Raw genomic sequence first — 240,269 nt, forward strand, 5'->3', positions numbered from 1 at the left:
ATCTCACCCCCCCCCCCCCCCCCCCCCCCATCAATAACCTTACATCCTGCCATCCACAGCCCATATACCTAGCCAGCTACGCCACCTACTTGGCCGGCTTTCGTCTTTCTCTCCGAAGCAATATGCCGGAATTCACCAACAACCACACACTCCCTTACGTCCTCCACCTAACGGACGACTTCCTAATGTTACATCTCCATCGCACCACCGTGATCAGGATTCCACACTAATCAGGGTTTTCACCAAACTCAGCGTTACATTTTCAGAACCGAAAACCTCAGAACCTCATACCACCATCGAGTTTTAGGCATCACCCTTGACTCATTCAATATAATTTAATTTCAAGTATCTCCAACCTCAACAATGACCTCTACTGCCGAATGACCACCAGAGTTCAGACCCGTCAGTCCGCAGTCAAGTGCTTCTCCACCAGATTATGAAATATACCCCATTATCATGGCAGCCATCCTTTGGGGGCACGAACGGTCCAGAAATTCAATACCCATCTACTCGTACAATGCAGTGGTAGTTAAAATTATAAACAAGAGAATATGCAGAGATGTGATGTGCAGGCTCACTTAATATCCGCCCGACTGCAATTCCTCCTCCAATCAGCTCATATACCAGATACCTCATTCTCATAGACAACTCATCATCTCGTTTCTCTGTTCAGAAATGCAGAGCCTTAGCCCAGAATCAGCATTCATTCTACTCCAGCTCATTGCTGACCAAAAATCTTCAAATGCATCTCAAAAGCCATGCCTTATTATCTTGCCCTGAGCGTGCTTCAACGTACCTCACCGGCTGGAACCGATCTAAGCTCACCATTCCTTCTATCAGTTTTTTTTCCATCAACCAGCATGCTGCCCTTGCAACTTAATTTCTTACGTTCATTACCTCTTAAAATATCCGAATGTGCTCTTTCCAAGCCTACTCATCAGCTTCTTCTATAAACTAACCACTGGCAACAATTGCCCTGCTATCTTTCATCTCACACATCCGTGCTCGTTAAAGGCTTACTAAACAAGAACCTATTCCAAACGCCTTCCACTAAACACTAACCTACTTAGCCTCTGCATTATCTCATACGATCATGCTTTCCAAATTCCGAGACTGATCAAACTTCAGACTTCACGTTCTCGCTAGCATTCTTCTGCTTCCTACGATGCACAGAAATCACTCTGACTCCCCTGCATTCAATCCTTCTACCCACTCCTGTATTTGGAGATTACTATCCACTCCTCGTATACTCTCATCTTCACCCTTCGAAGAAGCAAACCAACCAACTAGGAACATTATTTCCTATCCACATCTTCTGTCCATACTCCTTCTGAGTTCTCTCGAATCTGTTTCCAAATATGTCCACTCTCGACATGCAGGCCAAGCATTTCCTAAAGAGGCACTCTTCCTTACAGAAACCGAAAACCAGCCACAAGATTCAGCAACATCAGCAATCAGATGTGGGATCTCCGATAAGACTATCAGAACCCTTGGCCACTGGTCATCTCGAGCATACCACGCCTTCATCCACAACAATATCAAGTTCTCTGTCAAGACAAAGCATACCTCAGCACTTCCCAACTTAGGGGGTCCTAATCGTCTGGCCTAAATATACAAATGAGATGATGATAATAATAATAATAATAATAATAATAATTCATTACATTTATATAGCGCTTTTCTGCTTTTTCTAAGCACTCAAAGCGCTCTACATTGTGAGGGGTGGTGTCTCCTCGTCCACCACCAGTGTGCAGCATCCACCTGGATGATGCGATGGCAACCATAGTGCGCCAGAACGCCCACCACACACCAGCTTACTGGTGGAGAGGAGACAGAGTGATGAAGCCAATCAGTGTAAGGGGATGATTAGGAGGCCATGATGGTCAGAGACCAATGGGGAAATTTGGCCAGAATGATACACCCATTCTGAGTCTCTCCGGGCCATCAATTCCAGACGCCCAGATCAACCTGACCAAAATACTATCACAATTACCTTTTCATCCTCTTCCAACTCATCCCTAACTTTCTGAACAATAAACTATTAATTTACATATTTGGTTCATACATATTTACATATTCAAGTATATATATTGTATATATATTATATAACATAATTTTTTATTTTTCCAATGATGCATTGTATTGAGGAGTGAGTTATGTCATTGTCTGGGAAACACATTCCAGGGTATACTCACTCAGTACCAGTGAACACAAACTCAAGCCAGATTGCAACTTTTTTTTTTTTTTTTTTGGTAAACTTTCTGTCAGTGGTCTTGTTTTGACTAATTAATGTTTTGTACAATTTTAAACAGATTGAAAAAAAGCGACAAATCACAAACCACAATTGAAGAAAATGTTCATTTCAAATCACATGCAGTGGCTGAATTCATAAAAGACAGAAAATCCCAAGACTGGCAGCGTTTTACAAAGTCTGATGGGGTGAAAGTGAGTTTTGATTCAAAGAAAGCCTGGATCAAACTGTCTGGAGAGTGTACATTTGTCCAACCAGCTGCGACTTTCTTAACAAGTTTGGCAGATGGTCTCTACACAGACACATTGATCATTAAAAAGGCAGGAGCAAAGAAGTACTTCAAGGAGCAGGGTAAAATGATGCTCTCAATGTTTGCGAGGGAAAATGGATTTGTGGCAGTGCTCCAGGAGGATGACATGCTGGAAGAGGAGAAGGATGATATTTTTCAAGGTACACATGCTGACTACACAAAAAAACTATTAAACACATTAAAACTATAAATCCAGATGTTTTGACAGTATTGTGCAAGAACAAAACAGACTTATCTTTGTTGCTTTATATTTAGAGTCAAAGAGTAGAGTCTCCAGTTCCTGTTTTAAGGTGTACACTATGCAAATAGTTCATCTTACTCTGAAAGTTTCATCAGGGGACATAACCAAAGAAAAAACTGATGCAATTGTCAACTCCTCAAATAAGACATTTTCTTTAAAATCAGGTTAAACCAACTTCATAAATTCATTTAAACTAATTTAAGTTCAATTAAGAATTTACTTTGAATTCAAATAAATTATAATCATGCTTTTACTGAGACACTAATGCAGCTGCCAATGTCTCTTCTAGGGGTATCCAAGGCGATTTTAGATGGTGCTGGATTACAAGTAGAACAGGAATTATTAAAAATGGGTGTGTTAACCATTTGTCTAATTTATACATTTTTAATGATTTGATATAAAGTTTAAGAGAGGTCTATTAAACCTTTGATCATTAGTATGTGTATTTTTCCACAGCTAGAGAAGCAAATGATCTGGAAACAGAGATTGTGACCTCATCTGGCAATCTCCCATGTAAAAATATCATACACATTGTTGGATGTAGTAGTCCAGCTGATATTCAGCAAAACGTTTTGTCTGTTCTGATGCTATGTGAGAATCTGAAATTTTCCTCTGTTACCTTCCCGGCTCTTGGCACAGGTGATGCTTGTTTATGATAAAACCAGCAGCGTGCATGTGCATAGTTACCTAGCTAAATTGTTGTGCTTGTTAACATCTTACTGTAATTAATATTTCATATAATTTAAATCTGTGTTTCAGTGTGAGAAATTTAAATCACTACATTTTTAATATGATTTAATTTTTAATTGATCCTTTAGGTCAAGGTGGAGCTAATCCAGCTGATGTTGCAGATGCAATGATCAGTGCAGTTGTTGAATTTGCAGGCAAAAAAACAGATCATGTCAAAAATGTGGAGTTCCTTATATTCCAGTCAAGTATGTTGGCTGACTTTCACCAAAGCATGCTAAAAAGTACCAAGCCAAAGAATAGCTTGACTAGCAGGATTAAAGGTCAGTAAATAAAGAGTTAAAAATTTTTATACTTGTATCTGACTATATTATACTTTTAACATTATTTATGTATTTACTTTATTTGAACAAAAGGTGAAAACATTTTGTTTAAAGAAATTGAGCCAGCTGTGTTTCAGCTATGTAGTGAGACAACAGAGTGTTTGAGTAAGGCCAGTGCCATCATCAACGGCTTGATTAACAAGGAGCGATTGAATAACACAATCTGTGATCCAGCCATTGCTCATTTCACCAAAAAGGAGTTAAAAATGCTAAAGAAAATAGAAAAGGAGCTCAAAGTAAATGTCATAATTGACAAAAAAGACCAAGACTCCATCACACTGAAGGGCCTGACAGGATTCGTTTACACTGCAGAGAGTCGTATTCGGGACATTATCTGCGAAGTGGAAAGAACTGAAAACCGAAAAAGGGTGGCAATATTAACCAGTAGTACAGTTGAGTGGCAATATCAAAGGGGTCGTAAATTTAAAGCATTGGATCCTTTCACCAATTGCGACTTGGAAGAAGCCTTCAAATACCAAAAGCCTTCCGTGCAAATCAAGATTAACAGTGACGTGTATAATGTAGACATAGTGTACAAAGTGGCCACAAGAGGAAGAAAGCAAATTGAACTAAAGAGAGTACAACTGAAAGGTGAGAAGCACAAATGCATATGAAACATCGGAGTCATGAATAGATTTGAAGGTCACAAAAAATGTATTTATTTATTTACTTATTTATTTTGCTTTTTCAGCTTCTTTGCCTTTAAACTGGGAGGACATGAAAGGACAGTCAATTGTTCTTATAGAACTCAAAGCAGGCTCACAGGAATTTACAGAAGTGGAAAAAGAGTTCAGAAAAACTGGACTGTCCAGCAACATCATTAAAGTAAGTCTATTACATTTATATTTGACCCAAACTTATAAAACTAATCTGTGTAAAGTAGTTTTGAAAGTTTCTAATTTTGTACCATGATGTAATGATTGCTTAGGCAGAATGTTTATTCTTGTCTTCTGCACAGATTGAACGAATCCAGAACTGCGCACTTTGGAGAAACTACATGATAAAAAAGGAGGAACTGGAAGACAAAAACAAGCACACAAACAATGAAAAGCGTCTTTTCCATGGAACTGGCCCTCATACGACCGATCAGATAAACAATCAGGGCTTCAATCGCAGCTTTGCTGGCATGAATGGTATATAGCTAACATGTACCATAATCTTTTCTGAATAAAAAGTGTTGTGCTTGTATTTAGGATCATCAGATTTTTTTTCTGTTTTTAGGAGCCATGTATGGGAATGGTACATATTTTGCTGTGGACCCGAGTTACTCAGCAAAAGGCTACTGTAAACCTGATGACAAAGGACATAAACGCATGTACCTCGCCAGGGTGCTTGTTGGTGACTTCACTCAAGGAAAAAAAGGCCTTCGTACTCCTCCAAAAAGGAATTCAAAAGGTGTTGATCTTTATGACAGTGTGACAGATAAAACTAACAACCCATCCATGTTTGTGATCTTCAATGATGTACAAGCTTACCCAGAATACTTAATCACATTCCAGAAAAAATGAAATTTTACATTTTAGTTCAATCAGGTTTGAGATTAATCCCTGTGCATTATTGTCGTGCAGTTGCAATCTATTTTTATTTCAACTTTCAGTGATGGGCAGCAGGGCAACACTATTTTTGAAAACATTCACAGCTTTTCACTAGTGATTAAGTACCCAGGCAACATTGTGAAACACTACAATGTTATACAGTACAATACTGGTTCTCGAAACTATTTTTAAATGTATGAAAATTAATGTAAAAACTTCTAATGTGCTAAAAATATTTATAATAAAATGTAAAACGTATATAAATCTCTCTCTTACTGTCTGACTGCATGTATTGTGTGTGTGTGTGTGTGTGTGTTGCTCTTAAGAGTTTTGTTAATAGATTTTAAGCTAAAACCCCTAACTAGGAAGACTCCTAGTAGTAAGAGAAAACACAAATTTGTGTTAAAGGTGTTTTGGTTTGACAGTAGGCAATGAGGTAATGTGACTTTAATGCATTGTCAGTTAAATTCTTAATATGGTTTAATATGGATTTTTTTTTTTTTTTTAATAGTGCTGCACTAAATTAAATATTTTTTTTTATCTGATTTTAAAAATTGCTATTTTAAACAGTCCAGACATGGCTTCTCCACTTTACCTTCATTCTTTTTTCATCAAATGTAACATGTAATAACCCTAAAGTGATTTACAAATTCTTAAAGTTTTCTTGTCAAATGAAAAATGTACATTACCAAAGACCCTTTAAATGAGCAGCAACCATGTTATCATACTCTATAGACAGCATTATGATGACAGGGACGTTCTCAAACTGAAAACTGATGGTTTTACATTCTTGCTTGCATACTTTAAGTATCACATAGAACAGCATAGCTGTAGATTCAATAGGTTAATGAAAAGTCATGTCCTGAACATTATCAGAACAGTATTACGCATTCTTGACCCATGATATTTTGGAATTTTAAGTTACATTTCTATATTGTTGACTCTGATATTGTTATTCATTGTCACTGTCTCCAGGCCATTCTTATCGCTGTTTTTTTAGCATAATTTATGTATTCACTGCAGTGTGAAATGAGTTCAGGTGAGTCCAGATGGGTTTTTATTACTGGTGCAAAAAGATTTTAATCTGTTCATTTAAAAGGGTTGAACAAATGGCAGTTCCCCCTGATTGCTACGTCTACAGCAGAGCAGCTGTCCGCATGCCTGACGGAAATCACGATTTAAGGCTGGGTAAAGAATAGGATTCAGAGCAGAGTTGAGGTATCCCAACCAAAGAAGAATAGAATGGGTCAGTTTGTTTGGATGGGTCTCTGCCCACATACCCATGCATGTGAAGTAGGTGATATAGGGGAACCAGCAAATGACAAAGGCACCAAGCACTGCAGCCAGGGTCACCGTGGCTTTGTGTTCCCGTGCTGTGGCAACTGCGTTTGCAGTCTGTGCAAATGAAGGAGTGGTTGCACGTATACGCCGCACCTAAAAGTGAGACATGAAGAGAGAGCGATAAAGGAAACATTGCATGTTTCTTTTTCTGAGGGAAAAAATGTAGTGGGTGTACAGATTAGATAACAAACCTCATTCTAAATTTAAGTAATTCATTTATTTATTGATTTACCTACCTCATCATTGTCATGTTATTGACATATTGGAGAAACATACCTGTTCACGTGCAACACAGAATATACGATGGTACATTCCACACATGACCAGCAGAGGGAGGTAGAAGATTAGAAAGGCTTTCAGCAGCACATAATTATTATTCCATTCATAGCGGCAGGTCCTGCCTTCCTCTCCTTCATCCCACATGTCCCAGTCCAGGTTCTGTACTCTGAAGTCAGGTGTGTTCCAGCCTAGGTTAATAGACACAAAGGACACAGCCAGAGAGCACGTCCAGATCGCAGTCAGTGTGATCCCTACCCTACGAGGTGTGACCCTTCTGGGATAGCAGAGAGGGTTGGAAATGGCAAGGTAACGATCAACACTAATGGCCAGTAGGGTGAGGATTGAAGCACTGCAGAGCATCACATCCAGAGAGATGTAGATATTGCAAAAAAAAACCCCCGAGGGGCCATCTCCCATTGCGTAATTCCAGCATGGCAGAGAGCGGAAGTACCAGCAAACCCAGCAGCAAGTCTGTCACAGCCAGTGAGAGTATAAAACAGCTACTAATCTGATGCAGACGCCGACTGGTGGCCACAGCCAGACAAACCAGCACGTTTCCACAAATGGTCAGTGCGATAAAGGCCACCAGTACCACCCAGCGCAGGGTAGTAAACAACATTGTTAGCTTCTGAAACAGGAAACTTTGGAACTTTTTGTTCTCGTAGTCAGAGTAATTTCCAGAGCAGTTCAGTCAGGACTACAACTGTCATCTGTTTTCTCAAATATTACATTGGGTGCTATAAAACTGCCATAATATTGGCATATATGGCCACCAGCTCAGGTTCATTCCTACAAGAAAAAAAAAAACAAAACAAAAAAACCTTGGTTACTGAACAAAACAAAACAATCTGATAAGTAGTCATTTGGGTAATTGATTTAGAGCCTTTAGTAAATGTGAAATGTATAATATTTAAAATGTTACAATACCTTCTACTGACTTAGTTTGAAATGCAAATACAATTGGATATAAATTGGAAAGTGTCACTCATTTTCTTGAGATTTGCCTCAGATTACTCACTCTTACTGCATAGCAACATTGGCTCAACCAATGACACAAGTTTGGTGCGGGGCTATTTTTTGACCAACCAATAGTAGATGGCAGCATTATTTGGAAACCATTTTTGAAAACAATCATTATTTTTTGAGTAAATAGATGGTATACATATTAATCAGAGATTATAGCAACCTAGGCTGATTGAAAAAAAGGTGCTGAAATAGCCACTAGAGACAATAAAACACCAACAACTTTCATTCCCTTTCACAAAAATTATGATTAGAGGACAAATGATCAATTAATAAAGATTTATTTTCATACAATTTATTGTACAAAACTGTTATGACCTCAACACACTTTTAGCATATTGCATGATTTGAAAGGTAATACATTTTGACATTGCATCACAAATCCATATCTACATCTTGGCTATTCTGGTGTAATAAACTTGCTTAGTAGCTCACCTGGTACAGCATTGCACTTGTGGTGTGTTTGGGTACAAGTCAGAATAAACAGCTCAAAACTTGTAGACACAAGCTAAAATGACATGGTTGCTTAAAAAATTCATTTTTTATTTTTTGTTTACTCTTTGCTATGGTTTAGTTTAGGGTAGTGTTTAGTGTAACTGTTACATTATTTTTAGTGATGATAGAGCATCACCTTTTAGTGCCACACACCAGACATTTAATTTCTGAACTGCCATGTTACATACAACAATAAAACATAATAAAACATTGCCAGTTTCATATGTTTAGATTAAAACTGAAAGCACTTTTAGCTCCACTCACTGGACATTTTACTTTCAATGTGTTGTAAGAAGCAATGTATTATCATTTTGAAGAAATGTTGCCACAGGCACGTGTTTCCAATGCATCTGGGTTGGGTTATTCTTTGCCATTCATATTTTGAAACTTATGTGTTGGCACAAAGAAATGTTAATGAATGCACTTGTCTGATATTCCGTGGTATTATGTCTTCTGGAAGGTCACCAAAAAAAATGTCATGCAAATCTGAATCTAAATTGAATGCAAATTTAATGCAAAACTTCGGCCCCTGTTTACTGCAAGGACAAAAAGGCCTGAGTTATACAAGATCTCAGAGAATAAGCCATGTCTTTCATTTGTAATTTTTTCCTTTTCTCTCTTGTTTGTTTTTAGTATTAATTTTGAATTTAAGTCACAGCGGTGCTTGGATGTTGATTAATTTTTTATTTTATTTTACATTCAAAGCTGCATTAGTTGCAACTGATGAACACTGTTGAGATGAAATCACAGTAAGAGATGACAGTGGGTCACACAGATACTTACAAAGAGAGAAAAGCACATTATCACTGTGTCATCGGTGTTCATGTAGATTTTAGAGCAACTGACATGTTTGCACAAGAAATAAATAAACAATAAACAGACCATACAATTTCAAATTCCTTTGATATTCATGTAAAAACTCTGGGATGTTTGTGCCTTAGTACTACCATCAAACCGAATTTATATCTTCATGAGTAATGGTGTGATTAGAAAAAATGTTTATATTTGTTCTGAATACTGATGTGTAGTTTCCTAGGAAGAGTGCACCAAAGCTCTTATACATTCAGGTAATTTTCTACATACCCATAAAATAAATTAAATTGTTTGCTACTATATATGATGTCCAGACTGTCTAACTGTCTGACTGTCATAGTGCATTTTGTCCCAAACACAGCTGAAACATTAAAATGATTATTATTATTTTTTTTACCCAAATATGTGCATATACGTCTAAAAATAAGTCATTCATAGGCTGACTTTCCTCCAAGTCTTTGTAGTTCTGATTGTTACTGCTAGTGCAAAAATTACACATTGCATCTTTAAACTACTGACAAATTGCTAATTTTTCTTGCAAGGTAGCATTAGTTATTTATCATAGCAAAATTGAAGTTGAGTTGCAATATGGAGCTTGACAATGCCGATATGTAAAAATATTGAAAAGAGAAACCTCTGTTTGAACCAGCTTTTGTATTATTTATTTCCGAGAGTGTAACAAAAAAAAAACATCAAACATAATGTCAGAAATATCACAACATTAATTTAAAAGGGAAGTATATGACAGCACAATGTGGTTGAACAGGATGTGAGAAATGTATCAAAAATGGATGCATGATCATGCAAACAAAAAATATGGTTGTAGGTGAAGGAGAAATTTGTAATGGAAGGATGTCTTTTAGTCAACGGTAGACAAATTGAATAAAAGTGTGACTAAAGATATCAATTTGCATTGTTTAATGTCTTCTGTGCATGTTTGATTTGGTATCTTCCTGTAGTTAAGACTGTAATCTCTTTCCCCTTTTTAACCACTCTTTTGTTACCACAGGAACATATTTACACAAGAACAACCATTTTCATTTCACACTTTTATGGTAGAGGTCTGAAAAACAGCAGATTGCAAGCAATGCTCGTAAACATAAATGCAGGTGAGAGACGGCTGATAGCAACGGCACAATTAAGGTACTTTGATTAAGGATTCTCTGCAGTGTAGAAACATGAGCTGAAATATGTTTCCATGACAAAATTCCAAGCAAGTTATACGTTGGTCTGCTGTCCTTAATAGACCTGTTGAAAGACCTTTTACTTTCTTAAAAATCATGAACATTAACTGGTCAGCTGGATCTATTACATTCTATGAGTCCTGTTTTCCACCTCTGCTGAGAGAGTATCACATGCACAGAAATGTGTGCTCATGCACTGCATATTCACTCGGTGAATCATGCTCAAATAAATGAATAGTCTAAAGGTGCAAGTATGAGGTTGATGACAATATTCTCCCCTCAATTAACAGTGAATCAAACACTTGGAGCTGCAATTAGCAGCAGAGATTCTGTACTCCCTAGGGCGTAGGCTGTCAATCTTGTCAGCGACCAAAAATACTAACAAACCATCTATTAAACAAAAAGCTTAACTAAAAATATAAACATACAGGGTATTCATTGCCTGAAGCAATGAAGCAAGAATTATAGCCATGATACCGCTGGACATTTTCTAGGTGTGCGGTCTCAGTTCGCTGATGTGAAGCCTGAACAGAAGATAATGATAACTCATCTATCTTTAAACAATGATGAGAACTAATAATTCTCTATGCACACTGTACCACCTGGCCACCTTTGTCAGTGTTTAGCTTCTTTGCTTGGAATCCCAAATAAATGACCAGGTGGCAGTCTGCAGATTTTCCAAAATGTAAGACAAACACTAACATCTATATTTTATCACTTGCTTATATTAAACAGAACTGCTCATGGGTTTGCTTATGTGGTTCATTGTGCTTTTCACAATGACAAATATTTGAACCTAATCAGGTCAGCTCATGCTTTATAATTCAAACAAGTAGTATACAGTAGCACTCGAGAGTTTGGATTGAGTAAGATTTTTTTTATAAAGATATTAATAATTTTACTCAGCTAGGATGCATTAAATTGATCAAAAGTACATTAAAGCTATATATATATATATATATATATATATATATATATATATATATATATACGAATTATGCCATGGCAGAAAAAAAAAGTGAGATGCAAACTTAGAATATGAAGAAAAAAAGAGCCAAAACTGCAAGTTATAAACTCAGATTTGCAAGATGTAAAGTTGGAATTGTGAGATTGCAAATTCTTGCAATTCTGAGTTACGAGTTGTTCTTGCAATTCTGAGATATTGCAGAGAAAAAATAAGAATTGTGAGACAGTCGTAACTGCCTTATCCATCCATCCATCCATCTGTCTATCTTCTGTTTGGCTTTTTTGTTTTGAATCCCAAATAAATGACCAGGAAGCAGTCTGCAGATTTTCCAAAATGTAGGACAAACACTAACATATATATTTTATCACTTGCTTGTCACTATTCACTATTATTTGTATAGCGCTTTTAATGCAAATTGTGTCAAAGTAGCTGTACATCAGCTTGATATAAAGCTGGCCTAAATACTGTACAGCTTTACAGTATTTAGACGGGGAAATAGTGTGTTGAAATATTCAGTTTTCTTGTCATTCTCCTCTGGCCAGACAAAATCAGCAGTTTAAATCTAGGCTAAAGCAGAGTCAGCTTGTGCAGATTGTGCTTGTATTAAACAAACTGCTTATGGGAAAAGCTATTTATAATGTTACAAACTATTTTTTTTCAGATAAAAAGCTGTTCATTTGAACTTTCTATTCATGAAAATAGAAACAAAGGTTATATTTCCTATTTCTATTCATTAAAAAAATAAATAAATAAATAATATATATATATATATATATATATATATATATATATATATATATATATATATATATATATAATTTTATTTATATATGCATTTATTACTCAAAAGTTAACATTCTTACAAAAAGAGCAGTGAAAGTATGTAACTCACATTCTGCAGGTGAATTATGGTTACAAAGTAGAAACTCCTGATTCCTGCATGAGCTGGTGTTCACAGCACTGTAACAGAGCGATAATGCTTGTCTGTTTGCGTTTGTGCATCTTTCAGTGCTTCTGCATGCCCTCTGTTTACTTTTGCCCCCCTTTTTTAGTTTCACACATCTACTTTCCCTCCCAGTGTCTCCCACTCCCTCTGTGACTCTTAGTATTTACAATCTGTTATGAAATCAACATTATCTTATCACTATACAAACTCACTTACAGTATAGTTCTCTTTTTCTCACGGGACAACATGTTCCTGCTTTAGACAGATACACAACTGAGGTAAACATGGATAAATACATAATCTCTTTTTTCTTGATCCTGTTATCATTGATCTGCTGATCTTCAAACTGATTTATAGCAAACATTTAGCAGGAGGGTTAATGGAGTGATCATTGCTGCAGTCGGTGCCCATATGATGTGCAGCAGAGAAGCTGAAGTGTGTGATACAGTATATCAAATTTGACCTTCTCATAGAATCAAGAAACAACAAAAGAGGCCAAAAGAAATTGATATAGATATGTATAAAATGTTTGATTTGTTACTCCAGAATTTGTTACTCCATGAAATGACAGTATGTTAACAGGTTACAGCATTTATACTGAAATGTTTCAGCAATGTTTTATATTTGAGAGTTTGCAAGTTTAAATCTCACAATTCTATGTAAACACTTTCTATTCAGTACGTCTGACTGAATCAATTTGATTTAAGCAGTTTACAGCTAAAGTTTGGGGTTCGAATTTTGTTCCTTGTACTGTTTTACTGTAAATGTGCCATTACTCATATATATTCAATTTTATGATGATCATATTTGTAATAATTGTCAATGGCTGCTTTCCACTGATTATTTTATTATGTGTGTCTGTTTATGAAGGGAATACTGAAGTTCTGTACAGAGTCACAGCTCTTGTATGTAGCAGAAACACCGGCACTGTGAAAGTACAATTCACCCCTGGTGTTGCATTACACTGTTTACACTTAACACGCTGCTTACGCACATTGTGTGTTTTTAATCAAAGTGATAAGGATTCCAAGAAAGATTCTTCTAATTTATAAATTATTAGTTGATAAGGTGTTTGACATGACCCCTAATGATTGACAGGCTTATGGTTATTAGTTGCCCTGTACTTTAATTTTATCTGTGTAATTAGGGAGCATGCCGTGGACTGATGAGAACATACAATATGTGATCCTTTATTAAAGACATTAACACACTGATATTTTTCCAGCCTTAAATTACTGTGAAACCTAAAGGAAAGCTGTAGCAGGTGTTGATGACTATCGACAGTAAGAGATTATCAACATGCCACTTTATTAAGTCAGATTAAATGATTTAGAAGAATGGGAGTAACGGATGGTCTTGAAGAATTTGAATAAATCTATGAAGTCGTCAATACACATAACAAAATATATTGGAACAGTAAGGCCAATTCCTTTATTTTTGCTGTAGACTGAAAACACTTGGGTTTGACATCAAAAGATGAATATGAGATGAGAGATTAACATTTCATATTTTATTAACAGGTATTTTCATCTGGATCTGATACACAACTTAGAAGATAGCACCTTTTGTTTGAACCCACCCATTAAACTAGAGCCGCACATACTTCCTCATCCGCCGGCCTTTCCGCCCGGCCAACAACAACGGCCGCAAAAAACAGTTCCACGGTCCCTCCAGCGCCCATAATTTCTCTTATACAGGCTTCTCCACTCCCTAGGCAAGACCCATCTATCCCAACTTTTTTCCCCGTTCTTCCTTCTGCTGCTCCACCTGATAACCCATGTGTAACTTCCTCACAGACGGTTACCGTTTTCTCACCCCCTACTCAGAGAGCGGATCCTAGCACGAGGCTGCCTTCACTAGCGACCCCCCCCCCCCCCCTCCTATCCTTTAACGTCAATTCTTCTCATCCCCTTCTTCTCTCTTCTGGGTCTCAAATTCCCCCTGGCTCAGTCCCTAGCATGAGGTTGCCTCCGCAAATGACCTTTTCCCCCCTTTAGCCTGCTAACCCTCCCACTCCTCTCGCTTAAGCTCCTCCTAGCCATCTCGGACACCAGTCACTTCTAGGGCCCCCGGCCCAGCATCCATCTTCTTCCTCAGATCTAATCCACTTGCCTGCCCATTCTCTTGCCACAGCAGTCCTTCTTCCAGCTCCTACAAATGCAGTCGCCATGGATCCACCTCCAGTCTCAATTCACCTGCGTTCCCTAATTTTATCAGGTTCAGATATTGATCTTACATATTCCTGGTCATCAAAATGAAATCGCTGATGCTTTCTCATTTTCTTTTTCAGAAATTCAGAACATTGGCCCCGGATGCAAACTCCAACCCAACTCTAGTTCCTTCTTATTCAGAACACTTATTTCTCTAGACCACCCCCTCAGTCACCTCCATACCCTTTCTATCAATACCATTTTACAAGCCATTTCTCCCAGAACACTCAAAACCTACTGGACAGCTTAGAGTTCCTTCAAAATCTTCCACAGAGCTCACAACATGGTTTTTCCTGAGTTTTTCTTTCTTTTGCTTTGGACGTCAGTGGCCCATTTGCCCATTGCCCCTTGTTATATTTGACTTCATAGGGCTCCGTGGCGCAGATGTGCGGCAGGGCATTCTCCAGCCCCGCACTCAAACCTCCAGTCCTGAGATACTCCCGCAGGAGTAATTCTAGAAAGTCACTGCCGCAGCAGTTCAGCGACGAGATGCACCCTAATCAAACTTCCAAGTGGAGCTCACCATCCTTTTTATAGCTTAAATTTCACGCCTTTTGGGGGAATCACCATTAGTCCTCAAATATTTGGGTATCCCAAATACTTAAATCCTCAAATATCTCATTCACCCCATGTCCAACTGGCTGTCCCAAATTTATTCTGCTCTTTTGTGGGGTATATCAGAGCTCGAGTTGAAGTTGCTTCATCGAGCCCCTCATCAGTGGACAGCAAGCCAAATAAGTTTACTCTATTTCTAAGGATTATGTGGGCAAACAAACTCATTAAATGTATTTTTGTTACTTGTGTCAGTCAGGCTTGTATTTCTAGATTTACAGAAAACATACCAGTTTTCATCAAGTTTCAGAAGACCTTCAATCAGTTTGCAGAGAGATACCTGACAATACTGTGAAAGAGTGAAAAGCAGCTTCATAAAGCATCTGAACACCTATGGCACTCTGCAAATGACTGTGTTTGCATCTAATGATTCGGATTTCGGCATCTACTTTGCAGGGGTTTGTGTTTGTTTGAAGGACGTTTCCTGTCAGCGGGATTATTTTCGCTCTGTGCCTCTTCTGGGCCAATTAACAGGGATTCAAAATATCTTCTGGTGCTTAGATCCTGTCTATGTATATCATTCTCATCTGAGCATGTGTGTGTGCGCGAACAGGCCAGAAGGAGCCTCTACTCTTTGCTTGTCATTAACCAGCCCAAACACGAGCAGTGACGTCTCTGCGCTAAGCTCGATGTCAAGGGTCTCCAGTCACGTCTGTTCTCTGATCTTCCTGTCCAGAGTCTCCTAGCAACTCCAGACCTTCACGACCTCTTGTACTGCTCATTGAGTGGATTGCAAAGATGAACAGCTGAATCGAGATGATATTAAGACAGAGAACAAACAGGGAAATAAGGTTTTCGACTCAATAGCTAGTCTCTAACTCTTTGTTGTTCCATCATGGTGGAATATTCTGAGTAAATAAATTAAAAGCGTTTAACGAAGGTGAGAGAGGAGAGAGTTTCCTCCTGGCTAATGTGTCTAGAGACCATTTTTGTGCTAGTTTAACACGATTAGAGCTGATATTGAGTCACATTCTTCTGTATCTGATGCCTTTTTATAGAGAACTAAAGTTTCTCTGTGCATGGAAAGCTTCTGACAAAGAAATTCTTCCTTGGAAGTGATGTGTGTAATTTTTTTGAAGTTAAAATACATTCTCCCATTCTGGCTTAATGTGCAGAGACAAATTGACGTAAGCCGTTTGTAAGTTGATTTCCCCCAAAAGTGTAAACACTGCGGTTCTGTGGCTCTTTCTGCATTGCTTATTTGTTTGTGCAGGCCTACACAGCAACATTGCTCAACCAATGCCATCCAAATGATTTCTGAAAGACAGGGAAAGTGTGTGCGAAACCTAATTTTTCAATTCAGTTTGGTGCCTCTAATGTTGCAAAAAATTACATAATGCATCTTTTATCTTTTGTATAGCACAGTCTCACAAAAAACAAACAAACAGAAAACTGCTGTTTTGTAAGGCACCTTGGACAAAGGGTAAGTATGTTTTTTTTTTTTTTTTTTTTTTTTAACTAGAGCTTCCAAAATAATTTATCTTCAGCCTTTAGAAAGCAGAATGAAATAGTAATATTATTGTATTTGTTAAATATGCATGTAAAAATATAGTAAAAATAGTTCATATATTTTTGAAATCCTTCAGAAACATTTAAATATTATGATTTGCTGCTTAAAAAGCATTTATTATTAAATTACTTTAATAATAAAAAAAAATCTAAAAAAAAAAAAACACGAATCTTACTGTTCTAAAACTTTTGGCTGGTACACACACACACGTCCATACATGCGATACATACATATATACTATATATACATATATATATACTGTATACACACACACACACACACACACACAGACACACACTTAACGTTAAATTTAAGTTTGATGAAGATTTTGATGTTTTTGAAAGTTTCTTAGGCTCCCCAAGGCTTTTATTCGATAAAAAAAATAAAGAAAAGCCATAATAATGTGAAATACTGTTACAGGTTGAAATTTGAATATCTTTTAAAATGTAATGTATTTCCGTGATGGCAAAGCTAAATTTTTAGCATCATTACTCCAGGCTTCATTGTCACATGGTCCTTAAAAAATCATTCTAATATGCAGATTTGGTGCTCAAGTAACTTCTTTTATTATTATTATCAATGTTGAAAACAGCTGCAGATTGATATTTTTTGCAGAATAATTTTTATTCAGAATTATTTGATGAATAGAAAGTTCAAAAGAACAGTATTTATTTGAAAGCTTTTGTAACAGACATTCAAAAGCCAGTCCAATGTGCCTTATAACTAGAATCATGGATAGCCGATTACTAATTTTATTCTCTCCAAATTAAACTCAAACTCAGACTAAGAATAGAAACAAGGAAAGTTAATTTTGTAACCATACCTTGTAACCAAAAAACACTTAAAAATTTAAACAGATGGTTTTATCCAAAGCGACCTAAGCCAGTGTGACACGTTCCCCCGAAGCAGCATGAGGTTAAATGTCTAGTCCAGGGGCAAAACGGTGATACAGCAGAACTGCGATTTCATTGGCTCTTCAATGGTTGGTTCATCCTTGCATCTTAGCCACATTGACACCAAAAGTACAACCTCTCCGGAAACAGCTTGGAGCCGTGAGCACAAAGCTATCATCATGCCCTCTGCCTGTCAGGACCTTTCCTTGAATATTTCAAGATATTTAGAGCAGCGAAATTAGTGAGCTGACTGATATCAGATCAGCCCCTTCTTTGAGATGGCTATTAGCGATTGTGTTTATCCATTTCTGGCCGTGTGTGTGTCCATTTTTTTAGTGTGTCAGTATCTGTGTGTGCAGATGTAAGTGCGTAAACTATGGCCCTTCGCTGCAATCTGTCATATCATATTTTCATCCTACGGAATACCGACCTTATATCTCCAGAGACACATGCTCCTCTGATCTGCACTCCCCTCTGGAGAACCCCACCGGGAGAAGAACGGAGAGAGTTTGTGCACCCTTGTGTCCCACCCCCACTAAAACACAAGCTCCCCTGGAATGGGACAGAGAGAACATGGCCCATTATGCATTGTCTCCATGCCTCCTCCATCTTAGTTACAGAAGCACGTCTTCTTCCTTTTTTAGGAGAGTGATAGGAAGGGGCTGTTCTACTTTTCAAATTAGCTGAGAGAGAGAGCGAGAGAGAGAGAGAGAGAGAAAGCAACGAGGGGAAAAAAATAGGGGAAGAGAAAGAATAGAAAATGATAATAGGACTGAACAGAGAGAAGGGGAGACTTCATATTTCCCCTCCACATACTGTACAATATTTCTTTAATTAACTACCCGGCCTATTGCCAATATATAAATACATACACATACCTTCCAAAGTTTGAGTTCAATAAGATTTTTTAAAGATATGAAAGATACTTTACACAAAAATATTAAGCAGAAATATTTCATAAGCAAATCAGCATATTAGGATGATTTCTGAAGCATAATGTGACATTGAAGACTGAAGTAGTGATGCTGAAAATTCCTCTTTGCATCAGGATAAATTCTTAAATATATGAAAATAGAAAACAGTTCATTTAAAATGTAATAACATTTCACAATATTACTATTTTTATGGTAAGTTCTGATTATATTTCTATGTAGTTCTGATCAAGTAAATGCAGGCTTTGTGAGAATAAGGGGCTTCATTCAAAAACAACCCCAAACTTTTGTAAGGCAGCATGTACAATATACTTGTTGTAAATGCTGACAGTCATGCCAATAATAATGCTATGTTGACTTCTGAGATACAGCAAAGAGAGTGAGAGAATGAGAGAGAAAGGATCCGTGTTTACCTGTGTGTCTACACTTCACTCCACATCTTCTGACTAACAGACCAACAAACAGGAACACATCATCTGACCCATTTGGAAAGTGTGGAGATCAGTCCACTATAGCCTTGGGTAATTTTGACCCACATTTTTAAGCAATTCTAAAGAAATGTGTGCAGGATAAAGTTGGATTTGTTTTGTAGTAGGATTTTTAATAATGCAACTTAATTTTAGATTCCAAAAACATGTATACACTGTCAGCAAAAAAAAAAAAGAAGTGCAATATTGGGGACTGTTTCCCCTATAGGAGAAAAACAGCTTGTCACTGGGTCTGTATCTACACTTTTTACCCCTAAATGCAGCATATAAATACATGAGAGTAGTAATATGTACTTTTATGGTACTATTATGAAACTTTTAGGGGTACAGAAGGTACAAAGATATCCCTTTGAGGGCACTGGCCCAGTGACAAACTGGGTTTATGATGTAGGTTTCCTTTAGGTTTTATGATGCTATTATAAATCTCCCTTATTGAAAATCAAACAGAAAAAACAAACAAACAACAACAACAACAAAATACTATAGCTTCTAGTTCACTAAGAAAAGATGGTGCAACAATTATAACAGCAGATGCACTTCCTATTTTGGATATGTCTTGTAGGGTATTGTAGGACATTCTTCTTAGTTCCACTTTTTTCAGTGACCTTGGTGTAGCCGGTCAGATCTGTTTTGATATCATCACATGTATATTGCAAGAACAAGGCTTGCTTCCTCCACTAGAAACGTGCAATTTTATGTTTCAACCAGAGATGGTGATAGTGAGCCCAGAATTCTGTAGTATTTTTTCCTTTAAAATTACCTGTAATCTGGAAGTCATATTTGTACTGCTTCTGATGCTGATTACAGTCACTTAAACTGTTTTTAGTCTCAAATATTTTAGGGTTTGTATAATGAACATTAGCAAACATTAGCACTCAGGTACATGGCCTTTAAACACAACATGGCCTGAAAGTAGACTGTAAACAATCAATTATTCATTTTTTAAATCTAAACCATACATTATACATGCAAGCTGAAGATTAAACTAGCATACAACATTATAAAAGTGACCTCATCTTGCTGACAAACGCATGCAGTCTTGCTTAGTAATTCTGCCCTTTCTGGTTTGTTTTGTTCCAGAGCCACTGGCCCGTAGGAATGTATTACAACAGCTAAAGGTACTGAACTCGCCTGCTCTCTTGGATGAGGGCTGGCTGTGAGGTCCACTTGCTCTTTGGCATGGAGAGAGAATCCAACCCCTCGAGTGCAGCTGTGGAGAGATGCTGACATTTTGGGCTCCTGTCATATTACACGCACTGCAGAGATTTAGTTTTTTGGGGGATACCAAGTTGAAGCAGAATCTAGTCCAAAATAGTGCATTGCCCCTGGCAACAGCTTATTAATCAAAGGAAGCTACCAGGGCATGAATAGCTCTGGAGTGGATTTGGGTTTAAGAGGGTGCTTCTACATGTAAAGCTATGAGTGTGTCGGACAGCCAAACTTTTAATTCATCATAGTTTCTTCATGCTTCACCATGCTCTTGCAACATGTCATTGTTTGACTCTCAAAGACTTTTAAGAAAGCCTGTTAGGCCACAGATTGTTTAGGGCTTTGGAGACCTGAAGCATGGGTCCACTTTCCTTTGGGAATGTCAGGAATGAAGCTCACTGCTTTCAGACCAACCAACTCTCTGTCCTTATTGTGTACCAGGATAGTCGACTGAATATACTATTTGGATTGCAACACTGTATGCTATGTGGACAATAAAAAAAAAGAAAAGAAAAATCACAATTAAAAATATATTTAAAAACAAAAAAAGAAATTAACAATATATAATAATAACAGCAACCATAATAATAATAATAATAATAATAATAATAATAATATACATATTATATAATATACAATAGTAACATTATCATTACATGAGATTAAGTTTTTAAAATGCAAGTTGTTGCATATTGTTTTGCGATATACGGTATGTATGTATATATATATATATATATATATAGTTTATGCATATTTATTTAGATATACAGTGTATATAATATTTGACATTAGACATGACAAAGCTTAAAACTAAGGTTACAGGATATCTTTGTCAAAAGTCAAACAGAGACATAAATTACTTTTGTCTATATAGACGTAGATTTAGTAATTGTGAATAAAGTGTAATATTTAAATATTTCTGAGAACGTTGAAATTGAAGCTCATATCACAGTGGTGCAAAGCAATATGGCAAATTGCATAAATTGCTACCTACAACACTATGGCTAAATCAAAAACAGTAAATGAACACTGCTGTGTTATTTCTTGTGAAAGTTGCCTATTTATGTCTGGGCATGTGTGCGGAGGAATATAGGCTGGATTTGAAAGAAAAGAGGCAAAACACCATCTTTGTTGCATAACCTTGAATCTGTGGTTTATTTAGCTAACATTCAGCCATTGAAGCTCCATATGTCAGTCCCATCACAGTCCTCTGCCTTTAATAGATGATAGCTGTCCATTTGGAAGATCAAAAAGGAAGTGATGAAATATATACTCATAATGTCATGTCCTAAAAAGCGTCTTAAGTGCAAAACCCTTCATAACTAGTCAAGGCAAGCATCATGTTCATTGTAACTGTATAGAAATGGTATTATTAATTTTTAAAGTAAATGTTGTACAATTTAGTTTTACAAGGAAAACTAGTTTCATAATTTAAATCCCCCTGGGTAGTTCAGTCCCATAATTCCATGTAATATTGCTCCATTCCACAAAATATGTCAGACTTCCGACTGCATTAGGAGAAAAAGGAGTTTTGACTCCACATACCAGAGGGTTGAGAGTCATGCATAAAAATCAGATACTTGGCATTATGTAGTCATTTCCTTTGGACTTTGTGTGGCAGCCAGCTAAACAGCTTCCTGCATATTTTCTTCCTTTTGATTTTAGCCTTAAACAGGCACTGATTCTGGGGGTGAGCCTGAGACATAATCTGGATCGGAGGCAGAATCTGAGGCATAATCTCAGTCTGGGATTGAATCTGAGATATAATCTGATTTTGAGATTGAATCTGTGGTTGAAACGGAATCTGTGACTGAGATTGATTCTGAGACTGAATCTGAGACGCAATCTGTGGCTGAGCCTGAGGCCGAGACTGAATCTGTGGCTGCGGCTGAGTTTGAGACTGAGCCCGAATCTGGCACTGAATCTGAGAAATAATCTGAGGCTGACTGTGGGGTTGACACTCATATTGGCTTTGGCTCATAATGTTCGCATTTAGCTGGTGTAATTTGTGATTCTGAATGAGTGAGGCGAGTAAAGAAAGAGATCCTTCATATCCTTCTCTCCTCTCTGGTGATGATGGGCACAGACTCTGGAGAAGTTCCTTGAATCTTCTCTCCTGTTGACGGAAGTCATACTCCACACTAGTCCAAAGAGTGAATAAGAAAAGTGGGAAAGAGATAAGAGTAAAGATAGGGGGAACAGAAAAGAGAGCATTCTATTTATGATTGTTCATGCTTCATAGCGCTTTTCCCCCCTTGGAATTACATGCATTTGCTCTGCCATTCATTACTCCAGTCTTCAGTCTCACCTTCAGAAATCATTCTAATATGCTGATTTGGTGCTCAAGTAATTTCCTATTATTATCATTGTTGAGATATTTTTTAGGATTTTGGTTAAAAAGTAAGTCCATATATATATATTTATTTGTTTATTTATTTTTTTATTAACCTATGGGCGGTGGGAGAAAGTAATAAATCACTAAAGAAAAAAAGATTGTGTCTATGGGAGTGCAAATATAATTGTATTGATTTGCATTTTAAGTACTAAAGTTCATGCCTAAAGGGATAGTACATCAAAAACTAAAAATTCTGTAATTTTTTAATCACCCACATGTCGTTCTAATCCTAACCAGACTTTCCTTCTTCTGACGAACACAAAAGAAGATAATTTGGGAAACACAGAGACATTTTTAAAACATCTTTTTTTTTTGCTCTCCACAGAAGAAAGAACCCTTGCAGGTTGGCAACAATATGAGGGTGAGTAAATAATGACAGAATTGTCAATTTTGCCAGAACTACCCCTTTAAAATGGTTAGTAGTCTCGCTGGGTGTTCTCACCTGTAGACAGCACATGCAGTCTTCTGACAGGTAGAACAGTCACTGAGGTCTTGGCCAGTCCGAAAACATCGCCGACTACATACATAGCAGGCAAGGAAAAAGATTTAAAAGGCATTGTTTTAGTATGCCTCACATTCACATCCATAAATGCAGTTAGAGCTCATTTATATCCCTTATTGACCTAAGCTTGGAGATGAAACCAAATGTACATTAAATTAAACTACAACTACCCTTTTTTCCTGCACCTTGGCTCTAAAAAAAATCTCCCAATTACCTTTAAAGGGGTCCTATTATGCTTTTTCACTTTTTGAATTTTAGTCAGTGTGTAGTGTGTATGTTTGGGTATAAAACGATCTACAAAGTTACAAATCTCAAAGTCCACTCCAAAGGGAGATATTTAGTTTTTAAAAAATCCCTTTTCAAGAATTACAGCGAACGGCTTGTATGGACTACAAAGTTGTTTTCCTGTATTTGTGACATCACAAATTGTAAATCCCGCCTACAGTAATTTGAATGGTTGGGGGTTGAGGAGCACTGCACGTTTCAAAATTGAAACCCAGTGCGGGTGTTTTTATATCACTGTATTTCTGTTGGAAACCAACTATTTTCAGAAAATTTTGGATGTCATTTTCATTGAATCTTGCATATAATGGCCTTCATCAAACCCGGAACTAATCGAGTGGTTTGTGTCAGGCTGGGAAGAAAGGTATTGTAATAATGTATATTATGTGAGAAATAATGCGATTTTCGCACCACCAAGCATGAGAGCATGTTCTAGTATACCCCCAAAACAAAATCAAGACTTTGTAAAAGAGCACAATAGCACCCCTTTAACACATCCAGCTCTCCAGTCACACTTGTCTATTATCTGCTAATCTTGGAATAACTCCGTCTCTCACCCTTTGCTAATTGCATGGCTCATCTCCAGGTCCTGGATGACGTTGAGCAGAGTTGAGACTCTTTCCTTGTTTGACTGCAGACTCGCTTCTACCATCTCTAATCTACGCTTAGGTTCCCGCGGACTGCCACACTGAGGTGATGCAGGCAGCAACCGGGCCACAGAATCTGGATGGTTGTGTGTTATGGAACAGTGTTCACTTGGGATGGACCCAACCGTTTCAGAATGAGATTCCATCTGTTTCTTTGAGTTCTGGAGACTCCCGTCTTTCTGTGCATGGTCTGTTTTCAAAGTGTCTGAGGTTTCCAAAAGTGGGTTTTGATTGGAGTCCACATTCAGGCCCCCATTTACGAATTTACAAACTGGTGCTTGTGGAGGTGCAGAAGAAGGTTTAGGAGGTCGACAAGAAGGAGGTGGTTTGTTTGGAGGCTGAAGCGAGTGTTGTGAACCACTGGTCATTTGACCTTCTGGATCTGCTGCCTTATTATACGTTTGTTTCTTTGACTCTGCGTCACTCCAAGATTTCAATTCAGTCCTGTTGTGTGTTGTAGCTTGAGGAAAAGCCCTAGTGGAAGCGATGGCTAGTAAAGAGGACTCAAGAGTGTCATTATTAAGCTGATTCAGGACAGAGCGTCTGAAAACCGTAGGCTCTGTCTGTCTACGTTGCGTTTTTGAATGAACACACAAAGTGCGCGAGGCTGCTTTGACCCTGGGGCTTGTTTGAGAACGTTCTTTGGTGTACGAATGTACCTCCACCTCCGTCTGAGTGGCGGTAAATGCATTTGAGAGATTCTGATGGTTGATTGTTTGCGTCGTAAGTGTTGCTTTGTGATGGGTTGACATATTTGGGGCATGTGAAAACAAACGAGTGTCATTTTGGCTTTTTGACTCATGATAAGGATGTGACAGTGCATCTTTATGCACAGATATACCCTGCGGTGATGTTCCACTGGTGTTTGTTCGCTGTGTGGATATGTGGGAAGCTTCCTTGTGCATGTTGGTGGGCGAAGGAGTGCCTGTGTGTATCGATGCGTGACGTGGTTCAACATGAGGCCCTGAGAGTCTATGTGTGTGTGTCACCAGTGCAGAGTGTGAATGTGAATCATAGGGTGAGGATTCTGACTCTGTGTCAGCACAGATTTGCGTCCCGCTTTGAGGTTTAATGCCGAAATTTGTGTGTGAGCACATTGACGGTGTAGTGTGCGTGTAAAACTTGGACTCTAATCCATTAGGGAATTGATCCTGTCTTTGAATGTTTGAAGCAGTGGAGGATATGACACCTTCATTCACACAACTCTGCACTATAGTTTGGCGTTTAACGTTTGAATGTAAATGAAAACAGGCTGGGGATTTTGAAAGTGTGCTTGTCTGATTTAACCGTGAGCATTTTGAAATTGCATTGGAGTTCTGCGGTGTGCTAGTTTGGGGGAATATTTGTTGTTTCAAAGTAGTTTGCAAAGGTCTGATGTGTATTTTATTTTGTAGCTGTAGAGACTCTGAGTGTGTAGGTGCAACTTGGTTTCCTTGAGTTGGTCGTTTCTCATCAGGGTTTGGCTGTTGAGATGATTTAAAGTGAGTGTTTGTGTGTGGTATTCTGGTATTTGTCACCTGTGTGGCTTCTAGCTTCTCTGTCAGGCTGTTTTTGTGTGTTTGGGGAGGGTTGACAGTCACAGGAGGTCTGCGGGGACAAGAGTTGTGAGGTTCGTGAGCGTTCAAGTGTGTGTTTATGACCTTTGTTGAGGCTCTATCCTCTTTCACGGTAACAGTGACCGTGTGTGTATTTAGAGAAGATGAGCGACTGGTATGATTAATGTGTGTGTCAGCACTAGATTCCCTCTTGACTGTGTGATGATTAGTTAGGTTTGATGCCTCACTCTGCTGAGCACGCAGCAGAGATAATGGCCATTCCTTGTTTATATTCATGTTGAGATAAGAATGAAGGTTAGGGCTCATGAGGTGCTGATATGACTGTGTAGCACTGCGGTCGGTGTGCCTTTCTATGTGCGTGTATTCCTGCGCGTCCTTCCCAGGGTAAAGAGGGGATGAATGTCTCGACTGGAGTCCCAGAGAACCTGCGGAAGTTGGCGGTATATTCATCCTTATTTGGCTGTAGAGTCCAGGAGGTGCTGGATTCTGCCTTCCTCCACAAGTGCTGCAGAAGGTCACAGGAGGTCTGTGAGGAGGTGAGCGAGGACATAACGTTTTTTTCTTTCTGGTGGAAGACTCCTCCCCTTCACTGATGTCACTGCTGATCCCACCAATTACCTCGGAGTCAACCACGCTCCCATTGGTGAAGTGATAATTCCTTCTCGGTTTTAACCTGCTGTTAGCCACACCTCTAAATGGAGGACTGGTTCTAATTGGACGATTATGGCACTGGACTTCTTCCCTTATGTTTTTACAAATATCCCTTTCCATTCCCTCAAAAGTCACACCCTTTTTCAGTTTAGTCTCCAAACTTTTTCGTTTAATAATGATACTTTTTGTTTTTTCTTTCCCATTCTTCTCCGTTTTACTAGCCTCGTTTGGGATGTGGCCAATAGGTGGCATGATCACTTTGTTTTTTGATTGACTGCTACAAGCGTCCACATGTTTGCCGTTCAGTTGTAGTTGGTTGTTTCTCATTGCAGGTGATGTCTGCACACCGACATTACAGTGATGAGACAGTGTGAGGGTCGCCATACTACTGGTCCCATTTGCCACAGTCCTCCAGACGCGTGTCCCAACAAGTGCAGGCTCTCCGAGAACTGGCACTGGAGTGGTGTGATCAGCTGCCCGTCTACCCATCTCAAGTATAACTGGTCCAGGCAGACTTGAGTGGAAATCAATGCATTTGACCACTATGGAGCACCTGAGGTGGAAAGAGAAGGAGAACTCTTGGAAGTAAATAGACTGAAAAAGGCAGACAAAAGGTGAATAGTAATGAATGTTTTCTGGGCAACAAATACCCTGACACATGAGTCATGCTCAGAAAATGTGCATGTGCATGTGCATGTGCATGTTTGAAAATGTTTTTGTTTTAAAAAAATGTTTTTTGTCTTCATATCTAAAAACTTTTTCAGTGCAGTTTCATTAAAAATGTTTTGAGGTTTTATGTTACAGGATAGATTATATTCTAACTATAAGAGAAACTTCTCTTTGTTTAAATTATGATGTCACTTGTGAAGGAGTAGTGAAGGAAGAAAGATAAATTCTAAAAAAATAAAAAGGGGGGGGGGGTTATTATATAGTACAAGCAAGATGTTTTAATTTTAATAAACTTTAGAAACATTTTTTATTTATATTTAATCTATAAGGATTTTTAAAACTACAATTTAATTTGCATTGCACACTTATTAGAGTCAAATCCATCATCTAATGTGACTAAGTTCAGTACTCTGTAAATTATATCATTAGTCAGTCATGGGGACACACATTCATGTAGCACAAATGGCACTGTTTTCTGACAATGACCCACATAATAAAAACTGTTACATTTACTTTTGAAATTAATACATTATATCATGGCATTGGATGAAAATGCAACATTTGGGGGTGCAATCTATTATGAGATGTGAAGAAGAAGAAGAAGAAGAAGAAGAAGAAGAAGAAGAAGAAGAAGAAGAAGAACAAGAAGAAGAACAAGAAAAAAACATACAAAAAAAAAACTCATGCAATCTTCAGAAACGACATTTCTGTTCCAGAGCACAAGACCTGATAATAGAATGTACAAAAGACCTTCCTGCCTAAACTAGATGAATCCAATTTGGAAAGAGTAAGCCAAAAGATGAGAGGGAACACAGTGGAATCAAAAGAACAGAGTGATATCAAACAGAAAGCGAGAGAGAGAGAGAGAGAGAGAGAGAAAGGGTACAAGTCTGATGTAACATATTCAGATTGCGTTACTTCTGATCTATCTATGCAAAAAATGAATATGTACAGTTTCCAGGAATATAGAGAAACTGTGGTCTGTTTGCTCTGAGTTAAACTGTGTCAACATGAGTGTGTGTGTGCGTGTGTGACTAATTAAATATTTCACACACTGACAAACGTTTTGTTCTGCTCTGACTTGACTTTCTCTTCTTTCCGCTGCTACACCTGGCCTCCCGCCAGCCAGGCTCGACTGCCCTCTCTCTCATTTAACCCACCTTGGGCACCTTGATAATTCGCCTGACAAAGAGGGTGTTAATCAGCAACTGACAGTAAATTTTCTAATGAGCCACTCTAATAAGTGAATGTTTCGAAAATGTGTGCTTGCATAACGTTTTGCATACATTTTAGGGACAAATGTCCTCAAAAGAGTAGCACAAACTTATATTATCTATATTATGGGAACCTGTTCATGCGTACATATGCTAAATAACATGTTAAATAATGTATTAATAGAAAGGTACAGAAAAACTGAGAAAACATATTGCACTCAGTTGGACATGGATTGCTTCATATATGTGTAAAAAACTTACTGTCTGTACACTCAATAAATATGTAGACCAAAGCGGTATGTGTGTGTGTGTGTGTGTGTGTGGATTCTCTAAACTATCCTCCAAGCTTTCTACAAAACAACTCGCATTATTATTTTTATTTATTTATTTATTTAGTCATTTAGCAGACGCTTTTATCCAAAGCGACTTACAAATGAGGACATAAGAAGCAATCAAAACCAACAAAAGAGCGACAACGTGCAAGTGCTATTACAAGTCTCAGTTAGCCTAACGCAGTACAGATAAATATTATTATTATTAATTTTTTTTTTTTTTTTTTTTTTTTTTTTTTTATAAAAAGACATAGATAAAATAAAATTAGAATAGAGAGTGCTAGAGTTAGAGGGTCAAGTAAAGATGGAACAGATGAGTTTTTAGCCGTTTCTTGAAGATGGGTAAGGATTCGGCTACACGGATTGAATTGGGCAGGTCATTCCACCAGATGGGAACAGTTAATGAAAAAGTCCGTGAAAGTGTTTTTGTGTGTCTTTGGGATGGTACAATAATGCGTCGTTCACTTGAAGAACGCAAGCTTCTAGAGGGCATATAAGTCTGAATTAATGATTTTAGGTAAAGGGGTGCAGAGCCAGTGGTGGTTCTGTAGGCAACTTACTATACTTACTGTTATTATTATTATTATTGTCATTATTATTGGATAACTGCTGGATATTACTTTGTTGTTATTTATATCATTTTATTTATTTATTTAAATTTTCAGTCACTCGTTTTTTACATTATACTACCTTTGTATGGACAGTAGTTTAAAGATGAATGAAAATCAAAAAGATTTATGGGATGAAAGGGGATGAAGTCCCACTCCGTGATAGAAAAACAAACATGTATGTGTGTTTTTGAAAATAATCATCATGGCATGAAAAAATAGAAAGAATCACGGTACTTTTAGATTCACAATAAACATTGCAACTATACTGTGAATGTGAATCACTTTCCAATCAGCACTTACTGTTTCGACATCACATTTCCAGCAAACACACACACATTCCCTCAGCCCCCAGCCTTGAATGTGCAAACATTTCAGATCATCTTGTTGTTCATTCCCCCTAGCATCTCTCTTTCTTGATGTTCTGTTGTGGATGGCAGGCTGACCCCTCTGGGTGGCACCAGGCTGTGGCACCACACATGACAACAGCCTGAAGTCAGTCTAGGAAAGATTGTAGTCTATGATGCACAAGACTCACAGTCTTTCCTTCAGATATCACAACAATCATGTGGCCTTTAATTGCAGATAAATACAAAAAGACGGCGAGGAAAGCAGAGGAATGGGATCCAGAAATGTTGCGAGCTGTATTCAAACTTGCATCGTTTACATGAGCTCCACAGCTCATGCGCTAACCGCTAGGCCACAGCTCTGGCACAGCGACTAATCGCTTGGAATCAGTTACATTGTGCAGAAATGCGATACAGACCACAACACAAAACAATAGACTTTTATTTTGTACCTAAACAAGCACCTACCTTCAGTTACATCCCGAGACTCAAACCCCCAAAGCTTCCAGCCATGTTGCAGGTATTTTTCTATAGGTTTCAGTATCCACAAAAGGTCTTGCTGTCCAGTAAGTGGGTGCAGTGAGAAGACTCTAAGATGACTCAAATCCGCACATGAGCTTGTGTTTAAACAGCACCTGCCTTGACAGTCACTCCTCTAGCTCTCCGCAGACAGTAATCATCCTCCCTCAGAGGCTGATTGGAGGCTGTTTGCTTCTCTCCAGAGGCGTCTGCTTTTCATTTGTTTTGATTTGCTCTCACCTTCACTTGCTGAGGCAGCAAACACAAAGATACATTGATCAGTGTCCTCAGCCTTGCGCACTCTTCTTTCTCTCTTTCTCTGAGTCACTCTTCCTCTCTGTCCCTCACCCTATCTCTCTGTGTCACCCTGTTTCACATATGCATATCCAGTGCTGGGTCAAAGGCATCCTAAATTCAGCTGAAATTAGGCAGGGTGGGGAGAGAAAGAGAGATAGAAAGGGAGAGATTGAGAGAGAGAGAGAGAGAGGTTCTGCATGCCAAGGGGTTGTGTGAAAATTACCAACATTATAGAAAAACAGATTGATGGATGTAGTAAAGGAATGTTTAGCTTTTTACATAAAGTTTGTCCACTGTGAAATAAAATGTTATTTGTTATATGTTATATGGGATTTTTCATTATTTTAAAACAGTTGAAGGTAGGGAAATTCAAAGAAAATAACAAAAATAAACGTTAAAATTTACGTTATTATGGGATCGTTCAGATTTGAAGCCTGTCTACTGTGTAATAACATGTGAATTACCGTATGTTATTTGCTATATAATTGCTGTAAGAAAGGGGAAAAAGGACAGAAATAACATTTCAAATACAGCACATATCTTATATGTATCTTATATATTTTGATTGAAAAGTTTATTTAGGTTAAACTAGCCACACAATCAATTAGCTCCCACTTCACTAGTCTCCCACTTCCAAAAGTAAACATTAATAATAATAATAATAATAATAATAATAATAAGAAGAAGAAGAAGAAGAAGAAGAAGAAGGAAGTTTGCATCCACATGGAAATAGATATTTTGTTATAAAATTTGTTATATATAAATTTTTTTATCTATAATTTACAGGTCGTTTTTAATTTATTTTATTTTAAACTATTATAAATAGCTGTAATTGTATCTGTTTAGCAATGTTTTTACTACATGTTCAGATTTCCAAAGCTCAACACTAGATGTCAGCCTTTCACAACAATATGATCAGAGATTCTGCAGATCATGCACTACAATGTAATTCACTCAAATCCCAGGAATATACTATATACATGAAAATATTATTTTTTTTCTCTAAAGATTCGATTACATTTCAGAATATTAACATCTAGAATTTAAATCAATACATCTAATAAACTATTAACACAATGTATGGTGATGATGATAATGATTATTATAATTTTAGGCAATAATGTTATGGAACAGTACAGAGATTTATATGCAGACGTATTTAATACAAATTAAAGCATGTAAAATCATTATTGCAGTTAGATTTTTTGGTAACACTTCATTTTATGGTGTCATAATACATAGCAATTACCTAATTACGTACTTAGTATAGCCGTTGCACTTACATTAAATAAAAGTTACTTACCATGTAACTAAGTTATGGAACAGCCTGTAATTAGAGTTTCTAATTATGTAGATGTAATAGGCAGCTACTGTTACACATAGGTAACAGGCAGAGTCTGTTACAAATTATGCTTCTTATCAATGTATTCATGCTTAATTATTTTATTTTATTATGATTCATATGTGCTTTAATCTTTTGTTACATTTTAATTTGAAAAAAGTTGCTGTATACACTTTTAAATACATGCATTCTCTTTCTTCACATTTTGTTAAATGTAAGTACAACGGCTACTACTAAGTACTTAACTAGGTAATTACTCTGTTTTATGGACACCTTAAAATAAAGTGTTACTGATTTTTCCATGGTACAGCATATGATTAATACAGCATACAGTAAGTGTGATTCATGTAGTTTTATCTGAGCAACCAGTTATAAGTTATGTAAATGAGAGGTTAAAACCAATGTAGAAAGAGCACAAATGAGTAAATTTGTCTTTCATTATGGAGTCAATATACTTAATACAATGTGCAATGGTTGATCACTTTAATGGGTAAATGAGGAATCCACTGAAAGTGCTGAGGTTATCTGGACTGTCATAGATGGTGTAACCTGGGAGGAGTTTCACACAAACTACATCACCCACTTCCAGCTGCAGGACAGCTCCATTTGATGCATATCTATGCTGATCGTTATTACGCCACTGACCTACTGATACAATCTTCTGCCCATTTTTATGTAAACCTGCACCCAGTGATTGTCTGATTTGAGTACCACATGCAGTGAATCTGAAGTAGTAGACTCCTTTAACTGGTGCAATGAAGAGACCTGCCATTGACAAAACAGTCAGATCAAATGTAGAATGGATCTGATGAAAATTAGACCTGGATGTTATCCTTTAGGCATGACATTGGCTATGTTTGCTCAAAGTATCTGTTGCTGGATTGTAGTTGCTACCAATGTTTGTGAAGATGTTGTTAAATGTCAGTGTGATCTCAGCACTCTGAGGCCCTAAATCACCACGCATGCCTAAGTCAGCTGAAAATGCCACTTTTGGTTGTTCTGTGGATAAAAAATATTTTTAAGCATTTTTTTTTCATACTACATAACACAAGCAGAAACAAAAAGAGTTATTTCAGAGTTATACAGTAATATTTATTGTGTAATAAAGGCTGGCTGTACATATCCCTTAAATATTTCTATTAAAAAGAAGAAGAAGAAGAATCATTTACCTTCATTTTCTCTCTTAATTCCATCAAGCTGGTTTTCGGTTATCTGATCAATAATCCCTAAAATTAGTAAAATTATTTATTGTAATTGATACACATAAGAAGCATAGGATGCATTTCATATGTAAAATAAAGTTTTTTATTCTTCCAACATAGTATCTTCCCCAGAACAAATTATGCTTCTTATCAATGTATTCCTAGGTTCTTTAATCTTTTGTTACATTTTAATTTGAAAAGAGTTGCCGCATACACTTTTAAACACCTGCATTCTCTTTCTTCAGCTCCTGCATTTGTTCCGCCATTTCTATAAAACAATAAAGATCTAATGAGTGTTTCTTTGAATGACTTATATCCATTATTTTCAAGATTTATCTGCTTAACTATTTAAAGGGGACAGAAGAAGCAACCGCTAGTACTAACTTGCATTTTCTTTCATCACCATGTCCAACTTGACTTTGAGCTCCACCACCATGTCTCTTATATCTCTCACCTCAGTCCAGATGTTGGGCTGGTTGTTTTTTTCATTGGCCACAAAATCTTGCACCTCAGTTTGTCCATCAGTGAGCAGAAGACAGCACAGCAGCTGCAGGAGAGCAACACTCACCTTCATCCTGATACAGACAAAAAACGTTTGTGAAAATAACATAAACAGGCTTTGACATAGTTAATCATTACTAGCTTTTATTGACACAGATATTATTCATGCAATTGCAAGGAAGAATGTGGCATGTCATAAAGTAAAGCCAAGCTCAAGAATAAACTCCTATTCTCTAAATTAACAAAAAGAAGAATCAGGAAAACAATAGTGCATATTTCTCTTTCCCTTGTTATATACTTTTATCTTATTTTTTTCTATACCATCTGCAAAGCTATAGGAACAACAGCAGTGTGAATTGTAAAAAAGGCTATATCAAAATTTAAATTAATTTAATACATTCAATTGTTGTAATTAGCCATCTATTTCTGAACTTCCATCATAATTTCTTTCCCATCCCAATTGTCATTCCTGATGCTGTGCAGTAATTTTGGCACCTCAGGTTGTCCCTCGCTAAGCGACAGCACAGCAGTAGAGCAAGACTCATCCTGATCTTCAGAAAAACAAACAAACAATTATTGGAATGTTTATGGAAACAACACATAAGGTATCAGCTTTTATACTTTGTGGTAGTTAATCATTGCTACTCATTATTGATGCAGATGTTTCTTATCTGTATCAATACATATACAAATATTCAAATATTAAAGTGTAGCTAAACTCCAGGGGTAAAGTTCTGTTTGTTTCTGGAAAGTCATGTAATCATGAGTTTTTTCTTAAAAAAAAAAAAGTAATAATAAAATAAAATAAAATAAATCTGGCTTAATAACACTAGATGTCGCCCCTTTACTACAAATGACAGTCAGGCTGTCACTCTTGAGTTCTGGGTTTAGGCAGATGATGTATATGATGATTTATACTTATACTGTATTTACTTATGGATTTATATATATATATATATATATATATATATATATATATATATATATATATATATATATATATATATATATATATTACTTACCCTACAGTAGTACCCTAGTAGTACCAGTAATTTATTTTAATGTAAGTTATGTATTATATTAGAAATATTTTAATTTAAGTATATATTAATGTGAGTATTACATTAATATTAATATTTTAATATGTGAAAGATAATGAATGAATGAATGAATGAATGAATCACTTCACAACCCTGCATTAATGTTTTAATATGTAATTTTAATATGTAATAAGTAATCATTTTAATATTAACAAATAAATAAACAAATTCATGCATGCATACATACATACATACACACACACAAATGTTTGTATCTCAGGGTTAATATAACTACGATTGAGCTCTAAAGTCATTCACACACATTAAACCTGCAACAATGTTTTAGCTGTAGGCCACTTCATAAAAGTAGGAATAGTTCTGCCACCCTTGCCTGTTTGGCTATTATCAGTTCTGTTAAATGTAAATAAAATGAGCCTGCCTAATGCTGTGTCAATGTCTTCTTAGTGCTGCAGTCAAGTGCACTCTCTTGCCTGTGTGTGTCCCTGCCTGATGCCCTTGAGACTCAAACACAGCTCTTTAAAATGCAGTGAGTGTTGCCAAGACTAGGCTGCAGCAAAAAACTCTGTATGTTTCATCATTATGTGTCCCCTTTTATCAGCCAATTACACATTAATGTGCAAAAGCCTGTTCTTCTGGGCCACGAGAACTCAGGTTTGTTTCTCTGGAATTGAAAGGAGTCTTTGAGTTTGATTACCTTTTTTAAATCACAATATTTTCTTCAGATTCTCTCTACTTAGACCCTAAATAAAAGTGGCTTGCATCATCCAGACAAACAATGGAGAGAGAAATAAGAGGTGATTTCAACCACAAACAGGTCCTGAGGGGAAGAATTATATTTGTAATTTTGAAACTAACCTTTGATTTTCTACTGAAATTATTTTGATGTGTTCCTCTAACCTAATCAAAACCAAACTTGCAGATATTATTGAAGCTTTAACTCTCTGTGAAATCAAAAGGTATATGCACTTTTGAGACAGATACTGACTTGCCAGTGATTTCACGGATGTGATTATATAGAGATTTGATTACATGTAAAGATGTACACTGTTTTGAAATTGACAGCATATTTAGACAGTCGATGGCATCTAATAGTACACATGTTTGTTTCCAGCACTATAGGACTTTAGTCTATAAACATCAGCCAACCACACTAATGATCAAATATGTTTTGTTTTATTATGCTTAATTAATATTGAATATTGCAAAATTTTGAAAAACATTCTGATTGACATTGGTAATGATAATGGTACAATTATTATTAGAAAGCATAATGTGTAAATTTGCAATGATGTTATTTAATTAAGAAATATATATATATATATATATATATATATATATATGGTGCTGGGTGAGTGAAAAAAGAAACATTTATAATAATAATAATAATAATAATAATATAAAGATTGCAATACTTTATCTTAAAGCAAATAAAAAGTTATAGCTATACTTTTTAAAGATTTTATATAGGAATGGAATATATGCATTAAAAATATTGTAGAAATAATTTTCACTCAGAAATTGCAAGCATATTTTACAAGTAATTACAAAGAAATGGCAAACAACACGTTGATTTAAACACAAAATTTTGAATTGCAATGACTGAAGAAGCATTTTCTTGTAAAACGTACTCTAATATTATTTGTTTTATTTACAGCTTCCAAAAATATTTTTATTTTTTAAAGTCTAGAAATATAGCCCATTGGAGTACATGCATGCGTACTCCAATGTGTCAGACTGAATTGCATTTTTTGCCAATATTTAAATATATTCATTTAATTTTGGCGCTGCTTCTTTTACCCAAAAACCACGAATTTATTTTAAATAAAAATATACGCTTGTAGTTACACAAATCAAACACCAGATGAGCGCAAGTGAGCTGCTCTGAAACCCCTCCTTCTGGGCGGATCTGCTGTGGTTAGACCCTCCCGCTTCCTCTCAGATTCCCTCCCATTTTCTCCCCCTTCTCCAGGCCTCACCCGACCATCTGCCACAAGGCCGACATTTCCTGCACTCCAGCTGCCAGCCCGGAGTTTATTCTCTTCCTGCTTTTCTGGGGCTAACAGGATGAAAGGATCCCATTCATCCATCGCCCACCCCCCCTTTCCTTTATTTCATCTCCCGGGAAACAAGCATTTTGAGGCAAAAGAGAATGCAGCAGAAACACGCTGTTCTCGCGCCAAGCGTCCACACGCGGGAAAGGTACTGTTTGAGTTTTAAAGTTTAAAGAGACACAAAGCAAAAACTTTTGACCCATGGAAAACAAGGTTTTTTTTTCAAAACCACACATTTACATACATCACAGAACAACATGACAAATGACATTATCTATCTATCTATCTATCTATCTATCTATCTATCTATCTATCTATCTATCTATCTATCTATCTATCTATCTATCTATCATCTTTTTTGTATTTAATAAATACTAGAGAAAGCTTGGTTAATACTGGATGGATCAGGTTTTCTTCACATTATGTTGAAATTCTAGGTCAGTCCCACCCCCCTCACTTTTGGCATGCAAAGTCCACCGCTCAAGACCTTTTAAGGAAAGAAAAGAGTCAGATAGCCGAGAGAAAGATGAGAACAGACAGAACTAATGTTACACTTTAACTCCGTGTGGGGGGAAGATTGGATAAATACAAAAGCAAGTGTGGCACTTGGACATTCCACTTGTATGATAATATCCATGTTATCTGCTGAATGTGACCTTGAGAAAGACAAAAGTGAAAAACTGTCCAGTGAGCACAGCTTTAGTATGCATATTACACTGCTTTACTCGGTTTTTATTTATGTATTTATTTTTGCACTTTGAGCATGCTTGTGATTACTATAGAGTCTGCTGATGTCTGAAATGATCATGTGGTTGTAGTGCGTGCCCTTGAGTCTCAGAAAATTACATTAGTTTTGAATTCTTCTTCTGTTTATCTTGCTTCTCACTTCTTTAGTGGTCAGTAGGGGGCGCTATTGAACTATGAATGAGGGCTGAATGTGTGTCTCCCCAGGAAAGTTTCAGCCATCTTGCAGATGTTTTGTAACTTTAACATTCATCATGCATGTTAACAAAATACAACAGTACTTTTATCAAGAGTTTTTATTCTAAATCAAAACCAAACTTTTACTTACTATCCCTTCTCTCCCCTTACATCTCTGCATCATGCTTAGTCACTGCCTTACAGGCACACTGACACAGATTTGGCTTGGAAGAATGAAAAAAGGACTTTTAAGGGGGGCTCTAAAACACACTGACTGCCAAGACACTTTGTACAGCAGTTGTGGTTTAGTAAATTCATCCATCTGTCTCTCTTTCTCTCTCTCTTCCAAGTGTTTTTGTGTAAGAAACAAAGAAGAGTCCACTGTGAAGAGTCTAGAAAATTCAGTCCTTTTTAATATAGACAGTAATAATAAAAAATAAATAAAAAGTGTGTGCATATATACACATGGGTACACGAGAGAAAAAGAAAAAAAGACTATGACCTCATTCTGTCCAAAAACCTTAAAGAGAGAGAGATTACAGAGCACAGATAATCTTAAACAACATTTCTTAAACCTTACATTTTATTTTTAAGTGTGTGTGTGTGTGTGTGTGTGAGAGATAGAGAGATAGAGAGAGAGAGAGAGAGAGAGAGAGGGTGAGGTTAATAGTAAGAATACCACTGGATGCAGCTGCTAGCTTGACCCCTATAGTGTTATGGTTATTCCTGGAACAGCTGACAGATTGTGTCTGGGAGAGTGTGGGTGAATGGAAATGACTGGAACAGAATTAGAAGTGCTGGTCTTTTGTGCTCTCATGCAAAGTAGCTTTTTGCTGTTGGTAAACAAGCCATGTGTAGGCCTTGTCACATGTCTTAAAGGGATAGTTTGTCTAAAAAAAAAAAAAAATTCTGTCAACATTTACTCCCATGCCACTCCTGTATGACTTTGTTTCTTCTGTGGAATACGAAGAATGTATTTTGGGAAATGACTCCGTGTTTTGGTTCCCAACATATTTTATAAAATCATATTTTGTGCATCTTAATTTTTGTGTAAACTGTTTAAACAATTTTAAACAATTTACGAAATATCTATGTGGCTAATACACACTGAAAAAAAATGGTGTGGGTTTTACTTTGAAACAATTTTCCTTCAGATATTGCTAGCGAATGTAATAAATAAGTGCAATGTAACATGGCATTTTTTAGTAAAAAGAGTGAAATACTTTTTTCTTGTCAAATGTAATTCTGTAATCCTTTATATGTAACTTCGAAAAACAATTGTCTACTGTATACTTACATCAGGTTTTGTGAGTTGGACTAAACAAAACCTGAATACTCTCTTATTACCTATTTGGCCCCATGTAAATGATCCTCTGAAAGTCATCCATCAGTCTTCATATAGGCCTAAGTGTTTGCATTCTGGGTCACATATTTTGCAAATTTGCAAATAAAAGATAGTATTTGCATTCACAATGTGTGTATGCCCAGCTGTGTTTGCTCTGTTAGATTTATCTATGTATGTATGTGTGCAAAACATTTTATATTACTAATAGCATTATAGCTTGGAATGAGTAGTTGGAAAAATGGGATTTGTATGTCCATCACAATCTCCTCTTTCATTCCTTTGCCATTTTATTGTGAGGACAGTTGGGGGCACTCCAATATCACAGTACGTTTATTTGTGGTTTTTACAGGTGTGTGTTTGTGTAGTTGTCTGTTTCGTTTGTCTCTGTTTGTCATTAAAAGACCTTGGCAAAAAGAGCCCTGCTGTTTTCTGGAGTCTGTAAACCCTCTTATCAGTGTAGGCCACTGCTGTGATCCATTTGTGGGATCTGGGAGCAAGATTATACAGGCATACTGGGATAGATGGAAGTATTTGGGAATGAGGTGAAGGCTTCTTGTTCAGTTTATCTGCTTAGGCCCAAAAGAGAGAACTTGCATCTCTCAAAGCTTCTTAAAGCAAGTTAGAGTTCAAACTGGTAAAGGCTGATTGTGTGTGAGAGGAGAGAGCAGGAAGGGGGGAAGCATGAAAGCATCTAATCCACTTATTCTGCTGGAGTTGTGGGACTACACTGGTAATCTGGGACTCTGTAAGAGCTTTGTCTGAATTTGTGAAGAACAGAGGGTCTCCTGTTTCTATGCGTAGAACAGCAGTGCAGAGACACTGCAGTGTCGTTTATGGACCGCATGCCCTTTTTCTCTCTCTCTGCATCCATCTTCGTTTCCCGCACATAAAATTTGTTTGTACACACAAACCACTCAATGTAAAAATTGCATTCAACAGAGTTACATACCTAGTGACGTAAACAATATAATGCTAGACTTATTATTATTATTATTATTATTATTTTAAACCAACTGGTATGTATGCATTTATTTATTTATTTTAAAAAGTTATCCTATAACTTATATTATGTTATATTTTACACAAATGTCAGTTCATCACATTAAAATAACGTTAATAATAATATTAATAACAATACTTTAAACTGAACATTTTTGGGAACTGTTTTTCTTGACAAGGAAGCGTATCTTTAATCATTCTTGAACAAGCAAACAAAGAAACAAAAAACAAATGTAACTTTCTGTCTAATGCAATAGCATTTATACTTTTTGTGTCGCTAAATATTTTTGGGTGGCTACTGTATTTTATATTAAGGCATTGCCTAATGAATACATAATGAATACATTTTACTGACCATTGTTATTTTAATATATTTGAGATACTTTCATGGGTTTTATTAATGATTTTAATTTGTTTTTATTTTTATATTTTCGTTTTAGTTTGACATTGCTTTAGTAATGTGGTTTTGCTATTTATTTATTTATTTATTGCTTTTATTTTCATTTCAGTTTTAGTTATTTTAGTACATCAAGTTAAACTAAAGGAGCCATTTGCCTTGACAACTAGATGGAAAAAGTTTTATTTATTTATTTGTCTGTCTGTCTGTTTTTTTGTTTGCTTGTTTGCTTATTTGTTTAATTTTAGTTTTATTTTAGTACATCATTAAACAAAACGAGCAATTTTGCATTGGCAACTAAGATGACCAAAAAGCTTTTTATTTTTTCATTTAATTTATCTATTTATGTATTTATTTTAGTTTTGGTTTTTAGTTAACATTTATTTTAGTTATTTCAAGTAATTAAAATTTTTATTTACTGTAATAACCCTGTTCCTGATTATGCTCTATTTATAATCTATTACAGTTTTGTATACAAACAACACTTGGCTAATCAGTAGATGACTTTATGTCTTACAGTACAATGTAGCCCTGCTGCCGCTGCAGTCCCCCCCCCCCCCCCCCCCCCCCCCCCCCCCCCAGCTTTTTCTAAAAGCCCCATGAGTGTTTTTTCTGTGTGCCTGAGCACATCTGTTTCTAATCAAGCTGTCATACCCCACATTCCTGAGTGAGACTTATGCCTTCTAGTCTCCCACACTTTCATGAACAAAAATGCAGGCAACCTTATTTTGTATGATGAATTCAAGTTGCACATAATTTAACCTGAATAATGTTGCGTTTAGGGTGTTTTGTAATACATGGTAACAGGAGGAAATCCTGGGGTGGACTTTTTCCCGGTTGATGAGTCAGAGTTTTACCTTCATTTTCTTGTTTGCTGGCCAGTGGCGAAAACAGAAATGAGAATGAAATGCCAGTGACTAACTTGTGCTGTGCTTGGTTTGTTTTTATACCTTTAAAGTTATAGACCATTAATGTGTAGTTTTCTATGCTGACCAGTAGAGGTTAGTGTTGTTTTGTGAATAGCAGAAATGAGAGATTATTTTAGTGTGGTTGTGTATGTGTGTTAGTAGGTCAGCTGCAGTATTGTAGTGTGTCCTGTGGTAGTCAGTGTTGCTCAGATAGTTGCACTAGGAGCTGTGTGACTGTAAAAGAAGATTTTCACGATTTTAGCCAGATGGTGCCATTGCTTTGAGGAAAATAAAACGGAATCAGTCAGTTTTAAAGTATCTAACCTCTCCAGATAGCAGATATTACTTTTCCTGGCCCATCAAAGTTATAAGTACACATATGGGAGAGCAGTTTTGCTTTAGGCTCTCCTTTGGTTTAGGCTATATTTCTTGACTTAAGTAAAGTAATTGTATTTCAAAATGGAAATAGTTAATGTAATTACTCAAATATATAGTATAGGGAGCCGGTTTTGTTTTATTTAATTGTTACATTTATGCATTTAGCAGACTTTTTATTATTGAACTGTGTGTCTTTTGGAATGTTTTGTTTTTAGCAGGTGAATTTCACAAAATATCTGTGACTAAAAATAAATAAGTAATATTCATTGAAGCATATCTGTACAGTTTTGTATTTGTGCTTTATAAGGAGCCTGATTCTCAAATCGTAAGAGTAGTATGCCCACTAGATGGGGTATAGGACCTATACTGCTGTAGGAAAGTGCTGATGTCATGTGGAAGAGACCATCAGAGAGATGCAGTAGGGGAGATTCGCATGAAACTGTCAGTAGGGGAATTATGTCAGTTTAGGACAGCCATAGAAACAAGCTGTGGGAGAGAAAGAGGGAGCACTTGTTTCATTTTGACTGTGGTTTGCAAAGCAGGGCAAAATGTTGTTTATTTGACCTCTTTCCAGGTTATGAGGCCATCTATTGCTGTTTAAGCTTTATGCTCATGTCAGGGGATATGAATGGAGCATAGGTCCGTAATAATTGTATGTATGTCTGCATAAAAGCTCTGGTGATTATACTAATGAGGCTGTCTTTTCTAATTCATTTAGAGGAAGAGAATGTTATTATGGCTGATATGCTGGACACACATTTGTATTTAAGATCAAAAACAAGATGAAAGCCTCATTGTGGGATTTACTGGGATCTCTTTTTCCGAAACGTTCATAATCCTGTGACTGTGCTTCTAGGGATTGACTTTTTTTTCATTTTTTTTTCTTTAAATTATTTATTTATTTTAGCTGATCAAATTGAGCCTCCATATATATATTGAGGCTCTATATATGTAGAATAGCATGTATTAAGGTGATCAAGTAAAATATTAGAATTTTTGGTAACACCTTAGATTAGAGAACACTATTCACTAATTACTAGTTGCTTATCAGCATTACTAAAATATTGGTTAATTATTAGTACTTATAAAGCACATATTAATGCCTTATTATACATGCCCCCTTAAGCATGCCCCATACCTAAACTACTGCAAATAGCTACCTTACTATCAATAAATAAGCAACAAGTTATTACTTTGTTGAGCGGAATCGCTTAGTTGATAGTGAATATGTGTTTCTTACTTTAAAGTGTTATTGCATTTTTATCAAATTGATATATTGTAAAAAACCAGTCATAAGGGTAAATTTTTCAAAATTGAGATTTATACATAATCAGAAAGCTGAATAAATAAGGTTTCCATTGATGTATGGTTTGTTAGGATAGGACAATATTTGGCCGAGATACAAATATTTGAAAATCTGGAATCTGAGGGTGCAAAAATATCGAAATATTGAGAAAATCGCCTTTAAAATCGTCAAAATTAAATTATTACCAATGCATATTACTGATCAAAAATTAAGTTTTGATATATTTACAGTAGGAAATTTAAAAAATATCTTCATGGAACAAGATCTTTACTTAATGTCTTAATGATTTTTGGCATAAAATATTTTTTTTTGACCCATACAATGTATTTTGGCTATTGCTACAAATATAACCCCAGCTATTTTTATTTTTATTTTTTTGTCTTAGTTTAATTTATCTTTTTTTGCTTGTTTGTAATAATAATAATAATAATATTGTTAACTGTTTGTATACAGTTCATTCAATTATTATTGTTATTAAGACTAATCCACATTTTGTTACTCTTGAGTTTGCCATGAAAATATAGCCTTTACTGATATGAAGTAAAATGATGAATAAATAAATAATTAAATAAAAGGTAATCTGGTAAAGGAGGTTAGGGATGTGCCATCTGTTTTCATTACAGTATTAGAGTAGTTTATTAGAGTCATCCTTATCTTGCCTCCTTTCGGTCACATGATCACTAATCACCATGTTTGTGTTTGTGGTCTCCATATCTGGATGGCAGACATGATGGGGTGAGCGGGCTTGATGAGCCAGATTGGAGTCTTTATCAGATTACAGACCCTATTAAACGATCTCCACTGCAGCAGTGCCGGATGAGTGTGCCATCTCACTGCAGCATTGGATGTAATTGTATCTCAACTTTACCAAAGGTCAGCGTATTTGAGATTTCTTCAGATTGAAACTGACAATTTTTATAGATAGTAGTAGTAATAATAATAATAATATGAATATTTTAAAGGATGACATTTGTATTATTTTAATTATTTAATTTAATTTATTGTTTTCAGTGCATAAACACTCTTAGTCTTTAACAGCACTGTAAACATTTACATGTACGTTTAGTCATTTAGCAGACACTTTTATCCAAAGCAACTTACAAATGAGGACAATGGAAGTAATCAAAATCAACAACTGAGCAATGAAAAGCAAGTGCTATAACAAGTCTCTGTTAGCCTAAAAGTTTATTTTAATTGTATAATAAATAAAATGAAAATAGATAGAATAGAAATAGAATAGAGTAAGCTAATGTTAGAGGCATTTTTTTATTGTTTTTGCTTTTTGTTAATTGTATAATAAATAAAAAGAATAATAATAAAAAAAGAGAAGCTAGTGTTCTTTTTTTTGTAAGAAATTCAAGCAGTTAGTAAATGAATAGAGTGCAAGTCTAAAAGGGACACGTTATTTATTTCTTTATTTTTAATAGTAGGATTAGAATAGAGAGTGCTAGAGTTAGAAGGTCAAATAAAGATGGAAGAGATGTTTTTTTAGCTGATTCTTGATGATGGCTAAGGACATTCCACCAGGAGGGAAGCCTAACAGTCAAAAAAATAAATAGGTTTGAGTTGGGCTGTATATTTTAGCTTACTAAGGTATTTCAGATTAAGAACAATTAACTTTAGTACAAAATAAAAATTTCAGTTCTGGCTAATTCTGACCCAAAAGCATAAATAATATTGATATTATATTAGTTTCTCCATAGATATTCATTCAAAATATTTGTTAGTACTCATGTGCTCTCTCTAAATCAGTATTTGTGGCCACTGGCTTGTTTTGCCTGAATCTTTACCACTTTTATATGTGTGTATGTGTTTGTTTTACTGCCATAATGGTCACATTTAAAGGTGCAGGCTTAAACTAATGTATTCCACACTACTTCCTCCTCCTGAACACACTTCCCTTCTCTCACAAAATCCGGATCCCTTTCTGTCTCCCCAACAGCTTTGTGTTGGAGAACAAAGGCTGAGAGTGTGCCACTTCAGACAGCCTGGCCTGCTGTGCTCTGTGTTGGAATGGAGCCGTGTGTGTGTGTATTTGTGTGTGTGTGTGTGTCTATAGGTCATATGTTTTATGTTTTATTTATTTATATAGCACTATAAAAATGCAACTAAGTTGCCCAAAGTGCTTTACAGAATAAACAATCATACCTCAATATAATGAAAATACAACCATTAAAACTAATTCATTCAAAAAAAAAAAAAAGCATCATCCATTTTAAAATGCCAAGGACAGTAGGTGATTTTTTAACTTGGATCTAAAAATAGTCAGAGTTGGTGCCATTCTAATCTCTAATGGCAATTTATTCCACAAATTTGGACCGATCACCGCAAACGCCCGATCACCTTTATACCTGGATCTAGTTCTGGGCACTTTCAAAAGTGCCAGATCACTAGATCTAAGTGATCTGGAAGGAACATGTCTTACAAGGAGATCTGCCAAATAAGCTGGAGCGTGATTATTAATAGACTTAAATACCATTACCAGAATTTTGAACTCAACTCTATATTTAACAGGTAACCAGTTTAAGGAGATCAGAATGGGAGTGATATGTTCATATTTTCGTGTCCGAGTCAAGAGTCTAGCAGCAGCATTCTGGACTAGTTGTAACCGATCCAGAATTGACTTATTAATACCGCAATAGAGCGAATTACAGTAATCTAGACGCGAGAGTAACAGCGCGTGGATGCAAAATGCCATCAGTCTCTCAGTGAAAGGGACATCTGCACAGCCACCACACAAAATAACAATTACCATCAAAATAGCAGTGTGTTCACACTCAGTGAGTGACAGTGAGTGACATACATACTGCCAAGTATGGTGACCCATACTCGGAATTTGTGCTCTGCATTTAACCCATCCAACGTGTACACACACAGCAGTGAACACACACACACCGTGAACACACACCCGGAGCAGTGGGCAGCCATTTATGCTGCGGCGCCCGGGGAGCAGTTGGGGGTTCGGTCTCAATATCTAGGGTGTATGGGTATCTAGGGGGCTCAATACCACCTCAGTCGTGGTATTGAGGGTGGAGAGAGCGCTGGACATTCACTCCCCCCACCTACAATCCCTGCCGGCCCGAGACTCGAACCCGCAACCTTTGGATTACGAGTTCGACTCTCTAACCATTAGGCCACGACTTCCTCATACACAAGTACTAAATGATTCAACACTTTCCTTAGAGCCAGTGTGAAGGAATTGACTTTACTCCAGTACTGATGAGCAACACTCTCTAATAAACCCAGATAAACCCTCAAATGTCTCAACAATGCTCCCATATTTGCTTCAAATTAAGATAGTTAGATAGATATTACGATAGTTTTCCCTAAACGGTGTGTATTTAATGTCAATGTATAATGTCAGTTCGTGATTATGAATTAAAAGTTTTTTTCCTGTCTTATATTTAAAACCTCTCTTTAACTAAGTGACCTACTTTTATATGTCTGTCTTCAGGGCAGAGTGATTTAAAGTTTTATTCCCCTGCGTATCAAGGCTTGACTCACATTACATCAGGCCATTTGTGCAGAATTCAATTAGTGTTTTGCTTTTCTTTTTTTTTCTGCTCACACCATAACACATTGTTCCTCGCAGGAACGGGGTGTAAATGGAACTTGAATGCTGTCAAATCCCAGAATAGAAACTCTAGAAGCGACTCTGAAGTTTACAGACATTATATTTTATATTCTCCTTCTGCAGTACAGTATAGGCAAAGAAGCCCGTTTTCTCAAGAACAGATAGAGGTAAAGAGAGAATTAATTTTCAGGATCGCAGGGTCTTTGTCCTGGTTCACTCTGTGTTTGTGAACAGATGCACCATTAGTGCACTCAAGCTTTACATCTGCATACTTCGAGCCTGGACTAAATATAGTCAGTGGATTGAAGGTGACGTCACAGATGCCTTTTATGACCAGGATGAAGAGTAAAAGAGTGCATGAGACCACATGCCCGTGCACAGTCACCATAAACACATGCACAAGCATTATGCAGATATATATTTTTTATGGCACATCGAAACTGCAAAGCTCCCAAGCGTTGCAATCGGCTGCAATTAGCAGCGCTAGCAATCGGCTCTTTATTCTACACCCTTCCTCGCTGTTTTTTTCCTCGCACCTCTCCTCATCTGACATGTTTATTTTGTTTGTTTTTTTCCATCTGTAGTCTTTTTCCATTTCTCATGCTTTGTCTCCTTAACTCACTTTATTCTCTCCTTTGTTATTTGTATTATTCTGTAATAAGTTTTATGATTTTACATATGATTTCACACAGTTTTTCACATATAGTTGACCTAAATCGGACATCTGCTCCATCAGATTTGGCCGCTTGACAGATTCTCGTGACACTGCCAGCAAACTGTTCACCTTGGCAGTCAGGCAAAGACATACGCACAAAACAATCACTGCAGTTTTCCTCTCGGATCTCCCCACCCAACATTATGTTAGCTGGGTATAATGCTGTCAGTCACTGCCTCTTTTACTCTCCATGATTCCCACACAACCATCCAGTTCACAAATGCACACACAGCATGGCATATCAAGGGTTAAAACACCAACCCCACCCTTTCAGAATATCACTGTGACCTAAATAATCCAAAATGGCTGCTGTGCAGTTTCATATTTGAAAATGTATCTCTCACCCCTCCCTTTCTGATTTTCCATCCATCTCTCTCACTCTCTCTGTTCTTATTCTGTGTCTGCATTCATTAATTACTGCATGGACGTGGCTTGAAATCACTTTGATGTACTTTACATTTTTAAGTGGTCAAAAGCTGATTTTCATTGCTGGTTTTGTGTTTTCATACAGAGAGGTATATGAGAATGTTGTCAGCAGATTTCAAGTGCTGTGGTCTCCGTCAGGAGCATGGTGTTAACAGCAGGCACATTCGCTGTGTGTGGGTGTGCGGGTCTGGTGTGTGATCAGTGTGTCTCACCGTGTGTTTCTCTGCAGGGAATCCATTAATCCTTTGTCTCTGAGCTTAACACAGATGAGATCAGCCGTTTGGGTTATTTGTTTTTTATAGCACGTGCAGTTGGACGTTCAACCTCACAATAGCAAAATGTGTGTCAGGGAGTTTTGAGCAACATATAACCAAAAAAAATAACTCCGTTTACTCCATTGTTTGAGTGAATGTTGTATTTATTAATTGATTTCCTGATAGCACACACACCATGGAGACGTCTATTTGACGTCTGCATTTATATCTGCAAGATATTTTTTAGAGTGTTTGCTCATCTGCAATATGTCTATTGTCTTGTGTTTGAAGGAAAGTTGTTGGACAAATAGCATCTTCTTCCTTATGAAACTTCAGCCAATCTCAGTCTAACATCTAGAAAGCAGGTTTCACCTATTTCATCTCGGCCTGGAATAAGATAATCTCAAATTCACCCTGAACCTATCGCACAGTTTATTTAACAGTTTAAAGTTGAGTGACATCTGGGAAATAGTTAGTTATGGCTGAAATATGCTTTGATAATTCTTAATACATGCATTTTATAACATAACCATGGATTTATTACTGTGGGCATCTAAAGTTTTTAAATTAGCTATATTTCATATCTTATTTCTTTGCTAGTGGCAGGAATATATGAATTTAAGATGCAAACTTTACATCAGCAGAATTTAACAGTGTATGTATCAGATGCCAGATTGATGTAATCATTGTTGAAGTTGTTGCAGCTAAAAAAAACAGGTCAGTCAGATAACTTTCTCTTCAGGCTCACAGAGACTGACATGTCAACTTAGGTAGTGTTAAACAGCTGTTCCTGTGATCCTAACAAATAGTACATCAATGATTATTAATGACCAATTTCAGACAGAAGAATTTGTTTGTGTGCTAGCTGTTTAATAGTAATATTTGATATTTAAATGGCTTCACAAACGTGTTTATTTTTTGTTTTTTGTTTTTTATTAAATGCCTGGGGTCACAGCCAGATCAGTCTGTCTCCTCTAAACTGCAGGCCTACTGCTTCAGTCATCACTTAAACACATTATTCAACTTGAGGTTGCAGATCAACCATAGCCAATCAGCTATGAGAACTGGATGTAGCTGCTAGCTGATTGGAGGAAGTGTGTGGGAGTCTCCAGGTAAAACAGCTCACCCCTGTGAGAAAAACAACATACTGTTGTCTCCCCCTTTGTTGAAGTCAGCAACATATAGATAGATAGATAGATAGATAGATAGATAGATAGATAGATAGATAGATAGATAGATAGATGTTCTTTAATCTTTTTTGATAAGCATAGAAAGTCTGATGTGACGTCTTCATCTCTGTTAAATTACAGTCCCCCTCATTAGCCTTTATGAGAGCAATTGCAAACATGCGCTTCAGATTACATGGCTGTGTGTAAAGCGTGTACAGTGTGGAATCACACTTCCATGGCTGTTTAGAGCAGAACCAAAGAGAGAGGCATCTTATCGCATCACTCTGCCCTTCATCTGTCAGTCTGTCACAGCTCAATTAGCTTCAGGCTAACCCAACAAAATGGCGTCCGTCACCTCATCATCACCTCATGTACATATTTGAATATAGAGAAGCCAGCGGATGTGATCACAGTGGTGGTTTATGCTTAGAGTTACTGCAAATATAAATAAATATATGTTATTGCATTACATATTAAACCTTGTTGCATGTATTTCAAAGAAAATTAGCACTTCTTTTGGACACTTCCTGCATGTCAAATGTTAGTGGAAGACATTTACAGTTGAATGTGGTAAGCTCCACTTGTTGGTTACTCTGCTTTGACATAATACAGCCTGTAAAATTTACTTTAAGACCAGTCGGGTAAACGTTATTGCAGAAATGGCTATTATTGTGAAGCTTTTAGATTAATATATAATGCATAAGTGTCCAAATACATTTGGGGCACTTGTATTAAGTCTGAAAATGAATCACTGGTTATGTGAGCAAAGCATTTCCAATAAAAGGTGATATTGTACAGTTTCTGTTTGATGTATGTTGTGAAAGAATTCACCACCTTACCGCCTACACATAATTCATGCATGAATCACTCCAGGAAAAAAACACCCACTTTCTGCTAATCGAATGAGAGGGGGTATTTGGTTTAGTATGTGAATGTAGGGCAGTTTTCATGGTCATAGTCAGGCCTGATGTGATTGATATGATGGAGTGGGTCACTGTGTGAGGTCACATCCTCTTGAAGCCTTCAGGCTGTGTGTATCTCTTTGATCAACTGTATGAGTATCTGTTACTGTAGTTCTGTCTGATCAAGTTGTGTATATTAGACTGACTGGCTGACTGACAGAACTAGATTACAGTATATTATCTCTCTCTTTTTCTTTGCCAGCTTGCATCGACTGTGACATCAGTCCAGTTAGTGGCTTGACCCACACTCAGGCGGCAGGGAGACATAATCAGGCTACATAAAGAAATAAGGGAGGGCAGGCCCTGCACAGACAACAACACATTACTCTAGTGACCGACTGAATGGTTAAGCCCTACCCACGCTCGCCCCCTCACCCACTCACAGCTGTTTTTTTCCATAATTACAAAAAAAAAAAAAAAAACACATCAGAGAATGACACACTATATACACATTTCTTTATATACACACTATACACAATAGACCAGCATGGTTTATATGTTTCTCATAGTTTCCTCTTTGCTGTGAGTAAAATGAACATCTCTGCCTGTATTTTGACAGATTTGGTCATAGACACAAATAAAGGGGAACAAAATTCAAGTGTACTAAAATCTTTCACTTTTTGAGTTTAATATTATTATTAATGTAATTAAAGATTGAATGAACAATCAAATTATCTCATGTTAGATATCATGATAACAATGAACAGCAATTTTTAGTCTGCATTGGGTTCAAATAATTCATCAATATATAATTATACTATTGTTTTTATTATTGTTATTATTATTAGTTTATATCTATATTTGTAAATATATAATTACATTATTAATGTAATGGAACATTATCAATTATTTAACATTATTCATAAATGATGTATTATTGTTCATTGTATAAGTTCATAAGAAATCAAGTCATTCTAATTTATACATCTTGGGGAAAAAATCTATGAAGAAATTAGTAAAAAAAAAACAGTAAATGTTCACAAAATAAATTTAATATCAATTTATATTATTATTATTAAATGTGTGTGTGTGTGTGTGTGTGTGTGTACATGTGTGTGTGTATATATATATATATATATATATATATATATATATATATATATATATATATATATATATATATATATATTTATTTATTTTACATGCAAACAAGTACATATACATAAACACCTTTTAATAATAATATTAATAACAACTATCATCATTAGTAGTTTTTTATAACTTCTACATATTTTTTATTCTTTATTATTATTATTATTATTGTTGCTATACAAAGGGTATTATTATTATTATTATACAAATATTATACATAAAACAAATTATATACATAATATCTATACCTATAATGTTGACTTATAGAATCTTATTGTAAAATGTTACAAATTAAATAAACTATTAGAGATTTAATTGGAAAGGATCAATTGACATCTGCATCCTCATTTTAATTGACACAGTATAAAAATAACATTATCCTCTTATTGCAAGCTATTTCCTTCCACTGTTCACCCTATGAAATGTCGTCATCCCTTCTTTGTCTGTTGCCATAGTTACCTTGCTCCTTGTTCATGATGAGGTTCCTCTCCCCTAGCCCGTGTGTGTGATTGTGTGTATGGTTATGTGTACTTGCTGCAGGCATCTCTCCATGTGTGCTATCATACATACTCTGATACCTGCTAGAAAAAAATTAACAAAAGAATAAAAAAAATTAAAGCCTGCAAGGAAACAGGGAGGAGATATTCAGAAGAAATAAGAACAGAAGGAGTAAAGGGGGATGGTGTAGACCGACAGTAATCTTCTTACACTGATGCCATAGTGTATGCAGCTTTAAACATGATAGTTTTGGCACAGAGCTAAAAGAAAGACTAGATAGACTTAGTGGGCTGTTTATGATTATTTTCAGTACATTTCTTACTCCACTGACCTGCAAAATGCTTACAGCTGCTGCACAGGTGGGTTAAGGTCGGGCTAGTAGCCTGCGGTAGTGAAATGCAGACTGGCACGTAGATTTAAGGATGCGAGGTTGCTATGGAAACGACCACGGTGGATGGAAGTGGGGGACAGACTGGTTTTATGAACCCACACTCTGCGGAGCCTCTGCGGTCTATGAATATTATATAGGACAAGGACCCACTCCACTGACAACAATCTATAAATATAGACAGCCTTTGAAAGAAACTATATAGCAGAAAAAAGAAGGTATTTGGGAGTAGGGAGAGAGAGAGAAAAAGATTGAGGAAAAGAGGAAGATGCTGGTGGGGGTTTAGTGGGAAAAGCTGACATCATGTTGTTTCCTTTTGGTAAGCATTAATGGGGCAATGAAGCATTGCTTTCCTTAGAAGACTTCATCAATCTTTCACACTCCTTGCAAACTGCTGAATGCCTAAAGGGAAGAAAGGACAGTTTTCTTAGTGTTTTCGTGTTTTGGCTACAATCTATGGTGGTGATTTTCTAGACGACAATATTTGATTGTTATTTCAGTCCTGAATTGACCCTTTGCAAAGGGCATGATTGAAGGCGATCTGACCAATTATAACGCAGAATCTACTGTTTTGTCTGACATACAGATCAGACAGTAAAGTAGATTAACATCGGTGTACTTGGAAAACTGGAAAAATGGTATATACTGACGTCTTTCCACGGTTGAAATAAAATACCTTCTGATGTTCATTTATGTTTATTTTGTAAATATGAAAAGATGAACGATTCACGTGGCACTACAGTGATCTGTCACAACACTTTAAAGAGCCACAAAACTTTATTTATTATTTGAATTTCTTACAAAATTTGATTTATATATGAGTCATTTCCTTTTAATTTTCATCTGTCTCTACCAATCCTCATGAAAAGATGAAGAGAAAGAGAGTCACTCTCTCCCCCTTCTCTTAGGGTCTCAAAATGTCTTTTTGCATGCTCAAAATCCCTGTGTTGGTGGGAGGGCTCATCTGACAGTCTTGTTTCCATGGCAACGGCAGCTGCAGAGGATTTTTTTTTTTTTGTGGCTGTCAACTCTATATTCCCTGTGTCTGAGCAAGGTGGGGGGAGGAAGGGAATGGAGGGGTGGGGTGCGGTGCTTGTTCGCCTGGCAGATGGAGTCCTTTTATTCCGGCTCTTGTTTTCCCACTGAATGACTTCAGTGCTGTCTAACAAAACAAAGAGATGCAACAAATCTGCATCAAAAAAAAGAAAAAAAAAAAAAGAAAAAGAAACACCACCAAACCATCCGTCATGCGGTTTTGTGAGCAAATTAGTGCAGCTCTTTTGAGAAGTACATTAGAACCACCTGACAGTGAGCAAGTTATTTTTAAAGTTTAAATGATTTGAAAGAAACTATCTGCCGGGTGTGAAGGACATTATAGGTCAGCTGATCTTTTACGATTAATTTTCTGCAGTGTTTTAGGAGGAACTGACCTTTCCCTGATGGAATGACCGGTGGCTCTGTGTAATGGCAGCTGAAAAGACCATCTGCCCTGCTCGTGTGTTACGATGCTTCTGTTTGTGTGGGGCATTTACTGGCAAGGCCACGCGATTTGCAGGCTCTGATCAATGACCTTGTTTATGCTGTTTAACAGGCAGCTCTGATTGAACCGCCTAAACGCCATTGAATGTTGCCAGATAGTGAAGTCAGAGATGAGGGTAGTTAGAGCTATTTATTTATGTATGTATGTACTGTATGTGCATATGTATGTATTTAAAAAAGGTATTGTGTATAGCAAAATATTTTTAAAAATGTTCAAAAATCTTTTTTTTTTGTTATCAAGTTTTTATTGTGTTTTATTATTATGCTAGTTATATATTTATATTTATTTATGTTATTTATTTATTTATGTTATCTTTTAACCTAATCAAAATAACCCAACTGCAGTTTAATTGAGATTAATTGGAATGAACAATGAAAAAACATGATTTTTGGAAATTGTTAAAAGCGGAGTTATCTGTTTTTGCAAATGAACTCTTCGTGTAAATTTGCTGTCTCCTCAAAATAACTCAACACAGCCATTAATGTCTAAACCGCTGGCCACAAAAATCAGTACTGCCCTAAGTGAAAATGTCCAAATTGGGCCCAATTAGCCATTTTCTCTCCCCGGTGTCATGTGACTCGTTAGTATTACAAAAGGTGTGTTCGACTTGAAGTGGCGCTGCGCAGAATGATCAGTGTATGACATCAAAGCACCACGAGAGCGATAAGAGAGCAAGATGGATCCTTAAGCTTTCGAATCGCTCTCGCGGTACTTTGATGTCATACACTGATCATTCTGTGCAGCGCCACTTCAACTTGAACACACCTAAGGTCTCAGGTGTGAATGGGGAGCAGGTGTGTTAAATTTGATATTATCGCTCTCACTCTCTCATACTGGTCACTGGAAGTTCAACATGGCACCTCATTGCAAAGAACTCTCAGAGGATCTGAAAAAAAGAATCGTTGCTCTACATAAAGATGGTGTAGGCTATAAGTAGATTGACAAGACCCTGAAACTGAGCTGCATCACGGTGGCCAAGACCATACAGAGGTTTAACAGGACAAGTTCCACTCAGAACAGGCCTCGCCATGGTCGACCAAAGGAGTTGAGTGCACGTGCACAGCGTCATATCCAGAGGTTGTGTTTGGGAAATAGAAGTATGAGTGCTGCCAGCATTGCTGCAGAGGTTGAAGGGGTGAGGGGTCAGCCTGTCAGTGCTCAGGCCATACGCCGCACACTGCATCAAATTGGTCTGCATGGCTGTCGTCCCAGAAGGAAGCCTCTTCTAAAGATGATGCACAAGAAAGCCCACAAACAGTTTGCTGAAGACAAGCAGACTAAGGACATGGGTTACTGGACCCATGTGCTGTGGTCTGATGAGACCAAGATACACTTATTTGGTTCAGATGGTGTCAAGTGTGTGTGGCGGCAACCAGGTGAGGAGTACAAAGACAAGTGTATCTTGCCTACAGTCAAGCATGGTGGTGGGAGTGTCATGATCTGGGGCTGCATGAGTGCTGCCGGCACTGGGGAGCTACAGTTCATTGAGGGAACCATGAATGCCAACATATACTGTGACATACTGAAGTACAACATGTACTGTGACATGATAACTACCCCAAACACACCTCCAAGACTGAGGGTAAAGGTGATGGACTGGCCAAGTATGTCTCCAGACCTAAACCCTATTGAGCATCTGTGGGGCATCCTCAAACGGAAGGTGAAGGAGCGCAAGGTCTCTAACATCCACCATCTCTGTGATGTCGTCATGGAGGAGTGGAAGAGGACTCCAGTGGCAACCTGTGAAGCTCTGGTGAACTCCATGCCCAAGAGGGTTAAGGCAGTGCTGGAAAATAATGGAGGCCACACAAAATATTGACACTTTGGGCCTAGTTTGGACAAGAGTACTCACTCTTGTGGCCAGTGGTTTAGACATTAATGGCTGTGTGTTGAGTTATTTTGAGGGGACAGCAAATTTACACCGTTATACAAGCTGTACACTCACTACTTTACATTGTAGCACAGTGTAATTTCTTCAGTGTTGTCACATGAAAAGATATAATAAAATATTTACAAAAATGTGAGGGGTGTACTCACTTCTGTGAGATGTACACACACACACACACACACACACTACCAGTCAAAATAGTTTGAACAGTAAGGTTTTTAATGTTTTTTAAAGAATTCTCTTCTGCTTACCAAGCCTGCATTTATTTGATCCAAAATACAGCAAAAGTAGCATTATTATTATCATCATCATTATTATTATTATTATCATATTATTATCATTATTAAAACCATTCTTAAGTCGATGGGGTATATTTGTAGTAATAGCCAAAAATACATTGAATGGGTCAAAATTATTGATTTTTATTTTATGTTAAAAATCATTAGGACATTAAGTAAAGATCATGTTCCATGAAGATATTTAGTAAATTTCCTACTGTAAATATATCAAAACTTAATTTTTTATTAGTAATATGCACTGCTAAGAAATTCATTTGGACAACTTTAAAGGCGATTGTTTTTGTACTCTCAGATTCCAGATTTTTAAATAGTTGTATCTTGGCCAAATATTGTCTTAACATAACAACCCATACATCAATGGAAAGCTTATTTATTCAGCTTTTATGCTTTTATTCAAAATTTTGATTTTTCGATTTTTGAAAATTTCAAAATTTATGACTGGTTTTGTGGTCCAGGGTCACATATATGTTCTCTGCAATCAGAGAACAAAATAATAGTCTGCACACTTACAAATAATGAAATAATTAATTAATGCATACATAATTAATAAATAATTAATTATTTTATTATTTCTAAGTTTGTAGAATGTTATTTTGTTCTCTGATTGGTCTTTCATGCAGCCCTGAGTGTGATTTTGTTGAGATGCTGATTGGCTGCATAATCTCTGTGGCAGAGAGGAAATGGAGAGTTTAGCGCTGAAGCAGCTGCTGTCTTGGAGTGTTGCCCGTCTGAAGCAGTGTGTTAATGCTATCATGTCCTGATACAACATCTCACACAGATTATAGGGACAGCTTCCTATAGCTGTAACACCTTCAATTGAATAGTGCATAAAATGATGCTAGACTGTCCTTCTGTTTTTTATTGTTATCAAGTTATTATTGTGTTTTATTATTATGCTAGTTAGCCATATCTTTTAACCTAATCAAAATAACCCAACTGCAGTTTCAACTGCAATCCTGTTCTAGTTAATACAATATCTGATATATAGGATATATATGACCTCTAATCCAGCTGTCATCTCCCTGCGGCGTTTCTCAAGCTACTTTTAAGTTTATTTAAGGCCAAAATTGTACCCTTTAATGCATCCTATCTAAAAACTCAGCTAATGGAATTTTAAGAAACCCACATTATTATTTTGTATACTGAATATTTCTGTTTACCCGAATGAGGTCAGTGATTTGTGTTGTTTGCTGTGTGTGTGGAGGCTGTATTATGTGCATTTCAGCTGACTGATTCTGATCGCATGCTGCTGTTTCTCAGAATATTGGAGTCATTCTCTCATCACCAAGGCAACGGCTGCAGTTGTGTGAGATGCCGGCCATCTTGTGGGGGAGAGGAAATGGCTTGGCTGAGAGCAGGTCTGCTTTAATAAAATGGAGGGTTAAGCCTTTAAAGTAACTCATCTAATTTGACCATGTTCTCGGCTGTACTCGATACAATCCATAATGTGATTATTTAAGTGAATCCAAGATCGCATGACCTTCCCTTTAACCCGCTCTCAGGACTGCAGGTAGCATTTCAAGTTATATTAGTAGTCACTTTAACGTAGAAACCAACATTATTGTGTGTGGCTGACACTTTGTTCATGACATTTCAGTATATACTGTTATGTAATAGCTGGTGAGTCATGTGTGTGTTTTCTGAAGCTGAAAATGAGAGCACTAATTTTTCCCACAATTCATTTAGACAAAGCAGCAATTACTCTAAATGTCCCTGAACGTACGAATAGCGGATTGGGTTAATGGTTTTGAAAGTAATTACATATTTCAAATGCTTTAATATGAGGAGGTGTTTAGGATCTTGCATGAGCTTTAGAATATATCAGGCATATTTATTCATCTTTTGATTGTACAATTTTCTGGATATTATCCAGTTATCTCTTCATAGCACTGCAACGAGTCGTGTTTCTCTGCCATTTGGAGCGCCTCCGTACACGTATGCCTCTGCTATATATGGATACACCAGAACAAGAGCTGATGCCCTACTTCAGAAATCTCTGCAGAGCTCCCTCCTTCTGACGCCAGCATTCTTATTATTCTTTCTGAACTGAATCAATAATGATTCTTAAAATGGGTCATAGGCACATCCTGGAAAAATCGATGCACATTATATTTCTTTGCACTGCATTCATAAAAAAATTTATATAAAATATATAATAATGAAAACAATAATATAAGAGTTAATATATGCTGCATAATAATATATGCTGTTTTCTAACAGTAAATGTTCAGCAACTTTTTTTTTTTTTTTTGCCTTTTCATGTCACTTTTGGTCAATTTGTTTAATATTTGCAGAATAAAAGTACCAATTTCTTTCAAATATCTTACAGACCTCAACCTTTTGAATGTAGTTGGAAATGAGACAAATGTCCACAATTGTGTTCACAGACAAAGCGATTTAAATAAATAAAAATACAGCTTAGCCATGACTGTGAGTTCTGACAAAATTTTATTTAAAATGTAAGTGTTCCAATAATAAAGTAAAACATAAATCAACAGCAATATAAATATTAGCTTATAAAATAAAAAGGGTAACATGAGGTGCTAAGCATTTCTTTATAAAGGAATCACAGCCAAATACAGAAAGGTAGCCAAGCAGCAGACAGACATTAATATATAGATATATATTCATAGTCAAACAGACAAGAGTGGCATTCCAGTATCATTACCGACTGATTGGAATTACAAGCACAAAAAAGTACAGTAAGATGTGGGGAGGGGTGGTACTCTAAAGACAGTAAGTATTGTCTGTTATCTTTCATAGTTTTAGGTGATTGGAGAAAAGGAAAGTTCAAAAGTGTAATCAAGGGGGAAAAACACTAAAATATGCACATAGTACTCCACAGCCTTAAGCTACGATTGCGTGTCTTCAGAAGTTGTAGTATGTACAGTTTGGTTAGTTAATGATCTTGAAGTTTTTCTTCCTACAACACTACACTGGATCTTTTTTCTATCATACTTTTTGTTGCTTTTTTTTAAAAAATACTGAAACATTCCTGTTACAGCCAGCCCTTGTGGCTCTAATGTTTGTACAGACAGGTTACACATTTTATATACACTGTGGTGGTGCAGAAAAATGGACAGAACCCTTCAATCTAAGACCCATTCAACAATGTTGCACTTAAGTTAGTCATTAGTCTTTCCACATGTTCATTATTTGTTGCTTTCTTTTCGGTTCACTTCAAGTTTTCCATTAACTCTTAGCACATTCACTTTGACCTAAATCTTTCTCTGATTTTGACTTTACAAAGGCTGAGATGATCTTTACTGAGCTCCAACAACACTGTTTACATTACTTGCATTTCTAGGATTTTAATACCAAGCTAACAGGAAATAAATGCAAAGAATAGTCAAATGTTGTTAACCTAACATTCGGCTCTGCTTAACTGGCTATTAAGAAGCTAATGAAGACTGAATCTATTTTTACATACCATGCCAACAGTGTCTCACCGAGTGTAAGTGTACCCTCTTACGCCAAAAACTAGTTAAACATACTTTCTTGTGCCCTTTTTTTTCTTAGTATCCCCCATAGTTCAGCGCAATACTCTTTAATTCAGTCAGGTGAGAGTTGTGGCACATTGTTAAAAAGCCTACCAGCGTTTCATTTTGTAACCACAAGAAGCATACTTTGCTTTGAAAAAATAAAATAAAAATAAAAAACACAAAAAGAAGGCTGAAACATGACATTTGGAAAAGAAGAAATGTATATTTTCTTCTTGTTTTAGTAATGCTATTTACAGGACAGAGTTATCTGTCCGAGAAAGAGCTTCAGGAATCTGAACACATCTCCTCTTGTTCAGTCATTCTTTCTGTTCAGCGACAAAACAGGAAATGCCCGATTTTTGGGGTTATTGAGTAAGATATTGTAATACAATTCAAAATACAATAAATAAAAATGGGGAAATCTAAAACAAACAAATAAAAACCTCACTGAAAAGAACATTAAATCTAAAGATTGTTGTTTCTTTAACCAAACCTGTGGACTTTTTTTTTTTTTTTGAGGGGAGATGCCCAGATCTTTGCAACATATTTCTGCAGCTCTGATAGTGCTTCCACGCTTCTGTCTTACTTCTTGTCTTTCTTAGTAGGCTTCTTCTTGCTGGCGGGCGTCTGAGCTGCCTTGGGGGCTTCGACGGGAGGAAGGGCTTGGGGAGGGGGAAGGGCCTGCTGAGGTACCTGTTGCTGAGGGTTGGCCGTGAGGGTGGCGGTGCTGCCCGGGATGTAGACGTTCTGGCGGTAGTCTGGGCCATACTGTGGATTGTAGCGAGGGCCGAGAGTTGCAGTGGCTTCACTTGCTTCTGACAGCAACGGTAGGGTGAGAAAGAAAGGCAATAGAAGGAGGTATAGGAACAGGAGAGAGAGAGAGAGATGGGAAAGGTTATATATGGGTTGGTTCGACACAGAGCTCATAATTCAGTCACTCAGGAACCGCATTGCAGCTCCCTCAGTGACCTGCTTCTGCCTGCCCATCCCCCATGCATTATGTATGCCGTAACATCGACACACATCACATACTCAGCAACGTGCTTACAGACCTGAAGACATGTATATACAAGAATAGCACACTAAAAAACAACAATATTTTCACAGTTCTTGTGAAATGCATCGCAAATGGTAGTGACATTGTCATCTAACAGCAGTGTGGCAGTTCTGCCTTTGTTCCCACATCATAAAACATTTATTTTTCACAAATTCATATTGAAATTGTAGTCATGAAATTGTTAACCTAAACCAAACTCACACTTGTTAAAGAGAAGTGCACTTAACTGTACTGAACTTGTAGTGTACTTCAAATGGTACAAGCATATTTAAAAAAATAAATCATTTGCAGATTTATATGATATTAATGAAATAAAAGGCCACTTAAAGAGATAGTTCACACAAAAATAAGAATTATGTCATCATTTACTCACCCTCAAGTTGTTGAGTTTCTTTCTTCTGCTGAACACATTTTGAAGAATGTCGGTAACAAAACTGATGGTAGCCATTGACTTCTAATTATTATTATTTTTTTCCCATACTATGAAAGTCAATGGCTACTGGCAACTGTTTGGTTACCAACGTTCTTCAAAATATCTTCTTATGTGTTCAACAGCTGAAGGAACTCTTACAGCTTTGGATGAGTAAATTATGACCTATGCACTATCTATCATTTTAAGTTTCCTTAAAAAAGAATACATTTCATGACTGTTTCTTAAAACACATGTCAGATTTTATTTTAAGTACATTTAAAATAATTGCTTTAAATCATTTGTCATGCTTTAAAGGACACTTATTTTATTGTGTTGACTAACATACTAAAGCACATGTAAAGTACTTGATTAAAATTTAAACTGAAGTGTGTTAAATATAATATACAGTGGTGTGAAAAAGTGTTGGCCCCCTTCCTGATTTTTTATTTTTTTTGCATGTTTGTCACACTAATGTTTCAGATCATCAAACAAATTTAAATATTAATCAAGTAAACACAACATGCAGTTTTTAATGAAGGTTTTTTTTTTATGAAGTGAAAACTAAATCCAAACCCACATGGCCCCGTGTGAAAAAGTGTTTGCACCCCCCCACCCCCGTTAAAACATAACTGTGGTTTATCACACCTGAGTTCAGTTTCTCTAGCACGCCCAGGCCTGACTACTGCCACACCTGTTCACAATCAAGAAATCACTTAAATAGGACCTGCCTGACAAAGTGAAGTAGACCAAAAGATCCTCAAAAGCTACACATCATGTTGAGATCCAAAGAAATTCAGGAACAAATGAGAAAGAAAGTAATTGAGATCTATCAGTCTGGAAAAGCTTATAAAGCCATTTCTAAAGCTTTGGGACTCCAGCGAACCACAGTGAGAGCCATTATCCACAAATGGCGAAAACATGGAACAGTGGTGAACCTTCCCAGCAGTGGCCGGCTGACCAAAATTACCCCAAGAGCGCAGAGACGACTCATCCAAGAGGTCACAAAAGACCCCACAACAACATCTAAAGAACTGCAGGCCTCACTTGCCTCAGTTAAGGTCATTGTGCATGACTCCACCATAAGAAAGAGACTGGGCAAAAATGTGGACTGACGAGACAAAAGTTGAACTTTTTGGAAGGTGTGTGTCCCATTACACCTGGCGTAAAAGTAACACAGCATTTCAGAAAAAGAACATCATATCAACAGTAAAATCTGGTGGTGGTAGTGTGATGGTCTGGGGCTGTTTTGCTGCTTCAGGACCTGGAAGACTTGCTGTGATAAATGGAACCATGAATTCAGCTGTCTACCAAAAATTCATGAAGGACAATGTCCGGCCATCTGTTCGTGACCTCAAGCTGAAGCGAACTTGGGTTCTGCAGCAGGACAATGATCCAAAATACACCAGCAAATCCACCTCTGAATGGCTGAAGAAACAAAAAAAAAGACTTTGGAGTATCCTAGTCAAAGTCCTGACCTGAATCCTATTGAGATGCTGTGGCATGACCTTCAAAAGGCGGTTCATGCTCGAAAACCCTCCAATGTGGCTGAATTACAACAATTCTGCCAAGATGAGTGGGCCAAAATTCCTCCACAGCGCTGTAACAGACTTATTGCAAGTTATCGCAAACGCTTGATTGCAGTTATTGCTGCTAAGGGTGGCCCAACCAGTTATTAGGTTTAGGGGGCAAGCACTTTTTCACACAGGGCCATGTGGGTTTGGATTGTGTTTTCCCTTCATAATAAAAAAACTTCATTCAAAAACTGCATGTTGTGTTTACGTGTGTTATCTTTGATATTTAAATTTGTTTGATCTGAAACATTAAAGTGTGACAAACATGCAAAAAAAAAAAATAATCAGGAAGGGGGCCAACACTTTTTCACACCACTGTATGTAAAGATAACAAATTGCAGCTACTTCATTACAAATGTGTAAAACACAGATATATTTAAATGCATTACATTTCAACAGAAATATATTTAAATATTTTTTTTTTGTAAGTGACTGAATAAATTGCATTTAGTTTGTACTTAAGTATATTCTTTTATTATTTCTGTAAGTACTCTTTTTAAAGTATGCTAAAGTGTATTTTTTACAAGGCCATGGCAAATAGATAATTCATGAAAATCTAATTATGTGTATTGCGTTATTAAATATACATTTCATGCATACTGAAATCACACCAGCCCAGTGAAATTTGAATTAACAAATGCATATAACGTGATTATTGCTCATGCAGCACATATGTATGTTAAAATACAGTAGATAACACTCTTGAGATTCTGTTTCTTAGAAATATGACATTTATCTTGGCTAGCGAACAACATCAGCACAGTGCTGTCATTCTGACTGCAGCTGCGGAGAGGCAAAAGGCTCCTTTGTCTCTTTACACTCAATTAATTTGACTCTCTAACAGTCAATAAATGGTGAGATCCATTTTACTCTGGAAGCCACACTCTCTCTTTCTTCTCTCACTCCATCTGCCTCTTTCCTTACAAAATCCAGTTATTACCGGTCTTCAGAATCTGAGTACTGATATAGCCAATACAAAATATGTGGACAGACTTCCCTGCTGTAAAGACCAGCACACGCTGTGTTTTGGATGCTGGTGGGCTGATTTGCCCCAGCGGGTTCCTTAATTATCTTAACCAGCAAGATTATCATGAAAATTTAGCTTGTAAAGCTGATCAGCCTGAAGGATATCTCTGGCAGAGAAAATTTTTGCTTTATAAGCAAAATGTTTGTCTTGTTGGCTATACTTTAATTTCTAAAAAACTAGGATTTCTGGTTCATGTCTGTGCTAATGCTTTCTCTTCATTCTGTTATTTGCTCTCCTTTTAAAAAAGAGGGAATAATAAGTGAGATTGAGATTCACCGTTCGCTGCCACCATCAGAGCCTGGAGCTGTTCAGCTTCGGTAGGGGGGTTGGGCCACGGTCCTGTTCCTGCGATCACACCAGCGCTGGCACCTGCCTCATCAGGACGAGCTCCAGCCCTACATGACAGAGAACAGGGTTAGTGATTCACTGAGTACACTCAGACACATTCATGGTGCTTTTTGCCCGCATTTTTCCTTTGACACATATTTAAGAACAGCAGCCACCACATTTGCTAGCATAAATGTATCCGGTTCATTAGCTGAGACAGCCATTTTGTGTGACAGGGCAGGACAGTGCAGCGCAGTCAGAAAATGGAGGCTAAAGTTGAAGAAGCAGTGTTAGACATGAAGTAAACAGACAGATGCATTGATCAGAATACAGTTGTGTCTGTTTATACCATGTGGCTTGACAACACATACACTTTGCCCTTTAATCAAATCACAATAAGCAGTATTGTGGATATTTCATATATTATCATATATCAAGGGATATTTCACTCATTTTTGGTTTCATTTACTTAATTTACTTAATTTATATAGTGCCTTACACACCTAATTCATATGCAGTAGCATCAGCAGTCTAGTATAAACTTTTAAAAAATAAATAAATATAAATATAAATAAATACCTACACTTTACTCAAACTTGCATCCTTGCAAAATGTTATTAGCTTAGCAACGTTTCGGTCAATTGATGTTCCTCAGGCTTATAAAAAATGTGGACATATCAGCAAATGTAAAAACTCATTTAATGTGACTATTTACAGTGTATAGATTATAGATTATTTAATTTAACTCAACAATTTTAATAAAGGTTTGTAGCTTGTCCCTCAAGCTATTCTCTACTCTGTTATTTTGGGTACTGTCCATTCAAATGAAAGCTGTCAAAAAATAAACAAAAAGTAATAATAAAAAAGGATCCTCTGATAAGCATGTAAATGGACAAAGGACACATGAGTTCATTAGAATAATGTACACGATGCCCTTACATTAAAGTCTTTTAATGTTTTTTTCATTTGGGTAGATTTTTGTCATTTCACAGATTTTGTTTCACAAATGCTTACATTTATTTGCCAAAGATGCAAGTTTGAGTAGTGTGTTAGATTTTATTTTTATTTTTTTCAAATATCAAATATTTTGTGTTTCTCATAAGAAAAAGGTCATACAGGTTTGAAACGACACAAGGATAAGTTAACGATGACAGAATTGTTGTTTTTGGGTAAACTATCACTTTAGTTGGGTTATAGTTGGGTTATTACTGGCTGCTCAGTTTCAAAATGGCATGACTAAAAAGCTGATTTTTATATCTCTTTCTCTGCCCACACAAACAGATTGATAGCAGAGTCCGTACATAAGGACATAAATATTTATCTACTCTTTAGGGACAGACTTAACAGACTTGGCTCTACAAAGCCAAAATAAATCAAATCGGAACAAACAATTTTACTAAGCACAGGTAAACACACTGCAATGACAACCCGCAGAGCAAAGTGCAACAAACAGCTATCAGCGATACACATACATCCAAAAGCCTTATCCTCAAATGAACCAACTGCATGTAATTTATGTTCACATTTATATGTGTAGGCACAGACTGGACAGCATGTCGCTGGAAGCTGCAGGACACATATTCTGAAAGACCTAAACACAACATTCCACTAGAAGCCTACACCAGGTGAAGTCAAATGCTACCACACACTAGCCTTCTCTTCGCCTTCACTCTACCTGGACTTCTCGTATGGAGTCCATCTCTGCTGCAGGGTGTGGAACCTGTGTTGGCTGAAACATAAGCACAGGAGCATGCAGCTGTCACTCAATCACCCTGCATCTGACCAGAGACTGACCAGAGCACATGGATTGGTGAAAACGTCTTTGGGTCTCCTTTACCTTTAAACCATACATACTCTTAAGATGTTGTGTCTCACAGGAAGTTGGTTCGCTTTTGTATCTGATGATTGCTGTCACAATGTATTTGGTGTATTTGCAGGGTTGTTTTCCCCCACATGATTTATTTTGCAGGATTTTCTTTGTGGGATATTCTTCACAGGATTTGTTTTGTAGGATTTTATTTTTGCAGGACTTTATTTTTTTGCAGATCTTTCGTTGCAGAATTTCTTTACAGGATTTGTTTTTGCATGATTATAGTAAATTGTCATTGACATTTTTAACATTCATAAATTGGGGATAATAGGCTAAATATACAGATTAAAACACTAAAGGAAGGACAATTTGTGAATTATTTCTATCTAGTAATTATTTCTAATTCTATTTCTAATCTAGATAGTTTGGTATTTGTCTATTTTATATGTAAATATTGTTTCCTTAACTCTCCTTGCTGACTAAATGCAGAAGACAGTGACCATCAAAAATTTTGGCATTCGAATGTTTACAGGTAATCTCAGATTTTGAAAACACTAAAGAAGGGAAATTACTAAATTACTTCAGATTCTAATCTAGATGGTTTAGTATTTGTTCATTTTAGTAAATCGGTATTACTAAACTCTTCTTGCTGACTAAATTCATAATATAGTGGCCACCAAAAATCTAGGCACTCAAATGTTAACAGGTAATCCCAGATTTTGTTATTTTATTGACTCATTCCAATCAGAGAGATTATTATTACAAAACAGTGTACGTAATACCATGTGGATAATCTCAAATATATTTATAGGTATTGCTAGACACATAAACTGAATCCAGCACTCACCCGCTGGGTCCAGGCCTCTGGTTTGGGGGAAATCGCCAGTCAGCATTAGGCGGCTTTTGCTGAAAATGAGAAGAAAATAATTTGTCAATACGTTAGCTTGGCATAGAGAATCATATCCACTATTGGTCCATGCTGGATCGCAGGTCCTTCGATCCTGTCATAGAAGGTTGTAGTTCTGAAACACAAATTCATATTATTGACAGCAGAGTACAATTTGACGCTCTTCCACTGCTTTTCCTTAGGACTGTTTTCTTGAAACTCCACCTTTACTGATACAAAAAGAATAAGTCGAGGGGAGTAGTGAGAAACAGAGCAACAAAGAAGAACATAAAGTAGAAAATAGGTTGAGGGAGAGTGTGTGTGTGTGTGTGAATAATTGAAACTTCAATCATGTTTCTTTCACACATGAGTGCATGTACATGAGGAGTATAAACATACATCAGTATCAAACTAAATATGAGCTCACTTGTAGGCGGATTATGGCTAAAATTTCAACCCCTTTTGGATTTTTTCATAATTTTGTCATATTTTCCTCAGTATCCCACACAATTCTATTGCATCTCCCCACATTGAGTCGAGTCATTATGTTGCAAGATAGCATTCAAAGCATGTGCAATATCACACTATGATCCTACAAACTCTATTATAGATTCCACAAAGACTGTGTGCTATTTGGAACTGCATACATACATCTGCATCAAACTGCTTCTACTTTGTAAAACATAATGACTAACAATCTGCCTCACCTGACTTGAGCACAACATTTTCAGTCATAATTCTTCTCAGAATCATACAGTTAAATTCTCTGCTGAGTCGTTGGGTCTAGAAATAGCTCATATTGTGCCCTGATTCTTAATACACTTGGCATTATAGAGTGCTTAGTCCAAAAAGTGAGTCATAGTGACTAGAGCCTTAGTCTGAATCAATGACATACACAGCATTATTTCCATCTAACTAAAAATGATTTCGAGAAATAGTGACAACAAAATTCATACCACAGATATTTGAACCGTGTATCATTTGATTCATTAACCAATGCAATTTTTTTTTACTTAAGGACAGTAACTGCTTACACTACCCATCAAAAGCTTGGCGTCAGTAAGAATTTTTGAAAGAAAAGAATACTTCTATTCAGTACGGATGCATTAAATTGGTCAAAAGTGACAATAAAGACATTTATAATTGTACAAAAGATTTCTATTTCACATATATGTGAAAAGTGTATAACGGTTTCCACAAAAATATTGACTGTTGGAACTGTTTTCAACATTGGTAAAAAGAAATGCATCTTTAGCACCAAATCAGCAAGTTAGAATTATTTCTAAAGGGATCATGTGACACTGAAGACTGGAGTAATAGCTGCCATCACATGAATAAATTACATTGTAAAATATATAAAATACAAAACTGTTACTTTAAATTATAATAATATTTCACAGTATTGCCATTTTAATGTATTTTAGATAAAAAAAAAAGTCTTGGTGAGCATAGAAGACTTCTTACTCATCAAACATTAAAGAAATCTTACTGACCCCAGACTTTTAAAAGGTAGTCTATAATATTTCCTGAAAATCTCACCTTCATGAGGGAGTGAGTGAAAAGTCTTTTTGACAGTCGCATACTTTGAGTGCTCTGTGGGGCCTTAACAAACACAAAGTCACTCCTGCTGGAGATAGAGGAGAAACCATGCGTGTATGTGTGTTTGTTGAAGTCCCGGGAGACCCCCACGACCTCCATGTATCCAATACGACCGTCAGTATTTAGCTGCAGGTGGAGGTCATTATGTTGGTGCTCACGAGATTGAGTGTGCTTGAAACCGAGTTTTTGCATGAGGCACATAACGTAACCATGCTGGCTGAGCCAGCGCACCACTACAAAAATTATAACCAGGAATGAGACCATAAGAACGAAGGATAATGTGATTATAAGGTACAAAGTGAATTCAGACCCTTTTGGACTTTGTGAGGTAGAGCTTCTACGTTCAGAAGAGACATGTGAATCTTTCTCAGCCAGGGTGATGCTAACTACCACGCTAGCGGAGAGAGAAGGCCTACCGTTATCTTTCACAATCACAATGAAGCTATAAACAGACTTGCTATCTTCTTCTGTAAGTTTACGGGCTATACGCAGCTCTCCAGTATGTGCGCCTAAGTGAAACATTTGAGCATCAACCCCTGAGAAGCTGTAGAATAACCAAGCATTGTGGCCACTATCGCCATCCACGAATGTGATGCGATTGACTAGGTGTCCGATGCCAGATGTGCTAGGTACCAAAAACTGCAGCGTCTCATCGGGAGGGGGTGCAGGGTATATAAGAACAGGAGGATGATCATTCTGATCTATTATAAACGCATGCACTGTGGTGTTGGAGCTTTGAGCTGGAGTTCCTTTATCAAGAACCTGCACTATGAATTGAAACGCATTCAATTGCTCATAATCAAACTTTCTCATGGCATATATCTGCCCACTATCTGGGTTTATATATACATATGAAGACACAGACCTACCAAGAGCTTCGCACTCTAAAATTGAGAAATAAACAGTGGAATTATCACCCACATCTGGGTCTGATGCAGACACGGACAGAAGGGGAGCATTTGGTGCATTGTTTTCGGCTATGTCCACAGAGTAGGAAGGCTGTGACAAGACTGGGGGGTTATCATTAACATCTGAAAGACATAACACAAAAGATTCCTGCGAGGAACGGGGTGGGGAACCAGAGTCTGTTGCAGTCACAGTTATAGTGTATTCAGCCACAGACTCTCTGTCCAGCCGGCCATCGGTCATTAAAGTGAAAAGCCCTTTATATGGCGAACTCATCTTGAAAGGCAACCCATAAGGGATATGCATGCTCACTTCACCATTTTTCCCTGTGTCTTCATCTTTAACTTTGATTAGGGCAATGACAGTTCCTGAACTCACATTTTCAGAGATTACAGGAGAAACCACATTAATGCTGATAGTAGGAGTGTTGTCATTCACGTCAATAATCTCGATGTTGCACGAGCCCTCCATGGGAGGTATTCCTTTGTCTCTAGCGAGAACAGTGACGTCATATATATTAGCGAGCTCGTGATCGACTAGTCCTGCAACTCTAATTTCACCAGTCACAGAATCCACACTAAAGAGTTTTAACACATTGTCAGGGGTGTATTTATCAAACGTATACGATATTTCACCGTTTTGACCATGATCGGCATCAGAGGCATTAAGAGCTGTAACTAACGTTCTGAGGTGAGTTTTCTAAAAGCGTGATTATTTTTGTTGGATTGTGAAAGTGTGGCGCGTTATCATTGACATCTAGAACATTTATAAAAATGGCACTGTTGCCGGACTTTTCTGGACTGCCACCATCAACTGCAGTTAAACGCAATCTAAATTCGCTCGTCTTTTCTCTGTCTAGAGGCTTGTTCAAGACTAAAATTGGGATTTTGCTTCCGTCACTTTTAGTTTCTACTTTTAGTATAAAACAATCGTTTTGACTAAGAAAATAAGCGCGCAGTGAGTTCACACCAACGTCAGGGTCGTGCGCACTTTCTAAGCGGAATATCGTGTCTGGCGCAGCCGCTTCTGAAATTTCTAAAGAAGTGTTTCGGCTTTGGAAGTGTGGCGCATTGTCGTTAACATCCACAATTTCTACCGTAACGCTGTGCGTTTCCAAAGGATTCTGAAGAGAAATCTGAATCCGAGTATGACAATGTAAACTTCCTACACACATACTCTCTCTATCCATTGTTTGTTTGACCACCAAAGCTCCAGATGTCAGGTCTACGTCAAAATACTTAGCATTAGATTCCGAGATGATTCGCATCTCTCTTAGAAGTATCACATGAACGTCCATTCCTAAATCGTTAGTCAAGTGGCCAACAATAGTTCCTGGTTTAGATTCCTCAGCAGCAGAATATAAAAGTTCCGAGGCGTGCGTAGCAAAACGCAAAGAATTAAGAACAATCCAAACAGCAGCCCAGTCCAAAGATCTCTGAAAAAGCTCTTTACTCTCCATTTTCACTAGTAGCTAAAGACTACTTCAGGGTTTTAATTAATGCATATCCTAGACCTGACAAAACGTTGTTAAGAATAAAAGAAACACGTTTTGTTTTGTATCCATGATCTCCACCATTTGTTCTAAGTTTCTAAACTAACAACACAGCTCTCAAGAGCAACAAGCCTGTGCGGGTCTGGGAGAAGAGTTAAAGGGGGTGGGGATAAAAACAAGCGTTTCTATTGGATGAAAGTTACTTTGCTTAGACAAAAGCGCACACGGAGCTGTCCAAGGTGCTGATAGTAGCGTCACTCTCTAATGTAGAATGCATAAATATAACTTGTTTAAATCTGAGTTTGTCTCACCTGTTGGCTCTCAAACGTCCACGCGCTGTCTGGTAATGACGCATCAAGCACGTTTAGCGTGTCTGTAAAGTTTGTGGTGCTGCTGGGTTTAATGAGGGTGAGATCACTGAATTCTGACATTGGAGAGAGATAGGAGCCAAAGGACTGACTCTGAGACATCATGTCTCCTCCCAGAACCTCCACATACTTAATGGGCCCGTCAGTGTTGAGCTGGATCTGCAGGTTTCTGTTGGGGTTTTTGTATTCAGAGTTTGTTCTCCTGATACAGCAGCTTCTACTCCCTCGCGCACATTTCACCAGTAAGATGAAAAATGTCAAAAGACACAACAAGGACACGGAAGCCAAAGAGATGATAAGATATAAAGTAATTTTGCCAGTTTTCTTGTTGGGCTCGATGGTTTTCTCTCTATAGTCTGAGATGGGCTCATGAAAGCCGTCCTCTATCAGTATATCCACTGTGATTGTGGTGGACTGGATCGGTTCTCCATTATCCTTTATTTCTATCAGCAGTCTCTGAGAGGAGTCATCGTGCTCTGAAACAGCGCGTTTAGTCCTCACTTCTCCTGTATGTAAATTGACACTGAACAGAGACGCGTCCGTGGCCTCCGCGAGCCTGTAGAACAGCCAGGCGTTATGACCCGAGTCCGAGTCCACTGCTGTTACCTTAGTAACGAGATGTCCTGCTTTAGCAGAACGGGGCATCCTCTGATGAGAGACAGACCTCATGGATGTGGACGGGTAAATGACAGCAGGTGCGTTATCGTTATGGTCCAGAATAAACACATGAACTGTCGCATTACTACTTAAAGATGGAGAACCATGATCTTTAGCCTGAACGATGACCTCAAACACTTTTATTTTTTCGAAGTCAAACGAATGCATGCTAAATATGCTTCCATTGTCAGAGTTTATGTAGATATACGAGGATATTGGAGTATCCCAAATTTTAGGGTTCTCAATAGAGTATGCTATTTTACCATTTACGCCGACATCAACGTCTTGAGCAGATACCGAACAGATAATAGAGCCTGGAGTGTTATTTTCTTTTACGTACACATAATACACGTTTTCAGAGAACTTTGGGGCATTGTCGTTAACATCAAGAATTTTAACTGGAATTATTGTTTTGCTACTTAAAGGGGGCGAGCCTGAGTCAAATGCAGTGATTGCCACGTTATACTCCGGGAAAGTTTCGCGGTCTAAAACACCGTTTGTAACCAACGAATATTCGTTTGAGAAAGATGGTTTTAAAATAAACGGAAGGTCAGACTGTGTCTGCAGACTGACTTTTCCATTGTCGCCAGAGTCGATGTCCCGTGCACTTATTAACGCTACAACTGTCCCGCTAGGCGCATCCTCACGCACAGGGCTCGGTTTAGACGTAAGCAGTATCTGCGGTGAATTGTCGTTAATATCCGAGACTTCTATTTTAACTGTGCAATGGCCCTCCATTTCGGGGACACCTCTGTCTCTAGCTCTTATCTCAATGTTGTACATAGGAGTGGTTTCATAGTCCAACTCTCCGTTTAGTATAATATCCCCGGTATTCTCATCTATGTGAAATAACGAGCGCAAAGTATCAGAAGTGTGCTCTCCTAAGGAATATTTTATTTCTCCATTAGGACCTTCGTCTAAGTCTTTTGCATCAACTTTAAGAATCGTCGTGCCCCTTTTTGTGTTTTCAGAAAAAGCCGCTTTATAAACATTTTTCTCAAATACGGGATTGTTGTCATTGTTATCCAGCACAGTGACATTAATTTGGGACGTTCCTGATCTAACCGGGTTCCCTCCGTCTAAGGCAGTTAACATCAGCTGATGAATCGGTTTCCTCTCGCGATCCAGAGGTTTCTCCAGTACTAATTCAGGTACCTTTCTGCCATCACCAAGATCTTTTATTTTTAAACTGAAACATTCGTCTTTACTCAAAGTGTACGATTTCAAAGAGTTACTGCCTACATCTGGGTCTACTGCGCTCTCTAAAGGAAAGCGCATGCCAGGTACAGTGGATTCTGCTATTTTTAAAACACGGTCCATCGACTGAAAATGCGGATAATTGTCATTAATATCCTGTATGTCGACTTCCACTCTGTAAAGTTGTAAAGGATCCTCAATAACGATTTGCAGAGGCAACAGACAATTTGCGTTTTCTCCACAAAGGATTTCTCTGTCGATTCTCTCATTAACCACAATATCTCCTCTTCGTAAATCCAAGCTGAAATACTGCTTACCTGATTCAGAAGCTATTCGCAACTTACGATCATACAGCTCAGATATTTTCAAACCTAAATCTTTTACAATATTTCCAACAACAGAGCCCACATTTAATTCCTCGGGAATTGAGTAGCGAGTCTGTCCTTCTGTTGTACTCCACAAAAGAAGAGAGAGAAAAAAGAAGAGCAAATAATGCCTCCACCATCTGAATGCCACCCTCTTTGTCATTTTGACTTTAAATCCAGACTATTCACCGTTCTAATAAAAACTAGGGGTCCCACCACGAAGTCAATTTCGCTTGTCCATTTTGTCTCAAAAATATGTTAGAATCCATTTTATCGGAAAGATTACAGCATCCCTCCTCTCCGCTTGCACTGAACGTTGTAATGTCAGTGGGGGAGGGAGTAGATCTCTTTGTACAATTCTGCATGTGATTGGTGAGGAGAATAATCGCAATAACCAGTAGCAAGAGAACAGCCTCTTAAAGGCGCAGCATCAGCGCCTGCTGTCAAAGTATGATATATCATGAGTCATAATTTATTTGTGCTTTCTGCATAATTTTGTACAATTTTATTTATTTCAATATTAATGAAATAATTCTGAATTATTTGGTAATATATAACATGTGATGCTATTATTATTATTATTATGTGTAAAAGTATAAAGTGCAATGACTATATATATATATATACACACACACAACATAGCTCACTTTTCTATTTGAGGAACGTTACTTTGCTCAGAAGAAAGCACACGTGGTGCTGTCCAAGGTACTGGAAGTACTGTCACTCTATCATTTACATTTATTCATTTAGCTGACGCTTTTATCCAAAGCGACTTACAATTGCTATATATGTCAGAGGTCGCACGCCTCTGGAGCAACTAGGGGGTTAAGTGTCTTGCTCAGGGACACATTGGTGTCTCACAGTGGATTCGAACCCGGGTCTCTCACACCAAAGGCATGTGTCTTATCCACTGCGCCATCACCACCCATATTACCTTTATACGTATAAATAGTATATAGTGCATGTTTAAATATTAACGTTTTAAATCTGAGTTTGTCTCACCTGTTGGCTCTCAAACGTCCACGCGCTGTCTGGTAATGAGGCATCAAGCACGTTTAGCGTGTCTGTAAAGTTTGTGGTGCTGCTGGGTTTAATGAGGGTAAGATCACTGAATTCTGACATTGGAGAGAGATAGGAGCCAAAGGACTGACTCTGAGACATCATGTCTCCTCCCAGAACCTCTACATACTTAATGGGCCCGTCAGTGTTGAGCTGGATCTGCAGGTTTCTGTTAGGGTTCTTGTATTCAGAGTTTGTTCTCCTGATACAGCAGCTTCTACTGCCTCTCGCACATTTCACCAATAAGATGAAAAACGTCAGTAGACACAACAAGGACACGGAAGCCAAAGAGATGATCAGATATAAAGTAATTTTGCCAGTTTTCTTGTTGGACTCGAAAGTTTTCTCTCTATAATCCGAGATGGGCTCATGAAAGCCGTCCTCTATCAGTATATCCACTGTGATAGTGGTGGACTGGATCGGTTCTCCATTATCCTTTATTTCTATCAGCAGTCTCTGAGAGGAGTCATCGTGCTCTGAAACAACTCGTTTAGTCCTCACTTCTCCTGTATGTAAATTGACACTGAACAGAGACGCGTCCGTGGCCTCCGCGAGCCTGTAGAACAGCCAGGCGTTATGACCCGAGTCCGCGTCCACTGCTGTTACCTTAGTAGCGAGATGTCCTGCTTTAGCAGAACGGGGCATCCTCTGATGAGAGACAGACCCCATGGATGTGGACGGGTAAATGACAGCAGGTGCGTTATCGTTCCGGTCCGAAATAAACACATGAACTGTGGCGTTGCTACTCAGAGATGGAGAGCCCTGATCTTTGGCAAGCACCACAACACTGAACAGTTTTACGTTTTCATAATCAAAAGAGCTCATGCAGTAAATAGTTCCATTATCAGAATTAATATAAAAATAAGATGATGCTGGCACGTGATTAGAACTTGAATCCAGAATTGAATAAGTAAGTAGAGCGTTTTTATCCTGGTCAGTATCAGAAGCTTTTACTGAAAACAGTGATGCGCCTGCCAGATTATTTTCGTTTATGTACACATTGTATGAAGACTGTGAGAATAGTGGAGGGTTGTCATTCACGTCAAGCACTTTAACATTTACCGTCTTCATAGTTTTTAAGGGTGGAACACCAGAGTCCATGGCCAGTATTTCTACATTATATTCAGAATGAACCTCGCGGTCTAATAATGAGTCTGTTATCAGTGAATAATGATTATGGAAAGGTTTCAATTTAAAGGGGACATCTGGAGAGACAGTTAGCTCGACTTTGCCGTTATTACCGGAGTCCAAATCTTTGACGGTAATTAAAGCCACCACAGTTCCCACCGTTGCATTTTCAGGTACAGGGCTCGGTAAAGATGTCAGAATAATCTCTGGAGGATTGTCATTCTCATCTATGATATCTATCTGAACCGATGACTGTCCCTCGAGCTCTGGATTCCCTTTATCTTTAGCACAAACATCAAACGTGTATGACTTTTTAGTCTCGTAATCTAGTTTTCCAAATACTGTTATTTCGCCGGTTTCAGCGTTCACACTAAAAATATTTCTTACAAGTTCAGGCGTATGCGTACTAAATAAATACTGTATTTCACCATTAGGACCTTCATCTAAATCGGTCGCTTTTATTTTGAGCACGCTTGAACCAGAAACGGCGCTTTCTAGAACAGATGCCTTGTATGTAGCAACTTCAAATTTTGGTTCGTTGTCGTTGATGTCTTGGACAATTACTTGCAATACAGACGTCCCAGATTTGACTGGATTACCGCCATCCAGGGCTGTTAAAATAAGATTATGTATAGACTGTTTCTCCCTGTCTAAATTTTTTTCAATCACAAGTTCTGGTACTACTCTTCCGTCTTTTAGAGTTTTTACATTAAGACGGAAAAAAATGTTACTGCTAAGTGAGTAAGTCTTTAAGCTGTTGCTGCCAACATCGAGATCCTCAGCACTCTCAAGGGTAAATCGCGTCCCTGGAGCAATCAATTCAGATATTTTTAATGTGGCATCTTTATTATGGAAATTTGGTGCATTATCATTAATGTCTTGTATTTCTATCTCTACGCTATGCAACTGCAATGGATTCTCAATAACGATCTGCAGTGGCATTAGACAACTGGCGCTTTGTCCACAGAGCGTCTCTCTGTCTATTCTTCCATTAACTACCAAGACACCCTTCCCTGAATCCACACTAAAATACTGTCTGTTCGACTCAGATGCTATTCGTAACTTACGCTCGGCGATATCTGAGATGCCAAAACCAAGATCCTTCGCGATATTCCCAACGATAGATCCTTCCTTTAACTCTTCGGGTATTGTGTAGCGAATCTGAGCTCCAGTTGTATTCCACAATAGAGAGAAAGCGAACAGCCAAAGCGCTGCCCATTTCCACCCTCCGATCCTCTTGTGCCTCATTTCTCTAATGCACTTGATATTCCCATCAACAAAACGTCAATTTATATCCACAGAAAACAGAATGATGTTCTTCATTTTAGAAAGTACAACTAAGCCCATCCTCGTTATGGTGATCAGCTTCATAAAGCGTTTATGTTTCCTCTCGCTCTACAGCTCTCATCATTGTACTCCTCCTTTGGCTGGGGGAGGGAGTAGATCCCTTTACGGTCTGAAGCAGGATTGGTACTAAGCTCAAGGCTCTCTCATCCAATGAATGCTTTGCTGTTTTTAAAGGCATAACCAGCCCTCTTTTGTTAATGTTATGGCATTTAGTGGAGAATTGTGTTCCAAAATATTACAAACACATGCTTATAGATTATTACACGAACAAATATATATATATATATATATATAAGCAAAACGTCTTTAAAGTAACAAAATATGAGCATTTGCTGTGAACATAAAGAGTGGGCAAGTGTAACTTATTTGGTTGATCTTAAAACCTAACTGGAAAAAAAAAAATCTTCTAACTAATTGACCATAGTTACATTTTCGTGTTTATAAACCAATAATTCAATAGCAGGGTAAAGTTATATAGCGATACACGGGAGACCATCGTTTGTGTTCTCATATGCTCCAACCGCAAAAAAAAAAAAAAAAGGAATTGCATTTCAACGAATTTAGGATCACTTATTATTATTGTTAAATTAGTGCATGGTTAATATAACAAAAGCATATTATAATTATTTTTTATTTAATTTTTATGAAAATGCATATTTAAAAACGTGGCAACATTTAAAACGTTAATTATTGTGGAAATGCTTTATGATCTGTGAAAGGGGCCAGTTGGTATCGAATATTTTTACTTTTAGCATGTAGTCTAGCATTTATAAATAAATAAAATACATACATAAAATCGACACAAAACTTTCAAATTTCGCTTAATTTTTGTAAAAAAAAAAAAAAAAACTGCAGACCACAAATGCTATCCGCTGTCCAAATTGGTGGTGCTGAAATTTGGTTGCTCTGTCTCTCTCTGTCTCATATACACACACAGACACACTTAAAACGCATGCACTATTACACAATATGAAGTGTGGCTTCAGGCCATAATACTAAGTTTCAACAATATATCAACTTATATTATCATTAATACTGATGTTAAAAGTGATGTTAAATTGTGATTGTGTCTCACCTGTTGGCTCTCAAACGTCCACGTGCTGTCTGATAATGACGCATCAAGCATGTTTAGCGTGTCTGTAAAGTTTGTGGTGCTGCTGGGTTTAATGAGGGTGAGATCACTGAATTCTGACATTGGAGAGAGATAGGAGCCAAAGGACTGACTCTGAGACATCATGTCTCCTCCCAGAACCTCCACATACTTAATGGGCCCGTCAGTGTTGAGCTGGATCTGCAGGTTTCTGTTGGGGTTTTTGTATTCAGAGTTTGTCCTCCTGATACAGCAGCTTCTACTGCCTCGCGCACATTTCACCAATAAGATGAAAAACGTCAGTAGACACAACAAGGACACGGAAGCCAAAGAGATAATCAGATATAATGTAATTTTGCCAGTTTTCTTGTTGGGCTCGATGGTTTTCTCTCTATAGTCTGAGATGGGCTCATGAAAGCCGTCCTCTATCAGTATATCCACTGTGATTGTGGTGGACTGGATCGGTTCTCCATTATCCTTTATTTCTATCAACAGTCTCTGAGAGGAGTCATCGTGCTCTGAAACAGCGCGTTTAGTCCTCACTTCTCCTGTATGTAAATTGACACTGAACAGAGACGCGTCCGTGGCCTCCGCGAGCCTGTAGAACAGCCAGGCGTTATGACCCGAGTCCGAGTCCACTGCTGTTACCTTAGTAACGAGATGTCCTGCTTTAGCAGAACGGGGCATCCTCTGATGAGAGACAGACCCCATGGATGTGGACGGGTAAATGACAGCAGGTGCGTTATCGTTCCGGTCCGAAATAAACACGTGAACTGTGGCGTTGCTGCTCAGAGATGGAGAGCCATGATCTTTAGCCTGCACTATAATGCTGATTAGTTTAATTTTCTCATAATCAAAAGAGCTCATGCTGTAAATAGTTCCGTTCTCAGAGTTGATATAAAAATAAGATGATGCTGGAACTTGATTTGAACTTAAATCCAGAACTGAATAAGTGAGAACAGCGTTCTTGTCTCGGTCAATATCAGTCGCAGATACAGAAAACACTGAAATACCTGCCAGATTATTTTCGTTTATGTACACATTGTATGAAGACTGTGAGAATAGTGGAGGGTTGTCATTCACGTCAAGCACTTTAACATTTACCGTCTTCATAGTTTTTAAGGGTGGAACACCAGAGTCCATGGCCAGTATTTCTACATTATATTCAGAATGAACCTCGCGGTCTAATAATGAGTCAGTTATTAGTGAATAATGGCTATCAAAAGTTGGCTTCAGTTTAAAAGGAACACCCGGAGAGACAATTAGCTCGACTTTGCCGTTATTACCGGAGTCTAAATCTTTAACGTTAATCAGAGCCACCACAGTCCCCACCGTTGCATTTTCAGGTACAGGGCTCGGTGAAGATGTCAGAATAATCTCTGGAGGATTGTCATTCTCATCTATGATATCTATCTGAACCGATGACTGTCCCTCGAGCTCTGGATTCCCTTTGTCTTTAGCACAAACATCAAAAGTATATGATTTAGTACTCTCGTAATCTATTTGTCCAAAGACAGTAATTTCGCCGGTTTCAGCGTTCACACTAAAAACATTTCTTACAAGTTCGGGAGTATGCGCAGAGAATAAATACTGTATTTCACCATTCGGACCTTCATCCAGGTCTGTGGCTTTAAGTTTGATCACACTTGAGCCAAAAATAGCTCTCTCTAAAACAGACGCTTTGTAAGCAGCAACTTCAAATTTTGGTTCATTGTCATTAATATCTTGAACAAGTATTTGCAATAAAGACGTACCAGATTTTACTGGATTACCACCATCTAGGGCTGTTAATACAAGTTTATGTATAGATTGTTTCTCTCTGTCTAGAGGTTTTTCAACCACCAGTTCTGGTACCTTTCTTCCGTTTTTAAGCATTTTTACATTAAGGCGGAAGAAATCGTTACTGTTCAACGTGTACGACTTTAAGCTATTGCTGCCAACATCGAGGTCCTCGGCACTTTCAAGAGAAAATCGCGTCCCTGGAGCAATCAATTCAGATATTTTTAATGTGGCGTCTTTCGTGTGGAAGCTTGGCGCATTGTCGTTTATATCTTGTATATCTATCTCAACTTTATGCAACTGCAATGGATTCTCAATAACGATCTGCAGTGGAATTAGACAACTGGCGCTTTGTCCACAGAGCGTCTCTCTGTCTATTCTGTCATTAACTACCAAATCACCCTTCCCTGAATCCACACTAAAATACTGTCTGTTCGACTCAGATGCTATTCGTAACTTACGCTCGGCGATATCTGAGATGTCAAAACCAAGATCCTTCGCGATATTCCCAACGATAGATCCTTCCTTTAACTCTTCGGGTATTGTGTAGCGAATCTGAGCTCCAGTTGTATTCCACAATAGAGAGAAAGCGAACAGCCAAAGCGCTGCCCATTTCCACCCTCCGATCCTCCTCATTTCTCTGCCGCGTTTGTTATTCCCATCTACAAATCGTCATTTTACATCCTTATAAAAGCCGAATGTTATTTTCCATTTTCAAATGAACGTGTACTCAGCCTATTCTTGCTGTGGGCATCAGCCTCATGAAGCGTTCACGTTTCCTCTCGCTCTACAGCTCTCTTCATTGCACACCTCCTCTGGCTGGGGGAGGGAGTAGATCCCTTTGTACGGTCTGAAGCAGGATTGGTACAGAGCTCAACGCTCACTCATCCAATAGATGCTTTGCTATTTCTTAAAGGCATAACCAGCAGTCTGTTGTTTGTGTTACGGCATCTTGTGGGCAACTGTGCTCTAAAATATGCAATGCAATTCGTCTCAGACTGATTTTTTTTTTTGTCTGCTTAGACGGGAAAATGCTTGTACATGCAAAACAACTTTAAACCAACAGGTTATTAGCATTTGAGCATTACAGATATGAGCAAATTTAGTGAAAGTACCCTTACAGAAAAAAAAACAAACAAACATACATTTCACATTCAGTTATGTTAAAATCACATGTGAATCACATGCATTCCACTGTATGGAACACACAATGACATCGTGAAAATGTTCCAGAAATAACATTTCCCATGTGCAAAGCATATGTTTCACATGTAATTTTAACATGTGATTGCACATATGAGATTCATTAAGTTTTTTTTTTCTGAAAGGGAATTATTAGAACGCATTTTTAATGTGCTATTCAAACTTTTGGAATTAACAGTTTGGATTTAAATTTCAATGCAGCGGAAATACAGTTTTCAACAAAGTATTTTTAATAACTGTATTATTATTATTAGCATTAGTAGTAGCAGTAGCAGCAGTAGTATATATATATATATATATATATATATATATATATATATATATATATATATATATATATATATATATATATATATAATTTTATTTTTCTTTCATTCAACAATGTCTACCAAACCATCACTTATAAAGTATCACCAAAATTGTACAACGTCACATCGTTACGGGAGCTATCCAACCCAAAGTGCTGAATGCAGTACAAATGATCGGCATTATCTCCGGGAGCTTGTTTCATAAATACATACACACACACACACACACACATACATGCATACATACATACATACGTGCTTGCTTACTTATAGAAAAAAATAAAACAACCTAAGCTTAATAAAATAGTAAATCCATTTAATGTCATTATAGCGATCTTTAAGCCAAGCGACCCCGTCTATAACACACACACACACACACACACTTTCAAGCACGTCCACCATAATATGTATATCATAAATTATGATTTTGTTTCTAAGAAGAAATGTTCACTCTGTACTGATGCTGAGATAATCATTGTTCTGTTTCTCACCTGTTGGCTCTCAAACGTCCACGCGCTGTCTGGTAATGACGCATCAAGCACGTTTAGCGTGTCTGTAAAGTTTGTGGTGCTGCTGGGTTTAATGAGGGTGAGATCACTGAATTCTGACATTGGAGAGAGATAGGAGCCAAAGGACTGACTCTGAGACATCATGTCTCCTCCCAGAACCTCCACATACTTAATGGGCCCGTCAGTGTTGAGCTGGATCTGCAGGTTTCTGTTGGGGTTTTTGTATTCAGAGTTTGTCCTCTTGATACAGCAGCTTCTACTGCCTCGCGCACATTTCACCAGTAAGATGAAAAATGTCAAAAGACACAACAAGGACACGGAAGCCAAAGAGATGATCAGATATAACGTAATTTTGCCAGTTTTCTTGTTGGGCTCGATACTTTTCTCTCTATAGTCTGAGATGGGCTCATGAAAGCCGTCCTCTATCAGTATATCCACTGTGATTGTGGTGGACTGGATCGGTTCTCCATTATCCTTTATTTCTATCAACAGTCTCTGAGAGGAGTCATCGTGCTCTGAAACAGCGCGTTTAGTCCTCACTTCTCCTGTATGTAAATTGACACTGAACAGAGACGCGTCCGCGGCCTCCGCGAGCCTGTAGAACAGCCAGGCGTTATGACCCGAGTCCGAGTCCACTGCTGTTACCTTAGTAACGAGATGTCCTGCTTTAGCAGAACGGGGCATCCTCTGATGAGAGACAGACCCCATGGATGTGGACGGGTAAATGACAGCAGGTGCGTTATCGTTCCGGTCCGAAATAAACACGTGAACAGTTGCGTTGCTGCTCAGAGATGGAGAGCCCTGATCTTTAGCCTGCACTATAATGCTGATTAGTTTAATTTTCTCATAATCAAAAGAGCTCATGCTGTAAATAGTTCCGTTCTCAGAGTTGATATAAAAATAAGATGATGCTGGAACTTGATTTGAACTTAAATCCAGAACTGAATAAGTGAGAACAGCGTTCTTGTCTCGGTCAATATCAGTCGCAGATACAGAACACACTGAAACACCTGCCAGATTATTTTCGTTTATGTACACATTGTATGAAGACTGTGAGAATAGTGGAGGGTTGTCATTCACGTCAAGCACTTTAACATTTACCGTCTTCATAGTTTTTAAGGGTGGAACACCAGAGTCCATGGCCAGTATTTCTACATTATATTCAGAATGAACCTCGCGGTCTAATAATGAGTCAGTTATCAGTGAATAATGGCTATCAAAAGTTGGCTTCAGTTTAAAAGGAACACCCGGAGAGACAATTAGCTCGACTTTGCCGTTATTACCGGAGTCTAAATCTTTTGTGTTAATCAAAGCCACCACAGTTCCCACCTTTGCATTTTCAGGTACAGGGCTCGGTGAAGATGTCAGAATAATCTCTGGAGGATTGTCATTCTCATCTATGATATCTATCTGAACCGATGACTGTCCCTCGAGCTCTGGATTCCCTTTGTCTTTAGCACACACATCAAACGAGTATGACTTTTTAGTCTCGTAATCTAGCTTTCCAAATACTGTTATTTCGCCGGTTTCCGCGTTCACACTAAAAACGTTCTTTACAATTTCGGGCGTGTGTGCACCAAATAAATACTGCATTTCACCATTAGGACCTTCATCTAAATCTGTTGCTTTTATTTTGAGCACGCTTGAACCAACAACGGCGCTTTCTAGAACAGATGCTTTGTATCCAGAAACTTCAAATTTTGGTTCGTTGTCATTAAAATCCTGAACAGTTATTTGCAATAGACACGTACCAGATTTGACTGGATTACCACCATCTAGAGCTGTCAGTATAAGATGGTGTATTGCCTGTTTCTCTCTGTCTAGAGGTTTATCAAGCACTAGTTCTGGTATTTGGCCACCGTTTTTGTTAGTTTTTAAATTTAGACGGAAAAAAATGTTATTGCTTAATGAATATGACTTCAGGCTATTAGTCCCAACATCAAGGTCCTCGGCACTTTCAAGTGTAAATCGTGCGCCTGGAGCAGTTAATTCAGAAATTTTTAATATTCCTTCTTTACTGTGGAAGCTTGGCGCATTGTCATTTATATCTTGTATATCTATCTCAACTTTATGCAACTGCAATGGATTCTCAATAACGATCTGCAGTGGAATTAGACAACTGGCGCTTTGTCCACAGAGCGTCTCTCTGTCTATTCTGTCATTAACTACCAAATCACCCTTCCCTGAATCCACACTAAAATACTGTCTGTTCGACTCAGATGCTATTCGTAACTTACGCTCGGCGATATCTGAGATGTCAAAACCAAGATCCTTCGCGATATTCCCAACGATAGATCCTTCCTTTAACTCTTCGGGTATTGTGTAGCGAATCTGAGCTCCAGTTGTATTCCACAATAGAGAGAAAGCGAACAGCCAAAGCGCTGCCCATTTCCACCCTCCGATCCTCCTCATTTCTCTGCCGCGTTTGTTATTCCCATTTACAAAATCTTCATTTTACATCCTTATAAAAACCGAATGTTATTTCCCATTTTCAAATGAACGTGTACTCAGCCTATTCTTGCTGTGGGCATCAGTCTCATGAAGCGTTCACGTTTCCTCTCGCTCTACAGCTCTCTTCATTGTACACCTCCTCTGGCTGGGGGAGGGAGTAGATCCCTTCGTACGGTCTGAAGCAGGATTGGTACAGAGCTCAACGCTCACTTATCCAATAGATGTTTTGCTATTCTGTTATTTGTATTACGGCATCTAGTGGACAACTTCTCTAAAATATGCAATGTAGTTAGTCTGAGACTTATTTCTCAAATGCTTAGACGGGAAAATGCTTTTGCATGCAAAACAACCTAAAAGTAACATAGCATTTGAGAATTACAGGTATATGAGCAAGTGCTTATTTGTTCTTAAAATTCAGTGGGAAAGAACCTTAAAGAAACACCACATGAATTTTACATGTGCAGTTACATTAAAATCACATGTGAAATAGGTGGAACACACATTGACACCATTAAAATATTCTAAACCTACGTTTCCCATGTTTATTGATAACTGTAGTCTGTAATTGCATATGTGAAATTCATGTAGTTTTTCAGTAAGGGGAAGGGAATTATTAGAATGCACACACACACACACACATACATATATATATATATATATATATATATATATATATATATATATATATATGTATGTATGTATGTATATATATATGTATATATGAAGAGTTCATTAGCAAAAACAGATAACGCGTTTTTAACAATGTTCGAAAATCATGTTTTTTCATTGTGCATTCCAATTAATTTCAATCAAACTGAAGTTGGGTTATTTTCGTTAGGTAAAAAAAAACAGCTAACTAACATAATAAAACACAATAAAAACATTTTTTTTTTTTTTACAAATTAAAAAAACGGAGTTATGCTTTTGCAAATAAACTCATATATATATATATATGTGTGTGTGTGTGTGTGTGTGTGTGTGATCTATTTATTTATTAATTTTTTTGGCATGCTTTGCCGTTATTGTGACAGGACAGATCAGAATTGACATGCAGTGGGAGAGAGAAAAGAGAGGGGACGGGATCGGGAAAGGTCCTCGAGTCGGGATTCCAACACGGGACGCCTGTAGCGCAACGGCGCGGCTATGCCCACAAGGCTATCTGCGCCAACTAGAACATATTTTTAATGTGTTATGTAAACTTTTGACATTAACAGTTTAGATCTCAATTTCGGTAAAGAGGAAATACAGTTTCTCACTTATTTATTTACTTACTTACCAACCAGCCAAAAAATGTCTACCAAACCAGCACGTATAACGTAGCACCTAAACTATACAACGTCACATACGGGAGCTGTCCAGCCCAAAGTGCTGAATGCACTACAAAAACTTTATCTCCGGGAATTTGTTTCGGCAACATAAATATGGTTGTGGTGGGGGGGGGGACAAAAACATATAGCTTAATCTTAATAAAACATTAAATCCATTTAATGTCATTGCAGAGAAGCGATCTTTAAGCCAAGTTACTCCGTCTGTCACGCACACACACACAAACTTTAAAGCATGTCCACCATAATGTATCTTAAATTATGCTTTTGTTTCTAATAGAAAAAAAAAATCACATACAAGTCTGTACTGATGCTGAGTTAATTATTGTTCTGTTTCTCACCTGTTGGCACTCGAACGTCCACGCGCTGTCTGGTAATGACGCATCAAGCACGTTTAGCGTGTCTGTAAAGTTTGTGGTGCTGCTGGGTTGAATGAGGGTGAAATCACTGAATTCTGACATTGGAGAGAGATAGGAGCCAAAGGACTGACTCTGAGACATCATGTCTCCTCCCAGAACCTCCACATACTTAATGGGCCCGTCAGTGTTGAGCTGGATCTGCAGGTTTCTGTTAGGGTTCTTGTATTCAGAGTTTGTTCTCCTGATACAGCAGCTTCTACTGCCTCGCGCACATTTCATCAGTAAGATGAAAAATGTTAAAAGACACAACAAGGACACGGAAGCTAAAGAGATGATCAGATATAATGTAATTTTGCCAGTTTTCCTGTTGGGCTCGATACTTTTCTCTCTATAGTCTGAGATGGGATCATGAAAGCCGTCCTCTATCAGTATATCCACTGTGATAGTGGTGGACTGGATCGGTTCTCCATTATCCTTTATTTCTATCAGCAGTCTCTGAGAGGAGTCATCGTGCTCTGAAACAGCGCGTTTAGTCCTCACTTCTCCTGTATGTAAATTGACACTGAACAGAGACGCGTCCGTGGCCTCCGCGAGCCTGTAGAACAGCCAGGCGTTATGACCCGAGTCCGCGTCCACTGCTGTTACCTTAGTAACGAGATGTCCTGCTTTAGCAGAACGGGGCATCCTCTGATGAGAGACAGAACCCACGGATGTGGACGGGTAAATGACAGCAGGTGCGTTATCATTATGGTCCAGAATGAACACAAGAACAGTTGCATTGCTGCTCAGAGATGGAGAGCCGTGATCTTTAGCCTGCACAACAATGCTGAACAGTTTTGTTTTTTCATAATCAAAAGAGCTCATGCTATAAATAGTTCCGTTTTCAGAGTTGATATAAAAATAAGATGATGCTGGAACTTGATTTGAAGTTAAATCGAGAATTGAATAACTCAGTATTGCATTTTTGTCTTGGTCGATATCAGATGCAGATACAGAAAACAATGCAGCCCCTGGCGGGCTATTTTCCTTTATGTACACTGTATACGAGGGCTGTGAGAATACTGGAGGGTTGTCATTCACGTCAAGTATTTTTACATTTACAGATTTCGTAGATTTCAAAGATGGTACACCAGAGTCTCGAGCTACTAATTCTATGGCATATTCTGCATTAGCTTCACGGTCTAATAGTGAGCCAGTCACCAAAGTATAGTGATTGTCAAATGCTGGTTTCAGTTTAAAAGGAAAACGAGTGGAGATGGTAAGATTTACTTTGCCATTATCACCCGAGTCCAAATCTTTAACGTTGATTAAAGCAATAACTGTACCGACAGATGCATTTTCTGACACTGGGCTAGGTAAAGATGTCAAAACGATTTCGGGAATATTGTCATTTTCATCAATAATATTCAGCCTCACTGAAGAATGACCCTCTTGCTCTGGGCTCCCTTTGTCTTTAGCGCAGACGTCAAAGGTGTATAATTTTGTTAACTCGTAATCTAGTTTTCCAATCACTGTAATTTCTCCGGTTTCAGCACTGATATTAAAAGATTTCCTCACGCTATCTGGTGTACGTACACCGAAAAAATAGTGTATTTCGCCATTAATACCTTCATCCAAATCAGTGGCCTTTACGGTTAAGACGCTTGAACCAAATGTTGTACTCTCCTGCACAGATGCTTTATACTGCGATTGTTCAAATTTCGGTTCATTGTCATTAGTGTCTTGAACTATTACTTGTATTAAAATAGTTCCAGATTTAACAGGATCGCCGCCGTCTAATGCTGTTAAAATTAGCTTATGTACAGGCTGTTTCTCCCGATCAAGCTGTTTATCAACTATCAGTTCTGGTACCTTCTTACCATCTTCAAGTGTTTTCACATTTAAACGAAAAAATGCGTTATTACTTAAAGCATAGGATTTGATACTATTGCTACCGACATCTAAATCCTCGGCACTTTCTATTGGAAATGTTGCGCCCACAACTACTGATTCTGCTATTTTCAAAATGCTGTCTTTTGTGTGAAAATTTGGTGCATTGTCATTTATATCTTGTATTTCTATATTAACACGATATAACTGCAGTGGATTCTCTATAACCAATTGTAATGGCATTATACAACTGGCGCTTTGTCCACAAAGCGCCTCTCTGTCTATTCTGCCATTGACTATCAGCTCACCGTTCCTTGTATCCACACTGAAATACTGCGTACTAGAATCAGAGACTATCCGTAACTTACGATTAGCGATGTCAGAAATTTCTAGACCATTGTCCCTTGCAATGTTTCCAACAACAGATCCTTCCTTTAGTTCTTCTGGTATAGTGTATCGAATTTGAGCTCCAACTGTATTCCACAATAGAGAAACAAACAGCCAAAGCGCTGCCTGTTTCCACACTCGAATGCGTCTCATTTCCACAGTAATTTTAATGTTTCCATCAATGACTGTTTCGCATATATCCAGACAAAAACCTAATTTTTCTTCTTTCATTAAAATCGCAAATCCGTTTGGATCGAGGGGTCGGTTTTGTAGTGAGCAGCGTCATAACCGCGAGTCTATTCTCCTTCTCTACAGCTGCTATCACTCATTGTAGCCCTTTCCTGCTAAGGGAGGGAGTAGATCCCTTTATATTATCGCACCTCATTGGCGCTTAGATCAGAGCGCTGCTGTCCAATAGAGGACAGAGTCTCTCTTAAAGGGGAACATGCAACTTTTGCTGAAGATGTCATATGCTGTTAGTTCTGTATTGTCACAAGAAAAGGAAGTGTGTGTGTGTGTGTTTGTGTACAGAATAACTGAATTTACACGGGGGGAAAAAAGTATTTTTAACAAAATTACCAAAATTTAACAAAAAGCATCCACAAAATTATGCTTTGAAATCTAAAAAAGGCAAAATAAATCGATTATTATCTCCAAATTTACTAGCTGTGGTCACTAATGACCAATAAGATTCTCAAATCTCAACAGCTCTTTAGTAAGTAAATTGCATTCTATTTGAGCAAACAAAGAGCATTGTCATCGTGTCGCTGTCCACAGCTGTGGTGCTGAACTTTGCTCAATTAACTGTTCTTATCACCTTTTAGCCCACATAAAGACACGCACGCTCAAAAATACAAAGCTGCCTTTCCTTCTTTTTCTCCAAATAGTATGTGTGTAGAATTAATAAATAAATATGCATGTGAACTCGCAAAACACCGCGCGATATAAATACATATTTATATTTAGATACAAATGACAGCTCTGAATATAGCAAAATTCTCACCTGTTGGCTCTCAAACGTCCACGCGCTGTCTGGTAATGACGCATCAAGCACGTTTAGCGTGTCTGTAAAGTTTGTGGTGCTGCTGGGTTTAATGAGGGTGAGATCACTGAATTCTGACATTGGAGAGAGATAGGAGCCAAAGGACTGACTCTGAGACATCATGTCTCCTCCCAGAACCTCCACATACTTAATGGGCCCGTCAGTGTTGAGCTGGATCTGCAGGTTTCTGTTGGGGGTTTTGTATTCAGAGTTTGTCCTCCTGATACAACAGCTAGAACTTCCGATGCTGCTTCTAACGCATTTCACAATCAGCGTAAATAATGTCAACACAGACAAAAGTGACACGGTGCCTAAAGAGATGATCAAGTACAACGTGATTTTGCCGCTTTTTTTGTTGCTGTTTTCTGTAGTTTTCATACTGTATTCCGAGATGGGCTCATGAACGTCTTCCTCGATTAGTATATCCACTGTGATTGTGGTGGACTGGATCGGTTCTCCATTATCCTTTATTTCTATCAGCAGTCTCTGAGAGGAGTCATCGTGCTCTGAAACAGCGCGTTTAGTCCTCACTTCTCCTGTATGTAAATTGACACTGAACAGAGACGCGTCCGTGGCCTCCGCGAGCCTGTAGAACAGCCAGGCGTTATGACCCGAGTCCAAGTCCACTGCTGTTACCTTAGTAGCGAGATGTCCTGCTTTAGCAGAACGGGGCATCCTCTGATGAGAGACAGACCCCATGGATGTGGACGGGTAAATGACAGCAGGTGCGTTATCGTTCTGGTCCGAAATAAACACATGAACTGTGGCGTTGCTGCTCAGAGGTGGAGAGCCGTGATCTTTAGCAAGCACGATGATGTGAAAGATCTTCATTTTCTCATAGTCAAATGAGTGCATGCTAAATATACTACCATTTTCAGAGTTTATATAAACGTACGAAGAAACGGGTGCGCCTTGAGTATTAATATCGAGAACTGAATAGACAATTTTGGCATTTTCTCCCGTATCTCGATCTGATGCTGTTACTGATGCTAAAATGGATCCCGGAGCGTTGTTTTCTTTAATATAAACCGAGTACACACGTTCAGAGAAAACCGGAGGGTTATCATTGACATCTAATATATTAACTGTAATGAGTTTGCTAGATATCAGTGGAGGTGATCCAGAGTCTGATGCTTTGAGCTCAATGTCATATCTAGGAAACTCTTCTCGGTCTAATTGTGAATCTGTCACCAGCGCGTAATGGTTTGAAAACGTAGGCTTTAATTTAAAAGGAGTGTTCGGTGACATGCTAAGTGTTATATTTCCATTTACGCCTGAATCCAAATCTTTAACACTTATTAATGCTACCATAGTCCCAGCGGGCGCATCTTCTGGCACAGGTTTGGGTGAGGAGGTGATGGTGATCTCAGGTGCATTATCATTCACGTCTAAAACAGTCACCTGGATTCTACAATGTCCCTCCATTGCAAGTGAGCCTTTGTCTCTTGCGCGTATGTCAATTTTATATGAGGTGCTGGTTTCATAATCAAGTTGCTTCGAAACGACTAACTCGCCTGTCACGGGATTAATGGCAAACAAATTTTGAATTATTCCAGGTGTATGTGCCGCAAATGAATACTCAACCTCTCCGTTTGCACCATCATCCAAGTCAATAGCTTTTACAGTTAATATCATTGTACCCGGGACTGTGCTCTCCATCACTTTAACCTCATATAACTCGTGTTCAAATACGGGAGCATTATCATTTGCATCAAGAATTTTCACAGAAATCTGCATAGTTCCAGACCTCGCTGGATCACCCCCATCAATACCTGTCAAAATTAGATGGTGCACAGACTGTTTTTCTCTGTCGACAGCTTTTTCTAAAACTATTTCCGGGACTTTTGTTCCGTCCTTATCGGTTTTTATGTTCATAAAGAAATGTTCATTTTTATTAAGCGCATATGTGCGCAAGGAGTTTGTTCCAGCGTCAGGATCTTGAGCAGGTTCCAAACGAAACCTCGTTCCTGTTAACGTTGACTCTGGAACCTCAATTGTGTTTATTTCCGACAAGAATATTGGAGAGTTGTCGTTAATATCTTGTATGTCCACCTCGACACGATAAAACTGGAGTGGATCCTCGATTATGACTTGCACTGGTAGCACACAACTCGCGCTTTGTCCGCACAGGGTTTCTCTGTCTATAATATCATTCACAAGCAGCTCGCCGTTCCGCAAATTTAGACTAAAATAATGCTTACCAGACTCAGGTGCTATCCGTAATTTACGGTTAGATATATCAGATAAATCCAAACCGAGATCTTTAGCTACATTTCCAACAACAGATCCCTCCTTAAGCTCCTCCGGTATTGTATAACGAAGCTGCGCCTCTGTATCTCTCCACAAAACAGCGAAACACAACAGCCACAGCGCCCGCCAGAGCAAAATCCTCTTTTGTATTTGAGTCCTCATTTCCAAACACGATAAATAATCGTTGATTCCAGTATCCTGACATTCATTTTACGACTATAAGCCTTCAAGAAAATAATGTAGCATTTTAAAATGTATAGAAATCCAGATCATATTCTGTTGCTAAATACATTGCAGCGAGTGCAGTGCATTTTGTCTCAGGTCTGTGCGCAATGGTTCTCAGCCTTATGTCGGGGGAGGGAGTAGATCCCTTTGTGCAGTGTGGTCCCATTATTGGACGAGCGCTCTCCAGTCACAACATGAATCAGTCTTAAAGAGGCAGAGCAAAGCCAAGCTCAACACCCATGCAGAATAAATACAGTTCTTTTATGAGTCGTGTTGCATTGAAACGACTATTTTCCTCCACACTTACTCGTTATAAAAGTAAATTCAGATAAATATGGTATTTAAAAAGGCTATACTGCAAAACTGAAATCATTAGGCTATTTTTAAAAATTAAGATGCTGCATAAAGCATTTGGACGCTCAAATATGTAACACATGAATATCGCTCTTAAGACTTATTCTATTATTAAATATTGTAAGTGTTAAAGTATTATTTAAGTTCCATATTACAAAACTGCAGTTTGCGCATCAGAACTATTACTGTAATATTGTTGCAACTATGTTTGTGAATTTGTAAGTTGTAAAGTGGTTAGAACAATTCGTGTTTGCACATAATTATATCAATAATGACCTATAAAAAAAATTAAAAGTCACGCGCTCACCTGTTGGCTCTCGAACGTCCACGCGCTGTCTGGTAATGACGCATCAAGCACGTTTAGCGTGTCTGTAAAGTTTGTGGTGCTGCTGGGTTTAATGAGGGTGAGATCACTGAATTCTGACATTGGAGAGAGATAGGAGCCAAAGGACTGACTCTGAGACATCATGTCTCCTCCCAGAACCTCCACATACTTAATGGGCCCGTCAGTGTTGAGCTGGATCTGCAGGTTTCTGTTGGGGGTTTTGTATTCAGAGTTTGTCCTCCTGATACAACAGCTAGAACTTCCGATGCTGCTTCTAACGCATTTCACAATCAAAGTAAATAGTGTCAACACAGATAAAAGTGACACGGTGCCTAAAGAGATTACCAAATACAAAGTGATTTTGCCGCTTTTCTTTTTGTTGTTATCTTCTGTAGTTTTCATACTATAATCCGAGATTGGCTCATGAAAGCCGTCCTCTATCAGTATATCCACTGTGACTGTGGTGGACTGGATCAGTTCTCCATTATCCTTTATTTCTATCAGCAGTCTCTGGGAGGAGTCATCGTGCTCTGAAACAGCGCGTTTAATCCTCACTTCTCCTGTATGTAAATTGACACTGAACAGAGACGCGTCCGTGGCCTCCGCGAGCCTGTAGAACAGCCAGGCGTTATGACCCGAGTCCGAGTCCACTGCTGTTACCTTAGTAACGAGATGTCCGGCTTTAGCAGAACGGGGCATCCTCTGATGAGAGACAGACCCCATGGATGTGGACGGGTAAATGACAGCAGGTGCGTTATCGTTCTGGTCCGAAATAAACACGTGAACAGTTGTGTTGCTGCTCAGAGATGGAGAGCCCTGATCTTTAGCTTGAACGAGGATCTGAAACACTTTCATTTTCTCGTAGTCGAATGACAGCATGCTAAATATACTTCCGTTTTCTGAGTTTATATAGACATAAGAAGATACAGGAGCATCCTGAACCTTAGAGTCCAAAATGGAGTACGATATTTTGGCATTTTCGCCTAAGTCTGGGTCATGGGCGGAGACTGAGCACAATATTGAGTCATGAGCGCTGTTTTCTCTTGCGTAAACCGTGTAATACTTCTCAGCGAACATTGGAGGATTGTCATTTACGTCTGAGATTCCGATTGTGACTGTTTTTCCACTAGATAGCGGTGGTGAACCGGCATCAACTGCTTTCAGTTCAATTTTATATTCAGAATAAGTCTCTCTGTCTAAAGGACCGTTGGTAAGTAGTGCGTAATGATTGGAAATTGTAGGGTTTAATCTAAACGGTGTCCCAGGGACCAACGTAAGTTTAACTTTACCGTTCTCTCCTAAATCTGCATCTTTTGTACTAATTAAAGAAACGACAGTGCCATTCGAGGAGTTCTCAGCAATCGGACTTGAGAGGGAAGTAATAATTATGTCAGGTGCGTTGTCATTTACATCATTAACCTTTATCTTTACACTGCAGTGGCCCTCCATTTGAGGATTTCCTTTGTCCTTTGCAACTATATCAAATTTATGTAGGCTTGCTGTTTCATGATCCAGCTGTCCTTTTACTGTGATGACACCAGTTTGTTGATTAATATGAAACAATGCTGTATCTGATGTTTGGTCTGCAAAGAAATATTCAATCTCTCCATTTAACCCTTCGTCTAAATCTATAGCCTTAACTCTGATCATTTCTTTATGACTCGATTCGTTTTCATCAACAACAGTCTCGTAAAATGTTTTTTCAAATTCAGGAGCATTGTCGTTAATATCCAAAACGACTACAGTGATCTCACATGTTCCCGTGCGCACTGGATTCCCTCCGTCAGCAGCTGTCAGTATTAGCTTATGAATAGCCTGTTTTTCTCGGTCAAGAGATTGTTTTAGTACAAGTTCTGGAATTTTGACTGCATCTTGAGTTTTCACGTTTAAAGCAAAATTATCATTATTGCTCAAACTGTATGATTTCAAAGAATTGGACTGTACATCTGAGTCAATAGCGCTCTCTAAGAGGAATTTTGCTCCTGAATTACTAGATTCTGGAATATTCAATAAACGCTCTTTAGATTTAAAATTGGGCGTGTTGTCATTAATATCTTGTACTTCAATCTCAACCCGATGCATCTGCAGAGGATTCTCTAAAACGGCTTGAAGAGGCAAAACACACGGTACGTTGTATCCACATAAACCCTCTCTATCAATTCTCTCATTCACAATAAGATCACCCTTTTCCACATCCACGGCAAAATACTGCTTACCAGTCTCAGATGCTATTTGTAGTTTACGATCTATAATCTTAGATATATCCAAACCGAGGTCTTTAGCGATATTTCCGACCACAGATCCCTCTCTTAGTTCTTCTGGAATTGTGTATCGAATCTGCGCCTCTATTGTACTCCAAGGAAGAATAAAGACACAGCACCACCAAATACTCCTCAAAACGAATAGAGATTCCATCATCTCCGGTTCCAAGCTTTTGACGATTTATCCAAGTTTTCTAAAGATTTCAAAATATTCACAATTACATAATCCCAGAAAGTATGTTGATTGCATGTTCCTATTTAGTGTAAGAGGTCCTTTTGATAAAAATGAGTATTTCATGCATGCGTTCTCTGCGCTCAGAGCTCAGAAAGATGCCACATCAGTGGGAGGGAGTGGATCTCTTTGTCCAAGTCTGTATCTCATTGGTCGACTGTACATTTCTCTTCCACCAATCTAATTCTTAAAATATAAAGGGCTTAAAGGGCTAGTACGAGTAAGGCAAGTCAAAGTATATAATAATCATCATCATTATTAATAATACATGTATTGCTGTTATGTATGATGATGATGATTATCTTCTACTATCCTCTATCGTGTGTGTGTGTGTGTGCGTGCGTGTGTGTGCATCTATTGTGTGTGCGCTTCTATTATCTAAAACAGAACTGCTTTAAAAAGAGCATGAACGTGTGCCGTCATGTGGCGACAGTGAGAAGCGCAGCAGTACCGACGTTTGAGCAGGTGCGTGCATTGCTGTGTGTGGAGGTTATTGATGAAAGCGCATAATGATTCTAAATTTTAATAAAATCAACTGCCGTTTTTAGAAATATTAACGTTTTGTTATAATTATCGCCTTTAAAAATAAAAGAATTACATTAACATTTATGTTAGTGGTTTAAATGCTCTTTATCCGAACAAGACTGCATGATCCTCTTGCAACAAAGGACTCAACCATGAGCAGGGGAGACCGCAAGCGCAGCAGAGTGAAGTGAGAGTTTCAGCACCACTTGAGTGGACAGCGCCACACAGGCGGCCTGTTCCTGCAGCTGCACTTGTATGCTCAAAGTAACCATTACAAAGCTGTTTGTCTTTTTATCTTCTTACATGTCAGCATGAGGTCCCTGAAAAATATTTTTACGTCGGTTGGGATCATCAGAAGAAATTAATGCTTGAATAAACGTCCAGAATACATTTGTTTACTCACCTGTTTTTTTTTTTTTTTTTCATTGTAACAGCATCAGTTAAGTTACAAAAAACATTTTTCCTCTGTTATTGCGTTTTTAGCACTGACAGTGTCCCAGACACTGGACTTTGTACTATGAGTGTTGTTCATGTGTTGCATTTGGAATCAAAATGACAATACATGTCTGGCTAACATATTAGGCAAACAAATTTGGTACAACAGGGTTAAAAGTTCCATTCAATGAACATGACAGTCATATTATTACTCTTTATTTAATTTTAACTGACAGTGTATTTCAAAATACAAGAAATATAAAGGCAGCTAGAGAGGCCTTTCACCTATTATTGTAGATAAATGCCCCACATACTGTGCATAAGGCCACAGGGCAGACTATATTGATAATGGGGCAGTAGTGATAAATCAAAATTTGTCACGATATGCAACTATATTTGATATTGCAATCCAATATTTAAGTAATACAATGAAATATTGAATCATAACACATCATTTTGTCTAAAATATTTGATCATAATTTCAGGGATTTTCATTAGCTACACAGTTTTTAAAATGTGCATGTAATGACTTCATGTATTAGGACAATTTGGCAGTGCGTATAGTGACAAGCAAGTGTTCTTGTTGTCGTTGTTCGTCATTTAGAGAGAAATCAAATGTGCATTGAGCCAAATTTGACCCTACATATGAAAAAAACAACACACATTTGCCTCCTCCAATTAAAATTTCATAAGAAATAGCTGACTTCGTTCATATGTACTAAGCATTGCATTTCAAAGGCATTAACACATTTTTAACAGAAAAGGGAATTTGTTCTTACCTTTTTTGGTGAAAGCCAGGTGAAGAGGTGGAATGTAGCAGACAAAAGAGAAGAGAGAAAAAAGAGACAAAAAACATGGTTAGTAGTATTTTTTGTGTGAGTGTTTATGTTTGTATATATAAATACTATTTATACATTAATTATAATGTTTTATCATAATTATTTGTGTGTGGAATAGATGTTTTATCATCTCTGCTTCTAAAGGAGACAAGGATGAATATGTCAGTATGCAATCACAACAAATGCCAAAATCAATCGTTTTACTAATGGTAATTGTGCAATATACAATAATAAAAAAAAAGATATATGGATAGTGATGACACTTACAATGGTAAACACTTCTACTGAGCACAAGAGGGAGCATGGGAGAGCCAGAAAGGGGGGTGTACTGACTCTTTGGCTTCAAGAGTACCCCCCTTACACAAAAACAACCCCCCAAGGAAGAAATGGAATGGTCTGGCTCAGTCTGTTGTCATGGAAACACATGTTGTCAAGGGAGTAATATGTGCGTTAAAGGAGAGAGAGAGAATATGGATATGCGTATCTGTAGGTGGTGTGGGTTGTGTTCAAGCTGTCTGAATAAACAGAAGCAGGCATGTAAAGGAAAAGAAAATAAGAAGGATTTTTAAGCACTGCATATAAACCTTTATATTACATATGTAAGGACATGCACATGTGTGCACTAAAATCAAAAATATACAATATAATTTTTGACTTATTGACAGTATCGCTGTTTGCAGCTCGTATGTAGGCACATACAGACACAAGCAGCTTTGAGGAGGCAAAAGCAGGACAAAGAATCTCACTGCAGAGAGAAAAGGCCCCTCATTCCCCCCTGGCTGAGAGTCAGCATTCTCACAAACACCAGCACAGATTTCATGTGCTGTCTGAGCTTTACTCACATTGATCCTGCACTTCTAATTTGATAAAAAAAAAATCACTGTAGTACATCTGTACTGATCACACCATTTTACTGCAACGGAAGAGATCACTATGATAAACAAATTACTATGCTAGTTCACTCTTCTGTATTTTGTTTGTGACCCCCCCCCCCCCCCCCCCCCTCATTAAATGTAAACAAAATGATGCATTGTACTATATGAATGTGTTTTACAGTTTACACTTTTCTGCAATTAAACTGGGAAATATACATTTTTTGGCATATGGAAAACGACTCCACAAGGGATTGTTTTTCTTTTTTTCAATATAAATGTAATATTTATGAGATCTGGGCAGTGGACCTTAGAGACAGGATTAGAGCTTCAGCTGTGACACACATTTGATGTGTTTCAGATATCTGGCTGCACGCTCACTGCAGAGAAGCCACTCCTAGCTTCTGTAAGAGTTTAATGCAGAACCCACACATTTAGCAACTGTAATATTAGAGAAATCACCCTATGATGCTCATCATGAATCATTAAGAGCAGGGCTGTCCAAACTTGGTCCTGAAGGGCCGGTGTCCTGCAGAGTTTAGCTCCAACTTGCCTCTACACACCTGCATGGAAGTTTCTAGTATGCCTAAGAGCTTGATTAGATGCTTCAGGTGTGTTTAATTAGGGTTGGAGCTAAACTCTGCAGGACACGGGCCCTCCAGGACCGAGTTTGGACAGCCCTGATTAAGATGATTAAGGGGGATGATTTAAAATTTGGATGCACTAAATACACAATTATGTTATTGACAACAAAGCAGAAATATTCAGAGGAATAGCCCATTCAGTCCTTTACTTTCCATAGGAGGTTTATGCTTGGATAGAAGCAAGGGTTTGTTATTCCTGTTTTTCTATTTATTCTCATATAAAGACAGTTTGTAGCAGAATGTATTCAGCACTGAGGAACAGAGAGAATTGATTGAAAGAAAATCCAAGCAGTAGATTGAGTATTGGATGTCCTCATTTTATACACGTCATTTAACTTAACAATCATCTGACAACTAGTTTTGGATTAAAAAACCCACAAAAACTGGATTTTCATTATGTAATATCAGGCTATCATAAATCCGAGCTGATGACAGAAATATATGCTTGTATCTGATACAGACTATGGACAGTACTATGGCATAATGAGTCATTTTGATTGTGTTTCAAAAAATGTAGCACAAGTTCAAAACTTATAAATGTGATAAAAAAAAGCACATTCTGCATCACTCAATGCCTTTTAAAAAACACCTCAATGTTTTAAACTTGCAGAAATCACAACAAGAAATAGCAGCAATGGCAGAGGAATATTTGCAGTATTAAAAAGCCCTGACATATGATCCATAACTGAAGCTCCACGTGAACAGGGAAAAGTATAACGGGAGCAATCATTGAAGCAATTATTATGGCAAATCCAGCTAAAGCCTGGACAACTGTATGACTGAATTACCTGTCAAAATCTCACAGTAGTGTAATTCCTTTTTTTATGTTGTATTCAATGTTGCATTAAAGTGGCCACACAAAACTTGTAAAAAATATTTAATGTTTTGCATTGTAATAAAATTGTAATGCATGTATTGCTGTATAGTTGAATAAATGTCACATCATCTCTTCGTGAAAGCCTGAGAAAGACAAAATGTGTCAACACCAAGTAGCAGAGCGTGTGTGGGTGTTTGTGGGTGGAATAGAGTTCACTGTGCACCAATATTGTGACGTATTTGAGAAACTGAACTAGGAGTCTAGTTTCACAAAACAATACATATCAACCTCTGCTAACATATAAGGTTTTTTTTTTTAAGTTAATGACTTGCTGTTTATCTTCAAAAAACAAACAAACAAAAAAATATATAGTACAGCATGCACTTGAAGCTTTAAACTGCTGCTGCTGCAATGAGCACTTATGAGAATCTCACCTCTAAAGTCAGATCATCAACCTCCTGCTCCTCCTTTTCTCTCTGAACTGTTCCCATGCGACTCTGGCTCACCAGTGTGTTCTGACTGTAGGGCCTGACAAACTTCATGTCACTCATCCTTGAATCAGTGGTTCCACACATTTCATAATTATACACGTGCTGCAATGTGCCGTCTGTGTAGACTGGAGGGTAATATGGAATTACAGGTAGGTTTGCCCCAGATTTATAAAATAGCTTACTCTGCCTCCATCTGTAGATTTTCACTGAAATGATTGATATAATTGAGACTATGAAGAGCAGGGAGACCACTGCAAGAGCCAAGATTAAATAAAAAGTCAGGCTGTCGTTATATTGTTTTTCATGTGTAAAGTCTGTGAACTCTGACAGAACTTCGGGAAAGCTGTCAGCCACAGCCACGTTAATGGAGACCACAGCTGAGCGAGAGGGCTGTCCGTTATCCTCCACAACAACAGTCAGTTTTTGTTTGACCGCATCTTTATCAGTCACTTGTCGCACAGTTCTTATTTCTCCATTCTGTAAACCCACTTCAAACAGCGCTCTGTCTGTAGCTTTCTGTAGTTTATAGGAGAGCCAGGCATTCTGTCCAGAGTCCACATCAACAGCCACCACTTTAGTGACCAGATATCCAACATCTGCAGCACGAGGCACAATCTCAGCCACCACAGAAGCACCAGTCTGTACTGGATACAGAACCTGAGGAGCGTTGTCATTCTGATCTCTGATTATAATGTTTACAGTCACGTTGTTGGATAAAGGGGGTGAGCCCCCATCTTGCGCTTTGACTTGCATTTTGAATGATTTCAGTTGTTCGTAATCAAATGATTTTTCTGAATATATCACTCCACTCTCTGAATTTATGGAGATGTAAGAGGCCAGAGGTGCTCCATTCAAATCTCCGTCGATAAGAAAATATGAAATCTTCGCATTTTGCCCCCAGTCCATGTCGACTGCTTTGACAGACAGAATAGTTGTAGATGGAGGGTTATTTTCAGCTATGAAGGCATTATATGATTCCTGCTCAAACTGAGGTGCATGATCATTCACATCAGATATCTTTAGGTTCAAAATCTCTTTACTTGAAAGAGGTGGCTTTCCCCCATCTACAGCAGTTATAGTGATATTATGCTCTGCTGTTTGTTCCCTGTCTAGTTCTGAGTCTGTCACCAGGTTGTAATAATTAGTTAACGAAGATATGATTTTAAATGGAGAGTTTAAATCAATTGAACATGTAATCTTACTGTTGTCACCAGAATCCAGATCCTGGACATTTATCATTGCTATAACAGTTCCAGGTGCTGCGTCTTCAGATACTGCACTGGAAAAAGACATTATTGTAATTTTGGGCATGTTATCGTTTACGTCAATTACGTCAATAATTATTTCACTGGAGTCAGTCAAACCTCCGTGATCTTTAGCTTTGACTTTGACTGTAAACTGTTTATGTTTTTCATAATCTATATCACCTATGACTTTAACCTCGCCAGAATCTGCATCGATGGAGAACAAAGCTTTCACTGTAGATGTCGCGTGCTCAAAATAGTACTGAATACCCTGACTAGACTCGTCAGCATCCGTTGCACTGATTTTTGTTACGATTGTAGTTTTAGGAGCATTTTCAACAATTGATGTTTTATAAGACGCCTGGCTAAACACAGGCGCATTATCATTTCCATCAAGAACAATAATATTAATCTGCACAGTTGCAGATCTTTGTGGTTTTCCACCATCGAAAGCCGTCAAAATCAAATTATGATGCTGCTTCTTTTCTCTGTCGAGAGGAGAATGAAGAACCATCTCGACGTTTTTGTTACCACCAGCGCTATTCTGAACATTAAGCTTAAAATGATCGGTGGGTTGAAGAGTATATTTCTGTAGCGAGTTCACTCCCACATCTGGATCTATTGCGCTCTCTAATGGAAATCGCGCACCTAGAACCGCTAATTCGCTGATTTCTTGCTCAATTTTAGATTTTGGAAAAACTGGACTGTTGTCATTGATGTCTTCTATGTCAACTGTAACTCGATAAAGCTCCATAGGATTCTCTAAAATGACATCAAAACTGACACTGCAGGCAGATATCTCTCCGCATAGCTCTTCTCTGTCTATTTTATTTTTAACTACCAGATGCCCGTTCTCCTTATCCAGTCCAACGTACTCGCTGCTGTCTGCGGTGAAAACACGCGCTTTTCCTGAAATCAGTCTCTTGGGCTCAAGCCCGAGGTCCGAGGCAATGTTTCCAACAAACGAGCCCACTGGCATTTCCTCAGGTATAGAATAACGAATCTGTCCGGCCACGCGAGTGGAAAGTAAAGCCAACGCACACGCTGTATAGAAGAAAAGCGATCCATAATGCCAGCCTTTTCCTCCAGACTCCATTTTTGTTCAACAAATATCGAGCTGAAGCATTAAAAGCAAAATGTGTGATTAATTAATTATATGGTTCAAGCAAACTGCGTCTTCTTGTGGGTAATCAACCTGGAGACGAATCTGATGGCTCTCTGTTATGTAGCATCCAATGTTAGCAGTTGGTGATGTCAGAATTATGCCATTGGATTAGGTTTTGTTAAAGAAAGAGATAAACACGCACACACACGCCAGAAAGGCTATATAGGTTGAACAGCGGCACTTACAGTCCAAATACAGCATTACAGAATAGTCACTTATTCGAGGAAAAATATAGGCCTATACATAAAAAAAAATATGATCAAGAATAAAAAAAAAGTAAAAAATTCCATATATGAAGTTACACATTGGGTTATGAAACATGGCATAAAAATAAAAGGGCAAAGTGGGAGGGGATAGAGGTGGTTTTGACATGTTTCACAAGTCAAAGAACCTCAAACATTGTGAGAGACTGGGGAGATTTTTAGTTGAATTATGTACAGAGGTGAAATCATTTGATATGCCCCTGTGGTGATCCAATAATGCATATTAAATTAATGTAAATGAGAAAATGTGTATACCCGGATTTAGCATGTTTTCCTCCTTCATTTATATAACATGAACTCAAAATGTTACCTAAATGAAAAAAAAAAAGTAGTGTCATGTCTCAGCAGAAGAGCAAGGCTTTAAAACGACTTTGCATTTATTTCTACTGGACACACAAACACTGCACAAAAAAAATGAGATGATATAAATTGGCCCCAAAAAGTATTTAAACTGTTTTGGACACCTGCTTCACACTAAAAACATAAGAATATTATTGCATTAAAACATAAAAATAAAAATCTAAACAAATATTTGCCAGCAAATTATTTTGGAGCTCTTCTCAGAACTAAGTTTACTTTTCTGAGGCACGTTTTAAATTTATTTTTAACTGACTAGTCATAAGCTCATTATTTATTGCTTCATAGTTTGAATCCTAAGAAACTTTTTAATTGAAAAGGGTGTTTGTGCTTTATTACTAGTAAATGCCATTTGCTCTTATTGTTATAGACCATACACATTTTGAATTATGTCTTAAAGTGTCCAAATATAATTTGGGGCCACTGCATAAATGACACAATTGTGAGTGACTAACATGCATATGCAAACTCTCTATTTCGTTTATTTATTGTTAGTTTATCATTTCTGTAATTATTCAATATTTTATTTCTTCCAACTCCTAGAAGATAATTTATAGATAAGTAATATATTACAAAAAAAAAAAAAATGTAATTTGTAGTATATAAACAGGAAAATTATTTAAAAGTTTGAAACACACAGCACAATAAAAATGCTATAGATGTACAACATTATCTGGTCTCCATTACTTATTAAATCCAATGGAAGCCTGATGAGATGATTTTAAAACATCAAACAAGGTCTCACCTCTAAATTCAAGTCATCAACCTCCTGCTCCTTCTTTTCTCTCTGAACTGTTCCCATGCGACTCTGGCTCACCAGTGTGTTCTGACTGTAGGGCCTGGCAAACTTCATGTCACTCATCCTTGAATCAGTGGTTCCACACATTTCATAATTATACACGTGCTGTAATGTGCCGTCTGTGTAGACTGGAGGGTAATATGGAATTACAGGTAGATTTGCCCCGGATTTATAAAGTATCTTATTCTGCCTCCATCTGTAGATTTTGACTGAAATGATTGATATAATTGAGACTATGAAGAGCAGGGAGACCACTGCAAGAGCCAAGATTAAATAAAAAGTCAAACTGTTGTTATGTTGTTTTTCATGTGTAAAGTCTGTGAACTCTGACATCCCTTCGGGAAAGCTGTCAGCCACAGCCACATTAATGGAGACCACAGCTGAGCGAGAGGGCTGTCCGTTATCCTCCACAACAACAGTCAGTGTTTGTTTGACCGCATCTTTATCAGTCACTTGTCGCACAGTTCTTATTTCTCCATTCTGTAAACCCACTTCAAACAGCGCTCTGTCTGTAGCTTTCTGTAGTTTATAGGAGAGCCAGGCATTCTGTCCAGAGTCCACATCAACAGCCACCACTTTAGTGACCAGATATCCAACATCTGCAGCACGAGGCACAATCTCAGCCACCACAGAAGCGCCAGTCTGTACTGGATACAGAACCTGAGGAGCGTTGTCATTCTCATCTTGGATTATAATGTTTACAGTCACGTTGTTGGATAAAGGAGGTGAGCCCCCATCTTGTGCTTTGACTTGCATTTTGAATGATTTCAGTTGTTCGTAATCAAATGATTTTTCTGAATATATCACTCCACTCTCTGAATTTATGGAGATGTAAGAGGCCAGAGGTGCTCCATTCAAATCTCCATCGATAAGAAAATATGAAACCTTCGCATTTTGCCCCCAGTCCATGTCGACTGCTTTGACAGTCAAAATAGTTGTAGATGGAGGGTTATTTTCAGCTATGAAGGCATTATATGATTCCTGCTCAAACTGAGGTGCATGATCATTCACATCAGATATCTTTAGGTTCAAAATCTCTTTACTTGAAAGAGGTGGCTTTCCCCCATCTACAGCAGTTATAGTGATATTATACTCTGCTGTTTGTTCCCTGTCTAGTTCTGAGTCTGTCACCAGGTTGTAATAATTAGTTAACGAAGATATGATTTTAAATGGAGAGTTTAAATCAATTGAACATGTAATCTTACTGTTGTCACCAGAATCCAGATCCTGGACATTTATCATTGCTATAACAGTTCCAGGTGCTGCGTCTTCAGATACTGCACTGGAAAAAGACATTATTGTAATTTTGGGCGTGTTATCGTTTACGTCAATTACGTCAATAATTATTTCACTTGAGTCAGTCAAACCTCCGTGATCTTTAGCTCTGACCTTGATTTTAAACTGTTTATGTTTTTCATAATCTATATCACCTATGACTTTAACCTCCCCATAATCTGCATCGATGGAGAACAAAGCTTTCACTGTAGATGTCGCGTGCTCAAAATAGTACTGAATACCCTGACTAGACTCGTCAGCATCCGTTGCACTGATTTTTGTTACGATTGTAGTTTTAGGAGCATTTTCAACAATTGATGTTTTATAAGACGCCTGGCTAAACACAGGCGCATTATCATTTCCATCAAGAACAATAATATTAATCTGCACAGTTGCAGATCTTTGTGGTTTTCCACCATCGAAAGCCGTCAAAATCAAATTATGATGCTGCTTCTTTTCTCTGTCGAGAGGAGAATGAAGAACCATCTCGACGTTTTTACTACCGTCATCACCATTCTGAACATTAAGCTTAAAATGATCAGTGGGTTGAAGAGTATATTTCTGTAGCGAGTTCACTCCCACATCTGGATCTATTGCGCTCTCTAATGGAAATCGCGCACCTAGAACCGCTAATTCGCTGATTTCTTGCTCAATTTTAGATTTTGGAAAAACAGGACTGTTGTCATTGATGTCTTGTATGTCAACTGTAACTCGATAAAGCTCCATCGGATTCTCTAAAATGACATCAAAACTGACACTGCAGGCAGATATCTCTCCGCATAGCTCTTCTGTCTATTTTATTTTTAACTACCAGATGCCCGTTCTCCTTATCCAGTCCAACGTACTCGCTGCTGTCTGCGGTGAAAACACGCGCTTTTCCTGAAATCAGTCTCTTCGGCTCAAGCCCGAGGTCCGAGGCAATATTTCCAACAAACGAGCCCACTGGCATTTCCTCAGGTATAGAATAACGAATCTGTCCGGCCACGCGAGTGGAAAGTAAAGCCAAACGCACACGCTGTATAGAAGAAAAGCGATCCATAATGCCAGCCTTTTCCTCCAGACTCCATTTTTGATCAACAAATATCGAGCTGAAGCATTAAAAGCAAAATGTGTGATTAATTAATTATATGGTTCAAGCAAACTGCGTCTTCTTGTGGGTAATCAACCTGGAGACGAATCTGATGGCTGTCTGTTATGTAGCATCCAATGTTAGCAGTTGGTGATGTCAGAATTATGCCATTGGATTAGGTTTTGTTAAAGAAAGAGATAAACACGCACACACACGCCAGAAACGCTATATAGGTTGAACAGCGGCACTTACAGTCCAAATACAGCATTACAGAATAGTCACTTATTCGAGGAAAAATATAGGCCTATACATAAAAAAAAATATGATCAAGAATAAAAAAAAGTAAAAAATTCTATATATGAAGTTACACATTGGGTTATGAAACATGGCATAAAAATAAAAGGGCAAAGTGGGAGGGGATAGAGGTGGTTTTGACATGTTTCACAAGTCAAAGAACCTCAAAGATTGTGAGAGACTGGGGAGATTTTTAGTTGAACCAATTATAATTATGTACAGAGGTGAAATCATTTGATATGCCCGTGTGGTGATCCAATAATGCATATTAAATTAATGTAAATGAGAAAATGTGTATACCCGGATTTAGCATGTTTTCCTCCTTCATTTATATAACATGAACTCAAAATTTTACCTAAATGAAAAAAAAAAAAGTAGTGTCATGTCTCAGCAGAAGAGCAAGGCTTTAAAACGACTTTGCATTTATTTCTACTGGACACACAAACACTGCACAAAAAAATGAGATGATATAAATTGGCCCCAAAAAGTATTTAAACTGTTTTGGACACCTGCTTCACACTAAAAACACAAGAATATTATTGCATTAAAACATAAAAATAAAAATCTAAACAAATATTTGCCAGCAAATTATTTTGGAGCTCTTCTCAGAACTAAGTTTACTTTTCTGAGGCACGTTTTAAATTTATTTTTAACTGACTAGTCATAAGCTCATTATTTATTGCTTCATAGTTTGAAACCTAAGAAACTTTTTCATTGAAAAGGGTGTTTGTGCTTTATTACTAGTAAATGCCATTTGCTCTTATTGTTATAGACCATACACATTTTGAATTATGTCTTAAAGTGTCCAAATATAATTTGGGGCCACTGCATAAATGACACAATTGTGAGTGACTAACATGCATATGCAAACTCTCTATTTCGTTTATTTATTGTTAGTTTATCATTTCTGTAATTATTCAATATTTTATTTCTTCCAACTCCTAGAAGATAATTTATAGATAAGTAATATATTACAAAAAAAAAACTGTAATTTGTAGTATATAAACAGGAAAATTATTTAAAAGTTTGAAACACACAGCACAATAAAAATGCTATAGATGTACAACATTATCTGGTCTCCATTACTTATTAAATCCAATGGAAGCCTGATGAGATGATTTTAAAACATCAAACAAGGTCTCACCTCTAAATTCGAGTCATCAACCTCCTGCTCCTTCTTTTCTCTCTGAACTGTTCCCATGCGACTCTGGCTCACCAGTGTGTTCTGACTGTAGGGCCTGGCAAACTTCATGTCACTCATCCTTGAATCAGTGGTTCCACACATTTCATAATTATACACGTGCTGTAATGTGCCGTCTGTGTAGACTGGAGGGTAATATGGAATTACAGGTAGATTTGCCCCGGATTTATAAAGTATCTTATTCTGCCTCCATCTGTAGACTTTGACTGAAATGATTGATATAATTGAGACTATGAAGAGCAGGGAGACCACTGCAAGAGCCAAGATTAAATAAAAAGTCAAACTGTTGTTATGTTGTTTTTCATGTGTAAAGTCTGTGAACTCTGACATCCCTTCGGGAAAGCTGTCAGCCACAGCCACATTAATGGAGACCACAGCTGAGCGAGAGGGCTGTCCGTTATCCTCCACAACAACAGTCAGTTTTTGTTTGACCGCATCTTTATCAGTCACTTGTCGCACAGTTCTTATTTCTCCATTCTGTAAACCCACTTCAAACAGCGCTCTGTCTGTAGCTTTCTGTAGTTTATAAGAGAGCCAGGCATTCTGTCCAGAGTCCACATCAACAGCCACCACTTTAGTGACCAGATATCCAACATCTGCAGCACGAGGCACAATCTCAGCCACCACAGAAGCACCAGTCTGTACTGGATACAGAACCTGAGGAGCGTTGTCATTCTCATCTTGGATTATAATGTTTACAGTCACGTTGTTGGATAAAGGAGGTGAGCCCCCATCTTGTGCTTTGACTTGCATTTTGAATGATTTCAGTTGTTCGTAATCAAATGATTTTTCTGAATATATCACTCCACTCTCTGAATTTATGGAGATGTAAGAGGCCAGAGGTGCTCCATTCAAATCTCCATCGATAAGAAAATATGAAACCTTTGCATTTTGCCCCCAGTCCATGTCGACTGCTTTGACAGTCAGAATAGTTGTAGATGGAGGGTTATTTTCAGCTATGAAGGCATTATATGATTCCTGCTCAAACTGAGGTGCATGATCATTCACATCAGATATCTTTAGGTTCAAAATCTCTTTACTTGAAAGAGGTGGCTTTCCCCCATCTACAGCAGTTATAGTGATATTATACTCTGCTGTTTGTTCCCTGTCTAGTTCTGAGTCTGTCACCAGGTTGTAATAATTAGTTAACGAGGATACGATTTTAAATGGAGAGTTTAAATCAATTGAACATGTAATCTTACTGTTGTCACCAGAATCCAGATCCTGGACATTTATCATTGCTATAACAGTTCCAGGTGCTGCGTCTTCAGATACTGCACTGGAAAAAGACATTATTGTAATTTTGGGCATGTTATCGTTTACGTCAATTACGTCAATAATTATTTCACTGGAGTCAGTCAAACCTCCGTGATCTGAAGCTTTGACTTTGACTGTAAACTGTTTATGTTTTTCATAATCTATATCACCTATGACTTTAACCTCGCCAGAATCTGCATCGATGGAGAACAAAGCTTTCACTGTAGATGTCGCGTGCTCAAAATAGTACTGAATACCCTGACTAGACTCGTCAGCATCCGTTGCACTGATTTTTGTTACGATTGTAGTTTTAGGAGCATTTTCAACAATTGATGTTTTATAAGACGCCTGGCTAAACACAGGCGCATTGTCATTGACATCAAGAACAATAATATTAATCTGCACAGTTGCAGATCTTTGTGGTTTTCCACCATCGAAAGCCGTCAAAATCAAATTATGATGCTGCTTCTTTTCTCTGTCGAGAGGAGAATGAAGAACCATCTCGACGTTTTTGTTACCACCAGCGCTATTCTGAACATTAAGCTTAAAATGATCGGTGGGTTGAAGAGTATATTTCTGTAGCGAGTTCACTCCCACATCTGGATCTATTGCGCTCTCTAATGGAAATCGCGCACCTAGAACCGCCAGTTCGCTTATTTTTTGCTCAATTTTAGATTTTGGAAAAACAGGACTGTTGTCATTGATGTCTTCTATGTCAACTGTAACTCGATAAAGCTCCATCGGATTCTCTAAAATGACATCAAAACTGACACTGCAGGCAGATATCTCTCCGCATAGCTCTTCTCTGTCTATTTTATTTTTAACTACCAGATGCCCGTTCTCCTTATCCAGTCCAACGTACTCGCTGCTGTCTGCGGTGAAAACACGCGCTTTTCCTGAAATCAGTCTCTTCGGCTCAAGCCCGAGGTCCGAGGCAATATTTCCAACAAACGAGCCCACTGGCATTTCCTCAGGTATAGAATAACGAATCTGTCCGGCCACGCGAGTGGAAAGTAAAGCCAACGCACACGCTGTATAGAAGAAAAGCGATCCATAATGCCAGCCTTTTCCTCCAGACTCCATTTTTGATCAACAAACACAGAGCAAAAGCATTAAAAAAGGCAAAATATGCGACTAAATATGCTTCCAACAAATTGCGTCTTCGTTCGTGTTAAAGAACCTGGATGCGAATCTGATGGTGGTCTGTTATGTAGCATCCCTATCTGAATTATGACATTGCTTTGAGTTTCGTTAAAGGTAGGGCTAAAACACACACACCAGAAAGGCAATATAGGTTGAACAGCGGCACTTAGAGCACAAATACAGCACTACAGGATTCACTTAATGGAAAAAAATATATATATACTAAGGACTTAAAAAGAAATTAAATATCCTATATATAAAATCATGCGTTATGTACTTGCATTATGCACAGAACTTGTAAGACTCTGTGTAAAAATATAAACTATTTATGAAAAAGTTCTGGTTTATAATTTATTTTGTGATGAAATAAATGCATATTAAATGACAAAATGTGCATAACGTGATCCAGCGCAATTTAACATTTATATAATATTCACCTTACAAATACTATAAGTATCATGTCTGAACAAGGAAGCAAACTTATGCAAGCATAATTCACAGAATGAACTGTACTTTGACACATTTTATTTTTAGATAACTGGTCATTATTTATTACTTCGAATTTTGAAACTAAAGAAACAACATTTGGTTAAATGTTTTGGTTGAAAAGTGTGTTTTTGATGTAAATGCAAGGTGTTTTGATATTTTGTTTTATAAAGCATTTGCTTTTTTAATTGTGACAATTGTCTAAATACTTTTTGGATTGTGAGGGTAACTAACAGGCATATGCAAACTGCCTGTCATTGTTAATTGTTAGCTTATGATTTATATATCCATGTAATATTTTCTTATTTTCTTTTTCTGGCAATTCTTAAGTCATGGGTGGGTGACCTCTTTAAACTATAAAGGATAATAGTGAGGACATGATATCAAGGTCTGAAACACACATCATAGAAGTACAACACTCTCTTAGTGTCCACTACGTATTGAATCAGTGGAAACCTGATGAGATGATTTTAAAACATCAAACAAGGTCTCACCTCTAAAGTCAGATCATCAACCTCCTGCTCCTTCTTTTCTCTCTGAACTGTTCCCATGCGACTCTGGCTCACCAGTGTGTTCTGACTGTAGGGCCTGAAAAACTTCATGTCACTCATCCTTGAATCAGTGGTTCCACACATTTCATAATTATACACGTGCTGCAATGTGCCGTCTGTGTAGACTGGAGGGTAATATGGAATTACAGGTAGATTTGCCCCAGATTTATAAAATAGCTTACTCTGCCTCCATCTGTAGATTTTCACTGAAATAATTGATATAATTGAGACTGAGGGAGACCACTGCAAGAGCCAAGATTAAATAAAAAGTCAGGCTGTCGTTATATTGTTTTTCATGTGTAAAGTCTGTGAACTCTGACAGCACTTCAGGAAAGCTGTCAGCCACAGCCACGTTAATGGAGACCACAGCTGAGCGAGAGGGCTGCCCGTTATCCTCCACAACAACAGTCAGTTTTTGTTTGACCGCTTCTTTATCAGTCACTTGTCGCACAGTTCTTATTTCTCCATTCTGTAAACCCACTTCAAACAGCGCTCTGTCTGTAGCTTTCTGTAGTTTATAGGAGAGCCAGGCATTCTGTCCAGAGTCCACATCAACAGCCACCACTTTAGTGACCAGATATCCAACATCTGCAGCACGAGGCACAATCTCAGCCACCACAGAAGCACCAGTCTGTACTGGATACAGAACCTGAGGAGCGTTGTCATTCTCATCTTGAATAGTAATTTTCACAGTCACGTTACTGCTGAGCGGAGGAGAGCCTCCATCTTGCGTTTTTACCCGGAAGTGGAAATCTTTCAGCTGTTCATAGTCAAAAGAGCGCACAGCTGTAATCAGTCCGCTGTCAGGATGAACTGACTCATATGATGAGACAGGGACTCCATTAACAGTGCTGTCTTCTAGAATATAAGAAACACGGGCATTCTGATTCCAATTAGCATCACTGGCTTTAACTCTAAATATAATTCCTACATCAGCATCCACAGCTCTCTCTAACATGAATCTCACGCCCGTTACAGCCGATTCGTTGATTTCAAACTCAATTCGCTTTTTCTGGAAAGTAGGTGGATTATCGTTTATATCCGTAATTTCAATCGTAATCGTGTATAATTCCATGGGGTTTTCCAAAATCAACTGAAGGTGCAAAGCGCACGGGGTCGTTTTTGCACAAAGAGACTCGCGATCCATTTTCTCTTTGATGAAGAGCAAGCCAGTTTCTTTATTGAGACCAATATATTCAATATACTCGTATATATGCGAGTTTTTCATGACCTTAGTCTTTGTAAATCCAAGCCCAAATTCTGCGCGATATTTCCCACAGTGGAGCCTTTAGCCATTTCTTCTGGAATTGAGTAACTGACCTGTCCTCGTGCCGAATGAAGCAAGGCGACGGAAAACAATACCGAGTACCACATTACGACACCAGGCATTTTTTTTCTTTGAGATAACCGACAAACCATAGAGGAAAATAAGGTCCTGAACGATTTCGCAGTTCTGTTTTGTAAAGGGAAAGTAGAAATTCAAGTTATTTAATCCGACTCGGTACAGAACGTCGCATCGGTTTCAAAACAATATTGAGCGATCTGGAAGCGTTTCCTATCTCACTGTGAACTGTTAATATGGGCTGACTGGGCATGGTTTAAAATACACACAGACAATGTGCTACTGTACGTTGACAAACAACAGCGGCCCTGTGAGTCTACACCAAGCACTACACATAAAACCACAGCAAACTCATTTTTGAAAAAAAAAAAAAAGAAAAAAAAAACAACGGAAATGGAAAAAAAAAGAATAGTAGTAGTAATGCTATGTAAAGTTCTAGTTATTCTTGCCAAATGGAAAGAAAGAATTTTAGACCATTTTCTAAGACTGCACTATGTCGCTGTCCAAGATGTGGTGCTGAAAGTAATTAAAATTTATATTTTAGCATGACAATTGCTATTAATAAAAAGATCGTGTTAATATATAAGATTAGAATTATTATTATTTTACAAATTTTATTGAACATTGTGATTTTGTTTGTTTTGTTAAGTATAAAGCATTGTTCTTACCAGTGTCGAATATTCACTTCCCAAACCGTTATTTTCCTTGATTGCGTGCTGCATCGTCTCAGTGAAACTCGGGTCCACAACTAAAACGTTCTGTCCACCGAGTGTAGAAAATTTACAGTCACTCTTCCTCGAGTCAGTAGTCATGCACACTTCATAATTATACCCGTGCGGCAGAGTTCCAGTGACTCCTGTGTCTGCGTAATGCGGTGGATAGAACGGAATAACAGGCAGATTGGGCTGATATAAGAAGCGAGATTGTCTCCATCTGTAGATCTTTACAGATATTATGACAACCACACATGTGATAAATAAGAAAGAAACAGCAGCCAGTGCGAGAACTAAATAAAAGGTCAGGTTCTCGTCGTGCTGTTTTTCATGCGTAAAGTCTGTGAACTCTGACATCACTTCGGGAAAGCTGTCAGCCACAGCCACGTTAATGGAGACCACAGCTGAGCGAGACGGCTGTCCGTTATCCTCCACAACAACAGTCAGTTTTTGTTTGACCGCATCTTTATCAGTCACTTGTCGCACAGTTCTTATTTCTCCATTCTGTAAACCCACTTCAAACAGCGCTCTGTCTGTACCTTTCTGTAGTTTATAGGAGAGCCAGGCATTCTGTCCTGAGTCCACATCAACAGCCACCACTTTAGTGACCAGATATCCAACATCTGCAGCACGAGGCACAATCTCAGCCACCACAGAAGCACCAGTCTGTACTGGATACAGAACCTGAGGAGCGTTGTCGTTCTCATCTTGAATAGTAACTTTCACAGTCACGTCACTGCTGAGCGGAGGAGAGCCTCCATCTTGTGCTTTTACCCGGAAGTAAAAATCTTTCAGTTGTTCATAGTCAAAAGAGCGCACAGCTGTAATCAGTCCACTGTCAGGATGAACTGACACATATGATGCGACAGGGACTCCATTAACAGTGCTGTCTTCTAGAATATAAGCAACACGGGCATTCTGATTCCAATCAGCATCACTGGCTTTAACTGTAAATATAGAGAGACCAGGTGTGTTATTCTCCAGCACACAGGCCTCATAGTGACTTTTCTCAAATACAGGAGCATTGTCATTCACATCTGATATCTGCACACGGAGAGAGACACTGCTGGATAGCGCCGGCACTCCCTCATCAGCACATATTACACTGATATTGTACTCAGCTTCTCTCTCTCTGTCCAGTTCCTGCTCTGTTTGCAAGCTGAAGAAATTGCTAGACGGAGAAGTAATAGAAAATGGAATATCGTCGTTTAAGACGCACTGAACCTGACCATTTACACCTGAATCGAGATCATCAACATTTAGCACTGAAACAACAGTACCAGACTTTGACCCTTCAGATACTGAATGGGAACTAGACACAATATTAATACTAGGCGAATTATCATTAATGTCCAGAACATCGACAATTACTTTGCATGCATTAGAGAGTCCTCCTTGATCTTTTGCCTGAATATTAAGTTCATAATGGCCCACTCTTTCATAGTCCATCTGACCGTTTAATATTAATTCACCACTTTTTTCATTAATTAGAAACATGTCGGCCACATTTTTGTTCATTGTGTCAGATATGTTGTATGTCACTACACTGTTGGATCCTTCGTCTGCATCAGACGCGCTCACCACTGTTAATATGGTGCCTTTTGGTGCGTTTTCTGTTATGGTGGTTTTATATATTTTTTGCGTAAAGACAGGAGCATTATCATTATTGTCTAAGACAATTATGTGTATCTGCACAGTGCCAGAGAGCACCGGATCGCCTCCATCAAACGCTTCTAACAACAAAGTAAATGAGCTTTGCGTTTCTCTATCAAGTGGCCTTCCTAAAATCATCTCAACGTTTTTACTACCGTCTGCCTGGTTATGCAATTCAAGCCGGAATTGATTACTCGGTTTAAGCGAGTAATTCTGAAGATCATTTGTTCCTACATCCGCATCGAAAGCTCCTCCGAGCATAAAACCAGCACCCGCTGCCGCCGATTCGCTGATCTCAAATCTAAAGTCCTTTTTCTCGAAACTGGGAGCGTTATCATTTATATCCGTGATTTCGATTGTAATCGTGAAGAATTCCATCGGGTTGTCCAAAATCATTTGAAGATGCAAAGCACACGGTGTTGTTTTTGCACAAAGAGATTCGCGATCCATTTTCTCTCTGATAAGCAGCAACCCATTGTTTCTATTCAGTTCGATGTATTCCGTGCTGTCTCTTGTATAAATTCTCGCTTTTCCTGACTTCAGTCGTTGTAAATCCAAGCCTAAATCCTGAGCAATATTTCCCACAATCGATCCCTTTGCCATTTCTTCAGGAATCGAGTAACTGACTTGCCCTCGCGCTATGTGAACCAGGAGAGTCAAAAACAGCATCGAGCGTCTTATCATTGCATCAGACATTGTCTCAGTTGCACCGATGATCGAATAAGAAATAACAATCTATGAGTGTACCCTTTAAGCGTATAAATGACATGAAAATGTATTGACTTGAATTATAGATTGTACCCGACTACTTGTTTTCTACAGAAAATCCGTGCAAGAAAATAATATCCGAGGTGGTAGCTTTTCTCTCTTTCTCTCTGATATCATGTGATGCTGGGGGAGTGTCTGCAAAATACACAGTTTCTCCTCCATTTGTCGACTAACAGCGGCCCTCTGAGTGTAAATTAGGAATTGCAAATCAAGCTTATGTATTTATGCCTAAAGAGAATTTTAGCAACGACGTGTATTGTTTTCTAGGCCTATTTGTCACTCATTTAAAACCAGTCATCTGAATTTCCCAATTATCAAATAAATGACTATGTTGTAATCAGAAAGGCAAAAGTTAAGAATAAATGTAAAGGTATTTTAGCAAAAGTATAATAATTCCAATCAAATCACATAATGAAGACCACAGTCCTCTGTTTAATAGTAGCAGACAACTTCACATGAGGCTCTGTTCAATAAAGTGGTGCTGAAAGGTGTCAAAATGCCTCTGCATTGTACCAAAGTAATTCCGTATTTTCCAATATTTCACATTCTTATGTATTTATTTCACGCAGCCTACATACAAAATATGAAGCTTAATCCAATGCAATCTTATTGCGACTCATTGGTCCACCACTAACGCTCTTTCGACTACATAAAAAAAGAGGGAAAAAGAGGACAATTCTCTGAGTCTTACAACACATCAAATTTGCAAGAACAAATTTTGTGACCGTCATGCACACTTAAGAGTTTAATTTCCTTTTCGAACAAACATCAACTTTACAGGCACCAATGCCAAACTTTACAGCTTTATATTTAATTGTTTGATACGATCTTGAATAACTCGAACTAACACTAGTTATAAGAAACATAAGGAAAACAATGTGACTTGTGCAAAAGTTCGAGATGCATGTATTAGAATGAAAAGACATATATATATATATATATATATATATATAATTTTTTTTTTTTTTTTTTTTTTTCTCCAAGACCTAAAACTACACATGATCGCTCAGTTCTCCAAGCCTATTTATTTATGGTCTACTTGAGCAGCCATATTATTTGTCTTTTCCTTTAATAAATAATAGAACATTTAATAATAATAACAATAATGATATTAAAAGTCTAGCGAACCCTTTCTTACCGATTCTGCAGAGCCGAGATTGTCGATGGAACTATTTTTCTTGATCGTGCGCTGTATCGTCTCAGCAAAACTCGGGTCCACCACTAAGACGTTCTTCCCACCGAGTGTAGAAAACTTACAGTCACTCTTCCTCGAGTCAGTAGTCATGCACACTTCATAATTATACCCGTGCGGCAGAGTTCCAGTGACTCCTGTGTCTGCGTAATGCGGTGGATAGTACGGAATAACAGGCAGATTGGGCTGATATAAGAAGCGAGATTGTCTCCATCTGTAGATCTTTACTGATATTATGACAACCACACATGTGATAAATAAGAAAGAAACAGCAGCCAGTGCGAGAACTAAATAAAAGGTCAGGTTCTCGTCGTGTTGTTTTTCATGCGTAAAGTCTGTGAACTCAGACAGCACTTCAGGAAAGCTGTCAGCCACAGCCACGTTAATGGAGACCACAGCTGAGCGAGAGGGCTGTCCGTTATCCTCCACAACAACAGTCAGTTTTTGTTTGACCGCATCTTTATCAGTCACTTGTCGCACAGTTCTTATTTCTCCATTCTGTAAACCCACTTCAAACAGCGCTCTGTCTGTAGCTTTCTGTAGTTTATAGGAGAGCCAGGCATTCTGTCCAGAGTCCACATCAACAGCCACCACTTTAGTGACCAGATATCCAACATCTGCAGCACGAGGCACAATCTCAGCCACCACAGAAGCACCAGTCTGTACTGGATACAGAACCTGAGGAGCGTTGTCATTCTGATCTTGAATAATTATTTTCACAGTCACGTTACTGCTGAGCGGAGGAGAGCCTCCATCTTGCGTTTTTACCCGGAAGTGGAAATCTTTCAGCTGTTCATAGTCAAAAGAGCGCACAGCTGTAATCAGTCCACTGTCAGGATGAACTGACACATATGATGAGACAGGGACTCCATTAACAGTGCTGTCTTCTAGAATATAAGAAACACGGGCATTCTGATTCCAATCAACATCACTGGCTTTAACTGTAAATATAGAGAGACCAGGTGTGTTATTCTCCAGCACACAGGCCTCATAGTGACTTTTCTCAAATACAGGAGCATTGTCATTCACATCTGATATCTGCACACGGAGAGAGACACTGCTGGAGAGCGCCGGCACTCCCTCATCAGCACATATTACACTGATATTGTACTCAGCTTCTCTCTCTCTGTCCAGTTCCTGCTCTGTTTGCAAGCTGAAGAAGCTATTAGACTGAGATGTAATGGCAAAAGGAATATTTTCATTTATGACACACTGGACCTGACCATTTTCACCTGAATCAAGATCATCAACATTTAGCATTGCAACAACAGTACCAGACTTAGAGCCTTCAGGTATGGAATGGGAACTAGACAGAATCTGAATACTTGGCGAATTATCATTAATGTCCAGAACATCGATAATTACTTTGCATGTGTTTGAAAGCCCTCCTTGATCTTTTGCCTGAATATTAAGTTCATAATGGCTCAGAATTTCATAGTCAACCTGTCCGTTTAATATGAGTTCACCAGTTTGCTCTTTAACAAGAAATATGTCGACCAAATTACTGTCCAATGTGTCAGATATATAGTACGTCACTACACTGTTGAATCCTTCGTCTGCATCAGACGCGCTCACCACTGTTAATATAGTGCCTTTTGGTGCGTTTTCTGTTATGGTAGTTTTATATACCTTTTTCATACAAACAGGAGCATTATCATTAATATCTAACACAGTGATGTGTATCTGCACAGTGCCAGAGAGCACCGGATCGCCTCCATCAAACGCTTCTAACAACAAAGCAAATGAGCTTTGCGTTTCTCTATCAAGTGGCCTTTGTAAAATCATTTCGACGTTCTTACTACTATCTGCCTGATTGTGCAATTCAAGCCGGAATTGATCACTCGGTTTAAGCGAGTAGCTTTGTAGAGCATTTGACCCTACATCTGGATCGAAAGCTCCTCCGAGCATAAAACCAGCACCCGCCGCCGCCGATTCGCTGATCTCAAATCTGAAGTACTTTTTCTGGAAACTGGGAGCGTTATCATTAATATCCGTGATTTCGATTGTAATCGTGTATAATTCCATCGGGTTGTCCAAAATCATTTGAAGATGCAAAGCACACGGTGTTGTTTTTGCACAAAGAGATTCGCGATCCATTTTCTCTCTGATAAGCAGCAACCCAGTGTTTCTGTTCAGTTCAATGTATTCCGTGCTGTCTCTTGTAAATATTCGCGCTTTTCCTGACTTTAATCGTTGTAAATCCAAGCCCAAATCCTGAGCAATATTTCCCACCGTCGATCCTTTTGCCATTTCTTCTGGGATGGAGTAACTGACCTGTCCTCGTGTAATTTGAATCAGAAAAGTCAACAACAGCACCGAATGCCATGTCATTGCATCGGGGCCAGGCATTGTCTCAGCTCCACAGACGTTTAAAAAATACAACAATCAGCCCGTATCCTCTAAATATATGGAATTCCAAATGCAGACATTAACTCCGTACGACGACGAGCGATGAATAGAAGTGTCGTTTTGGAAAAGAATTTGATGTGACCGGTGTATTGTCTTTTTCTCCGTGAAATTGTGTGATACTGAGAAAGGGTCTGTGAAATGAACGGTATCGCCGCTCTGTGTCGATGCACAGCGGCCCTCTGAGTGTAAATACGGAACTGCATGTCAAAGTTATAAATACAAGCGATTTCCTGATTAAATGAAAGACTAATATGCAGGTTGGATGTGAGAATAATCACTCACGGAATAAGTGATTTTGTAAGTGACAATTAGATTTTGAGTAAAATTATTAGCACAACACAATAAAGAAGACCAAAGCCCTCTTTAGTAGTACACGTTCATCCAGAGCGGCGCTGTTCAGCACACGTGGTGCTGAAGGGTGTCAATGTGCCCTAGCTTTATTATGATTATTTTATGATAATTGTACATTTTTCCAATGATTGGCTTTAACAACTGTTAACATGTTATATACATCTAGACCAGCATCAGAAATATCACACTGTTGTTTATTTATTATCCCTACATTTAAGGCAATGCATAATATTCAGATATTTGTTCACAACCAAAACATTCTAAAGAATGAGTACATAGAAAAAGAGCCACTCTCTCCTGGCATACATTGAGGTAGGAATCAGAAAACAATTCCAACAATTTGCAGGAATGAAATGTCTAATCTCGATATTTCAGAAAGGTAAGGCTGTATATGACAAGTACAGTCATTCATACTCGAGTCAGTTGCCATGCACACCAAAACAATTCTACACGAGTTTCCCAGTCCTTTTTCAAACAAACATATAGCTATAACAGCAACCATGGCAGCTACACAACCTTCTAGTCTATTATTTGATACAGTCCCATAACCTTATCCAGCAGTAAGCAACACAGCAAGCAATAAACAGAAAGAAATGTACTTCCAACATATGGAAACTTTTGGTGAAGTAGGAGATACTGGTATTAGAATGAGGAAAACCAACACTGTCTTGAGTCAATCCGTAGCTTACTTATTTACTTATTTATTTGGCTAATTGGAAGCAAATCCGTATGAATTCTAATGATCGCATTTGTACATTTTCGTTTCTGCTAACGTCACACTTCTGTTAGGTTTACTGAGGCAGCTTTTATCTATCTAACAATTTATTTATGCATTTGTCTGTTTGTTCTTTTGTTGTTGTTGTTGTTGTTTTAATGTACACCATAGGAAAAAACTAACAAGTTTGTGCATCTAAGCTGAGCATGTTATACATATAACAAGTATTAGTAAATAGATAAAGCTGAATAATATTAACATTTAGCCTTCCAATTAATTTCAGAGTCCTTACAAGTATTTTTATACATGTATTTGTTTATAGTCAACTTGATTAGCCTTACAATACCTTATTCAGTTAAAAATAAATAAAGAATAATAGTCCCAAAATTTTCTTACCGATTCTGCAGACCGGAGATCGTCGATAGAACTATTTTTCTTGATTGTGTGACTCATAGTTTCAGCGAAACTCGGGTCCACCATTAAGACGTTCTTCCCATCAAGTGTAGAAAACTTACAGTCACTCTTCCTCGAGTCAGTAGTCATGCACACTTCATAATTATACCCGAGCGGCAGAGTTCCAGTGACTCCTGTGTCTGCGTAATGCGGTGGATAGAACGGAATAACAGGCAGATTGGACTGATATAAGAAGCGAGATTGTCTCCATCTGTAGATCTTTACTGATATTATGACAACCACACATGTGATAAATAAGAAAGAAACAGCAGCCAGTGCGAGAACTAAATAAAAGGTCAGGTTCTCGTCGTGTTGTTTTTCATGCGTAAAGTCTGTGAACTCTGACAGCACTTCAGGAAAGCTGTCAGCCACAGCCACGTTAATGGAGACCACAGCTGAGCGAGAGGGCTGTCCGTTATCCTCCACAACAACAGTCAGTTTTTGTTTGACAGCATCTTTATCAGTCACTTGTCGCACAGTTCTTATTTCTCCATTCTGTAAACCCACTTCAAACAGCGCTCTGTCTGTACCTTTCTGTAGTGTATAGGAGAGCCAGGCATTCTGTCCTGAGTCCACATCAATAGCCACCACTTTAGTGACCAGATATCCAACATCTGCAGCACGAGGCACAATCTCAGCAACCACAGAAGCACCAGTCTGTACTGGATACAGAACCTGAGGAGCGTTGTCATTCTGATCTTGAATAATTATTTTCACAGTCACGTTACTGCTGAGCGGAGGAGAGCCTCCATCTTGCGCTTTTACCCGGAAGTAAAAATCTTTCAGTTGTTCATAGTCAAAAGAGCGCACACCTGTAATCAGTCCACTGTCAGGATGAACTGACACATATGATGAGACAGGGACTCCATTAACAGTGCTGTCTTCTAGAATATAAGCAACACGGGCATTCTGATTCCAATCAACATCACTGGCTTTAACTGTAAATATAGAGAGACCAGGTGTGTTATTCTCCAGCACACAGGCCTCATAATGACTTTTCTCAAATACAGGAGCATTGTCATTCACATCTGATATCTGCACACGGAGAGAGACACTGCTGGATAGCGCTGGCACTCCCTCATCAGCACATATTACAATGATAGTGTACTCAGATTCTCTTTCTCTGTCCAGTTCCTGCTCTGTTTGCAAGCTGAAGAAGTTACTAGACTGAGATGTAATGGCAAAGGGAATATTCTCATTTATGACACACTGAACCTGACCATTTACACCTGAATCAAGATCATCAACATTTAGCATTGCAACAACAGTACCAGACATTGAGCCTTCAGGTATGGAATGGGAACTAGACAGAATCTGAATACTAGGCGAATTATCATTAATGTCCAGAACATCGATAATTACTTTGCATGCGTTAGAAAGCGATCCTTGATCTTTTGCCTGAATAGTAAGTTCATAATGGCTCACCTTTTCATAGTCAACCTGTCCGTGTAATATTAATTCACCACCTTTTTCATTAATTAGAAACATGTCGGCCATATTTTTGTTCATTGTGTCAGATATGTAGTATGCCACTACACTGTTGGATCCTTCGTCTGCATCAGACGCGCTCACCACTGTTAATATGGTGCCTTTTGGTGCGTTTTCTATTATGGTGGTTTTATATATTTTTTGCGTAAAGACAGGAGCATTATCATTACTATCTAACACAGTAATGCGTATCTGCACAGTGCCAGAGAGCACCGGATCGCCTCCATCAAACGCTTCTAACAACAAAGTAAATGAGCTTTGCGTTTCTCTATCAAGGGGTCTTTGCAAAATCATCTCGACGTTTTTACTACCGTCTGCCTGATTGTGCAATTCAAGCCGGAATTGATCACTCGGTTTAAGCGAGTAATTCTGAAGATCATTTGTTCCTACATCCGCATCGAAAGCTCCTCCGAGCATAAAACCAGCACCCGCCGCCGCCGATTCGCTGATCTCAAATCTAAAGTCCTTTTTCTCGAAACTGGGAGCGTTATCATTTATATCCGTGATTTCGATTGTAATAGTATATAATTCCATCGGGTTGTCCAAAATCATTTGAAGATGCAAAGCACACGGTGTTGTTTTTGCACAAAGAGATTCGCGATCCATTTTCTCTCTGATAAGCAGCAACCCAGTGTTTCTGTTCAGTTCAATGTATTCCGTGCTGTCTCTGGTAAATATACGCGCTTTCCCTGATTTCAATCGTTGTAAATCTAAGCCCAAATCCTGAGCAATATTTCCCACTTTCGATCCTTTTGACATTTCTTCAGGAATGGAGTAACTGACTTGGCCTCCCGCTATGTGAATCAGAAGAGTAAAAAACAGCACCGAATGCCTTATCACTGCATCAGGGCCAGGCATGGTCTCAACTGCACAGACGCCTCAAAAAATACAAAACAATCAATCCTTGTATCCTTCGAATATTTGAAATTCCAAGTGCAATAATAAACTCCGTACACGGCGACGTGCGATCAAATAGAAGTATCATGTAAAATAAAAACGAGGTGGCATCGCTTTTTCTCCGTGATATTGTGTGATACGTGGGGAGGGTCTGTGAAAAACTGTTTCTCCACTGTTTGACGACGAACAGCGGCCCTCTGAGTGTAAATAAGGAACTGCATATCAAAGTTATATCCTTAACGCAATTTTATCAACGAATTTTATTTTCTAGGCCTATATCACACTGCAAATAAACCAGTTATTATTATATGAATGTCATACTGTCTGTTTTATAAAACATTTTGCTGATTAAATAAAAAGATTGACATGTTTGTTGGATCTGAAAATTATCACTTACCAAATAAGTGAATATTGCAGGTAACAGATTTTAAGTTAAATTACAACACAATAAAGGAAACCATAGTCTTCTTTAGTAGCGCTTTATCCAGTCAGGCGCTGTTCAGTACAAGTAGTGCTGAACGGTGTCAAAGCGCCCTTGCGTTTTTATTATTATTTTATAATTATTCTGCATTTTTCGATTATTAGCTTGAACAAATGTTAACCTGTTATCTACATGTAGATCTACATGAAAAATATCACACACTTTTTTTCCCCTTCCATTCAAGGCAATTCATGATATCAGTCGGATCTTTGTCCACGACCAAAACATTCTAAAGAATGAGTACATAGAAAATCAGAGGGTCAATCTCTCTTGACATGCCCTTAGCTAAGACTCTGACATCAATTCCCGTAATTAAATTTTACAGGAATAAATTTAGTAAACTCCGTCTAATCCCTGTATGCCACACACTAAACGCTGTATATAATATACAGTAATCGTCCTTGAGTCAGTTGTCATGCACAACAAAACAATGTATGCACTAGTTTTCAAGTCCCTTTTCAAACAAGCATATGAATATAACACCACCTATGGAAGCTATACAGCATTCTAGTCTATTATTCGATAGGCTACGGTCTCAGATATTGTATCCAGCAATGAAAAGAACATGGCAAGTCTGTGACAATTTTACGTTTTCGCAAATTTGTATAAATTCTTACAATCTCATTCGTACTTTTTTGTTTCTGCTCACGTCCCACTGAGGGTTATGTTTAGGTGTGCAGGTTATGTTGGCATTAGGATGGTAAGAAAGTAAGTTTTGTTTTTCTTTACACCGTGGATGAAACAAGTTAGTGCTCATGTAAATATCAATCATAATAATGCACTTGGAAGGTGAACATAGTATGATTACATAGAGTATTAATTAATAGACAAAGCGGAATGATATAGGTAGACTAATACTTGGTCTGATAGCTGCAATGTTCTGATCCGTTCTCTTAGAAAATTTATATGTTCGTGGTCTACTTGATTCGCCTTATATTAAATGTTCGCAGTTAAAAATAAACAAATAAAAATAATAGTCACAAAACATTCTTACCGATTCTGTAGACCGGAGGTCGTCGATGGAACAATTTTTCTTGATTGTGTGACTCATAGTTTCAGCGAAACTCGGGTCCACCATTAAGACATTCTTCCCACCGAGTGTAGAAAACTTACAGTCACTCTTCCTCGAGTCAGTAGTCATGCACACTTCATAATTATACCCGTGCGGCAGAGATCCAGTGACTCCTGTGTCTGCGTAATGCGGTGGATAGAACGGAATAACAGGCAGATTGGGCTGATATAAGAAGCGAGATTGTCTCCATCTGTAGATCTTTACTGATATTATGACAGCCACACATGTGATAAATAAGAAAGAAACAGCAGCCAGTGCAAGAACTAAATAAAAGGTCAGGTTCTCGTCGTACTGTTTTTCATGCGTAAAGTCTGTGAACTCTGACAGCACTTCAGGAAAGCTGTCAGCCACAGCCACGTTAATGGAGACCACAGCTGAGCGAGAGGGCTGTCCGTTATCCTCCACAACAACAGTCAGTTTTTGTTTGACCGCATCTTTATCAGTCACTTGTCGCACAGTTCTTATTTCTCCATTCTGTAAACCCACTTCAAACAGCGCTCTGTCTGTAGCTTTCTGTAGTTTATAAGAGAGCCAGGCATTCTGTCCAGAGTCCACATCAACAGCCACCACTTTAGTGACCAGATATCCAACATCTGCAGCACGAGGCACAATCTCAGCCACCACAGAAGCTCCAGTCTGTACTGGATACAGAACCTGAGGAGCGTTGTCATTCTCATCTTGAATAGTAACTTTCACAGTCACGTTACTGCTGAGCGGAGGAGAGCCTCCATCTTGCGCTTTTACAAAGAAGTGGAATTCTTTGAGTTGTTCATAGTCAAAAGAGCGCACAGCTGTAATCAGTCCGCTTTCAGGATGAACTGACACATATGATGAGACAGGGACTCCATTAACAGTGCTGTCTTCTAGAATATAAGAAACACGGGCATTCTGATTCCAATCAGCATCACTGGCGCTAACTTTAAATATAGAGAGAACAGGTGTGTTATTCTCCAGCACAAAGGCTTCATAGTGACTTTTCTCAAATACAGGAGCATTGTCATTCACATCTGATATCTGCACACGGAGAGAGACACTGCTGGAGAGCGCCGGCACTCCCTCATCAGCACATATTACACTGATATTGTACTCAGCTTCTCTCTCTCTGTCCAGTTCCTGCTCCGTTTGCAAGCTGAAGAAACTGCTGGAAGACGCAAATGGAATGGAATATGGAATATTATCATTAATGAAGCAGTGAACCTGGCCATTCAACCCGGAGTCAAGATCATTAACATTTAGCATTGCAACAACAGTGCTAGGTCTAGACTCCTCTGATATTGAGTTTGACATAGATACAATGCTTATTGCTGGTTTGTTATCGTTTATATCAGTGAGATCAATTATAACTTTACATGAATCAGAAAGTCCTCCTTTGTCACGTGCTTGAATGTTAAGTTGATAACGACTTGCCTTTTCAAAGTCAGCTGAGCCTTTTAAGATTATTTTCCCGCTTCGTGCATCAACCATGAATAAATCATTTACATCTCCAGTACTTGACATGTAGTAAGTTATTATCGCATTTGAGCCTTCATCAGCATCAGAAGCGCTGACGGACGTTATAACAGTGTCTTTAGGTGTATTTTCAGGAAGAGTGGCTTTGTACACCCTCTGACCAAACACGGGTGGATTGTCATTAGCATCTAGCACAGTAACATGTATCAGCACAGTGCTGGTCAGCTGAGGCTCACCTCCATCTACTGCTGTTAACAACAAGGACAACTGTTCTTTGTTTTCACGGTCTAGAGCCTTTTGTAACACCATCTCCATGTTTCTGTCGCCATCCATTTGACTTTGCAAACTTAATACAAAATTATCTGTCGGTTTCAGTGAATAACTCAGATGACTATTAGATCCGACATCCAGATCAATCGCATTTTCCAACATGAATCTTGCTCCGATTACAGCAGACTCGCTTATTTCAAATGTAATCTCACCTTTAGGAAAACTCGGAGCATTATCATTTATGTCGATAATTTCCACTGTGACATCATACCATTCCATTGGATTTTCCAAAATCAGCTGAAGGTGTAAAGCGCATGGAGTCGTTTTAGCACAAAGAGCCTCGCGGTCTATTTTCTCCTCGGTGAGAAGTATCCCCCTCGCTTTATTCAATCCAACGAATTCGGTGTTGTCTCCAGCAAATATGCGTGCCTTCCCTGATTTCAGTCTTTTTAAATCTAAACCCAAGCCTTGAGAAATATTTCCAACGATCGACCCTTTTGGCATTTCTTCTGGAATGGAATAGCTGATCTGCCCTCTCACCGAGTATGGAAACATGATCATAAAAAACGCTGCAGCGTGCCACATTACGAAGCTGGCCATTTGCCGTCGTTCTTTAGATCCTTAAGATCAGCCGATTTTATTCCAAAATAAGGACGTTAAACATGAAAGCCCGACCCCAACATGAAATCTACAATACAATCAGGATATCCATCTACAGTACATCCAGCAAAATAATTGTTTCGAGTCATCAGGCTTTATTTCGCTGTTCTCTGACATCACTGGATTTTGTGGGTAGGTCTGACAGACTGACTGCGTTGTGTTGATCAACAGCGGCCCTACGAGTCTTAACTAAAAATTGCAATAGTTTGTTTCGGACATATCAGAGCAGGACACAAGTGATCTGTCAAACTACAAATTCGTTAAACCTTAAAAAAGAAAAATATCCTAAACAGGTGCCACGTTAATACAAAAATCCAAATCTTTTTAATCCGCAATGAATGACTTGTATATTATTCGTGGAATGAATTGTAAGTCAATTTTATAGCATATTACAAAAGTATATTGCATATTTAAAGTATATATAATTACATTATAAAGTATAAACAAACAAAAACAAACAAACGAATGACTGAATGAATAGTAGAATAAATTAATAATAGAATAAATTAATGAATGAATTAATTAATTAATGAATACATACATACATAAAACTCTGATTTTACTGAACTCCAAAAAGGTAAAAACTAATTATTACTGTTTGGCGCTGTCCAATAAATGGTACTGAAACGCTGTTGCAGTGTCACAAAATTTCCACAAAAGTAAACTACTACTACAACCACTACAACTACTACTAATAATAATAAATTACGCCACGAAATGCATGATCATAGAACGCAGGGACTACAAGCACTTTTTAAGAAAATTATTTAAGGTGTCTTCTTACCAATTCTGAAAGACCATTTTCTTCCGTGAAGTTATTTTCCTTGATTGCACGCTGCATCGTCTCAGTGAAACTCTGGTCCACGACTAAAACATTCTGTCCACCGAGTGTAGAGAACTTGCAATCACTCTTCCTCGAGTCAGTAGTCATGCACACTTCATAATTATACCCATGCGGCAGAGTTCCAGTGACTCCTGTGTCTGCGTAATGCGGTGGATAGAACGGAATAACAGGCAGATTGGGCTGATATAAGAAGCGAGATTGTCTCCATCTGTAGATCTTTACTGATATTATGACAACCACACATGTGATAAATAAGAAAGAAACAGCAGCCAGTGCGAGAACTAAATAAAAGGTCAGGTTCTCGTCGTGCTGTTTTTCATGCGTAAAGTCTGTGAACTCAGACAGCACTTCAGGAAAGCTGTCAGCCACAGCCACGTTAATGGAGACCACAGCTGAGCGAGAGGGCTGCCCGTTATCCTCCACAACAACAGTCAGTTTTTGTTTGACCGCATCTTTATCAGTCACTTGTCGCACAGTTCTTATTTCTCCATTCTGTAAACCCACTTCAAACAGCGCTCTGTCTGTAGCTTTCTGTAGTTTATAAGAGAGCCAGGCATTCTGTCCTGAGTCCACATCAACAGCCACCACTTTAGTGACCAGATATCCAACATCTGCAGCACGAGGAACAATCTCAGCCACCACAGAAACACCAGTCTGTACTGGATACAGAATCTGAGGAGCGTTGTCATTCTCATCTTGGATTATAATGTCCAAAGTCACATTAGTGCTGAGGGGTGGCGAGCCTCCATCTTGCGCTTTCACACAAACACGAACACTTTTCATTTGCTCGTAGTCAAAACCGCGAAGTGCGTGAACCACTCCACTGTCAGCATTTACTGATATAAAAGAGGAAACAGGGGATCCACCCACTGTAGTCTCATCTAGAAGATAAGAAATACGAGCGTTCTGGTTCCAGTCATCATCTTGAGCACTCAGAGTAAATATGGACACACCAGGTTGATTGTTTTCAATAACATATGTAGTGTACACACTCTTTTGAAACCTGGGAGGATTGTCATTAACGTCTGAAACTTTCAGATTTAAAGTTTTCTGACTAGAAAGCGCAGGAGATCCTGAATCTGCAGCTGTGATTGTGATATTATATTCTGCCACACGTTCACGATCTAAAGCAGCATCAGTGACTAAAGAGTAATAATTTCGCAGTGAAGACAGAAGTTTAAATGGAGTATTTCTATCAAGTGTACAGATAACATGGCCATTGTCTCCTGCATCTACATCCTTGACACTGAAAATAGCGATAGTGGTGCCAGGAGGTGCATCCTCACTCACTGGGGTAAAAAATGACATAACACTGATTGTTGGCGCATTGTCATTTACATCAATTAAATCAACTACGACTTTAGCAGAGTTTCCTAGACCACCCTGATCTTTGGCCTCAACGCCAAATTCGTATTTCTTTGATTTTTCATAATCAAGTACACCATTTAATGTAACAACACCAGTTTTTTCATCAATTTTAAAATTGTCCTTTATGTTCCCTTTAAAATTAGCAAAACTAAAGGCAATTAAACTGTTTGTCCCACTGTCTGCATCACTAGCATTAACCGTTGTAACATAGGTTCCCTTAGGTGAATTTTCTGCTATTGTTGCTTTGTAAACAGACTGGTTGAATACTGGCGGGTTGTCATTTGCATCTAGTACATTAACCTCTATTTTCATATTACCAGATCTCTGAGGGTTTCCTCCGTCCACTGCTGTGAGAATGAGAGATAGTCGTGGATTCTGCTCTCTGTCTAGAGGTTTCTGAAGCGTCATTTCAGCATATTTAACTCCATCGGGGCTCGAGTGTTGGTTTAGAATAAAATAATCATTACCTGAAGTAATATAATTTTGGAGAGCATTCACACCCACATCGGGATCATCTGCGCTTCCCAGTAAAAAAAGAGCTCCAGGTGCGGCCGATTCACTTATTTCAAGATTAATTTCATCTTTAGGAAATGTTGGCGCGTGATCGTTTACATCCAGTATTTCCACTGTAACATGATGTAGTTCTACTGGATTATCAAGTATTATTTCAAATGTGAAGCTGCACGGAGTGGTTTCAGCGCAAAGCTGCTCTCGGTCAATTCTCTCCTTTACAACCAAAATCCCTTTGTCTGATTTCAGCTCTACGTACTCAGTGCTATCGCCAGACACGATACGAGCCCGACCCGAGCGCAGTCTTTGAACATCCAGACCGAAATCATGAGCTATATTCCCGATAAGCGACCCTTTCTTCATTTCCTCTTGAATGGAATAACGAATCTGTGCGTTTATGTTTGAGATCGAACAGGCAGCCATGATGAATAAGACCCTCCATAAGAAAAAACGATACAATGCCTGCATTCGCCTTTGGTAAAGAAGCCTTGGACTTAGTATAATTATGTCCATTTTAAGCATTCCAGTTACACAGCGGATGTTGTTCAATTGCAAAAATAATCACACAGTAATTTTGTTCATCTGCTGTTTGTCAGTAACTGTCTTCTTCATCTACGCGCTTTGGTCTCCGTTGCAATAGTCTCTTCTGCATCGTCAGAGCTCCACCAACCACAGCCAGTGACGAATCAAGAGTAAGTGTTCATGTAGCCTACATTTTTGTTAACCAACAGCGGCCCATAGAGTTGATAAAGATGAACAACATTTGTAAATACTCTAAAATAGTTCAACCCTGAAGTGCAATTCTGCGCTTTGATCTCAATAACATCTCAAAGGGGAAAAAACACACACACACAAAAAACCCAGACCAAATCCATAAATCATCCAGGCAGGATCTTGCCAAATAATCCTGCCAAACTGATACGACTGCGAAAATAAATGAATAAATAGTCATTAAAAATAATAATAATAATAATCCCTATTTTTATGACTAAATATACATGTTTGTTTTCCCGTCAGACCTCAACAAAATTAAAATTAACATCTTGTAAGCTTACAATAACCTAAATATTTCATTTAAGATAAAATGTATTATATTATTTTACCTTACATTATATTATATTATATTATAATATATTAAAATTGTATTTTAGATGGTCTTACCATTTCAGGCAATTCTGCATCTTCTAAAAGGTTTTTTTCCTTCATTGCGCGCTGCATCGTCTCAGTGAAGCTCGAGTCCACTACTAAGACATTCTGACCACCGAGTGTAGAAAATTTACAGTCACTCTTCCTCGAGTCAGTAGTCATGCACACTTCATAATTATACCCGTGCGGCAGAGTTCCAGTGACTCCTGTGTCTGCGTAATGCGGTGGATAGTACGGAATAACAGGCAGATTGGGCTGATATAAGAAGCGAGATTGTCTCCATCTGTAGATCTTTACAGATATTATGACAACCACACATGTGATAAATAAGAAAGAAACAGCAGCCAGTGCGAGAACTAAATAAAAGGTCAGGTTCTCGTCGTGCTGTTTTTTATGCGTAAAGTCTGTGAACTCTGACAGCACTTCAGGAAAGCTGTCAGCCACGGCCACGTTAATGGAGACCACAGCTGAGCGAGAGGGCTGCCCGTTATCCTCCACAACAACGGTCAGTTTTTGTTTGACAGCATCTTTTTCAGTCACTTGTCGCACAGTTCTTATTTCTCCATTCTGTAAACCCACTTCAAACAGCGCTCTGTCTGTAGCTTTCTGTAGTTTATAGGAGAGCCAGGCATTCTGTCCAGAGTCCACATCAACAGCCACCACTTTAGTGACCAGATATCCAACATCTGCAGCACGAGGCACAATCTCAGCCACCACAGAAGCACCAGTCTGTACTGGATACAGAATCTGAGGAGCGTTGTCATTCTCATCTTGGATTATAATGTCCAAAGTCACATTAGTGCTGAGGGATGGAGAGCCTCCATCTTGCGCTTTCACACAAACACGAACACTTTTCATTTGCTCGTAGTCAAAACCGCGAAGTGCGTGAACCACTCCACTGTCAGCATTTACTGATATAAAAGAGGAAACAGGGGATCCACCCACTGTAGTCTCATCTAGAAGATAAGAAATACGAGCGTTCTGGCTCCAGTCATCATCTTGAGCACTCAAAGTAAATATGGACACACCAGGTTGATTGTTTTCAATAACATATGTAGTATAAACACTCTTTTGAAACCTGGGAGGATTGTCATTAACATCCGATACTTTCAGATTTAAAATGTTCTGACTAGAAAGCGCAGGAGATCCTGAATCTGCAGCTGTGATAGTGATATTATATTCTGCCACACGTTCACGATCTAAAGCAGCATCAGTGACTAAAGAGTAATAATTTCGCAGTGAAGACAGAAGTTTAAATGGAGTATTTCTATCAAGTGTACAGATAACATGGCCATTGTCTCCTGCATCTACATCCTTGACACTGAAAATAGCAATAGTTGTACCAACAGTTGCGTCTTCAGAAACAGGGCTTGAAAATGACATAACACTGATAACTGGTGCATTATCATTTACATCAATTAAATCGACTATGACTTTTGCAGAGTTTCCTAAACCGCCTTGGTCTTTTGCTTCGATATCAATTTCGTATTTCTTTGCTTTTTCGTAATCAAGTACCCCATTTAGTGTTACAGCACCAGTTTTTTCATCGATTTTAAAAATGCCATTCATGTTCCCTTTAAAATTAGCAAAGCTGTATGAAATCAAACTATTTGCGCCACTGTCTGCATCACTAGCATTAGCAGTTGTAATATACGTTCCTTTAGGTGAATTCTCTTCTACTGTTGCCCTGTAAACTGACTGGTTGAATACTGGCGCATTGTCATTTACATCTAGAATGTTCACCTCTATTTTCATATTACCAGATCTCTGAGGGTTTCCTCCGTCGACTGCTGTGAGAATGAGAGATAGTCGTGGATGCTGCTCTCTGTCTAGAGGCTTCTGAAGCACCATTTCGGCATATTTAACTCCATCGGGACGTGAGTGTTGTTTCAGAATAAAATAATCATTAGGTGACATCATATAATTTCGTAGTGCATTTAGACCTACATCAGGATCATCTGCGCCTCCCAGTAAAAAAATAGCTCCAGGCATGGCCGATTCACTTATATCAAGATTAATTTCATCTTTAGGAAATGTTGGCGCGTGATCGTTTACATCCAGTATTTCCACTGTAACATGATGTAGTTCCATTGGATTATCAAGTATTATTTCAAATGTGAAGCTGCACGGAGTGGTTTCAGCGCAAAGATGCTCTCTGTCAATTTTCTCCTTTACAACCAAAATCCCTTTGTCTGATTTCAGCTCTACGTACTCAGTGCTGTCGCCAGACACGATACGAGCCCGACCCGAGCGCAGTCTTTGAACATCCAGACCAAGATCATGAGCTATATTCCCGATCAGCGACCCTTTCTTCATTTCCTCTGGAACAGAGTAACGAATCTGTGCGTTTATGTTTGAGATCGAACAAGTAGCCATGATGAATAAGACCCTCCATACGAAAACGCAATCCAGTGGCTGTTTTCGCGATTTGTAACAATGAGTCCTTCTACGTGCTCTAATCACAGACATTTTTATACGTTAAGTATTCAAATTACAAACTGTGTTGATGCTCCGCAATCAAAATATCCACAAATAAATCTAGTTGTTTGCTATTTAGCCAGTGACTGTCTCCCTTCATCGACTCTCTTTAGTCCCCTCCACAATCTCCTACCAGCATCAGCACAGCTCCACCAACCCCAGGCGATCACCTACACGCGTTTCTACAAATCAACAGCGGCCCTTAGAGTTAAGAAAGAGAAGCAACACTAACAGAAGCTTTGAAATGTCTAGAATTAGAATTAAATTCAGTTCATAGACCTCAACAGCAACAAAAATGAACAAAATATTGAACAACAATATATATAAAATAACACTCCAAAGCTCTTGTAAATTTTAATGTAACTGAACATTGCACTTCTTAAATATAAGAAAACAAACATGATTCCTTTGTTAGTTAAAATAAATTCTAAATCATTTTAAAGTAAGGTATTATGTAAGAGTGAATTAATGCAGTGCGACAGATCACCCCTTTTACAGACAGAACAGACTTTAAATCTAATCACGAATTTAAGGTTACACTTCACATTAAGACTGAAGTCATTAACATTACTTAATGCTTTACTCATCATTAACTAAAAACTATTAATATTTGATAGAATTTATTGTAATAATTTAATGGTATCACATATACTAACATTTCTTCTTAATTTTATTAATAACCTATTATGAACAAAAGTGATTTAATACTACTGAACAATAACATAATTATATATTAACATTTAATAAATGTTGTAAAAATGTAATTGTCAGCTCATGCTGAGTAAAGCATGAACTTGAGTTAATGAACAAAACCTTACATACTAATTTTATACAGGCCTAGTGCAAATGTTTTTCCGATATTACAAAGTAAAATTTATTGAATGCAATTTTAATATCACAAAGACTTTAAATTATTTTATTTTATTCCATATTCAATTAATTAGTTATCATTATTTTTTTAATAACAGGTGATCTTACCATCTCAGCACACTCTCCAGACTCTTCTAAGAATTCATTTTCCTTGATTGCGCGCTGTATCGTCTCAGCAAAACTTGGGTCCACCATTAAAACATTCTGACCACCGAGTGTAGAAAATTTACAGTCACTCTTCCTCGAGTCAGTCGTCATGCACACTTCATAATTATACCCGTGCGGCAGAGATCCAGTGACTCCTGTGTCTGCGTAATGCGGTGGATAGTACGGGATAACAGGCAGATTGGGCTGATATAAGAAGCGAGATTGTCTCCATCTGTAGATCTTTACTGATATTATGACAACCACACATGTGATAAATAAGAAAGAAACAGCAGCCAGTGCGAGAACTAAATAAAAGGTCAGGTTCTCGTCAAACTGTTTTTCATGCGCAAAATCTGTAAATTCAGACAGCATTTCGGGAAAGCTGTCAGCCACGGCCACGTTAATGGAGACCACAGCTGAGCGAGAGGGCTGTCCGTTATCCTCCACAACAACAGTCAGTTTTTGTTTGACCGCATCTTTATCAGTCACTTGTCGCACAGTTCTTATTTCTCCATTCTGTAAACCCACTTCAAACAGCGCTCTGTCTGTAGCTTTCTGTAGTTTATAGGAGAGCCAGGCATTCTGTCCAGAGTCCACATCAACAGCCACCACTTTAGTGACCAGATATCCAACATCTGCAGCACGAGGAACAATCTCAGCCACCACAGAAGCACCAGTCTGTACTGGATACAGAACCTGAGGAGCGTTGTCATTCTCATCTTGGATTATAATGTCCAAAGTCACATTAGTGCTGAGGGGTGGAGAGCCTCCATCTTGCGCTTTCACACAAACACGAACACTTTTCATTTGCTCGTAGTCAAAACCGCGAAGCGCGTGAACCACTCCACTGTCAGCATTTACTGATATAAAAGAGGAAACAGGGGATCCACCCACTGTAGTCTCATCTAGAAGATAAGAAATACGAGCGTTCTGGTTCCAGTCATCATCTTGAGCACTCAGAGTAAATATGGACACACCAGGTTGATTGTTTTCAATAACATATGTAGTGTACACACTCTTTTGAAACCTGGGAGGATTGTCATTAACATCCGATACTTTCAGATTTAAAATTTTCTGACTAGAAAGCGCAGGAGATCCTGAATCTGCAGCTGTGATTGTGATATTATATTCTGCCACACGTTCACGATCTAAAGCAGCATCAGTGACTAAAGAGTAATAATTACGCAGTGAAGACTGTAGTTTAAATGGAGTATTTCGATCCACTGTACAGTCAACATGGCCATTTTCTTCTGCATCTACATCTTTGACACTGAAAATAGCGATAGTGGTGCCAGGAGGTGCGTCTTCACTCACTGAGCTTGAAAATGACATAACACTGATAAGGGGTGCGTTGTCATTTACATCAATTAAATCAACTATGACTTTAGCCGAGTTTCCTAAACCACCCTGATCTTTGGCCTCGATGCTAATTTCATATTTTTTTGATTTTTCAAAGTCGAGCACCCCAGTTAAAGTAATATCACCTGTTTTTTCATCTATTTCAAACACTTTATTTATGTTTCCTTTCAAATTAGCAAAACTATATGAAATTAAGCTATAAAGTCCACTATCTGCATCACTTGCATTAACAGTTGTAATGTAAGTTCCTTTAGGCGCATTTTCCGCTATTGTTGCTTTATATACTGATTGGTTGAATACTGGTGCATTGTCATTTGCATCTAGTACATTAACCTCTATTTTCATATTACCAGATCTCTGAGGGTTTCCTCCGTCCACTGCTGTGAGAATGAGAGATAGTCGTGGATGCTGCTCTCTGTCTAGAGGCTTCTGAAGCACCATTTCGGCATATTTAATTCCATCGGGGCGCGAGTGTTGTTTCAGAATAAAATTATCGTTGGTTGACATAATATAATTTTGTATAGCATTCACACCCACATCGGGATCATCTGCGCTTCCCAGTAAGAAACGTGCCCCAGGCGTGGCCGATTCACTTATTTCAAGATTAATTTCATCTTTAGGAAATGTTGGCGCGTGATCGTTTACATCCAGTATTTCCACTGTAACATGATGTAGTTCCATTGGATTATCAAGTATTATTTCAAATGTGAAGCTGCACGGAGTGGTTTCAGCACAAAGATGCTCTCGGTCAATTCTCTCCTTTACAACCAAAATCCCTTTGTCTGATTTTAGCTCTATGTACTCAGTGCTGTCGCCAGACACGATACGAGCCCGACCCGAGCGCAGTCTTTGAACATCCAGACCAAGATCATGAGCTATATTCCCGATCAGCGACCCTTTCTTCATTTCCTCTGGAACAGAGTAACGAATCTGTGCGTTTATGTCTGAGATCGAACAAGTAGCCATGATGAATAAGACCCTCCATAAGAAAACGCAATCCAGTGGCTGTTTTCGCGATTTGTAACAATGAGTCCTTCTACGTGCTCTAATCACTGACATTTGTATACGTTAAGTATTCAAATTACAAACTTTGTTGATGCTCCGCAATCAAAATATCCACACTAAAATGTAGTTGTATGCTATTTAGCCAGTGACTGTCTCCCTTCATCGACTCTCTTTAGTCCCCTCCACAATCTCCTACCAGCATCAGCACAGCTCCACCAACCCCAGGCGATCACCTACACGCGTTTCTACAAATCAACAGCGGCCCTTAGAGTTAAGAAAGAGAAACAACAATAGTTAAATCTATGAAAAGCTAGTCCCAGAACTAGAACTTAGGTGATTTTCATTGTTTGATCTTCATTAAAGGGAAAGGGAGGTGGTGTGTGGCCAAGTATGGTGACCTATTCTCAGAATTTGTGCTCTGCATTTAACCCATTCAAGTGTACACACAGTAGTGAACATACACCCGGAGCAGTGGGCAGTCAATGCTGCGGCATCCGTGGAGCAGTTTGGGGTTTGGTGCCTTGCTCAAGGTTCTCACCTCAGTCGTGGTATTGAGGGTGGAGAGAGTGGTGGTTATTCAATCCCCCCACCTACAATCCCTGCCGGACATGAGACTAGAACCCACAACCTTCGGGTTACAAGTCCAACACTCTACTCCATTTTATCCTTTAATTTATCATTAAAGGATAAAACATCCCTAAAGATCTATAAAACAAATGCTCATTAACCATCAATTATTAACGTAAATGTTAATCTTACTGTACACTGAGAAGTAGCAGAAATCAGAAGAGCTATAATTTCCTAGTATTGAAAATCATTTCATGCTGATATTACAGATTACATATTTGCCTTTACAGACAAAACCGTATATGCCGTATATGAAGATTCCATCCATGAACATTAGTTGTTGCATTAGGCATGGACTATTAATAAATAATTATTTTACAGATTGAATTAATCTAGAGTAATGTAATTATTACACCTATTTTTTTTACATTGAAATGTTCAAAGTGTTGCTAATGTTAATATGTACAAATTGAATTGTTGAAAGTAGTACTATATACAGTGGTGGCCAAAATTATTAGAAGACTAGTATTTTCTATAGCTAAATATGGTTTCAAGTCAGTTATTTATTTTGCTGTAGTGTGTCAGTAGGAAATATCATTTTACATTTCCAAACATTCATTTTGCCATTAATTGTAATAATCCAGTGAGATTTTTTTTTTTTTTTTTTTTTTTGCACAAGGATTCTGACAACAGCCAGTGCTTCACACAGAGATCTGCTCTCATCATCCAGTCTGTCTAGAATGACATGAAGAAACGGAACAAACTGAAAAAGACTAAATCCAGAAGAACTGTGGCAAGTCCTGAAAGTAGACAAACAAATGAGACAAAAATATTTTCTTTGTCGTTTATTTATTCAGGAAAATGATCCAACATTGCATATCTGTGAGTGGCAAAATTATGTGAATCTCTTGGATTAGCAGTTCATTTAAAGGTGAAATTAGAGTCCATCTGTGCAGAGGTGTTTTCAGACAGTGCAATGACTATCAAATGTGACCTGTTTTATTCAAAGAACAGGGATCTATCAAAATCTGATCATGTTTGTGGAAGTGAATAATGTCACGTACAAAGGAGATTACTGAGGACTTCGGAAAAAGGAGCTGATGTTGCTCTCAGGCTAGAAAATGTTACAAAACCATCTCTAAAGAGTTTGGACTCCACAAATCCACAGTCAGATATTCTGTTACCTTTCCGAGAAGTGGTCGACCAACAAAGATCACTCCAAAGCAGAACGTGTAATAGTCTGCGAGGTTGCAAAAGTTCCCAGGGTAACTTCTAATCAACTAAAGGCCTTTCTCACATCAACTAATGTTAATGTTCATGAGCCCACCATCAGGAGAACACCGAGCAACCATGGTGTGCCTGGCAGAGTTGCAAGAAGAAAGCCACTGTTCTCCAAAAAGAAAATTGCTTGCTAAAGATCATGTGCACTAGCCAGACGATTATTGGAGAAAGGTTTAATGAATGGATGAAACCAAAATAGAACTTATTAGTTTAAATGAGAAGCTATTATGTTTGGAGAAAAGAACACACTGCATTCCAGCTTAAGAATCTTATCACATCTATGAAACATTGTGGTGGTAGTATCATGGCTTGGGCCTGTTTTGCTGCATCTTGGCCAGGACAGCCAGCCATCATTGATGGAACAATGAATTCTGAATTATGCCAGCAAATTCTAAAGGAAAACGTCAGGACATCTGTTTAAGAACAGAGTCTCAAGAGAATGTGGGTCATGCAGCAAGACAACAACCCCAAGCACACACGTCATTCTACCGAAGATTGGTTAAAGTAGAACAAAGTTAATGTTTTGGAATGGCTGAGTCAAAGTCCAGACCTTAATCCAATTAAAATGTTGTGGAAGGACCTAAACAATCAGTTCAAAGGAGGAAACAAGTTTAAGTGGTTCTGCACTAAGGAATGGACTAAAACTCCTACATGTTATTGTACAGGACTAATCAGCATTTACAAGAAACTTTACCTTCAGTTACTGCAGCAAAAGGGAGTCACACCAGATACTGAAAGCAAGGATTCACATACTTTTGCAATGTAACACTGGATAATTTTTCTCAATAAAAAAATGACAAAGAAAATATGTTTCTCTTACTTGTTTGATTCGGTTCTCTTTGTCTACTTTCAGGATTTATATGAAAATCTGATGATGTTTTGGGCCAAATTTATGCAGAAATATAAACAATTCTAAAGGGTTCGCAAACTTTCAGGCAGGACTATATATATATACAGTGCCCTCCAAATGTATTGGAACAGTAAGGCCAATTCCTTTATTTTTGCTGTAGACTGAAAACATTTGGGTTTGACATCAAAATATGAATATGAGATTAACATTTCAGCTTTTATTTATAGGTATTTTCATCTGGATCTGATACACAAATTAGAAGATAGCACCTTTTGTTTGAACCCACCCATTTTTCATGTTACCAAAAGTATTGGAACAGATAGAATTAACATAGATTAAAGTGAAAAAGACTTAATATTTAGTTGCAAATCCTTTACTTTTAATAGCTGCATCAAGCCTGTGACCCATTGACATCACCAAACTTTTGCATTCTTCTTTTGTGATGCTTTTCCAGGCTTTCACCGCAGCCTCTTTCAGTTTTGGGGGGTTACTCCATTCAGTCTCTTCTTTAGCAAGTAAAATGCATACTCTACAGGGTTTAAGTGTGGAGATTGACTTGGCCAGTCTAAAATATTCCACCTCTTGCCCCTGATGAACTCCTTTGTTGTTTTGGCACTATGTTTTGGGTCATTATCTTGCTGCATGATGAAGGATCTCCCCGTCAGTTTGTTTGCATCTTTCTGTAAATTGTCAGACAAAATATTTCTGTAGACTTCTGAGTTAATTTTGCTGTTGCCATCATGAGTTACATCATTAATGAAGATTAATGAGCCTGTCCCAGAAGAAGCGATGAAAGCCCAAGCCATTACATTACTTGCGTAATGTGTACTATAATGTACACCTGTGTACACTGTGTTTCAGATGAGCTTGTATGTTTGGGATCATGAGCAGATCATTTCTTTCTCCAAACTTTAGCCTTTCCATCACTTTGGTCAATAAAATCAGTCCATAAAACCTTGTCCCAGAATTTTTGGGGCTCGTCTCCTATTCTTCTTGCTAATGAGTGGTTTGCATCTTCTGGTGTAGCCTCTGTACTTTTGTTCATGAAGTCTTCTGCGAACAGTAGATTGTGATACCTTCACTCCTGCCCTCTGGAGGTTGTTGCTAATGTCACTAACAGTTATTTTAGGGTCTTTCTTTACAGCTGTCACAATGTTTCTGTCATCAACTGCAGATGTTTTCCTTGATCTACCCGTTTGAGGTGTGTTACTTAGTACACCAGTGGTTTCTTTCTTCCTCGGGAGATTCCAAATGGTTGTACTTGCTATTGCCAGTGTTTGTGCAATGGTTTGATTGATTTTTCATCTTCTCTCAGCTTCACAATTGCTAGTTTTTCACCCATAGACACCTCTCTGGTTTTCATGTTGGTTACACGTCTAACTAACTATAAATGCAGTCTGAACGGATCTGAAACTGAGCGCAGACATTCAGTGCTATTTATAGTTTGAATAATCAATTAATAGGACACACCAGGGCAACAAAACACACCTGTCAGTCACGTTCCAATACTTTTGAAAAATGGAAAAATGGGTGGGTTCAAACAAAATGTGCTGTCTTCTAAGTTGTGTATCAGATCCTGATGAAAATACCTGTAAATAAAAGATGAAATGTTAATCTCTCATCTCATATTCATGAGATGAGAGATTAAAAGCCATTTTGAATGTGCGGAAACCATCCGTGGATTGTGTGAATTACTCGATAACCTTAGAAATCCTTCCTGAGAAGCTGTGTTTTTCATCGGAAAAAGCTGCCTTTGCCCAACCTACAAACACGTCAGTAAGTGACTGTCAATACAGACTACTGAGCAAAGAAGTTCTCTACTCAGATGTTAGTCAACAGCGCCACTCAGAGCTTTAAAGACGCAAATACAAGACCAACAGCCTCAATGCTAATTTTACAACCCAAAATTATGACATCAATACCACAAGAAGAAGAAGATCTTATAAGAAGAAAAAACTGCGTTATGTGACTCAGCAACCCGACACAGGCTGTTTAAATCAGTAACAGGCAAAAAGAGGAAACCGTGAACCATTTCAGCACCACGAACAGCACCCGAAGACTTAAACAATGAATAGAATGATCGATTCTCATACTCTCTTTAAAAATAAATCTTAACAGCAAGTTGAAAAAAAAGCTTATAGTTATGCAAAATATATTAATTCATCAAAGACAAACTTATTTATTTTCTAAAACATATCACGATTTCTTTAGAATCAAATCGCTCAGTCACAACATCTTTATTTATTTATTTATTTGTTTATTTAATTTAATTGTATTTTATTTTATTTTATTCAGCAGTGTCCAATTCACAAAAAATAAATCGGCCAGTCAGTTCTGTTTTTGTTTTTTTTAACCATGGTTAATCATATATGTATCTTTTAAAAGCGACATTAACGAACACGTCTTCTTTATTCAAGTTTGAATAACATCAACAGGTTGAACAAGCGAATATGTATTGTGTAATGGCCATAAAGACGTCGAGGCAATTATTAATATTAATATTAATTTTAATGTGTCTATGCATGATATGTCTATAATCCATTCATGTATTCATGCTGGGATCTTACCATTTCTTGCAGCTCAGAATTTTCAAGCATATTCTTTTCCTTCATTGCGCGCTGCATAGTCTCAGTGAAACTCGGGTCCACTACTAAAACATTTTGTCCACCGAGTGTAGAAAACTTGCAGTCACTCTTCCTCGAGTCAGTCGTCATGCACACTTCATAATTATACCCGTGCGGCAGAGTTCCAGTGACTCCTGTGTCTGCGTAATGCGGTGGATAGTATGGAATAACAGGCAGATTGGGCTGATATAAGAAGCGAGATTGTCTCCATCTGTAGATCTTTACTGATATTATGACAACCACACATGTGATAAATAAGAAAGAAACAGCAGCCAGTGCGAGAACTAAATAAAAGGTCAGGTTCTCGTCGTGTTGTTTTTCATGCGTAAAGTCTGTGAACTCAGACAGCACTTCAGGAAAGCTGTCAGCCACAGCCACGTTAATGGAGACCACAGCTGAGCGAGAGGGCTGTCCGTTATCCTCCACAACAACAGTCAGTTTTTGTTTGACCGCATCTTTATCAGTTGCTTGTCGCACAGTTCTTATTTCTCCATTCTGTAAACCCACTTGAAACAGCGCTCTGTCTGTAGCTTTCTGCAGTTTATAGGAGAGCCAGGCATTCTGTCCTGAGTCCACATCAACAGCCACCACTTTAGTGACCAGATATCCAACATCTGCAGCACGAGGCACAATCTCAGCCACCACAGAAGCACCAGTCTGTACTGGATACAGAACCTGAGGAGCGTTGTCATTCTCATCTTGAATATTGATAGTTATTGTCACTTCAGAGCTCAAGGGCGGGGATCCTCCATCTCGAGCAGTCACGTTAAAAACAAAAGATTTTAACTGTTCAAAATCAAATGATTTAACTGCACGAATGGTGCCAGTAAGTGAATCTACAGAGACGAGAGAATTTAATGGTGCACCACGCATGTCTTCATCCTTCAGGAAGTAGGACAATTGCGCATTGGGACCCCAGTCAGCATCATTTGCTTTAACAGTCAGTATAGTGAGACCAGGAGAATTATTTTCACTAACAAATGTCTTATATTCCTCAAACTCAAATACTGGCGGATTGTCATTGACATCAGATATTTTTACATTAAGTGTTTTGTTTGCGTGGCGCGCAGGACTTCCTTGGTCTGATACCAAGATTGTTATATTGTATTCAACAAGATTTTCTCGATCAAGCATATCATCAGTAACTAAACTATAATATTCCGCTAGAGATGACTCAATTTTAAAAGGTATGTTTTGATTTATTGAGCACTGAACAAGACCATTTTTACCAGAATCTGCGTCCTCTACGTTAATGACGGCTACAGTTGTTCCCACTGGGGAATTTTCAGGAAGGGTGTTTGAGAACGACATCAGCTGTATGGTTGGAGAGTTGTCATTCTCATCGAGTACATCTATGACAAATTTGCAGGTATCTGCGAGACCTCCTTTATCTCTCGCTTTAATATTTATTTGATAACTATTTTGAAATTCATAATCTAAATGATCAAGAAGTCCAATTTCACCTGTCTCAGTATTTACTGCAAAAAGCTCTCTTGCTTCTTTGCTAGCAACAGCGAAGGAATAGGAAACATGGCCATTTACACCTTCATCAGCATCAGCAGCACTAACAGTACCGATGACAGTACCAGCAGGTGCATTTTCACTAACTTCAGTTTTAAATACTGACTGCTTACACACTGGGGCATTATCATTAACATCCAGAACAGTAACGTGAATTTTTACTGTGCCTGATTTCTGAGGTGATCCACCATCATTAGCCACAAGAACCAATTTAATCTCATCGCGTTCCTCTCTATCTAGTTCTCGTTGTAAAACCATCTCAATGTATTTGTTGCCATCGGTCTGACTATGAACCTCCAGTTTAAAACTATCAGTTGGATGTAGTTTATAGCTTTGTATAGCATTTAGACCTACATCTGTATCTATAGCGTTGTCTAAAGGAAACCTAGTTCCAGAAATTGCATTTTCGCTTATTTCCAAATTAACATTTTCTTTCGGAAATAACGGAGCATTATCGTTTATATCTTGCACCTCAACTGTCACTCGATGGAGCTGTATAGGGTTTTCAACGATAAGATCAAAGCTGAAGCTGCAAGGTGTAGTTTGCTTACAGAGCTCCTCGCGATCTATCCTTTCTTTAACTACTAGAGTCCCTTTGTCTCTGCTCAGATCAACATACTGTCGTCCGCCCTTTGTAACGACACGAGCTTTTCCAGAAATGAGTCTACTTATCTCTATCCCCAGATCCTTGGCGATGTTTCCAACGAATGATCCCTCTGGCATTTCCTCCGGGATAGAATATCTCGTATTGCAATATATGACGTCCACTCCGTAAAAGCAGAGAATGAAAAACACAACCTGCCATTTTGAATGCGCCGAAACCATCCATGGATTGTGTGAATTGCTCGATAACCTTAAGCAAACCATCTTGATAAGATGCGTCGTCAAACGAAGTTGGAACAAGTATGAATGATCATTATAATCTTACATACAAAATAAGGTATTAATGTTATTTTCATCGAAGGAACACTGCACATGTCCAACCTACAAACGCGTCAATAAGGGATGGACTGCGCTCTACTCAGATGTTAATCAACAGCGGCGCTCAGAGCTACAAAGTAGCAAATACAAGACCAACAGCCTTACTGTTACAAGCCAAAGTACAATATCAGTTCAGTTCCACTAATAGTAATATCAATAAACATATAGAACTCCTTATGTTGATATAAATGTGAACCACAAGATGATTAATAGCAGGTAACATGACCAAAAAAAAAAAAAAAAGAAGATAATTCCAGCACCATTGGAATGAACAGTGCTTTACGAATTTAATCCAGAGAACAATGTTCGATTCTCAAACTCTCACAATAAAAAGAAGCTCCAACGACAGGAAAAGTAGAGCTTTAAGAAATATTCTGAAGAAAAGTCTAAAAACTCAGATTATCTTGAGCGCTTGACATGTTGTGTAGACATAATAACTGTAGTTATTATTATTATTATTTTTTTAATACAATAAAAAAAACTTTGCTTTCACTTATTTTTCCCTCCCCACTCTAGTCTAGTAATTATTTGCATATTTCTTTTTGTAATGTTAATGTCTTATAAGGAGGAATATCTTCATTTTATTCCATATAAGATTATTTGGATGAAATAATTTGCTAAATAAATAAATGTTGATTTTGTTCAGACAATATTTGATAAAATAAACTGATCATTTTATTTCTTTTGTTGTTTTCATCAGCTAACATTATCAACGAATAAACTAGCCAACATCTACAGTTTTAACATGTTAGAGTAGCTAAATTATGAAACATGTCTCTTCAAATTCTTGTTTGAATGACATCAAGAAGTTGTGCTTTGTGCCTGGTTGTACATGTGAATGTACTTATGGTCAGTTGCCCATACAGATTTAAAGGCTTTTGAGTCTCTATTAGAAAAGTAATGATTTAGACATTAATGTGCATCACAAACATGCATCCCAGTAAATTTAGAGCAAATGATATGTTTTTTTTTTTCTTACCTTTAGAAGAATGTCCAGTTCACAGAGGAGAACATGAAATACAAAAATGAGATCAAACAAGTTAAGACTGTTTACATGAAATCTTTAAGGCATTAAAAAAGACACCAAAAAAGCATTATATTATGGTAAAACAAACAAATAAATAAATCATAAAGAATTTATATATATATATATAGTTCAATAAGCCATAAACAACTGATTGCACATGCACCTGTGGAACAGGCTAGGGTTAAGGTAACCCTAACTAGCAATTAAAGTCACAGTGACAGTAATATCCATAATATAAGAAACCTAAGACATTGCTACAGAGAGACAGGAAAATGGCAGCTTCATCCTTGCATTGGCAAACCATGCCTAACCGTTTTTCCTCATGGAAACTTTCCTGAAAATAAAGGTAGCTAAATGTGCAGATTTTGCTTTTTGCTTTTTTTTTCAAGATGGTTTTCTTAAGGTGTTTTTTTTTTATGTATGTATGTGTTTATTTATTTATTTTTCTGTGTCAATTTGTCATTTTTTCAAAGTACTGGGACAAGATAACAAAAGCTAGGACAAAGTTTTTTTCCCCCCATTTGTCATGTTGTTTCTTTAATAGGAAAGTACTTGCTTGTGTTTGTTTTTTGAAAGCTTAGTTTTAGAAGAAAATTTATAAATATCAAAAAGCCACAGTAAAATAACACATTGAACACTACTAAATAACATGGAACAAATACTTAAAACAATTATTTGAAAAATTTACAAAGATTTTTTGGAGATACTTTCTTACAATTAAAAGGTGGTCATGGGAATAAAATTAAATAAAATTAAATAATGGAGAGTGGGAAATTAAATGGAAAAAGAAAACTGAATAGACAATTACAATTACTTTTTTTTTTTATCTTATGTTAATATTATTCGTACTGCAATTATTTTAATGATTATTTTTTACAAGAATCATAGCAGTATGTCACAGATTAATTAATATGCACATATGTCTACAATGTCTTTTTTTTCAGAATATAAGAATCAGGACAGTATCACAATAACAAATACACAAAGCGAAGCCAACACTAATCAAATGTATTTATTTACCAGAGTGGGGTAGCTGAGTCCTTCACTACTGATGTCACTACATGCGTTTGTTGTTTTTTCATCACAACACAAAGTCTGAGAAAAAGGAATTGTGTTTTCATTGTAAGACGTGATAAACTTAAAGTCACTGGTGCGGGAGCCTGTGGTTAGATACATATCATAATTGTAAGAGCTGCGGAGAGTTCCTGCTCTATCCACCTCTGCATAGTTGGGAGGCAGATAGGCGCTGGGAACAGCAACTGCTCCATCAAACAACAGTCTGGGCTTTCTCCTGTGACAAAACTTCACTGCCACGATCAGTATGATGAAAGTCAGGAAGAAGGTGGACACAGAAACTAATGCAATGATCAAGTAGGACGTTAATTTAGAGTTGTTGTCCTCATAAGTCATATCTTTAAGTTCAGGAACTTCAGAAAGGTTGTCGGAAATGAGTAAATTTACAGCACAGGTTGTAGACAGAGCGGGCTGTCCGTTATCCTTCACTGAAATAACGAGGTTCTGCTTCATATTGTCAGATTCAGAAATGTCTCGTGGGGTTTTGATCTCTCCACTATGGAGACCAATGGAGAAAAGTCCCAGATCAGTAGATTTGACAATCTGATATGACAGCAATGCATTCTGTCCAGAGTCAGCATCTACAGCGATCACCTTGGACACCAGAGAGCCTGAGAGAGTCGCTTTAGGGACCATTTCAGTCATTAAAGACTTTCCATCAGGAACAGGGTATAATATCTGTGGAGAGTTATCATTCTCATCTGTTATGAAGACTTTCACAGTCACGTTACTGCTGAGCGGTGGAGAGCCATTGTCTCTGGCAACAACTTTGACACTGAAGTTTCTGAACTGCTCATATTCAAATGATCTTGCAGCATGAATCACCCCTGTATCTCCATTAATACATAGAAACGAGGACACTGGGACCCCATTGACTTCACTGGGAACCAGAGAATACAGTACAGCCCCGTTCTGTCTCCAGTCTGGGTCATTTGCACTGACAGAACAAACAGAAGTGCCTGGTGTGTTATTTTCACTTATATAAGCGCTGTAGGACTGCTGCTCAAATACAGGAGGATTGTCATTCACATCTGAGACAAATAAATGAATTGTCATTGAGGTGGATAATGGTGGAGATCCCCCATTTGTGGCTGGGATGGTAATGTTGTAATCCGATTCTTTCTCTCGGTCTAGAGCTTTTGTAGTTACTAGAGAGAAATAGTTTTTGACAGATGGGTTCCGTTTGAAAGGAACATTTTGCTGAACAGAACAACGAATCTGCCGGTTTTCTCCTGAGTCTTTGTCTTGAACATTAATGATTCCCACCTCAGTGCCTGGATCAGAGTTTTCAGGTACTGGATTATTTAAATATTTTGGGATGATTCTAGGTGGATTATCATCAACATCATTTTACATCTATTATAACTTTAGCAGTTGATGACAACCCAAAAGAATCTTGGGCATAAATTCCTATTTCATTCTTTTTGACTTTTTCATAATCAGTTTCTCCAGTCACCACAATTTGTCCTGTTGTTTTATCAATTGAAAATAATTTGAGTACTTTATCTGATATTCTGCTGAATTCATACATCACTTCTCCATTTGGTCCTTCATCAGCATCAGTTGCGCTCACTTTGATTATTTCTGTTCCTGAAGGTGTATTTTCAGCCAGAGTGACTTTATAAACAGACTGACTAAACACTGGGACATTATCATTAGCATCGAGAACAGTGATGTGTATGACAGCAGTGCCAGACCTCTGCGGTGAACCACCATCAGTGGCTATGAGTATCATTTATCTCCTTCTGCGCTCACGACCCAACTCCTTTTCCAACACGAGTTCAGCGAATCTGCAGTATCATGTGCAGTCGATTTAAAATTTTGATTTTTCTCTAGTGAATAGCCATTAACAGCGTTGCGCCCAATATCTGAATCATGCGCCTCGTGCAAACGAAATCGCTGGCATTTAACTGCTGATTCTGTAATTTCAAAGATAATACGTTCATTTGGAATTTGCAGAATTATACGGTGCACTTCAAGAGGGTTTTCCAGGACGAGCTCATAACTGAGTATGCAGGGAATTTGTGATCCACAAAGCTCCTCTCGGTCTATTGTCTCTGCCACGATTAAATCACCAGTATTCAGATTAACATCACAGTACCTTTTGCTGTCCTCCGTGTCTATACGAGCTTTACGAGCTGATCCTTGGCTATATTTCCAATCACATACTGGCGCTTCGTTTCTTCCGGAAAATTGTAGCTCAGATCTGAACAGATGGTTTTCAAAGGAAACAGAAGGAAAGCCACGAAAAACGACAAGAAAGAAAGCGAAAATAATCTGCATTCCATTTTTGAAGAGCTGATGTTGCAATTGCTCATCAGTTAATGACTAGATGATATTTCAATATTTCTATCAGCATTCTTACAGACAGAGCTCATATTCCATATATTAGGTGCGGGTGGAGAGACGCTGCAGTCTTGGTGAATAGCGACGCTCTGAGTATTTTTGGGTTATTGCATTATTTGAGTATTTTATGAAAATACTTTGGGCATCAACTAAGTTAAAATGTAAGGCATTGCAAAGCGTATCATTGTGAAATAATTATTTACTTCAGAAGAAATTATATTGGAAAATTACTGAAAAAGGTCACATTCTCAGAGCTACAGTAAAAGAGTAAGAACGGGCGCTGTCCAGACCTGTGGTGCTGAAACTGAAAAACCTCATCTGAATTTATATTAAATAAATGAGAAATTCTGATTCACTACTTTAACAAGACGTAGTTTTATAGGGTTAACTTAAATGTTGAGCACAAAAAAAGAAAGAAAAGAAAAACATGATATAAAAACAACAACAACAGAAAATGATATAAACAGATTCCCGAGCTGTTAGTGATGCTAAAAGAGATTAAATGCACAACCCTAACAATAGTTTAGAAACGTATTGGGTATCATGACTATAGCTATTAAATACTGCAATGACATAGTAACAATAATAAGGAAACGGGGGAAAATGACAGAGGATTACCTCAAAAGTAAACCTACAGTACATATCCTGTGCAAAAATGATCAACACAAAGTTGTATTCCATCATACCAGAAAATAATAACGGTGTGGCAAAACTGTGCAAAATCATGAGTCTAAAAACTAGCCAAAGTCCCTTTCTGTCCCATTTAAATAATTTTCACTATTCACTTTTTTCCTAGCGAGCATATTGCATTTAAAATTATGGGAGACACTTCAAGTTTGGGCATGTTCCACTCAAAAAAAAACAAAAAAAACCCGAATAATTTCAAATCACATGGCTGCACTAATATTTCTTATCCGGCAGTTTGACTGCACCAGCTGTAGCCTTTTCCTTCAGGCGTCGGGAAAACGTAACGCGTATTTTAATGTGATGTGGTAACAAGAATATTTAAGGCAAGAGCTATTTTCAGTCTGCTGCATTATTTCCCTCATTGGTTTCATTTATTAATTTGTATTCCGCTGTGACTGTATGAAAAAAAGCATATCATATACTGCGCATTTGTGGTTTGCGCTCCTGATATAAATCCATCAAATGAATAATGAATTGGAATGCACTAAAAATCTCTTGTTTTTCTCCCCAAATCTCACGTCTCTCTCCAGATTTGTATTCACATGAATGCTTTAAAATGTATTTTATCCCCTTTTCATTTGCATTTGAGATGTTTCTAAACCAGAAAATAATATATTTGCTATCTTTTATAATGACGGAAATCACTTTGAAATATTATCACTCATTTTTAATATTAAGGAACATTTTTTGATTGAGGCAAAGTACCTTACATTACGTAGACATTTATTACTACAGTGATATTTGCCACGTGCATGATATTGTAGTGGAAATAATCGAACTTTGGGGGTCATTGGTGGTATATTGAAAGTCATTTGTTAATGCAAATGTCACCGTCACCACATTGTACCCAGTTTTTGAAAATGCTTATTATTGCGTTAGTGCGAAACTTTCCTTGGTCGTTTACAGTGTAATGGAAGTTGCTACCATATTAACTCATATTACTCCCTTCACATGAAAGACAGAAAGCAAAGAGAGCTTATAACAATATAATGCAATATATATATATATATATATATATAGAGAGAGAGAGAGAGAGAGAGAGAGAGAGAGAGAGAGAGAGAGAGAGAGAGAGAGTGTCATGGAAAGATTTTTGCCCCCGTTTTTTTTGCATATTTGTCACACTTAAAATATTCAGATCATCAAACAAATTTTAATATTATACAAAGATAATGAAAGTAAATACAAAATGTAGTTTTTAAATGATAATTTAATTTATTAAGGGAAAAATCTGTACAAACCTGGCCCTACGTGAACAAAATAATTGCCCCCTCCTGTTAAATCATGAAAGAACTTTCATTAACCACATTATTTTAGAAAGCTGAGTTAAATTTCACGAGCCAAACCCAAGCCTGATTACTGCCAGACCTGTTGAATCAAGAAATCACTTAAATAGAACCTGTCTGACAAAGGGAAACATGCTTAAAGAGTAACACATCATTCACATCTGAGACAAATAAATTAATTGTCATGGAGGTGGAGAATGGTGGAGATCCCCCATCTGTGGCTGTGATGGTAATGTTGTAATCAGATTCTTTCTCTCGGTCTAGAGCTTTAGTAGTTACTAGAGATAAATAGTTTTTGACAGATGGGTTCAGTTTGAAAGGGACATTTTGCTGAACAGAACAACGAATATGCCGGTTTTCTTCTGAATCTTTGTCTTGAACATTAATGATTCCCACCTCAGTGCCTGGATCAGAGTTTTCAGGTACTGGATTATTCAAAGATTTAAGGATGATTCTAGGTGGATTATCATTAACATCAGTTAGATCTATGATCACTTTTGCAGTTGATGCTAATCCAGAACCATCCTGAGCATGAATTCCTATTTCATAGTTTCTTTCATTTTCATAATCAAGTTCTCCGATCACCATAATTTGTCCTGTTGTCTTATTAATAGAAAATAATTTAGTAGTTTTATCTGAAATTCTACTGAATTCATACATCACTTCCCCATTTGGTCCCTCATCAGCATCAGTTGCGTTCACTTTGATTATTTCTGTTCCTGAAGGTGTATTTTCAGCCAGAGTGACTTTATAAACAGACTCACTAAACACTGGGACATTATCATTAGCATCGAGAACAGTGATGTGTATGACAGCAGTGCCAGACCTCTGCGGTGAACCACCATCAGTGGCTATGAGTATCATTTATCTCCTTCTGCGCTCACGACCCAACTCCTTTTCCAACAGGAGTTCGGCGAATTTTCCTCCATCTGCACTATCGTGAATATCCAAAACAGAATTGTCGTTTCTCTCCAGTGAATAGCGATTGACTGCATTATGCCCAATATCTGAGTCATGAGCCGCATACAAACGTAATCGCTGTCCTTTAACTGCTGATTCTCTGATGTCAAATTTAAAATGGTCATTCGGAAGTCGTGGTGCGTTGTCATTTATATCCTGAATTTGAAGGATTATACGGTGCACTTCAAGAGGGTTTTCCAGGACGAGCTGAGAATGCAGGACATTCGAGATCCACAAAGCTGCTCTCGGTCTATTGTCTCTGCCACGATTAAATCACCAGTGTTAAGTATTCAGATTAATTTCACAGTACCGTTTGCTGTCCTCCATGTCTATCCGAGTTTTACGAGAAGACAATTGTTTCACATTCATCCTCAGATCCTTGCCTATATTTCCAATCACATACTGGCGCTTCGTTTCTTCCGGAATATTGTAGCTCAGATCTGAACAGACTGCTTTCAGAGGAAACAGAACGCCACGAAAAACACAAAGAAATGAACTGAAAATAATTTGTATTCCATTTTTGAAGAGCTTATGTTGCAAATGCTAAACAGTAAACAAGACTTTGACGGATGATATACCATTCTATCAGGATAGACGGTTACTCCTTTTTGTGCGGCATTCTAAAAGACAGATCTCTTACTGCATACATTAAGTGTGGGAGGAGAGACGCAGCAGTCTTGGTGAATAGCGACACTCTGAGTATTTTTGGGTCATTGCATCATTAATGTATTTATTGAAAAGACAGCAGGGATTAACCAAATAAAGGTTGTTGTTTGTCAACGCGTATAATTGTAAAATATACATTTATAAAAAAAACAAATACAGGAAAGGAACTGAAAAAGGTTATACATTCAGAAATAAAGAAACACAGACTGGTGCTATCCATGCTTGTGGTTTTGAAACGAGATGACCTCAGAGACATTCAACGATAAAATAACGTAACTTTAAATTAATATTGAATGAAGAGTATATCCGTTTTAAAAGAAAGGGAGGCTTATCATCCTTTTCAGCAATTCAATCAAGTTTTAACGGTGTACACTGTACTATCGGCCTCAAAGTCATAATTGTTCTAACACTGTAAGACCATCTACTTTGAAACTTACAAAAGAGCTAAGTTTGTTTTTAGGCTAAAACAGTAACACAAAATTGCAAGAAACTGATAAATCTCATAGAACTCAAATACACAACTTAGCCAAACACGCATTATCTTTTCTAAAAGCGTTTGAAGACCGCAGTTCCCATAATAAACAAACAAACAGAGAAATTCATTAAAAATAGACTTTTGTATGTTTTATTAGAACCAATGTCCGCAAGGCTGAGGTACTTTAAAGGAGTGCAAGAAGGCAGGAAGAAAACAAATTTATTAGATCAAAAATTCGCGAACTACATCTGGTCCATTTATAGAAAACACTTCAGCCATGGATACGTTAAAGTGTGAAGTATTTAAAAACATTATATATATATATATATAGGCTGCCATTCAAAATCAATTGTTGATATCAAGAATTAACTTCTTACTAGTTGAAATTCCAATTTCACATATCAGAAATACAATTCTTATTAGTCAAAAATGTCTATTCTTGATATCAATAGTTAAATTGTTGATATCAACAATTTAATTCTTGATATCAAAAATGTAATTATTGATATCAACAATTGAATTCTTGATATCAACAATTTAATTGTCACTAGTGACAATGTTCATTTCTGATATCTGAAAATGTATTTCTGATATCAACAATTGGGAGGGTAATTTCTGATATCAACAATTTAATTCTTGATATCAGAAATTAACATCGTCACTAGTGACAATTAAATAGTTGATATCAAGAATTAAATTGTTGATATCAACAATAAAATTGTTGATATCAAGAATAGACATTTTTACTTGTAAGAATTGTATTTCTGATATGTGAAATTGGAATTTCAACTAGTAAGAAATTAATTATTGATAGCAACAATTGATTTTGAATGGCAGCCTATGGTGACATTTAACTAGTGAAAATACAATTACAGATATCAACAATTTAATTCTTGATATCAAAAATTAAATTGTTGATATCAAGTATTAGCATTTTAACTAGTGAAAATTTAATTGTTGATATCAAGAATTCATATCCTGAGAAGGAATAAAAGTCAAAACGGCTTGCCATACTGTGTTCAGAGTTAGATTCGAGAATAAAGGGGGTGTACCTCCATCCGTTGCTGTTATTGTTACATTATAATTTTCGATTTGCTCCCGATCAAGCGAACGAGTTGTAGTGATAATGAAATAAGACTTGATGTACGGCTGTAGTTGAAATGGTAGACTTGAAGAAATGGAACAATTAACCCGGCTGTTTTCACCGGAATCGTGGTCCTTCACCTTTATTACAGCGATCTCTGAACCGGGTGGGATGTTTTCTGGGATTTATTTTTTCAGAGACTTTACTGATATAACAGGCGCGTTATCATTTATGTCATATATTTCAGTAACAACTTTGCCAATTTTAAACAATTATTTTGTGTTGTCAGATAGGTGATTGATAGAAAAAGTTATTTGTCTATTTGCGCCCTCTTCCACTCGGTCGCAGCAATTTTGATGACAGACGTTCGAGTGCTGCATTTTCGGATAAATGAGTGTTGTACAAAGGCTGCGAAAATACGGGTGTATTATACCCGCACCAATGGGTGTGTTCTTGTGTCCTAAAACAGCAGAGTTAGTCAACAGCGACACTGTGTGGTTGAATTGAGTTTAGGTTTAGTCTGTGAGGTTCATGTTCATGGTGAGCAGATGCCCCATAATATTTTTTTTTTGTTTGTTTGTTTGTTTTTGGTAATGCAGGTTTAAATCCACAGTTTTATTCTTACCTGGTATGTCACATGTAACCCTGAAATGGTATTATTTCCTAAAATGAAGACCTGGTTAATACAAAACCCTAAATATGCACTAAGTATTACCGTGGTCTTTTGTTCACACTGCGGATAAACCATATAAACCAACAGTAGGCCTACTGATATGAGATTATAGTCTTTGTTTTAATTTAAACTGTTTGTGAGCATTTATATGGATGAAGAGTCATTTCTTTATCATTATTTTTAGAGCATGCATATATGTAGTTCATGCCAGCTACACACGCCACAAACTGGCGCATGTTTTCAGCACCACGGACAGCGCACTCCGTATTGTCGCGGAACAAGGCAGCTGAAATACTGTCCAACTGCAGATATAGGCTAAAATGTTCGTTGAATTAAATTTGATTTGGAAAAGGTATTCCATATTCAGCATTCTGAAATTAAATTATAAATTAAATGCTTAAGAATATAGAGTATACATAGTTAAGAAAGAGAGAGAGAGAGTACCAATTGAGGCTAAAAATAGAAACAAAAATAAAAGAATAGAGAAGTCAATGCACTACATTTGCTAACTGATCAAATGGAAAAGAAACAGCCTATTTCTACTGTATTGAACTTGAACTGCGCACATCTAGTACCCTGCGTAACAGTCAGCTGCCTACATCTAATGTATATTCAAATGTACATTTTCCAAGTTCAATGCATCGCCTTTGTGTGTGTGTGCACCAAACGTAAATAATACGTCAGAATGTTGCAGAAAAATCAAATGCGACCCGAAAGATTCAATGCATGCATTATTATACTCCACTATTTTATCATATTAACACTCAAAGTTCAGCCGTTCAAATTTGCATTTCGCGTTACTACAAATAATTTCCGACCCAAACACGCGAACTTAATTTAATCCTTGTATTTCATTCCTTGGAGAACAATAACGCTTTGTTTCATCAGATTTATGCAGGTGAAACGTTCAGGTCCACCTTCTTTGAATAGTCACTGAAAATCTTGCAATAGAAAGCTCAGTCAAGTTATCACATGGCCTGCCACTGTAAGGTGGGAACCAGTTTAATGACAAATATCCAGCTGGTAAAAAGTGGTAGGTTAGCACATCTGATGTTTAAGATAAAATGCATGTGGGGTAATTGTATTTTTAGTGCAGAAGATGAATGAATATTTAATAGAGACTGTTATTCAAGCCAATGCTGTTTACTGACAATATAGACAGGCAAAATAAGAACCACAGATAAATCTTCAATACTTATGAAAGAAAACTTTATTTGTGATTTATAAACAAAACACATTACTAGATTTCATAAAGTAATATAAAATAATAAACACCATTACACTGATGAGCAGGTGTACAAAAAATTTGTCCAACAGATTTGCACTGTCAAAGTTAAAAGCATAGTGCCACTTAGGCACTGGATGAATTGATATATAATTACTACACACAAGCAGAATACATAGACCTTTTTATTTCCTGTTTTATCTTTTTTTTTTTTTTTTTTTTTTTTTTTTGAAGGGAGAGGTTTATATCATAGGGAATTATGAACTGGCTCACATTACAGTGTTAATTGATTTCAAAGCCTAGCACAAAACAAAGGATTTATCCTTTCAAGTTACCAAAATCATAAGGTTGTAAAGAAAAGCAATTTAGACCAAAACACTACAGCATTACATATAGCTAGAATGTTAATGTTAATGTTGATCGCCACAGAGCCGACATCATTTTGTTGTCTTCTTTTTACGCTCTATGCAAGTATGTAATCAGTGTATGTTTGAGTTTGAATAATTTGACTAATGTCTACATACTTCAGCAGAGACGATACACATCTGCAGTTTTATCATAAATGAAAAAAAATAATTATGAAAAACATATCTGTTCATTTATATCTATATATAATTTCTGTTTTAATTGCGTTTAACATGCAAAACAGTCACTTGGTGATCTGACAGCACTGAACCACACCTGAAAGAGACTCAAGTGAGAGTGAGTGTATGTGTATGTGTGTGTGTATGTGTATGTGTATGTGTATGTGTATGTGTATGTGTATGTGTATGTGTATGTGTGTGTGTGAGTGCTTTGTGATGATATGGTCTCATAGCAGCACGAACATCTCTCCTTTACTGAACAGTATCTCTACAGACTTAGAATGGAAAGAAAGGAGAGATGCGCTCACTCTTAAAAACAGAAAATTTAAGTATGTCTGAATGTTAAGAAAGCATTCCCATTATTTACAAAATGTTAATCAACAACTATGGAACTGTCATGAAGCTTTACCTCATCATTGATTATATACAGTAGAAAACTCTGTACTGCCCACCACTGTGGTCTTCTTGGTCTAATCTCCACTCAACCTCTATTTTTGCCCTATAGAAAGCACCATATTCTGTAGTTAAACATGTCCATAATCATGGCTGCATAGTCCATGGTGGTTCAACTGCTGTGAGAACATAAACACTGGTGTGTCTTGAGTGTGTGTGTGTGCATGTAGGGGCCAGTACCTGTGCTTATGTTTCCAGCAGAAGTGACAATAATATTAACTTGATTTTTCTGCACTTTCTTGTCACATTGTACAATACGAGCCACCAGGGGGCAGTACTGACATGGGGCCAGCAATGCACACCAGGGAGGTTGGCAACATTAGATATGCGAAAGTTACAATTTTAGCTAAGGGCAAGTAGCTGGACTAAGACATAAAGCTGGCAGGAAGTGGGATGACATCTATCAAACATTCAAAACAGCAGCAAAGAAAGTGGGTGTGTTCTGAAATGAAGCCACAAGCATTCATTCTACTATTTTACAGACTTTTGAGACGCTGTTGTGCCTCCGTCCTGTGGTGATTTTAGGTGTACAGCATGTGGACAGCCTGAACACACATCAATTTGTGATTTGTATTCATACAAATCATGGGTGTGCATGATTTTGGACTGTGTAAGATTAGATTTACTTGCTCTTAGAAAATATACTGAGTAAAGCATCATTCTGAGATTTCAGCATTACTTTGGGAGCAGGACAGAAGCGTTAGCGATCTCTGTGCCCTGTTCTAGGACATTTTTGTGAGTGTAAAGCAAGTGATTTCGCTGCTACATTCCCATCTCTGTAGGCGTTTATTTTTGATCTGCTCCAGAAATCAGACACTGGCTTTTCTGATAAAGCTGTAGTGTCTTTTTTATTTTACAAAGTTTTGTTTCCAGCAGATCAAGGAGTGAGACGGGGCCAGGGGTGATTGTTTCTTCCCCATTTGACATTGATGGAGGAAGGCAGGGATGGAGTTAGAGAAAACTCTTGGTATGGCATGAGTTCATATCCAGTTTAAGTGGATTTATTTGATCCTTTTAAAAGAGGAGAGGGACTTCCCTCATCATGTTTGAAAATGTCATTTACAAGGTGCGAGTGGGTTTGGTTTGCATTTAGCAGACTAGAGTTCTTTCTTGGATATTGCTGATCAATTTCTGCGCCAGAACTAGAAAAATAGCCAATCAGAGTCACAGGTTCAAAGGGTTAATTTGCAATTTTTATGTTTGTGCGTACAGCACAAACTCTCTTCTTTCTTCAACTGGAATTGGTAAATAAGGTATACAGAAGGAATTTCTCCTCTCTTTACATTTTCAGTATTTTTGGTTTTGTCTTTCTGTCAGCATTTGCTACAAACATAAGTTGATATCTGTAATATTGTAGTGGGACGTTACTCCTCGCCATCATCTTTTCCTTTATCTTTCTTGTCCTTCTTTTCCTTCTTCTTCTTTTTCTTCTTCTTAGACTCCTCTTTCTTTCCGAAGGTGATGAACTCGCCCTTATCATCGACGGCACCTGGGTCCTGCCGGATGGAGATGATGGCAGGAGAGCCGGGAATAATGAAGGCTTCAGGGGGGATCTCTCCCGGCTTCAGGGCTTGTGGAGGACCGTAGCCGGGGCCTGCACCGTAGCGGAAGCTCCAGCTGTTACTGTTGATTCCAGCTCCAACAGGAGGGGACAGCTGTCCCTCTCCCTCCCCATCTGAGTGAGAAAAATTACAATGATTAGATTGTGTCATCATTACTTTCCTCATATAAATCAAGATACTGTGTTGTCTAATGGATCAAAAGTCCAGTTTAAAACCAAAAATAAGATGACACAATTACTAACTGACTTGAGGCATAGACACCTAACAATGGGTTTCAACAGCGAGACTACATATGCAATTCAAGTTTTATGAGGAGCTTTTAGTGAAGAAAGCCCTAAATTTCTAGTAGTAGAATTAATTTTTTTATATTTTTTGGGGAGGCAGAGTGATGCAACGTGTCCTGATCTTTTAACCAAAAAAAAAATATTGAAATGAAAACCTTTGGCAGGGTTAATTGCGGTTGTAAAATTTAATATGGTGTGACTCCCCAAAAACTGTTTATGAATAATATGACATACATAAATAAATGCATGAATTAATGAATGTTATTAATTTTGACTTCATGGTTACACAACATAACAAGAGTCTCTGCATTTAAACTTTTCTTTAAAAACACTGTATTTCTTGGCACATGCCAATATACATAGAATAGAATAGAATAGAATAGAATAGAATAGAATAGAATAGAATAGAATAGAATAGAAAAAACAATTATTTTTTTCTTTCTTTCTTTCTAGAGATGTATGGCAAAAAGAATTTGCATCAAAATCCTGATTGGAGAAGCACGTTGGTTTTCATTATTTAACACTGATCTAAACCTACAAGTAATACACACAGAGAGGGACACTGCATCACTCTGGAGTGCACTTTCATACAATGTTCATGTTTGAAAGTGTACTACCCCAACAGGGACGGAGAGCTGAGTCCAGAGTGAGAGACTTATGTACTACTTTCCCAACAGAAACAGGGCTCTTTGCCACACCAGTTACTCTATGATCTACTTTCATTTATGTGTTTTATTTAGATCTCACCATGGCCCTGAAATGCAATTCTGTTTGTTTTTGAACTGTACATTTATTATGACAGTACCGCACGGCTTATTTCAATAAATGCAAAACCTAGCAGGGATTATCCATTTTGATATTCTTTCCTCGGCTTAAATGAATCTGCATGGGTAGATTGTGCGTCTATGTGTGTGTGCAACAACTAGACTAAATTAGAAATCCTTCTCCTGCTCAGTTTCAGGCACATGCCTAAATTTAGACGTGTCAAATCCTGCCATTAATATACAAACTGCTCTTTTTTTCTGTGTCTACCGATCTATTTTGTATAATCTTGACCATCCTAAAAATATACCACCTCTCCATCCATACATAACAGTCATGGTACACAGATGGCACAGAAAAGAGTCAATGAGGGAGTGTTTACATGTACACATTCACAGAAGCACTGTGTGCCGCCCCCTGGGCTTGACAGATCACATTTGGCTGAGAAGGTCAGAAATTGTGGTTTAGAGTGGTAGTATCTACTTGCAGAGTGGTCAGATCTCTAGTGAGAGAGTAACACGTGTGTTCATGTGTTAGTCACACCTCATTCCATCTCCCTGTGGCTTTCATTATGGCAGCAGTATCAGTACATGTGTGTGTCTGTGTGTTAAGTTTCATGACAGAGCAGGTCAACTGAGCAGATTAGTTTTTGTCCTCATGAGAAGATCGGCAGGGTGGAGCTGGAAGCAACAGTTTAAAACTTTCATTACATTTATCTCTTTGTTGTACAGGTCAGTGACAAAAGTGTCCACATTTAAAAAGAAAAAAAAAAAAACACAAGTTTTTACAAGTGCTAAGTTCTTAAAAATGTACTCTTTGTATTCATTTTGTTTTCATATAGTTTGGAAAAAGTAGCCTACTTTTCAAGAAGTTTAAATTTTTTTGACTCTAAAAATAAATACAAAAAAGTACTTAATTTTTTCCATGTGTTGGTTGCGCCACATGACTTTGATTCTGCAAATGTTTTCAACTGTTAATGAGCAGTGAGGCAGTTTTCTTAAAAAATAAATAAATTATTAATTAATTCCCCAAAGAAATAAAATAAAATAAAAGATTGTGCCAAAATAGTTTTGGCTTTCTTTTTAAGAATCGATTCATTTAATAAAGATCTGTTTAGTATGATAACAGGATATTTGTCACATTGACACTCTGACTTCATTCCAAATTCATTTTATTCAAAAAATTTAAAACATGTTCATCACAGAAGTAGTTTTTATGTGCGAAGTGCATTTTTTAAATGTATTGTTCAATACATTACTATACTTTTGTATTCATATGGTTAATTTTTTTTTTACCATTTTCAAGAACTTTCAATTTAATGTCTCTAAAAATAAAAGTAAAGAAATATATATGTATTTTTGTCCCTGAATCTTTCTGCTTGTTGGTTGCAACACTTGACTTCAATTCTGCGAACATTTTTCAACTATTAATAAACAGTAAAGCAGTTTACTTATTATTCCATATTTTCTTTACTTTTCTTTTTTCTCAGGATAGTTGTATCACTCAGAATTTATGCCAAATTTTATTCCAGAAATTAAAATTATTATATATTATAGAGGAGATGTTTTCAGTATACAAATTTTATTTTTATGTACTTTTTAATTGATTTGGGGGGAGCGGGGGGTGTCTTGATATTCAAGATTGTGATAGATTTTAGCTTGATGATTTTATTTGCCTTAATTGTGCCCAAAGAGGGTTTTATGGTCATTAGATAATGCTGTTCTATGGTTTAGCCTTAATATCCAAATGTCCAAAATTATTACTTTTTCTTTTAAATAACATAAAATATAATTAATCATTTTTTTTCCATAAATCAATGCTATTGGTCACTCTTTATGTTTGTCGGTGGGTTTTACAAAAAAAAAAAAAATAACCAATGAAAGTAATAAAAAGTGCTTGTGATAAAACTCCTGTAACTCCACTGGATCCTCAAACTGTTGGTAAAATCCTGTTCTGTTCTCATAATTTTAGTAAAATGTTACTAATATGACACATGCACGTTTCCAACCATACATTAAGCCATAATATCAACTTTATCTTTGACGGTATTTATTTATTTATTTGTTTTCCCCATTTCATGGTAAGTAGCGACATTTGAGGTTTATGCCTGACAGCAACGATATAGAGCAGCATTATGGATTGTATTGCTATATCAGTGCAGCCAGATAAATGTGTGCAGTTATAGAAAAATACTTGATCTAATAAGCATCCATGTGTTGGATGCATATGTGCTACTTTTTGTGCTATTTCTGGTCCTTTCAGGCCTCTGGTCTTTATTTTTTTCCTCTCCATTCCTTTCCCCTTCCACACCTTGCTCGTTCTTCCATTTTGAGTGCGGCTGGTTGCCATGGAAACCTCCTCCCCCACCCCCGCTCGTCCAACCCCAGCTGCTCCTGCTGCAGTATCTAAGATTCGTTGTTGTTGCCTGGCAACTAGTCACACAGTGTTTCCTAGCAACAGGACCACCGGAGGGGTCTGCCAATCCTGAACCTCTGTGCATCTCCAACCCCCGCATCACCCCTCGTCTCTTCCAGCATCACTCTCATTTTATCATCCCTTTCCTCCTCTATTACTCGCCGTCTCTCTGCATCCCACATGCTTTATCTTTTAAATGACTCTCAGTATAGCATCCTCATATATCTCTTATATTCATCTTTGTCTCATTTTCCTGCTTGGCCTCTTTTCCGTTCCTCCTGTTCCCATGACCTCAACCGTGTTGTAATTTACAAGCACTAAACCAGCGCTTACACAACACACCTGCGTTGCCTCAATAACACAACATTAGCCTGCTAATAAACACTATTTAGTTGGACAACTAGACTGGGTTTCAAAAGTCTATCAGATTTGCGGTGTGTAGTTCGTCCTTCTGCTTCACCTCTCTGCAGGTTGCTAATAAAGGATCAATGCATTTCTCTTTCTCCTCTCCTCTTTTTTTTGCTCTGTGCCTCTCTCGATCTGTCCCACTTATTCTATCCGTTTCTTCCCACTGTCTGCCATCATTCCAGTTCAGCTCTGCTCTATCAGCCTGTCAATATCTCCACCATCCACCACCCAGGAGACCCACCACGGTTGCTTCATTCCTCTAATGGCACATTAGATTGATCGTCCTCTGTCTATCTGGCTGATCTTTGAGGAGAAGCATATCTCAGTAATGCAAATTCAATAACCCCAAACAGGCCTCATGCATCACAATATTTAGATACTTTGGTTCTGAACTTCAGCAGAGTAAATGAAAGATGTCATTTGAGCACAATGGGCATGTACACACTTGAGGTAAATTGGGTTGTCAATTTACCTTTTAATGCTTAATCCTGTTCTGTACACACACAGTGCAGTAATTTAATGCCTTCTACAACAGAATTAACTCCTAAAAAAAGCAGGTAGTGACAAATGCATTTACAGAAATTCTGCTGGGGTGCATTTCCCAAAAGCACTGTTACTCAGCTATTGTCTTAAGTTCCGTCGTTAACCATCATAAATCAACAATTCATTATTTCCCAAAACCATATTTGAAACAAACATTCACAAACAGCATTGCAAGTCTGTGTGGTTGGAATTGTGGTTAGACCTGCGGTTAGAAGCATAGATTCCTCTAAGTATGGCATGCATCTTAATGTCTTAAACAAATTATGCACAATAAGCAAGCTATATTTTAAATATGTTGCATTCAAATATATATACATTTGAGTCTATATATTTTAGGATGTCCTCAATAAGTCCCGTTTTTGAAGAGTGCGCATATGAATAAATGGGTAACTATGATGTAAGAGGAGACAGTGATGAATCAAACCTAAAATAAAGCAAAATGGAAAAGAACAAAAATAGTGAAGTAATCATCAGCTGCAATGTTCATTACAGCATCATCTCGGAGATCTTGAATTAATACATTTGTAGAAGTTATTTGTCTACCACCTGCATATGTGGTCATTAAAGGGATAGTTCACCCAAAAATTACAATTCTGTCATTAATTACTCACCCTCATGTCGTTCCAAACCTGTAAGACCTTCATTCATCTTCGGAACACAAATTAAGATATTTTAGATGAAATCCAAGAGCTTTCTGACCCTCCATAGACAGCAATGCAACTTTCACGTTCAAGGCCGAGAAAGGTAGTAAGGGCACTGATAAAATAATCCATGTGACATCAGTGGTTCAACCGTAATGTTATGAAGCTACAAGAATACTTTTTGAGCGCAAAATAAAAAAAAAAAAAACTTAATTCAACAATTTTTTCTTCTCCTTGTCAGTCTCTGCTACCATTCACGAGAGTACTGCGATGCATGTGTGTGGTGCTGCTGGCGTAGAACCTGCATGCACTGGGCTTTGTTTACAAGCAGAAGAAGATGCACGCTGTACATAAAACAGTCTTCATAAACATGTCAGAAGATTTCGACAGAGAAGGTGATTTGCTATTTTTTTTACGCCAGACTTACTTATTTGAACCAGAATATACAGACGATGAACTAAAAAAGATGGTACATCATGGTACTTTCATGAATGGCGGTGGAGACTGACACGGAAGAAAATAAATTGTTGAATAAAGTCATTATTTTTGTTTTCTTTGCGCTCAAAAATTATTCTTGTAGCTTCATCACATTACGGTCGAACCACTGATGTCACATGGACAATTTGAACAATGTCCTCACTACCTTTCTGGGCCATAAATGTTGCAGTTGTGTTTCTGTCTATGCAGGGTCAGAAAGCTCTCAGATTTCATCAAAAATATCTTAATTTGTGCACCAAAGACGAACGAAGAATTTAGGGGATTCACTCCCATATTTAAATGCGGTTGTCACTCCTGAAACTGTGTGCTTGGCCATTGTGCACTTACCCAAAATAAACACATATGGTTCATTGTGTCAACTAATGATTATGTTGCCTAGTTATGTGCTGAAATGAGGCATTTGAGGGACACACCACTAAATTTCAAATGAAATCCTGTCAGGGAAGGACTGGCCTTGATACATCAGTACATGTTAATAAAGAATAGATTTCTAAGGAAGAAGAGAAGGAAAATATGCTAGTAGATCTATAAAAATGACACACCATGGACCACAGCAAGTCATTGTCTGGATTGCTAGTTGTATGAAAGTCTGAAAAAAATTAATGGGAAAGCTCGAGCCAGACTTGCAGACTTGCTCCCTGTAATTTTGGATCTTGGGAACAGTATTGCAACACAAAGAGACAACGCAAAGTAAATCTTGTACTTGGATTGAGGATCTTTCAAGGCATGCAAGACTGTAAAAGAGCAAGAAGAGGACAGAGAGAGAGGAAGAACTGACATTTTTGGATGAATAAACCTAACCTGCTTTAAACAGGTTGTTTTAACCATGCATGAATCCGTTTCACTTTGAATCAGCTTCAATTTGGGTCAAAAGTTTCAGTCGGTCTTGATTTCTTCCTAAGATTCATTACGAGAAATAGAGAATCACCATATGTATTAGGCATATTAATTAAAACAGATGTGATAGGTTGATGAACATGATAATTTGCTAGAGAGAAAATTACTAGATTAGCAAGAGCATGAAGGTTTGCGAGAAGATGATGGAGTCATTGGTTTCAGATGATTAAAATTTAATTACACTGCGGACGTCTTTAAGATGTGACCTCACCTGCTGCACTGGAGACTGTGGGCCAGTTCTGGACCAGCATGCCTTGCGCTCCCTGCATCACAGCTGATGCCTCCTCCATATGCACAGAACTAAAAAGAAAACAATTAGAATGTCATTAGTCTTGACATATCACACATCCAGTAATTTATTTGAGTGCTATTAAAAATACACAGAGAAAATGTTCAGTAAAACTGATTCGAAAAAATAATTAACATTAAAATACAGCTTCACTTTTGAGCTGTGTGAGCTGAGGGGGACAGTTGTGTTATGTGTCAAGAGCTGCTGTGTTCGCATGTATTTATTTAAGCTTTGGTCTGAAGGTGCGTGTGATAGTGAAGGTACATGTGACAGAGTTTGCTAGACTATCTGTGATCTAATGTGTCTGTGCGTGAGGTGATGTGTGTGCGGCGTGCAAGTTGTCACGATGGTGTCATGATGTTTTAACTCCTTCAGACATGTTGACTGGAAAGCACATCGATAGAGTGTCTAAATATATACAGGAAAGAAGGCAGGAAGATACATAAGATGATACAAAAATAACCTATTTTTAAGTATATTAAAATATATATTTTAAATATATAATATTTATTTTGAAGCACATTTTAGATATTTTTTAACATCCACAAGATTACTTGTTTTACTTGAGTAGCGACATTAAATGAGGTGTTAAAATTTGTATCATGAATATAAATTACCGTTCAAAAGTTTGAGGTCATTAAGATTTTTTAATGTTTTTGAAAGAAGTCTCTTATGCTTACCAAAGCTGCATTAATGTGATGAAATACAGTAAAACCGGAATATTGTGAATTATTGTTTCACTTTAAAATAATTCTGTTCTATTTAAATATATTTTAAAATGTAATTTACTCCAGTGATGAAAACATGAATTTTCAGCAGTCATTACTGCAGTCATCAGTGTCACATCATGATCTTCAGAAATCATTCTAATATGTGATTTGGTGCTCAAAAATATTATCATCATCATCATCATAAATGTTGAAAACTGTTAAATTCCTACATAACATTTCATGGAATTTGTGATATATAGTTTTTTTTTTTTTTTCAGGATTTTTTGATGAATGGAAATGTGAAAATAACAGCATTTATGTGAAATATAAATCTTTTATAACATTATCAATTTCTTTACTGTCACTTTTGATCAATTTAATGCATCCTTGCTTACTTAAAGTATTAGTAAAAAAATAAATAGGAACAGCAATACGAATAGGATTTTGTGCAGAGTAGGAATGATGAAGAAACAGAAGAAATGTGAAAAGAAAGATGATATAAAAGTGAAAGTGTTCATCAAAGAGAAAAATATGTGGATTGGATGGAAATATATTACCATTTCAGTGCCTATCTACTCTTGCAAAGACCCACTTCATAATCTGATTTCCCCTAATACATTGTTCAGTTTCTTTACCATCTTTATCTTCCCTCCATTTCTCTCTCTCGGACTGTCAGCAGGCCATGCATAACATAAGCCTGGGAATTTGTGGTAGACAGTTGAAGATGTAGTATGTACTTAAAATTTCAACAATACCACGCTGTACCCTAGAGCTATGAGTATGCATTAAAAAGCATTACGTTAAAGGGATATTTCATTTCCTACATACACTTTCCAGCGATGGCCTTTGGCTTTCAGCACGGATGGTGTGTTTATCACCATGGAAACCACGATCAGACAAGCACCCACATAAAGAGCAAGACTGTGAATTTTCCCACAGCACTCCTATACATCCATTATAAATGTACAGACATGAGGAGCAAAAAGGAAGTGGGTATAGCAGGGCATCTGCAATGCAGCACAGGGTGTGCCCAGCCAGCTACAGCTCCCATAATTCTCATCCAGTGTGTGTGTGTTTGCATGATGGATCTTTCTAATTCCCTTAAAGTTGAAATGCACCCGTGCCTTGTGGCAGAGTGAATCAGTAACTTTCTAGCCTAAGGACAGGCTTGTCGATTGAGGGGTGTGGATTTAAAGCCACTGGAGAGGAGGTTTGGATTCTGAAGGTGTTTGGAATAAGTCTAAATGAGCAGGAAATATGGCAGAGAGTTGAGCAATTCAGCAACTCATCTTAATTTTTGGTTAAGTGAAGGTCAATAAAAAGTTGACCTTATAAAAAATCAACACGTTCTCACTCCCAACTCGTCACATATTGACGCTTGGTCAGGACCACTTGGCGTCGCTTTTTGATGCTCAAGGTATCCCTTTAGCATCATTTTTCAACTTGCAGGGTCCTCCGTTGTTTTCAGTTGTTTGTCTTAGTTTAATGGTTTGCATGCATTTGTAAAAAATAGAAATAATTTTATATAAATGTATACTTTCATTGGAGCACCTAATCCCACCCCTACCCTTAACCTACCCACTTCAGAACAATATAAAACACGTAACAGGCACATAAGTGCAGTCACAGGTATTTATTGCAAAAACTGACCATAAACAAGCAGTATAAAAGCATTACAAACAAGTTGTGTTGCATTCCAAGTCTTCTGAAGCCATACGATGTCTTTATGCGAAGAAGAGTGTAAAAAATAAGGTTTTAATCTCTGAAAATGATCCCGCTCCATTAATGTGCTCACGCATCATTCAAAAGCATAGCATGACACAATCAGTCACGAGCATTTCACAACCAAGGCTGACCTAAGCCTTCTTCTGGCGGCATTTTTTTTTAATTTTCGCACAGAGGCTGCAGCAGCAGCACACAAGATGAGCTTTACTGCGGACGGAGACCGTGTCTATTCCTCTCACAAATCAATCGTTTTGGCTCGGAAGACTTGGAAAATTAACACTTTTTGAATAAATTATGACGGGAGTTGTATCTGCCTGTTATATCTTTAGTCTTATTGACAAATGGTAGGTTTAGGAGCAGGGGTTGGGTTACGTGCTCATAAATGTGTAAATAGTGTAATATAAATAAAACTGTTGTGACTGTTTACATTGAAAAAATAAAATCACACTCCAACATATACGCAATAATGGCAGTATTATTACCCAATATATAATTTAATCATTCATGACGATAAAATTCCCAGTACCTTTCGTGTCAGCATATTGACGTCAAGGGTTTCTTATTTAAAACAGAGGAACTGCACGTCGAAAAATTACCCAAAAGGGGTCCCTTGAGCGTCAAAAAGCGATGCTGTTACATGATGCTGATCCAGGAAGGCAGGAAGACGAGGGATTCAGAGTAATCAGGTTTTTTAATAGCACAAATGTATTCAATAACAGAATATACGGCATAAACATAACTTTAAGACACAAAGAAGATTACTGAACTCAAGGCTTATAAAGAACACAAACTAATGAGGAAACAAGATGATTAATACAAGACAGGTGAACTGGATGATAATTAACTAAACAAGGACAGGAAATACCAAACAAGGAAAAAACGGAACTAAATGAAAACCGACACGTGACAGACATCGCCACATTGGGGAGGGGGGGCGGGCGCTCTGGAGGCTGGAGCAGAGCCAGGACAGGGAGGAGACAAGGGAAGCCTCCAGGGCGGGTCAGGGGACTCCAGGAGCCATGGCGGGACAGGAGACTCGGGAAGCAATGTCCATATATTTTCGGGAGGCCATGGCGGATCAGGGAGCTCCGTGGCCTTGGCCCTTGGCCCGGCCACACAGGCAGTGACTATATGGCCCCCCCAAAAAAAAATTATTGCGGAAGTTCCGCTCTGGGAGCCATTCAGGAGGAACGGGCTGAGTGGGGCGCTCTGGAGGAGCGTTACTGGAGGGCCCTCTGGAGGAGCGGGCACTGGAGGGCCCTCGGGAAGCCCGGACTCTTGGGGGCGCTCTGGAAGCGCGGAGCTGGACGGGACCAGCGGAGACGACGGGAAGCTGGACGGGACAAGCGGAGACGAAGCAGAGGCACTGGGGGCACTTGCGAGGAGCAGGCTCTTGGGAGTGCTCGGGCAGTGCGGACACTTGAGGGCGCTCGGACAGCGCAGACTTTTGGGGGCGCTCAGGCAGTACAGATTCCTGGGGGTGTTCTGTTAGCACTTGCACAGGAGGGACTGGCCCTGGAGAAGCGGGCACAGGAGGGACTGGCCCTGGAGAAGCGGTCAATGGAGGGACTGGCCCTGGAGAAGTGGGCACTGGAGAGACTGGCCCTGGAGAAGCGGGCACTGGGAAATCCTGACGAGGAGCGGGCACTGGTTTGGAGGGAGCTTCTGCTGACAGGCTTGCCATATTTTCCCATATTTGCCCTACATTTCACTGCTGGTTATACTCTGTATAATTATGTATGTGACAAATAAAAATCTTGAATCTTCAATTTTCTGATGGCGGGCTTGGGTTGGCCGCTGATGGCGGTGGGCTAGGGAGAGCCGCGGACGTCGGCGTTAATTTTGCCACGCAAGTGGCACAATCTTCGGCACAGGTGGCGGCACAGGCTTCGACGCAGGCGGGATTCCGGCTCGGGATTGGAGACTATCCAGACACCGGATGACCGTCTCCTGCTAGTTGAGGTTGGAGGTGTCTGGGAGCTCCAGTGGCTGATGGAACGAAATGTCGAGCCGGAACAGCGTCTTGAGCACATCTCCCTCGAGGGAGCTGGCGAGGGCGAGTGGTACAAAAGCCTGTGCATATTCAAGAGGCTCTTGGTTGGCATGAGCAATATTGATGAACAGGGCTCGTCCATCCATCTTCTCTGTCGGTCGTGTCTTCTGTTACGTGATGCTGATCCAGGATGGCAGGAAGACGAGGGATTCAGAATAATCAGGTTCTTTAATGGTGCAAACGTATTCAATAACAGAATATACGGCATAAACATAACTTTAAGACACGACGAAGAAGATTACTGAACTCAAGGCTTATAAAGAACACAAACTAATGAGGAAACAAGATGATTAATACAAAACAGGTGACCTGGATGATAATTAACTAAACAAGGACAGGAAATACCAAATAAGGACAAAACGGAACTAAATGGAAACTGACACGTAATACAGATGCCAAGTGGTCTTGACCAAGCTTTAATATGTGAGGAGTTGGGAGTGAGAACATGTTGGATGAATACATCATGTAAATCTGTGATGTCTAAATTAACCTTTCCCTAAATTAACATTTAAAATTATTACATTTCAATTTTAGTGTTTTATTTTTTTATTTATTTCATATAAAACTATATAGAATCTTCTGACCTCAGAAGATTACGGAGGGTAGTCCGGACTGCTGAGCGAATCATTGGTACAACCCTCCCTACTCTCCAAGAACTGTACTTATCCAGAGTGAGCAAAAGGGCTGGTAAAATCACTCTGGTCCCTTCACATCTAGCACACAACCTCTTTGAACTGTTGCCGTCTGGTCGACGCTACAGAGCTCTGAGAACCATAACAACCAGACACAGAAACAGTTTCTTCCCTCAGGCAATCCATCTTATGAACACTTGACAATAAACGCGGAACACACAACTCTATTATACATTATTTATTCACCACACATATGTATATATATATTTTTTTCATTTCAAATTTGCACATATCAGACCTGTACACACACAATTGTCTATATTATATATTGTGTTTTTGCTGTTTTGTGCATTGCCTATTTGCCTATTTGTATATTATTATTTTATTATCTTTGTCCTGTTGCTGTCTTTCTCTTGCACTGTGGAACTTATGTCACTATAACAAATTCCTCGTATGTGTAAACATACTTGGCCAGTAAACTCATTCTGATAAAGCTCATTCTGATTAAAATATGACAATAAAAATTCTGATAGAATTTTAATATATGCAATTTATCAGTTATCGGCCATAACAATCATCTTATCTGACAGAATTAATATTTAAATACTGGTGCATATCTAAATGTAATTTTTTTTCGTATGAAAATTTGTACTATGTTTATATGGTGCTCTAAGTGGCTCACTGAAATTCCATCTAATTTGTCCCCTGTGTATAATGTCCCCTGGCCCCTTTTTGCACCAGCCTTCAGTCACAGAAAACTACATAAAACAAGCATACACATGCACACACACACAAAACCATCCCCGGAGATGAGCCCACAGGGTATCACAACATTATCACATAAAACATTCATTCACCCTTTAGAAACTGTTTGTGGTGGATAGAGGAGGGGGCCTTGTTGTCTCCAGATGTAAGTGTGTGTGCGTGTGTAAAGAGTTAGAGAAAAAATATTTTGCATTTCAGAGATGACTCATTTTGTCAATATTTGTGCATCGAAATACCCCCCTCCCCCGAGATTTGATTTTCCTGCTTATCGGGTGTGGGTAAGCTCACACAATCAGCTCATCTGCTAACTTGTCCTTTATGCTTGGTTGTGAAGGACTGTGCATCTGCTGTGGAGAATGCTGATGACCTACATACTCAAGATCAGACTACAGAGCCACTATGCCAGGGAAAGGCCCTTAGCAAACACTTCAAATCTTGAGTTTGTGCATGATGAAGACAGACAGAGCACAGTTGGTCCACAGAGGAATAGACAAGAGGTCAGGAAGAAGTCAAAGAGCTCCTGGTGGTCGTGGTTCTGGTGTTTGGATGAGGCTCTATTGCAGAATAACTGACAGTCTTTCTGTTTTACTAACTGGCTCCTTGTAATTTGTTATCCCACCCTCTTTTGTTAAATTTGATCAACAGCAAACATATACAGAGACAAATTAGTATGCCTATTATACTATAATTTCATGTGGTGGTGGAATTGAATCTGATATATTTCTGATTTGCACTGCTTCTCTGTAATCAAGATATATGTAAGGGGAAATATATTGGATGACAGAGTAAGGTTAAATTTGGTTAATACCATAAAGATATATTTGTAGTGCATCAGACTTTATATGAACTGAACAATGTGAGCAATGCTATTTCAGTAAGTTGTATAAACCAGTGTTGTTACTATTAACTAAAAATTTTTAACTATTAAAATTGTTTTCATTAATTGAAATAAAGCTGAAATAAAATACAATTTAAATATTAGATGAAAAACCTCAACTGTAAAACAAACAAAAATTAGAAATGATGCTCTGGCAACTAAATGAAACAAAAACATGTTTAAGTACTTGTATATATTTAAGTAAAATAATAATAATAATAATAATAATAAAGCTAAATAGAAATATTCATTAATATAATTATAATGATTAAAGCCTTATTAATTATTACATTTTATTATATTAATTATTAAAAAATTCTATGAAAACTGAAAATATAAAAATAAAAGGCAATTCAAAATATGAATAAATACCATAGTAGTACATTAATAATACTAAAATAAAAATATCAATATCAATGAACAATAGTATATTTATAAATAAATAAATAAAAAAATCATTAACCTTATTAAATTCTAAATGGTTTTCATTGTTATTTTATGGTACCTGAAGCATTATCTAATGTTACAAACTGAACCTTACTGTAAAAGTATAATATTTTCTCTAAAGAGTGAAATAGCAATTCTTTGTTTAATGAAAATCATTTTAAACATTGTATGTCATGTATAATATTTTGAAGATGCTTTTTAGCTTCTTCTCTCCCTTCTATTTGATTAAGTTCAAACAAGATGGTTTCCTCCATAATGACATTGAGGGTCCGGATTTGATTATTACCCATCAGGAAATGAGGAAATTAGAGATGGACATGATTCATAGTGCTTTTACACTTTTACTCAGCTACCGAACTCAAGATCAGGACAAACACTTTTAATTCTTATTTAGCTACAGCAAACAGAGAAGAGATGTTTTCCATATTCGTTCGGAGAGGACTGTAACTCTTTCAGGACATTATTAACAGCAAAAGTGCTTACCTCTGCACTCCTGCCCTCAACGACGCAGAGTAACGCCATTCAGCATTTGCTCCTTTGGGCTAGAGAAGGAGAGAAAGAGAGAGAAAGATGAGGAGAGATAGAAGGAAAGAAGGGGTGGAAGGATAGAAAACGGTTAGATACATTCTCATCAATAAATCATGCTGCTCTGTGTGTGTGTGTGTTTCTGTCTTGCATTTTAATATGAACCACAGCTAAAGGAGACCATAACTACAGGGACGATTATTGGCACTATGTCATGGCCCATGACTCACTGATATAAAACTTGTATGTGTGGAGAGAGCATTCTTCATAATAAACCACATGAAGGACACTTGACATTCACCTAATAACATAAACTACATTACAAGGGATGCACGATATATGGTACCATATGGTTAATGACTGTTATTAGTGATTTTAATATATTGGCATTGGCAGATATTAGATACTTTATGATGTATATGATCAAATCCACCTACACTTTTGAAGTTGTTAATAAAGATTATTGGAGCAGGTTTTACAAGAAAACCTCTCGGTTACGTATGTAACCCTCGTTCCCTGAAGGAGGGAACGGAGACGTACGTCGAACGTGTCCTACGTGTCCTGTCCTGTCCTGTCGCTGTCATTCTGTCGCACTGTGGAGCTACTGTCACTAAAACAAATTCCTCGTATGTGCAAACATACCTGGCAATAAAGCTAATTCTAATTCTGATTCTGAAAGGGAACAATATTTCCATCTTTCCACTTGCAATTTCTTCGCAATTATTTGTGAAAACTGTTTCTACACCATTTTTTCAGTATGGTTTTACATTTAAACTATAACAAGTCTCAGATTTAATTTGTAATTAGTGAAATTTACAAGCAATTTTTGAGTGAAAATTGTTTCAAAGAAATGGCAAGAACACATTGAATTAAAAAAAGACATTTTGAGGTAGAAAGACTCAAATGGTATTTTCTTGTGAAATATATTCCAATAATCTTTATTATTCATTTAAAACTTTGAAAAATTATTTTTAAAGTGTAGATAATCTTTGCCATAATCTAGTGCTCATTCAAATTAATCTTAAAGAATGTGTAAATGTATTTATGACTGAATATGCTCTTTTTATATTTTCAATTGTAATTCTGTGATGACTAAATTCATAGCTTTTAAAATGACTGATTGTAGTGATTTTATTCAATTATTATAGAATCATCATTTTAATATCAGCCATTTACCACTTATCAGCCATAACATTGAAATAAGTCCATATTTATTTGGTATCAGTCAAAATTTTTATATCGGTGCATCACTACCACACATTTGTTTAATGACTTTGCCCTTTCTGCTCAACATCAAGTCCCTAAACATTTTTCTCTTCTCCCAGCATCCATCTCCTCAGTCCCCATGGTACGGAATGATGTCATCCTGGGATACCAGCTGACCTCATGTAAAATGATCCTTGAGCATTTTCTGCTCTCAACCAAATCAACTCAATCTGAGCACTGGTCACAAGATGACCATTCACCTTGCAAGCCTCAAACATAAGATGGTCCTCTGTTCCTCCAGCAATTCACAGTGAATGAATTAAATGGCCTTGCACAGTGGGAGATCACAAGCACGTAGTTGCCAGTCTTTTTATATTTGCCCTAGTAAGGGAAAAAAAAAAAACTAGGTTGGGTAATATGCGATAGGATGAGGCATTAGAGAATGGCCCAGATAATTTGAGTAAATAACATTCTTTAATCAGGTGAATTCAGGGGGGAGAGAGTGCGTGCAGAGACTTTGCTTCGCTCTCACAATCTAATTTGCCGGGCTTGAGAATCAAAGGCTGGAGGTTAATTTCATTGTCTGCTCTCTTATCTTGGACAGACGGCCTCTGCTCCTAAATCCTCTGCAGTGTCGAATGTGCTGCAGTGCCTCTCACAACACATCTAAGGCTGTCAAGAGCATCTCTGCAAACTCTAGTTATTCTTGTAATGCAGACATTTTTAGACTATTTTTGTCTTTTTTAAACCATCTCCAACATCTCCCATGAGCCAGAGATCAAGGCTGCACAGCCTTTGGATCATGTTCTGGCTAATTGAAACACATTTCACGAATCCATGGCTGACAGAGTGAACATGAATTCACGCCAATTACACTGACAAAAACACATCAATTGAACATCTATAACAGCAAATGCATTGCAAGGCAATATACTAAAAATGTATCCTATCTGCATTAACTGTGAGGATTTTTTCCCCCCAAAATGGTCTATGTGGTACCCAAAGTAAATGTATAAACTTCAGTGTAATATAGTGTACACAAATAATGTTGAAATTCAAACACAATCTTGGAGTAAAGACAGTGACATGGGAGTGGGAGGAAGAAAATAATCCTGAAAATGTGATGACAGCTTCAGATGTGGGAGCAAACGCCTGAATCATCACAAATGCAATGTGCTACTCTAGAAAGTCTTGATGTTTGACACTAATGCACGGTGAAGCAAAGCACTGTAAAGCTGCACTAGATAACCGCACAGTACAACAGGAGATGACAAGCTTCTCACATGTGGGCACAGAGCTTTATTGCAGCTCTTGGTCTGACCAAATTACTTTTTACAATAAAACATACTGGAAACAAGAGTAGCACTATTTTGAGCTATAGCTCAATTTTGGTTTCCAATATATCTAGTATTGAAATAACCTTGTGCTGCATGAGAACATTTTAGGGTTTTGTTTAACCAATTATATATGTATATATTAAATACCATAGCAAATAAATGGTGAGAATTTGGTTAACATAACATACTGCATTTCTTGGTTAAATATTGTATAATGAGTTTTTGGAAGAAAAAAAAAGTGAATTACAATGTAATTTGTGGTTTAAATCTACAAAATACTCAAAAAGAATGATAAAATTGAAGATTAAACAAATCAATAAACAAACATTCTCAGAAATGTATGTGTGATGCATCACATTATGATTATATTTAATTTTATTTTTATTATTTTTTATTATTTATTTATTTACTGCTATTTAGAATTTATGTAAAACCCCAAACACTGGCAACAATTAAACAATTTTTTTTACTGTAAATGTGATTTGTACAGTTTTTGTATTTTTACGGATATATACTTTCTAATGGGACACACCTGTAGTGCTGCATCTGGCATACTAAGCCTGCGAACAAATCCGCTCCCTCCAGTAAAAAAGCGCTCTGAGCCCCAGGTGCCACTGATGGGTCGGCCCGTGTTGTAGAACATGAACGTGTCGCTGCCCGATGTAGCAGTCAGACAGGTCTTGTAGCAATAAGTTTTGGTCAGAGAGCCATTACCCCGGACCTCAATATAATGAGGCTCAACCTTGAGGTCTCGTCTAAGCACCACATTGTTATTGGCTTGAGAGCCACCACCACCACCACCACCACCTCCGCCCCCTCCTGAGCCACCTTCCGCTTGGGCCTTCTGGGACACACAGCAGGGCGAGCAGGACCCAGGCTGGGTGCAGTAGGCATGGCAGCGCACGATAGCCAGCACAACCACGGTCACCAAGAACACAAAGGTGGTGGCGCTCAAGGCTACAATTAGGTACAGTGTCACATTGGAAAACAAGAGAGAGCTGTGAGGGCGGATGATTCGTTTGGGGTCAGGCGTGACTTTTAGTGGCACCTCCATGACAGCGACATTGATTGTAGCGGTGGATGACAGAGGTGGTTCGCCATGGTCCCTTACTAGTACAGTTAGACTGAAAGAGGTGGAGTTGTCTTCAAGGACGCGCCGTGTTGTACGAATTTCTCCTGTGTGTTCATGAACTTTAAATAGATCCAGATCGCTGGCCTGGTCCAGCAGATAGACGACCCATGCGTTCTGTCCTGCATCTGCATCATAAGCCACTACTTTTGTGATCAAAGTTCCTGGCTCTGCATTTTTCTGAACCGTCTCTGTTAAGCGTGTGCCATTGGCTGGAGGACTCACAATCTCGGGCGCATGGTCGTTTTGATCCATTATGTAGATATAGACAGTGGCTACACGGCTGAGTGGTGGGATACCCCCATCCTGAGCTTTAACCTGGAAGTGGAACTCCCGTAGTGACTCGTAGTCAAAGGATCGCAGGGCATAGGCAACACCTGTGTCCGCTTTAACCGACACATAGGAGGTAACCGGGATCCCGTGATTGTTGTCGTTTAGGACAGTGTAGGTGATGCGAGCGTTTTCATTGACATCCGCATCCTGAGCTTTGACGGTGCAGAGCGAGGCTCCAGGTGCATTGTTCTCCATGACGTACACAGTGTAGGAGGTCTGCTCAAAGCGTGGAGGGTTGTCGTTCACATCTGCAACGTCCACCTGAATGGTCTTCCGAGACGAAAGGGGAGGGTTGCCAGCATCGGTAGCGCTGAGGGTGACATTATAGGCTGCTGTGGTCTCGCGGTCAAGAAAGGCAGAGGTTACCAAGGTGTAGTAATTTCTAAACGACTTGATTTTGAAAGGAAGACCAGGTTGAATTTCAAGGGTAACCTGTTTGTTAGGGCCAGAGTCCCGGTCAGTCACACTGATCAGAGCCACCATGGTATCTGCACGGGCATCTTCACGCACTGGACTGGACAATGACGAGAGCACGATCTCTGGAACGTTGTCATTAACATCCATGACCTCCACCACCACTTTGCAATGGGCTGCTACTGGAGCTGGGCCTTTGTCCATGGCCTGGATGTACATTTCATATGAATTAGTGTCCTCGTAGTCCACATTGCTCTTGACTCTGATTTCTCCAGTGTTGGTGTCCATGCTGAACATCTGCCTAACCCTGTCTGGGGTGTAACTGCTGAATGAATAAAGCACCTCCCCGTTTGATCCTTCATCTTGGTCTGTGGCATTCAGTTTGATAACCAAAGTGTCTTTGGGCGAATTTTCAAGCAATTTGACTTTATATACTGAGCTGTCAAAAACGGGGTTGTTGTCATTCGAATCTAAGACGCGAACGTTAATTTTTGCGGTACCTGTTCGTGCTGGTGTGCCACCGTCTGTCGCTGTCAGTATTAACTGATGGTAAGGGGCGAGCTCGCGATCCAAGGGCTTTTTGAGAACAAGCTCGATGTGCTTAGTATTCAACGAAGGCTTGTTGGAATCGAGAGCGAAATGCTCGTTTGGGCTGAGCCGGTACAATCGAACCGAATTGGAACCGATGTCCGCATCTTGCGCGTGTTCGATCGGAAAACGAGAGCCCGGCAAAGCCGACTCTGTGATCTCCAATTGATACTCTTCTCTGGGGAACTGCGGCGTATTATCATTCACGTCTGTTATCTCCACCTCGACATTATGGTCTTCATCTGGGTCCTCAAGAAGAACCTCTAGATTCAAAACACACGGGGCGCTTGTATCACACAATGTCTCTCTGTCAATTCTCTCGTTTACCAATAATTTTCCATTCTTATGGTCCACGTACCTTTTGCCGCTGTCAGACGTTACCTTAATCTTTCGGGTGGAGAGCTTTCGAACATCCAAACCCAAATCCTGTGCAATATCACCTACAATCGTTCCACTCTCCGATTCTTCTGGCACGGAATATCGTATTTGTCCGAGAGCAAGGCCACAAAATAATAAAAATAGCAAAAAAGAAAGAGGCACTTTTTTGTCTAGGCAATCACATATCACTGCAACAGCCATCGCAAGATCATAGGATCCGCAGACGGATTAAAAATAGCACTCCGCCTTGTCAGCTTGCAATATCTTGCCTCCCACTTCAGCATTAAAGGTTTTGCATTTATGTGCACAATGGCCTAATTGTCAATTCCATTCTAAACGCGCACGGATACTTCTCGGATGCGTCCATGTTTCCTTTGTCCGCGCTTATCCTATTTTTTCCCCTCTGCGCTCAGCTGACGGGTGTGTTTCCTTGCCACTGGTGCTGCATATTTCGCCTTGCGCGCACTCCCTCTCTCTGTTTCAAGCCACCCCTCCCATTCGTACTCCTTCCCCCCCTCTTCTTCATAGCTCAGTTCGACGGTGTTGGTGCGGCACACCGGGAGAGGGGCCGCCTACTCAAATAAAATGCATTCTGATGTTCGAAACCTTGTAAGAAAATATAACAGCTTGATAGAAGCAGCCAAAAAGCAACACCTATATGTATTAATGTCATTAAATTTGGAGGAAAAAAGCTACACGTTAATTAGAAAGTGAGCATTTGGGATGCATTATCTTTCCCTGAATTAGGCCAGTGCGTTTTAAGCTTTGGTTCATCACTCTTGAAGAGTCAGGGAAGAGGAAAAAGACTCAAAATTAAATATGTTCCAAGTGATTTTTTTTTTTTTTTTGGTAAGAGATTGGATTCTGCTGTATCTATATAACTGACTGTGATATTACCCTGTATTAAAAAAATGCAAGAGTGTAAAAAATATTTAAAATCTATAGTAAAAGTCTCAAGTCAAAAGCTGTTAATTGGATATCTTGCCATGTAGTAAACAAAATTGTATTTAAAAACACAAAACGTATTTGTACTGTTTAATATTGTGAAAATGCTAAAGCAAAAGTTAAAAATTCCTTTTATTTAGTTAATTATTTTTAACTAATTTATTTTATTTTGTTTTAGTCAAACAATCCTTAGTTTGCTGTCAAGTAAATCTACACCTGCATCTGTAGATTCTCACTGTTCTGACAGGCTGAGACTTCTCAAACATGATTATCGTTGCCAGCGCCCAAAGAATGGCAATCCAAATTATTGTAGATTACCAAGCGTTTTAATGTTTCAGAAAAAAAAAAATTAATAAAATAAAAATTTTGCTAATGTTTTGAAATACAGAATACGTTTATACTTTATTGGTCACAGAACGGCTATATTCATTAAAGTCTATAATTATCATTGCCCCAGAATGCGCATTTCTCTCTCCGCCTCTCTCTCCGTCTGTGGCTTTGACTTCAGACAGACCAGGTCATTCGGGCGTGCGCGCCTGGGGCGCGTTCTCTATGCATCCGTCAAAATGCGCCACAGTGAGGGAGCGTGTCACTCTGAAACCGATGACATAAACTAAGACAGGGCAGCCTGTCAGCGTAAACCCGTCGCATTACAGTCGCTTCATGTCATTACCATATAACGCAGTAGATTAAACTCTTCATTCAGATCAGAATTCGTTTTTTTTTTTTTTTTTTATCTAGCAATTACTATCAAAATTGTTTATTATATTATGTTGTTTTAACGTTAACTATACATTTTGTGCAACATATTTCAGAATAAAATGGGCCATTCGTAGGTCAAAGTTCATTACAATAGGAACTGTAACTTTTTATTATTTATTATTATTATTATTATCATGATCATTTTTTTTATTTTTATTTTTTTAGTATGGGGTCACTAGAGCACAGAAGAGGAGGTGGCAATCAAATGTATTTGTTCAATGCCAGATTTAAATTAAATTTTTATCGATTTGGGATCACTATTTGTGTGTGTGTGTGTGTGTGTGTGTGTGTGTGTGTATATATATATATATTACATTTACATTTAGTCATTTAGCATACACTTTTATCCAAAGCGACTTACAAATGAGGACAACAGAAGCAATCAAAACCAAAAAAGAGCAAAAACATGCAAGTGCCATGACAAGTCTAAGTTAGCCTAATGCAGTACACGTAGCAAGGTTTTTCTTTTTTTTTTTTTTAAGACGACGAGTAGAATATAGAAAAAAGAAACCTCGTTTTGTTTTGTTTGTTTGTTTGTGGTTTGTTTGTTTAAAAACAAGTGGATAGAATAGAAAAAAAAAAGCTAGTGTTAGTCTTTCAAGAAGAGCTAGCAGTTAGAGAAAAAATATGCAATTGATATAGGGTCAAGTGTGTGTGTGTGTGTATTTTTTATTTATTTATTTTTAAATAAAAAGAAGACCGATAAATAAAATAGAATTAGAATAGAGAGTCCTAGAGTTAGAGGGTTAAATAAAGATGGAAGAGGGTCCGTGTACGTTTTGATAGTTTGTTTTCCAATTTTAAATGAAATAAGCAGAAACGAGAAAACGGCTAAGGACTCAGCTGCTCGGATTGAGTTGGGCAGGTCATTCCACTAGGAGGGAACAGTTAATGAAAAAGTCAGTGAAAGTGATTTTGTGTCTCTTTGGGATGGCACAATAATGCGTTGTTCACTTGCAGAACGCAAGCTTCTAGAGGGCACATAGGTCTGCAGTACTGAATTTAGGTAAAGGGGTGCAGAGCCAGAGATGGTTTTGTAGGCAAACATTAATGCCTTGAATTTTATGGGAGCAGCTATTGGTAGCCAAAGAAAGGGCCTGATCTTCCTAATTGTATAAAGGAAATCTGCAGGACCGGGCAGTTTTAGCAATGTGGTCTATATATACACATATATATATACACACACACAAACTGTACTGTGCTCGCAGCGCGCGCTCTTCAGTTGCAAGCACAAAGACACCGACGCGCGCTGTAGCCTGTATCCTTTCATATCAAAGTGCGAATTAAACTACGTGCATGCAATGTCATGGTCAGTTAAGTCATGAAGTTACCAAAAATACAACTAAAGCCTTAAAACTGTGCATGCATGTAATATTTTATATAAGGTGACTATACGTGATATTTTTCCCGGACGCATCCTGGCCAGAATTTCTATATTGCCTAAAATATCTAGGATTCCCTTCCAGGAACTCGAGCTGCGTCGACGACGCTACGGGAACGCCTTCAGCGTGCCCGCGCTCTGAACTAGAGTGTAATCTGTCCAATGGATGGGCGAGACGTCATAGGCGGGTGACGTCACCGACCGGGACGCATAAAAGCACGTGCGGTGGAGGAGCCGGCGTTTGCTTTTTGTCATTCAGCAACCGCTACTCTGTCTGTGTGTCTGGCGATTTGTGTTGTGAGTCTTATTTAGTGTTGTTTGTCCTGGCCCAATCACTTGAAATAGGCTCCAGCAATATGTGCAAGCACTGGGGCGATAGCAGATCGCATTACGGGCTGTGTGTTTCTCCCTGCACATGTTGTATCACTGCTTGGGATACACGCAGTCTGTGTGTGGTCGGCTTGAGAGCAGAGCACGCAGATTCAGCTCTCGAGGGAGCTGACTACCCGTTTTGTGAGCTTTTTTCATTGCTTATGCCTGCTCTCTGAAGGCTCTCTTTGAAAAAGAAAAAGAGAGGAGTGAGTTTTCACTAGCTTTGAATGAAGACGGGCGAGCCCCTATCTTCTTCCCTTCCCTAGACCTGTCTTCCTCCGAGGAGGTGGACGCGTCAATGAAACGGTGTTTGCACAAGCATATTATGAATGAGAACGGCGCGCGGTCAGCTCTAAAAAAAGAAAAAAAAAAAGAAAAGGGGCTGATTGTGCTTCTCCCCGCTGTACATCTCGCATTCCCGCCGCTGCTGAGGCACGGCGGCGAGTGAGATTGCGGGAATCGCAACATGGATCTGGCGAACGGTTTGGAGACGGGTTCGCCCTATCTCCTCCTGCATTCCCCAGATCTAGCGCTCTCGCTCGTGGAAGCCCACGTGTGCGGTTCTTACCCCCTTTGAGTGAGAGCTCGGTGTTGCTGCGCGCGTTGCTCAGGGAGCTGCTGGGCAGGAGCAGCCCTCGCCGCATGCCAGCCCCTCTTCAGAGAGGTACAAAACAGAGCGTGGTGGCAAACGCTCTGGGTCGGGGACCTCTAAGGCTAAGCCGGATCTGCGGACCGTTCTTAAGTCTAAGGGATCCTTGGCCAAGAAGCTCTACGGGCGTAAGGCTCTGGGCTTATGAGGGTGTCCGTCTCCTGCCAGTGCCCTCGGGAGACCAGTCTGCCAACCCTGCCGGGGTTCCAGGGCGCAGCTGGCTGAGAAGAGCTGAGAAGCTCGCCTCCCCTGCGAGGGTCTCTAGAGCTCCTGGTGCCAGCAGCTCTGAGTACACCAGAGGTCAGCCTAAACTTCCTAGGGATAACGCGGGTCTGAGGACTGTCGTTCATTAGGGGGCTTCGGCTGAGGCAGTCCTGATGCTATGGCCAGGACTTACGAGGGCAGACCCTTCTGGGGCAGAGCGGGTTACACCTCATTATACGGTGTGTGTGTGTGTCCCCCCCCCCCCCAGTGCCCTCGGGAGACCAGTCTGCTAACCCTACCAGAGTTCCAGGGCGCTGCTGGCTCCAGCGAGCGATGTTCTCAGTTTCTTCCGCCCGAAGTGTAGCGGAGCTGAGAAGCTCGCCACCCCTGCGGGGGTCTCTAGAGCTCCTGGTGCCAGCAGCTCTGAGTACATCAGAGGCCAGTCTCGAGAGACTGGTTCCCTTAGTAGACCATTTAGGCAGCGTGGAAACTACTGCCAAATGGATCTCATTGGGTTCTGCGTACTGTAGAGAAAGGCCTTTGCATTCAGTTCGGAGCTCCGCCACCGCCTTTCACCGGGGTGATTCCCACGTGCATGGGCCCCCAGCAGGCTCTGATCATGGAACAGGAAGTAGACACTCTGTTGAGGAAGGAGGCCATCGGGGTGGTCTCTCCTCACGGAAGAGAGCCTGGGTTCTACAACCGGTAATTCATTGTTCCAAAGAAGGATGGTAGATCTGCGTCAGTTGAACCGCTCAGTCATGTGACTGAAGTTCAGGGTTCTTACACTCTTCAGTCGTGTCTCAGGCCAAGTCTGAGGACTGGTTTGTCACGATAGATCTAAGGACGCATATTTCACATCTCCATCCTTCCCTCTCACGGGAGGTTCCTGAGGTTTGCTTTTGGGGGCAAAGCTTACCAATATCGGGTTCTTCTCGTTGGCCTTGCACTCTCACCACGCACTTTTACATCAACGATTGGTTGATTCTAGCTCGATCAGAGCAGGTGGCGATTCGGCATCGAGATGTCGTTCTCGCGCACATGAAGGGGTTGAGACTGAACGCCAAGAAAGTGTGCTTTCTCCAGTATAGAGAACCACTTATCTAGGCGTGGTGTGGGATTCGACCACGATGCAGGCACGTATGTCTCCTGCTCGGATCGAGTCGATCCTCACCTCAGTCAAGAGAGTGAAAGAGGCAGTCACTCACTGTCAAGCAGTTTCAGAACTGCTGAGGCTCATGGCAGCTGCGTCCAACGTGATACCTTTTGGCCTGCTGTACATGAGGCCCCTACAGTGGTGGCTCAAGACCAAGGGGTTCTCCCCGAGGGGAAACCCGCTTCGCATGATCAAGGTCACACGGCGATGCCTACGTGCCTTAGACATGTGGAGCCAAGCTTGGTTCTTGTCTCAGGGCCCGGTGCTGGGAGCTCCTTGTCACCGCGTAATGCTAGCGACGGACGCATCCCTCACCGGTTGGGGAGCGGTCATGAGTGGCCACCCTGAAAGAGGAAAAAATTACTTTTTTAGCTTTAAGGGATCATCTATATTTAATTTAGAATGTTTTTGACAACTTCAATTTAAATTTCTGTATATTTCTGCTGAAGGGCACAGGTATGACGTTTATTATAATGGGTTTATGTGAAGATTGTTTTAAGTTCACTTAAATTAGAAGTTATTTATTTAAGTCTAATAAATGTTAAAATTGAAAGCTTTGTAATGTTGAATGGCTAATCAATGATAAAATAGCTACTGGGGAAAAAACTATTCCAGAGACGGTGCTGGCCTTCAGTCATAAAAAAATATGCCATTATACAAATATTTAAAAATGCACTGTCCTTATGTTGTTTGTACATTAATTTGAAGATTGAATGTGAAATTATTGCAATATAAAAGTATATTTAAAAACTTTAATGTTAAGTGGGCTTAATCGCGATTAATTCGTAATTAATTAGTTTTTTTTTTTATCGATTGACAGCACTATATATACACACACACACACACACAGTGATGGTCAAAATTATTAGAACACTAATATTTTCACCAGCTAATTTGAGATTTTAATTTGAAATTTGAGATTTTTTCATAAAATATTTTTGGAGACGTTGCCACAGTTCTTCTGGATTTAGTCTGTCTCAGTTTGTTCTGTTTCTTCATGTCATTTCAGACAGACTGGATGATGATGAGATCAGATCTCTGTGTGGAGCACTGTCTGTTGTCAGACTTTGTGCAAACAAAAATCTCACTGGATTATTACTATTAATGGCAAAATTAATGTTTGGAAATGTAAACTGATATTTCCTTCTGACACACTACAGAAAAAGATAGAAATAACTGCCTTATTTTCTATATATATATATATATATATATATATATATATATTTCTTTGTTAATGTTTACCCCTTTTTCCTTGGGCTGAATATGCATTATAGGTGAAACAGTAGGCAGTGTTTGTGCATTGTTTTCATAATGTCTATGTTTTGATATTTTTGGAAACCATTGTGAGTGATACCAGATGTTTTGCAGCACAAAACACTCTGTAAGCAAGTGGGTCAGATACCCAAATGTTTAATTTTTTGACTTTCAAATATCTACAATCCAAATTTATTTTCTGATCCCACCTGCTGTCTCTCTCGAACCCACACACAATGTACATTTGTTTTTGACACCGAATTGCTGATAGATTATCAAGACATATATGTAAAATACAAACTGATTTTTATTGTGCAACTAATAAATCTGGAATAATACACATACATGTATTTCAGAATGAAACTTTACTGCAGAGACAAATTAACAAAGTCTCATATTAAAACCAAGTATTTTAACAATGGAAGGCTTGACGGGCTTGGTCTTATAAATTCTTGTTCTATAAGGTCTCCACTTCAGGAAATTTAAAAGCTTAACCAGGTCTATCATTCTACATGTGCATGTACTTTCACTGTCAGTGTGCAATAACAAGACTGTCTTGACATTTACAGAAGTGAGTTGTAGCTTTGGGGAACTGAGTGCGGTGAGTTGTGAATGATAGAGAAAGCAGTAAGTATAAAACTGCCTATTCACTACAACTGCACTAGAGAGACAGATTAAGATTAAGACAGATTAAATTGCTCTCCTTAGAAAACACACTTTATTAAAACCCTAAATATAGAGTTAGACCTCCTCCCTATATCCTTAAATGACAACATTTAGCTAATCAAACTGTTAAAAGATATAGTATCTTGAGCTTTGACTTGTGAACTTTGACCTTTGGCTGGACAGAAACCCATTACAAGTGGTACTCCTCCTCCCCTGACCCTACTTACATAAGTGTGCCAGATATTAAAAGAGATGCACCCATCTGAGAGACACCGCACAGACAGCCTGCACTAACAGTGCCCTCAGCAAGGGCATCCAGAGTCACACCACCCACCGCAGTGTGCACTAAAAACCTCTCTTCCTCTGTAGTTCAGGTTCTCTCTCTCTTTCACACTCCCTTTACATGCATGTCTTCTTCTCTCATTCTTTCTCTCTGCTCTGCCAGTTGTGGCCTATATTTGGTGTTGGTGATGTAGGTCATTATACCCGAATGGTAAAATTAGAGTTGTTTACTCCCTTGCACTACTGAATGATAGATATTTTGGCTATGAACCAACTCTGACACTTTTTTCCCCTCAGAATGAATGATATAGTCTCTTCTAACAGATGCACAGTATTTTGGTCTAATGTTTAACATATCTATAATATATAGACAGTAAAGAATGCAGAAATATATGCTAAAAATATGTTAATATTAAATTTGTCTTTATGACTTGTTTTTAAATCAAATCTAAAAATCCTCAAACAAGATAAATTACCTGACGAGTAACACTCTATATTGAGAAGATATATAGATTATATATTATATAATTATAGATTTTTTTTTTTTTCAGAGAACATACACTACTGTTTAAAATTTTGAGGTTGGGAAGATCTTTTAATGTCTTTATGTAAGAGTCTTATGCACACCAAGGCTGCATTTATTTGATGCAGTAATAATACAGTAAAAAAGTTACATTTTGTTTGTGTGATTAATTACTATTTAACTGTTTTGTGTTTTAATATATTTTATAAAGTAATTTATTCCTGCACTGGCAATGCTGAATTTGCAGTGTCACATGATCAGTCTTCAGTGTCACATTAAACTTCAGAAATCATTATAATATGTTGATTTGCTGCTCAAGAAACATGTATTATCAATGTTGAAATCAGTTGTGCTGTTTAATATTTTTATTTAAACAATAATTATTTTTCAGGATTAGAAAGTTCAGAAGAACAGCATTAATATGAAAAAGAACAATTATAAATGTCCTTACTGTCATTTCTGATCACTTAAATGTATCCTTTCAGAATAAAAGTATTCATTTGTTTAACAAAACTCACCCCAAAAAGTCTGTTTTACCTATTGGTCAAATTTTATATGAGTACAAACAAGTTAAAAATGAAACAGTATGAGACAAAATCAAAATACACTCAAGCTACAATCAATGAAAGTGAATCTTACTATCTTCAATGTTGTTTCTCAAATAAATGTATCTTGTTTTAGGGGTTTATTTTTTAGATATCTGAATGAAAATCAAATATGATAAAACATGTCAAAAACAGTGTGCATATTCTGTATAGGACTCTATTTATAAGAAAAAGTGATTACCTTCTTTATTGCCGTTAGTTTGTTTTAATCTGTATAGAAAAAGACACTAAAGTTCCTAGATCTTGGTTCTTGAAATAATTTTAAAACACAGTGCTAGAAAGTGTATGTGAGGAAGCAGAGAGAAAGAGAAATGTAATAGGACTGCATGTCCTGAAAGAAATGAGAGGCAACGCATCATGGGAGCAGAAGGCGAGGCTTGTATAACACAAAGTGAGAAAAATAGAGAAAGGGGGTATCTGAAATGATTGTGGGCAGAGTATGGTTCAGAAGGATGTTGTAAGACCCCTACTGGCTGAGGTATGAAATAAACACTTCATAGTAAGGATCTCACACATCCCTGAAAGCCACCACTAGCACTGCAGCCAACAGAGGGCACTAGCAAACCATCCACAGCCTCTCTCTCTCTCCGCATTCTGTTCAGCTTGACTCATTCTGCCACCTGCAGCCCTCTGCAGAGATGACCCACCCTTCCTCTCACTGATACACTGCAGGGAACCATCAACTGTTCTTTCTATTTCCAGACCCAACAACCAGAGAGAGGCATCTGAACAGAATGGATATGTAAACCAGCATACATATGCAAAAGAGCAAATAAATGATGATATACCAATAATATATGTTATAGCACCATTAGCTTGCTTTTAAAATGCTTTGCTGGATGCATTTGCACTGCATTTGTACAATAACGGCAGGCTAATGGATCGCTATAAAGATACAAAACACATTACTTGTATGCTCTGACATTTTTAGTGAAAGAGATTCTGCAGAATCCTTGTTGATAACCTTGTAAACAAGAAATTATGCAGATGCACATCCTCTCAAATTTGAGCTTTAGGGAATTTAGAGAACCTGCGGAGATAAATGGGGAATTTGTGAAACATTCATCATTCATGCGATCTGTTTGTACTCTGCACCTCCGTTTCATAAAAAATGCATCCATCCGGAGGGACAAAAATCCAAGAGTGACCTTAACAAAATTTTCAGGTCATTCTGTCTGATAGAAACAGAAGCCAGCAGACACACAGTTCATGCCTTGCAGCGCACAGACAACAGGCTTAGCCGTTTACAGTGAGCTCACAATAAATAACACTGAAGCGATGATAGTGTCTGTATTTACCCACAGTCTGCACTATGACTCATTGTCTGTCACAATGCTGAAGTACTGACTCAAATCCATGATTCTGCCAAGCATATATTCTAATGAATAGCGCACACAAGCAACAAAAAGACTCACTTTCCTGTTAACCTCGTAGCATTACATTCTGCAAATAGAATTGAAGTTTGCCCATAAACTACAAATTCACAGCTGGCTGAAGCAGTAATGTCATAACTGAAACATAATCCGTGTGACTCAATCTGAATAATACATGTGATATGCAGAAGACAAAGCAGGTGACATTCATGCATACAGACTGAGAAATAAGAGGTGATACTGTTATATCTTGATTTGCAAGTAGATGTATATCTATAAATGAGCATAGCACATTTTTACCAAGAGTGTAGGCTACAAACAACATAAAGAACATGCATATGATACAAAATCTCATCGTAACACTTATGATGCATAGCTACGCAATTTTTAATTTTTTAAAAATATCAACACTTGTCAGTTTTGAGGTTAATTGCGGTTCATTTTTTGTGTCTCATGATTATATATGACATTGTGTTATGTTGAATATCAAAGTTTTTTTTTTTTCTATTTGTTAATGAGTGGTTTGTGGACACATGATGTGCATGTTGTTACTATTTTATTATTATTATTATTATTATTAAATACATAATTTAATTGGTGGGGTTATTATTCAGTATTTCCATAAATTAGATGTACATTTCAGATAGCTTCTCTTTTCATTTAAACCTATAAGCTAATTAAGTGAAACCATTCAATTTGCATTCACTGTCTTGCAATTATGAAATAGATGTAAATATGTATATGCCTGTATTAAGTCAAGAATAAATTTACCTTTCAGATGAATCTCTTCTACTCTGATTTTGCTTTGTCTGTCATTGGTTACTGAATTATTCAGCTAAACTGCCAAAATAGAATTTGAAATAGAATAGTTGATTTTGGATTTTACAATATTGAAACACATATTTAAGTATTAATAAGAATGACATGAAAAGTCATTTATACATTCTGTAAAAAGGCTTCTTGCCCCAGAAAGGGGGCCATTCTAGCCAAGTAGTAATATTTTTACATTTTGCTATAACAACTAAATTTGCGAATCCATCCTGCACATGCTGAAATATGTTATGGACACACAATATTAATTACTAAAGAAATATCTGAAACTATGATGACATGATGACATTAAATTGCATGAACATTCTATCTAGATAGATAGATCCTCTCAGGGGTGGGAAGTAAAATGCCATTGTGCCACTAGAGGAAGCATTCCATCTGACAAGTATTGGGTGGTGATGGCGCAGTGGATAAGACACATGCCGTTGGTGTGAGAGACCCGGGTTCGAATCCACTGTGAGACACCAATGTGTCCCTGAGCAAGACACTCAACCCCTAGTTGCTCCAGAGGCGTGCGACCTCTGACATATATAGCAATTGTAAGTCGCTTTGGATAAAAGCGTCAGCTAAAAAATGAATAAAAAAAAAAAAAAAGTTCAGAAGAGGGAGTAAGAGATGGAATGAGAACTTGAAAGAACAAGAACCATAAGATATTGTTTAAAGCCATATAGATCAATCTCATGTAATTTCATAAGTAAAAACAAACATGAATTATTTAAACAACAAATAAAAACATGCACAGTAACATGAAATGGGTTGCACAGTACGGGGAAACGAGGAAATCTGCTGTGTGTTTTCTCACAGAGTCAGCAGCATGTCCCTCTCATTAATGCATTGAACGACTTCAATATAATGCAGGTGGGACTGCAGCACTCCAGCAGTCCAGAGACCCACAGATTTCTAATCCATCTATCTCCCTCAACCAGCCGGGCAAAGCAGAACCTAGTACTGACCCAATTGCACAGAAATTTACACAGGCCCTGATCCCTGTCCTCTGTCAAGGACTTGGGGAAAAAACTCAAGAGGCATGACTAACTATTAGACGAAGCTACGAGGAACATGGAGCATAAGTCTGAGACCATTTCAAGACTCACGATAAACATACGTATTTACATTTATGCATTTACGCTTTTATCCATACATTGAACATGCAGAAAAAAAGTGTGAAAAGTGTAAAACTACAGCATTTAGTAACTTTTTCACATGCAAAACTCAGTAACAAAAAAAAAGTAATTCAAAAACCTTTAAATAAAACCAACTCAAATCAGTATTCTAAGCAGTAGGTTAGTGAAGCTTATTAAACATCATTTTAAATTCTCTTTGAAAACTGGGGAATAGCTGTTGCAACCTGCTTCAATCTGAAACTGCCGTTTAACGTCATTAAAGAGTTATAATTAAAACAGATTTCTTTGATTTATTAATAATCAAATCATTAAAGATTGAGCACAAAATGAGTGCAGTGCTACTAAGCTCTTGATGAGATTGTATAGCAGTGAGGTGGCGCTGTCCAGCTCTGCTGGTGCTGAAACCACACTACATAAAAACTTGAAGCCACACTACATAAAAGCTCCGAGCTGTAGTACTGATTGACACACAAAAACTCCAAATCAAAAGTGTGATAGAAAGATTGCTAACAAAAAAAAAAAAAAACAACAACAAAGGTGACTGTTTTTTAAAATGAAGGTTAATTGAAATCATTGTATTGAGTAAACTGAATGTAAACACAGGCTTTCTGCTGCAAGTTGCAACACGTGCATGAAACACATTTTCAGCATTATATCAAGCTAGAAAAGTGAATGATGTTTTGCTTCACTTTTAAGCATGCATATAGTGAATATGCAAATAGTCCATATAAGTGAAATTTCAGTGACTTTATAAACCAAGGTCTGAAATTATGCTCACCTTCCCAGTGGTAGGAAGAGTTTGGGTTCGCGTAAAAGTATCTTCTCCATGAATGCTGATCAGTTCAGCCTCTGCAGGCGGAAATGGCGAAGGGAAAACCACCATGTCGCTCTTCATTGTGTCTGAGCTAAAACAAATGTCATATTGTTGCATTGATTTGGAGTATGACCAGCTTCCGTCTGGATGTGTGCTGATCACTGGAGCGCTGTACCTGCTGAAACTGCCGTCTGTCCTGTAGCATTTAACCGCGATCAAACCCACAAGACTTAGTAAAAATATAATTGCTACTGAGATAATAGTAATGAGCAGATACAGATTCAGATCCGAAAAACTCTCCTCTTTAACAGGAACTTCTCTGAATGATGTCTTTATGTCATCTAGACTCTCAACAACCACAACATCCATAGACATAGTCGCTGAGAGTGATGGCTCTCCATTATCAGACACTGTGATAAGAAGCGGGTGAGTTTTTAAGTTACTTATTCATTGTTAGAGTTCATTGTTACTCATTCGTCTCTTAGTCCTTATTTCTCCAGTGCTGCTTCCAATGCGGAAGAGATTTGTTCCTTTGGGTTCAGTTAGATAAGACAGAAGTGCGCTATATCCATAGTCAGCATCAGCAGCTCTGATCTTGGCTACAAAGTATCCCGCTTCAGCAGAGTAGGGAATGTTCTCACTATTAACTGACCCAGGTTCAGAATAAGATGGTAAAATAACCAGACTGTTGTCATTTTCATCCAAAATAAACACATTTACCGTTGCATTACTGCTCAGAGGAGGAACACCAGAGTCTGTCGCCATAACTTGAAACTGAAATCGTCTTGTTTCTTCTTGATTAAATGACTGCAAACTGAATATTTCTCCACTTAAAGAGTTTATATTTATCAGTGTTGTTATAGGAACACTGGAGCTGGAACTGTCTAACAGTAAATATGAAATTTCTGCGTTTTCACCAGTGTCTGAATCATCAGCAGACACTTTTGTCACGAGACCTCCAGCTTGACCATTCTCACTTAGAAAAGCATTAATAAAGGGAGCTGGGAAATGTGGAGCATTGTCATTAACATCAGAGATATGTACAGTTATAACAGTGCTGCTGGAAAGAGACGGAGTTCCTTCATCTGCAGCTGTAATTGTGATGTTATAAAGAGAAACACTCTCTCTGTCCAGAGGTCCATCTACCACTAGAGAATAATGATTGTTATATGACGTCTCCAGTTTGAAAGGAAACGAGCCTTTCAGAGCACAGTGTACAATGCCATTTTTACCTCCATCTTTATCAGAGACTGTGACTAAAGCAACAGCAGTTCCTGACTTTGTGTCTTCTTTCACACTTTCCAACAGAGGAGTCACAATTATCTTTGGTGCATTATTATTTTCATCCATAACTTCTATTAAAACTTTACATTGTGTGCTCTTTGGTGGACTGCCTTTATCTCTCGCCTGAACTCGCAATTCAATTGCAGCATTTAACTCATGGTCTATTTGACCCTTCACAACAATGTCCCCAGTTTCAGGAACCACAGTGAATAGACTTTGCTTTTTTATGTTTCCATGTTCAGCTATTGAGTAAATAATGTCACTGTTGGTGCCCTCATCCAAATCAGTAGCAGTCAAAGAGATTATTTTGGTACCAACAGAAATATTTTCTCTCACCTTGATCTTGTACAAAGGCTTGCTGAAGACAGGCCAGTTGTCATTTATATCCAAAACATTCACTTTTACACTTAATGTTCCTGTCTTTGCGGGCTTTCCTCCATCAATCGCTGTCAGTACAAGAGGAATTACTGATTGCTTTTCACGATCTAAAGGTTTTTGGAGCACTAATTCAGCAGACACACTCTGTTCCTCCGTTTGTACGTCAACAGAAAAGTGTTCATTCTTGCTCAGTTTGTAGTCTTTCAGTGCATTAATACCATGTCATTATCTTCAGCTACAGGAAGATGGAATCTAGCTCCCGGAACAACATCCTCGGTAATGTTTATCGTTATAACGCTGTCCACAAAATATGGAACATTATCATTAACATCCAGAACATTAATTTCAATTCGATAAAGGCTATGAGGATTTTGAACAACAGCCTCCAAATTAAGAGCACACAGTTTAAGAGCGAAGCATAACTCCTCCCGGTCAATTCTTTCATTCACAAACAACGATCCCGTTTCTAAATTCACATCAAAATATTTCTTGTTGGATCCAGACACAAGCTGCAAGATACGAGATTCCAGCTCCTGAACACTGATCTTGAGATCCTTTGCTATATTTCCGACAACAGTTCCCTTATTTACTTCCTCCGAGACCGAATAAATAATCTTGCCGCATGAAGATCGCCATAAACAAAAATGCAGAGCTGCTATGACGCGCAAATATCTTAAGCTTTCCATAACTGTTTATTCAAAGCCTCAAATATTAATTCGTTTAAAAAGCGCAGTTTTTTGTCTCGCTGCTGCCAGGACATTAGCATCTGAAGCCTGTATAATACCTTATCAATTCCACATGACTACAGTATACGTGGTTGCTCTTCCACTGTAAGGGAGGAGCCTCATTTGAATAAAAGGAGTGCTTCAAATTCGTGGTCTGCAGCGACATCGCGCGTTTTAACTGCATGATTATTGAAGATATTTTATTTAAATTGCAATTTTCCAGAGTATACATTTATGCTTTAAAAGAATGGAATTGGTTAATTGCAAAGTATGAATGCAATCAACACAATTTCGTCTGTAAATATTCCCAGCACGTGCTAAAAAGAGAATAACTGGCTGTATTGGAATCGGACCGAATAAAATGTATCTACATCTAACCGAGATGACCAAATGTACGGAAAGAAAAGCGAGGACGAAATGTTCATTGTCCATGGTGCTGAAAACTGTTATAGGATAACACCACCTTAACATCTATTGTCTTTTTTTTCACAAAGGCAACGCAATTAAGTTCAGGGAAATTAATTAAAAGAAGGACAGCAATAGCTTGACTCAAATCCAGCGTAATTTCAAATTCAACGCAGCAACTATTCCAGTAAATAAATAAATAAGTAATTAAATACATTCATACATATATAGATCTACAAAGTATTTTTTTTTTTTTTTTTTTTTTTTTTACACAACTAGGGTTCCAAAATCATCTTACCTTCTCGGTGGTCGGAAGAGTTTGGGTTCGTGTAAAAGTATCTTCTCCATTAATGCTGATCAGTTCTGCGTCTGCTGGGGGAAATGGCGAGGGGAAAACGACTACATCACTCTTTATCGTGTCGGAACTAAAACACACGTCGTACTGTTGTGTGGATTTAGAGAAGGACCAGCTTCCGTCTGGATGTGTGCTGATCACTGGAGCGCTGTACCTGCTGAAACTGGTGTCTGTCCTGTAGCATTTAACTGCTATCAAACCCACCAGACTCAGTAAAAAGATGACTGATACTGAGACAATAGCGATGAGCAGATACAGATTCAGATCCGAAAAACTCTCCTCTTTAGCTGGAACTTCTTTGAATGATGTCTTTATGTCATCCAGACCCTCAACAACCACAACATCCATGGACATAGTCGCTGAGAGTGATGGCTCTCCATTATCAGACACTGTGATAAGAAGTGGGTGAGTTTTTAAGTCATTGTCACTCATTCGTCTCTTAGTCCTTATTTCTCCAGTGCTGCTTCCAATGCGGAAGAGATTCGTTCCTTTGGGTTCAGTTAGATGATAAGACAGAAGTGCGTTATATCCAGAGTCAGCATCAGCAGCTCTGATCTTGGCTACAAAGTATCCCGCTTCAGCAGAGTAGGGAATGTTCTCACTATTAACTGATCCAGGTTCAGAATAAGGCGGCAAAATAACCGGACTGTTGTCATTCTCATCCAGAATAAACACATTTACAGTCGTATTACTGCTCAGAGGAGGAACACCAGAATCTGTTGCTATGACATAAAACTGAAATCTTTTCGCTTCTTCGTGATTAAACGATTGCAAACTGAATATTTCTCCACTTAAAGAGTTTATATTTATCAGTGTTGTTATAGGAACACTGGAGCTGGAACTGTCTAACAGTGAATATGAAATTTCTGCGTTTTCTCCAGTGTCTGAATCATCAGCAGACACTTTTGTCACGAGACCTCCAGCTTGACCATTCTCACTTAGAAAAGCATTAATAACGGGCGCTGGGAAATGTGGAGCATTGTCATTAACATCAGAGATGTGTACAGTTATAACAGTGCTGCTGGAAAGAGACGGAGTTCCTTCATCTGCAGCTGTAATTGTGATGTTATACAGAGAAACACTCTCTCTGTCCAGAGGTCCATCTACCACTAGAGAATAATGATTGTTATATGACGTCTCCAGTTTGAAAGGAAACGAGCCTTTCAGAGCACAATGTACAATGCCATTTTTACCTCCATCTTTATCAGAGACTGTGACTAAAGCAACAGCAGTTCCTGACTTTGTGTCTTCTTTCACGCTTTCCAACAGAGGAGTCACAATTATCTTTGGTGCATTATCATTTTCATCCACAACTTCTATTAAAACTTTACAATGTGTACTTTTAGGAGGAACGCCTTTATCTCTCGCCTGGACACGCAGTTCAATTCCAGAGTCTTCTTCATAATCAATTTGTCCCTGAACAACAATTTCCCCTGAGTTAGAATTAATTGTGAACCGGTTCGTTTCATCAGTATTTTCATGATGAAGAAATGAATATTGAATTTCACTATTGATGCCCTCATCCAAATCACTGGCAGAAACAGAAACTATTTTGGTTCCAATCTGTATGTTTTCCTTCATTTTAACTTTGTACAAAGGTTTGCTGAAAATAGGTTTATTATCGTTTACATCCATGACATTAACAACAATACTCAGTGTTCCAGATTTAGGAGGTTTTCCTCCATCAATAGCGATGAGTATTACATGAATAATCGCTTGTTTCTCTCTGTCTAAATCTCTCTGTAGCACTAATTCAGCAGATATACTCTTTTGCCCGCTATGAACATCTAAAGAAAAATATTCATTAGAACTCAGTTTGTAGTCTTTCAGAGAATTACTGCCAACATCTGAATCTTTCGCAATTGGAAGAGGAAATCGTTCCCCCAAATTTGCATCCTCTGTAACATTGAGAATATGAGCGCTGTCTGGAAAAAAGGGAGCATTGTCATTCACATCCACAATTATAATTTCAAGCCGGTAAAGTCTGTGAGGATTCTGAGCAAGAGCTTCTAAATTTAACGCACATTTCTGATTACTGCCACACAACTCTTCACGATCAATCCGGTCTTTGACAAACAGCGAGCCCGTTTTCACATTTACATCAAAATACTTTGCATTTGATCCAGGCATAATCTGAAACATGCGTGATTCTAGTTCCTGAGCACTGATCTTCAGATCTTTTGCTATATTCCCGATCACTGTTCCCTTATTTACCTCCTCAGAGACGGAATAAACAATCTGGCCAAGCGAAGATTCCCAAAAAGACAGAAATAAAACGATCCAGAAGCCGTAAAATTCTGTAACATCCATGATTGTGCAGCAGAATGTCCTGCGATTATTTACTGTAAAAACGATTAAAACAACCAAACAGACCTCTCTCGATACAATCCGACATCAAGACGCAGAAGCTACTATAAGCTTTGGTTATTGACACGCCTTCAACGCATTTCTTCTTGTTCTGATGCTGTAAAGGAGGAGCTCAGATAACTCTCAAAGTCATGGTCTGCAGTGCCACCACGTGTTGTAAAAGTGGAGAGACAATGTTACTTCATGTTGTTTTCTATAAAAGAAAAGGTGAAATAAATGTATACTCATATTCAAACAGTAAAATCTAACCCTTCGTGTCGATGCAATCATTACGAAACACCACCACCACCAATAAATAAATAACCTCTGTGCTGTGTATTTCAACAAATATGAGAAGGATTACAGTATACTTCACTACCGCTATCCGTGGTACTGAAGTGATTTTGCTCTTTAAATACAAAAAACGCTATACAGTTAAGCAATGAAACAAACGAAACCAACAACAACAAAAAAAGAAACAGCTGTATGATACCGCAAAGTAATTTTTGTAACATAAAAAGTAGACAAAAGTACCACAAAAAAGGGGAATTTTTTTTAAAGAAAAATCGGTCTGTAAATATAGACTGTCCTATAGTGTACAAAATCCAAATCAAAGAGATAGCAAAAACGCAAGCAAATCAAACTCCATGATGAAACCCCAAAGCTGCACAGCGATAGGAATAAACATACGCCAGAGTCACGAGATGCTGAAATGACTTGCAAAACTCAAATGTATGATCTTGAAAATATAGTGGAAAATATAGTGGAAATATGTCTATATCCTACTTAGAAGAAATTGACATTATTAGTTCATAATTCTTTATTTTATAAACATCTAAACTAAAACAAGAAGAAAAAAACTGTGGAAACGGCTTCGAAAAAAAGGTAATTACTCGTTTCTAAAAAATGATATTTTGCAAATCTGGTGTAGGGTAGACTCTACATTTGAGACATGTGTACAGTTGAAACACCTTAAATAACTTGCATCCACAAGAACCTCGAGCCGTGATTTTTGCTCCACGCGTAGTGTTCTATTTGATCGTGGGAAATTTGAAATGTGTGCCTCTTTCCACTCCGAGGATATCGGCAAAAGATTTTTTCCAAGATGAGATTTTAATTTCACCATGTCCCTTCCACAATGAACAGCTTATTATTCTTTTATGATTGTTAAACTTAACACATATCATTGCAAACGTTACTCTGCGCTCTAAAAAATAGACATATTTTATGACATTGCATGCAAGGTCTTTTCATAATCTAGAGAAACGTGCGAGCATGTCAGTGGGGTACGGTTGAGACACAGTGCATCAACTGTACCCGGATTGGTGTCCTATTGCTTCAAATGCTGGTTATTTGTACAGTGTTATAATAATAGAATAGAAGTCACATTTACACATATGCTACGCAAATTCTGTTAAAAAATGATATTTGTATTATTTCAACTGTCTAACTGTTAAAAGGGCTACATAGCATTTTAAGAAATATGCAATGTGGTAAAGTATGTACAGTTGAGACACCCTTCATTGGTTGTACTGTTTACAGTAACAGTTCAATCATATAAAATAAAAATGCATACAGAGGCTGTGTGTGTTTCTATACTTGTATTACTTACATTATGGGCACCAAATGTCCCCACAAGTATAGTAATACCAGTAAATTCTAACCTTATGGGAAGATTTGTAGGTCCCCATGATTAAACAAGCTTATAAATCATGCAGAATAATTGAAAATGTAAAAATTCAGAAGGTTTTGAATGATGCATAGGTTTAGGGGTAGGTTTATAGAATATACAGGTATTTATATTGTTATTTTTACTGTTATGTTTACATTTGTACTGTTTGCCATATATTTTCTAGTGTTAAATATTTGTTCATATTTTGTTTAACTGAATCTGAATTAAATAAAGCAAATAAATAAATTTATTTTTAAACTATAATTATTTAAAATTGTATTTGCAATAAATAGTTAGCCAGCTTTAGAGCATTAAGAATGGGTGTCTCAACTGTACCATGCTACTGTTTCAACTGTACACCATATGGGTACAATTGAGACAAAAATGCACCTCATGTTTATGAGCTAATTGTGGAAAATATAGAGTACTTATGCCTATTATCAATTTATGATATTTTAGTACACAAGCAAAATAACTATATTGGGAAAAATCACTTCATTTCAGCATCTAGCTTTTGTGCAGTGATGAAAAAGCAGAAAGTCTCAGTCTAACCTAGTAAAAGTGAGATACAATACAGAGGCAGCATGTCTTACCTTCTCAGCGCTCGGCAGGGTTTGCGTGTGAGTAAAAGTATCTTCTCCATTAATACTGATTAACTCTGCATCTGCAGGCGGAAATGGCGAGGGGAAAACTACTACATCACTCTTTATCGTGTCGGAACTAAAACACACGTCGTACTGTTGTGTGGCTTTAGAGAAGGACCAGCTTCCGTCTGGATGTGTGCTGATCACTGGAGCGCTGTACCTGCTGAAACTGCCGTCTGTCCTGTAGCATTTAACCGCGATCAAACCCACAAGACTTAGTAAAAATATAATTGCTACTGAGATAATAGTAATGAGCAGATACAGATTCAGATCCGAAAAACTCTCCTCTTTAACAGGAACTTCTCTGAATGATGTCTTTATGTCATCTAGACTCTCAACAACCACAACATCCATAGACATAGTCGCTGAGAGTGATGGCTCTCCATTATCAGACACTGTGATAAGAAGCGGGTGAGTTTTTAAGTTACTTATTCATTGTTAGAGTTCATTGTTACTCATTCGTCTCTTAGTCCTTATTTCTCCAGTGCTGCTTCCAATGCGGAAGAGATTTGTTCCTTTGGGTTCAGTTAGATAAGACAGAAGTGCGCTATATCCATAGTCAGCATCAGCAGCTCTGATCTTGGCTACAAAGTATCCCGCTTCAGCAGAGTAGGGAATGTTCTCACTATTAACTGACCCAGGTTCAGAATAAGATGGTAAAATAACCAGACTGTTGTCATTTTCATCCAAAATAAACACATTTACCGTTGCATTACTGCTCAGAGGAGGAACACCAGAGTCTGTCGCCATAACTTGAAACTGAAATCGTCTTGTTTCTTCTTGATTAAATGACTGCAAACTGAATATTTCTCCACTTAAAGAGTTTATATTTATCAGTGTTGTTATAGGAACACTGGAGCTGGAACTGTCTAACAGTAAATATGAAATTTCTGCGTTTTCACCAGTGTCTGAATCATCAGCAGACACTTTTGTCACGAGACCTCCAGCTTGACCATTCTCACTTAGAAAAGCATTAATAAAGGGAGCTGGGAAATGTGGAGCATTGTCATTAACATCAGAGATATGTACAGTTATAACAGTGCTGCTGGAAAGAGACGGAGTTCCTTCATCTGCAGCTGTAATTGTGATGTTATAAAGAGAAACACTCTCTCTGTCCAGAGGTCCATCTACCACTAGAGAATAATGATTGTTATATGACGTCTCCAGTTTGAAAGGAAACGAGCCTTTCAGAGCACAGTGTACAATGCCATTTTTACCTCCATCTTTATCAGAGACTGTGACTAAAGCAACACCAGTTCCCGGTTTTGCATCTTCTTTCACACTTTCCAACAGAGGAGTCACAATTATCTTTGGTGCATTATCATTTTCATCCATAACTTCTATTAAAACTTTACATTGTGTGCTCTTTGGTGGACTGCCTTTATCTCTCGCCTGAACTCGCAATTCAATTGCAGCATTTAACTCATGGTCTATTTGACCCTTCACAACAATGTCCCCAGTTTCAGGAACCACAGTGAATAGACTTTGCTTTTTTATGTTTCCATGTTCAGCTATTGAGTAAATAATGTCACTGTTGGTGCCCTCATCCAAATCAGTAGCAGTCAAAGAGATTATTTTGGTACCAACAGAAATATTTTCTCTCACCTTGATCTTGTACAAAGGCTTGCTGAAGACAGGCCAGTTGTCATTTATATCCAAAACATTCACTTTTACACTTAATGTTCCTGTCTTTGCGGGCTTTCCTCCATCAATCGCTGTCAGTACAAGAGGAATTACTGATTGCTTTTCACGATCTAAAGGTTTTTGGAGCACTAATTCAGCAGACACACTCTGTTCCTCCGTTTGTACGTCAACAGAAAAGTGTTCATTCTTGCTCAGTTTGTAGTCTTTCAGTGCATTAATACCATGTCATTATCTTCAGCTACAGGAAGATGGAATCTAGCTCCCGGAACAACATCCTCGGTAATGTTTATCGTTATAACGCTGTCCACAAAATATGGAACATTATCATTAACATCCAGAACATTAATTTCAATTCGATAAAGGCTATGAGGATTTTGAACAACAGCCTCCAAATTAAGAGCACACAGTTTAAGAGCGAAGCATAACTCCTCCCGGTCAATTCTTTCATTCACAAACAACGATCCCGTTTCTAAATTCACATCAAAATATTTCTTGTTGGATCCAGACACAAGCTGCAAGATACGAGATTCCAGCTCCTGAACACTGATCTTGAGATCCTTTGCTATATTTCCGACAACAGTTCCCTTATTTACTTCCTCCGAGACCGAATAAATAATCTTGCCGCATGAAGATCGCCATAAACAAAAATGCAGAGCTGCTATGACGCGCAAATATCTTAAGCTTTCCATAACTGTTTATTCAAAGCCTCAAATATTAATTCGTTTAAAAAGCGCAGTTTTTTGTCTCGCTGCTGCCAGGACATTAGCATCTGAAGCCTGTATAATACCTTATCAATTCCACATGACTACAGTATACGTGGTTGCTCTTCCACTGTAAGGGAGGAGCCTCATTTGAATAAAAGGAGTGCTTCAAATTCGTGGTCTGCAGCGACATCGCGCGTTTTAACTGCATGATTATTGAAGATATTTTATTTAAATTGCAATTTTCCAGAGTATACATTTATGCTTTAAAAGAATGGAATTGGTTAATTGCAAAGTATGAATGCAATCAACACAATTTCGTCTGTAAATATTCCCAGCACGTGCTAAAAAGAGAATAACTGGCTGTATTGGAATCGGACCGAATAAAATGTATCTACATCTAACCGAGATGACCAAATGTACGGAAAGAAAAGAGAGGACGAAATGTTCATTGTCCATGGTGCTGAAAACTGTTATAGGATAACACCACCTTAACATCTATTGTCTTTTTTTTCACAAAGGCAACGCAATTAAGTTCAGGGAAATTAATTAAAAGAAGGACAGCAATAGCTTGACTCAAATCCAGCGTAATTTCAAATTCAACGCAGCAACTATTCCAGTAAATAAATAAATAAGTAAATAAATACATTCATACATATATAGATCTACAAAGTATTTTTTTTTTTTTTTTTTTTTTTTTTTTTTACACAACTAGGGTTCCAAAATCATCTTACCTTCTCGGTGGTCGGAAGAGTTTGGGTTCGTGTAAAAGTATCTTCTCCATTAATGCTGATCAGTTCTGCGTCTGCTGGGGGAAATGGCGAGGGGAAAACGACTACATCACTCTTTATCGTGTCGGAACTAAAACACACGTCGTACTGTTGTGTGGATTTAGAGAAGGACCAGCTTCCGTCTGGATGTGTGCTGATCACTGGAGCGCTGTACCTGCTGAAACTGGTGTCTGTCCTGTAGCATTTAACTGCTATCAAACCCACCAGACTCAGTAAAAAGATGACTGATACTGAGACAATAGCGATGAGCAGATACAGATTCAGATCCGAAAAACTCTCCTCTTTAGCTGGAACTTCTTTGAATGATGTCTTTATGTCATCCAGACCCTCAACAACCACAACATCCATGGACATAGTCGCTGAGAGTGATGGCTCTCCATTATCAGACACTGTTATAAGAAGTGGGTGAGTTTTTAAGTCATTGTCACTCATTCGTCTCTTAGTCCTTATTTCTCCAGTGCTGCTTCCAATGCGGAAGAGATTCGTTCCTTTGGGTTCAGTTAGATGATAAGACAGAAGTGCGTTATATCCAGAGTCAGCATCAGCAGCTCTGATCTTGGCTACAAAGTATCCCGCTTCAGCAGAGTAGGGAATGTTCTCACTATTAACTGATCCAGGTTCAGAATAAGGCGGCAAAATAACCGGACTGTTGTCATTCTCATCCAGAATAAACACATTTACAGTCGTATTACTGCTCAGAGGAGGAACACCAGAATCTGTTGCTATGACATAAAACTGAAATCTTTTCGCTTCTTCGTGATTAAATGATTGCAAACTGAATATTTCTCCACTTAAAGAGTTTATATTTATCAGTGTTGTTATAGGAACACTGGAGCTGGAACTGTCTAACAGTGAATATGAAATTTCTGCGTTTTCTCCAGTGTCTGAATCATCAGCAGACACTTTTGTCACGAGACCTCCAGCTTGACCATTCTCACTTAGAAAAGCATTAATAACGGGCGCTGGGAAATGTGGAGCATTGTCATTAACATCAGAGATGTGTACAGTTATAACAGTGCTGCTGGAAAGAGACGGAGTTCCTTCATCTGCAGCTGTAATTGTGATGTTATACAGAGAAACACTCTCTCTGTCCAGAGGTCCATCTACCACTAGAGAATAATGATTGTTATATGACGTCTCCAGTTTGAAAGGAAACGAGCCTTTCAGAGCACAATGTACAATGCCATTTTTACCTCCATCTTTATCAGAGACTGTGACTAAAGCAACAGCAGTTCCTGACTTTGTGTCTTCTTTCACGCTTTCCAACAGAGGAGTCACAATTATCTTTGGTGCATTATCATTTTCATCCACAACTTCTATTAAAACTTTACAATGTGTACTTTTAGGAGGAACGCCTTTATCTCTCGCCTGGACACGCAGTTCAATTCCAGAGTCTTCTTCATAATCAATTTGTCCCTGAACAACAATTTCCCCTGAGTTAGAATTAATTGTGAACCGGTTCGTTTCATCAGTATTTTCATGATGAAGAAATTAATATTGAATTTCACTATTGATGCCCTCATCCAAATCACTGGCAGAAACAGAAACTATTTTGGTTCCAATCTGTATGTTTTCCTTCATTTTAACTTTGTACAAAGGTTTGCTGAAAATAGGTTTATTATCGTTTACATCCATGACATTAACAACAATACTCAGTGTTCCAGATTTAGGAGGTTTTCCTCCATCAATAGCGATGAGTATTACATGAATAATCGCTTGTTTCTCTCTGTCTAAAGCTCTCTGTAGCACTAATTCAGCAGATATACTCTTTTGCCCGCTATGAACATCTAAAGAAAAATATTCATTAGAACTCAGTTTGTAGTCTTTCAGAGAATTACTGCCAACATCTGAATCTTTCGCAATTGGAAGAGGAAATCGTTCCCCCAAATTTGCATCCTCTGTAACATTGAGAATATGAGCGCTGTCTGGAAAAAAGGGAGCATTGTCATTCACATCCACAATTATAATTTCAAGCCGGTAAAGTCTGTGAGGATTCTGAGCAAGAGCTTCTAAATTTAACGCACATTTCTGATTACTGCCACACAACTCTTCACGATCAATCCGGTCTTTGACAAACAGCGAGCCCGTTTTCACATTTACATCAAAATACTTTGCATTTGATCCAGGCATAATCTGAAACATGCGTGATTCTAGTTCCTGAGCACTAATCTTCAGATCTTTTGCTATATTCCCGATCACTGTTCCCTTATTTACCTCCTCAGACGGAATAAACAATCTGGCCAAGCGAAGATTCCCAAAAAGACAGAAATAAAACGATCCAGAAGCCGTAAAATTCTGTAACATCCATGATTGTGCAGCAGAATGTCCTGCGATTATTTACTGTAAAAACGATTAAAACAACCAAACAGACCTCTCTCGATACAATCCGACATCAAGACGCAGAAGCTACTATAAGCTTTGGTTATTGACACGCCTTCAACGCATTTCTTCTTGTTCTGATGCTGTAAAGGAGGAGCTCAGATAACTCTCAAAGTCATGGTCTGCAGTGCCACCACGTGTTGTAAAAGTGGAGAGACAATGTTACTTCATGTTGTTTTCTATAAAAGAAAAGGTGAAATAAATGTATACTCATGTTCAAACAGTAAAATCTAACCCTTCGTGTCGATGCAATCATTACGAAACACCACCACCACCAATAAATAAATAACCTCTGTGCTGTGTATTTCAACAAATATGAGAAGGATTACAGTATACTTCACTACCGCTATCCGTGGTACTGAAGTGATTTTGCTCTTTAAATACAAAAAACGCTATACAGTTAAGCAATGAAACAAACGAAACCAACAACAACAAAAAAAGAAACAGCTGTATGATACCGCAAAGTAATTTTTGTAACATAAAAAGTAGACAAAAGTACCACAAAAAAAGGGGATTTTTTTTTAAAGAAAAATCGGTCTGTAAATATAGACTGTCCTATAGTGTACAAAATCCAAATCAAAGAGATAGCAAAAACGCAAGCAAATCAAACTCCATGATGAAACCCCAAAGCTGCACAGTGATAGGAATAAACATACGCCAGAGTCACGAGATGCTGAAATGACTTGCAAAACTCAAATGTATGATCTTGAAAATATAGTGGAAAATATAGTGGAAATATGTCTATATCCTACTTAGAAGAAATTGACATTATTAGTTCATAATTCTTTATTTTATAAACATCTAAACTAAAACAAGAAGAAAAAAACTGTGGAAACGGCTTCGAAAAAAAGGTAATTACTCGTTTCTAAAAAATGATATTTTGCAAATCTGGTGTAGGGTAGACTCTACATTTGAGACATGTGTACAGTTGAAACACCTTAAATAACTTGCATCCACAAGAACCTCGAACCGTGATTTTTGCTCCACGCGTAGTGTTCTATTTGATCGTGGGAAATTTTAAATGTGTGCGTCTTTCCACTCCGAGGATATCGGCAAAAGATTTTTTCCAAGATGAGATTTTAATTTCACCATGTCCCTTCCACAATGAACAGCTTATTATTCTTTTATGATTGTTAAACTTAACACATATCATTGCAAACGTTACTCTGCGCTCTAAAAAATAGACATATTTTATGACATTGTGCCATGCAAGGTCTTTTCATAATCTAGAGAAGCGTGCGAGCATGTCAGTGGGGTACGGTTGAGACACAGTGTATCAACTGTACCCGGATTGGTGTCCTATTGCTTCAAATGCTGGTTATTTGTACAGTGTTATAATAATAGAATAGAAGTCACATTTACACATATGCTACGCAAATTCTGTTAAAAAATGATATTTGTATTATTTCAACTGTCTAACTGTTAAAAGGGCTACATAGCATTTTAAGAAATATGCAATGTGGTAAAGTATGTACAGTTGAGACACCCTTCATTGGTTGTACTGTTTACAGTAACAGTTCAATCACATAAAATAAAAATGCATACAGAGGCTGTGTGTGTTTCTATACTTGTATTACTTACATTATGGGCACCAAATGTCCCCACAAGTATAGTAATACCAGTAAATTCTAACCTTATGGGAAGATTTGTAGGTCCCCATGATTAAACAAGCTTATAAATCATGCAGAATAATTGAAAATGTAAAAATTCAGAAGGTTTTGAATGATGCATAGGTTTAGGGGTAGGTTTATAGAATATACAGGTATTTATATTGTTATTTTTACTGTTATGTTTACATTTGTACTGTTTGCCATATATTTTCTAGTGTTAAATATTTGTTCATATTTTGTTTAACTGAATCTGAATTAAATAAAGCAAATAAATAAATTTATTTTTAAACTATAATTATTTAAAATTGTATTTTCAATAAATAGTTAGCCAGCTTTAGAGCATTAAGAATGGGTGTCTCAACTGTACCATGCTACTGTTTCAACTGTACACCATATGGGTACAATTGAGACAAAAATGCTCCTCATGTTTATGAGCTAATTGTGGAAAATATAGAGTACTTATGCCTATTATCAATTTATGATATTTTAGTACACAAGCAAAATAACTATATTGGGAAAAATCACTTCATTTCAGCATCTAGCTTTTGTGCAGTGATGAAAAAGCAGAAAGTCTCAGTCTAACCTAGTAAAAGTGAGATACAATACAGAGGCAGCATGTCTTACCTTCTCAGCGCTCGGCAGGGTTTGCGTGTGAGTAAAAGTGTCTTCTCCATTAATACTGATTAACTCTGCATCTGCAGGCGGAAATGGCGAGGGGAAAACTACTACATCACTCTTTATCGTGTCGGAACTAAAACACACGTCGTACTGTTGTGTGGCTTTAGAGAAGGACCAGCTTCCGTCTGGATGTGTGCTGACCACTGGAGCGCTGTACCTGCTGAAACTGGTGTCTGTCCTGTAGCATTTAACTGCGATCAAACCCACCAGACTCAGTAAAAAGATGACTGATACTGAGACAATAGCGATGAGCAGATACAGATTCAGATCCGAAAAACTCTCCTCTTTAGCTGGAACTTCTCTTAATGATGTCTTTATGTCATCCAGACTCTCAACAACCACAACATCCATGGACATAGTCGCTGAGAGTGATGGCTCTCCATTATCAGACACTGTGATAAGAAGCGGGTGAGTTTTTAAGTCATTGTCACTCATTCGTCTCTTAGTCCTTATTTCTCCAGTGCTGCTTCCAATGCGGAAGAGATTCGTTCCTTTGGGTTCAGTAAGATGATAAGACAGAAGTGCGTTATATCCAGAGTCAGCATCAGCAGCTCTGATCTTGGCTACAAAGTATCCCGCTTCAGCAGAGTAGGGAATGTTCTCACTATTAACTGATCCAGGTTCAGAATAAGGCGGTAAAATAAACGGACTGTTGTCATTCTCATCCAGAATAAACACATTTACCGTTGCATTACTGCTCAGAGGAGGAACACCAGAGTCTGTTGCCATGACATAAAACTGAAATCTTTTCGCTTCTTCGTGATTAAATGATTGCAAACTGAATATTTCTCCACTTAAAGAGTTTATATTTATCAGTGTTGTTATAGGAACACTGGAGCTGGAACTGTCTAACAGTGAATATGAAATTTCTGCGTTTTCACCAGTGTCTGAATCATCAGCAGACACTTTTGTCACGAGACCTCCAGCTTGACCATTCTCACTTAGAAAAGCAGTAATAACGGGAGCTGGGAAATGTGGAGCATTGTCATTAACATCAGAGATATGTACAGTTATAACAGTGCTGCTGGAAAGAGACGGAGTTCCTTCATCTGCAGCTGTAATTGTGATGTTATACAGAGAAACACTCTCTCTGTCCAGAGGTCCATCTACCACTAGAGAATAATGATTGTTATATGACGTCTCCAGTTTGAAAGGAAACGAGCCTTTCAGAGCACAGTGTACAATGCCATTTTTACCTCCATCTTTATCAGAGACTGTGACTAAAGCAACAGCAGTTCCTGACTTTGTGTCTTCTTTCACGCTTTCCAACAGAGGAGTCACAATTATCTTTGGTGCATTATCATTTTCATCCATAACTTCTATTAAAACTTTACAGTGTGTACTCCTTGGTGTACTTCCTTTATCTCTTGCTTGGACTCGTAATTCAATCGCTGGATTCTCTTCGTAATCTATTTGCCCTTTTAGAAAAATATCTCCAGTCTCGGGGATAATGTTAAATAGATCTTTCTTTTTTCCATGACCAACAAATGAGTACACAATTTCGTGGTTTATTCCTTCATCCAAATCAACGGCAAACACAGAGACAACTTTTGTACCAGCAGCAACATTTTCTTTTAGTTTGACTTTGTAAAGAGGTTGACTAAACACTGGATTATTGTCATTAACATCCATGACGTTTACAACAATATTTAAAGTCCCGGATTTAGGTGGCTTTCCTCCATCTACTCCAGTGAGAACTAACTTAATTGTCGCTTGTTTCTCTCGATCTAAAGCCTTGCTCAGCACTAACTCAGCAGATACACTCTGGTCTTCATTCTGTGTATCTAGACTGAAATGTTCATTCGGACTCAGTTTGTACTCTTTCAGCGAATTACTGCCAACATCAGAGTCCTCGGCTACAGGGAGGGGAAATCTTTCTCCTGGACTGGCTGTTTCAGTTATATTTATAGTAAATATTTTAACAGGAAAATGTGGCGCAATGTCGTTTATATCCACGATCTTAATCTCCACTCTGTAAAGATGATGAGGATTTTTAGCAAGGGCCTCGATATTCAAAGAGCATTTCTGACTCGAGGCACATAACTCCTCGCGGTCAATTCTTTCATTAACAAACAGAATGCCAGTTTTCAAATTTACGTCAAAATACTTCTTATTGGATCCAGACACAATCTCAAACATACGAGAGTCCAGCTCGTAAGCATTTACGTTCAAGTCTTTTGCTATATTCCCAACAACTGTCCCCTTATTTACCTCTTCCGGTACGGAATAGACGATCTGAGCAAACGCAGAATCCAGCAAAAAAAGAGAAAATAGAAATCCACACTCGAAATATCCCATAAAGGCCATGATGATCATTCACAACTGACTTGGTAGCAGTAAAAACAAAAATAAACGCCGGAGAATCTAGTATTTATTTTTATCATTCAGGAAACACGAGACGAAACAGCAGCATCACAACCTGTGTTAAGCATCACGTCTCAGCAGCAGATACACTCACTAACACGAAGATTCAGAGAGAGAGAGGCTGCAGAGTAGGCTACACCATAGACATTTAACTGACGGTCTGCAGTGACACCATGTGCATGAACTATAATATAGCATGAATTATCTCTTTACAAATCCAGTAACGGTATACTGAGATGAAACAACGACGTTAGAGGCTATACTCAAAGTAATGCAACGCTGAAAAACAACATTAAAATACTCAGTAATAATTACACTGCATCAGCACATGAATAATCTAATAAGACTGCAAACAATCAAACAGATGCTTCTTATGACAGAATCTATGAGCTGTGAAATGCAGTGGTCAATTGAACAGGTCATAATATAAAGTTGCTATAACCAAACGAATGACCCGGTAAGTGAGCTGCACAGTGATAAATGAAAAGGTAAAATATGTTGATATAATGGAAGAAAACACGACTGGAACACTGTATTGACGAAACACTGAATGTCAGAATTGTATTATTATTATTATTAATATATAGGCTATGTCCGGTGTCGTTTATGCATACTGCATTTTAATTGAGCTTGCCTATGTCTTAATGTATGTCTCCAAATAAAGACTCCAAAAGAGCGTAGGTCTACTGATTTTCAAATTTAGAAAAAACTAAAAATAAATAAATAAAACATAATGCTGGAAATGCCTATTATATTTAAATACACCATGATTATTTTAGCACTTGAAAATCTTAAAACAATTAAAACATCCACCACAAAGTCTGATGCCATAACTTGAAACTGAAATCGTCTTGTTTCTTCGTGATTAAATTATTGCAAACTGAATATTACTCCACTTAAAGAGTTTATATTTATCAGTGTTGTTATAGGAACTCTGGAGCTGGAACTGTCTAACAGTGAATATGAAACTTCTGCGTTTTCACCAGTGTCTGAATCATCAGCAGACACTTTTGTCACGAGACCTCCAGCTTGACCATTCTAACTTAGAAAAGCATTAATAACGGGAGCTGGGAAATGTGGAGCATTGTCATTAACATCAGAGATATGTACAGTTATAACAGTGCTGCTGGAAAGAGACGGAGTTCCTTCATCTGCAGCTGTAATTGTGATGTTATACAGAGAAACACTCTCTCTGTCCAGAGGTCCATCTACCACTAGAGAATAATGATTGTTATATGACGTCTCCAGTTTGAAAGGAAACGAGCCTTTCAGAGCACAGTGAACAATGCCATTTTTACCTCCATCTTTATCAGAGACTGTGACTAAAGCAACAGCAGTTCCCGGTTTTGCATCTTCTTTCACACTTTCCAACAGAGGAGTCGTCTAGCACGTTGTCATTCTCATCCACAACTTCTATTAAAACTTTGCAATGTGTACTTTTAGGAGGAACGCCTTTATCTCTCGCCTGAACACGCAATTCAAATGCAGGGTGCTCCTCCTAGTCAATTTGACCTTGAACGACAATTTCCCCTGAGTTAGAATTTATACTAAACAAGTTCATTTCATCGGCATTTCCATGAAATGAATACTGAATTTCACTATTGATACCCTCATCCAAATCACTGGCAGAAACAGAAATGATTTTGGTTCCACTTGCTGTGTTTTCCTTCATTTTAACTTTGTACAAAGGTTTGCTGAAAATAGGTTTGTTTACATCCATGACATTAACAACAATACTCAGTGTTCCAGATTTAGGAGGTTTTCCTCCATCAATAGCGGTGAGTATTAAGTGAATAACCGTTTGTTTCTCTCTGTCTAAAGCTCTCTGTAGCACTAATTCAGCAGATAAACTCTTTTGCCCGCTATGAACATCAAAAGAAAAATATGCATTTGAACTCAGTTTGTAGTCTTTCAGTGAATTACTGCCAACATCTGAATCTTTTGCAGTTGGTAGAGGAAATCTGTCCCCCTCGTTTGCGATCTCTGTAACATTAACAACATACGTGCTGTCCGGAAAAAAGGGAGCATTGTCATTCACATCCAGAATTATAATTTCAAGATGATAAAGTCTGTGAGGATTTTGAGCAAGAGCCCCTAAATTTAACGCACATTTCTGATTACTGCCACACAACTCTTCACGATCAATCCGGTCTTTGACAAACAGCGAGCCCGTTTTCACATTTACATAAAATACTTTGCATTTGATCCAGGCATAATCTGAAACATGCGTGATTCTAGTTCCTGAGCACTGATCTTCAGATCTTTTGCTATATTCCCGATCACTGTTTATTTACCTCCTCAGAGACGGAATAAACAATCTGGCCAAGCGAAGATTCCCAAAAAGACAGAAATAAAAGGATCCAGAAGCCGTAAAATTTTGTAACATCCATGATTGTGCAGCAGAATGTCCTGCGATTATTTACTGTAAAAACGATTAAAACAACCAAACAGACCTCTCTCGATACAATCCGACATCAAGACGCAGAAGCTACTATAAGCTTTGGTTATTGACACGCCTTCAACGCATTTCTTCTTGTTCTGATGCTGTAAAGGAGGAGCTCAGATAACTCTCAAAGTCATGGTCTGCAGTGCCACCACGTGTTGTAAAAGTGGAGAGACAATAATATGCTACTTCATACAGTTTTATGTTAAATAAAAAAATTCACTAAATGTATCACCATACTCAACCAGTAAAATATAAACATTCGTGTCGACTCAAACATTAGTAATCAACAAAAAAAATTAATAAATAAACGAATTAACTAAACAAAAAATTGTGCTATTTAAGTAAATATGAATTGAGAAGGAAAATACGTCACTTTCGCTGTCCGTGGTACTGAAGTGATTTACAAAATACTTCAGTTAAGCAGTAAATAAATAAAGAAACAAAAAGCATTATGATATGACAAATAATGTTACAAGAAATAAAGAAAGAAAGAAAGAAAGAAAGAAAGAAAGAAAGAAAGAAAGAAAGAAAGAAAGAAAGAAAGAAAGAAAGAAAGAAAGAAACGGTCAATAAATATAGACTGTCCTATAGTGTAAAAAACCCAAGTCAAAGAGAAATTAGAAGCGTAGTACAAGCAAGTGAAACTTTAAGATGAAACCCCAAAGCTGCACAGTGATACAAACGCCAGAGTCACGAGATGCCGAAATAACTTGCAAAATTAAAATGTATCATCTTAACAAGGAGTAAAAATTAAATTAAATTAAATGAATAATAAAAAAATGAAAAGCAATATTTCGACTTTGTCAATACCGTCCCTTATTTTACTTATCTTTAATTTGGGTAAGCGTTGCATTTTTACTTTTAAATACTTAAAAGAAGATTGGATTTTTTAAATTCATAACAATTTATTTTACAAACATCTAAAAAAAAAAACTTTTTAAACAGGCTTAGAAAAAAATCTAATTAATCGTTTTTGAAATTATAATTTTACAAGTCAGGTGAAGTTTAAGTAAAATGCAATACAGAGGCAGCATGTCTTACCTTCTCAGCGCTCGGAATGGTTTGCGTGCACGTAAAAGTGTCTTCTCCATTAATACTTATCAACTGCTGGGGGAAATGGCGAGGGGAAAACGACTACATCACTCTTTATCGTGTCGGAACTAAAACACACGTCGTACTGTTGTGTGGATTTAGAGAAGGACCAGCTTCCGTCTGGATGTGTGCTGATCACTGGAGCGCTGTACCTGCTGAAACTGCTGTCTGTCCTGTTGCATTTAACTGCGATCAAACTCACAAGACTTATAATTAAAAATATAATTGCTACTGAGATAATAGCAATGAGCAGATACAGATTCAGATCTGAAAAACTCTCCTCTTTAAGGAACTTCTCTGAAGGATGTCTTTATGTCATTCAGACTCTCAACAACCACAACATCCATGGACATAGTCGCTGAGAGTGATGGCTCTCCATTATCAGACACTGTGATAAGAAGCGGGTGAGTTTTTAAGTCATTGTCACTCATTCGTCTCTTAGTTCTTATTTCTCCAGTGCTGCTTCCAATGCGGAAGAGATTCGTTCCTTTGGGTTCAGTTAGATGATAAGACAGAAGTGCGTTATATCCAGAGTCAGCATCAGCAGCTCTGATCTTGGCTACAAAGTATCCCGCTTCAGCAGAGTAGGGAATGTTCTCACTATTAACTGATCCAGGTTCAGAATAAGGCGGTAAAATAAACGGACTGTTGTCATTCTCATCCAGAATAAACACATTTACAGTCGTATTACTGCTCAGAGGAGGAACACCAGAGTCTGTTGCCATAACTTGACAGTTTAATGTTTTTACCTGCTCATAGTTTAATGTCTGCATACTGTATTGCCGTGAGATAGCGTTGGTATATCTCAGTCACAGAGTTTATGCTGATTGCTGTCGATAACGGGACACTGGGACTATCGAGTAATGAATAAATTACCTGTGCGTTCTCTCCATAGTCATATGAAATATTAATAGCTATAACTGTGGTTTTTGATAGAGGTGGGGTTCCATCATCTGTAGCCGTGACTGAAATATTATACTGTGCAGTTTCTTCTCTGTCAAGAGTCCCGCTTAAAACAAGCGAGTAGTATTTCCCCCTGTGTGCTCTGTAATACAAAAGGAGAGTTTTGGGGAATAGTACAATGCACTTTTCCATTTTTACCTCCATCTTTATCTTGAACCGTGATACAGTGCCTTGTCTTGCATCTTCACTTATATTATCCAGCAGCGACTAGAGTGTAATGTCAGGTGCGTTATAGTCAATGTCAAGTATCTCCACAAGGACTTTGCAATGAGATGCAAGCGGATCTCGTACGCATTGATGTCCTCATAATCCAAATTGCCAGTAACTGTTATTTTCCCCGTGGTGTTGTTGACCGCAAACTTATCTGCTATTCCTTTTTGGCCTTGTTTAAATTTATACACGACTTCACCTTTGAGACCCTCATCAGGATCAGTGGCATTCAGCTTTAGTATTGTAGTGCCAATAGGCGCGTTTTCTAAGACTTGAGCTTTGTACACAGTCTTGGAAAATACCGGTGCGTTGTCATGTATATCTAAAACAGTAACAATAACACTTGTATTGCCAGATCTCAAAGGTTTTCCTCCATCGACAGCAGTTAAAACCAATTGGATCGTAGACTGTCTCTCTCTATCCAACGCTTTTTGCAGCACCAGCTCTGGAGAAAGACCACTTTCTGCATCTGGATTCACTTCTAGGCCAAAAAACGGATTGTTTGACACTTTATATGTGGTAACTGAGTTGCTTCCCACATCCGGATCTTCTGCACTAAGCAATGGAAATTTGGTTCCCGGTAATGTTAGCTCAGAAATGTGGATGTATTGGGCTTTTTCGGCAAAATGAGGGGAGTTGTGAAGTGAAGTGACATTCAGCCAAGTATGGTGACCCATACTCGGAATTGCTCTGCATTTAACCCATCCAACGTGCACACACATAGCAGTGAACACACACACACACCGTGAACACACACCCGGAGCAGTGGGCAGCCATTTTATGCTGCAGCGCCCGGGGAGCAGTTGCCTTGCTCAAGGGCACCTCAGTCGTGGTATTGAGGGTGGAGAGAGCGCTGGACATTCACTCCCCCCACCTACAATTCCTGCCGGCCGGAGTCCGACTCTCTAACCATTAGGCCACGACTTCCCCTAAACGTTGATATCCGATATTTGTACTTCTACTGTAAACATTCAAAGGATTATTAACAATGGCCTCCAGGCTTACTGTGCAAGTGTGAGCAGTGGGGCACAGTTGTTCTCTGTCCATTGTCTCTTTCACAGAGAGAACACCAGTCTTTAAATTCACGGCAAAATTATTCTTAGATGAAGCTGAAACAATCCTCAGTCCACGCGATTCTAAATCATCCACTTTTAGATTTAAATCCTTGGTTAGATTTCCAACAAATGTTCCCGGACTCACTTCCTCGGACACTGTATAAACAATCTGCCGCGACATCACATTCCCTGCTAGACAGGAGAGCAAGAATGTAAGGAGAATCAATACAAACGTAGGTTTTTTGAACAATGCCATCGTTTCAGTGATTAAGTAGTTGTTCACAAACAGCGATTTGGTGAAGGTTTATCCAAAGAGAAAAAAAAATCCTTGCCGTCCTAAATCTCCTTCTCCTGCAGACAACATTTATCCTCAACATGCAGCTCTTCAGTGCTTGTGAGTAAGATGGAGCTCCACAGAAACACGAGTTTCTTTGGTTTGTTAGTTGATAGTGCCACCATATGGTCATACTGTATAGGGAAACAAGAGTTTGCATTCTGTCCCGAAATATATGCATTAATGGAAAAACTATTTCAACAATATATAGGCTATTTATATTAATATATTTTGAATAAATCTAAATTATTTTATTTTCCCTGACATATATTTGGGCCCTTTTTATATATTTTATAATCAGTCATAAAAAATAACATTACAAAATGTTCAAAATGTACAAAGAATATGTATTCTAAAATGTATTTATGGAAATATACATGTATATGTATTTTTGTCAAAATATTTAATCTTTTATAAGCCTTTGACTGTTCTTATAATACATTATAATTTTATTTTTATTTCTCGATTACTACCCTAAAACATTATTTTAATATAATTTGAAATTTAAAGATTTAAACTAGACTGTATTTAGTTACTAAAAGGCCTATATTTTGTCCAGAAGCAAAAACACTATATGATTGATTATCATCACTATAATGATGATATATATATATATATATATATATATATATATATATATATATATATATATATATATATATATTATTATTTTTCAGTAGTTGTTCAAAACATTGTATTACTTGCATTATTGATATTTTTAGTGTTAAAAAAATTATGTAACCTATTAAAAGCCATGTTTTATTTTATTTGCTTGCTATATGCTTAGGGGATGGTGTGTTGGAGCAGCTTTTTTATTATTTGTTTCTTTTGTTTATTTGATGTTATTACATTTTATTAATAATAATAACAATTTCTTCTCAATGTACCTTTTTGCTTCTGACGTTGTGTTCTTGTACTTGGACAGTATAAGAGATTGTGTGATATCAATATAATTGTTTAATTAATTGTTTTTGGACTGTGAAAAAGTTTTAATAAACTTCTTTAAATCATTCTTATACTTTACATGTGGATGTTGCATGATCTTGGACTTCACACATTCATATGGTTTCATTCATGGCTAAAACGTAAAAAAACAAACAAAACATAACAGTATAACTAACAGAAGCAAACAGTATTGCAGGGAAGGACTTACAGCAAATTACAATTTACAGTGTTAAATTCATTACATTTGATTCAACATACTTGTGGTAATGACAGTATGTGAGCATAAACCCAAGTAATAATTGAAATCTCAATACAGTATGGATCATACATTTAATTTAGCTGAGGAGAGAAGTATTCTCAACTGAACACAGCTGGTCACACTTACATAGTCTGTATAAAAAATAAAAAAAATAAAAAGATGTTTATTGAAAAGATGAATAAAAAATGTCAAGATTGTGTCATGATTGAGCAAACCAGTTACGATGGAAAGGTTACTTTATAGACATCTTGTGTATGTACAGTAAAAGTCACTGGGGCTGGTGTGTTGGAGCCACTTTGCATAATTGTTCATTTGTTTATTTTATTTATTTGATTTCATTATATTTGATTAATAATAATAATAATAATAATAAAAGAAGAAGAGGAATATTTATTGTTTTTCTGTAAAGAAGGTTAGAGGTTTTGACCATATAAACTATGGTCAAATTTTCTTTATGAGAGGATTTATTTTTTGTTTGATTGATTGATTGATTGATTGATTGATTGATTGAAAGTGCTAACCCCAAACTAGTGACACATGGAGAAAAGGCCATACACTATGACTATATATTCTATATTAAGTGAATTTAGGTTTAAGTTATATTTAAGTTTAATTTCTTCTCATTCTATCTGTAATCTATTTAATAAATTGTTTGTGTTATTTATAGTTCATTTATGTAAGTGTGGATATCCAAATAAAGTAAACTGTGTCATATTTTACCCAAAAATTCTTCATACAGTGGGCTACCAGTAAAATTGATACAAAGTTTGGACAAAAATTATTCAGACACTTTGAGCTGACCATGGTTTTCTTAAGTGTTTTTTCTTATTATTATTATTGATAATGTGACCTTTTTACACCACAGACTGCACACAAAATTAAGTATTTATTGGTAATTAGCTGACCTAAATTGGTATTATCTAATTGTGAACTTAAATTTAACAGCTGACAGCTATTCAACCTAATACATTACATACCTTTCTATCAAAGTTATCTGACATTATCAAGATTAATTTGTTCTGAAACAGTTTAACTCTGAGTTTTTGACATATTTCATAACCATTTTCTAAACTATAGCAAATAAAGGGAAGGGAGGGGAAGTGGTGTGTGGCCAAGTATACTATGGCCAAGTATATTTACACACACACACACACACACACACACACACACACACAGAGAGAGAAATTATATGTACTTTCAGTGAAATATATACACTTTCAGAAAAAAAAAATCATATTAAAATGAAAAACAACTGGGAATAAAAACTAGCAAAAACAACAGCATAAGTAAAAGAAACAAACACGCATGCAAGGAACTCAAGACTAAACTCTAACACACACACATAAATAAATAATTAATAAATAATTACAATAATTAATTAATTCATTAATAAACAGTTCAACAGGACAATATGATTTTTAATAGAACTGTTGTACTATGTTCACAATATGTAAAGAAACTTTAAAGAACCATCTTTTTTAGAATGTTGACTACAAATAAAAATAATAATTTTACTTTGTTTATTCAAGATGCAAGAAAAGTATTGTATTGCTTTTTACTTGGTCACAACACTTGACATTTTTGGATCGTCTACAACAATGAAAAAAAAAAGGTAAAAAAAAAATGCAGTGATGGCAGACTTGATGTTGCATGTGTTTTTAGTTGACACTTTGACCTCAACTTATTTTTCTTACAGAACATGTAAAAGTAGTATAGCACAAAGTGGTGCATTTCAGCTGAAGAAACCCACAGAGAAACAACAATTATCATCTGTGTGCATCAGATAGATCTGAGAGTACTTATGGCAACATGAACTCCACTGAAACACAAGAGATGGACAGAGATGATGAAGAGGAGGAGGTGATCTATGCCAATGCAAACGTTATAATTAATGATGATGGCAAGGGTGGAGGACTCAAATACAAAGAGACTAGGAATACTTAAAAAAACAGGCACAGACTCTTCTCATTATGTTATACAAAGAGAGACATTTTCAGAGGTATAAACAAATATTTTGAAACATTTCGAACCCAGTTAGAAATCAAGACTGCCAACCTCATGGAAGAGATAAAACAGTTACTAACTGAGAATAAAAAACTCAGTTACATAAACTGGTCCAAATCCAATATGACCAGTAGTACCTCATTGACTTATAAGCCATGTATTGTTTATTATTATCCAATAAAATTCTCAAATCAGTATGATATCACAAAATCACACAGAAAGCAATCTATGAATGAAAATCTAAATCTGATCTGCTGATTCAGGTTATGGAGGTCTGAGTTAAAAAAAAAAACTTTTTTTCATAACTCATTACATGAAATCTGTGTTTATTTGGAACATATGACATTGTCTCTGAAACACCATGACATTCTGTATATGTGGTCTTTTAATGCTTTGCTTTAGCCGTTACATGCCACAAAAAAAAATTGTTAATAGATCATGCTGTAAAAAAATAAATGGAAACTTTAAAAATCCAAGCAGTGTAATGTGTTTAGAATGAGAAATGCTCTAACTATTGTCCTATTACTTTGTTTTGTCAGTTTGAATTTGTTTGTTGACTAAATGCAAAATGCCTTGTTCAGCAAATTTTCATTTAGTAACAGTAAATTGATTAGACACTTAATAAATATTTATTCATGAAAAAAACAATCATCCTTCAAAGCAAATATATCTAGTATATAGATTTAAATGGTTGAAGATACTGACAATCTACGAAAGTTAAACGATGAGCTCTCTACATCACAACACAACAAATAAACAATAACAACAAAATAACAACAGAAGTTTAAATTAAGTCAGCAAACAGCAAAACAAGAACCCTTTAACAGTAACCACATAATTTACCTTACAGCATTTGATGGATTCTGTTGGCCAGACATGGGTGTAACGTAATAAAAAGAACATAATATTAATATGTAATTTAAAGAAATAGTTTAATTTAGCTCAAAGGGAATCATTTATGATTTTATGGGGATTTGAACAGAATCACTGTTATGACGATTCACTGAACGAGCCGTATAACAAACTCTGCAATGGATATTAAAATCCCAAATATAATGAAAACACTATTTAATAGCACAGTAACAAGATCTGCAGATTAAGACATTAACTTGTGAGCACAAAACACAAGATACTTCTCTTTTCAATATAAATAAGTTTTTATTTGATAAATCTAAGACATAATCTAACACATGAACACAAGCATTCACACATTCACACGTTGCAGAAAGAGAGAAAGTGAGGAAAGGATGAGTTTAAGAGAATGGAAATGTGATATCCCAAGTTTACAGCAATATGTTCAATTGCATAGACCTGAACAACAATCAATCAATTATTTCACCATTGCTTTGAGTTTCTCAATTAGGTTAAAATTTATATTAACTGCACCTGATTCAGTTAGAATCTGGAGGTACTTGCTTGCTTTGCTAAGGGAATCCCTTTTGTAGTCTTCGTTGCAGGAAAGGGGTTCAACGAAGTGGCTGATTGGTTGAGAGTTCAGTAGTCGTTGAAGTGATGTCTTGGGAAGCCGATGGAGTTGTGGCTGGTAGAAGTTTTGAGGCGGTCACAGACTCGAGTCGGAGACGAGGCGTCGTGGCAAAATTGAACTTAGTACACGAAGAATAAAGGAATAAAAGGATGTAACGAGACTAGGTTGGTTTTCTTCTCATTGTGGTAGCAGCTGGCATGTGTGCCAGAGCATGCTCAAAGAGCAGCATAACAATGCAGTGGCAAAAGAAAAGAAGAGAAGAAGGGTGACCAAAAGAGAGTTTGATGGTGTCCTGAGTTTTTTGATGGTGTCCTCGGCTTTCAGACCGTCCCATCTGGACGTCTTGACCAATTAGATACTGTCCTTGCTCGGGGTATTGCTTTGTTTCTCCACCCCATCAATAAATCAACATGTTAAATGGTCAGTCACATGCCCGAACTTTACAAGCTCTTGCAAAGCATACTTTTGAATGTGATTTATATAACCAGAATATGATACATTTTACAAAGAATTGATTGGAAGAAACATTTAAAGCATGAATTTTCAAACTCATACATACCAAACATGAATATTACCCTTTAAGGCTTAAGCTATTCAATACTTATTAAAAGCAAGACATACACAATGAGTGATTAAAACAAGGATAGTCAAATGTGTGGGTTACATACATAATATGCAGTTATGCATAGAAATGATTAGTTTCATTAAAAATTAAAAATTAAAGTCTTTTAAGATGATTTTAGGTGCATATGGAAGCAGACAGTCTTTGTGAACCAAGGAATTTCAGTCAGGTTCTTTGTCTTCTATGTGTGGGGGTAGCCAATCTAAGCAAGTCTGTAGCTCGTGGTTTTCCAGCGTGGAACCCATGTGATGGCCCTCTCTTTGACCATAAGTCTTGATTACTTGCCCCAAATTTGACAGTCTTTTTCCTGAATTGGAATTATCAATAAGTGTTCTTTTGTCTCAAGGTTGTAAACTGTTTTGTGAAAGAGTTGGTTAGTTTGCTTGCTTCAGACTAGTGGTGCCAGAATCTAATTTATGACATTGTCCTGTTTTCTTGGGGCCTCTCTGAATTCCAGCTCCTCAGGTTTCAATGTTCTGATGCATCTTAAATTTGTCTGATTCAGTCTCTGATATTCTACATGGGTTTTTAGGTAGTTAAAAAAAAATAAAAAAAAATTGGGATGTTCATTTTTATTATTATTATTATTATTGTTCTTGTTGTTGTTGTTGTTATTATTATTGTTATTATTATTATTTGTTTAGCTCCATCTACATCACTCAACATAGTGAGGATTTATATTTTTAATAAATGAAGCAAACAGGCATGCAGAGAACTCGAGACGACTTACAGCAAAAATACAGCGTTAAATTCATTACATTTAAAACAACTTATTTGTGTTACAAAGCCACAGACCAGCTATAGTGTGCCTGTGGTCAGAAACAGAACTTGCAAACTGCACTAGGCTATGCGTGCTGAATAGCTCCTACTAGTGGCAGACATATGTATAACACAAACGCATGCATTACACAGTATCAGCAGAATTTCCCTCCTTCTTGTTCAAGACCCTATCAGAATTCACAAGGTGTGTATATCTGAACTGTAACTGTAATAAATACACACAGACAAACTGTAGAAGCACAATTAAAAACACATTATAAATAGATGGCTTATTGGGTATTTTAATCATTTTAATATATTTTTAATAACTATTAATTAGAAGTTTAATGCAATATCCTAAACTCATTTGTATGTGAATCTGCATGTTTCTAAAAGAAAGAGGTAAAGCAAGATAGAATAAATAGGCAGTTGGACAGTATGTGTTGAGGAGGTTAAAAAAGGTGTGCTTCTCAAAATCGGAAGAGATGGAGGTGTTGTCATGGTGACTGTTTCTATGGAGACAGTGTTGCTTAGGTCAGCACCAATGAAGCGGTGTGTTTTGTCAGTATGTGATCATATATCCTCACACACTCTCACAACACAAACACCTCAGAAACATACTGTAAAAGCTTTTATTCACATTGCAGTAGTTACAAGCAAAGGGAAAATCATAAAGTCCAGCAAGGATACAAAGGCATTGTTTACTGTTTGCATAAGGACATTTCGCAAGTAAGGCAACAGAAATACAAATACTGAAATGAGATGAAACTGTGACGTATATGCTGATAGTATAATAAACATCATTCTGTTTTTTTTTTTTTTTTGTCATTAAAAAATTCAGGCACACTTTTCTCTGCCCTAAAGCAAACAGCTAAAGGCACAGCATTTTTTTTTACTTGTGTCATTTATCTCTAAATTCTCACATCTGCTGCCAGGTACTCCAATTTGAGCTGTCATTATTCAGAAAGTAAGTTAAACTGAATTACATGGCTGTCAATACTAATGGCAACTTGTAGTATGTTTCTGTGTCCTGGTAACTGGATCAATCTAAATACAAATAACATGTTTCAAGTGACCTATATTGCTGTTTTCTCTTTTTTCTCTCTCGTCTTGTTCCTCCTACACCACTTTTTCTTGCACTATTGTCATTCCTTTCCACCTTCCCACTCATTTCAGTAGCTGACACATTGATTTCATACAAGGAAAGGAATATAGATTTAATTTCTGTCATGATATAAGTAGATCTACAAAATGATATAATGAAATTGCTGAATATATCACCACAAATAATAAATGCTTACAACATTGCACTGTCATCATATATAAGAAGCAGCATTAAATACATTAATAAGCATTTTTATCTCAATTTCATAATACAAAACAATATAAACCTCAAAAACGTATGTAAACGAGGCCAAAAATTACACTGAATAGCAATTTGATAGTACAATTGTTGATTCTTGTACAAAATAAAAAGTTTATATTATTGTTGTCAATGTGGCAAGGTTAATATTCTAGCACTGGCTACATATATCTGCAAAAAGGTAGATTAATAAATGTTTTAGTAAGTAATGTTTTAAAATGTTTCCTTTTTGTTGTTTTCGCACCTAGTACAATAAATTTGCACTAAATAATTTATTTTATGCCTCCTTGGTTTTCAGTCAAATTTTGGCACATCCCTATGGCAGATGCCATACTGATGTAATGGTAACACTTTATAATAAGGTCATATTTCGAGGGGTGAGAACCAGAAGGGCGTAAGTGACATTTCACCAACTTTACAGGAGAGCCAAAACAAAGTTTGATCTGACTTTGTGTACTGATTTCAATTGTTTATAATACAAGTTTGTACACTCATGGATTACAGTACTTTTGCCAGTAGAAAGAGCTCATTAAGAGCTTTCATTTGATATATATATATATATCCATTTCACCAAAAATGTCACTTACGCCCTTCTGGTTCTCACCCCTCGATTTATTAACATTAATTAATGCCATAGCCAACATTAATTAACAATGAGCAAATACGTTTTCTATTGTATTTATTCATTTATAACATAAGCTCATAAAATACAACTGTTCATTACTAATTTATGGCAGATCATGTCTATAATATTATTATATTACAGTAATATTAATATAATATTACAATATATATATATATATTACAACAGATACAACTTTTTATTTTACGGAACCCCTACAGCGACACGGTGGTGGAAAACATTTGGTTGTGGGAGGAAAAAATATTTTTGAAATTTTTTTGCATTCCCTCGAGAAACTTTGCATTCCCTAAAATGTTAGCATTCTCTCGCAAAGATATTTGCATTCTCTTGCAATACCAGTTGAGTTTGGATATGGAACGCAAATATCTTTGCAAGAGAATGCAAAAGTTTTGCAAGAGAACGCAGTTTTCCCTTTAGGGGCTCCATATGGTTTTAATATTGAATTAGTATATGTTGCAATTAACATTAACTAAGATTAATAAATGTTTTAGAATTGTTAGTTTATAAAACTTATGTAGTTAACTAATGTAAACAAGTAAAACCTTTTTGTAAAGTGTCATTCGTGTGATTAATACCCTTTGTAGCATTTGTCTAGGATTTCAAATAATGTACTTTTTAATGCTTTTTAATGTTTTAGGCCGTTTATGGTATTTGGTAGGCAGGATAAAAATAAACATTAATCATATGCACCACATAGCTGGCAAACCAAGTGTTTTGAGGTATAAACAATGCCTGGCTCATTAGATTGTGCTCATCTGATCACAGCTTTCTCATCAGTGTGTTTTAACAATGTAAAAATAGAGCATCATTAATACCAGAACCCTTTAACAGTCTTGACCCTCTTTTCATCTTTTTACCAGCTGTTTTGTAGTTCATATCTTACTAGAATCAGACAGGTGAAAGTCCAGTTCTTTTTGTAGTTGTGAAGTATCACTTCTGTCTTTGCTCTGTAGTAGAGTCTATATAAAAGTATTTAGATACAAAAGTCCATCTTGTTTATCTTAGCCATGCAAGTCATGCTCAATGTGGTTACAAGTTGCTGATATACAGTTGTTAGACCCAGCCTTAAATCACCACAAAGCCGCACTGAATGTCTCTCTCTGACACAATGTTGATCTTGAAAGTCAATTGAAAGTTAATTCTTCTATTAGCCAAAAAGGCAACACGAAGAACAGGAAGCTGGAGAATAAGTGATGGTCAAAACAAGTCAATAGAAGTAACTAAATAATCTGAGTTGTGTGTTTGTGTGTTTTATGCCTAGTCTGACACAAGCATCGCAAGAGCATGGAAAATAATAAGTAATATTAAATTATTAATATTATAAATGAATACAAAATATGTAAGGAAATTAAAACGCTCTCTTGAAGCTACACACAGAGGTGTTTGAAAACTTTGATTCTTCAGTCTTGAATCGAATGAAACCCTGAAAAACGGTAAAACAGAAGATCAATCTGTCTCTCACGGACAGTGAGCCTGGTGTGGAAGGTTGTAATCCATCAGTCAGCATTTCCAGATCATGGTAAATCACTGCTTGACTCCTGTCAATAGACAGAAACATTAATCAAACAAGCACATAAATGTTGACATTTTGCAATCTATCTATCACTACTTTTTGCTCATTATTTTACTTGCAACTATCCATGCCTTTGGTTTACCCTTTAAATGATTGCTCCATCATTTTACCCATAAAGTTTTTTTTTTTTTTTTCTGACCAAAACATATTTTAAATATCTGCTAAATATATGTTGTAAAAAGCACAGAGTATGACTTTTTTATTATTATATTATTTTTAAATCGAGAATGAAGTTTGTTTTAAACCTTCAGTGCCAAAATATGTTTGCTCTTATTGTAAGTCAGTGGGCGAATAAATATATTCCCAATCGTAAAAATACATTTTAGGTAAGTTAATTTATTTAGAGACAGAACAGGAATCACTCTAAGACAGATTTGAGATCATTTTTACTTTTATATTATTGTTATTTTACTTTATTATTTCATATCAGGGAAAGAGAATCATCCTATCACTTATACCACATCAACACTGCAAAAAGGTGCAACATTCTCACCGTCAGCGCCTCTGTCTCACTCTTCCTTTACTTCACACACCAATGTGTGTCATACTCGTTCTCCCACTCATCTCCAAATATAGACACATACTGGCACATTAACACTAGCGGTTCAACTTTTTATATTATCAATATGAAAAAAAAAATGTTTTGTTACAAGTTATTATTTACAGTAGACATTTTTTTGCAATTTTTAGTTTCTTTTAATCAACAGGCCATTTTTTATGGATGGCTGAAGATAGTTTTACACTTATTCATCACATTAACTATGAAATTATCACTAAAGTTTGAGAATCAATAAGTGTCCAGATACTTAATTTGAACTGTGTATGCATTATTTTATCATTTAAAACTAAATAAACCTATTTTTGTGAAATGTTTTGCTTAAAATTTGTCCTTAAACTATATTTATGTCTGGTTATGTAATGCAATTACAAAGCAATCAATTTTTGAGTACTTTTTGGGGTCATTGTATATGCATATGAGTACATACAAGTCTAAGTGAATCTACATTACCTGTAAAGTGGAAGACCTTGAAGCACTGGTCTCAGTGAGTGCAGCACTTCCTGGGATGCTCGACACAATGAACCCTGCTCCATTTGGAAGGGGCTGCCGCACCACCACCTTCCCTTTTCTAGTCTCTGCCAGAAACAGACTGTACCAGTAGGCATCACTAGAGATGAGAGTAGAGTCAGCAATGGTAGAAGAGTTCCTCTGGCTGATGATACTGTTCCTACCCTGAGGAGCTGCTTGTGAGGGTTTGGGTTCTTGACATTTCAGCACGATGATCACCAGGATGGTTATGAGCAGAAGAAACAACACCGACCCCAAACCGATCAGCAAATACAGGTTGAGATCGGTGAACAGGTCGTATTCGATAGGCACCTCTGTAGTTTCGGTAAACTGTGTGACCACTTGTTCCACTGTGGAGATCTTGATGGTCACCGTGGCGGAGCGAGGAGGATCTCCGTTGTCTCTGGCTATGATGACCAGGCGTTGATGTCTAGGGTCTCTGTAACTAAACATGCGAGTGGTTCGTATCTCGCCGTTGTACTGGTCGAGGCTGAATAGCGTGGTGTCGGTGATCTGGAGGAACTGATACGTTATTCGAGAATTCTGCATGGAGTCAGCGTCCAACGCAATGACCTTGGTGACCAGGGATCCTTTATCGCTCGACCTCAGAATTACTTCTTCTATAACAGCACCTTGCGGACGCCATGGAGAAACTATGAGCGGCGTGTTGTCGTTTTGGTCCAGGATGATGATGTGTACGGTCATGTTACTGTTAAGAGGAGGAAATCCTGAATCTCTAGCTTCGATGTGAAACAGAAACTCCTTCTCTCTTTCGTAGTCAAACGTGCGTAATGCGTAGAGGTTGCCGTTCTCGGGGTTGATGGAAAACAGCATGGACATTGAGGTGTTGGCGATCTCCTTTTCTATGATGAAGTAAACAATATACTGATTTTCATGCAAGTCTGGGTCGTGGGCCGTTAAGGAGGCGAGCAAAGCCCCAGGCTCATTGTTTTCCATTACATGAATGGTATAGAAGGATTGAGGGAACATTGGGGCGTTATCGTTGACGTCTTGAATTGTAAGACTGATTGTTTCGTTATCAGTCAAAGGAGGAGTTCCTCTGTCGGTCACATAAAGTGTGATATCATAACTGTTTTTGCGCTCACGGTCAAGCGATTCGGTGACTATTAACTCAAAAAAGTCTTCAGATGACTTATTAAGAGCAAATGGTAAAATCTCAGCATTATGGATGGAAAGAACAACCTTACCATTATCTCCAGAATCCCTGTCACTCACACTGAGGACGGCGATCACTGTTCCTACAGGGTCATTTTCTTTAATCAAACTCTGAAAAGATTTTATTGTAATCTCAGGATGGTTATCGTTTAGATCAGTGATGAACACCAAAATTTTACACTGGCCAGAAAGTGGATTCACGGCCTTGTCCTTGGCTTCAACGTACATCTCAAAGCTCTTCACTTCTTCAAAGTCAATCATGTCTCTTACTCTTATTTCTCCACTGCTGGGATCCAAAGAGAACTTTTCTTGTGTTTTCTCGGATGTGTATAAAGTGAAGGAGTATATGAGCTCCGCATTGGCACCCTCATCCAAATCGGTTGCATCCAGCTGCATAATCAGTGTCCCGATTGGTGCATTTTCAATGAGGTCAACCGAGTAGACTTGTAGATCAAACTGAGGGGCGTTGTCATTAGTATCCAGCACTTGAACGATAAGGCTGGCCGTACCTGAGCGCGCAGGTACGCCCCCGTCCACGGCGGTGAGGGTTAGTGTATGAACGGCTTGTTTTTCTCTGTCTAAACTCGCTTTTAGCACCAGGTCGACGTATTTAGTCCCGTCACTTCCAGACTGGATTTCAATCGTAAACGTGTCGCTGTCACTCAGATAGTATGTCTCGATTGAGTTCTCTCCAACATCTGCATCCACCGCGTTTGTTAACGAAAATCTCTCTCCAGGTGTTGCTGATTCTGAAATATCGAGCGGTATTCTTTCCCTTCTGAACTGAGGCGCGTTGTCATTGATGTCCATAATTTCTAATTCGATATTAAATATGCGTATTGGACTCTCGATTATCACGTCCATCTTGAGGAAGCAAAACGATGATGTTTTGGCAGGGCATAAATACTCCCGGTCAATTTTCTCAGCGATAAACAGTTCTCCGGTGTTTTCGTTTATTTCTAGGTATTTCTTGCTATGGATATAATCCATCTTTACCTTTCGTTCCAACAGACTGTGCGCATCAAGGCCTAAATCCGTGGCGATATTTGCGATCACTGTGCCCACTGGAATTTCTTCAGGGATGGAGTATCTTGTTACAGCCGAGGCGAGACTCCACATCGCAGAAAGGACGACAAAACCGAGCCGCCTTCTCTTCCACGGATCCATTGCAGAGCGCATTTCAATGCTTTCACTGTCTTTCACAAGAAATATAGCAGTGTGTCCCAAAACGAATCGAGGTTTGCGGGCGTTTGGATTCTCGAAAACACCCAGAGCATCGCCATAGCGCCGTGCCGTGGATCAGATTCAGCTGAGCTTCAGTGCTGCTCTCTCTGCCTCCGTCCAACAGAAAACCAAGCATGGCTGTTCTCGCATCCTCCCCTTAAAGTGAATATCAGTAGTGCAGCGACATCGTGTGAAGTTAAAAGTTTGCATTAAAATATATTTTAGGACAAAAAATGTTATTTGTGAAAGAATAGTTTTTTCTGCTCTACATTTGAAATTACTTTTGAATTTGTTGCGAAATAGCCTACCGAAACTCTTTATATAATCTCTTTAATGAGAGTCTATATATAATGTATAATTTGACTGCAAATGTTGAAAGTAACATTTATTTACAAAGTAATAAATGTATTGACATTTAAAGTACTTTTAGTTTACTTTTAGACTAATGAAAAGAAGGAAGATCAGCACCACGGACAGATCCATATTGTGCCAAGTATATATATAAGTTAAACATTAAAACATAAACTGTGTGAATAGCCTTAAGACATGTTGATTTAATGTTGCACATGTATTTCTATTCTATCAACTCGTTTTATTTTTTATTAAAATAACCCTTCATCATCTAACACTAACTCTCTCTCTCTCTCTATTCTAATCTACTCTATTTCTAGTCTATTTACGCTTTCTATTTATTATTATTATTATTTTAAATAAAGCTTGCTATGTGTACTATCTGGGACTTGACACAGCACTCACATATTGTTGCTCTTTTGTTGGTTGATTGCTTCTATTGTCCTCACTTGTAAATTGCTTTTGATACAAGCATCTGCTAAATGATTAAATGGAAATTTAAATTATAAAATAAAGTCACTTTTAAAGTCATATTTTGCTCTTCAACTTTTTTCATTTTATTCTAACTGTCCTTTTTACTGTCATTGATATATGTAGCAGAAAGTGTGAAGAGACAAGAGATGCATGGTTTTATATTGTCATGTTCTTAATGTTCCTTGTCATTTTGGCACAGCAAGAACCACTGCAGTGGAAAACCTACCTTTTTAAAACAAGATTACAGACAAAAGAGTTACATTAAATAAATTCTAATAATTTTCTTTATTCTGTACATTTTGGTAACGAGAAGGATATAAAATAGGAAAATATAACCTTTTATTCTTATCAATATGGGTAATTACAATTAAAGCAAACATCTTGCTTTCATAAACACTGCAGATAACTGAAAAAAAAAATTAAATGATTATCAGAATACTTTAAATACTGTTGTTGCCAAATCATATAGTACATATAATCCAACTAAAATATACACAACTATATACAGGAAGTGACCTACAGGTGAAACTGAAAAAAATCATTTGAAAAAAGCATTGGTTATTACTGCATCCTCTTGATTGTTATTGTTTGACTTTTTCTTTTTGCCAAAAGTTGAGAATGAGTTGCAGACTTCAATGTCCCCATTGTTTGCCAGTTTGAGCGTACAGAGTGTCGATGGTGTTCCAGGAATGTAAACATTATGTTGATAGTCTGGTGGGGGTTGAATTGAATCTTGTTGATTATAACGTGTCCATGAACGATTTGGAAAACCTCCACTCTTAGATGAGGACTTATAGTCTGTTTTAAATGACAAAGAAAAAATGGTTGGTTAAACAATAAAAGAAAAACCATAAGGAACCTACTGTATGAAGCTGGTCTTCTTAGGCATGATAAATATAATGATTTTACCATGCATGTGATTTCCCCAGGTCCAGTACTGCGGGACAGGTGTGTAAGCATAGTAGTCTGAGTCCTGAATCAGTCTGCGCTGCAGTGTCCTACCTATGTTTAATGGAGTATGGCTAGAAAAACATGGACACATCAGATGCTTTGTGTGTGAGAGAGAATGAGGGGGGAGGGAGGACTGAGAGAGAAATGGAATCAGCTTTAACTTTAATCACCTTTTATATGCATAATTGAGCTGGTTCTTGGTCAGGGTTTGGTCTTTGTTGCCCTGTTTGAGCTGCAGAGGAAACAAACAAACAAACAAAAAAAGACTTAAAATATTTACTCCACTTACACTTCAGAGGTTAAAGAATGTACTACAAACATAATACCAAGAAGAGAAAAGACCTCAGATTACATCAAAAACCATCCCTAAAGCACTCAGTGACTTTACTAAATTATCACCTTGTTGCAGTACACCTACAATTTGGAGCAATGACAAAAATACACTTTGTTTATTTTATCATTTATTTATGAAATATGCATTAAGAATTTCAAGGTCTAGTTCACACACACAAAAAAGTATAGCTCAAAGGTAGAAAAACAAACAAACAATGAAACAAACAATATTGTTTACTCAATAGTTAACCTCACTGCTGTTTAACAAATGAATAAAAATATTATTTTATTAAATACTACTACTAATAATAATAATAATCATTATTATTATTAGTCACTGCATTATGTTTTTATCTTATTATTGATGTATTATTATGGATCATTATATTATATTATATTATATTAGCTGGAATAACACTATGAAACAAGCAATTCTGTTTGCTCAACAGTTAATCTCACAGCTGTTCCGAATAATACTATCAAAATACTACTACTATTATTAATTACATAAATTATATTATTAATTTATTATTGGCCATTATTATATTAAATTTAATATCATCTATATTAAGAGATTTCATATAATGGTAAGGTAGAATAATTATTTTAATTAAAAAAGTATTGATAAATGTATTTAAAACAGAATTACTATAGGCTACTATATCTAATGTTGTATTTTATTATATACTATAAATTCTGTATACATATTGTTGCTGTTGTTTTTGTACTTGTGTAGTTCGTACATTGGCATTTCCAAATATACTTTATGTTTTCAATTACATTATCTGAAGTCAAGTATCTGAAGTCTCCATCTAGTGGACAAACTTGAGATAATTTTTGATAATCACTTACTTCATTTGGAGAGGTCGTTCCATTCCTGGTGCCAAGACTGTGGCTGGCTGGGCTCCAGGTCAAAGTTTTGTTTTCCATTTCCTTTATATTGTTTCGGGACGTTGTTCCCGTGGGGCTACAAGGCTTGAGGAACATGAAGTCACTTCTAGATGACTCTGGAGTCAGACACATTTTATAGCAGTAGTTTTGACCTATTGGGTTGTTCCCGTTTACTTCCACGCATTGCGTGGGTCCCTTTGATCCCGGTGATATGTGAATGTTCAAGTTAGACTTTCTAACGACGTCAGTGGCGGGGTCCTTAGAATGAAATCCACTGCACGAGTTCCTGTCCTTCACTCCCTTAATTGTAGCCAGGACAATAATAGCCACGAGAAACATGAATGAAACGGCGCCCAGAGATATGATTAAATACAGCGTGAGGTTTGACCGATACTGGGGGCTGAGCGCGAGGTCACCGAAATCAGGCAAGGATTCCGGCACGCTGTCAACAACTGACAACATGATGGAGGCCGTGGCCGTGAGCGGCGGCTGACCGTTGTCCTTGACCAAAACCACCAGCCTCTGCCTTCTGGGGTCGTTGTCCATCAGCCGGCGAATTGTCCTGATCTCCCCGGTGTACAGAGCAACACTGAACAAACTGAGATCTGTAGCTTGGAGGACTTCATAAAAGAGACGTGAGTTTTGACCGGCGTCCGCGTCCATGGCGGTGATTTTAGCCACTAGGTACCCGGCATCAGTATATCTGGGGACAACTACAATCGCCGCGGTGTCATTGTCGGGCAGCGGGGACACAACGACCGGAGGGTTGTCGTTCTGGTCCAAAACAAACACGTTGACGGTTACGTTCGCGCGGAGAGGCGGGAAACCAGCATCTTCGGCTTGAACCACGATCTGAAAGTTTCTGAGCTGCTCGTGGTCGAAAGAGCGCACTGCGTAAATGTTGCCGTTATCTGAGTTGATGGACACGTAGGCGGAAACCGGCATTCCATGGATGTCGTTTTCTAGAATAGAGTAGGATAAATAGGAATTCTGATCCGCGTCTGCGTCTTGAGCGGCGATGGTGCAAATCGAGGCTCCTGGCGCGTTGTTTTCGATCAGGTAGACCGTGTAGGAGGGCTGTTTGAAACGCGGCGCGTTATCGTTGATGTCAGACACTTGCACTAAAATGGTTTTCCTAGTGAAAAGCGGCGGTGAGCCCATATCACGCGCTGTGAGAGTGATGTTATACTCTGAAATGGTTTCTCTGTCCAGAAAATCACACGTAACTAACGCGTAATAGTTAAAAGAGGAATGTAGCTGAAAGGGAACGTGATGAGGGATTTCACAATCAACATTTCCGTTTTCCCCAGAATCTTTATCCATTACGCTAATGACTGCTATCACTGTGCCAGGTGGCGCGTCTTCTTGAACCGGCGTGGATACTGATGTAAGAATCACTTCTGGAAGATTGTCGTTGACGTCAATGATGTTAACCATAACTTTGCAGTGCACCGCCACCGCTGACGGTCCCTTGTCTTTGGCCTGTACATAAATCTCGTGCATCCGTGCCTTTTCATAATCTATAAGTCCTTTTACGTTAATTTCTCCAGTGCGGGAATCCACGCTGAACAGTTCGCGCACTCTCATTGGAGCGTGGCCGCTAAAAGAGTAAGTGATTTCTCCATTGGGTCCTTCATCTAGATCAGTGGCGTTTAGTTTTATCACGACTGTGCCTCTCGGCGCGTTTTCAGCCAACCTTACTTTATAAAAGTTCTGATCGAACACGGGCGCGTTGTCGTTGGCATCCAGCACCGTTATGTTTATCTGCGCAGTGCCCGATCGTTCTGGCGAGCCTCCGTCCACCGCTGTAAGAACCATCAGGTGAGTCTTCTGCTGCTCCCGGTCCAGCGGACTTTCGAGGATCAATTCTGCGAATTTACTGCCGTCGCTGCGCGTCTGGACATCCAGGACAAAGTGTTCGTTTACGCTCAGCAGATACGAGCGCAGCGAGCTGTCACCGACGTCCAGGTCCTGCGCGCTTTCCAGTGGGAAGCGCGATCCAGGAGCGGCCGATTCGGAGATATCCAGGTTAAATTCACTCCATGGAAAAACCGGAGAGTTGTCGTTGACATCTAGTATTTCAACTTCCACTCTATAAAATGCTAATGGGTTTTCGATCACAACCTGGAGATGGAATGAACAGTATGGATTTTGTTCGCACAACTCTTCTCGATCAATTCTTTCATTGACGAATAAAACCCCGTTTTCTAAATTCACCTCCAAATATTGTCGTTTCGCCCCTGAGACTATTCTAAATCGTCGGATTGAGAGTTTGCTGGTGTCTAGTCCCAGATCCTCCGCAATATTTCCAACAAAAGCCCCGTGCTCCAGTTCCTCTGGGATCGTGTAACGAATCTGTGCTAGAACTACATCCAACACCATGAGCGCCAGGCAGGATACCTGCCATGTCCGTATCCACAGCTCCATTAAAATATTGGCTCCTTCTTAATGTGTGACTTCAAATGAACGACCAAACAAAACATTCATAGTTAAGGCTTTAACATGGTGGACAAAAACCCACCCAAACGCATAGCAACATTTCGAGAGAGAATGAGCACGCTAATGATATTGAAGTGAACCTCGTACTTCAGCACTACAGCATGAGCCTTTGGCCATTGGCTCTTGCGCACGAGTGAGAGAGTGTGAGTGTGTTTGGGTGAGAAAGCCAGAAGGGGTGGAGGTGGAATGGGACCTGTGTGTTGGAAAAGTGCCTCATGACAGTAATCGTCGACTTAATGCGAAACATTTATTTCTCATAAACTTTATTGTGCCTTCCTTTTCAATACATAACATTTTGTTTCAAAATTATTTATTGTTATTTATAGTAATTCCTTATATCAAATAATAAGGAATTACTTATAATTCCCATTTTCCTGTTAGCCAAAATTACATTACACGTTTTACTGAATGGTTTTCAAAGATCTCGTTTTTAGATTAATTCTGTAATTTACCATAGAGTTAACTTTGAGTACTTAATTCAGTTATTTAAGTGAAAATTACGTTTGATAACTATATTTTACAGTGTCCTTGTTACATGTTGTAGACTATTTAATAGTAAAGTATGCATAATTACATGCAACTAACCCTAAACCAAACCATAATCTTAACCCTAACCATATTAATTAATATTACTCAGTACTTAAATGTATAATTACACTGTAACAACAGCACCTTAAAACAACCCATACATTTAAAGGTTTAGTTGACCAAACATTTGATTGCCTTCCATAGCATTTTTTCCATATTATGGAAGCCAATGGCTACCATCAACTGCTTGATTACCAACATTCTTCAAAATATCTCCTTTTGTGCTCAACAAAAGAAATCATTTTTTCCACCCTCAAGTTGTTCCAAGCCTGTGTGAGTTACACAAGCTTGGAACGAGGGTGAATAAATGATGACAGAGTTTACGTTTTCATTCATTTTCATTATCCCTTTAGTATTTAGACTAATATGTAACATTGCGGCCATATTATGGTGGGTTAAAAGAGCAGGCAATGAAGCTGAGACAAAGACTTTTCAGCATATTTGAAAAGAACTCTAGCTTCTTCCCCATGTAATTCCTGCAATCTTACTACTTTCTCATTCCTCCTGCTTTCCTTGACAAGTAAATAAATTCTGTTTAAAATAAGCACCATTCCATCTGTCTATGGAATGAAACTGCAGCAGATGGCATGATCTTCCAAGGGCTCGTGCTCTTTTTAATTAATGTAGTGGGGATTAAAGGGCCGTGGGTCCGGATCATTAGTGAACAGTGGTATTAAAAGGTTTTGTGAGGCATAATCCAGCCGCTCGCGATTGGCTGAACAGCAGACTACAGGGTTCCCATGATATTCTCCTGCTTTCCATTACCTTAAGTGCATACTAAATGGCATAGAGCCGAGTCAGAAATAAAGCAACTTATATCGACCCACCGAACAAACACATTTACTCTCATTAATGGCCAAAAAGAGGACACGAATGTGGAGTGGTGTAAACAGTCGTTCTTCTTACTTATTGTCATTCAGGACCAGAGGGGTGTGACTTTTTAAATGAAGTTTTAGTTTTCTGCTCAACTACATTATTTAAAACTTATTAAAACAGTGTATGTATAGGACTATAGCTGTATATGCTTTAAAGCATAAATCTGATATGTTTAATATATCCTTTTTTTTTGTTAATATTACTTTACCTTTTATGTGCATTGTTAATCTTGTATATATATATATAAAAAAAAAAAAAAAAAAAAACCTTATTAAAACAAAATTCTATTAAATAAATATCCTACAGTACATACACTGTACTTATCAGGAGGGCAATCAAAATTTAATTAGGGGTCTCGGACACCCCTTCCCCCAACCCCCCTTCGCTGCACCCGGTTTAGGACTTTTTAACACTGAATAAATAAGTAAATAAATACGACTCTGTGACCATATAACGCACATATTGTGAATACTGTGACTTTTTGCTGCAAACAGCTTAGTTAAAATTTATACTGTGAGATACACCTGATTAGGGATGAAATTAATATCTTTAAAATTTAACATCCCTAATAACTCCAGGGTGTCATGTGGTCCCGACATTAGACTGGCACTAATTAAAGGCTCATTTTCCTTCTGTCTCTGAATTGATTTTACCAGAGTGCTTTAATGATTTTGAATTTGTCTGTTGCCTACATTAGCCTTCGGTGAACTCCATAAATGCAGATTGACCTACAACAGCATTAGGCTACACAACCGCGCCACTGTTTATAATGCAAACAGTCTGAGGCTTCAGAATTGAGTTTGACAATAAATAAATATATATTTATAGATATTATACATTTAAATAGACAATAACTTACACTACTGGTCAAAATGAAGAATAATAGTAAGACATTTAACTTTAACTGAGCAAAGTTTACTTATGCTCATCAAGGTTGCATTTATTTGATCAAAATTAAAAAAGTGATACTGTGAAATACTATTACAATATAAAATAACTGTTGTGCTGTTGTTAAAAATTGTTGTTAAAAACAGTTAAATGAGTGCTGCTTAATATTTTTGTGGAAACAGTAATACACTACCATTGAAAGATTTGGAGTAAGTTTAAAAAAAGAAGAAGAAGAAGAAGAAAATAAATAAATACTTTCATTCAGCAAGGATGCATTAAATAGATCAAACATGACAGTAAAGATATTTATAACATTAAATAAAATTTATATTTCAAATAAATGCTGTTCTTTTGAACTTTCTATTCAAAGAAAAATACATTGCAACCATTTCTTAAACTAGTTCTTTAAATTGTAATAATATTTCACAAATGTAACCGTTTAACTGTATTTTTGATCAAATAAATGCAGCCTTGGTGAGCATAAGGGACTTCTTCTAAAACATTAAAAATAATAATAAAAAAATAATTAAATTAAAAAAATATATAATCTTTTGATCAGCAGTATATGACAATAATGTTTATGATCATTCACATCGCACCAAATACAATTCAATAATACTTGATTTTCCTTTCCAAAAGGAAACACCAGGGCTTAAAGCTTTGAAGTAAAAGACTAGTTTTAGTTAGGCTTAGGTTTTAGTTAGGCTTAGGTTTTAATAGTAAGCATAATACCATATTTGGACATACTTCTGCATGAATAAAGAACATTCTAACGATGTAAATGTGAAATTTTCACAGTATTATCTTTATTTGTATTTATTTATTTTATATATAATTAAAAGTAAAAATGAATACACATAAAGCAGTTCAAACTGAATTATCTGCAGAGCTAGAAGTAAGAGGAATATCAATAGACCTGAAGTCCTGCCTTGAAAACTCAAAATGCATGAACTGGAAACTCATGGTCCTGACTGCAGATGTAGACCTATATAATTGCACCTTCGTGAACTGCCACGGGGTGGAGGCAGAGTCTGCTGCTAATTACCCCTATTCCTCCCCACAGGCCTGCGGCAGCCAATCACGAGAACAAAGTGTACATTTTCATTTGCATCAAATCTCTCTCACACACATCCAGACAGTGTGGAGATGGGGCAGAGTGCCACAGACGGAGAATGTCAAGAATGCCATAGGAATGTGGGCACTGCCCTCAATGTCTCTCTCTCACACACACATAAACATGCTCCCACATCACACACACACACACACACACACACACACACACACACACAGACATAGACAGGGTTTGACATTTTAACATGACTAGTAGGGCTGGATATGCACTGGCAGGCCTGCTGTATGTGGAGACTGGTGGGGGGGACAAGAACAACAAGCAAAAGACACAGAGAATGAAGATAGATTGAAAGAGCAGCTGGAAGGACAGGACTCAGGAGTACAGAAGATAGTGAAGATGAAGGGAATGAAGGACAGGGGGAGGAACCCGTGGAATAACACCTGCTTCTCAGCTGTGTCAACTGAAGGATTCCCACAGAAGACAGACAGATATTTATGGAGTGGCTGAGGAAATCATCCAGTAGCCACACTGCTGTTGGCACACATGTGATGCTCTGAGTCATTCTCATCTATGCTGAACCAGCTCAACAGTCAGAGTGAAAACAAAATATACAAAAAAAAAAAAAAAGTCAAAATACATATATTGCTAATATATTATTGGAATATTTTCAAATCTATTTACATAAATATATTTTCAGTGTATTCAGTTTTTAAATATCTATATATATTTATATTGTTCAAAATGTTGAAATACATTTTTATAAGACAAATATGATTTTTTTATAAACATTTATAAAGCTGTTCAAAAAATTCAAAAGTAATTGTAAGATTTAAGAAAGTATTTTCTTGCTCAAATATGTTATAAATTTTAAAGTATACATATTTCCAACATATGTTATTTATTTGAAACATATTTTGGCCAGAACAAAATGTATATGCTAAAAATAAAATAAAATGTATAAAACAAACAAACAAACAAATTACAAAAATATTATTTGTTTTAGATTTTAAATTATATAAAATAATGTAACTTAATATTGAATCATGTTACATTATAATAATGTAATAAACATTATTTATGTTTATTTATTTATTTATCCGTCCAATTGTTTATTTATTTATTTATTTATCCAATTATTTATTCAGCCAGTTTTAAATAAATATATAATATATTTGTTAAAGATATTAATTAAATGGATTTAATATATATATGTTGAAAATATAAAAAAAATAAAATGGAAGTATAAACAATTAAACAAACAATCAAATAAAAAGTATTTACTTTACATTCTCATATTAATAAATATAATATAATTTAATGTTACATTATATAATGCAATAAATATTATTTATTTATCCAATTCTTTTATTTAGCCAGTTTTAAACAAATATAAAATATATTTTTTAAATGTTAAAAAAATATATAAAATATATAAATTGGAAGTATAAAAAAAACAAACAATCAAATTAATAGTATTTACTTTATATTTTTATATTAATAAATATAATATCATTAAATAAATATAATTTTATGTATGTACGTATGCATGCGTGTATTTATGTATTGATGCTGTATGGGAAACCCCAACCCTCTGTAGATAACGTCTAACACAGATACAAATTTAAAACGCGATCGGTATGAACAATCTGTATACATCTAGAAGTAGTTACTTTCATGTCAGTAATTACAAAACATGGAAACTGTGCAATGGACATGGACAATTTTATTTTTCCAAGCAGTTCTCTATACGTCCGAAGGGGGCAGCAGCAGTGCTCCTGAGTAAAACTTTTTTATTATAAGTGAAAACAGGTGAGGCACGAGGCAAACAGCCACATGTAATGCATTTAAATCAGATTTTGTTCACAAAAATGTTTAAGGGCTAAATGACAATCATACAGTTGTAGTTTAGCCCAAACCACCAACTTATGAGCAGTGAAATCTTACATAAGAATCAGCCTCTAACCAATCCTATTTATTTTAATTTAGGATCAAAGCACACATAGTTATGTAGAAATGCCTTGATGGTTAATTTAATATTGTAAATAGATACACTATCCTGATCTCCTTTATTACAGATTAAGCGGTGTGGATTCTCTAATCCTGTACTGACAGGCGTCTAAATGGTTGGGTGCATTTGTGAATTGTAGCTGTTTTGATTTACTCAGCTATTGTAAATCAGAATAACACATACCTGGTGTTCCCGGAATCCTTCCTTTTATTTCACATCTGCTGTTATTTTTACAAAATAGTTGAACATCTTTCTGAACATTGTTACATGATAAAATACATTCTCTTTGAACACTAATAATGTGGTGGAAAACAATGGAAAAGAACACATTAAGAGCTTAAGTATCTATGTGCAACCTCATCTGCAGGTGGAGTCCAGAGAAACACACCACAGACTGGCAAATGCACAGGAGGTGCATTAGGGTTTGACCTTGAGAGGGTTCAGCGTGTGTGAGAGTGTGTCCCCGCAGGGTTGTGCATGTGTGTGTCCTCCCAACATCTGTCAGATGCATTATATTTCATTATCAAGGCTTTCACAACAACTGCTGTACCTGCATGAAACACAACACTCCTACACTCAGACTTTATTAAAATGCATTCTTTTTAGAAAACATGAAAGCTGTTTTACCTCAAATGTTTCACCTTACATTTAGACCAGGAGAGAAAAGTACATTTCTGATTATGTAAACAGTACAAAGTTAAAATTGTAATTTTACTTGAAAATTGTATTTGTTAATAATAATAACAATAATAATAATAATTTTTGAGGTACTTAAATAAGAAAAATAAATTTAAATATCTAATATAATTTCATCAAATTGCATACTTTAAAAATTATAAAATAAATTGTATAATTTAATTAAATGTATCATATTTAATAATACATTTATTTATTATATTAAAATAATATTATACTATTATTAAATTATTATTATAATATAATTATTTCCTTGTAAATAATAATTATATTTATTATGACAATTATTATTACTACTATATTTATTATTGAATATAATAAAAATAACAACAACAACAATAACAATAACAATAATAATAATTTACAAGGAAACTAAAACCTTATTTTAATAATATTATAATATTATTTTATAATGTTATAATATAATAATATTGTAATTTGACACTTCAATGAGAACAATAATATTACAGTTACATAATTTAACACAAATACATACTTTATTAATATTTACTTTTATTTATTTAATATTTTATATTTCATATGTTTACTTGTTATTTAATATGTTATTAAATATTTAATGAATTATATGATGATTTGTATAATATAATTAATAATTATATAATAATTGTATAATATAATTAATAATTAATATAAATATAATGTAATTTATTAAATGAATATTAAGCAAGTAAAACACACAATAATTACATTAATAATTTCAATAAATTACGTAATTTATTTAATATATTAAACTAATGATACTATTTTAAAAAAATAAATACTTAAATTAATAATAAATAAGTATATCAATATTGTTATAATAATTACATGTAAATAAAATAGCAGATTTTTAAATAGAATTTTTAAATAAATTATATATACAGTATATATTTGTATGAATTTATCTGTGTGTGTGTGTGTGTGTGTACGTATACACACACACACACACACACGCACATTTCTTATGGTATGGAATGCACCTGTTCTTATTTGTCTTTATCCATCTCATATTTCATCTCAGCCTTCATTTCTATGAATTCAGGGCAGTTAATCCTTCTGAGTCAATGTTGTTGCTCAAACAGCAGCATAAACCGCTGGGTTAAAACAACAGTTCCCCAAAATATACAGACGTGCTCTGTAGAATAGCAATGTTTTC

At 37.7% G+C, this 240,269-nt stretch overlaps 5 protein-coding genes and 7 pseudogenes across 30 annotated transcripts; all 12 read right to left on the reverse strand.

Moving 5' to 3' along the window:
- Positions 1–6,499: 6,499 nt before the first annotated feature.
- On the reverse strand, positions 6,500–7,646 carry LOC306864439 (histamine H2 receptor-like; annotated as a pseudogene). Its single transcript has 2 exons — positions 7,025–7,646; positions 6,500–6,841 (listed from the first exon to the last, which is right to left on the reverse strand). The product of its transcript is annotated as a histamine H2 receptor-like (transcript).
- Positions 7,647–57,972: 50,326 nt separating this feature from the next.
- On the reverse strand, positions 57,973–129,242 carry LOC306864524 (protocadherin gamma-C5-like; the record flags this gene model as incomplete). Of its 18 annotated transcripts, none has more annotated exons than XM_079408601.1 (5): positions 57,975–59,838; positions 63,370–63,488; positions 65,096–65,149; positions 66,078–66,136; positions 123,387–125,783. In XM_079408601.1, the coding sequence occupies 5 exons, from the start codon at positions 125,781–125,783 to the stop codon at positions 59,609–59,611; spliced, it is 2,859 nt and encodes a 952-aa protein (XP_079264727.1). In that variant the 3' UTR covers positions 57,975–59,608. The 18 variants fall into 18 exon arrangements, with proteins under 18 accessions (XP_079264721.1, XP_079264715.1, XP_079264727.1 ...); XM_079408603.1 differs by lacking the exon at positions 123,387–125,783 and adding an exon at positions 111,941–114,515; XM_079408602.1 differs by lacking the exon at positions 123,387–125,783 and adding an exon at positions 98,770–101,334.
- LOC306864393 (protocadherin gamma-C4-like) lies at positions 66,197–69,918 on the reverse strand (annotated as a pseudogene). Its single transcript has 3 exons — positions 68,132–69,918; positions 67,700–67,948; positions 66,197–66,252 (listed from the first exon to the last, which is right to left on the reverse strand). The product of its transcript is annotated as a protocadherin gamma-C4-like (transcript).
- On the reverse strand, positions 101,232–108,833 carry LOC306864394 (protocadherin gamma-A3-like; the record flags this gene model as incomplete). The annotated part of the gene is made up of 5 exons (XM_079408401.1): positions 101,232–101,288; positions 102,601–102,718; positions 102,986–104,445; positions 104,741–104,944; positions 106,437–108,833. The coding sequence occupies 5 exons, from the start codon at positions 108,831–108,833 to the stop codon at positions 101,232–101,234; spliced, it is 4,236 nt and encodes a 1,411-aa protein (XP_079264527.1).
- LOC306864395 (protocadherin gamma-A6-like) lies at positions 109,850–111,077 on the reverse strand (annotated as a pseudogene). The gene has a single exon. The product of its transcript is annotated as a protocadherin gamma-A6-like (transcript).
- On the reverse strand, positions 115,390–121,927 carry LOC306864525 (protocadherin beta-16-like). The gene is made up of 2 exons (XM_079408606.1): positions 120,952–121,927; positions 115,390–117,041 (listed from the first exon to the last, which is right to left on the reverse strand). The coding sequence occupies exons 1-2, from the start codon at positions 121,870–121,872 to the stop codon at positions 115,518–115,520; spliced, it is 2,445 nt and encodes an 814-aa protein (XP_079264732.1). The 5' UTR covers positions 121,873–121,927; the 3' UTR covers positions 115,390–115,517.
- Positions 129,243–129,578: 336 nt separating the features above from the next.
- LOC306864440 (uncharacterized protein) lies at positions 129,579–151,098 on the reverse strand (the record flags this gene model as incomplete). Its single annotated transcript, XM_079408454.1, is given in 9 exon segments — positions 129,579–129,584; positions 129,727–131,159; positions 133,272–135,495; positions 140,836–143,043; positions 145,442–146,845; positions 146,847–147,228; positions 147,230–147,245; positions 147,248–147,285; positions 151,082–151,098. Coding segments are annotated over 9 exon segments (7,728 nt in total).
- A 3,770-nt stretch (positions 151,099–154,868) lies between these two features.
- Positions 154,869–195,747, reverse strand: LOC306864523 (protocadherin alpha-C2-like; the record flags this gene model as incomplete). 2 transcript variants are annotated; one of them, XM_079408587.1, is made up of 4 exons in its annotated part: positions 154,869–157,606; positions 164,153–164,241; positions 171,923–171,981; positions 193,381–195,747. In XM_079408587.1, the coding sequence occupies 4 exons, from the start codon at positions 195,745–195,747 to the stop codon at positions 157,296–157,298; spliced, it is 2,826 nt and encodes a 941-aa protein (XP_079264713.1). In that variant the 3' UTR covers positions 154,869–157,295. The 2 variants fall into 2 exon arrangements, with proteins under 2 accessions (XP_079264713.1, XP_079264712.1); XM_079408586.1 differs by lacking the exon at positions 193,381–195,747 and adding an exon at positions 175,040–177,797.
- Positions 195,748–197,997: 2,250 nt separating this feature from the next.
- Positions 197,998–200,432, reverse strand: LOC306864441 (protocadherin alpha-2-like; annotated as a pseudogene). The gene has a single exon. The product of its transcript is annotated as a protocadherin alpha-2-like (transcript).
- A 737-nt stretch (positions 200,433–201,169) lies between these two features.
- On the reverse strand, positions 201,170–208,209 carry LOC306864442 (annotated as a pseudogene). Its single transcript has 2 exons — positions 205,808–208,209; positions 201,170–203,562 (listed from the first exon to the last, which is right to left on the reverse strand). The product of its transcript is annotated as an uncharacterized misc_RNA (transcript).
- Positions 208,210–208,282: 73 nt separating this feature from the next.
- Positions 208,283–210,656, reverse strand: LOC306864443 (protocadherin gamma-A8-like; annotated as a pseudogene). Its single transcript has 2 exons — positions 209,080–210,656; positions 208,283–208,321 (listed from the first exon to the last, which is right to left on the reverse strand). The product of its transcript is annotated as a protocadherin gamma-A8-like (transcript).
- A 169-nt stretch (positions 210,657–210,825) lies between these two features.
- LOC306864444 lies at positions 210,826–232,913 on the reverse strand (annotated as a pseudogene). Its single transcript has 8 exons — positions 230,448–232,913; positions 229,433–229,494; positions 229,221–229,333; positions 225,030–227,458; positions 213,059–213,267; positions 212,681–212,849; positions 211,754–212,553; positions 210,826–210,849 (listed from the first exon to the last, which is right to left on the reverse strand). The product of its transcript is annotated as an uncharacterized misc_RNA (transcript).
- Positions 232,914–240,269: the final 7,356 nt, after the last annotated feature.

This window comes from Barbus barbus (assembly GCF_936440315.1).
Source record: "Barbus barbus genome assembly, chromosome: 45".
NCBI classification, from domain to species: Eukaryota; Metazoa; Chordata; class Actinopteri; order Cypriniformes; family Cyprinidae; genus Barbus; species Barbus barbus.

What these genes read in the sequence shown, in the direction of transcription:
- LOC306864525 (XM_079408606.1), bottom strand. Translation starts at nt 121,872, where the DNA reads ATGCCTGGCCCTGATGCAGTGATAAGGCATTCGGTGCTGTTTTTTACT. An exon ending in GACAGGTTGACTATGAAAAG is followed by an intron (nt 117,042 to 120,951) that starts GTGAGCCATTAT and finishes TTAAACGGACAG; the next exon opens with GTTGACTATGAAATTCTGAG.